This window comes from Notamacropus eugenii, chromosome 5 (genome assembly GCF_028372415.1).
Source record: "Notamacropus eugenii isolate mMacEug1 chromosome 5, mMacEug1.pri_v2, whole genome shotgun sequence".
Lineage (NCBI taxonomy): Eukaryota > Metazoa > Chordata > Mammalia > Diprotodontia > Macropodidae > Notamacropus > Notamacropus eugenii.
Window position 1 is genome coordinate 258,750,850 of NC_092876.1, and position 288,358 is coordinate 259,039,207.

The following is a 288,358-nucleotide window of genomic DNA, read 5'->3' on the forward strand; positions in this document are numbered from 1 at the left end:
TCCTGCTCTAAAATGCCTTCTTCTGTGCCTTAGTCATTCACAAGTAGCAAGTAGCAGCATTCAGTCTCCTTTCCAGTTCAGTTCAGTTCTGCTCTGTCTTTCATGACTTCTGCTAAAAAGACAGTCTTAATACTGTTGTATGTTTTAGGTTATCATCCAGAAAACCATCCAGTTTGACCCATGCTTTCAACCCTCCACTTAGGGCAGAAGTTCCTGAAAGCTCTTTCCTACTGGTTCTCTCAATATCTTTTTTCCACCAAGCAAACAGACCCAAATTTGTCTTTTACTAAAACTTAGCCCACTTTCAAGATCAAAAAGTTATAGAATTTTCCCTTTTTTCAGACCATTGATTTACATTTTGGTATTTGTGAACCTGCCACGTGAATCTGAGCTATTTAGAAAGGTTGAACTGGGAGGCTTACTGTAGGTCAGAGAGACTCAAAGTTACCTTCTTATGAACCTAAAATCAGATGAGCAGGGGAGTGAGTCTGAAAAGTTTTATTATTATACAGAAGTCGACTTGTCTACTAAAAAGGCTAGGTCTTCATTAAAATCCTACTTGGATGATTCTTCATGGTCTAGATTTGATCCTGGATTCACAGGATCATAGATTTAGAGCAAAAAGGGACCTCAAATGTACCCTAGCCCTATCTCTTCACTTTACAGATGAGGAAATTGAGGCCCAGAGATGTTAAGTGACTGGTCCAGAATTTCCAAAGTAGAAAGCAGGAGGATCTGGTTTGCACCTCCAGGTACGCTGATTCCAAATACTTAGTCATGTCACATGAATCAAAACCTCTGGCTAGCTTCTCCCAAGTAGAAACTGTACAGTTGAAAAAAAATGGACTACTTAAATTTAGGGAGATTCATTACTAGGTTGGTTACTAGAAGATGAAATTTTTTGGCTACAACAGCCCATGAAATCTAGCGAAATATAGAGAGGTTGTGATCCATGGGTCTGTGTCAGTGAAGGGAGGAGTCACGAAAGAGAAAGAAATCTTAGTTTTTGATGTAATGAAGGGATGGCTAGACTCTCTTGGGATGCCATAATGCCTTCCACACATATTAATGGAAGATGATGGTAATTAGAGTTGTGATTGCCTACCCAACAGATACCTTTCAAGGCAGAGGCAGGCTTTTAGAAGCCTTCGGGAGCAGGGAGTTTCCTTTAAGGGTTCTGAGAAACAATTGTGCTCTTCTTCCTCAGAGAGACAACACATATTGCTATACAAGGTTTGAAAGTTTCTAGTTCACCTCATTTTGACAGTTTCTAAATATAGGACAGCCCATTTAAGCCCGTCCCCATTTATGGCAATTTATGTTATTAAAGGATAAAGTAGATGAGTAACATGAGTAACACCTATTGTTGCTACAAAACCTTTTAACACCTAAGCTAAGGAATTCTCACCTCACCCCTGATGGATTAGGTCAGCAACCTCACCTTTTCATTGATGAGGAAACTGGGGCACAGGTTAAATGACTTATTAAAGTGAATCAGTGGCAGAGCAGAAATAAAAATGTGGAAATCCTGATTCTCAGCATGGGGTAGTGGAGGCAGACCCCATGGTGAGACCAGGAAGATCTGGGGTCTCACCATAGACATATATGTGTGTGTGTGTATCTATGTCTATGTGTATATGTGTACATACACATATACTTGCAGAATAAAGCTATACATAAAACAGGCACTTAAGTGTCTGGAATTGAATTGGTGGATTACAAAATTGTAATAACATAGAAACTGGTTTTGCATGTGCTATAAGTCTATGTGGACCTATTTTATCATTTAGAGATTAAATTAGTTTTCAACAGCATATTAATTTATATGTATACATCTTTATACTTTACCATCCATTGAAAGTTTCACTATATTTTATATACGGTAACGACAAGCAAAGTAGGATCTTTTGCTGTTTGAGTTTTAGCCAATCAAGTGCCTTTGATTGAATCAATCAAGATTCTTTGATAAGAAACAGTATGTGTATACACACACACACACACACACACACACACACATATATACACACATATATATGTATAGTAGAGAGAGAGAGCAGTCAGAAGCAGAGCTGAGAGAGAAGCGTCCATGAGCAGGTTAGGGAAACTTGCTTGTAGAGAGATCTAATAGAAAGAATGTTTGTGATGTAAAAGCCCTGTCTGTTGGTCTGTGTTAATTTCTCAGACAGAAGTCTTGTCTGTTGGTCTTTATGAGTGGACTGAGATGATGGCGCTGGTAATGTGTATAAGTATTGTTATAGCCCTGTTAAGCTTTCTTTTCCTAGAAACAGGGAATAGTTTGGAGAGGAACAGTCCCTGTGAACTGAGACAAGGAGCACAAGCAGAGAGCTGCCTGTATTGGCCCATGGAGGAGGATGGGGGTGGGGTGGGGTTGGAAATCAGCCTTGAGTCAAGATGAGAGAGGACTTTACTTAGACACTGAGTATTGATTAAGAAGATTGTTCTTACTCTGGCCTAGGGGTGGATGGTGTGGTATTTTGTAAAAGGACTTTACTTGGAAACTTGGTATTGATTAAGGATGTTGATGTTGTTATGCCATATATATATGTATAATGATATGTTTCACTTCAGGATGTTGCTATGAATGTTCTGCTTTACTTTACTGAACAATGTTTAGTTTATTGCTGAATAAATAGAGAGTTCGTTATACTATGTGATCTGACCCTTGAAATCATTCACAGCAGCAGTCCTCAGGTGTGCTGCCATGACTGGCTTTACCTATACTTGTTCGAATCACTAATGTGGAATTACTGTCCTGTCTCTCTGTCCATAAACTTAATAATCCACGGTAGATGCATTCAGAAAAACACCATTATTTACTAAATCTGTATATGTAGTTCACATATGACAGTCTTGAAATTATTAAATAGGTTCAAATAAAAATCATATAATGTGCAAAATAAATTTCTTTGACTATCTGCATATATGTATGTATATGCATATACGGACCTATCTCCATATTGTTGAGGTAAGTGTAAAAATTTATTTTAATAAATTAGAGTAAACTTTAAATTAGGACTAAATTTGTAGTTTTGTTAAAGACTTGTTTTAGACTTGTTGTTTAGACTTTAGATTTGTTATAGACTATATAGATAGTCTAGATTAGCAAAGTGATTGAGAAAATGTCAACAGTGCAGATCAAATTTAAGAATGTACATTTTTTATTTTTGGAGAGTCACTTGTTAAACATTGTCCAGCATATTCCTGGATTGGGATCCTTCTTATAGATTCAGTAAAGCAATGGAGTACATACCAATAGTGCCTACTGTGCGCACTTCTTTTTTTAATTTTCAGAGAGTTGGTTATTGAACATTGACCAGCACACTCCTCACTGGAATTCAATGAAATTCAATAAACATTTATGAAGCGCCTGCTCTGTGCCAGCCTTTGTGCTAAGTGCTGAAGACACAGAAAGGGGCTTCTGATCTAATGGGGGGACGTGCAAACAAATACGTACAAGGCATGCTGCATAGGATGGATACAGTAGATGGGATATAAAGGATAAACAGGAGGTCGTTAACAGAGTTGGGGAAGGCTTCCTGCAGGATCTCACGTGCCTGTCTCTCCAAACAGTCCTGGGAAGCCTCGGCGCTTTCACTGCAGTATACAGGATGGGGGTGGGTAATTCTATCCATCCCGTAGCGCTTGGCACACAACAAGCACTTAATAAGTGCTTCCTCCATGGGCGTAAGACCGGAGAGGAGGTGTGCGGGTGCGTCATTTGGCCGCGCGCTCCTGAGGCCGGGGGCCGTCTGCGGCCTCGGTTTGTGCGCCCGGCGCTTACCGCGGTGCCTGGCACAGAGTGGGCGCTTAATAAGTGCAGACGGGCGGTCCGCAGGGGCCGCCCGCTCGCAGGCCTGCGCCCTGCGCTCACCTGGGGGCGCTGCGAAGCCGAGCCGCGGCCGCCGCCTCCGCCGCGGCCGCCGCCTCCGCCGCCTCCTCCTCCTCCTCCTCCTCCTCCTCCTCCTGCGCCCGGCCGCCGCGGCTCCCTCTGCAGCTCTCCTCCCCGCCGAGGGGCGCCTCCCGGGTGGGGAGGCCCCCGCCCCCGCCCCTCCCGGCTCCCCTCTCTGCGGCGGGCGAGGGGCGTGGCCGGCCGGCCCGGAGTGCCTGCCTCCGGAGAGCCCCGGCGAGTCTGCCGCCCGCCTCCTCTCGGCGCACGGGGCAGACGGCGGACTGAGCGCTCGCTCCTGCTCTCGGTCCTGCTCTCGCTCTCTCTCTCGGCGCGGTTCGGTTCGGTTCGGTTCGCCGGGGACGCGGGGCTCGGAACCGCTGGGGGCGGCGGCGGCGGCGGCGGTGTGTGCCCGCGTCGGGCGCGGAGAGCGGCGGTGTGCGGCGCGGAGAGGTGGGTAGCGCTTCCTTCTGCCCGGTCCTTCCTCTGCGCTCCGCGCTGCGCCCGGGAGCTGGAGCCGGGAGTGGACACCTCCTTGGCCGGCCGCTGCCGGGGGTCCGCGGGAGGGCAGGGGCGAGGGCCGGGGCTTGGCAGGAAGGGGGCAGTCTACAGCCTAGGGTTCGGCTCCTTTTGGGGGGCTGTTGGGGCGCGCGGACAGAACCGAGAGACGGAGAGTGAAGTTGCGCTTACTTGGTCCGCGCCTCCCTGCTGCCCGCCGGGAAGGGAAGTCCGAGCCTCCGCCTCCGTCCTTGGAGACCCCCGCCACCCCGGAGCCAGACTGAGGGCTGCTCGTTGTCCGCGTGTTACGGACGAACGGGCGCTCGCTTCCCTCAGTGTGGGAAGGAAAGGGAGACTAAAGCGGGGTGCGGGGGCCGGGGGCGTGCCGGGGCCGGGGCCCGGGCACGGGGGGCCAGGTGCGGCGGGCGCTGGGTGGAGGCTCTCTCCGCCCGCAGCTGCTCCGTGCTCCTTTGTTCAGGCCCGCGGCGGGGGTTGCCCTGGGTCCCGTTTCCTGGCTGGGATGGGGCTGGGGGTGGGGGTGGGGGAGGAGACGGATTGAAACCAGATTAGGGAGTGGAGGAAATTTACCTTGGAGCCCCTGGTGGGGGAGGGCTGGGGATGGATGGTACGGAGGAGTGGTGGAGGGGGCTGAGGGGCTCGGAGGGGGAGGGCGCTTCTCCCAGCCGGCAGACCTTTCGTTCAGGGGCTGCGAGTCTCCGGAACAAGCTTAGAAATGCTTTGTGGAGGCTGTAACCAGATGCTCCTGGCTGCAACAAGTTGTGTGCTTTGGGGTACCACTTAGTAGTCTGTTGACATCAAGCTTGCCAGGGGTCTTGGAAGGACAGGGGAGCTTTCGGGGTGAACCTGGAGGTTGCTTCTTTTTGTGTCCTTGCAGTAGGGGAGACCAGGAGGCTAACGCTGCATCCAGATACATTATGGAAAGCAAATGTGATGCCATCAGATTCACATATGGTTAATTTTATACATCATAATGCAGAATTGCATAAAAAATAATCTCTCAGGAATGTCTGGGGGAAAACCACCAAAAGGGACAGGCAGGCGTTGCTAAATGTATGAATCAGATTATGTAATATTCACTAGGAAAACTCAGTTCAAGGACTTTCCCAGCAAATAATAATAATAATTATTTGTATTAAAAAAACTTCAAAAACAGTTGAGAGGAAGTGTAGTTTTCATTAAAGAATAGTTTTTTTTTTTAATTCCTTAGTTGTGCTTTCTACTCTAAGCAAAATGAGAGTCTGGATAAAGGAAGAAATAACACTTGGGTGTTTGGGGAAATCTGCTTTTATGGAGGGGCCGTGGCCCTTAAATATAGCATACCAAGTGTTAGTTAAGTTAAGCTTATTCAGATCGGAAGCACTGATACACAAGGGGAACTGATGAAGAAACCACTGTGTTTTGGGGGAGAGAAAGTGAGTGAATGATCAATATTTTTGAATGGGGTATTTCAAGCAAAACTATGTCTGGGAGGAGCCTGAAATTTCCAGGCATTCATGGTCTGGGCCCATGGGACATTGGTGGAAGGGGCCCAACATTTTACTGAATGTGTGAGGACTGCTGTACTGATAGAGAGAGATAGTCAGTAATACTCTGCAGAATTCCTGGGCAAACTATTTACAGAAAATAAGGTTGGTGTTTGTCCTCAGACAGCCCTTATCTACAAGGGGCAAACATTTGTTCTTTCGGAGAGAGTGGCACCCTACTTTTCACCTCAGTCCATCTCTTTAAGGTGAACCAAGTTTGAAAGTTGACTTCAGAAGGACAGTTGGGAGCATGGTCTGGAAAAATGTTTTCTACCCACTAACTGGTAATGGAAAAGCATTGTACATACTGCTGAGTGTGTGCCTTTTAACGTGGGGATGTGGTCAGCTTTTCAGGGCCTGCCTGCTAAGCAGTGGGACATGTCCTCAGAAGCCATTGTGAGTTTTAAATTGAAGTGGGAATTTTTCCAACCAGGCAAGCTGTTTGTTATTATAACACAAAGCTGGGCAAAACATTCTGCCTTCTACAAGTAACAGAGTAACTTTTTCAACAAGTTTCATCATTTTTAACTTTTATAGAATAATTCACAACATCATTAAGGGAAAAACCACATTTGATTATCTAGCCTCCAAAATAACAATTGAAATATTCTTTAATGAAATGTACACCACAATAGAAAAGGACTGCCACAAAGGAAACACATGGGGGGGGGGGGGTGTTGCTGAGGGAGAAGCTGATTTTCCAGCATCCGGCTATCCTATTGTGTGATTGTATCCAGTAGTATTAAGGTCTGCAGCAGACTTTACCCCTTCTGAATGAATCATCATTTTGCCAATATCAAAGACAGGCTTTCCCCAGCTGTGAAGTGGGACCTCTGAAGGGAAATGAGATGGAGGTGGTCAGCTGGAGGAGAGGATCTAAAAGAGAGCTATGTTAATTATCTCCTGTGGATCCTGTATATCATTTGCTTTGTGTATATTTGATTCATGTTGTCGTCGCCATCATACTGTAATCTTCTTGAAGGCAGGGACGATCTTTTGCCTCTTTTTTTTTGTATTCCCAGGCCTTAATACAGTGCCTGACATTGATATTAATAATTTATTAATTTGACATTAATATTGATTATTGATTGAGACTGTCAGAATGGAGACTGATTTAGCATCTCTTCCCTCTTTGATTTCTACTTTCCCACACTATTAATAACAGGAGGTGTGAACTTTAATTTCTCACAAATCTTTGGGAAGGTTTTAGTAAAATTTGGAAGTCCAGATCTGAGATTGATATGTTTAGAATTATGGACTTTATGATGAGATTGAAAGGCATAGTGGAAAGACCTGCATTGTAGTCCAGCCTCTGACCCAGCCTAGGACCTTGAGTAAATGCTTTCATGTCTCCTAGCCCCATGCATTTCTTAAAGCTGTAAGTTTTAGATGAGTTACAGATCTTCCTTTGTAAAGGGAGTTTGTTGCTTGGGGAGTTGTCTACACTGATTAAAAGTTACTTAAGTACTGCTACAACAAATACTAACTTTTCTGTGCAACCTTTCCTGATCTGTCCAACTGTTCATGTCCTCCTTTTTTTAAGTGCCTTGTATTTAACTAGTTGGTATTAATTTGTATTTATTCTTTCTCTCCCTATATGCATCTATGTATGTGTGTTTATATTTATATATAGAAAAGTGTCATATCCAACCAACACTTGCCATCTGCTAGAATATCATCTTGTGAATATGCATGGATTTGTTTCCTCAGTGTCTGCCACAGACACTGGTAAATATTTAATAAATCCTTATCTATCGAATAATGTAAGTAAGGTTGAAGGAAAAGAAACTTGAATAAAAAAGAGACTGTTAGTGTAAAAATGCACCATTCCCTTTCATTAAGCTTGTGTAAAAAGGATTGGTGTGTAAAAATGGCAGTAAAAGCATCTGCTTTTTTTAAAAATTCATTTTTAAAAAATTAACAAAAATCTTTTTCTCTCTCCCCCACTTTATCCTCCATGGGGGTGGCGGTGGGGTGGGATGGACAAAAGCCTTTGTAACAAGTATGCATAGTCAAGCAAAACATTTTTCTGACTTGGCCATCTCCAAAAAAAATGTATGTATGTTCAGTTTTGCGCTGAGTCCTTCACCTCTCTGTCAGGAGGTGGAGAGCATGCTTCATCAGTCCTCTGGAGTTATGATTGTTCGTTGCATCCATCACAGCTCTGAAGCTTTCGGATTTGCTTGTTTTTACAGTGAAAGCATCTGTTTTTCAAGGTGTCACTGCAGTGGTGAAAGACAACCTGTAACCTTTGGATGGTATTTCCCCAGGACATCAAAATTTGCTCCATGATGGGGGAAATTTTGAGCTGAGCTTTTCTTAGTGCAGTTTTTTTTTTTTTTAAAGGAGGAACAGGGAAGGCAGGCAGTTAATAAAAGAAGGAAGTGGTTCAGTGGAATTGGAAACATATGAAGTGATTGTCCTTAGTTTTTTCCCAGCACATGCTTTTTAAAAGTCCTGGCAGCAGCCCCTTTGTAGAAGACATTTTTCCTTTGGAAAGTGTCAAGGGTCTCTCTTTACAAGATCCTCTGAGATCATCACATTTCTGGGCTCTGTGGGAACAGAATCCCACAGGATGATTTCTGTACTCATCTTTCCCCTACAGAGGAAGTGAGCCCACTTAGGAAGTGGCCAGAAGTGGAATTTTTAGCATTTGTGGAAGATGGGAGCAGAATGGAGAGTTAAGGATGGGTAGGAGATACCTCGAATAGTCTCAGGAGAAAGCTGTTTAGAAAATAGCTGCCAGTGCAAACACAGAAGAATTTTTAACAATGGACACCCTAAATTGTTTTTGTTTTCATTTGAGGGATTGGATCAAAGAGAAAAAGTCAATATTAGTTGTTATGTACCCAAGATGAAGCTTCAAGTCTAGAAAGTTTATCTTTATTTTATTTGGTACTTAACCATTTCAAGGTAGAAAAAGTCTATTTGATGTCCCTGAGTTCTTTGCAGGTGGCCTAGGTGTTGTATTTTATATTTTCCAATATCAGAAAATCCTCTTTTGTTTACTTTAAAATTCAGTTTTATGTAGCTGGTATAAGATCTGGCAAACAGCAGCAGTTAGGTCAGGACCTTTTTATTTCCAACTAGATGTCAAGATGGAAAAGATGGTTTGGAGATGTGGGCAGAAATTAATGAAGGAATCTGAAGGTAGCTGCTCTTTTACAGTTGTCTCATTTGATCCTCAGAACAGCTGTGGCACATAGGTCCTGTTATTATCCTCATTTTATAGCTGAGGAAACTTAGGTAGCATAGGTTAAGTGACTTGCTCAGGGTCAAACATAGTGAGTGTCCGAGGTTGAATTTGAACCCCAAGTCTTCCTGACTCCAGATTCAGAATGTATCCAATGCACCACTTAGCTGCCCTCTAAGAGTCAGAGATGGGAGGCAGGAGACAGAATGTCCTTTTTGGAGGAATGGAAAGTAGGCTAGCATAGCTGGTTTGGAGAATTTGTGGAGGGGTGAATAAAGTGTAAGAAGTCTGGCAAGGTAGGGAGAAGGCAGGTCATTTCTCTTCTACCATGCCCAAGCTCTATCTCCAGAAGTCTCACTCTGGCTTTGAAATTCACTTATTGGAAGTACCCTCCAACCCTGTGGCCTCTCTCTCAGATTGGAAGACTCCTCCTTCCACAATTGCCCTTTAAACAGGGGGCCCAGGCTACCCATGTCTCATTGTCTGATTCCTCTCCAGGCTGCACTCTCAACTTCTGAAAGTTATTAGCGTCTCATTCCTGGGGCTTCCTCCCCCCCCCTTTTTCTTGGAACAGCTGTGTAAAAGACTACCAGTGTGGAAATTCCCCTCCACCAGTGCTGATCTGCAGTTTAGCAAGAACTAATACTCTCCCATTCCTCCAGGCAGTACTTTAAGATTTGAGTGACTGTTATTCTTATAGCTAATATGTGCCAGAGAAAGGATGTGGACCCAGGTTGTCCATATTCTAAGGCTGCCGCTCTGTCCACACTCCTTCTTAGGGAACTTCCTATACGTTGTTTTTTCATTTGTCAGATCGTATCTCATAAGGCATACAATTTTGTGCAGGACCCTAGGGTAGGTATATTTAGGAAACAAATCGGGAAAAGACAAATTTAGGCACCTGCTGAGCCCATGCTGGTGAATTCAGCACCCAAGGCTTTGATGAAATGAACTGTAGTGGATAGCATCATATGCCCCAAAGAAAACAAACCAAAAAATAGCTTTGGATTGGAATTAGGGATTTTTTTTTTCCATTTTAATAGGTTAACTGTCAGGAGGTGAGGAAGAAAACTACATAGAAGTGTTTTGAGAGAAATGAGGCTTGTTTTGATACAGATTTTTCACTTCAGTGTGACTTTAGGGGGAAGTCCCTTTACCTCTGTGCTGCAGTTTTATCATCTTTCTCTGGTTCCTTATGGATCCAAGTCTATGCTCCTCTGCCTCCAAATTATGTAAAGGAACACCTGTCCTTTTCCTTTTCACAAATTGGTAGTAGTGAGGTCAGCTCTGCCCTTCTCTCTTATTTTCTCATCTCCCACCAATCTTTTGTAAGAATCCTTTCTGTCTCAATAGTGGATTAGACCCTGCAGAGGTGTTAATTGGTAACAAATATGCTGTTGTTCAGTCCTGTCCAACTCTTCCTATGGACCATAGCACACCAGACCCTTCAATCCTCCACCGTCTCTTGAAGTTTGTCCGAGCTCGTGTATGTTGTTTCTGTGACACTGTTTGTTTCATCCTCTGCTGCCCACCTCCCCTTTTGCCTTCAGTTTTTTCCCCACATCAGTCTTTTTCAACGAGCCCTATCTTCTCATTATGTGGCCAAAGTATTTAAGCTTCTGCTTCAGTATTTGTCTTTGAGTATTTGGAAGAACAAATGCATATGTTAGCTGATAACCAACTTTGACCCTTTCATTAGGATATTTGAATTTTAAAAGGATATTCTTAAAGATTAAAGAAATCTTCCAGAGCTAAGGTGAGGAGGGGGGGGTGGGAAGGGAAGTGATGAAGCTGTTAGGGTTGGATGGATAATAAAGTGTACGGTGGGTGTTTAGGGTGAGTGGGCTGCCCACTTTTAAGACCACTTCCTGGAATGGTGACTACATTAGTATTTAAAAAGAGATGTTCCTGCTAGGGGAGAAAGATCAGTCTATCCTTTCCTCCTAACTGTCTTGGTTGCTGAAAAGTCAAGGCTTGGAGACCCTGTCACTAAGGTGGAGGCTGGGTGACATAGCCCTTTAACTGAACGTGTCCTAAGGGTTCTGTCCTGGGTCCTCTTTTCTTCCTCTATACAATTTCCTTTGGTGATCTCATCAGCTCCTGTGGATTGTCTATGCTGATGATTCTCATATCTATCTATACTGCCCCAGTAATCTTGCTGATCTCTAATTTCACATTTCCAACTATTTTTCAGACATCTCAAACTGGATGCCCAGTAGACATCTTAAATTAAATGTGTTCAAACGTTCCCGCTTTAACCTTCTCCCCACTCCCTACCTTCCCTATTACTGTAGAGGGCACCACCATCCTTGTAGTCCATCAGGCTTCAAACCCAGGAGCCATCCTGGATTCTTCACTATCTCTCACCCCATTTGCCCATCCCTCCCATGTCCAAGCTGTTGCCAAGGCCTTTCTGTTTCACCTTTGCAAACCTGTGTCTCCTCTGACACTACCACTAACCTGGTATAGGCCCTCATCCCCTCACACCTGGGCTATTGCCACAGGTTGCTGGTGGGTCTGCCTGCCCCAAGTCTCTCCACACTCCAATCCATCTTCCATTCAGCCACCAAAGTGATCTTCCTAAAGTGCAAGTCTCACTGTGTAACAGTACCACCCTCCAAAGAAAACAACAAAACTCTCCTTCCCCAAACTTTAGTGGCTTCCTTTGGCCTTCGGGATCAAACATAAAAACGCTCTGTTTGGCATTTAAAGCCCTTCATAACCTAGCCCTTTTTTAACTTTACACCTTATTCCTCAACACATACTCTGTTCCAGTGACACTGACCATTAAGGAGACTATCCATCTCTGTCTGGGCTCTGGACATTTTCTGTCGCTGTCCCCATGCCTGGAACCCTCTTCTTCTTCTCTGACTGTTGACCTCCCTGGCTTCCTGTAAGTCCCAATTAAAATCCCATCTTCTACAGGAAGCCTTTCCCAATCCCTCTTAATCCTACTGCCTTCCCTCTGTTAATTATTTCCTATTTACCCTGTCTGTAACTTGCTTTATCTATATTTGTTTGTATTAGGTTGTAAGTTCCTTGAAGTCAGTGTCTGTCTTGTGACTCTGTATCCCCAGGGCTTAGCACAGTCTAGTAAGTACTTAATAAATGTTGATTGATTGAATGATTGATAGAATTCTGGACTTAGATTCGGAAAGCCCTGACTTCAAGAACTCAAAATCTTACCAGCTGTTTTACTCTGGGCAAATCAGCCCCGTTTCCTGATCTGTAAAATGAAGGATTTGGGCTTTACAGTTTCTAAGGGCCCTTCTAGTCTTACATCTTTGATCCTATGGCCTCAGGGTAATACTGGCAGACTTGACTGGGTCACTTTCCCCTGGTATGTCCTGCAGGAGTCTGCCACCTCCCCCTGCACACTCACACACTCTTACTTTTCAAATAAAGTAGAGCTTCCAGGGACTAGAAAGATTGGCCACTACCTCTGCCAGGTTGCTGACCTTTGCCATGTGGTATTTATTGTTCTCCTATGGCGGTGTGTTTCAAATATGCCTCTCAGCAGGAATCAGATTGCCTTTGAGTAGGTTTCAGAGAATGCGGGCTGGTGTCCACTCCAAGGCCAAAATATGGAGTGTCTTGACATTCTTCCGTTGGGCACTTAGATGTTTGACTGGGATGAGTGGAACTAATAAAAAATGAGTGCTGTCCCTGCCCTGTGGCCAAGGGAATAAGAATCCTAGAGCAGAGGTGAAGTGATCCTGTAATGGAGAGAAAAGACCAAGGTGTGTGTCAAGTCCTGGTTTTCACATTTACTAGGTATATGACACTAGGGAAGACCCTTGACCTTTGAACTTCACATTCCTTGTCTGAAAAAAGATGTTTGCACTTCTGCATTAAAATTATACCTTGTTCTGATCTCCTTGACCACCCCTTTCTGATTGGTTGTTGTCCTTAGTAATCAAAGAGGACCAATTTTGGAGTCAATGTATAGGATGTCTGACTATGGCTGATCAGACTAACATGAACTCTGAAGGCTCTACTACAGCTCAGGCACAAATAAAATAGTCTATATAAACATTTGGAAGGGAACTATCTCTAGTCAGTATAGTAAGCTTATAGGTAGCCAGTGTAAAGGGACAATAGAAAGAAATTAAAATTGTTAAGGAGAACCTAGAAGTTGCATATAAACTGTCCCAAAGATCAAAGGAGCATCATTTAGAAATTGTATCAATATTCACCTAAATTCACGTCCTGGTAATGTGCTAAATTCTGCTGTCAGGGCCCTTTGGTCCTACAATATGTCAGTCCCAGACAAATTCCAGGCTTCCACAGTAAGGACCAGCAGATGACCACATGGAGTTGATGTTGACATGTTAACTTTGAAGTTTTTCTGACAACTTTCAGATGATCTGATATGTTAATGAACCAACCCCAAGGTGGCACAGATAAGAGGTAGTCTGATTGCCCCCAAACTCTGTAAAATGAATCATCAAACTCCAACCTCCTAGTACTCTTCTATCTCATGTGGATCGGTGCATTTTTGAGTGCTCCGAACTCCAATCTGTGGTTATATGGGTGATATACTCTGCCTCTCCCCCTCCTTGTCTTCTTCCCTATCTCCTGCCTCGGTTTACCATTCTAGCCCTGCATTCCTGAGCCGTCTGCCTCTGTCCTCTTTTGCTGTTTTTCTCTATCCTCTGTACCCTTTTAAAGTGTAATGGCACATTGGCCTCACTACCTGCTGCCATCGTGGGCTTTCCCAGAGAGTACCTGAAGCATGTCTGTCCTCATTTCATAATTTCATAAATTAATTATTAGTTCAACTATTCCTCTCACAAGCCTTTTGCAGGAAAAGTTATATATATATACATATATATATGTATATATATATATATATATATATATATATAGAGAGAGAGAGAGAGAGAGAGAGAGAGAGAGAGAGAGATGCTATAGAAACTGGAACAGCTACTGCTAATATAGTGCTAGTGATAGGGGTGGTGGTGGATTTGTAGTAATTGGCATAATGCCCCTTCCTCCCCAGATTCAGGAAGCTCCCTCTAGCAGCTCAGGTCAGTTGCACCTTTTCTGCATTTTATCATCTGCTGCCCTGGTGCTTCCTCAGGAGTTCTTTGCCTTCCTCAGGATCACACAGCCACTGCACTTGGAGTGGAACTTCCCCTCACCTTTTTCCAGACTCTCTGTACTCTGCCATGCTGACTTATTACTCAAGTGAAAATCCAGTAGCAGATTTGGAGACGTGCAAAGATCTAAGGTATCAATTAGAATGCTCATGAAGTATTAGAAAAGGGTTATCTGAAGAACAAACAAACAGGGCCCCCCCACTATGTTTTGTCTCTTTTTGTATTCCTAGGGCTTAGTATGGTGCTTGACAAATTGTAGGCTCTTAATAAATGTTTATTGACCGTCTGGCTGTTAGGAATCGAGTGATGATAACTGATACTGTGTTTAGAAAAGCACCCAGTCATTTTCATTTTGCTACATTTTTGATAAGTTGATAAGCCAGGTAAATTTGTTTTAAATGCAGAAATTGTGGGCAGCATTTTTTTTTGACTGACTCCAACCTACATTTTCCAGCACCACACCCTTTCTGCCTTTATTGGATTCCTCCTCCTTTCTCACCTCCCCACTGCTCCAGAACTGGTAGGTGGTGACTTTTGCATGTGGCTAACAGTCACAGTTCCCTAGTCATCATGTGAAAACTTTAGAAGAAGAGACTCATCATTTCTCCCTTTTATTATAGTGATCTTTGGTTGTTTTTGGAAAAGTCATAGAGTTGAGCAAGGAGATACTGGTTCCACTGAATATATCTGCCCTGGTCTGACTGTACATGTAGCGTAGCATTCAGTTTTTTTAGGAAGGACTGTGATCCAAAGAACTACAACAAGGGTGGTGAAGGACCTTGAGGTCATGGCATTTGAAGACAGCTTGAAGGAACTGAGGATATTTAGACTGAAAAAGAGAAGTGGGGAGGTAAGGTTACTTAAAGGATTGTCACATAGAAGAGGGATTAGACTTATCCCAACTCCCTGATTTTTTGCAGATGTGGTAACTGGACTCAAAAGAGAAATGATTTATACAAGGTCACACACCTACTGAGAAGCAGGGTGAGGATTTGAATCCAGGTCACTTGACTCCAAATCCAGCACTCTATATTAAGAATGCTTCCTATCCTCCTGTTGCCAAATTCTGTAATTCTTTAGTGGCAGACTTAATGTGTTAGAGTCAGTTGACCTGTGCTAATCCATGTGTCTGTTTAATTTTGCAATGTTATTTAATCCATGGAGGTACATCAGTTTTGATCGCTGACAGGTTAAATCTAAGGAGAAGTTACCATCGTTTACTGGGATCAGTGAAAAACTTGTGTGGTCTTATGACTGAATCCAAGTTTTACAGAATAAATCCTTTTATTAAGGGAATTTGTTTTGTGAAGTCTAGATTCAGTCAAAGGGCCACACTTGAGGACCTAGAGGGCCACATGTGGTCTCGAAGCTGCAGTTTACCACCCCTGTAGATGGTCTCTAAGGACCTTTTTAGTTGTAAGATTCTGTGATTCTTGGTCACAGTTACCCTATGTGATATCAAATTTAAGAGGTTAAGAAATCATAGGCATGTATTATTAGTGCTGGAAAGAGACCTTCGAGGTCAGGCTTGTCTGCCTCCCACTTTTTACAGATGAGTAAACTGAAATTCAGAAAGTTTAATTGGCTTACCCAGGTTTATGCAGCTAGTAAGTGTCAGAGTCAATTTTTGGATCCAGATTCTCAAACTCTAAATCTAACATTCTTTTTATGGTACCACACTGATGGGGGTACCTTAAGTATCTTATTTTAATCCATTATGAGTTTTCTATCCTTGGGTCTACTTAAACTATAGATTCTTGTTGACTTGGGACATTTGAACTTGTTTTTTGAAATATTTTGAAAACTAGAATTTCAATATGATTGGATTCTTTTGGTAATCTCATGAATTATTTTATTCATTTAAAAACATTAGCGTGAGAAGAGGTCCATAGATTATGCCACTATTCCAAAAGGATCCATAAATACAAAAAAGGTTAAGAACTCTTCTTTTGAATGAATCCACATTAGAAGGATTTATTCTGTAAACTTTGGATTCAGTCAAAAGGCTGCACTTAGGGACCTGGAAGGCCACATATATAGCCTTAAAGTCCTCAGGGTTAAGTATTTCTTTTGCGTTTACTCAGTTTTCTATTTGGATATTCCACCATCATTTTAAGTCGTCTCTCTCAAGCCAAACTGAATGTCACTTTCAGCCCTACTTCTCGCCAGGAAGCTTCTCCCCTTTACTTCATTTGTATTGATGGCACATTTATTTTCCCAGTTTCCTCAAGCTTGATGTCTTGGAATCTTTGATTGTTCCTTTTCCATAGTCATCCGGTCAGCTGATTCACCCTCCTCATTGCTGGGTCCTCTGTTCAACATTGGACTCCTGGACTAGACTATAGACAGTGTCCCTGACCCACCTTTCCAGAGTTCTGTCCTGTTGCTCTTTGACATGAATCTTGTGCTACACCCAAGCTCATCTCCTCACATCCCAAAAGCACACTTTGTGCCTTTTTTTTTTTGGCACTGGAATTCCTTCTCTTTCCTCGCTCGCTACCCATAGATATCCTACCCATCCTTCAACACTGAGCTCCCAACCCACTAACTTGCAAAGCTTTCCCAGGCCTTGGAGCCCACAATGATCTCACCATCTTCTGAGCTCATGGGGCTTATTGCCTTTGCCACTTATTTGGCAATCAATCATCTGTTGGAGCAGGATGTTCAGAAACCACACACAGAGGCCCCTAATAAATATCTGTTGATTGATTAGATTCTCCTCTTGACCCACATTTGGTATTTAGAGCTGGAGGCTCTGCTGCTTCCTAATAAAGAGTGATGGTGTCTTCATTACAGAAGTTCTGGACTCTGAGGCTACTTTCTTCCTCTTGAGGTGGACAAGACAGATGGAACCGGTTGTCATTATGTTAGCCTCTCATTTAGAAACCACTTTATAATTAAGCGTTTTGCTTAGATCTGTGATTTTCAATTTTGTTTTCTCAGCGTCTTCTAGGTATTTTCCATACTATCAATGGGAGTTCTGAAATTGTTAAAATAAATTTTAATACAGCTTAGTAAAAGAAATTCCATGTAGAATTTCTAGGGGGAAGTTGGGAGGAATTACTTCGTCAAGTAAAAATAAACTGTTGAAAATGAATGAAGGTCAGGTATCATTGAGATTCAATTAAAACATGGAATCAGGAAGTGAAAACTCCTACAGCAAAGACTATTTAATATTTATCTTTTTATCTCTAACACCTAGTACAGGGCCTCGAGTAGCAACGTAATACATGCCTTTTGATTGATTAGCGGGCTTCAGGGATCATCTGATTTAACGCTTTTATTTTGTAAATGTGGAGACTGAGGCATAAAGAGGTGGATAAAAACTGGCATGTAAAGTCTTTGGGGGGAAGGCAAGGAGTATGTGATGAGTTTGTTTTGGGGTATGTTCAGTTTGAATATTAGGTGAAGTTATCAGGTAAGTAGATGGAAATACATGTTTTCTATCTACTTTATGGTTTTGCTTGGGGCTGGGCATGTAGCTGCCAATTTGTAGTGATAACATTGCTTTCTTAAATATTTTTTTTCTCCGTAAAGTAGAACCATTAGACAAAAAGAAGACATTCTGGAAAATTACCAGAGTTTATGAAAAAAAAAAGCTACATCAGGCTTGGCAAATTTCCCATTGATAAGGAACCCTGTATTAAGCACTTGACTTCATTGGCTTTTTCTGAAAGCTTAATGTGGTTTCATGCTTTCCTTTCATACAAATGCTACTGTGCAGTCATGAGAAGAGGCTTGTCCCTCTGTGTAAAGGTGTGATTCGTTTTTTATAAAAATTTTTTCTGATGCAGCAGAACTCTATATGTATTATTAGTGTATAATTGTAATATTGTATACAAGTATAATATAATATGCAAGTATATTGTATATTACAGTACAAGTTAAACCAGATGAATGCTACATTACATTTTACACATGAGGAAATCGAAACCCAGGAGAGAGAGCACATGATTTTTTCCCCCCTCAAGATCATACAGCTAGTTTAATGACTAAAGTTGGGCCTAGAACCCAACTATCCTTTCTCCTGGTTCAAGGTCCCTCCCACCATCCTCAGCCACCTCACGTGGTATATATATTGGCTTTGATTTTTGGCATGATAATAGCTGTTGGCAGCTGCAGAACAGGGCTTTAAGGGTGCATTATCACAAGTTCCAGGAGCAGACTTAAATAAGGTGTCAGTGTAGCATAAACCCATTGCTAAACCTTTGCCAAGGTTTATTTGTTTGTTTTTGGTATTATATTATAAAAGTGGTGGTATTCTTTCTCAATCTTCGCTTTCAAGGTGACCTGTTAAGGTGTTTCATAGAAGCTACCAGTGGTTTGGCCTTTGTCTCTACATTCTGCTCCCTGAATTAGAGAAAATGCCCCTGCCTTCCTTTAATCAATTAGATTATGGATGTAGACTTTGCTTTCTCTGTTTTTCCACCTTCTCCTTTACCTGCCTGAAGTTCTGTCCTACTCAGCAATAGCTTATTCAGGGTGATTGTTTTATTAATGAATTCAGTAGCCCTAGAAGATGTTGAGGTTCCAGTTGTACAGCTGTGCAGCTGTTTATATGCCCAGTTGGATTTATTGAAAGAAGTAACCAGCAGTATGCAATTCCATGCAGTGGGTTACAGGAATGTACATTTTAGGTGATGGGATTATATTTTAGAATTTGGTGTTTCCTATTTTAGGACAGATAGGATGGGAAAAATGAATTACAGGTGGGAGAAAGAGGAATACTATGCAGAAAATTTGCATTTGTCCCAAAATCAAGCAGCTAGAAAAGTCACATGATCAAAACTCCTTTCCCCCCTCACCCTCTTATTTTCTGCTACATCTTAGAACCCAGGTCCTACACCCTCACTCATTAAACTGTATTGACTCCCTATTACCTCTAGGACGAAATAGAAAATCCTTTGTTTGGCATTTATGCCCCTTCACAACATGACCCCTTCCTACTTTTACAGTACCCGTAGATTTTGCTCCCCTCATCCCAGTCAGCCATCTCACAAAACTGACCTACTTGAGGCTTCTTTAGCCTCTGTGTCTTTTCACTGGCTTCCTGGAATGTTCTCCCTCCTCACCTCCTCCTCTTAGCTCCCTCATTTTCCTTCAAGATGAGCTCAAATTCTGCCATTTTGCAGGAGACCTTTCCTAACCCCCTCCCAGCTGCCAGGGCCTTCTGCCTGAGATTACCTCTCACTGAATTTGAATATACATTTTTTTTTGGCATGTTGTTTCCCCCATTAGATTGTGAGTTCCGTGATGGCGAGGGGTATTTTCTTGACTGATTGACATTCGGTGCTTGCACTTTAGAATGATAGATTTTAAGAGTTAGCAGAGACCTTAGAAGGATTTCTTCCTTCCTCTCAATGTAAGAATCCTTTCGACATCATTCTTGTATGGTCTCACCTGTTGTGCAAGAATATTTCCAGTGCTTTTTAACAAGGAATCTTGTTCCTTTGTTAAATGATTTTATTTCCTGGAAAGATTTCCTCTGCCTTATTATCCATTGTGTTATACTCCTGGTTGGCATTGATCTTGAGGATCTGAAATGTCCTAGGCATTTCTCCAATGAGAAGCAAAGGATGAAGAGAGAAGAAGAAATTTCTTTAGAGTGTTTTATTCCATACAAATTTAATTATCACATACTTTAAAACTTGGTAAATCCAATGCTAAAAGACTCCATAGAGATATGAAGATCTGGTTTAGGATCAAGAAATGAAAGTGACCAGATTACAAATAAGCTTCTCGCCTACATATCATGAATATTTATTTCAAGAAGAGAGTTGGAAGGTAGATAATAACCAAATAACGCAAAAACAATGTGAAACGGATCATATTCAAATGATGCCAGGAAATGACTTGTTGCTAATCTGAGAGTCAATTCTGAATCTACCATCTGTAGTGAGACCATCCCATCCAGTAGGACAAGCATTTATTAAGTGTGGGGCATTATGTTAGGAAATGGAAAGCAAACCCTGTCCTGAGGGAGTTTACATCCTGCTGTTAGAGCAAAAGAACAAAATTAATGCCAAATTAGAATAATGAAAATGAGAAGATACAGTCTCTTATTAAGATAGATTTAGTCTAACACAGGTAAACAGGCTATTGACCCTGAAAAAAGAGGAAATTGACAAAAGTGCCAGACATCAATGTAGACTATTGCACCTTTTGCTCGGTAAGTTTGACCATTGATGACTTCACACAGTTGTGCCTCACTTAAGTCCTTTTCACAAGAATGGTTAAATCCAATTCACAAGAAAGTCAAGACACTGTGTTGTCACTGGTCGCCTTTGAAAACAAATGACAAACCACAGAAACAACAAACAGCAACAGTTACTACAAGGAAGCCAGAGTAGCCCAGGAATTGCCAAACCATCATACGTCAATTTTCTCGCTAATCAGAAACATGTAGCAAAGGGTAATGTCAATTTAGAATATGAATGCATATGTTCTGTTTCACAGGGAGAATGGTGAAATGTTACGAGTAATTGCCTGGTAAAACACAAAGAAGTGGTGAAATAAAAAATGAAAACTTAGTGTGAGACCCAATTCAGATCATCCTGGAAGGATAACAAAGGGGGAAAAAATAGAAAAGATCTGCCAGGATTTCTGTTGCATACTGTTTTCCCCCATTAGTAACAGTAGAGCAATCCTAGGAGGACTCTTAAAATCACAGTTCTTGAGGGTACTGCATAATAAATGGTACTGAAGAACACAGATTTGTGCCTGAGTGGACCTAGAAGTCGTCAGTTTGGGAGATGTTGAAGGATTGGATTTCAGGATATCTGAAAAGAGAAGATAACTAATACTTGGAAAAAAAATCATGCACGTTATTACTACCAAAAGTGATCAGGATATTGGCCACAAATACTTGCTGCGTGCTAAACTCTAATAAAAAATTCAGAATAGTTTATACAAGTAAGAGGACAACCTCGACTTTTTGAAATTGATTTTCAGTAGTAGACCCCACATCTTTATAGTCACACAGCTAACAGGCAAGTACAGAGAGCACAGGCTCCCATCATATTTATTTGTTAACTATAAAAAAGCATTTAATTGGACAGGCAAAATTCTGAGGCTCTTCTCCAACAAGGTGGCTTTTATACACTCGTTAAAATCATGCAAGATTCCTTGGTAGCATGTTTGTTAGGCAACTAGCAAAAAGGAACTGGTAAAAATGGAAGGGGTCTTGAGGTTTGGATTAGGTGAGATGAGGATTCTTACAAGAGATGGCGTTACTTTTCTCAGCAAATCAGGAATATTAACTAGTATTTCTTCTGTCGTACTTTAGGCTTTGCATGTGTTTTCTGAGGTTGAGTATTCTGTTTCCTTGTACCCCATTTACATTTACAAAGGGAAGGTTCTAAGTAATTTAGTGATGAAGCCTTTGGTCACACAGCTAGTAAGAGTATGGGTGGGATTTGAACTTCATCTTCCTGGAAGTCCATCCATTGTGCCTTGGGGCCATCTCATAGGACCTTTTGTATATGTACAAGTTCTTCAGATAGGTCAGCAGGGGAACCCTGTTGATAGGATTTTTATCATTTTCCATGGTCAGCCTTTCTGGGCTAAAAATCATAGATGTATGCCTGCCTGTTTCATTCTCCTTTCCCTCTATCTTGCTTTGGAGGGGTTTGGTTAGGTAGGGTAAAAACAGTACTATTTTATAGCTATTCCATGAATGTCTTGCTTTTTCCTAATTAGTATGCAGCAAAACAAAGTTTACAGATCGTAAAATGATGTGGCAGGTACATTTTATTGTAACATTTTATTATAACATTAAGCTGTTTCTGGTAAGCTCAGATATCCAGTTTGTGGTTTTAATGGGAATTTCACTTTTAAGGGGAATGATCACCAGGCTTGAAATTTAGTACTGTATGTTTAAAAAAAAAAAAATTTGACTGCAGTTTATAGTTTAGTCAATTTAGTCTGATTTTGGCTTATGGTCCAGGATTGTTCAGACCTTAGCCGTGGTTAAAAATAACTCTTTTAAGAAATTAACAGTCTCTGTAGAGCCTAGGGCTAGAGTTGTATTGGAGAAAGTTTCTGTTTTCCCTCCAAAATGTAATTCCCTGTGGAACCGAAATGGTGTGGGAGCTGATCTTTTGAAAGATTCATTGGAGGCCAAAAGAAAAAAAACGTGGAGAGGGTCTGGACTTGGAAGCAGAAAGACCTGGGTTTGAATCCTGCCTCAAACAGTTTTTAGGATTCCCTGATGTTAGAGAAGTCATTTTAACCTTTCTAAATACTGAGTTTCCTAATCCATAAAATGAAGAGGTTTGACTCCGTGATCTCTTGGGTCCCTTCCAGCTCTAAGTCAGCTATGTGGCACAGTGGATAGAATGCTGGGCCTGGAATCAGGAAGACCTGAGTTCAAATCCAGCCTCAGACACCTACTATCTGTGTGACTCTGGGCAAGTCACTTGACCCTGTTTGACACAGTTTCCTCATCTGTAAAATGAGCTGGAGAAGGAAATAGCAAACTACTCCAGTATCGTTACCAAGAAAACCCCTAATATAATCACAAAGAGTTGGACATAACTTAGAACGACTGAACAATAAATATGTGATTTTATTGAGTATTATTGAGGAGATTCTTGTCCAAATGTTAATTTGCATTAAATGATCTAAAGTGTCCCTTGCAATTCTGATATTTTCCGATTCTGTTATTTGAGTATTACTAAAGTTTTTATAAAGTTATGGGTTGTCAGATAGGAATTTGTGTTAAGGTAGTTTGACAATGTTTTGCTGTTCCTGGATATCTAAATTTTTCTTTTGTGTCCATAGTGTACTATACAACGATCTCTGTATAGCACAGAACATTTATATTGCTGTCTTATGTTGTCTGCAACTTATTCAGTGGGTCAGTGCTTTCCATTATGTGTATCTTGTATCCCATCTGCTGGTTCTCTCCTTTTTCCATTCTCATTCATGCCTTCCTCTCATAAATCCTCCACAGAAGATCTTTCCAAAGCACTGCTACTTTAATGTATGTAAAGCACTTTGATACCTTAATGTGCTCTATAAATGTGAGTTATTCTGTCCTTATGTTATGCCTTGTGTTTACTACATGACTGATTCACCTTCTATTTAAAGGATTGTACATTTTTTGGATGATACCAGAAATTGCCAACCTATACCTATTTTCCCATCTTTTTATGACTTTTTATGAGACAGGTAATGACATATTAGAGCATCATTGATGAAAAGTATTAAGAGGGAATCAGGCATGCTTTCACAAATGATATTGTACAGCTGACCACTTCCTTAGTTATATAGTCAACTGAAAGGTGCAGAATATGCATGGTTCTCCTTGGGCTTATTTTGGTTGACTTTCAGATGAAAAACATTTGATTCTGTGGGCAAAGCACTTGCTTTAAAGCATAGGTTCTTAATCTTTTTTGGGTCTTGGATCCTTTTAAAAGTTGGTTAAACCCTTTTTAAGAGGTTAAAAATAATTGATAAGTAATTTTAAATAATTTTTAAAAAAAGTATTTTTAAATAATTGAAGGAAAATTCATTTAGAGGTATGAGAAAATGAGGATGTAATTTTTTTCTCCATACAAGTTTACAGACTCCCAGAAAATCTGTCCAGGAATGTCTGTAGACCCCACGTTAGGAGTCCCTGGCTTTTCCTTCAACAAGGGATGTAACGTGTTATAGACATGACAGGTTCTTTAAATCATGTAACAACAGAGGTTACTTACTTACTTACTTGAACTAATGAAAAAATTTTATGATTTATAAAGCAGGTAGATGAAAACTTACCAGAGGTATGTTTGTCACTCTCAGGGAAGGATATGATGTATATGGCAGAGTCCAGATGGATGAGTAATTCCTTAAAATGGGAAAATTCTTAGGATCCCTATGGGCTAGGTATTGGTTTAGAAAACCATATATCAACATTATCTGTGTTTAATTGTATTTTTATTTAATTTGTTAAATATTTTCCATTATATTTCACTCTTAATTCAGGTTGCATTTGGGAGTTTTGCTGGTGTTATGTTTGATACCATAGGTGGATAATGAATAGGGCCTAGAATATAAATAGGAAAGAAGCAGGCTAGATTGCATTTGGGAAACTGAACAGTTGTTTTTTTTTTTTTTAATAAACTCTGATGCTTCCCTGAAATAGGTGCCCACTTTTTTTTATAATCAGTAGTTTTCTTGTGATCTATAGCTCTGAGTTATAAAGAAAACAACACTTTCTGAAGAATTGAAGTAGATAACCCAAAGGGCAGCAGAGATGTACCTCTAGTGAGCAGGTGTAGCCTGCAGGTTTATTATTAACAAAGAATTATTGCATAAGAGCAGTGTAAAAGATAGGATCCCAGGAGGATACGTGCATAAAAGGAGGTTGACTGTCATGTAGTGAGAATGACCAGTGGACCTCCAATATCTGTGCCATAGCAAGAGATCTAGAGGTAAACCCCAATACAGTGAAATAGATCCACATCCACTCCTTTATGGAAGGGGAGGAAGGTCTTCCTTTTCAGGAAGACAGGGGCAAGACACACAGGATGAGAAGGTATAAATGAGCCTCTCCTTGTGGAGCAAGTTACCCCTATGAGAGAGACTATTCATCAGAATATCTTTTACAAGGAAAATGACAAATGCTGGAGGGGATGTGGTAAAATTGGGTCACCAATGCACTGTTAGTGGAGTTGTGAACTAATCTAACCATTCAGGAGAGCAATTTGGAACTATACCGAAAGGGTTATAAAATTGTGTATCCCCTTTAGCTCAGCAATACCACTACTAGGTCTGTGTCCCAAAGAGATCAAAGAAAAGGAAAAGGTCACATTTGTACAAAAATATTTATAGCAGTGCTTTTTGTGGTGGCAAAGAGTTGGAAGTTGAAGGGATGCCCATCAATTGAGGAATGGCTGAACAAGTTGTGATATATGATTGGGGTGGAAATCTTTTGTGCTATATAAGAAATGACAGCAGGATGGTTTCAGAAAAACTTGAGAAGAGTTATATGAACTCATGCAAAATGAAGTGAGCAAAACCAGGAAGACACTGTACACAGTAACAACAATATTGTAAGTATGATCAGCTGTAAAAAATTTAGCTACTCTGACCTACATAGTCATCTAAGGCAATTCTGAAGGACTCATGAAAAATGCTACCCATCTGCAGAGAGAATTTATGAACTCTTGATTGAAGATTGAAGCATATTTTTTAACTTGTGTGTGTATATGTTTTTTGCAACAGGACTAAAATGGAAATATGTTTTGCATGACTTTACATATATCTCATTGCCTTCTCAAGAGATGAGGAGGGGGTGAGAGGGAGAGAGAGAATTTGGAACTCGAAATTAAAAAAAAAGAACGTTAAGTTTTTAAACATGTAATTCAGAATTATTTAACAAGATAAATAAAAATATATATTTAAAAATGTCTCATTTCCCCCTTATACTTTACATAGTACCTTATTTCTTAAGTTTTTAATGCACTTACCATGTAATGTTACATATTATTAGTCTATCTAGTGGCATGCTAGCTTCCTAGTAGGTTCTAAATGCCATGTCCATGTTTTATCTAAACTTTATATATCTTCCAATGTGTAGCTCAATACCCTTCCCCATGTATGTGCTGACTAAATTAAAAAAAATGCTTAAAAATGTCTTTACATATAAGGAATGGGTTAACTTCATGTGTACTTAGGTTGAAAACATGAAGCTATTCGTCCAGCTGTTCAGGAAAGCAATTTGAGTTTATGCACACGAAGTGACTAGTTCATGTACTTTGATCCTACAATACTACTGCTAGGCATATACTCCTGGGAAGTAAAAATAAAAAGAGCATTCTCACGTACACCCTACATTTTTTTGTGTAGTGAAGATCTGAAAACAAAATAAATGCCTGGAGATTGACTAAACAAATTCTGATACATTAATGTACTAGAATATTAAAGCACTCTAAGAAATAGTGATTATAAAAAATAAGGAGAAACATAGGAAGAGTTCCCTGAACTGATGCAAAGAGAAGTAGAACCAGGAAAGCAGTATGTGACTAACAATGAGAGGAAGGAGAAAAACAAAATAATTCTATGAAATTGTAATGGCCACGCTTTGTCCCAAAGAAAAGATATTAGATTGTACCCCTTTTCTTTGTAGATGTAGGAGACAGAATCATGTGTTCAGAATGTCCCATATGATGGACTTGGCAACCTGCCCTGTTTTTTTTGTTGTTTTTGGTGGTGATGGGGTCTCTCTTTTTATATTCTTTGGTAGACCTGTATAAGATATATAGTATATTATATAGGACAAGGTAGACCTGTACAACATACAACTCGCAGGCCACTTGTGGCCTGCCAGAGGATTTTGAGCGAAAAATGTAGGGTTGCCACTGTGCACTGTCTCCTATTTGTCACATGACCCATGGCAATCAGCCATCTTCAGTTTGTCTCTAATATTAACCATCTTGGAGCCCGAAGAAGTTTATCCTATTTTAATTTTGGCTCCTACCTGCTGCCAAGTTATGCAGGTCCGGTATAAGGAATGGATTTCTGGGAGGGGAACTTTCTATTATCTGTGTCTGTGTTGTCCTCCATATCTCACCCTGCTCCTCAGAGTGTAAACTGGAGGTCTGGAAATTTGTCTTTTATCATCTCTGTCTTTCCAATCATTTACTCAGTCAAGAAGCATTTATTCATTGCCTACTCTGTGTGAAGCATTGTGCTGAGCACTGAGCACCCACTTTCTAAAATGTTTTTCTAATTGAATTGATTGCTTTTCAGCAAAATCTTTGTTTTCCTAAGAAATGTGAGATTGCCTTTCAAGGAAAGTTTATTTCCTGTGACTGTTTTAGAGAAACAGGTAATTTTAAAGTGTGAAATTTAAATATAGTTTTAATAGATACTTCTTTGTTTATCCTTCTTTTTTAAGAACTAGGTTTTATAGAGACAACACTTTTGACTTTGGTTGTGGGTTGAAAGTGTATTTTGGTTCATTCTTAAATACCTTGGGCATTTAGTGCTGTGCACTTAGGATAGCATAAATATAGTTTGAGGGCACCTAGGTGGCATAGTGGATAGAGTTGCCTGCACTGGAGTCAAGAGGACCTGTTCAAATCTGGCCTCGTATAGTTACTAGGTGTGTGACCTTGAGCAAGACACTTAAATCTCTTTACCTCAGTTCCTCTTGTAAAATGAACTGGAGAAGAAAATGTCAAACCACTCCAGCATCTTTGCCAAGAAAACCCCAAATGGGGTCCCAAAGAGTAGGACATGACTGAAACTTCTTAACAACAGCAAATATACTTTGGAAAGACTAACTCGATTACTTACTTTTGGTAACATGATGTTCGTATCACCACCCTTTCCCAGGATCTCTCAGCCTCTAAATCTTGACTTCCTTCATCTTTGACCTTTCCACATCTGGTCAGTCACCAAGGGTTGAAGAGTCTTATGTTAATAGCATTTCTTAGAGTCTTTCTTTCCATTTTGTTGTCCTAGTTTGAATCCTTACCTTGTGCCTTTGTTATTAGTATAGCTTTCTTCACTGGTTTCTTTCAATATCAGTTTTCCTTTTCTTCATACATCTTGCACGTTGCTCCTACACTAATCTTGGGTTCATAATACCAAACGCTGAAGGGCTTTCTTAAAGGCAGACTCATGTCCGACTCCGGGAAGGAGGTCTGACTGGAAGAACCACCACTACAGGATGCTTTTCCTGTTTATATCCCCCAAACTTAACACAGTGCTTTTCACATGGAAAGTACCTACAGAGTGCTTTGTCATTCATTCATTCATTCACTCATTCTCCACTACAGCTTTTCTAAACTCGTTTTTTCTTTTTTTGCCTCTTCAAATCTCACCCTTCTAAGTATTTGGGTTGCCAAATTGAGACATAGCCATGTGAGCTGGAGAAGTTAAAATCTCCCTAGGTCTCCGTTTCTTCATTTGTAAAATGAGGAGGCTTGGATTGGATGCACTTAGAAATGCCTTCCAGTTGAAGATCTATGAACTGTGATCCTAAAATTTGTGTAAAATGTTGTGCAGATCTTAAAGCACTGTGTAAATGTAAGCTATGAGTTGTAGTGAGGGGGTGGGAGTTCCTGCCTCTTCTCTGCCAGACCAAGTCCATCAAGGTGTCTCATCTCTGAATTCATGATACTTCGTGGCTATATCATTTTTTTTTTTTGCCAGTTTATAATTGTTTTTGCTTTGTGATAATTTAGGATCATTAGAGTTCAGATTAGAGCTGAACTGGACCCTAAAGGACATCTAGTATCCAACCTTCTACATTTTATAAATGAGGAAATTAGGACTCCCAAGAATTTGAATGACTTGCCTAACTAAGGTCACACAGGAAGTAAGTAGAAGAGCTAAAATATGAAGTCAGGCCCTTTAAATCTAAATCTAATGTCCTTTCTACTATACCACACCACTTCTCTAATTTGACTTTTATTGTTATTAAACTCTTGCATTGTTATTTTACTTTGTATGTGTTGTGTCTTTATTTCTCCAAGTAATTTATTTATAAGTTCAGGGCAGTTAGTTGGCACAGTGGATAGAGTGTTGGGCCTGGAGTCTGGGAGACCAGAGTTTAAATCAGGCCTTAGACACTAGCTGTGTGACCCAGGGCCAGTCACTTAACCCTGTTTGCCTCAATTTTCTCATCTGAAAAAGAAGCTGGAGAAGGAAATGGCAATCTGCTCCAGTATCTTTGCCAAGAAAACCCCAAATGGTCACGAAGAGTTAAATATGACTGAAATGATTGAACAACAACAATTTATATGTTCAATGAGTACAGGGAACATTCTTATTTGTATTTCCTGTTCCACTTAGTGTGTTTTATTACAGAAGGTGATTTATCATTTCAGGGAATTAGTTAAGGAATCAGAATAATCACTGTACTGTATGGAAATGAATTTTTAAAAGCCAAAAATACGTAAAGAGTCAGTTCTGTTGAAAATGTCATGCAATTTGTCTTTTTTCCCTCTTATCTATTTGCAAAATATTTGTTGTTCTTTGTGATTTTCTCTTTCGAAACCAGTGTTTTCCCCTCCCCTTTATGTGAATGATTAAATTGCAGCGACATAGTTCAAGTCCCAGAAAGAAAAAATGGAGGGGAAAAGCAGTTGGTAAGTGGGTCTGATCCCCAAAGTTAGAGGGAATTGGTGTTAAATTATTTTATGCATCTCTTAGTTGAGTTTTTGTGATTAAAAAAAGGATAGGGTAGAGTAAGTACTATGACTTTTTTGATACTGAGGTCAAAGGGAATAAATTTTTAACTTAGGGCTGTAGGAAAAACACAGTTATGTAACTTATGTATAATAGTTTGTATTTCCATGTGATATAAAATTTGAATTTTTATGTTCTCTAACTTATCTCCTGGCTTTTGATGGTTTCCTAAATGTCATTCTTTTAAAGGACATGAGAGATAAATTGTACTTGAATAGGGAAATGAAAGTTTTTATCTTCTTTATAAATAGTAAAGTTTAGAATGTTTTCCTTCCCTTGGGAAACATGCTTTGACTTAGTGTATTTGGGCCAGACTGGCTTTTTCATTTGAGTCTGGGCAGTGTGCTTCCAGCTGATCAGCTTGGAAGATTGAATTGGTCTGTGAGCTGAGTTTTGGTGAGTTTGAGAGTAGGGAGGTTGAAGTGATTATTTTATGAAGGGGAATGTGTGTGTGTGTGTGTGTGTGTGTGTGTGTGTGTGTGTGTGTGTGTGTGTGTGTGTGTGTGTGTGTGTGTAGCAGTGGGGTGGGATTGGTAGGGAAAATGGCAGCATACTCCTGGGTTTGGCACAACCATTCTCCGGTTGCTGGTGGAATGTCACCTCAGATCGAAGTAAACATAAATAAAACTGTGTGTATATGTATATGTATGCACACATATGTGTGTATGTGGATACATATATGCACATTTGTGTGTATATAGGTATATATTATATATAGTATATGTATATAGCATATATAATGTGTATATGTGTGTATATATATGCATACGTAGGCATATATTTGTGTGTACATAGGTATATGTGTACCTTATTATATGGTACATGGTATACATTTATAGTAGATGTGGATAGTACATCATGTATATACAGATGTGTGTGTGTATAGAACTGATTGCTTACTACATGCCAAGCATATGCCTAGCTGCTAGTCACACACAGAACAAACTGGATGATCCCTGCCATCTCCAGTCTCACACCAGAGAAAGATAACACATATAGTAAAATTCAGTTTATAAATAATAAGGTTCATTTTCAAGGTAGATGGAAGCTGTGTTACTTTAGAGAGCTGGGCATGCCTGGGATGGCAGTAACAGGTGAGTGGAAAACATACAGAAGAACCTTTTTTAGTAGATAATTAATTTCCTTCCAGTGCCTTGAAAGTTATACTGGATTACTTTGTGCTGATTCTGTAAGAATCACCTATTAAATACTCTTGTTTCTCTTCAGATCGAATAAATCTTTCGCCTTTTACTAAAGATTTCCACGGAGAGGAAATAGCAAGAGTCCATATTGCCTTCCCAAAGGGAATGGGTGGGGAGGGAGGGATGAAGAGAAATTGGAACTCAAAGTTCTAGGAACAACTGTTGAGTATTGTTCTTGCAACTAGGAAATAAGAAATACAGGTAATGGGGCATAGAAAGTTATCTTGCCCTACAGGACAAAAGAGAAGATGAGGATAAGGGAAGGGAAGGGTGTTAGAAGAGAGGGCAGATTGGTGATAGGGGCAATTAGAATGCTCAGTGTTTTGGGGTGGCGAAGAGGAGAAATGGGGAGAAAATTTGGAACCCAAAATTTTGTGGAAATGAATGTTGAAAAGTTATATTAAAAAATTTAATAAAAAAAATCACTTGAAATAAGAGAACTTGACCATATCTTCTTATCCCCAGATTGTCCACAAAAATATTATTTTCATGAGTGGGGATTCATTAAACCTCTGAATAAGTGTTAACTTTAATATGTGAGATTTCACTGAAATTCACTTATATAGACAATCATGCAACTACAGTTGGTTACAAGCATTTATTAAGCCCCTTCTATGTGCCAGGCACTATGCCAAAAAAAAAAAAAAGTGAAAAGATAGCCCTTGCTCTCAAAAAACTCACAGTTACAATGGAAAAGACAACATAGAAATAACTTTGTATGAACAAGTCATACATAACAGCATAAACTGGTGATAACCAGTAGAGGGTTGCTTTAACTAGCATTAAGTGACATTGAGAAAGGTTTTGTACAGGTGAGATTTTAGCTGGGACTTGAAGGGAAGCCAGGGAAGCCGTGGATGAGATGAGGAGTAAGAGAATTCCAGGTGTAGGGGACATGTTTGTTGACTGACTGTTGTACAAGTGACTGGGTTACCATATTTCCTGATCTCATGATGGGATTTATTTTGAAAAATAAAACAAAGCACACATGAAGCCGTAACAGATTACATTTTGAGCCATTACAAACTGACTTTGCAAACCCCAGTCCATATTTACACTACAGGTATATAGCTAATAAAATCTACATGTTTATTTTTATTTTCTCCATGGTTTTTGTTGTTTGCCTTTGGGCAGTGACTAGAAACTGAATAATTTATTTGATGGATGTTTTAAAGTACAATGCTGAGTTTTTAAAAAGTTAGTTGCATGGAGATGAAGTTAATTAAATTCTTGAGTACTTTGCCAGGGGAATTCATGGGTAGTTCGTAATGTTAGATGTGTTAGTCTGATTTTAAAATTTCATAGACTGCTAATATGCAAATCTCTTAGGGAACTGAAATGTTAGGGCTAAGTCACTTACAGAATAACCAAGGAAGCTGATTGAATATGCTTGCTGACCTAGATTTGAATCTTAGACAAAATTTTTGCTGTTTAACTTTGTGCGTATAAGTTCTTTATAAAGATAACAATAGCGATCCACAATCAATAGTATGTTTCTTTTTTTATGTTTTTATTTTATTTTTTCTCAATTACATGTAAAAACAATTTTTAACATTTTAAAAATAATTTTTGTTTTCAAATTTCCATTTTTCCCATCCCTTGAGGAGGCAAGCACTTTTATTTAGATTGTACATGTGCAATTATGCAAAACATATTTCCATGGTAGCCATGTTGCAACAGAGAACACATCAAAAAAGAGAAAAGAAAAAAAAAAGAAAAATAAAGTAAAAAAAGCATCCTTTGACTTGCATTCTGACTCTCATCAGTTTTTTCTTAGGGGTAGATAGCATTTTTCATTCTAAGTTCTTTGGAATTGTCTTGGATCATTATATTGCTGAGAAAAATTAAGTCATTCACAGTTCATCATTGTTAAAATATTGCTGTTACTGTGCACAACGTTTTCCTGGTTCTGCTCACTTCACTTTACGTCAGTTCATGTAAGTGTTCCCGGGTTTTTCTGAAAACATCCCCCTTGTCATTTCTTATAGCACAGTAGTATTCCGTCCCAGTCACATACCACATCTTGTTCGGCCTTTCCCTAATTGATGGTTAGCTCTTCAATTTCTTTTTTTAATTATTAAATTTTATTTTTAATGTATGTAATAAAACAAGCATTTCCATAGCATAGTATAATAAAAAACATGATTGCACGTGAAACTGCTAATCTACTATACATAACTTGTTTTTCCTTTCAAATTCGACAAAATTATTGTATAAATTTTTTCTTTCCCCTGTCCCTGCCCTCGAGATGACCACCATCAGACACAAATAAGTATGTATATGTAGCATTATTCTACACATCGTTTTATTTATCACTTCTTTCTCTGGGTGCAGATAGCGTCTTTCTTCATATGTCCTTTATGGTTAATTTGGGTATTTGTAATAGTCAAAATAACTTACTCATTCAAAGTTGTTCAGTTTCCTTCAATTTCTAATTCTTTGCCGCTATAAAAAGAGCTTCTATAAATATTTTGTAAAAATAGAATCTTTTCCTTTTGCTTTAATCTGTTTAGGATACAGGCCTAGTACTAGTATTACTGGATCAAAGGGTATGCATGATTTTAATAGCCTTCTGGGCATAGTTCCAGATTGCTTCCAAATGGTTGTATCACAATTCTACCCTCAGTGTCCCAGTTTTTCCACATCCCCTCCAACATTTGTCGTTTTCCTTTACTGTCATATTAGGCTAATAGCATAGATGTGAGGTGGTATCTCAGAGTAGTTTTAATTTGTATTTCTCTAATCAGTAGTGATTTTGAGCATTTTTTTAATAGATACTAGATAGCTTTCATTTCTTTTCTGAAAACTACCTGTTGATATTCTTTGATCATTTATCAATTGTGGAATGACTTATATTATAAATCTGACTTGGTTCTCTCTATATATTTGTGAAGTGAGCACTTTAACAGAGAAACTGGCTGTAAAAAGTTTTTTACCCCACTTTCCTGCTTTCCTTCTAATCTATGCTGCATTGGCTTTGTTCATACAAAACCTTTTTAATTTGATATAATCAAAATTATCCATTTTATATCCCGTAGTGGTCTCTCTTTCTTGTTTGTTGATAAATTCTTCCCATATTCATAGATCTGGTAGGTAAAATAACCCATGCTTCCCTAATTAAGATCATGTAGCCACTTCAGCCTTACTTGGTATATAGTGTGAGATGTTGTGGTGTATCTATTTTCTGCAGACCATTTTCAAATTTTTCTAGCATTTTTTGTCAAATAGTAAATTCTTTCCCCAAAAGCTTAGATCTTTGGGTTTATCAGCCACTAGATTTCTATAGTTATTACTGTGTATTATGTACCTAATTTATTCCACTAATCTACCACTCTGTTTCTTAGTGCCAGATTGTTTTGTTGATTACCATATTGTAATACAGTTGGAGATCTGGTACTATTAGGCCACCTTCCTTCATATTTTTTTTTCATTGATTCTCTTCATATTATTGACATTTTTCCCTTCCAGATGAATTTTGCTATTATTTTTTTCTTGCCTTATAAAGTACTTTTTTGGTAGTTTGATTTGTATGGCTCTGAATAAGTACATCAATTTAGATAGAATTGTTTTTATCACATTGGCTCAGCCAACCCAAGAGTAATTAATATTTAGGATGTTCCTTTGATACATTCTTAGTACTTAATGATAAATTTTCACTGGGCATTTGGAATCTTTACATGTTCCTCTTAGGAATTTCTGAGGTAGCTGGGTGGAATGAGGATATGAGTTTTTAATGAACTTCTCTCAAAAAGCCAGTGCTAGAATTAAAATTACATTGTATCTACTTTGTACACATATGAATCTTCACACTGACACTGACACCCCCCCCCCAACCTCCCTCCCCACCCAGTAAGAAACTATAAACTTCTTGAAGACAGGGACTGTTTTGCCATTTTTGTCTTTGTAGATGCTTAATAAATATTTATTGATTGGTGAAAATTGGGGAAGAATGTAATTGCAAGTGGGATTTAAGCCAAAATGGAACAGAACCTGGACTGAAATCTGGAAAACCTGAGGTAAAATTCAGCCTCAGACACTTAGTAGTTTTGTGACTATGGGCAAGTCCTATAACCTCTGCCTCAAATAGGTTTAATAATAGTATCTGCCTCCCAAAAGGTATTGTGAGTTTAGAGTAGGTTATGATTTGCAAAATGTTTTGCATACCTGAAAGCACTAATGTAATTTTAAACTACCAAAGCATTTAAACTGTTAAAGCTTAACACTGCACTTAAGACTTTTGGGACACTTTATAAACAATACTAGCTTTTATTAGTCAATTATTTTATTATTCAGTAAAATTTATTAAGCACCTCCTATGTGCCAGGCACTGTGTGCTAAGCATTATTATTAATAGTGTATTAATGATGCACTATTAGGGCAGGTAGGTGGCACAAGGGATACAGTGCTGAGCCTGGAGGCAGGATCTTTTTCATGAGTTCAAATGTGACCTCAGACACTAGCTGTGTGACTCTGGGCAAGTCACTTAACCTCTTTTGTTTCAGTTTTCTCCTCTGTAAAATGAGCTGGAGAAGGAAAATGGCAAACCACTTGAGAATCTCTTCAAGAAAACCCCAAATGGGGTCATGAAGAGTCAAGATATGACTGAACACCAACAAATACATTATAATGCAATTAAAGTTAACTTAATAAAGTTAACATTAACAAAAACTTCTTTTATGCTTGATAGTGTACCAGGAACTAGAGTTACAAGAACAGAGCAATTAGCAGTTCTACCTTCAAGGATCTTTACATGCTATTGGTGGTAGAGGGAGACAACGTGTATGCAGAGGAGCTATTAGGAAATATATACATATATACTGAATAACTTACCTGGGATGGGAGGAATCAGGAAATGCATTTTGTAGGAAAGTGGTGCCTGAGCTGAACCGGGTAAGGAGCTTGGCATCCTAATTTTCAAAAATAAGGTGGGAGAACAGCTCGACATGGGCAAGACATCTGAGCGTGCAAAGGGAGATTGAATGGGAATAGGGATCTATAGCAATTAAAAAGGAAGAAGGCATGAAACTGAAGGCATACCCCTTTTCCCACAGCTTTACTGGATTTATTAACTAGTAGTCATTAATTACACACTTACTTTCTCTTAGAAACATACTCTGGCAATTCAGCTAGTAATATGTTGGTGGAAGGTAGTCTCCAGTGTGTCATTTATATAGGAGGGATTTTACACTCAGGAGTTTGCAGGTCGTGAACGCCAATTCAAATAAATTCTCTTTCTTGGAATTTTTTTAATTTGGTGGGCAAATGTTGTTGTGCTTGTGTGTAGTAGAGTTATTGACTGTGACCTTTGTGTAACTGAGTTTGTGTTTTACTGATAAGGACAGTGTTCTTCTAGCATTAGGCTACTTTGTCTAGCAGGAGCTCTGCTTTTCTCAGACATTATCTCATTAGGCTTTGTAACGTTCCAGTGAGTTATAAAGGAATAAAATGCCTCTCTATATTCACCCCATCTATTAAAGTGAAATTGAAATTTGAGGTTAACCCCATGGATTGATTGGCCAGACACCCACTGAAGTGAGTTCAAAGTTGGTGGATCTCATAGTGGGAATGAGTCACACCTGAATTCACCCGTGCTGGCTTGCAACTCTCTCTTTTCTTCAAGGTGACCAAAACCACATTGGACATTCTAGACCCAGGCATTGATAGGGACCAGGATTGCTGAGGATTTCAGAGGCTCTGAGAGAAGGCCTGAGATTTAGCAGGCCATCCTCATTAACAACTTAGTCCTGTGCAGACATAATCATCATCATGAGTCACAATTGTATATCCCATAAAGCGTTACAGAAGCATTGTCCACACATTAACCCTGGGAGGTAAGTAGTAGGGCTATCATTATTCCTGCTTGACAGATGAGGATGTAACAGCTCAGTTAAGCAACTTAAGTCAGGGTTACATAGCTAGTAAGTTGTAGAACTGGGGTAGTCATAGGAGCATGATATCTAGATCCCCAGGAAGGACCTTGGAGATCATCTAGCCTAACCTTTCCATTTAACAAATCAGAAAACTGAGACCCTGAGAAATTATGTACCTTGCTTATGGTTTTAAAGGTAACAAGGGACAGAGTCATGATTTGATCTCAGGTCCCCTTTGACGGGGGCAGCTAGGGGATGCAATGGATAGAGTGCTGGGTTTGGAGTCAGGAATACCTGAGTTCAAATCCAGCCTCAGACCCTGTGTGACCCTGGGCTAGTCACTTGACCCTGTTTGCCTCAGTTTCTCATCTGTAAAATGAGCTGGAGAAGGAAATGTAAACCATTCCAGTATCTTTGCCAAGAAAACTTCAAAACTGAGTCATGAAGACCAGGACACAACTGAAATGACGAACCACAACAATAACAATTGCTCTGATGCCAGATTCCATGATCATGCTGGGTCAGCTCTCTTGAATCCAAATCTAGTAGTACTTTTACTGCTCCGCAGTACTGTTTGTAGGTGTTTTTTAGTGTAGCCTTTAGATAAATTATATCAGTTACATTTCCTCAGGGTTAGGCAATTCTTTTCTGCGTAGTCCTATGCACTGTGCATGTTAGGGCCAGTGTCCTTTGCCCTTTGATGTCAGAAGAGAAAGAAGGTGCATTTATGTGTGTCTGAGGGAAAATATTCTGTAGAGTATTGGGTCTTCACATGGCTATTACTCTAGCAAACAAAATTTGGTTGGGTTTTGGATTTATTGCAAACTTAAGTCATTAATTTTCCTTCTTGGATTTCACACAGGGCTCCTGGTTTTGCATAACTTTACCCTTAGAAATGATTGTGTATCAGTTATTTCTGTATGTGTGTCTTGTAATAGTTAGGATTTACATAGTACACAAGTTCTCAGAGACCTTTTCAGAGGGTATGAGAAGTCAAAACTATTTTCATAATATTACTAAGACATTTTAATGTCTATGGTGATAAATATTGGTAGGTTTAACTTACAGATTGAATCCCCACAACAACCCTGGGTGGTAAGATCTGTTATTATGCCCATTTTTGTGGTTGTTTTATTATTTGGTTTTGTCCAACTCTTTGTGACCCCCATTTGGGGCAAACTGGAGTGGTTTGCCATTTCCTTCTCCAGCTCATTTGACGGATGAGGAAACTGAGGCAAACAAGGTTAAGTGACTTGTTCAAGGTCACGCAACTAGTAAGTGTCTGAGGTATATATTCTCTACTAGATTATAAATTTTAGCAGGGGGAGAGGAAATGTGTCTTCTTCATTTTGGTATCTCCCCCAGTGCTTCACATCTTCCTCGTCTCCCAGTAAATGCTTGCATGCTATTGAATTGAAAAGAGAAAATGGGAATAGTTGTAAAAGGTCCTAAAGGGAAGCTCAGACTTCTAATGACATTAATGATGCTTCTTTGAAGGCTTACTGTGGTGGCATGATGGAACAAGCACTGAATAGAGAGGGTGGGAAACGTAGGTTTGAATTCTGGCACTGCTATTGGCAGATCTTTGATTTTAGTACAAAGAATGACTTTTTAAGTCTCAGGCTTTTTCATCAGTAAAATGACGGTGTTAAAGTGATTACATTTTTGGTCCAGATCCATGAATTCATCTGGGTGGGAAACTCTTGGTGTAGAAATTCTCTCCATGGTTACAGATTGTCAAGAGTTGGATACCGATGGGTAAGGGATGGGGTCAGACTTGAGCCCTGATCCTTTCATTCCAAATCCTTTGACTTGAAGTCTTTGCTTTAGGCAGTGATACGTTGTGACTTACCCATAATCACTCACAGCCAATACATCTTAGCCCTTGAACCCAGACCTTCCTACTTCTAAGACTGACTCTTTATCCGTTATACCATGCTGCCTCCCACTTGGATGATAATGATACTTGGTATGGCACTTCATACTCCATAAAGCATTTTTATAGCCTTTATCTCATTTTGATTATCATAATCCTGTGAACCAATGGAAGGCATCTGCTATTATCTACATTTGACAAGTGAGGAAACTGAGGCAGCTCTGGGACTGATTCCAAATGCATTTCTTTTTCCACCATGCTATGCTGCTGTTATAGACCTCTTCTTAGTCTGTGATTTTAAAGCTGGAACCCAAGGGATCTGAAATGATTTTAATGATTCCAAATGGTTACCCCCTTCTGTTACACAACCCAAAACTCTTTTGGTTATTATAAAAATAGCCATGGTAGCTGACTCCTACAATGATCTTGTTTTATCAGAAATTCTCAAATTAACTTATTTCTAATATGTTCATCATGTGAACTTTTTATTTATTTAGACAGTTTTGTGTTATATGGCATGTTGCCAAGGAGAAAGTTTTTAGAAGCAGCTATCTGAATCTTTTGTAATTGCTTAGAGCTGAGGGTATCCTAGTACCTCAAAGGCAGATTTTTGTGGAGTTTGGGATTAACCTTTTTCTGTACTTGACTCATTTCACTTTTGACCTCCTCTCCTTTTGGACAGTATTCCTTCCTCCCTTTTTCCAGTTTCCCTTTATGTGGCATCTTCCCCATAGGAATAATTTCTTTGAGGGTGGGTACTATATTGTTCACTTATATTTGTATCCCCAGTATTTAGCACAGTACCTGGTCTGTAGTGAACACTTAATAAACGTTCTACGTGGGAGACACTGGCAAAGGACTACCTAGCATGGGGTGTCCACATCAAAGAAGGTGCTGTGTGTGCTCCATGAGCAAAGCAGAATTGTAGTAACTCAAAAGAAATGTGAGATGCAGAAATTTAGAGACATCTCCACTTCAGATATTCGCATGGACTGTTTGTGCCCGACCTATGGTAGAGCCTTCTGAGCTACTTTGGTCTGATCAGCCACAGTCGGACACACTGTACCTTGACCCCAACAAAGTGATGTAATTTTGTTTCTCTTTGAGAATGAAGGACAGCAACCAGCCAACCAGTCTGTTAATCTGTTGAATTGTGGTGCTGGAGAAGACTTTTGAGAGTCCCTTGGATAGCAGCAAGGAGGGCAAATTAGTGACTCCTTAAATGAATTCATGTTACTCATTGGAAGGACAAATACTACTGAAGCTGAAGCTTAAATATAACAGCCACATAAGGAGAAGACAGGACTCATTGGAAAAGACCCTGATTTTGGGAAAGATTGAAAGCAAAAGGAGAAGGGGACGGCAGAGGATGAGATGGATTGATAGTGATATGGAAGCAACAAAGATGAGCATGGACACACTTCAGGAGATAGAGAAGTGGAGAACAGAAGAATCTGGAGTGCGGTGGTCAGTTGGGTCATGCAGAGTTGGGCATGATTGAAGTTATCTAGAGCAGAAACCACTTTATCCAATTTACGTATATTCGTTATTGTTCCTTCAGATAATCTTCTTTCCATTGCACAGTGGGCCCTAGTTCTATATTGTAGGTCTTAGGAGGAAAATCCAGGGGAGAACAGATATCACTAGAAGCAGCGTGAATGGGCTCTTGGCTAATGGGAATTGTGACGTGCCAGACAACAATTTCATTATGTATTTTTCTTGTCTGAGTGATGAACATATTTCTTTTCCCTATTTGTTTGTATTCCCTATTCAAATCTGTTGTGTTTTTCTTATTGCCTACTTTCTTTGTATCTGTGTATATACTCAGAAACTTCAGCATTAGTAATCATATCTGTTACCCCACAGAGCATTCACTGTAGAGTGCTTTAGAGAGAAAAGACCCTTGCATTTTGGGACTTTTAATGTTTATCTACTTCAGCGGATCTTTATTCTCATCAATATGGTTATTCCCTTCAATAATGCCATTCCCAACCCATCCATGTTACCCATTCTATTGAACTGTGGTCCATATTCTCCTATAAATTTATCACAGATTCTTATTTTTTTCTTGACATGGAGAAGATATCAATGGAGCATATGGGATGTACAGTGGCTATGCTTACACTTGCCATGTGACTCTTCCATCATTTTGTCATGCGTGCATTTCCCTTAAGGAAGTTCTCCCATATAATTCTTAGTTTGTAGTATATTGCAACCTCCTCACACCCATCATCCATCTCTCTGTGGCTTTTTATGTGAATTTAATTTCTTCTCTGTCATCATACCACTGTGACTTTGAAAATGCTGTAGAAAATACCACTCAGCTATTAATGGACCTGTGAGCTTATTGGTGGGGAGACTCTATATGGAGGAGTAGGCTTTAACCCATCTGCGTTGACTCATTCTGTGCAATTCTTGTCCATATTCTCATATAACTTTGCCATGAGGTCTCCCCAATGGTTTGAGAGTATCCTTGTTGATTCTTGATATTGTGAGGGTTGTCTGTTGTTATACCTTACTCTTTCTGTATTCTTGTGTGTGGCAATCCATGCAGTGCATTTAAACCAATTCCCTATTTTGTGACCATAAATAATTGATACCAGTGGTGTCAAACTCAAATAGAAATGGAGCCCTGCTGCTGCATATTGACTTAAAAACCACAAATTAACATTATTTATATTATATGGTGTTTTTACTTATTTAGTCAAACACTGAACTACATTTTAATTTTTTTACCCTGAACTGGGGAGATTGGTGGAGTTTGACATCTGAATTACACTGTCAAAAAAGAATAGATTTCCAAGTAACTGATTTTCTAATATTGGTAATATTAATTAGTCATCATTATGAGACTATAATATGGCAAGATTTTTGTTCTTTATTTGAAGTTAATAAGACATCTTTTTGATTCTCCCAAGTGGTATGTTAACATACTTGGTTTGTAATAAAGACTTCTTTGTATGTTCTCTTGTGTTTTCCTGCTCTTCTCTATGATTTTTTGAACAGATAGAGACATGATGGTAACCATAGTGGTAGGTAGGTGGAGAATGATTGTTATGGAGTGAGTTTTAATGTATGGCCAGAAGCTATGAGAAATATTATCTCATGGGATACTTGGTCATCACATATTGCAGGAGTTATAGTATGTATATGCAAAAAGGCCACCATGAAAATAATTGCAGCTTATGTATGTACCAACGTCTGTTGTTGAGGAAAGATTTAATCCTGACATTTAAACAAACTATTGAAAATAAAATGGGAAATAGACAACTGGAGCAACATCTATACCAACTGTAATAATTTCACCTAGAAATGAAATATCAGTGTAATTGCTGCAATGACAAGAAAAGCTTCTTAGCAGACATTTGACTTTCTTACCAAACAGACCAGAGATGGATGTCATAGGCAACACTGGATTAGAATATAAAATTCCCTTGTAAAATAACGTAATGAATGGTAGATAATCCTGAGCAGTATTGTCTCATAATGCAGAGAGAAGCAGTGAAGGATAAAGTTAGTCTAAATGAAGTTTGGCATGATAGTCAACTGAGCAAAGCTATCCCAGGAATATTAAAGGATGAAAATAGAAAGATGATTCCAAAAAGAAGAAAAATGGAAAATAATTTGCAAAAAATTTTTACTACATTTTTTTTCTCCCTCAAGAATAGTGGACCTAGTACAAAATTATATTTCATTCAATGGGGAAATAGGAGGGAAAGAGCAGTTAAAGGGAGGATAGATTACAGGAGGGATTAGTCCTAAGAAAAAACAAACTCTAAGGACCTACTGTAACAAAAATACTTATAGTTCTTTTTAAGGTGGCAAAGAATTGGAAACCAAGGGGAATGCTGAATGAGTTATGGCATATAAATATGATGGAATACTATTGTGCTGTAAGATGAAATTCAGGAGAGTTAAATGTGAACTCTTGCACCTACTTACAAAACATCAGTTCTACAAGTATGAAGTGGAGGAGGTATGAATAGATAGTTATTCTGGGAAAGATCTGGAGGTTTTAGTGGGCTACAAGCTTAATAGCAATATAATGTGGCAGCTAAAAATCTAACATTTTGGGTTATATTAAGAGGGACCTGTTGTAGATTTGTTTTTCAGCAGTATCTAAATCTTTATGACCCCATTTGGGGTTTTATTGACAAAGATACTTGGAGTAGTTTACCATTTCCTTCTCCAGCTCATTTTATGAATGAGAAAACTGAGGCAAACAGGGTAAGTGATTTGTCCAAGGTCATACATCTTGTGTCTAAGGCCAGATTTGAACTTGGGAAGATGGGTCTCCTTGACTCCAGGTCTAGTGCTTTATTTACTACATGATCTAGCTGCCCAAGAGAGAAGTAGCTTCCAGCAATAAGGAGCTCTTCTATTCTCTTCACTTATGAAATCTCATGTAGAGTATTGAGTTCAGTTCTAGGAGATGAGATTTTTTAAAGAAATTAATTAACTTTTAGTTGACAGCATTCAGTTCCATAAGCTTTTGAGTTTTAAATTTTCTCTTCCTCTTTCCCCTCCCCCTCCCCAAGATGGTGTGCAGTCTGATGTAGACTCTACATATACATTCATATTAAACATTTTCACATGAGTCATGTAAAGAAGAATTATAATCAATGGAAAGAAACACAAGAAAGAAGAAACAAAACAAAAAAAGAGAGAGCAAATAGTATACTTCCACCTGCATTCAGATTCCAAAGTTCTTTCTCTGGATGTGGACAGCATTTTCCATCATGAGCCTTTTGGAGCTGTCTTAGAACCTTGCATTGCTGAGAAGAGCCAGTTCTATCAAAGTTAGTCTTCGCATAATGTGATGTAAGTGTTCTCCTGCTTCTACTCTCCTCATTCAACATCACTTCATATATCAATTCCAGGTTTTTCAGAGGGTTGCCTGCTCATCATTTCTACCACAACTTGTTCAGCCATTCCCCAATTGATGGGCATTCCCTTGATTTCCAGTTCTTTGCCACCATAAAAAAGAGCTACTATAAATATTTTTGTACATGTGGGTCCTTTTCCCAATTGTGTGATCTCTTTGAAATAACAGCCCTAGAAGTGGTATTACCAGGTTAAAGGGTATGCACAATTTCATAGCCCTTTGAGCATAGTTCCGTATTGGAGCCAAGATTTAATGAGGATATTGATTAGCTTCTTGGAGTTTTCAGAAGGGGGCAACGAGGTTAGTTGAAGGGCCTTGAGTCCATGACATGTGGATTACCAATTGAAGGAATTGTGCATGTTTATCCTGGAGAAGAGAAGATTGAGCTACCTTCAAGCATCTGAAGGGCTGTCTTATGGAGGAGGGACTAGGCTTGATTTGCTTAGCTCAAGGGTCTGAATCTGGAGTAATGGGCCAAAGTTGTGAAGAAGCAAATGTTGACTCATTGTCAGGGAAAATTTCTTACCATAAGAGCTCTCCAAATGGTTTCTCTTAAATGGTTTCCTTGAGAGGCATTGGATTTCCCTTTCTTTACAGGTCTTTAAGCAACCTGGACCACCACTTGTTGGGTTTGTTATAGTGAGTATTTCTTCCATATATGGGGTGAATTAGCCTCTGAATTACTTGTTAATTTTAGAATTTTATGATTCTCTAAAGTTGACAGGGAAACAGAAAGGTGTGTGGTGGGCACCAACAGACAGCAGTATAGAAACTAACGGTGATCTCTGAGCAGGAACAGGAATGAAGGATGTCGCCAGGAAATTATATGGTAGAAAGAGAAGATGGGTAGGTCATCAGCCCATGAAGAGTCAGTGTAAAGGATGACAAGTAGACAGGCAGAATCTATTCCACTCTTTATGATACTGGCAGGAAATGAGAAAGGCTTCCAGGATGTTGGGAGGATCCTTGGAGTGATTTTTTTGGAAAACATGTATGAAAATTGCATAGATGGGTTTTCATCTAGATGGTTGGAGAGAACTCCCAAATTAATGAAGTTATAGAACTATTGGATTATTTAAGTAATATGTGCAAAGTGTCTGTCAGGTGCTAGGAGAGAATAAAAGGAAGTATAAGAGAGGATAAATAAAGGATAAAAGGAAGAATAAAATTTCCCTTCTTTTAAAGAGTCTAACAGGGGAATTAGAGATGTAAATAAAAATTGCAGTTATTAGAAGCAGGAAGTGCCAGAAGGTCAATATGATATGGATAAAAGAACCTTGGTAGGGTCATTCAGAATATCTGGGTTGAAATCCCAGACATATACAGACTGTGTGTTCTTGGGCAAATCACACAATCACTGAGCATCAGTTTCCTTATCTGTGAAATGGGATAATACAGGATATATGAATGTGACCTATTATAAAAGTGGTGTGAGCGCAGGTTGTGTTAGAGGACACTCCTAACTTGTATTTTCCCTATCAAAATTGGATACAGGTCTTTAACCTGGTGGGTATTTGAACTTCAGTTTAATTCAAAAGCTATCTACCTATGGTGTAGCAGGTAACTTAATACTAGATACATTTTCATGTAACTATAACTTTTTCTCCCGTTTTGGACCAGTGCCCCTTTAAGTTAAACAATTTTGGTGACTTAATATTGGTTCTCATTGTTTGTCTGACATCAGCTTTGATTGGCATGACCTTAATTCAAGTCCCAGAATAGACAGGATTCAAATTTAAAGTAACATTTATTTTAATCTACTCTGGAAACAGATTAAATGGGAATGATCCAGATGCATTATTCCAGTTCATGGTGCATTCTTTCTTGGTTATTATCAATTGTGAGCAGCATTGCTAGGTTTTCAATGCTTCTCTGGTTTTGAATAATGGGTCGACTGTGCATTTCTCTTGGAAGTGCCATTTGGTCTAGCAATCTCTGAATGTGTGGGTTAATAGCTTGGCAACTGATGGTCTGAAAATTCCAGAGCACTGATGACGCTAGCTTGGTAGGTGGCTTGTAATTTCAGGGTGGTAACTGAGAGATAGACAAGTTATATTTAAATGTCGTAGTACAGAAGACCATTTTAACATGTTATATGATACTTGAACTACACTTTGGGATGTTAAGAGATTTCTGAAATGGCATTTTTCGTATTTGAAATGGTGTTCGCTAAAGTGAAAAACAGATGTCTTATGGTGGAATGATTGTACATTTAAAGATCAAGGAAATGGCAAAAAGAACAAGCTGAAAAACTTTCACAGAGTTAAAGATGTAAGTCTAGGTGTTATGAGTGACCCTGATGCTTTAGGAAAAGCTAAATGTATTTAATAGGCAGTTTAGGGATTCTTGTTAATATAATATTTTTTAAAAACCCAACTTTTTTTTTTTAAAAGTTCTGGCATAAATGGATTGAAAGTTTGTAAAATCTTTTCTTTCATTGTTAACATGCAAAATCTTACCAGAATGACTTTAGCTCTATGCTAAGAGACAGTTTCTAATTTGAATATGGCCCAAATTTTATCTTAGATGCTACAGCATATAGGTAGGATCAAGAAACTGAATGATGTATAGACTTGCTAAGGGGTGTGCTGTACAATGAATGTAAAAACGATTTGACAAATTGTTTTGTGCAAATTACTTAAATGCTTACATTTGCCAAAATAATAAAGCAGAGGGTTTAATCTGTGGGTGCCAGGATGAAAACATATCTTTCCTGCCTTAGGAATGGAAAAGAGGCTCACAACTAGTGAATTGGCAGCCAACTTTGAAGTTTTTGTTTATGTCTCAGGGACTAATACAGAGATACAGGCAGTCAGTCAAATAGTGAACATTTATGAGTTATGTCAGGGCATGTGTTAGGTGCTAGAGATAAAAATTCAAGGAATAAAACAGACCCTACTCTGAAGGAGCTTACATTGTAACCAGGGAGAAAACTTGTTTGACTATTTACAAAGTTTTCAGTCATGTCCAACTCTTTGTGATCCCACTTGAATTTTTCTTGGTAGAAATACTGGAGTGGTTTGTCTTTTCCTTCTCCAGCCCATTTTATAGATGAGGAAATTAAGGCAGACAGAGTTAAGCGACTTAGCCAGGGTCACACAGCTAGCCTAGTTAAGTGTCTGAGGCCAAATTTGAACTCATGAAGTTGAGTTTTCTTGCTTCCTGGCCCAGCACTCTATTCACTGTGCAACCTACCTGCCTAATTACAAAATAAATGTAAGATAATTTGGGGGTGGGGTAAGAGAAGATGGGGCCAAAGGGAAGACACTAACAGGCAGATCAGTAAATAATTTCCAATAGAAGATAATTTTGAACACAGCCTTGTCAGAAAGAAGTAGTTCTAAGAGGCAGAGCTAAGGAGGGAGAACATTCTAGTCAGCACAGAGATAAGGAGATGGAAGATGTATGTAGTGTTGTGTGTAAGGTACAACAGGTGCAACTGTGGCTGCACCATACATGGAGTGTGTGAAAGTGAGTAATAGGGCTGCAAAGGGAGATGGAAGACAAGTTGTGCCCTCCCCCCTTTTGGTATCAGATCATCTTGGAGTTAATAGGGATCCACTGGGATTGTGACTGACATGGTCAGACCTGCACTTCAGGTAAATCACTTTGACAGCTGTGTGGTGGATGAATTGCAGTGGAGAGGGACTTGAGGCAAAGAGATTAATTAGAAGCCTTTGACAATAAGTAGTCCAGTTATCATAGAATCACAAAATATTAGAGTTGAAAGAAACCTTATATGTTTCCTAATCTAGTCCCTTCATTTTACAGATGAAAAAGCTGAGGCAGAAGTAAAGTGTTTTCCCATGTATCCCACACTTGGTCAGTGTCATGAGCCAAGGACTATGGCTCTTCTTGGTGTTTTTTTTCCAACTCATCATGTCATGTTGGTCTGTTTTGAGTCCTGTCCCATTCGCTTGGGAAGCAGGAATGACCTCTGCACTTACAGGTGGTGGAGTTAGTAAACTCTCCTCCTCAATCTTCCATCCCCTACCCCCCTCACAGCGTGTACACTCATAGGTTTAATTCAAGTCAACCAGCTCTCTAACTCATGTGTTTGAGAACAATTTCTGTCCTTTTTTCTTCACTTATTTTACTACTAATACCAGGGTGGGGTTCCATGGTTATGCAAGGATATTGTTTCTAAGCAGTGAACTCTGACAGCAGTATCCGAGCACAATTTTTCCTGCTATTGCTGTGGCAATCAGAAACATAGCCCTTTGAATGCAGAATCCCATGACTCTTGAAGAAACCCTCTATTTTTAGCCTACAGTATTTAATTAAAATAGTTCATACCTTTTTGCTGACCTCACCAGGTATAGAACCTATGTTACTAATAAGGAGGGAGGGGAAGAAAATATACCACTTCCTCTCAAAATAATCCATGCAGAAGAAATTTGTATATATTTTTGGCCATTAATAGATAGTTGGTCTTTCATACTTTCATACCAGAAGTCAAAACAGAAAGTTCCTGACAGGTAGTTTCTGGAGAAGTCAGAGTCAAAGTAGAGAGGAAGGAGCCCATCTGAAAAATTTCAGAGATTATGACACTGGGCAAATCACTTCACGGTAGACCTCAATCCATCACCTGTACCTCTGAGAATACAGGTTAGTAATTTAAAGCTGGAAGGGATTTGACTTCTCCAGAAACTCCTTGTCAGGAATTTTCTGTTTTGACTTCTTTTCCCTTGGCTTCTTTCTGTTTCTCCAAGTACATAAAAAGTCTCTTTTTCTGGTTTCATTTGTCTTAACTGGGATCCCATGGTTAGTCTTTGTAGTAATTCCACCAAGCTAGTTCTGCTTATTTGTAGACCCTGACTGCTTACCTTAATGGTTTGTTTTCTTTGTTTTGAAGGCTTCTAAGTACTGCTAGGAATACCACTCTCCCTGCCCCCACCCCCATCCCCAGTATGCCTACTGGGTCTGCTACAAGTTCACAGGGTTTACTGTCTGTATTGGTCTTCATTGCTGCTGGATTTTAGTTTAGTTAACCTCTTGTTAATTCCTTATCAGATTTTTCATGGCATTTGTTGCAACTCATCCCTATCTTAAAGCTCTTAACACTGTCAACCCCTTTAGTTAGATGACTTTTCTTTTTTTAAAAATTATTTTTAATTATACTTTAACATTATTTTAAGAAATTGAGCTCCAGATTCCTTTCCTCCAGTCCCTTCTCCAACCATTGAGAAATATGATATCAATTGTACATGTGAAGTCATGCAAAATATTTCCATATTAGCCATGTAGCAAAAGAAAGTGAAGAAATAGAAAGTGAAAAAATTATGCTTCAGTCTATACTCAGGGTTCATTATTTCTCTCTGTGGAGGTAGATAGTATTTTTTGTCATGTGTCCTTTGGAGTTGTCTTGGATCATTCATTGTATTTAGAGTAGCTAAGTCTTCCCCGTTGATCATTGTTACTGTTGTAACAATATTACTGTTACTGTGTGCAGTGTTCTCTTGGTTCTGCTTACTTTACTTTGCATCAGTTCATGTAAGTTTTCCCAGGTTTTCCTGGAAACATCCCCCTTGTCATTTCTTATAGCCGAGTGGTATTTCATCCCAATCATATACCACAACGTGTTCATCCATGCACCAGGTGATGGATAATCCCTCAGTTTCCAATTTTATGCTACCACGAAAAGAGGTGTTACAGATATTTTTGTACATATAGGGATGGCCCTGTTTTTTCACTTTGCTACAGAAATCAAGACCATCCTTCTTTAACTCACTTAGTTCCCTTTTTCTTTACCTTAAAAAAAAATCTCTTAAAATCCCCAAAACAAATAAGTAAAACTTCAGTAGCTTTTCCCACTACACCACAACCCTTTCTTCCTCTTCATTACTTTGCCTGTTGTTTCTTAAATGTTAGGTTCTCCATGACTTCTCTGTTTACTCACTCCTTATTATCTTCATGTAATCTGGCCTCTCAGTCAACTGACTGCCTTCTGAAAGATCATTAGTGATCTCCATATCCAGTGACCTCTATTCTTAAATAGTTCTTAATTTTGCTTTGATATTTGACACTTTTGACCTCTCTTGCCTTTTTTTGCAAATTGGCTTGCAAAAGTGTCTTCCACAATATAGCACTGTCATTTTCTCCCTTTCTTTCATTGATTTTTCCTCCTCAGGGGGCTTTCCTCCAGTGGAATCTGTTAGGACCTCATTCCATATTAATTCTCTCTCTTCCTGACATCTTCTTTTCTTGCCTTTAGGTCCTTAACTATAAACATTAGAAATCTCTTGTCCAGACCTCTTCTATAGTGCCAGTCCTAGATCTCTGCCTGTCTTCTGGACATTTCCAGATAAAATTAGTCTATAAGTTTTATCATTTCTTCCTTTTGAAGTGTTATCTGTCTCCTCCTTGCTCTTACCATTCTCACCCTCTTCATTCAATCTTTCCTTAATTAATGGGATAGAATGGAGCTGAAAGAGGGTTCTTGAGGTCTGCTCGCTTCATTTTACAGATAATAATAACTGACATCTGTGTAACATTATGAAGTTTATAAAGTGGTTTTCATACATGATTTCTTTTAGATCTCACAACAGCCCTGCAACATAGGTATTGTAGGTTTTATTAGCGTTCCTCACTTTCGTGATGAGAAAGCTATGACTTGGGAAGGTTAAGTAAATTGGTCAAGGTTACATAGTAAGTGTCTACTATTATCATTCCCCACTTTACTGGTTGGAAAATTGTGGTTTGGAAAACTAAGTAAATTGCTTATGATCCCATGGAGTTAGGGTTGGGATCTGACTCCAGGTTCGGCACCCTAGTCACTCCAGCATGATGGAACTGAGGCTGAAAAGAAAAGTTAAGTAATTTGCTCAGGGGCATGTGACTAATTAGTAGTTGAGCCTAGACCAATATCAAGACTAGACTATGTCTAGTCTTGTCTGAATTATTTGCCTTTGAACTCTGTTTTACCCCTCAAATACTATCTCCTTCAGGAAGTTTTGGAAGATCTATTGTCTTCTTAAGAAAAAAACAACAGACCAGTCTTGATGAAATAGTTTGTTTCAGAATGCTTTCATGCACTTTTCATGTAATAGTGTATATTCTGGTTATCAGTATTGGCATCATCCTGCTACAGAACTAGAGCGGTGAATTATAGTCCTAGAATCACAGACTCTCAAACTTGGAACACTTCAGTCTTGCCTCTGCCTGCCTAGGAAGAAACCCTGTCTGTGATATTCTGGACAAGGGATCATCCAGATCTCTAATGAGGGGAGGCAGCCCATTTTGGGCATAGCTCTAGTTTTGAGGAAATTTTTACTTCTGTGGAGCCTGTGCTTTTCTCTTTGTACCTTCCTCCCGTTTGCTCTTAGTTCCACTCTCTGAGTCCAAGTATAGCAAGTTGAATCTTTCTTACCAGTTGTGCCACTCTGGGCATATTGCTTCATCTCCATTTGCTTCAGGTTCCTCAACTGAAAAGTAAGGATAATAACAGCACCTACTTCCCTGGGCTGTTGTGAAGCTCAAATGAGATAATATTTGTAAAAAGTACTTAGTGTAGTGCCTGGCATATAATAAGTGCTATATAAAAGGTAGCTGTTATTAATATTTTTAGAAGTGTTTGCCATAATACCTGACACATAGTAAGTTATTGGATTCTCCCCAAGACTTCTGTCTAGGTTAAATACTCCTGGTTCCAGCTTGGTCTTCATCATCCTGTTTCTTGACTTTCTTTGTATGTTCTTCATCTTGTTGGCCTCCTTTTAAAAAAAATTGTTAACTAGAACTGACATATGTTACTCTAGTTAACTGTGTGTGTGTGTGTGTGTGTGTGTGTGTGTGTGTGATGAACCTTTTGGCAGACTTCTGATGAAGCTGATGGACTCTTGAAAAATGTTTTAAAATGCATAAAATGAAATACATAGGGTTATAAAGGAAAGCAGTTATATTGAAAAATAAAAATCATGCAAGTTCATTGATCTTAGGTTAAGAACCTCTGTTCTAGCTATAGAGTGGCCATGACAAAGTACAGTGAGGTAATTATCTCCTATGTTCTGGACACTCAGCATCTCTTAAAGCAGTGCCTAGTAGAGTGTCTTGTATGGAATATTTGCTTCATCAGTATTTGTTGAACTGAATCCCATGATGACTACACTTACATTGATTTTTTTGGCTCACATATTACACTTTTGACTTACTGAGCTCAGCCTGATAAAACTCCCAGAGCTTTCATTTCTGAAGTTGAAATGAAAGTTGAAATTTTACACCTGTCTTGTGAAATGAGTGAGTTGGACTAGGTGAGCTCTCCAAGGTCCTTCTAAAACCTGTGGTGCCATATTGATTGTGGTGCCTCTCGGGACTTTTGTCTGTTGGCCTTGCTTCATGGCTCAGACTTTCAGAGATGACCATATTTCATTACCTACTTGGAGTTAGCAGTTATTGTACTTCAAGGTTTTTCTTTTCTTTAGACTTAACACAAAATTGTGTGAAAATAGTGTGAGCATTAGAACTCTTGGTAACAAATTTTTTTGATATTTAAATGGGAAGGGACAGTGATAGGGAAGCCTTCCAGTGGGACTGTTTGCTTTTGTGTTCCTTGTAGGGATTAAAAACCTGTCTGTCTTTTCCCCAACTATGTCTGTGAAGAAGGACTTTCACACAGAAATCCACCGAGGCCAAGAATTTAGAATTCCTGTTCCAATTCACTTTTCCTTGTCTTAAATGTTAGTAAAATTGTGTATATTTTAAACTCTTCTCAGCTTCACTTCCCTCTTCTCCTCTCCCATATCCTCTCATACATCCCACTCTCCCAAAAATCTAATCTCCATATCCATCCCTTTTCATATATGTTTAATTTGAAATAGTCTACCTGAAGTTGGTTTTTGGCTTTGTGTCCATGTGATTTTGAGTGCCTGAAAATTTGACTTGCATTAATTTAGAACACTAAAAGTTCCTAATTTTCCTATTTAAGTTAGGCCTTAGAGTAAAGTCAACTTGTTCAAAAATGCTCCTGGCTTTTCCTATACCACCAGGGAATGACTGTTTCCTTCTTCCCATTATCATCTGTTCGGAGATGGAGTATAGTGCCTCATTCATTTGAACAGGCTCTACACTCCATCCTGGACCATTATTGTTTTACTGTAGTTTCTGGGGGCCATCTCTTAATAAGCTGGTTGGCATGAAATCTTTAAAATCTCATCAATTTTTTTTAAAAAAGCATCTCTATTATCTTTTAAATGTTAAACACTTCCTTATTTGTCTTTTTCCCCCACCTGTGAGGATGAGGCCCCAGCTTAATCTTGGTTTTATTTCTTTAGTTGTTTCAGAGCAGGTATATATGAACTATTTATCCTCATAGTGACAGAAATGGTATGTATTAACTCTGGAGTTTGTTCAAATTAATTACCAGGAGTAGCCATGATTCTTGGCTTCTTGGAAGGAAGCACCAATTTAATGCAGTTTGACTACCTTTAAGAGGCATATACCATATAGTGTGAAAGGCAATAGTAATCCAAAGGGCATATTTTGAATGCTAAAATGCAGAGCAGCTAAGCTACTATTTGTATGGTGGAAGATGTTACAGCGAGTTGTTCTTTAATGGAAAGACCTCAAAGGTAGTTTTCTTCTTCTATTATGTGATAAGGGTACAAAAGCTGTTTAGAGCCATTTTGTTACCAATTTAGGGAGCCTGAGGGCCCAACTTAATTTGGTTCTAGAGTCTTATAACATTTAAAAAATAATTGTGTGCATATGATTAAGAGAAACTTTTTGTGCTCTTGAGAATGCTCAGTTTGATAACCCCAGGGATGGCACATTTTATAGATGGGTAGCTAGCTTTTTTGTACTGTACACTGGCACTATACACTGGCTTTGATATATGCTTTTGTGTATACACTGGTAGAAGTGGTGATGGAGAATTCTTTCCTCTTTAGTGTGCCTCTTTTTCTACTTGGTAGAATCTCTACAACATTGAAAGGAAAAGTCAGTTTTTTTGGTGTGCTATTTTAGCTTTGTGCAAATACTAAAATTCAGCATAATAACATTGTGTGGTATTTTAATTTTACTAGTACCAAGAAGCACATGGTTATTTGAATGAAATTTGATGCCACTGAGGTCACTATTGGCATGTTCTATAATCCTTGTGAACTGGGCGGCCCCCAACTCTTGTGAATAGGTTTGGCTCCAGGAGTTGGTTTATACATTAATTATTTAGAGATCAGAATGCATTTTCCCTAAGAAACAATGAAATAAGAAGAGATTTATTTACCCAGGCTAACCCACAAAAATCTATTACATTTATAATACATTTGAACTATAGAACCAAACACTTTACCTTGGAGTTTCTATGGAGAGAATTTTAACTTGAGATGCTAAGAACACATTTTGCTGTGGGGGTGGGGTGGAGACTTTTTTTCCACGGTACTTCTCATGGGGATGGACAATGGCTGACATAGAAGAGGGTGAAGGATTTCTTCTTGTAGGAGAGAGAAGGTAGAAGTTCAGACTCTGATTGTGAAACTGGAGCATGGTGGACCAAGGGGTCGGAAGAGGAGGGGCTAGTTCTAGAGGGGCTGGGAACTTTTCTGGGAGTTGGGGAAGTTGGGAGGAAGTAAGAAGTCTCGTCATGGTACCTAGGTGTGGGGTTTGGTATTTACATTAGTGGTTTGTAAGTTGAGTACAATGTGCCAGTGTGGGTTTGGAATCAGAGAATCTGGATTTAGATCCCAACTGGGTCCAAGTTCTTTGCTGTCAAACTATGGGATTGGATCTTGTAGCTCTAAATCCATGATTCTATGGGTGTTTATAATTTGGACACTGTCACTATTATGTTTCTGAAAGGCATTTAAGTACCTAATGGAAGTGATTTTGCTCTACTTAGTTGACTTTTTATTTTTTTCCTTGATCCTAGTGGAGTGAAATGGCCAAAATGGAAGTGAAGACATCCCTTCTGGACAATATGATTGGAGTGGGAGATATGGTTCTTTTAGAACCTCTTAGTGAGGAATCATTCATTGATAACCTCAAGAAGCGGTTTGACCACAGTGAAATATATGTAAGTACAATTCTTCAGTCAGTTCACTCAGCAACCTCTATGTACTGTGTATCGTGTGGGTGTTATGGGAAGGTTAGAGGGTCCTTACCATGAAACTAGCTATGTATAATCAGAAGAAAAAATAGTAACCAATTTAAAATCTTCCAGGGGTGCCTTCCTTTGACATGTAGTATCTATAGCCAAGCCACTAATAAAATGTGTGCCATTAACTTCTTTTTACAAGTATATTGACTTAGTTGTCTGCTTTTTATATGCTGGGAACACGAGAGTATATTAAGTACGCATATGTGTTTCGTGCCTGGAAAGTTTGGGAAATACAGTCATGTCCTATTTGAAGAAAATATGATACGATGAAGTATTTAAGCACAAAACTGCTAAACTAGACAAACAGAGGGGGGGATTTTTTTGTCTTATGAAATGATTCCTCATTTTGTGAAAGTATTTACCGAAGTGTTAATTCAGATATTCTTTGGTACCTTTAAATAGATTTAAATCTATTGAAACTTAGAATTACTTGTAGCTTTTCAGAAATACATTTAGTTTATAAGTTATGATGTACCCATGCAGTTCATAGGATTATAGAATATCAACTGGAATATCAACTTAGAGATTTTCTGTTCTAGCTCCCTAGTTTTATAAGTGAGAAAAATTAAAAGAGCAAAGTACAAATTCAGCCATGAAAAATAGGCATTGGAACTTGTGCCGAGCTTAAATCAGAGAGGGCCAAAACAAAGCTCATAACATATTTTATTCTTTGGTTTTTATGAACATTTGTGTTTAGGGGGATAAAGCTGGATGTGTTTGCTACATGTTTGTGGTTTCCTATCTGACTACAAGGGAATCAGTAGAAGGAAATATTGAAATAGGAAGGGAAATCATACAAATCATGAACATTATTATTTTGAATAGGTTTCTAAATCTATTTCTGCTTTACCTGCCTTTTCCTCCCAAACTGATACTCATAGTCTTGTGGTTAATGCCCAATGGAATGTTGGGGTTCTGTATTGTTTCTTTATAAAATAATAGTATAATTTAAGACAGGAATAGGGAACCTTTGGCCCTCTAGGTCCTCAAGTATGACCCTTTGACTGAATCCAAACCTCACAGAACAAATCCCCTTGGATTTGGCCTTGAGTCCTCACCTTGATCTAAGAATTGACTCTCTGATGTATTTTTTTTTCCTGAGACATTGACAGTTAAAACAGAATTGCTGAAAATTTTGACAGCTTGCCACAACACAAAGACATATTTGTTATACTTTCAGAGATGGAGCTCTTCAAAGCCCTTATTTTGTTGAGGGGGGAGGGTGCGGAGATAGAAAGTACCTTTGCCAAGCAATTAGCTTCATTGTTTTGGTTGGCAGTGACATGTGGTGTCACCTTCCTTCAAAGTATAGAAAGCATTTTGCCTTCCAGGTGGGAAAACCCAGCAGTTACACAGCTTTGGTTGTAATGTCTGGTCTGATGCCAAATAAAAGACCTTCAAACACAGATAGGCTTTCAACACCAGTCTTTGTTACTGGGGTAGAAGGAATAAATTATGTCTCAACCAACTTTACTGATCATTTTTCCTTTTGGCTTCAAAAAAAGTACAGTTCACTATTACATGAATTGAAAGTGGGCCTGAGGATTGAGAGTGGAACATTGAGTTCATTCTAATACCTGATCCATTGTGGCCAGTAAAAACAACCGCTTTTTCAGCCAAGTGCCAAGCTGTAGTAAATTTGTGAGTCTTCTATAGACAGGATGTCTGGGTTCCACAGCTTCCTAATTTTATTTTTTAAGCCATCCCAGGAATGTTTTTTCTACTGTGAAGCCATTGTGCTACTCTGCTTCCAGATACTTTCTGGACATCACAATAATATTGTCCCCACATCCTCAATATGGACCGATTACCAAGCAAACATTTGGAATCATTTTATTTGAACGTAGGGGATAGCTCTATTTTGTTAGAAAGAATCTTTGTTTGGGTCATCATGGACTAGGCCTATTTGAAGATAGTGAGGTGGTGCGTTGGATACAAGTATTGAACCCAGAGTCAGGGTGTCCCAAGTTGTTTGACTTTGCTGATTAACATCTGTCTGCCTCAGTGTCCTCATTTGTGAAATATAAATAATAACTAATCCCTACCTCCCAGGGTTGTCATAAAGAAAAAATGAGGCAGTGTTTATAAAGTGCTTTGTAAACTTCAGAGTACCATATAAATGATAAGTTGTTATTATTGAACCCCACTTTCAAGGGTCCGAGGAGATCTTCCTTCCATATTGAGACATTTTAGAGAATATTAGCAGATATGAAATTCAGTAATATATTAGCTGTTTAAACACTAGCTTTCCAGAATCCTCAGGTTTCTCAAATGGTATTTTCAGATTCAGAAGAATCTAGAAAATAAGATAGAACTCTTTGGCCCCAAGGAACAGCACCCTAAGCAAATAAACTCTTTGGGGAACAGTCGGAGGCCCTTAAAACTGCACCAAATTCACTGATATTTGTGGAACAAAAGAAGTTCTCTGGTTGACTAATGATGTCTGTAAGAGGCTGATCTTTCTGAATAAAATCTGGGAGGAGGAGCTGGAGGCTGAAGACCGTAAAGGAGTAAAAGCAAAGATAATGGAGCTGGAGAGCGTCAGAAGTCAGCGATTACAGTCGTGCTGATAGAGATTAGAGGTAGACACTGATGGAGAAAAGGAGCAAGCAGCAAAGATAAAGATGATGCAATTCTGAAGTGTTGGGGGAGGAGGGGTAGAGGAAAATGACCACCCACACTCTCAAGTGACATTAAGTCACATTTTGTGTCGGTTGTGTGTGCAACACCTCAGGGCAGTGCTGAAAGCATTTGCGTCTGATGTTGAGGTTCTGCCAGCTAGTACAAGTTAGGCTTCTAGGAGGGCTTACAGTATGATACTGTCATCCATGGTGCACATGCATGTCAAACTAGAGTCATGTATGTTGTAGAAACCATCCTATGGCAGATTCTCATTGTTTCTAATTGTGAAAGGCAAATGGCAAAATTAGGTGAAGGTCATAGTAACCTTAAGAGAGATGCTTTGGAAAGGGTTAGCAGGAGAAAATGCTGATGAATCAGTCTAATCTAGATCTTTAGGGCATCTGTTGATTTTTTTTTTTTTAAATGACTTTGAATCATCCAACATTGTGGAACTGCTCTGTGACATGGACCTGGACTTTGCAAATGGCTTTTCTCAAAGAAAACTTTTGAAGATGCTCTTATTTCTGGGCCTATTGTCAATGAAAGGGGGTTTAAGAAAAATCATCAAGTGCTCCTGACTGAGCCAAACAAAGCATGGTATTAGAAGACAGGTGGGAAATAAGAATTACAGAAGAATTTTGTTGCTTCTTCAGGGAGCACATTTCTGAGCACCATCTATCACTTGACTCTTTAACAAAACTAGAATTTCGGGCAAAAACAAGTTTAAAAATTAAATTTTTAAAGTTTTCATTTTTAAAGTTGTTTTTGCCTGAAATTCTTTTAAGATAAGCATTAAAGGGTGTTTTGTAGAGAATTGTGGACTTGGGTGTAGATGAAGACAGAGAATCTCTAGACTTTGGGATTAAGCCTTCCCCTTTCCACTGTATCATCATACTTACGAGTAAAATAGATGAAAGGGTACAGGTTGACCTTTAAAGAACTGTCTTTGACAACTCCAAAAAGCTCATGATGGAAAATGCTGTCCATATCCAGGGAAAGAACTATGGAGTCTGAATACAGATTGAAGCATACTATTTGTTCTCTCTCTCTTTTTGTTTTGTTTTGTTTCTTCTTTCTCGTGGTTTGTTCCATTGGTTATAATTCTTCTTTACGACATGACAATGTGAAAATATGTTTAATATGAATGTATATGTAGAGCCCGTATCAGATTGCTCACAGTCTTGGGGAGAGGGAGAAAATTTAGAACTCAAAAGCTTGTGGAACTGAATGTTGTAAATGAAAAATAAATAAATTTAAAAAATTTAAAAAACGACCGGTCTTTGGTCTTTTGACTTAGTGATGGAAGAACCATAGATGGTGTTTTGAGTGATGATAGTAAGATAGAGGACAGTGATAATAATTCAACAAGTATTTATTAAGGGCCTGTTATGAATAAGGTACCATGAGATGTCCTGGGGTAGGAAAGAAGGAAAAATAAATAAAAAAGGATATATAAATAAAGGAAAGAAGGAAAAATAAATAAAAAAGAATAAAAGAAGCAAACAGTCCTAGAAGTTTGTATTATATCTGGGGAAACAACATCTACATATATTCGTATATACCGAATAAATATGTACCAACTAAACACAAGGTAGTTGGGAAACTCAGACATCATGTAGAAGGTGGTACGTAAGAACCACAATAGGGAACTGAATTTAGTGAGTAAGAAATACTCTAAAAAAGCATCTGGATGGTGAAAAAATAACTTGGGAGAAAGCATCTTCACCTTTTGATTCTCTTAATAAATTTGCAGAAAACCAGCCCTGTTTTATTGCTTAGGAGGCCATGCAACTGTTTGCTTCAGAATGACTCAGGTCAAACTGGCATCAGAGTCTTTTTAAGAAAGTAAGTTCCAGGGCTGACTGTATTGATTATTCATTATTCATTCAGTTCAATACCCTTGACCATCTATCTACATCTGCATGTCTGTGTGCACCTTTACCGTAAGTATATGATACTAATGACCTCAGTAATTAATTATATCATCAAGCCAGAGTTAATCTGTATTTAGCAAGTATTGAAAAGAAATCAGGAAAGTGTATTTTAGAAAATGTGAGAAGGAAAGAAAACAGCTTATTTTTCCAGGTCACATGACTAATGATGGAGGACCAGGCATTTTCTCCAATTCTTATGATCTCTCAGACCTATCTATTCTTGTTGATGTGAGAATACCTGATGAATTAACAGCAGTAACAAACTCACCCAGTACCCTCTCCCAGCATTCACCACATTCAGTCTGGGCTTAACAAACCAGCCCATGGACTTGCAACATAACTAACCACTACCATCCCTCCTCATTGCCATGGAGAACCAAAAGAAAGAAACTTACTTGTGCTGAGACTGCAGTGCCCTGCCACTTAGCTAGAATATTGAGGAAGACACAACTGGGGCTTGACACTAGGGTTTGTGTGTGGATCTGTCAGACCTTTCTGAAGCAAATGACCCAGCATCTACTTAGAGTTAGTCCTTTTCTCCCTAGCAGAGATTGAGGGTGGGCCCATGAGGTAGATAGAGTTTAATAGCATTTGAGAACTAGTTCTTTGGGATACTGCATTCAAAAGGGGAAGGAATAAAAAAAGTAAACTGTAGGGGAATATAAGGAAAAAAGACTAGAATTAGCAAAGATCTCAGGAAGAAGGAATTCAGTTAAAGATCTTCAGCATAAGCAGATAAACCAATAAGGATACTAATAACAGAAGGGAATATGACTTCGAGATGTATGGTGTCTCTTAGTAAGTTTTTCAAGATGAAAGAAAATGAATCAACACCCAAAACAACAGAGAACCATGTGGATTTCCAAGAGAGCATAGAGCCATAAGCAGATTATTCCTGAATGATTTAAAAAAGAAAAATTAAGAGCAGGATTTATGGCCTTCACAGAAGAAATAATTGGCAGAATAGAATAACTTGAAACCACAATGGCAGGTCTTGGTGAAGAAATAGAAGAGAAGGTAACTTAGCTGGGCATGCAAATACTCAGAAGTTAAGGACAATCTAGAAGAAGAGAAGCAAAAAACATTAAGGAAAAAAAATTTAAAAAAAATTAAAAACATTAACATTATTAATTTGTATGATTTCCATACATGCAAAACATATTGATCTCAAAGACAAGATTTGTAAAGTCAACTTAAGGATTATAGATCTACTAAAAGAACGTGGAACAGCAAAAAAACCCCAAAACTCACAAAACTGAACACTCTAGTGCAAGAAATAATGTAAGAAAAATGTTTAGAACTTCTGAACACAAAACAAAATGCCGTTTGAAAGACACACAGATTTCCTCTAGGGGAAAAAAACACTTTTGCTTTAAACTCTAATACATGTAGTGATTAATTTTAACTATTCTAGTGACAATCATCAAGTTCTACTTAGAAAAACCTGCAAATATAAAAGAAAGAAAATTTGAATGACAGAAGACTTCTGCATCCACTAGCAACCACAGGAGGGAATATAGTAATATATTCTAAAGAGCAATGGAGTTTAAAGTGAAGGCTAAAGTGATGTCTTCTGCAGATCAAAAAGATGAATATTCGATAAGAAGAGATAGTCAGAACATACCTAGAAAGAAAACAAATGTAAAAAAAAAAATTTGCTTCCCAAACACCCCAGACAATAGAAACGTAAGAAGGGCAAGCAGATACAGCAACCAAAGATATTAACAATAACAATAAAGACCAAGAGACCATTAAAGAGATAACTTTCTAAGCATAAATGAAGAGGTAAGAGTGGAAGCAGAAATCAAATAGAAGTCAGTGTATAGAAATTAGCCTGAAACATCATGGACTAAATCTCACTACATTCTGCCTACAGGAAAATTAGTGGATTTTTTGGCAACTGCATTACACAATGAGAGTGTATAAAGGGGGATGGGAAAAAGGTGACATAGGGGAATATGTGATCCAGCCTAACAAGTCAAAGGTCCACAAGGAAGGGAAAATAATTCCTGTAGTCTCTCAGGAAGAAGAAAGTTTATATGAAAATGAGAGAGGAGGAAAAAGGAGAGATTGAAAAAGAGGAAAAGAAAGGGAGAAAATCTTGTTTAAATTGTGGGAGGCATTATTACTGATGAGTGGTCCTATAGGAGAAAAGAAATATTCTATAAAAATAGATGGGGGATTTACAGTGATTATTACGTATAGAGAGTTGGTGCTTGGAGAGACCACTCATTCTGCTCCAGGGGGAGCTGACACCCAGAACAGTGGGAGGGCTTGGACCCAGGAAAGAGATTTTAAGGGAAAAATGACCAAAAGGAAGGCAAAGGTCAATAATGAACTGTACAATCATAACCACAGGAAAATTTCTACCATGGGGCATTATCTTCTCTATCTGTCACCTTCAAGAATTGGTATTTTTAATAATGAGACCTAATAACATCATAAAAGAGAAGATATTAAATTAGAGAGGAAATGAACTGGAAACCAAAAAACTATTGAGTGATAGCTTTAAAAGTTTTTTCTTCTGAAAAGACTTTAAAAAAAAAAAAGATAAAACTTTTAGCCAGTCTGATTTTTTAAAAAGAAGGAAGAAAATCAAATCAAGAAAATAACAAAAAACCAAACAAACAAACTAAAAAACCAAACCCCAAGATGAGATCATGACAAAACAAGAAGAAATAAAACAAATTATCACAACCTACTCTGTACAGTTAGGTGCCAATAAAACTGAAAACACAAAAGAAATAGAGGAATACCTTCAAAAAATAACAAATTTAAAAGTTGATACTTTCAACAGTTGTTTTACAGTGATGTCTAACCCTTCATGATCCCATTTGGTGTTTACTTGGCAAAGATACTGGAATGGTTTGCCATTCTCTTCTCCAGCTTATTTAATAGTTAAGGAAACTGAGGCAAACAGGGTCAAGTGACTTACCCAGGGTCACACAGCTAGTATCTGAGGCCAGATTTGAGCTCGGGAAGATGAGTCTTCTTGGTTTTAGCCCCAGAACTCTATCCAGTGCACCATCTGGCTGCCCTGAACAGATCCTTAGCCATCAGCAAATCTTTTTCAACCAGAGCTGTTATTCCCTGAATTTTAGATCGTTGAACTTTTCTTGAAAGTAGAATTCCTGTTATTTTTCAATGAAAAGGCAAGGAAAAGCATGTACCCGCAGAGATTAATGCATTCGTTAGACGTAGTCCATTTGTTTAGTGCTTGTATTTTCCTTTCAGGTGTTACACTTTAAAATTATATGGTAGATAGTTCTGTGACTTATAATAATTATCTTTATGGTAATCAGAAGAGTTAAAGAGTTAAAGTTCAGAGTTAAATTCAGAGCTAGAGAACAGGATTCCTCTCCCAAATGATAAAGTGTTTATTTCCTTAATTATAAGAAAGTAACCTCTTTAGTAAATTTATCACAAAGGGATGAACCATGCGGTAGTTCTTCCTTTAAAATAAAATGACCCCTTTGTGGTGATTTAATCAATACTTCATCGTCATGTGGAACATAGGCTCTGGCTAGTTAAAGGTACTGAAATAGAATCTGAGGAGTTGAAAGTAACCAGTAATTGGGTGTTCCCTGCCCTCCTCTACGTCCCTCCCCTGTTCTTATTTCTAATGTACACATTGCCTACGTGTTCCCAATGTTTTGTGTTTTTTTTTCCCCTGGGAGGAGCATATGTATGGTGAGTTACATTTATTTAATACTGTAAAGACCAATGTGAAAAAAAACCCAAACATCCAGAACCCAACTCTGTTATTGACCGTAGCATTGTAATTTGCAGACATGCTGCTATGCACATTTTTGAACTGTTTGTCTAAAAAAAAAAAAAAAAAACAGCTCAAAGGATGGATAAAGTCCAAAAACCTTCCTCAAGGAACTTTGGGAAGTCTGGTAACTGGCTAATAAAAACAATGTGGTACCTAGCATCTTGTGACCAAATTCCCAGCATTTCAAGCCCAAGGAGATAGAGTCCTTGTTTTGACAGTGACTGTCCATATTGTCATTTTTGAAGGTTCTCACGGGTCTGCTTCGTGCTGTCATTTGTCTGATGTCCTAGAACATTCATCCATCCATGTGTTATTCGTTTCATTGAAATGTTCACAATGCATTCATCTGATAAATGAAAGTGCTCTGTACACAAAGGCCTTTTGTCAGGCCTTTACGATTTGGTCTCATTTGTGTTCATTTCACAAAGTTAGAAAAAGTACAAATGGTGATATATCTTGGATTAAGGTCGATGAAAGAATACTGAGGATAGAATCCTTAAAACTTTAAAAATAGACACTTCCCCCCCTCCCCAATTTAGTGTTTTAAAAACAAGATTATCAGGTCGTAACTTTGGGAAAGTAGGATTGTACAATGGATAAAGATATCCGAGATACCTGGATTTGTATCCTTTTCCTAACACGTCCTGCCTCTGTGATCCTAGGCAAGTCATTTAATCACTCCGTGTTTCTCAAGTAATTTTCGGAGACAGTAAATTGCAGAACAGATACTGATCTTCACTAGTATAGGGAATTCCCGTACTATTAAAACTTTTCTGTATTAGTTAGTGTTCTGGTAAGAAGGTAAAACCAAACAAAAAAGAAAACTGGATTGGCAATCACAGATTGCTTATAGTAAAGCTCCTAAGTTTAAGACCCTATAATATTTTTGTGATTGAGATTTTTAAAGAGGCACAGGGTACAGGTATCCCCAGAAGCTATTCAGGGTTTTTCTTTGTTGCTAAACTTAATCTTGACTTGAATTGATCTATTGGGAAATAAACGAACTGGTCTTTGTAGACCTTTTTGGCCTGACTTGTTTTTTGGTTCATTTTTATTTCCTTTGAGATTGCAAAGATGAGCCCTGCTTGAATGGGGAGATGCTACTCTTTCAATTGTGGGGTGTTTAAATGACTTTGCTGCTTTACTTCCTTTAATTAATATTTTATTTTTCTTTCTTGTTCCTCCAAGAACTCTGACTCTAGCTACCACCTCTACTTACTCATTACCTACTTTTCTGCTCAGCTGACAACAGTCTGACTTCAGCTTCTTCTCTTCCACTGAAACTGTATTTTCAAAGGTCATTGATTACATCCCAACCACCAGATTCATGGCCTTTTTTCAGTTTGTGTTCTCCTTGACCTGTCTGTAGTACTTTAAACTATTGACCAACCCTTCCTCCTTGATACCCATTCCTCCCTTGACGTGTGTGATGTCAGACTATCCCCTTCTCACTCCATCTTGGTGGCCTCCATGCTGGCTCTTCATTTTACCCTCTACATTGAGGATTTTTGGGTAGTTTAATCCTCAGTCCTCTGCTCTTCTGTGTATGTACTTTCTCTTTTGGAGATAGCAAATATGCCTACTTCTTTGACTTAGTTCTTTATTACTCCCCAATATCTATATTTCCTTGAGTGCCAGTCTGTGGTTGTTCAGCCATGTACAGGACATTTCTGCCTGGATATCTTGCTGTCATTACGGCATCATATAGTGGAAGGATGCTGGATTTGATGTTGGACAGACATAATTTCAGATCTTGGTTCTGTCCTTTACAACTGGTGTACGTTGAACATAGCACGCAGACTTTGGGACTTAGTTTCTTCATCTTTAAAATCAAGGGATTTTGCTGTATGACCACCAAGGTCCCTTCTAGTCCTGGAAACTCCATTTGAGGCAGTTCCCAAGGCAGCCATGCTCACTCATCACCCAGTTCTGCCCCTGACTCTCTGGACTTAGGTATCCAAGCAACTTTTTAGCAACTTTTCATATGTTGTCTTTCCTTTAATAGAATGTAAGCAACTTGAAGGTAGAACTGTCTGTATTTTTTTGCCTGTATTTATAGTTCCAGAACTTAGTACAGTGCCTGACACATAGTAGGTACTTCATAAATGTTGATTGAAAGAATGAATGAATATTGAATAAGTGCTATATAAATGTTAATTATTATTTTTATTATTAATTTTATATGCCAGGTAATGTTAAGTACTTTACAAATATTATCTCATTTGCTCCGGAGAAGTAGGTGCTATTATTAGCTCTGTTTTACATTTGAGGAAACTGAGACAAGCAGAGGCAAAGGGACTTGCCTAGGATCACATAACTCATGAAGATCTGGGACTAGATTTGAACTCACGTCTTCCAACAACGGGACTTGTGTAGGATCACATAACTCATGAAGATCTGAGGCTGGATTTGAACTCACAGCTTCCTGCCTCCAGACCCAGTGCTTTATCCATGGTACCACCAAGCAATCCCAATACCAGATACACAAAGAGTAGGTGGAAAATAGCCTTAGAAGGGAGAGCACTAACACCCAGGAGGTGGCATTTGAGTTGAGTCTTGAAGGGAGCTAGGGATAATAATAGTCATAAGTGAGGCAGAAGAACAAGCATGGGGAACACCTAATGCAAAGTGATGGAAATTGAGCCCCATGAGGAATGGAAAGTGGGCCAGTATGGCTGATCCATTAGGGTGCAAGGAGAAGAGTAATGTGAAAGGCTAGACAGGAATAGGCCAGGTAGTGGCCTATTTAAATGCCAAACAGGGGTTGTTTTATTCTGGAAGTAACGGGGAGCTAACGGAGTTTATTGAGGAACAGGTTACCATGGTCAGACCTGAATTTGAAGAAAACCATTTTGGCATCTCTATTGATGATGGATCAAAGTAGGAAAAACTATGAAACAAGAAGACTGATTAGGAGAGTACTGCAATAGTATAGATGGCAAGTGAGAGGGGCCCAAATGAGAGCACTGTTTCTGTGAGTGGACAGAAGAAGATCCAGGAAATGTAGAGGAAGAAAGAAGAAATGACAGCAATTCTTGGATAGGAGGGAAGAATGAGAGTGAGGAATTGAGGATGATGCTGAGCTCATGAATTTGGGTGACTGGATGATGGAAAATGATAGTGTGATAGGAACATTTGGCAGAGTGGTAGTTTTGAGGGGAAATATGACGAGTTCTCTTATGGTCATGTGGAATTGAAAAGTGTATAGGTCATCCAGTTCAAAATAATCACTAGATAATTGGTGATGTGGGAGTAGAGCTTGAGAGAAAGAGAGGATCTAAGAATCATCTGCGTAAAGATAATACTTGAACCCATGGGAGTTTATAAGATTGACATTTTACAGTTATAGAAACTAAGACTTATAGTTTAAATAACTTGCCCAGTGTTACAGAACTAGGAAGGATTTGAATGCACATCTCTTTGATTCCAAGTTCAGGGCTCAAATCTTAGGTCAAAAACAGACTCCCAAATTTTCATTTAATATTGTTTCCTTCCTTATAGTTTTTAAAACTTTATGGTAATTATAAATGTAATATTTTCTCCATTTCTTCACACATATATTATGTACATAGTGTAGTCCCTCCTCCTTTTAAAAGTTGTATGTATAGTTTACTCTTTGCATAAGAGTACACTCCTTGGGGCACACTTTTTTTAGTCTAATGAAAAAAGGCTCTTCACTTATGTTAGGGAATTGGCCGAAGGAAAGACAAGGAAGGCATAGATAATAAAAAAGGAAGTAGGGTGCCCAAGTTGATTTCAGGTTAGAAATAAGAAATACAAAAGAAAAAGGAGTCAAAGATGACCCTAATTCATGTTTTCCTCTTATAACAAATCTTTGATAACTGTATACCTTCTGCAAGATACAGTTCTGACCTGATACTTGGGTTTTCATGGTTTGTTCCCAACCTATTTTTCTAGCATTATATTCTTTAATTCCTTTCCATAAATTCTTTGCTTCCATTGCTTTTCTCCACAGTTGTAGACACCCTCCCTTCCTTTTTGTCTGTTCACAACTTTCCCACCCTAAAAACCTTAGTTTAAATCCCTTTTGTCCATGAAATCTTTCCAGGTCATTTTAATCTTTAGTAATCCCTTCCTTATAAGCTCACTGTGTTTATTTACCTTATTACTGATATTACATTGATGGTATGTAGTAGATAGGTAGATAGAGCCCTGGGCGTGGAGTCAGGGAGACCCGAGTTCAAATTCTGATTCAGACACTTACTACCTTTGTGACCCAGGCCAAGCCTCTTAACCTTTCTCAGTCAGTTTTTCTTATCTTTAAGATGAAGAAGTTGGATTTAACAGGCGCTACAGCTCTAACTCTGTAATCTGATGTCTTTGTTCTTTAGTTAATTATTTAATTAGTGAAGTCATTTGGTCCTCTTCAAGAATTTAGGACAACGGTCACCCATTTTCCAGACTTTTAAGGACAGGGATCATGTTCCCCCCCATATGTAATATATATATGGAATATATATGTATATACAAAATATATATGTATACAGACATATACATATATCATCTACATGAATATGTAACATATATATGTGTGTTTTACATGCATACTTGTGTATGAGAACCCTGCACAAATATGGTGGTCATTTATTGATTAGAGATCAATGATGATACTATATGACAACTTTATTTCATGGAAGTCAATATACAGCCACAGGAATTGATTGATTTTTCTCAGACTACCAGCTGAAGCTGTCTTTCAGCATCACATTTTTAGGTGAAAGACTTCATTTATCAGTAACATGATCAAAATCCTTTTCTTTCCAGGCTCAGACTTTTGAAGGCAAAGGCAGTATTTGGGGATCTCTGGGATTGTTGTTATATCCCTTTGATGGCAGTTGAGACTTAGTAATCAGTGTTTGATATCTGTTCATGTGGGTGTAGGAGCTGGTCCTGTGAATTCCTAGGTTAGGAGCTGGGCTTACTAGAGGGAATTCCTATGAACCTTTTACTAATGCATGTTGGCATTTTCTTTGAACCTTATAGTCTTAAAATTCTGAAGGAATCATGATGAATGCACTCTCAGAGAGAGAACTGATGAACTCTTGAGGGCAAATTGAAGCATACTTTTTTCATTTTCTTTATTTTTCTTGCTTTAATTTTATCTTATTTTGCCACATGGTTGATATGGAAGTATATTTTGTATGATGTACACGTATAATTGAAATATTGCTTACCTCCTTAACACCCATTGAGACGGTATTGAGGGAAGAGGGAGAGAATTTGGAACTCTATTGAAACAAAAAAATGAAAAGAAATACAAAAAAAGAAAAGAAATAGTATTACAGAGTTACCTGAAGCAGTGAGAGATGAAATGACTTCCCCAGAGTCACAGTTTATATGTGTTAGAGACAAGATTTGAACTCAGGTCTTCCTGTCTTCTAGCCTACTGTTTTATCTACTGGACCACATTGCTTCTCCATCCTTTCGTTAATGTGCTTTAACAAATATTTTCAGTTTGTATTGTTTAGTTTATGAGATTGTTCAACTTTTTTAAACCATAACAAAGGGAAACTAGTAAAATACTGTGTAACGTTGCTTTATTCTTTTAAACTTTGAGTTTTGAGAAAAAAAATTTTTTAAAAAAAGTTCTTCATTCTATTTTTCTTGTTTTGTATAGTTTGTGAATGTTGTAATCACATATTATAACCTAGCAGGCGGAAAACTCCTTACTACAAAAATGTTGGTAATTCTTCCCGTGGAATATGGGTACTAGGCCGGTTTCCTGTGATGAGGAAAACATCCTGACAGGTGTTTTTCCTCCCTCTATCCAAAGCCTTTTGGACACAGCTCTGTGTGTGTGTGTGTGTGTGTGTGTGTGTGTGTGTGTGTGTATGTGTGTTTGTTTGGGAGGGTTCATTTAAAAAAAATTCTAGATCAGTCAAGAGACTTGGAGTTCTTCAGGTCTTAGTTCCACCATTCACTGTATGTATGATTCAAGTCACTTACCTTATGCATTAGTGTCAGTCACATGAAGATGGGTAAGATAATCCTGTTTGGCTCTACCTCATAAGGACAGGAGTCTCCTTTGTTATGGTCAAACTGTCAGTAGATGTACCTGCTTCTTCTCAACACACTCACTTCTAGAGGCAGCTAAGTGGTGCAATGGACAGGGGCTGTCAGGTACCTGAAGTCAGGTATACCTGAGTTCAGATCCGCGATTCAGATACTTACTAGTTGTGTGATCCTGGGCAAGTCAGTTAACCTTTGTTTACTCCATTTTTTTCCACTTGTAAAATGAGAATAATAGTAGCACCTCCCTCACAATGAGATTGTAGTGAGACTCAAATGAGCTAATATTGGTAAAATGCCTGGCACATGCTAGGTTCCCTTTACTCCCTTCCCCTCATCTCCCTTCCTGTTCCCACTTTCTTTCCTTCTCCTTCCTTCTTTCTCTCCTTCCCCCCCCTCCGTCCTCCCTCTTCTCCCTTTTTCTATCCCTCTTACCTTCCCTCTCTCCCTCCATTCCCTTTGTAGACTGCTGTCTTAAATAACAGTGACTGAGTGCTGTGTGAGTTCCATATGAACTTTCTTACGGAGTTACACACATGGGATTTGTACCAGTGCAAGGTCACATGCCCTTGGGTTCTTGGTTGCATTCTAGTTGGTTGATGTTGACAGTTGTATGAACTCTGTCTAGGAAGGTGTTGTTCATTCACAGCCTATAAGCAGCCATAGTGTATTATTATTATTGGCGATCTGATGACCCGTCTCTAGAAAGGCTACAAATGTCAGGCAGGATGTTGTTTTGTGCTTATGTTCTCTTGATTGGACAGTATCTGGTCTTTGAAGGCGAAAGATTAAATTATTGACCCAACATGTTGCAGAGAAGCATAAAATCAAATGATAAGCACATGGGGAGAAATTAAGGCTTGTAACTGTGTAACAGCATTTTGATGAAAAAGTAAAAAGTGGAGTTAATCATCTCGGGATTTGTCCAAACTGTGGCGCATCTAGAGGCACAGTCCATGTTGTCTGAGCTCAGGCAGTTTACAGAGTTTCTCTGGGACCTGAGTTTTATCTTCTGTAAAATGGAGGTTTGAGCTAGAATAGCTGGGGCCCCTATGGATCCATGGCATTGTTAGGAGTTTGAGAATACCAGTGTACTCTGAGCGGGATCATTTTGAGCTTTATTTAGCTCCTACAAAATATGGAGCATGATTTGGTATAATAAATACGCAAAAAATGTTTTCTGTAGACCGAGTATACACAAATACGTATATGTTGGTGCTGTTAGGATTACAAATTCCTTTTAAAATGTTACTGAATAGAGTAGCTTTTTGTTGTGATGTTATTTAATCAGTTTAATTTGCATACTGTCATGTGAGAAGCACAGCATGGTAGTAAACTGGATAGAGCATTAAATCTGAATCAGTAAGACCTGACTTCAAGTCCCATCTTAACCATTTATAGTTGCATGGACCCAGGCAGGCCACTTAGCCTCAGTTTTTCATTCTGGGCCTCCATTTCTCATCTGTAAAATGAGGAGGTTGGACTAGTTTATTGGACCTGATTTGTAGAATGCTAGGGATTATGTAGAAAGGTTTTATTTATTTTTTTCTTTTCAAAATTTTTGTTACCTGGTTGGGTCAATAAAATCCTAGCTGAGCATCTTTAAGGGTTAGGGTTAGGGTTAACCCTAACCCTGAATGCGCTTGATTACTGCTTGAGTTCTAGAGTCCCCTTAGGGAAAATTGATGGAATACATTAGTTCAGCCATATCATAGTAGCCTTGAGTTGCTGTGTGGGTTCTAAGAACTTTTCTTTTCATATGCCCAGGACCCTCATGCCATCACTAATGCCCTATGGGGAGGCATGCCTGTTCCTTTCCATCTCTTTCTCATAGGTATCACTGACTTAAAATGTTGTTGGTGCCTTTGTTTCAGACAGCTCATAATTTTTCTCTTGGTATATTTAGTGCTTAAAGTGAGCATGTGGCACTCAGCCATTTTAGACATGGGACTATGTCTTTCAGAAGCATTGATTGCTTTATGATAATGTGATTTTGGTCTGGATCCTGTGTAACAGTGAGTATTTTATACTTTTGGAGTATGATACAATTAGAAAACAGCAACTTCAGATTATGTTCTGAAATGATATGTTTTAGAGAGAAAAAGCCAGTGCCTAGTTGTTATTGTTGGTATAGCCCAACATGCTCGCCAGTCTCATTTCCACGTAATCAACAGTAGGAGAAATTGCTTTGGTCTGTGCCAGAATGGTTAGTTCCTTCAAGAGCTCTGAGGTCTAACCAAGCAGTGAAATGACTTAAATGAAGCCCTTCCCTGACAGTTTTTGGGATCTGCTTAGTGGCCTAAATCCAGGACAGCTTCCCCAAACCCCACCCTGTCATCTACTTTCTGGTAGTGACTCAGTTTAGAGAGGGTTGTCACCATGAAAAGTCAAGTTTCTCCCAAGGTAAACATGGGATTACTTAAAGCCTTGGCTAGCATACATAGATTTTTTTTTTTTTTTTTAAGGAAGAGGCTTTTTAAATGAGGAGTCCAGGAATCATAGTAGATGACAGACCTATTGTCTAGGGGAGAGGCTGTTGAGTAAAAAAGCTGTACTTCCTAGTATTCTTTAGTATAATAGTTCAGTTTTTGACACTCTTTGTTTTCTGTGGACTGAGAATCTTAGCCGTGACTGGCCAGTTTCCCAGCTGTTAAATTATGTGGGACAAGAGAAAATGAGGGAGAATAATGTAGTTTAGGGATCCATGCAGTGCTAACAGATGGAGAACAGGTTTACTGAAAAACCATGAGCATTACACGTAGTTTACTTAGTATTCAATTTCAGCCCAGGGATACTTATGATAACTTGTCAGCAGTGGTTTTGCAGTTCATTTTCTTGGCGCTAGGTAAAGTGAGTGTAATGATCTGTAAACCTCAGTTTGGGAGTATGAGACATGGAGGCTGTATATAGTTTCTTTTTTTTGCAATAGTGCCACCAAGGTAGATTTTATCAAGAGTCTCAATATTAAAGGGAACGTTAAATGTTTAAATGTTAAAGGAAACTTTGCTTCTGACAGATTCTTATTCCTTTTTTTCATTTAAACAGTGTGTTCAAGAAATTAAGGAAAAAGGTAAAGAGAGTTTCTAGTACCTTGCATTTTCCCCTCAAGGGAATTTACCTCTCAGCTTGTCTTCCGCTAATTCTTCCCATCCACCATGGGAAGGTCTCCATTTGTCAATGAATGGATTCTCTTGATTCTTATTTAAAAATCGTTCTGTTAAAATCTGTTTAAGAATAGACATATGTTGCCTTGGCCAATGGGGAAGGAGGGAAGGAAGCCTTTGTACAATACAGGAAAAATAAAATGCCAACTATCACCATTGGTAGCCTGTAAGTTACCAGGTGACTGATTGTATCCATTGATCTAGTGATCTCTCTAATGAAAAGTTATTAAAAGGAACAAGAAAAATTGAACTGATCTATATAAAAATATGTAGAAAGGTTTTATTTGTATATCTAGTGAAAAAAGGCCAGGTCTAACTCAGGCCAGGCTCTGAGGTTCATTTCTGGTCTTGGGTTGGGTTGAAACACTTGTAGTCCATTGGATAGCCAACAAAGAAGAAATTTGCTTAATAACATTTAGAGGATATTTAGCAAGAAATGTGGCTCGGATTAATTTGGGCACAGCTCCTCTGTGGCTTTTTTTTTTTTTTTGCGCCATTGTGGTATGAAGTCAGAAGCATGTGCCCAATCCAAGGAGTCAGTTAAATTCTTTTTCACTGAACTTCTGTAATTAGATGACTGGAAATTGTCTGACCCTTAATCCTCTGGACCAATTATGTCTCAAGAATTTCTTTTTTTTGAAAATAGGTTTTTTTCGTTGATATCTTTTGTTTTTTCATTGCCCAGCTTTCTCTCTTTGCCTCTTTCACTCTCCCCTCCTAGTGAGTCATTGCTTACAACAAAGTAATAAGATTTTTTTAAAGGAAAAAGAAAAAGGGGAGAACATTCAAAACCAATACATTGCAAAAATCTGACAGTATATGCAGCATTTTACCCAGGCTCTCTATTACCCCTTCAAAGGCATGTGGAGGAGTGACAGAGTAGTTTTTCATATCTCTTCTTTGGGATCAAGCTTGTGCACTGTAATTTTGCAGCATTCATTTCATTTGCTTTGTGATGGCTATTTGCAGTGTTCTAATAATTGTGTATTTTGTTTTCTTGCCTGTGCTCACTTTACTTTGCATCAGTTCATGTAAGTCTTCCTGGGTTTCTCTGTAGTCATCATATTGGCTATTTTTTTTTACAGCTCGATCATGTTTTATTACATTAATATACCCCTTTCTTACCTTTTAAGGAAAAACTAGCCTCTATGGCATGGGGGTAGATGTTCCTCTTACTGCAGCTCTCTTGAATGTCTAGCTATTGAGAAATGTTAGGATAGGATAAACTGGGATAAAGAAATTAGATGGAATACTATAAAAATAGAAAATATGAAAATACAAAGGATTACGGAAGAAATTATATGGTGTGCAAAGTGAGGGTGGGAGGAGGTTAGAGTTGATGGCCTGTAATACTCTGATTTGTAAGTGAAGCAGACAGAAGAAAGTAGAATCAAAGTATTATATACACTCCACTACATAAAAAAATCAAAGAAATCTTAAAAGCACACAAACAAAAGTGAGGTTAGAAATAAAGATGTTTGGATAGAGTACTAGCTCTGGAGTCAGGAAGACCTGAGTTCAAATTTGATCTCAGACACTTGACATGAGCTGCGTAACCTTGGGCAAGTCACTTAACCCTGACTGCCTCACCAAAATGAAAAGAAATAAAGATGTTATTTTTATTCTTTTGTTAAACAGGATTTTCCTATTTTATCTGAATGTAAATAGTGGGAAATTTATGATTTTAAGATGTCAATCCTCATATTTTTATTATTTCTATTGAAATTGCTACTAAGTAAATGATAAAGTTACTGCAAAACAAAAAAACAGCAGTCTTCCCCTCCCTCTACCCCACCATTTACACCTAAAGAGAGTTCTTATTTTAGGAGAAGAGATTCTTGTAAAAATGTACGTGGGCTAAAAAACTTTTGGGTGGCCGTTTATATGTCTGACTTAAATATTTCTTGTGTCTTAGTCTCATGTGCTAAAATTACAGTCATGGCTAAATGCTATATGATCGTATATTTATGTGAATTAGGTCATTTTGCATGGAAGGATGATATAAGAAAAAATGAAACATTAAGTCTTCTAGCTTGAGAAGATTATCTGATTATGGCAGATTCTTACATTATTGGGGGAAAAAATCAACATAGCATTCCTAATTCCTGATTTTTCATTCTGAGAGACATGCTAATGCTTTATTAGAGGATCTGTTAATTAGTTAAACCATTCTGGAAAGCAATTTGGAGCTGTGCAAATAAAGTGCCTAAAATTGTCAGACTTTTGGACCGGAAGACTGTTACTAGGCATGCACTGGATGGAGAGCACTGACGAAAAGAAAGCCTTCATATGCGCTAATATTGTTAAGTAGCATTTGGGGTGGGGGGAGCAAAGAATTGGAAAGAAAGTGGATACCCCTGGATTGGGGGAATGGCTAAATAAAGTGTGGTATGTTAATATGGTATATTTGCCACTTAAAAAATAGTATGATAATATAGAGAAATGTGGAAAGTTTTAACCAATTTGATACAGAGTGAGGTAAGGAGAACCAAGAAAACAACATACACGTTATCCACAATGACGTAAATATAAAGGTCAATAACCACAAAAAAATTGAAACTGAATATTGCAAAATTGCAAAGAATAGACTTGATCCCCAGAAGATTGGGAGAAGACATCTGCCCCACCTCCTTTCCTGACATGGAGGGGTCTGTGGGTGTAGAACATTACATATTTTGTCAAAAAAAAATTAGATATACCAGTTGATCTTGGTAAATTTGTTTTTTTTTTTTCTTTTTATTTAGAAAAAAGTTTCAGTTTTAGGGCTGACTTTGAGATGGAGGGAGGGGTCAGCCTGTGCAAAGGCAACAAAGTGAACAGAGTGATTGATTATCAGTTCTTGGGGATTGCAAAGGGGAGAGTGGGAAGACCATAACTACATTATTAGCTCCTGCTGGGGGTGGAGCAGAAGGGACAATATTCCCTAACATGTTGGAGAAAACATGGTATCATCCTTGGCTTGTGTGGCATTTAGTGTGTTTTGGGATAATTGTTTTTATTAATTTATTTTATTTTTAACCTATGGAATAAAATATTTTCATAACATAGTACAATAAAAAAGATAATTTCACATGAGACTACAGATGTATCATGTACACATTGCTGTTCTTTTTAAATATATAATAAAGTTATCATGTAAGTTTCTTTTTTTCTTCCTTCCTCACTCTAGGTAGTTGTAGTTTTAAAGTTCTTTAAGAGAATAGATTTCTGCTTCTCTTTCGTCATCTAATGGAATAAACAAGACAGATCACTTGTTAGGAGACAAGCTTTTTTTTTTTTTTTAATAAGCTTTTCTGGAGAGGTATCCAAGTAATAGTTAAATGTTAGGAATAACGCTGTTTTGTAAGGATTTAAAAAATACTAATTTGATCTTTGTCTACATTGATGGATAGTTATTTTTCTTTCTCATTACAGACATACATTGGAAGTGTGGTTATATCAGTGAACCCATACCGATCGTTGCCCATTTATTCACCTGAGAAAGTGGAAGATTACAGGAATAGAAATTTTTATGAGCTGAGTCCTCATATGTAAGTATGATGTTAAAGTTTGAACTTAAAGATTCTCTGTCATTGAAGAGCTGGGTTCTTGACAGATGTGCCCAGCTGTTTTCCATGAGTCATAGGAAAGTATGTTTTTATCAATTGTGGTTTTCAAGATAAAAGATTGCAGAGTTCATTTGGTGACATTGCTTTATTTTTAAGGGAAAAGTCAAGCCATTTCATTTAGTGTCCTACTATTATTCCATTTGAGTTCTGAAATGTTTAGTTCCCCATGTACAAAAGTTTTCTGGTATTTTTCTATGACAGTAGTAGCAGATGTTGCTCTATCTCTATAAAAAGTCAAACTAGGATTTATTTGTTTATTTAAAAGAGCACACATAGTGTTTTCAAAGGCTAGTTGGCCTGAGAAAGGTCTCCAGGCATAGAGAGTTGTGCAGTGGAGGTTGAGAGAGAGGATTCAATGCTACCTTCAGTTTATACAGCGCATTTTTGAGAGAAATTCTTCAGTGCTGTAGAGACATTATTCAATTTTTGGCATATTTCTACTTCACAGAGAAGTCAAGGAATTTGCAAATGACACAGAGACCCAGGTGCACACTGCTTCTTTGTGATGCTGCGGTCACTTGTGTGGCTGTTAGTTCTTCTGTTTGTAAGACAGAAGAGAGTTATTTCTCAGAGTAAATAATTCTTGTATAAGGAATGCCACAGGATTGAGTTTATAACCCTAATAATAACTAACATTTATATAGCACTTAAAAGTTTACAAAGTGCTTTATGTTCATTAACTTATCTGAGCCTCAGAGCAGTCTTTTGTGGTAGGAACTCACAGGTATTATCCCCATGTGACAGATGAGGGTAAATGACTTCATCATGGTCACAGAACAAGTATTGAGAGGCATCGTTTGAACCAAGTCTTCCTGACTCCAATACTAGCAATCTATCCGTTACACTACCCTTCCTCTCTGTTTATCTGTATTCTCAAAATAAACTCTTCATAAATGTCTTAAAGAAATGCCCAAGCTCCTCCAAAGGGGGTTAAACCAGTGATGGTTTTGGTTTCATTTCTGATTAAATAATAATTCTGATTTAATTAAAATAACACTAATGTAGTGTTTCTGGATGCCATAAATCAGTGATGGGATCAGGAATTGGACCCCTACATTTTCTAATTTTGAGATTAGAAATAATAAAGATGAAAAATTTTTCAAAGAAAGAGCTCAAAGAATGATAATGATCTAAGTATTTTTGGTTTTTCTTTTGGCGAAGTGTTGATGTCCTCTTAGCTTTTTTTAGGATTGATTTTTCTGTATCTGTTCTCTTGTTTGCAAGGTGGTGACAAGGGGAAAAATTAAAAAAAAAATGGCCTAGATTTTTCCCAGGATACCCAAGGATTCCCTAGCTACTAATTTAGCGTGCTACTTGGTTTTTATCTAGAATTAATGTTTTGAACTCTTATCAGTCCCTTAAAGTGAGAAGTCTCTTGAAGATGAGAATTTCGTTGACTATGTGTGACGTATTATTTGACTGAAGAGGTAGCTAGAATTTTGGATTTTGAGGTGGGAAAATTTGGATTCAAATCCACCGTCAGATATTTACAGACTTTGTAATCTGAGAAAGTCCCTTAATCTCTGAACTTATTTCCTCATATATAAAATATGAATAATAACAAGTGAGATAATATTTATAAAATGTTTTATAATCCATAAAGTGCCATATTGAAGTTATTGTTATTTAGAATATTTACCAATCAGTCTGGGGCAGGGTTATAGGTTATGGAGGGCAGAGGTGTTTCTATCAATGGAGTTCACCCCCTTCCTTGAAAACCCAGATCACCTCTAGTTTTCATGACTCCTCTGTTGACATGGAATTGAAAACATCAATGGGCAGCTGTTTGGCAAATGTGATTATTGTAAAAAGAAAGAATTGGCCAGGGGCTTATGTTGAGGAATATTTTAAAGTTATCAGGCTGATGAACAGTGCATTTGTTTTCTGGAATTTAGGTGGTTGCCTGGCACTCATTAACAGCTGACTAAAAGGGCCTGGTAGAGTCATAGATGATGTCATAGCAAGAGGCAGATTTACTTTGTGAGCTTGAAGATTCTCTCATTTGGTTTTGATAGATATAAAAGTATTTCTTTTGGAGCAGATGGTCCATTTCCAAGTATTTATTTGCTTCCCTTGATATGTACCTAAATGACATTACTGTTCTGTATGAAACTAGACATTAAAAAAAAAAAAAAGAACCTACTTGTGAATAATTGTTTCAAACTCATTGAATTGTCCTCCAGGTGTGCTGGCAAGACTAGACAAAATTTCGTTTAACTTTATATTTGAAAAAATTTCTTTAGAATCATCAGTTTATTCAGTCCTCTATTGTGAAGTAAATCCATTGCTTTATGCTTGAATGTTTATGCTAATCAAGGCTAATCTTTAGAAAGAGATTCACTATACCTGTTCCATTCCCTGGTTCCTGATCTAGGACATGAGCTACCACATCTGACAGTTGTGTTGGGCTTCTAGGGTATGATGCAGGGGCAGCTAGGTGGTGCAGTGGATAGAGCCAGGCCTGGAGTCGGGGAGACTTAAGTTTAGATTTGACCTCAGATACTTACTAGCTATGTGACCTGAATAAGTCACTTAAACATCTTTTTGCCTCGGTTTTCTTTTCTATAAAATGGAGAAAATAAGTAATCCCTTTCTCCTAGAGTTGTTGTAAATATCAAATGAGATGATAATTGTAAAATGCTTAGCACAGTACCTGGCACGTGGTAAGCGCTATATAAATGTTAGCAGCTAGATGGTACAGTGGGTAGAGTGTCAGGCCTGGAGTCAGGAAGACCTGAATTCAAATCTGGCCTCAGACACTTACTCGCTGTGTGACCCTGGGCAAGTCACTTAACCCTGTTTGCCTCAGTTTCCTCATCTGTAAAATGATCTGGAGAAGGAAATTGCAAATCACTACAGTATCTTTGCCAAGAAAACCCCAAATGGAACCATGAAGAGTTGGACAGGACTTCACAACCACCATTATTAATGCTTCTCCTTTTCAGAGATACTTATGAAAATGCTTGTGTTCCTGGGTACCTTAACTCTTGCTTATCCACCATATTTCCACCTTTCTTACCTGTCTGGATTGTCACATTTCATTCTTCTGTCTTTTATCTTTATTTCATTCTGCATTCCAGTTTCCACGCTCACTTCATTCTTCTTTCTACTGAATAAATCAAGCTTTGAATGTAAGAACTCAAACTCTGGAACAGAGTTTTATCTCTCTCTGCCCTGAGAGTACCTACCCTTGGAATGCCCACATAGGACATATCACCAACATTTTAGTCTTGCCTACACAGTACCTCCCTTCCTCCATTACTGGGATAACTTTTCAGTCTTTGAGGATATTTGCGAGATGAATTTGCTTTCAATGTGTTGGTCCCACCTTCTGTCTTTACAGTATCTGAAAACAGAAGAGGTGAAATTAGCCACATTCACTTTAAAAAAGCCTCACTCTGTCTCTTTTACATAGGAGTCTTAGTTTTGTGAGACACAAGATTATACACACACACGTATACACATATATACACATACATATACACATGTATATGCATGTATGCCCACATGTCCATGTGTGTATAAATATATACATATATGTTTACACACATGTGGATATACATGCACACACATACACACATACATATACACATATATACACATACACACATATATTGGGGCGGGGAGACAAGGCAGTTGGGGTTAAGAGACTTACTCAGGGCCTGAGCTCATATTTGAACTCAGGTCCCCCCTCAGGGGCTCTTGCTGTATTCACTGCACCACCTAGCTGCCCCTACAAGATTAATTTCTAATTTTTTGGAAAACTCTCTAGACCATAAGGTCTACATGAGACATCCTAGGAAAAAACTTGGGCATTGACTTCAGTTTAAATCAAGACCATTCAGTTTAAATCAAGACCAGCTTAAAAACAGCACTGACCATGCTCTGAAAATTTGGCTAAGTATTACTTCAGCCCAGATCTCATTAGAATTGAATTGGAACTGTGATTCAGGCTTAGTCCATTGAATCATAGAAACATGGAACTTTATATGAAAGCTGTGTGCTTTTTGGAGGAAACCTAGAATCTGTCTTCTACTTGCAGATAAGCCTTTGCTTTTAGACTAAATTCCTTTTTAAGTCTTTAATTTTCAGATAGTGGAAATAATGCAAAAACTCAAAGGGGAAAAAAACCCCAACAACTGAAAATAAAAGAGTGGGATGGGGGAGGATCTTACTTGTGAAATGTTTTAAAATGTTATTCATGTGGCATTTGTTCAGAAAACTACTTTGTTTTAGTTTTACTTACCTGATAATTATAGGTATCTTTCTCTCCCTTGTCTGAACTCATAATTGCTGTATTTTTCAGTCATGTTTGACTCTTTGTGTGATCCCATTTGGGGTTTTCTTGGCATATATACTGAAGTGGTTTGCCATTTCCTCCTCCAGCTCATTTTACAGATGAGAAACTGAGGCAAACAAAGTTAAGTTTCTTGCCTAGAGTCATATGGGGAGTAAGTGTTTGAGGCTGAATTTGAAATCAGACTTCAGGCCCAGCACTCTATCCACTATGCTACCTAGCTGCCCCTAATTCATAACAGGTATTCAGTCAACACTTTATTGATTGTGAGATTTAGAAACTTTACGTAACTGACAAAAATTGTAGACAAGTCTTGATGTGGACTGTTGAATTGTATTTGATTTCCCAACACTCTTGAATCTGTACATCATCATTGACCTCTAATTACAACATCCACTGGCCTTTTGTCACTGTCCTCACTACTGTTAAGATTGTAAGGTCACATTTAGAGCTGGAAGATTAAAACCTTAAGGCAGAGGTTCTGAACCTGAGGCCCCTGAGCTTTTTTTTTTTTTTTTAGATATTTTTATAATTTTATCCTTTGTATAAAATAGTTTCTTTTGTAATCCTTCATGTTTTGTTTTAGGCACTTAAAAACATTATTTTGAGAAGGGGTTTATAAGTTTCACCAGCTTGCCAAAGGAGTCCATGATAGAAAAAAAAAACCCTTAGGAACTTGTATCTTTAACCCTCTAATTTTTTAGATGAGAAAACTGAGGCTGAGATGGATTAAGTGATTTACAGATAGTAATGAGGAAGGTTTTGAACACAGCTCCCCTGACTCTAAATATAGTTCTTTCCACTCTACTCCCCTTCTCATTTTACTCCTCAAAAGATAGCCCAAAAGAATTTGGTATGGCCTAAAAAAGTTAAACAGGTCTACCTAATGATCTGAGATTATCTATTACCTTTGAGTAGTAATATATTAGGGATGCTAGAACTATGTCTTACTCCCTTTTTATGGACATTTCCTATGCATTGTATTGTTTTAAGAAAATAATACCACCTTCAGAATAGATAAAATTACCCACTTTCTTTTAAGGCTGACTCTTATGGGCAGTGAATACAGACGCTGTTTGCTTGGAGACTTGGTTGACCTTTGACAAACCTGTGCAGTTCTGGAAAACCAAGACCTCAATAACTTCTTCCAGGTTTATGGTTAGCTCATATCAGGAAGGTTTCCTTGTAAAGGACAACTATTGCTGTTTCTTAAGATCATTTAAATATTCTTTCTCTGTTATTTAAGGAGAAAGGAATATTTTAATGGTTTTTAAAAGTAGTTGACTAGAAAATGAAACTGAATTAAGTTGTCCGTGTTGCAAAAGAATTCTAAACATCATCGTCCTTTTGGACTCTTGTTTTTCTGAGAGATGTTTTTTGCCTGGCTTGTAGAATTCATCCTCCCCTTTCTGTGTTCTAGAACCTGATACATCCTGGCCAGTTTCTACTGTTTCCTCATAGAGTCTCTCATAGTCTTTTTTGGGAAAGTAGAATCTAGAGCCCTGTCTTCTTTGTGAAATGACTTTTGCGTTCTGGAGTTTAGCTTGCCATTGCTTAGCTAACTGGCAGTCGGCCATATCTCTTAGTCTCCTTGGGGTCTGCAGGTATCTTTTTGTAAAAAGGAGAGAGTTGAATTAGATCAGGAATCCTTCACAATTTTTTGTCCCTTTCTCAGTCTGGTGAAGCCTATGGACTCTGTCTTAGAATAATGTTTTTAAGTGTATAAAGTAAGGTAGACTTACAAAGAAAACCAAAGATTAGTGAAAATAAAGATGTAATTTTTTTTCTCATTCAACTTTATGTAACACCTGAAGTCTCTAGGGGTCTGTGAATCCTTTCTTAATAACCCCTGAATTTGATGAATCTGTAAGTTCTTAAAGTTATGTAAGTTAACATTTTAAATATACATAATATGATGTTGGGTATTTTTTTGTTTTCTTTTTTGAACAGCTTATCATAGTACCAAATCAATAGTGCTGAATTTGGAGTCAGGAAGACCTAGGTTCATATCCTACCTTAGACACTTAAAGCTGTGTGAGCGTGGTCAAGTCAATCATTCCAAGCCTCAGTTTCCTAATCTGTAAAATGGAATAATAGGAACTATTTGACTCACCCTCTTTGGGTATTTATGTAGCTCTAGTCAGATAATATATGTAAAATATGCTGTAAATGTTAGAGAACTGTATGTGCCAGTTATTAGTTTTACCAGTTTAATAGGCAAATTTGTGCTGGAGATGCACAATTTATTTCTCAGGTTGGGAAGATTTTGTAATTGATAAGAGGACCAATTGGCACATATATCATATTGATTTTTTTAATAGGATAATGAGATCGTCAGTAGTGGAAACTGTCTTATGTAAAATCTCTTTCTAGTCTTGAAATCTTTATGTGGTCTGCAAATTCAAATGTATTCCTGAAAAGTTACCTTTAAAAAAAACTGCATTTGTCCAATGTGTGTATATTTTAAGTTCAAAGCTAAGATGAAGGGAGACGGGGACTGGAGAGTCATTGACAAAAGTATTAGAAGTTATTGATGGGCATTGACAATAGCCTGTTAACCTAAAGAAGAAATCAATTATATACAAGGGAATGTGGTTTGAGATCCTGGCCACGTGAGTGGTGATGAGTATTTCTGTCCATGATCTGCAGGTCAGACCAGTGCCCTGGGCATTACTCTACTTGAGGCTAAGACCTGACTGCTCCTTACTAGTAGCCTTATGTTGGAAGAAATCACTTCATCTCTTGGAAATCCAGTTTCCCCATCTGAAAAATAAAGCATAAAGTTGAGCTATAAAGTTCTTCACACCGTTCCCCAGGTGATCCCTGCCTCCGCTGCCAATCCAACCCACTATTCTGTGATTCTGTGAGGCTGTTATTCAGTCAGATCAGTCATGTCCAACTCTTCTTGGCAGAGATACTGGAGTGGTTTGCTATTTCCTTCTCCAGCTTATTTTACAGATGAGGAAACTGAGGCAGACAGGGTTAAGTGACTTGCCCAGGGCCATGCAGCTAGTAAGTGTCTGAGGCCTCATTTGATCTCGATCTTCCTTATTCCGGGTCCAGTGTTCTATTCATTATGCCACTATGAGGCTAGGTGATTAATGTGACCTAGAATATAAAGTGGCTACGTCATACGAATTGGCACTGTATATTTCTATGGAGATGGAACCAGTTAGTATATTTTATATATTTATAATTTTGAATAGTGCAGATTCAAATATATTTGCAAACACTTCTTTGAATTCATTAGTTGCACTAAATCAAGAAAGAAGCACTGCAGAGGTATGATGGCAAGTTATATTGGACAAGCAAATATGGGTAGAAATAATACCTTGTGATACAGGCATTACATTGTCAGTCTGTTTGGATTATTTGGAAATTGAAAGTCCTATTAAGGCCACCTCCTTGTCTAGTTAAAAGTTTGAATATTTGGGTTAAGGGCAGTGTTCCAAATCAGTTCAGTCCAGGAGGAGTGGGTTTTCAACTCCCTACAGGTGTGAATTTTCAAGTTTGCCCTAAAAATACATTTCTCTGTATATATAGAATAGTTTAAATTTATGCTAATGCATTTACAAATAGACATAGAAATGTGTTGATTTAACATTGAATGACAAAAACCAGGAACTGATGCTGGCAGTGTTGTGAGATCAGATAAACTGTAATGTTAGATACATTTTGTTTGAGTTGAATGAAGCGTCAGTTAAACAAAATCAGAAATTCGATATGGCTCGATGCATATGATCTTAGACAAGTGTGTGTATGTATATATCTCTCTATATTAAGGTGTTACTAGAATATGGAAAATGTTACTGAGGGGCAGAGTCACTGAAGATTTGAATTTTAAACTGAACCACTGATAACTTGTAACTATAATATGATAAATTTGAGGCAGAGATGATGTGTTGGAGAAGAGATAGGATCAAGAAGCCTCGAAACCTGTGTGCATCAGCTGGTGGCTCAGTGCATAGAGTGCTGGGCCTGAAGTCAGGAAGACTTCAGGGTTGTAAGGCACAAATGTGAGATGACATATGTAAAACAATATAATTATAATGTACCATATACATGTTAGTTGTTATTATTGTTCTGTCCATTAGAATCATAGTTGTAGAATTGGAAAATCCTTCAGAATGTAATCTCCCCATTTTGCATGTGAAGAAACTTAGGCCCAGGGATGTTAAGTACTTTGTTCACATAGCTGGAAAATGTCAGAGGTGGGATGGTTTTATCTCCCACAATACCTGGCACAAATCCAGGCAGGGGTAGGCACTCATTTAAATATTTTTTGAGCCTCCCAGCAGTTACTCTTTGCCGACTCCATGTTTCTTTGTACTTCGCACTCACTGGGAAGGATCAGAGTGAGATTTAAGTGCAAGTGAGCCCTGGCAAGGGATTTGTCTCCTTAAGGGAAAAGAGAAGTGAACACGGTCTTCAATGAGTACTCATTTCTCTAGAGTTATTATAATGTGGATTTGATTTTTTGACTTGGACACCACATGAAGTAACATATGCATGGTTTTCTGTTTAGAGAACCTCAGGTTACAACTTGGAATGAAATTTAACTCCCCTTAAAATATTTTCAAATACTTAACTTTTAATGACTATGATCACCTCTCCTTTTCATTTTATATTCTTATGTCTGGGGGATATTATAATGAAAAAATAAAAAATTTCTTCCATCTCAGATGTTTTTATTCTTTGTTATTTCTTTTACCACGCTGTTTGGCACATGTGCCTGCCTCAGTCTTAACTGTTGATTTATTGTGGAAAAGTGGCATGTCAGTGAAGATTCATAGCATCCCTTGTTCGTGAAGTAGTTTGCTTTGTAATTATTTGAAGATGCTCTGATGGTTCAACCTAAGATCCCATTTTTTGCTGGATTCCATCTCATTGATTTTCCTGGCACTAATATATCTGGCTGTAGTTCATAAAATCTTTGAGCATGTTTCAGAAATTAGATGTTGATCTATTCTGCATTGATTCATATGTTCACCTGTCAGGAATTGTGGCAGTGTGTTTTGATCATCCTGGAAACTTTAATCAGTGAATATTGACTCCTTTCTCCAGTGGGCGATGAGTATAGAAAACTCTAGGGCATGTGCTCTGGGGAGTAAATACTGTGACTAATGACAAGTGTAACTTCCTTCAAAGCTCTTATGTGATGACGCCTTTTCCTGATCTCTCTACTTGCTAGCCCCCTCCCTCTTCTACCTCAATAAATAATGTATTTACTTTTATTTAATAGGATGTCAGCTCCTTGAGGGATGGACTGGGCCATTTTTATTCTTCTATCAACATCTAGCACACAGACACATAATAAATTCTTGTTACTGATTGATAGTTCCCTCCCAAAAAAATTATGCATGCCTTCTGTTGTATCCCACATTACACAGGTGATACCTGATTGCATTTCATTAATTTGCAAATGTATAATGGCTCCTGTTTTTGTTTTAAGTGTCCTCTCTCTCTCTCTCTCTCTTTCTCTCTCTCTCTCTTTCTCTCTTTCTCTCCTTTTCTCTCTCTCTCTCTCCCTTTCTCTCTCTCTCTCCCTCCCTCCCTCCCTCCTTCCCTCCTTCTCTCTCTCTCTCTCTCTCTCTCATCCACCACTGTGATTTCATTTGTATGGAGAACTTATAGTGTGGAAAATACTTCACTGATTCAGATCAGAAAAACATCTACAGTATACAGCATTAAAAAGAGATGCTTTAAAACTGCACTAAGACTTTTGGGATACCTTCTATTTGAGCCTTGCATTGATTGACCCTGTGAATTAGACACTGAAAGTACCTAATCATTTTACAGATGAGGAAACTGAGATACGGAGAACTTAATGTATGCTTATCCAACTACTATGGGTCAAGGGCAGGAAGTGAACCCAATTCTTCCTGATTCTAAGGCTCACCATCTGTTATCCCATGTTATTCTCTTGATTGTTTCAAAGCTGTATTCAAGTACAACTCAGTTATACTTGGATGGATGAAAAAGTGAATGGATGGCTGCCTGTACTTTAAGTTTCATCCTCACATCTATCATATGGGTTTCTAACCTGCCTTTACCACCCAAAAGAAGACAATCTTTAGGAAGTATTAGGGAAACTTTAGCATCTAAGAAGAAACTTTAGCAACTAGCCATATAGCCTTTGCAGACCAGGGATCTGGGAAACCACAGAGGAGCCCCAAATGCCTCTGGTATCTTTCTCAATCTCCTCAATGCTTAGGACACATAGGGTGGACCCCAAGATGGTCCTGACCCAGTTGGATGATCTGGTTGCAGAATTATGGAACTGTCCTCTCTCTGCCATGTCACAGAAGAGTGAGATCCATCTCTCTGCTTTGGCTTTTCATTGATTGCAGGAAATTGTATTGGATGATCAAGACTTAATTAGGTCAATAGTTGGCATCTTTTCAGGCAGTGGTATAGTTAAGAGCTCTGGGCTGGAAAGCCAGATGACCTGGGTTTTACTCCCAGATTGCCACTAACAAACTGTGTTGACCTTGGGCAAAACATTGCTTTATACATCTCTACTATTATTTTCTGAAAATACACTCCTTTGTTGGGAGGACAAAAGAAAATAATGCTGTTAAGAGTTTCAAGATGCAGTTTGTTTCAGTTCCTATAGGTGAATATATGAATTAGTCCAGAATAGATTATCATCAGATTTTTACTTTGTAAGCCTCAGTGCTTAGCATAGTGTCTGGTGTATTGGAAGCGCTTAATAAAAATCCCAAGAGTTTTTATAAATTCTAAACACCTGATTAGGGGTGTGCTAGAAAATTGGCTGGCTTACTTGTCTTCCTTCATGCCCAGTCTGATCCTGTGTGCCCCTTGAGATAGACTTCATACCTTATAGACTAACAGAAGCACCATTCTGAGCTAAGAGAGTTTAAATGAATGGTACCGTAGTTCTTTTCGATGTTTATAGTTTCATACCATTTGAGAACTGATTTGGTTCAATATAAGGCTCCTTAAAGTAAATAAATGAAAATAAGGTAAGGCGCCTTGCTTGACTGTAACATTAAGTATTGCTAGTTATAATAGTACTGATGATATTAGCTAGCATTTATGTAGTGCTTAAAGGCTTGTAAAGTACCTTACATATTTTATCTCATCTTCACAACAATTCTGGGAGGTAGGTGCTATTATTATATCCTTTTTACAGATGAAGAAACTGAGGTGAATGGAGATGGAGTGACTTGCCCAAGGTAACACAGCTAAGGAATATTGGATTTGAGTGAATATCTTCCTGATGCCAGGTCTAGCACTGTGCCACCTCCCTGCAGTAAACTTATAGGTGGGAGTAAGAATTAATAGACACTGATTTGGAAGAGAAAAATATTTCCATTGTGCCCTGCTGTATTACTGGGAATGTGACCAAAGGATTTCCCTCCAAATAAGAATTACTGTTGCTACTTGACCGACATTTCTTTTATTGCCCTCACTTTCAGTTTAAGAAGTATACCACTACCCCAATAATAATAATAGTAATAAATAATACTTATATCATGCTTACTATGTGTCAGGCACTGTTCTAGGCACTTTACAATTATTTTCTCATTTGAGCCTTATAATAGCCCTGAGAAGTAGGAGCTATTATTATCCCCATTTTACAGATAAGAAAACTGAGACAAATCGATGTTAAGTGACTTGGCCTGTGTCACACAGCTAGTAAGTATCTTATTTGAATCCAGGTCTTCCTATCTTCAGGACTGGCTCAGCATTCTGTCCCCTGAATTCATGGATGGAATTTAATCTATAGAGAAGGAGCTGTAAAGATCCTATGTTCTTTTCTTAAGGAGCTGAAATAACTGGGCTTTGGCAGGTAAATACTTCTTGGTGGCTTGTGGAGCCAGAAGATGTTAGAGCTGGAAGGAATCTGAGAGATCATTTAATAAAACATAATTTTATAGAAAAGGAAAATGAAGCCCAAGGTAGTTGTGACTTGCTCTCAGTTTACACGGTAGATTAGTGGCAGAGCCAATACTCCTTGATTCCCAAGCTCGCTATACTTTGCTGCCTTCCCTTTCTGAATAGCAATCCTCATTCTATGTTGTTGACCGCTAAGGTCAGTTGATCTTTGAGCAACAGTAGTGAGATCCATGATTGTAGTCCTGAAGTTGGAAGAGCCAAGCTGTTGAAAGCAATGTGCCCTAAAAATGGGACTTAGAAAAGCCTCTGAAAGCCAGCAATGGTATATATATATATGTATGTTTATGCGCATGTGTGTATGTTTCTGCATATGTATGTATATGTGTATGTATGTGCATGTGTACATATACACATGTATATACACATATGTATATATATGTATGTGTGTGTGTATATATATACACACACACACCCCTCAGTTTGTATCATTAGTCAGTCTCATCACTACATTTGTTATTGTTGTTTCAGTTGTGTCCAACTCTTTGTCTAAACCCAGTTGAGTTTTTCTTATCAAAGAGACTGGAATGTTCTTCCATTTCCATCTTTAGCTCATTTTTACAGATGAGGAAACTGAGGCAAACAGGCTTAAGTGACTTGCCCAGAGTCACACAGCTGTTAAGTGTTTGAGGTCAGAATCAAACGCAAGAAGATAAGTCTTTCTGACTTCAGGTCTGGTGCTCTATCCACTGTGCTACCTAAATGCCCATTATTACTGCATGGTACTAGGTAAAAATAATGTTAGTTTCATAGGAGTAGAACTCAACTGAATTATTATCTTCCTAAAAGGTAAAAATTGTGGGAAATTACTAAGATGCTCCATTGAATTAGGGTTTAGAGATATGGAATGTAGAGAAGGGATTGAACCTTATTTGTCTCAGATATTTGACTCTGTATGACACCAGCTAGGTTGGTGACTTTATGGTAGAGTATTGTTTATTATTTCTTGGTGTCTTTGGTTAGAGCAAAATTATATATGATACATGTATAACTTTATGAGTCTATATTAAAAATGGAATTATTAGCCATGATATTCATCAAGGGCTGCATTCTAAATCTTATCTACTAAAATAAGTTTTATAATGTTTTGGAAACAATGTTTTAAAACCTAGGAAGTGACTTATTTTGACAGCAAAGAACAGCTAAGTTGGCAAAGTGGCTTAAACCCAAGACTTGATGATAGCCGACCCTGATGATAACTTGAGATTTGTGTGTTGATACATTGTTGTGTTGTAAAATAAAACTTGGTGTCAGGCTGAGTCACAGTGCCTGCTGTAAGTGCTTGGAGTTCTGAAGGGAAAGAGTTTTGGATAGAATACACTTTATTGACTTGACAAGTGGAAAAAAAAGATATTTGAAAAATCATTGATGTTTCTTGGTCTCTACACAATAGTCTTGCAAAATTGAGGAAATGTTGACATGTAATGGGAAATGGAATCATCTCAGATTTTTTAGTATGAAATATGTCTTGTTTATAATGTGTCATATTCATATTTGCTGATGGCATGATGAATTTCTCTATTTATAGTCTCACCTATATTATGGGTATCAAAGAATGCCAGTTTTGTTGAACAGTGTTGCAATGAAAGCTGATTTGACTTTGAACACAATGGCCTTTTTTCATTCCTTGGGTTTGTCAACCCTTCTGTTGCCTTTGACACTGTTTTCTGTCTCCTCTTTGATGATCTTTCCTCCTTTGGCTTCTGTTCTATCTGGTCTTCTCTGATGATTCTTTTCCATTCTCCTCTGCTTTAGCTTTCCCCTCCTCCTGCCTCATAGTCTTCCTCTTCCTTTTGTCTCTTTCCGTCTGCTTGAGTATGTTTTCTCCCTTGACAATTTCACTTAATTCCCAAGGTTTAGGTTTTCAACTCTGTTGTGATGATTCTCATGTTTGTTTCTCCCTTGAGCCTCCAGTCTAGCATTTCCAGTAGCCCTTTGGACAGTTTCGTTTGGATGTCCTGCCTTAACCTTAAATTTGGCATTCCAAAATGGAATCCATAATCTCCCCCACATTTCTTCAGCTCACTTGTAACTCCTTTATCTCTGTTGATGTTACCATTATCTTCCTAGCCATCTAGGTTGGAAATCTTGGGCTTCTTTTTGCCCTTCTCCCCCTTTACCTCACATGGCTACTCAGCTGTCAGTCCTTGTCCATTTTTACCTCTTCAATATCTTGGCCATCCATGATCCCATTTCTCCTTTGAATGCTTTATTTCTGCCTGCTGTTTCTTCTCACATGGATTGTTTTGGACCTTCTTGGAAAGAATTAGGAAAAAGGTAGAAGGAAGGCTTGGGGAGAGAGAAAGAACGGACATAGAAATCTAGGAATTATCTGAATTGTGACTCAGCAGTAAAATATGAGTGTTCCCAGAGTAAATAATTTTCCATTTTCACTACCAGAGGTCAGGCAGTGGACCTGATGACCTTTAGTGGCTATTTCCAGCCCATCAGGACTATGGTTTAAAAATTACAGCCTATTTTGTGCACTGGTCTTGATGTTCTGATATATCTTAACACTAGATTTCCTTAGCCTTGTGAGCATATTTGAATGTGTCAATAAGAAGTGAATAAATGGAAATTTTTCTGGCTGTTGTTTTTCTTATCTGTGCTTTTGATCTAGTTGGCACACTGTGATGTTAAGAGTGGAGAGCGTTCCCCCCACCCCCTTCATTATTTATTATAAGACCTGCACATCAATAAATGGGTTTCAGCCAAACTTGTTGAATCATTTAACCTTTCTTTCCTTTCTGCAGTTAAAAAAATGATACATTGTAAATATCCATTTCTCTTTTTAAAAATATTTTTATTTCATTAAATATTTCCCAATTATAGTTAAATTTTTTTAACATTCATTTAAAAAATTTTTAAGTTCCAAATTCTTTTTCCTTCTGTTCCCCTATTCTTTGAGAATCTAAGCAGTATGTCAGTAATACATGTTAAATCATGAAAAACAAATTTCCATATTAGTTATGTTGCAAAAGAAAACACATGCACACAAAACAAGGAAAATAAAGTGAAAAAAGTATGCTTCAATCTGCACTCAGTTCATTGCTCTCTCTCTCTCTGGAGGTGGATAGCCTCCTTTGGAATTATCTTGGATCATTGCCTTGATCAGAGTAGCTAAATCTTTCATGTTGATCATCCTTACAATTTTGCTGTTACTCTTACAATGTTCTCCTGCTTCTTCTCGCTTGACTTTGCATAAGTTCATATAAGTCTTCCCAGGTTTTTCTGAAACTGTCCTGCTTGTCATTTCTTACAGCACAATCATATTCCATTATAGTCATACAGCATTCCTTAATTGATGGGCACCCTTCAATTTCCAATTCTTTGCTACCATTAAAAGAACTGCTATAAATATTTTAGTATGTATAGGACCTTTTCCCTTTTCTTTGATCTTTTTGGGATATGGACCTGGTAAGTGGTATTGCTGGGTCAGAGGGTATGTGCAGTTTTATAGCCTGTTGGGCATGGTTCCAAATTGCCTTCCTGAATGGTTAGATAAGTTCCTAATTGCACCAACAGTGCATTAGTGTTCCATGTTTTCCTCCAACATTTGCCATTTTTCCTTTTTTGTCATATTGACCAATCTGATAGATCTCAGAGTTGTTTTAATTTGCAGTTTTCTAATCAGTAGTGATTTAGAGCATTTTTATATGACTATAGATAGCTTTATGTTTTTTTCCCTAAAAACTGCCAGTTCATATCCTTTGACTGTTTATCAATTAAATAACCATTTCTCTTGACGTGTAGCTAGTTTGTGGTGCTGTTTAGGCAGCCATGATCAAGGATCCACCCTTAGGTTATGAAGAACCTTCATTCATCTGGTCTTTTGCACAATAATAATGATAACTCCTACTTACATGGCACTATACTGCTTAGCAGAGTTCCTAACACATGATGCATGTTGACTTGATTTGTAAAGCTCTTTCTGTGCACTGATCCTCACAATAACTTTCTGACATAACACTGTTATTATTTTACCAATAAGAAGACTAAGATTGAGTCTTGCCTATGGTGACAATAGTAAATATTACAGGTGGGATTTGAATCCAGGGCCCTCTTCCTAATCCACCATTCTTTCCAATATATTACCCTTCTCACAAATTTCAAATTCTTTTCATAAGAAAATCACAGGAGAAATGTTGACTACATTGGTTCATAGATCTAGATCTGGAAGGGGATCTCATGGTGAATCTAACTTTATTTTATAGAAGAGGAAACTGAGGTTCAGGGACGATAAATATCTTGCCTGAAGTCACAAGGGAGTGAGTATGGGATGTGAGCTTGGCATGCAGATCCTCTGGCCTGTGCCAGCATATTTCCCATTGTACCATAGATTTTGTGACTGGTCATTAATCATACAGACTGTTACCAGGGAAGTTTCTGGCGAGTGACCTGTGGCATAATAATCCTTATGAATTATACCTAAATGAAATGGGAAGAGTATCTGGGTGAGGGAGAGAGGGAAGAGTTTTAAAGGCAGCACAGTTATTAGAAGATTTTTTCCTGTTCCCAGTAAATTAGGATATGAAGAATTAACCCATACAAATAATTGCACAGAGGTGCAACTAGAATTTCTGTGCCCCAGACAAGTACCGCAAATCGCACTTGAAATATATGAGCTGCTCATTTTAGTCTGACAATTGGTGGCTTCTTACTTTAACTTGGGAAACTAGGCTTTTTTTTGTTTCTATACTCCTGAAGGACCTCAAGTACTCTCAGCACCCTCAAAATTCATGCCCTCTAAATTTGGCACTTTGCACTAAGCTTTTATCATCCTGCCCTAGTTACAACTTTACCATAAAAATATATTGGATACTTTGTTGAACTTATTGAACAAGGATTTATGGAGACCCTACCCTTAAAAGCCATTCTTCTGCTCTTAAAATCTCTTCAAATAACAGGTCTGCTGGACCTGGGGCAAGATAGGTATGATTCTGACCACTTCAGGAAACCTTGACCCAGAAATAGAATGTAAAGATGATTGTTAAGGGATGGAGTGGTAATTTAGCCAGCAAGGGGGAAGTTAGATTGGGGCAGTGAGGTGGTTTTTGACACATGAAGAGGCTTGAAAAAGACATATCCTGGTCAAGAATGGATCAGCAGACTAGAAAGGACATTTTTTGATGAAGTACTCTAGGATCCTATAATATTCAGGGGTCTTCAAGAAAGAAGGGAAGAGAAAATTGTTATTGGCAACTCCCCTTGAACTCCAGTAAAAGAAATTCTGTGTTTTTTAAGCATTAAAGGTATCTTAGAATACAAATGTGATTAGTGGGACTTCTGAATCCCAGTAAGTAACATAAATAATTTCAAATATAGGATGTTAAATAGATTTTTAGATGAGCTTTGTATGGCATTTAAAAAAATAATATTGAGAGCGTAAGAACTCTATGTTTTTAAGTGTATATACACTTTTTTGTTATCCTTTCATTTTCTTACTCAGCCTTTGGAAAGCATAAGAAGCTATGTCCTTGACAATTTGTTGTCCATTTTATGTTTGCTTAGCACAAACATTGGAAGTAAGACTATAGAGCTGTTGTTTTATTTTAACTTTGAATTAAATGTCCTTGGCCCCAGTGTTCTTCCAATATTTAAGATTTTAAAAGGTTATTTGTTTGGCAGTCCACAAATTCCTAGATCAATGTATTCCCTTGTTTACAAAATTATATAGTTATATTTTATTTTATATAGTTATAATTTGCATTGTTTTTGTCTATATAATGAATTCCCTTTTGAAATTCTTTTCAGATGTTTCATTAGCATGTAGAAAGATTAATTTCGCTATTAAACAGGAAGAGCTCTGTATTTTTCTTTGCTTGTCTTCCTATAATTTCACTTTGGTATTCAGAAGTGGTTTGGTGTTTTACATCTTCCCAAAAGAATATGTTTTCTATTTGATTTCAAATAGAAATGACTTTGCCTTCTTAAAGTATTTTGCTTCCCATATTATGTGCCCCGTTGCTTCAAGTCAAATGTGCAATCTGAACCCAACTTGTCACTTTCCTTGTATGTGAACCCTGTGCTCCAGCCAGTTGCCTAATTCCCAGAATGCACATTGCTTTTTCCTCCCTTTGGACTAGTACCTAACATGTCTCTCCCTTTCCATCTCCTCCCCTTCTTAAAACTACTCACTTTTCTAAAATCAGCTTAAATGCCACTTTAAAAACATACTTGACTGATCCTTAAAAAAACACCAAAACATTTTTGCCACTTCCCACTGATTCCTGCCTCACACCCAGGATACCCTTGCTTAATAGCAACAAAGTGCGGTTATCCAAAATATGCTAACACTTGGACCATCTATCACAGTCTGTGTCTCATTCCATACATTTAACAGACCTCTTCTTTCTTGAGAGGATAGAACCATTGATAATCATTTATTGGATCCATAGAATCCCAGGATTCCAGATCAAGAGTTAGGAGGGATCTCCATGGTCATCTAGTTCACTCCCTCATCTGAGGAACCTGAGGCTCTTAGAGATTAGGTGACTTGCCCAGGATCATACAGGTGGTGAGCACTGGAGCTAGAGGCAGCGTTGGATCTGGGTCCTTTTGACTCCAGAGATCTTGATTGCTCATTATTGTTTGCTTTTACATTATTGTGTCTGTTGGTTTGGTTCATTCATGCTGAATCAGTTCATGGAAACCTTCCCTTGTTGTTCTCTATCCTTTGTGAATCTTTGAGATCATTTAAGACAGAAATAATCACACTTTCCCTCTATTACTGAAGCACTTAATTTGTAACACCATATAGTTTTTCCCATGTACTGCCTTTTACGGTGATTATTTTGTATAGTTACCTTGTGTAGCCCACTAGGTGGTGAACTATTTGGGGGAGTGGTATAGCAATCACTTAGCAAATATTTATTAATCTCCTACCACCTGCCAGGAACTAGATACAATAAGAAATGATGATCAGGTTTCTTTCAGAAAAAAAACCTGGACTTACATCAGTTGATGCAAAAGTAAAGTCAGGAGAACATTGTACATGCTAACAGCAATATTGTATGATGATTAATGGTGAATCAGCAGTACAGTGATATAAGACAATTCTGAAGGATATATGATAAAAAATGCTGTCCATATCTAGAGAAAGAAATGATGGAATTTGAATGCAGATTGAAATATTATGGGTTTTTTACTTTGTTTATTTTTCTTGTCTTTCTTTTACAACATGACTAATATGGAAATATATTTTTGCATGACTGCACAAAGTATAACCTTTATCAAATTGCTTGCCTTGTCAATGAGGTAGGGGGGAAAGAATTTGGAACTCAAAATTCTATAAAAAATGGTGAAAACTTTTTTACATGTAATTAAAAAAATATTAAAATTTAAAAAATAAAATAAAAAGACACCCAATCCTTGCTGTCAAGGTACTTAACTGTTTACTATAATGATGTAGTGCGTTTTTCATGGTAGGTTCAATTTCAACAGAAATTTATTGCATAAATTATCTCTTTATTTTTGCCCCAAACATTTTAAATTGGAATGATGTTGAATAGTTAGGTCACAATAAACCAAACAGTCCCGTAGTTTGTTATTTGAAGGTTCTAATGCTTTATTAGTGTTGCTAGCTAAACACATCTCTTGTGAACAGTCATTTACAAGGTGCTTGTTATGTGCCAGGCATTGTGCTAAGTGCTGAGGATGCAAAGAAGACAAAAACATGACCCCCCCACCCCTGCCCTCCAGGAACTCATGTTCTGATGGGGGAGACAACATACAAGCAGCTATGACTAGGGCTTTCTTTTTGTGTATGTGAAACCAAAGAAGACATTGTATGAATTATGAGAATTAGGGTGGAGGAGAGAGGCAGTTTTATTGGCATCTTTCTAAAGTAAATGGATATAGGCTTCACATTAAAGCCCAAGGACAAATAAAAAGGCCAGTGAAGATGTACCTGGAATTGAGGCTGCCAATAATAACCATGACAATCAAACTATTAAAAGTATTTGAAATAATCTGCATTTGTGGAAAAAAGCTTTTGTGGTTTCTGTTTGGAGTGTATTTACCTTGGACTTAGGAGCCTTTTCTTTATAAAAATTGAAATATATTTAACTGTTTTGGCTGAGATTCTAATATTGTGGAAAATGTGACTTAGTGTGGAATACATGAATTAAAACAGGGGGAAAATTACTTAAGGGCTTATTTAAAAATATCTGGTTTTTGACTTTTTGGGTGTATCTTTCTCCTCGCCACCTTCCCCCCAAGTAAAGTCAGGTACAGTCATACTGTAACATTGTCCTGTCCAACTTTATGTCATTATTATCTTCGGCCCTTCAGTGGATTTGTGATCTCACTGATGTGCCTACTCTCTTCAGAGTTGAAGATTCTCTCCTGCAGTGCTTACCTAATGTGGGACTCTTGTTCATGTCCTGGGCAACTAGATGTCACAGTGGATAGAGCGCTGGCCCTAGATGCATGGAGAAATGAGTTCAAAACCAGTCTTAGACACTAGATGTGTGACCCTGGGCAGGTCACTTAATTTCAGCCTCAGTTTCCTGACCTGTAAAATGGAGATAATAATAGCACCTGCCTCCCAGGTTTGAGGATCAAATGAGATGAAAAGGTGTAGAGTCTTTCTTCACAGTACGTAGTAAGCTCTGTGTAAATGTCAGCTGCTTTGTTGATGATGACAGTGATGACGATATCAACATCCCTGGGTGGTTGTGAGAATCAGCAGAGAGAATATTTGTAAAGTGCTTATCATAGTACCCAGCAGATAGTAGGCGCTTAATAAATGCTTGTTCCTTTTCCCTTCCTAACCTCCTATCGGTCTTTCATGTGAGGTCCACCAGTGTACTGGGCGCCTTTCACTAGATCTCCTAACCTTAGTAGCTGTGCAATGGCATTACTGTATTAGAAGCCAACTCTACCTCTGTAACTTACGAGGCAGGATGTGCAGTGGAAAGAGCCACTCTGTGATGCTCTGACCACTTCAAGTACGGATGAGGTCAGTGATCTCAGCTGCGGTCTCCTTACAGTTCCCATTGATCACATTGTGCATATGCCACCTAAACCCTGTTATGTTTCATCTACAGTTATGTATTCAGAGGCCTAATTGATAAGGGCTTGTGCCTGCTGAATTATAGCCACACATGATGGAAAACAAAGCCCGGCAGCCTTGCTGCTAACTGTTGTAAACGTCTATGTAGGGTCCTTAGAGCTGTGACTTGTCATTTTTGTCCTTGTGTTTTTAACCTTAACCATTGTAAATACCGAGGAAACAGTAGCTAGCATTCATGTTGCTCTTTTACAAAGTGCTTTGTAAATAGTGTCTTATTTTACCACTCAGTGTCCTCATCTGTAAAAGGGGGAAAATAGCACCGATTTTCCAGAGTTGTTATGAGGACCAAATGAGATAATATTTGTAAAGTGCTTAGTCCATAGTAAGCATCATAAAAATGTTAGCTGTTATCATGACAACCATTTACAGGTGAAGAAACTGAGGCAAATAGGAGAGTTAGTGATTTTCTCAGTGCCTCACAGTTGCTAGTAAGTGTCTAAAGTCTCTCCAGGTCCGTAGTCTATGCTTAATCAGTTAGTTTCTCCTAGCTACTTCTAAACAGATACTACTAAATAAATACTACTGAGTCTGCTTGAAGTAGATATGGCAGGTCTTGGACCTCTGATCTCCTGACTTTTCTCATTTCCATGTGCAAAAATTTACTGGAGAAGTAGAGCAAAACAGAGTACTACATTGCAAAGAATATTGGCTTTGGAGTCAGAAGACATGAGTTCAAGTCCTCCCTTTGATGTCCATTATTTCAGTGATCTTTGAGACAGGTCACCCTAACCTCCCTGGGCCTCAGATTTGGTATCTGTAAAAATGAAGGGGTTAGACTAGATGAACTTGAACTTTGAGGTTCATTTGAGCTCTAGACCTATGTTCTTATGACTTTAACTCTTTGCAAAGATCAGCTAGGATACTGTTGTCCTAGAGCAGCCTGAGAAACCTTGTGTGGTACTTAAATTATGTTGCTCTATCCATTTCTGGTCTTCCATTTTGAAGGGGAAGTATAAGGTCAAACAGTGCATTACAAATAACAGCTTTTAAGCCCTAGGGACCTTGTTTTCCCCTTAACTATTTTCTGCTCTTTGTTTCCTCCCATTTGCTTTCCTATCTTATCAAGTCGTATTCCTTCCTGGGGTCATTTTATCCCTTTTTTTAAATCTATTTCTTAGTGGTAATCTCTAACACCTGATTTTTTTTTCACTTTATCTTTGAAAGTAACTCATCACTTTGGCCCAGGACTTATTCTAGTCTGTCTTCTTACAGAAAAAAAGGTGCTGATTATTCTCTATAGGAGGAACTGCTGACTAGATAGCCTCAAACCCTGCTGGGGAGTTATCCTGGTCAGTTTTGAAATGTAAGAGAATTTGGGGTTTGAAATAACAACTTCAAATAAGCACTTCAAAGATTATTGAAAGGAAAACTAAGGTCCTGAAAGATAGCCATTTGTTCTAGATTATTTTACATAGCCAGTTTATGAAGTTTAAAAATCAATTTTGTTTCTATATATGCGAAAATGTTGGAATATAAATGTAGCTCTTTGTCCATTGAGGCTTTAAATAAAATAGGCCTCCCAGGGGTATGCCGGAACCTGCTCCAACAGGCCAGTGATTTAAAAAATTTCAGTGTCAGAATATACACCTTGGAAATCAGCAAAAGCTATTAACCAAGCCTTGATTTATTGCTTTGTGGATTGTTTAGATAAGAAAGTGATGGCGAAAATGTTAATAATACAGATTAAACTTAAAAATATGTGTCATAGGTTAATATGGAAATATGTTTTGCATGATTGGACATGTATAACCTATATCAGATTGCTTGCCTTCTCAATGAGGGTGGAGAGGAGGGAGAGAATTCAGAAATCAAAATTTAAAAAAGAATGTTAAAAATTGTTTTTACATGTAATTTGGAAAGCAATAAAATATTTTTGAAAGTATCATGAGAACATTTTATTTTCCTGGTTATTCTAGCATATTCCTGGGTCTGTCCTTCCCATTTCCAAACACAGACTGTAACATATGCAAAGCAATTATGTATGTTGCATTCTCAGAAACTGTTGCTATATTCTGTTAGCGGTTACATGAGATTTTCTTGATTATAGTATGCTTTTGAGTACTTCACTCTGTAAGAACATCAAATCCTATTTAAATGGCTTAGCGTGCATGACACCGTATCAGGTTTTCTCCTCAATTTGTTTAAAGATTGTCTTCTATTTTCCAAAGACCTATGTAATCATTTTAAACAGGGCAGATGCTTTTCTCTGAATATTCGTCATATCCTATTTTAGAGCCCAGCTTTGATGGTTTTTGTTAGTGACATTCTAAAACAGATGTCATCTCAAAGTGAATCATCACTGCGATATTATTTCTGTGTTTTGTAGCTATTAAGGAAGAGTCTTTTTCAGTAACTTCAGAGAAAGCTGCAGACCTGCCTTGAATATAAGTATCTCATAATAGATATAATAGGAGTCAGTTGAATGCTGAGCAGAAATATCTCATTCAGCCCTCTTATTTTGTCGATGAAAAAAAGTCATTCCAAGGCCAGGATTCAAATCTTTCTGTCTTTCCACTCTACCAAGCATTTACTCTGCATGTCCTGTGTATCTGGCTCAGTGCTAGGTGCTAGAGATAAAAGACAAGCAGTTCCTACCTTCAAAGATCTTCCATTCTGCCTGATTGTAGTCCTGCAAGTGAAACATACTTAATAGATTAATTGCAGGCAAATCACAGTGTCCCAAACATTTTTCAAGAAGTGTAAGTTTTCATTGTGTGTTGGTGAAGGAGATTTCCATACTAGGAGTTCTCTGTGCTAAGGAAATGATAGGCCTACTCTTTTCCCTTCCTTGCCTTGGAAAATTGTGTGTTATAAAAGTTTTATTTTTTTTTACAAGGTTGTATTTTAATTATAATAAGATCTTAGTATTTGCTCTTACTACATTTTGAAAAGGAGGTAATGATTGTATTCTTTCCTATACATAGCCATGCTTTTCCAATTGGTGCCTTAATCCGTCCCACCGTAATGTCTTGTGAAATAACTCGAATTAAAGGAGAACCTAAGTTTCGTAGAAATAATGCTGCCAGTGTTTCAACGTAAGATCGATTAGCATCAGAGCTGTGTTTTGTAGCTTTATGGTGAGATTTACTTGCATTATATTCATGTTATTGTAAAGCCACATTATTTGTTAATGAGTAAGAGACCCAGCAGATAATTTCAATCAATATTTTTCCTCTAGTGAAACTCAACTCAGCCTCTCCTCTTACACACCTGTAGGTTTTGGGGGAGGCTACTAACTCCTAAAGCCTCCTGTACCACTTTTGGACAACTCTCATTTTCAGGACTTTTATACTTACTCTGACCGAAAATCTGCCTCTCTGTAGCATTGTGTTTTATGAATACCTTAAACTTCTGGGTTAAAGGAAAAAAATGCATTTTTTTTTTTTACCAAGCAAATATTTAAATAAATTCCTCAGCATTTCTTGTTCAATACATGAAGAACCTCACTGACTCATGCCCCTAAAGGTAGATAAATGGTTTTTTTTATAAAACTCTCATAGCATACATTTTTCCAGTTGCTATTTATTCTGAAAGAATAGCCTAATTTTGTTCCATATCTTTTTTCACTCTGACATTTGGATTGTTAGGAATGCTCCCCAGTAAGTACTCTGGCTATAAGTAGATGACTGTATAATGGGAAAAACATGAATATAATGTGTTTGTATTAGCATGTTACAAGAAGATAGTAAAGCCTCCTGGAATAGAAATAATAGGCAACATTCCCAAGTCCTAGTTGAAGTTGTGACAGGGTGAGGAAGTGAGTGCACAGGTGGCTAGATGAGAAAATAGACAGAATGCTGGGCTTGGAGATAGGAATCCCTGAGTTCAAATCCAGCCTCAGACACTCACTTGGCTGTGTGACCCTGGGCAAGTCACTTAATCTGTTTACCTCAGTTTCCTCATCTGTGAAATGAGGATAATAATATCATCTACCTCCTTGGGATATCGTGAGGCTCAAATGAGATAATAATTGTAAAATGCTTAGCACAGTGCTTGGTAAGTCTATATAAAGATTAAAGATTAACTTATTATTTATTATTATTATAGTTTAACCATGATAGTGTCCATCAGGTGGGCGAAAATTTGCTGAACTAAAAATATGAGGCAGATAAAGATGCAGTTGTTTGCCACAATTGTATTATATGAAATGTGGGTCACTGTTCCTTTACCACATAGGAAGCAGAGCAAAGTTATTGTGCAGAACAATAGAATTTGAAGTGTCTGTGTCCTAGCTCTGGTCGATTGCACCAAATGTTGCCCCTTGAACTAGAATGGTAAACCTTGATCATAAAAATTAACATTTGTACATCATATTATTATTACATTATATATATACTATAATATATGTATATCATATAATGTAATTCTTTATAATTATTACATTATATACTCTAAGATTTGCAAAGTATTTTTTACAGACTCACTTAATCCTAAAAGCAACCTTAATAGTAAATTCTTCTCTCTCTCTCTCTCTCTCTCTCTCTCTCTCTCTCATATCTGTTTTCACATGAGGAAGCTAAGGTTCTGATACCTTAAGTGATTTGGCCTTAACTAAACACAGTTCACTAAATGTCAGAGGCTAGATTTGTCTTTCTTGACCCCCAAGTGGTAAGAAGGCCTGCCACTGTACTACACTACCCCAGTATTTTGGTAGGACTTTGTATGAAGTTTAAAAAGGATTTATCCAGCTTTTGTTATTTTCAGTTTGGGAATCATAGAGTCTTTAGGATGTGAACTACACCAAGACCTGAAAATCATGATTCAGATTAACAGAAGGGCCTCTTTGAGAATGGGTTGTTTTTTTTAAAGGCTGTATTTGGAAAGCTGATTTACAGTTAGCAGATTTTTAGTTCTGTATATATGGAAATGTGTTGGGTTTTTTTGGTGCTTAAGTTGAGAATTTTAAAAATGAGCTACTTTTTTTTTAAAAGAAGAAACCAGACTGAAAGAGAATGCCATGGTCAGCAAATCTTTCATGAACATTTGTTAGCAAATGTTAACTGGGATAAAAATCATGCTGACAGTTTTCTAAGTTTGGGAAAGGATTCCTGTGGTTGATTATTGTCAATAGGAATGAAGTTATGTTCCTGGAGATGGCAAGTGAATCAGAGGAGTGGGGGTTCTTCTGAACATGTTGAAGATAGTGATTCCTCACCGTGTGGCACAATGGATAGAGCACTTGACTTGGAGTCAGGAAAACATGTTCAGATCCTGTCTTAGAAACTTATTAGCAGTGTAATACAGGCAAGTCAGTTAACCTTTCTCTGTGTCAGTTTTCTCACCTGTAAATTGGATATAAGAGCAATACCTATCTCTCTAAGAGTTGTTGTGAGAACAACTGAGATAACATGCAATGTGATACATAAATCATCATCATCATCATCCGTGCGTGATGATAAAGGGGAAAGATTAAGGAATTCAAGTGTTTGGAAGAAATGAGATGAAATTAGACAGCAAGATGACATAGTAGATAGATCAATCATTGGACTTAAAGTCAGAAAGACTTGAGTTTAAATCCTTCCTCAGATACTTATTATCTGTATGACCCTGGGCAAGTCAGTTAATCTCTCTCAGCTTCAGTTTTCTCATCTGTAAAGTGAGGAGAGTAATAGGGCCTGTGTCACAGAACTTTGGGGAGGATCAAATGAGATAACGTAAGAAAAGTTTATACTTTACATTATGTAATAAATTTAAATAAATATAAACATTTGTTATATAATATGTGTCAGATGATAACGAAGATAATGATTACATTGATTCTATTAGATTTGAGATACCCGAAAACCATTGTGTTTTGGAGTTTAGGGAAGGTGAAGGCAGTCAGAAAGGCCGAGGCAGAATGGGAGATTTGGAGTTGGAGGACTGTGTTCCTTTCTATTGTTCATGAATACCCCAAGTCTTTATAGAGCTTAACATTCTGAACAGAAATAAAAGGGGAGAAAATAAATACCTGGAAGACAATTTTGAACATGCAACCCAGCATTCCAGTATGTCAGAAAGTAACGGATGAGCCCCAAATCAAACTCTTAGAAACCTCCAAGTGATAGATATAGCTGTCTGGAAGCATATGGCCAACATGCTTGTGCCACAGAGTCTGCCTCCAAATGAGTAGCTTTCTGAGCTGATCTGGGAAGCTGATGAAAAGGCAGCACTTTAACTTAGGGTCATTCCCTATACTTAGAGCTCAACTAGAGTTCACAAGAGCACATTTTGTGTGCCCTTCATGTGGTTGGAGAGAAGGCACACTCGCCTTTTACGTTATCTTCATTACTGGAAACCCTTCATTTTTGTGTGTGGTAAATAACAATGCTGACACATTCATAAAATAATAGGAAGCATATGGCTCACAACTGTTTTTAACTTAAGAACTTCTCAAAAGACTTATTTAGATTCAGTAATTATATAGTGGTTTGGGAGAGTGGCATGTGGTCTTCGTTTGGAGTGTTGGCCTTCATGATGGGGAATACGCTAATCTTTCCAAGGAGGAGGAAGAGGAGGATGGATTGGGAGGATTCCTTGTATTCCCTACCACTTTGCCACATTAAAATTTTTTTCTAAACAATTAAAACTCAATTGGGGTCTCCCTTTCATACCTTACTGTGGTTGGTGGGGGGGTGGTCCTTGCGTTTCTAAGGCTAGGCTGGTAAGATCCCAAGAACTCTGTCAGCTCTTACCAAGATGTGTGGTGCCTTTGGAGTTTCGGTACAGTGTCTGGTTGTGTATTATCTGAAGGCTAGATTCTCCAAGTTTAGAGAGATTCATCACCAGAATTATGGCCCTCCAGGTTTTGATTCCCCTTCCCTCCCTTCCTTCCCTTTTCATCCTCTCCCCTCCCCTCTCCCTCTTCTTTTGTCTCTCCTCTTTTTTCTTTTCTTCTACATCAACTCATTAAATCTGCTTTTGAGTCTTTGGAGGTAGGAATTAAGGAATTAAGATTTGCATAGGTAGTGGGAATAGTCACATTGATAAGACTACAGATCCTAAAGTACTCACTGTAATAAAATCTAAGTCTACAATTCAGAAGTAGGAGGAATGTAACAGTTGTGTTTGGGATGTATGCTTCTTTGGCCCTAATTAAATTATAGCCAGGGGAATTCTACGAAGTGGTCCGATGGATTTGAATTCACTATTTGAAGTTATAATTGGGTAAAATACAGTGACTGGTTGTTGCCCAGTGGAAATGTGTGAATTCAAATGAAGCTGCCAGTTCAAAGAATTCCTTTTCTGCACTAATCTGACTGTACCTGCCTAGGGCCTAAAAGTCATCACAGGAGATTGACCTTGAGTTCAGTCCTTAACTCTTTCAGGTAATTCTAATTTGGGAATTGTTGGCTCTGGAAAAATAGACATCTCCCCTAAATATCTAAGATATCAAGAAATAATTCACATTGGGAGAAGGAGACTTAGTGATGAGCACCAGGTAAATTTTTTGTCTTCTTGGAAATGGTTACATGCACCTAAGACATTTTAACTTGAAAGCTACTGTTTTACACAGTCATCTTTCACTGACTGCATTCATTTTGGTTACATCTAAGTGTTTTCCTAATCAGAGCTGATGGGCATAGGAAACACATGAATACCCAAAAGCTTCACCTAAATGGCTATGCAAATTAAAATAAGATTTGAACAATTTTTATTCAAGATAATAATGTATGTTTGGAGGACTAAGGAACAGTATAAGTAGTGGAGTGCCCTCCCCCAGGTAGACAGACTTGTTTAGTAGCTTCCAGGTATGAGTCTACAAGTACTTTTTTTCCCCTAACAATAGTGCCATAACCTTATATGTACATAGGACTTCACCATCCATTCACAGTGGCGTGTAGTGGAAAGAGCATTGACTCTAATTAGAGGACTGAATTCAAATTCTGTTTCTGACGTTCTCTACCTTGGGCAAGTCACATGCTCTCCTCTATAAAATGGAGGCATTGGATTGGATGGCCTCTGAGGGCCAACCAGATCTGTGAATATATGATCCTGCAATGTTATTTGATCATCACAAGGAAGCTATCACTGTCTCCATTTTACAAATGAAAAAATTGAGGTCCAGAGAGATTGAGGACTTCTAAGGTCACATGGCTGAGAAGCAGGATAAATTAGTGAACAGCTAGTAAAGCCTGAGTATGAATCCTTTGTTAGATTTTTATCATTGTGTTAGCCTGGGTTTAACCTCTGAACTTCAATTTTCTTGTTAGTAAATGGGAGTAATACCATTTGTGGCACCAGACTTTTCTGAGGATCAAATGAGATTATGTAAAGTGCTTTGCAAATATATGCAATTTGTACCACTACTACTACTACTACTGCTACTACTACTACTACTACTGCTACTACTACTGCTACTAGCTATCTGGCTAACTAGCATTTATATAGTGCTTCAAGGTTTGTAAAGCACTTTACCAATATTAATCTGTTTGTTCCTCGCAGTAGCCCTGTTAGGTAGGTGCTGTTATTATCCCCATTTTACAGATGTAGAATCAGGCTGAGAGAGCTTGAAGTGACTTGACTTGGGTCACATAGCTAGTAAGTGTCTGAGACTGGATTTGTACTCAGGTCTTCCAGACTCCAGGTCCAGCACTCTGTTCTTTGTACCACCTAGCTGTCACATTATTAGTGAGCAAAGCCTGACTTCAAATCCAGCCTCAAACACTTGCTAGCTGTGTGACCCCAGGCATGTCAGTTAACCTTCATTTGCCTGTTTTCTCAGTTATAAAACATGGGGATAATAATAGCACTTACTTCATAGGGTTGTTTTGAACCTCAAACGAGATAATAATTGTAAAGCCCCCTGCTTGGTACTTAGTAAGTACTATGTAATGGTTAGGTATTTTTATTATTCTTATTTCTTTTGTCTTTGAAGAGGATATTGAAAAAGAAGGCACCTTGGCAACCTCTCATTTCTTCATTTTCCTGGAAATCCCATCGAGGCCCAAGTCTTGAATACGTCTCATTTCTTAAATCTTTTACTCCACCTCTGCTTATGATCCAATATTCTCCTATTATTTTTTCTTCTCTATTTTCATTGCCGCTTTTCCAAAGACTCTTCAGGTGAACATCCTTCATCATTTTTGAGGTCAACTTATCCTACCCTTTTTGCTGTTGATACTTCTCTTAGGAAAAGATAAAGGAGAAAAATATGAAAAAGGGATCTTCTAAAAATAACCTTTGAAATAATTGAGAGAGATGTCAAACCTATTAATGCAATATTTTCTGAGAGTTAAAAGAGTGGAGGAAGAAGGAAACTTCGTTAAAAGATACATTTTCTTGAGAGTTCATTTCTTAAGTGTTGGAAAAAAAGCCTAATGATCCCTATTTAGCTTTTATCTTTCCTGCTGCTTGTAAGATGAGTACAGGGGAATATATTCATAGTTTCATAAGCATAAAAGTAATAGTAAAGGAATTTAAGTATAGTTCTTTGGGGAGAGATAGTCTTCTTTTGAATTTTTTAGACTTTTTTTATGATTGTCTGTTGATTAATGAAAAGCTAATGGTGTGTACCACAGTATCGTATAGAATTTGCCCAGATACGGTGCAGTTAGGATAGTGAAGGCCAGTGGGTCCAAGGATCAGTAGAAGGAAGTCATGAGCTTTAGCCTAGAAAAGAGAAATGTGAGCGAGGACATTCATAGCTCTCCTTGTATTTGAAGGATTGGCACGTGTGAAAAAGGATTTGATTTGTTTATTTGGCGGCAGAGGGTAGAACCATTAGAAGAGGGTAGAAATTGCAAAGAAGCAAATTGAGATTTCATAGCAGGAAAAATTACCCAATAATTAGAGCCAGAAGTGACTGGGCTGCTTCAGGAGGCAGTGAATCAAGCAAGGATGACCAATTCTTTTTTTTTTTTTTTTTTTTTTTTAGGCAGAAAGGATTCATTTTCATTGGATTAGGGGTCTGCCTAGCCCCCATTTCATTGAAGCAAATCTTTAAAATTATGTGATTTGCTTGGAGTATGTATTAGAATGGATTAGTTTCTCAGATTAGCTAACAAAGGTAGGACCCAAAGGTAACAGATTTTGGTAATAATTCACATAGGCTAGGACTTTAAAGCTAACAGAGTGCCACCCCCACCACAACTCTGTGAAGTAGCCAGTGAAGGCATCCTTATCCCTGTGTTTACAGGGATATTTCTGTTATCACACAGCTAGGGATCAGATGGCCTAGGATATGGACTCAGGAACCAATTTTTTTTTGCACCGTAGAATGCTTACTGTTGATGAGTACAAGATCTAAATATGAAAGGTATTTGGGGAAGTCAGATCAGATTTGAGTATGGGTGCAGGGACAGCAATGAGGACCACTGCATTTGTAGGTACCTATGGTGAACTTCCCCTGGATTTTGACAGCTTTGCTTCAGGTGAATCATCAGATGTCTACCATGTATTTGGAAAGTGGGCAGTTCTGTCGTTAGCTCCTTGATGTTGCTACCTGCCATTTAACTAATGTTAATATTAACTTGGGTAATGCTTGGAACCAATCTTTTCTTCTGTATCACAGAATATCCCTGTTAGTTTCTATGATTGACATTAACTGGCAAATTGTGGCATTATACAGCTCTTGGCTTGGCTTATGACTCATCTCTTCGTTTTTCAAAGTTTCCTGAGTTTTGATAACAGGTGCAGCAAATATAGCATGTCAAACTGATGCATTAGATTTTGTTAAAGTACAGTCACATTTCTCATTGTGAATCAATCTTTTTTTAGAGTAAGTTCAATCCATAGAACATGTCTAGAGCAAAAATGCTAATTAGCCATAGGCAATGTAGCTGTTTAGAACTTGGAGAAAATATCTGAGTGTCTTCTTTTGGTTTGTGAAGCACTTGCAATATCCTCAAGCACATTATCCACTGAACCCGCTAAACAACATTAATTGACTTTCAGTAAGTATTTAATCATTATCTTGCTGTGAATCAGCCACTACCACCAGTAATTGGATCAGATTAAATGAATTCTAAGGATTGTTTTTTCATGCTTTTACAGCTTTGCTCTGTCAGATGAAGCATACAGATCCCTGAGGGACCAAGATAAAGACCAATGTATTCTTATTACTGGAGAAAGTGGAGCTGGGAAAACAGGTAAGATCATTCTGCAACATTTTTTTTTGTTCTCTTTCATTCTTGAAGAAGGAAACTAGCAAACAGAATGGCTGCGATAAAGGAAAAAGATAGGGGATGAGTTAAGGTTGTGTTCTGTTGAACACAGGAAGATCAAACATTGTTGTCCTATTGTGAGGTTCTCTTGTATTAGCCCTGCAAACAGAACCATTATTTTGGAACCATAAATTTTAGAATTGAAAGGACCTCAGAGATGATCTGATTATAACAGATGGAAAAGCTGAAGTCCAAAGAAAGCGACTTGCCTAAGGTCACATGAGTAGTATATGGCTAAACTAGATTTTACTTTAAATGGTGTTCATCTGCATCCAGGACAGGTGCTCTTTTCACTATGCTCAGTTCTGTGATTATCTTTGTGATAAAGTTGGATCTGCTATTAACTTTTCTCTAGAATGAATTCATGAGTAAATGAATGACTGAAAAATTATTTCTTAATTGCTTACTATGTGCCAAGTACCAGGAATACATATAGCTATGGAGACAATCCCTGTTCTCAAGGAGCTCATACTCTCACTGGGAAGGATAAAAGAAAGTTTGGCTGCAGGGAAGATGAGAAGACCCAGAAATCTTAAGGGGGCAGTGCCAGTGACCCAAAGGTCATTTGATTATATAGGTAGTTAAGATGACTGTGCTAGGGGACTACAGAGACCATTAAGGCAGTACAGATGGTAAGGAGGATCTCAGGAGACAGTGGCAGGGTAGGTGGTAGGACCTGATGGCCCTCCAGGTCATCAGAAGGAATGGAGTTGTTGACATCTACTATCCAATCCTAGTAAGTAAGCCAGGGTGAAAGGATCAGGCATGTGGGGAGAGTACCTAGTGTATTGGTGTTTCTTCCAACTTTCTGGTCATCTAGGATGGGTTCTGGAATGGTTAAAGGTATCGTCATAATGTTAGCTCTTCTTACCACTGGGCTATACTTTTCAGGGGTGAATAAAGATAGGTAGAAAGATTACAATTGAGGTAGACTACTAGACAGATTGTTCAGAGGATGAGGAAATTGCCACTCTTGTTTAGGAGATGGTATGGTACATTGGAAAGAGCATTGGCTGTAGAATCAGAGAGATCCCAAATATAAATCCTGCCTCAGACGTTTAGTTCCTGTTTAACTTTGGGCAAATCACATAAACCTCTCTGAGATTCATTTCCTTCAACCACAGAAGTGAGGAGGAGCCTGGATTAGATGGTCCTTCTAGCTCTGCATCTTTGACTACATTATTCCAGTTAAATTATTTTGGTTGATGTTGAGATTTACCAAGTAATCCCCAAATTACACAGTTCTGGGTTTTGGCTTCACATTCTTTGCTTTGTTTTCCAGAGTTGCTTGGATGCTAGTAACTTGTATATTATCTCCTCCTCTCTGGAAAAATCTTTAAGGCAAATGCCTGATTTCTTTTTGTGATGATCCTCTGTTCCCTAGGGATTGAGATTTATCCTGTACGTTTCTTAATAGGTAGGTAATCCACCTTGAAAGACACTCCAAATGTAGAGGCTTCTCTTATGTTCTTCATTCAGAGCATCTCAAGTGATTGATCTTGAATGTGAAACTTATTCTACACATGGTGCCCAGCTACTCTGGAAAAGACTCAAAAGCAATTACTTCCCCCTCTCCCTGAGACCAAAAGGGAATACTTCAACGGTGACTGATTGAAGTGGTGTGGTGGTGAGGAGGAGGAGGAGAGGAAAGGAAAAGAAGGAGAGTACTGAGGAGAAAATGACATTTTCAAAAGTTTTTAAATCTGTAAATTGTTGTTTTCCAGAAAAGAATCTGAGTAATCATGAGCATTTATTTTTGCAGCCTAAAATTAAAAGTATGCACAAAATTAAAAGTTTAAAAACAAACCAATTATGTGCAACATGCTTTTTAATTTGTTTCCATTTCATGTGAGAGGCTGCTTAGTTAACTATAAAATTTTTCATTTCCATTGACCAAAAGAGGAACAGCTATCACTGGTATTTCATTCCATGTCTTTAGCCCAATTATTTGGGTGACTGGAACTCAGTCAGAAAAGATACTTTTAGGGTCTGTGTTTTCCTTCTCATCTATGATTCTCTTTCCTAGCTCTGTTTTTATCTCACTTCACCTTTCTGGTGGTACCCAACAGAAAATGCTGAAAATTGTCCTAATTCCATTCCTGGAGGTCAGTTAACAACATTTATTAATCACTTCATACCAGGCACTGTGCTAAGCACTAGGGATGTAAAGAAAGGCAAAAGACAGGACCAGTTCACGATGAAAATAACCATGAACAAGTAATCTATATACAGAGTAAATAGGATATAATAAATAAATGGAAGGCATCAGAATGAAGAGGGATCAGGGGAACTATGAAGATGTTAAGTTATAAGTAGGTGGACATTCTCTTCTATCCACTGAACAATAAAGGAACAGGGATTGGCCTACAGAGATTTTAATAAACAGAGCATTGAGGATCATAGACTCTGAATTCAAAGGAATCTTACAGATCATCTGGCTCAATGTCATGCCCAGTACAGCATTCATTTCTATGATATTTTCCGCAGATGGTCATTTGTCTTCTATTTGAATAGTGTTTAGTGATTGGGACCTCACTTCATAATAAGAAAGCACATTTCATTATTGGGTAACTAATTGTTAGAAGGTTTTTCCTTATGTTGAGGCAAACCCAGTCCCTTTGAAACCCAGGTGTCCCTAGGACTACCATGGGGGAATGAAGAGAGAGAGAAGGAAGGAAAAAAGGAAGGAAAAAAAGGAAAGAAGGAATTAAATACTTACTACGTCCTGAACCTGGGGCTGCAAATCAAAAACATAGCCGACTCCCTCAAAAAGCTTAGGTTCTAATAGGAGGACCCAACACCCACCGAAAAGTTGTGAGCACTTTAGTCTGAAAGATTACAGTGATGATGAATGGTGCCCTAAGAGATAGGTTATCATAGAAACGATGTTGTAGTTCGTTTCATTGTAGTTTCAAAAATGGAGACTGGTGGGAGGTGGGGGGCATTAAGCAAAGATGGAGAGACAATAGGGAGTTAAGTGAAGGATGGCAGGGTTCTGCCTGAAGTAGGGAGACAGATGAAATAGTTACCCATCAAGGTAGCGGGAGCCCCAGGCTGGAATTTTGGGAGATAAAAGGTTGAAAACCTCCAGGGCCTGCTTTTTCTGGCCCAGAAATATGGCCCTTAATGGAATGGTCAAGAAGATGGCCCTGTAGTGGGGAATACAAAGTAGAGTAGGTTAGCCTACTCCTCTGCCAAACTTTTCATCTTAATTGGAGGTGGCTGCTATATCCCCCTGGAGCCTCCTCTTCTACAGGCTGAACGTTCTTAGTCCCTTCAGCCACGCCACATGTGATATTCTTTCCAGACCCTTTAACAACCTGGTTGCCTTCTTTTAAGTGTGCTAGAACCTTTCAATGTTCTTCGTATAATCTAGTACCCAGAACTGAGCGCAGTATTCCAGTTGTGGTCTGACTCAATGCAGAGTGGGGTGAAACTTAGTACCTTGTGAGACCTGGACGCCACACATCTATTAATGCATTTACAGATCATATTTGCCTTTTTTTTTAAAAGCAGTTGCATTATGCTTTTCCCAGTGAGTTTAGGTCCAGATGCCCTGAACTTGGAGAGAAAAGATCTGGTTTTAGTTCTGGGTTTGCTGTCTGACTTGGGACAAACCACTTAAATCTCTTGATCCCTAATTTTCTTTTTTGTAACATAAAAGAATTGAATTGTATTATTTCTAAAAGAAATGAAGTTACTAAAAAAAAACAAAACAAAACCATGTGGCCTTCTAGCAGTTGCAAATCTGTCTTTCTAAAGTGTCAAATGATTTAATAGTCTGCTCCAGAATTTTATTGGGAATTGACATTAGACTTCCCAATCTATTACCTCAGAAATCTCCCTTTTCTCCTTTTTTTAATAGTTAAAAATTTCCCAGCAGAGACCTGGATTTGAATGCCACTTCTATTAGTAGTAACTGAATATTAATGCAGATGCTCTGGGGCAGCCAGGTGGCATAGTGAGTAGAATTTGGCCATGGAGTTAGGAACATGACCTGAGTTCGAATCCTGCCTCAGACACTTATTAGATTTATAGCCCTGGATAAGTCACTTAAGCCTCTCTCAGTAGTTTCCTCATCTGTGAAATGGGAATTATAATAATAACACCTACCTTACAGGATTGCTATGAGGATCAGATGAGATAATAAATATTTGTAAATATTTAAGGTTTTGCATGCCTTAAAGTGCTTCATAAATGCTAGTTATTTTTATTATGTCTAGGTGTTTTGGATTTTTTTCCTGATTTAAGTACTTTTGAAATAAGCAAGCACAAAAAACAGTGTGACAGAATTAGAATCTGAAAGTTAAGTATTTTAAAGTCCTACTTTTCATATATACTAACAGTGTGACCCTGAGGTTGCTTACATGGGTAACTACAGTTATCCCTTCTACATTATGACTTTCCCCATTACTGTTTTGATATATTATGATTCTGCCCAAGAAATTAAGGGGGAATTTTGGGGGAGTTTTGCAGAAGCTGCAGATGACACACACAAAGGCTAGCAGATGACGTAGAAAAAGCTTAGAGACTCAGAAATGCATAAAATCCATGTATGGTATTGTATACTATTGACCCAGATTTTACAATAAGGTACTGTAAAGACCCCATAAAAAAGAAAAAATTTAGACTTCTTCTCTGGTACAAAGGGAGGACCAAAAAATTTTACACAGATTTATCAGATTGGTAGGACACTGCACCCCTAACCCCTGCGATGTGGAAGGGAAAACTGTATAAATCTGGTGATAACCTTGAGCAGAAATAGGCAAGTTGGGAGGTGCCACAGATTTGAATTTCCTTTTGTATATATTGAATAATTCTGCTTTTTCCCATCTCTATTTGACTTTCTTGTATCTGATTGCCCAGAACCTATAGCTAAAAAGTTTCTTTATTTTTCCTTTGGGTTTTGGCTTTTTTTTTTTTTTTTGCTAGGCTCATTTCACTCTGGATCCTGGCCTTCTTGATACTGTTATCTATTTTTATATTATTTTAAAAAGGGGACTGTGCCAGTTTTTAAAAATCACCAGAGAGCTTCCTTTGTGGCTGTATTATATATTTTTTTCTAGCTGTTTTCTTGCTTTCTTCCTCTTGGGGAGGAGTCACAGTAGTAGAAAGAGAATTTCAACTTTTAGCCCTTCCCATACTTCTTGAACCTCTTTTGTTCACACTCCAATCATGGGCTTTTATGTATCTTGTCTCTGTTTTTTATTTTATTTAGTTTTTGGGGGTGTGCTTATTTCATAACGTCTGGTTGCACTCAGGATTCTTTTCCTTCACTTAGATTAGCTGCAAGATGACATGGTTACTTTGATGTAATGTTCTGGTCACTTTTTGTCACATCCTTGCTCCTTATACCTAGTCTTAGATAAAGTGATTTTAAAAAATCCCTCTCCTCCTCCTCCCTGCCTTCCTACCCTCTTCCCCTGCCCCTCTCCCCCCAGGGCCTTGGACTTCTGCCATGAATTGTTTCTAACATTTTGACTAGACAAACATAATGGTCTCTAATGTATCAGGGAAGACCTATGTAACATATACCATGCATGTCATTAGAACAGTTTTCTTGTCTTTACATGAGCTATAGTGCAGTCCTTTGTGCTTGCCTCTATAGACTCTAGGTTAAATTGACCTTTTATAATCATCCTGGGTCAAATCTTCTTGTCATTTTTATTTTGAATTAGTTATACTCACCCTAGCTCAGAGGTGGGGAACCTGCGGCCCCGAGGCCACATAAAAAAGCCACACTTGAGGACCTAGAGGGCCACATGTGGTCTGGAGGCCACAGGTTCCCCACTCCTGCCTTGTCCTCTAGCTAATCTTCCTTCCTTCCTTTGGAATGTTAGCAAATTGGGCAACACTTTGAGTGAAGCTACCCACCTGATTATCCTTTCCTACCTGTTTTCATGGCTATTCATTTCAAAGACAATAAAGTAGGGATTGCCCTAGAATGTTTTATCACAGCTTTCTTTAATTAGCATTGTTAGAGTCTAAAATTGAAGATAATCTAAAATTTGTGTCCTGTTGAAATAGAAATGTGCATGCGCACACACACACACACACACACACACACACACACACACACACACACACACACACACACACACACACACACACACACACACACACACACCCCCCCCCCAAACAAAACTTGGAATTACATTTTGGAGGATGAAAACATAAGAGATAAAGCAGTAATGTAACAGGAAGTTCTTTTAGAGAGGAAATCCACTCTTTTTCTAAGATGTTAAATTCCAGATAAAGTGTGCCACAGACATTTTACTTCCCTTTAGGAATGAAGTCTCACTTTCCTGTGGTACTTAGGATTTTTCTGAGTATGTTTCAGTACTAAAAATTTGACATCATGCAATTGGTACCCAGCAATGCAATGTCTTTCAACAAATCCTTTACCCAGAATTGTGCACTTTTATAGATGAAGGGGACTTTAGAGATCAAATTAGCCTGGGAGAATGGCTTAATAAATGCTTCTTGACTGACTCCCTCCCACTTCTTCCTCCTTAACTATAACAGCAAGAACCCTGGCTATCACAAGATCTTAAATCTGCCTTTCTTAAAGGAAAGGCAACTTTTGAGGGGTCAACAATCACTTTAATCAAGCACATGTATCATTCACTTAGTTCAGGGGGAAAAGTCAGCACCTTGAACTTCAGAGAAAATAAAGAGAAATCAAAATCAACAGACAGGGCTTCCAGTTGCCTGATTGTAAGTAATACAAACATCACAAATCAACAGACAGATAACTGGCTAATCATACATACATAGTTACCAGAGAGAGAGAAGCACCAACATCTGGGTTTTCAAGGCAGGGGGTGCTACTTAGGGTATTCCCAGTGTCTTATCTGGCACACAAACCTTCTTCCAAAAACTAAGCCCCAAAGTAAAATCTCACCTCAGAGTACTTATACATTTTTCAGAGCCAGAGGACACCACAACCCTTGAGAACCAGCGCTTCATTAGAAAATTATCCAAAGTTGTGGGCCTCCTCTAATCAAGCTTCCTGTAATGGGCAGGCCCATTAATGGGTGGGGAAGACCTTTAATTTCATTAGCATCGTAATAACCTGGCATCTGCTCTTGGGTCCCTTGGCTATGATAGATCAGTTTTTGCCTCATCTTGTTGGGGCCCAGGCTTCTATGCCATGGCAATATTCTTTCAACTCTACCACACTCCTGAAGGCACATTGAATAAGTAATAATTTATTCAGATGTGAAAACAGATGGAAGATTTGCTTTCAGGCCCAGCCCTGTGAGGCATATGTATCCATATCCATATGCACACACACACACACACACACACACACACACATACACACACACACACTTGCATGTTATATAATTCTAGTATCCAAGGGTAAACACCATGAAGACAGGGACTTTTTTGTTTTCCTTTGTATCTCCTACTAAATACAAATCTAATTTTCTAAGGATGTCTAATGATTTAATAATCTGTTCTAAAATTTTACTGTGGGGCAGCAAGTTGGCACAATGGATAGTGTGCTGGGCCCAGAGTGAGGAAGATTCGTCTTCCTGAGTTCAAATCTGACCTCAGATACTTACTGTTTCTGGAACCCTGGGCAAGTCATTTCACCCTGTTTGCCTCAGTTTCCTCATCTGTAAAATGAGCTGGAGAAGAAAATTGCAAACCACTCCAGTGTCTTTGCTAAGAAAACCCCAAACAACTTTGTATCTCCAGTGCCTTAACACAGTGACACGTGCTTAATGAGTGCTTATTGGGTTGGGCATCATCTATTCTTAAACATGGAATATTGCCTTCTCTGTTGCACCTGGGTCACTTTTGGGGGAGGGCCATGATGTCATCTAGGCCACAGTAACTTTGGTGCTGTGCTGCTTCTGTAATAAAAGCAATTAGCTCCTCATATCTCAGGGACAAGGCCAAGTGTTTCCAGGCACTACGCTCAACAAAAGTCTACCCCAAGTACAAATAGTTTGTAAAGAGTCATTCAGGTAGAGAGAGGGAGAGAGATTGGGGGGGGGGGGAGAGGAAAAGGAGGAGAGAAAGAAAGGAAGGAAGGAGAGAAAGAAAAGGGAAATGGGAGAAAGAGATGGAGAGAGAGAGAGAGAACATACAAATGCAGAGTGAACAGTGCAGAGGACATAAATGAATACAAGAATATTTCCAAAGAACAGCAGAATAAGCCTGCCTAATTTTTGAAATTAAGAAAATATTGTTCAGTGTTTGGTTTAGAATTTTACAGTCACTTGCAGGCTTCTAGGAACTCCGTGTAGAACCTTCTACATGAGTTCTGTAGGCTGCTAGACTTACTAAGATAGTTTTGCTCCAAACACTCGGTGACCTTGTGCTGCCTATTTGAGATGGTCCCCTTACTCTGCTGGAGTAAAAGATGATGCCTTGAGTTTACTGAAGCCCAAACATGGACTGGCATTGCACATAAGCTGAAAATAATGAAATTGAATGAGGAGTGGCCAAACAAAACGCCAGAAGAAAATGGGCTACTTTTACTACATTTTCTAGAAGGTCAGGTCGGAAAGGCATGCTGTTGGCCAGGAGGAGGGGATCTTTATTCAAATCCCACTTTTAATAACTTCTTAGCTGTGTGATCATAGTTGGGTCATTTTAACCTCTCTGAACCTCAGTTTCCCAAACTATGACCTTTCAGTGTTGTTGTAAGACTCAGATGAAAGGAAATTATTTTCAAATATAGTGTATAAAGGTCAGATGTTATTATTTCATCCCAGAATGACCATGAGAAGACCTTCAGCACATGTTTTTGTTTTGTTTTTGCTGGACTTTATATCCTCATAATCTCACATAGTATCTGGCCTACAGCAAATGCTTTTGAATAATTTATGTTCAAATAAGGGTCAGAAAAAGTCAAAACTTCCTATCTGCAATCTTTTTATAATGCTTTGACCTACTTAGGATTTGCTCAATTAAAGCTTTGTCTGCTTTAATGTCTTAGCAACTGAGATGCTCATCCTCACTCATCCATCCCAGCACATTTTGTTGTTGTGTGTGCCTTTGTCTCTTTCATGTGACTCTACCGTGTCTACCGTGATCTTAACATTATGTAAATGAGTATTTTGCCAAAACTTGTCGAGGAGTGGGGGGAATCCTGTTCCAAGTGTTGATATAGTTTTTCATCACAGAGTGATATATTCATTAGTGCATATATATTCTTGTTCCCAGAAGAATGTGAAGGTTATATCCTATATTATTCCTCCCACACCCTTCTAGGAAGCATATGTAGAGAGTGGAGATGAAAACATAACTTTCCTGATGCAGTGTCAGTTTCTCTCTTTTGCATTATCATGTTTAAAATTATTTTTTAGGTTGTAAAGTGGTTTTTCACTGGTGTTAGGGAACTCCTTGAGGGGAAGTTGCTTCTACCAGTACAGATCGACAGCGGCCTAATTTTCGAAATTTAGAGAATTCTGCAGTTTAGAGATTTGCCTAGAGTTCTAAAAGTCAGTATGTCCCTGGGTAGCCAGGGGTGGGGTCTTGAACTTGGATCATCATAGCACTGGGGATCATCAACTCATAAACTTGGAGCTAGAAGGGATTGTATCAGCCACGTAGTTTACTCCCCTCTAATTGTAGATGAGGAAACTAAGGCGTAAGAGCTAAGTGACTTGCCCAAGTTTATATAGTTAGTGACTGTCAAGAGATGGTATTTGAATCCAATTGAATCCAAGGCTGGCTTATTGTGTCATACTGTCTTTCATGCACATAGATAAAGAGAAATATCATGGCATTATGGATGGCATGTTCATCTTGGAGTATTGGATTATAGCTTTAGAGCTAGAAAGAACCTTTGAGGCATCTTCATTTTACAGATGGAGAAATTAAGGCACAGGGAGGTCCAGGGTCACACAGCTTGTAAGTTTCTGAGGGTTAGATTTGGTTGTACTCCTGGGTCTTCCCCATGCCCAGCATTCTGTCCAGTAGGCCATGGTTTATATTCTGCCTCTAAAATGTGATCATGGATAGTTAAACCTCTTTTAGTCTGAGCCATTTTCCTAAGATTTTCTACCAAATTGTAGGTGATTGTGATCTGGTTTGATGAAGGGAGTTTCCATACCCACACAATCAGATATCATTGACATATATAGTACATAGATAAACATGATTTTTTTGAGGGGGGATGTGTTGGAGAAGGGAATCCTTTTAAATCCTTTTAAATTGTTAGAAACGGTCCTTTTAAATTCCATTTAGTTAGTGTATTTTAGAAATACTAATATTCCTTCTCAAATGAATGAAAGGTTTTTGGATTATGATTGTTAGCAAGAAGAATTCTCCTGTCCTTAAATGTAGTATTTGCTAGTTATTACAGAGTATACATGAGCATGAAGTAGGGCAGAGATTTGTGATCTTGTGAGTGTGGGATATTGCAGGAGAGTTGCACATAAGAAGCCTATTGTTGTTGTCATCGTATGTCCTTTGTGGTCAAAGAGAACCAAAATGACATCGTGATATCGGGGTCTGATCAAGATCAGGAAGCATAGATCTAAAGCTAAAAGTTTCAGTCATGTCCAACTCTTCATGATCCCATTTGGGGTTTTCTTGGCAACGATACTGGAGTGGTTTGCCATTTCCTTCTCCACTTCATTTTATGGATAAGGAAAATGAAACCAACAGGGGTAAGTGGCTTTACCAGAATTACACAGCTAATACATGTAAGAGGCCAAATTTGAACTCAGGAAGATGACTTCCTGACCCCAGGCCTGAAAATCCATTCACTGTACCACCTCCCTGCCCCATTACATAGCTAGGAAGCATCAAAGATCACCTTTGAACCAAGGTCTTTCTAACTTCAAGTTCAGCACTTTGTCTACTACTCTGTGCGTCCTTCTGTTATTATAAAATATTTAAGTATTTGTTGTAAATTATCCTTAAAATACCTAACAATGTGTTAGGCTTTTACAAGGACCCTGAAGAGTTGTAGGTATACAAGGTTATACATTTGGCTGGTGCCTCACAACAGTTGAAATTATCTGAGAACTAGGCTTTCAGATATAAAAGAATTGATAGCCATATTCATTGGATCATAGATTGAGAATGAGGGAGCTCATCCAGCCTTCTCACTTTACTGATGAGAAAATGGAGGCTCAGAGAGTTAAAGTAGTTTATTCAAGAGCACACGGAGTAGATGACAGAGCAGAAATCAAAACCCTTGTCCTCTTGATTCCATAGCCAATGATTTTTCCACTCTTTGGTCATTAATAGAAATGATTATGTAAAGATTTGATTTGGATAATCTTAAGTATTTGGATACCGATCCAAATTTATCTGAACTTTGGCACAAATGGACAGAAAGGAAATTGAGCAGAAAACCTCCTGAGATTACTATTATTTCCTGTTTTCAGAAGGACTCAACACTGAGAACAGACTGTAAAAAATTATGTTCACCAAACATTCTTGGATCTCAAAATGCTGCCTTAATGGTTTGTTCATCTTTCTAAAGTAGTGACTGTCTCTTGGACTTGAGTTTGGAAGATCAGGTATCACACTAAAAAAGAAATAGTTGCACAAGTTGATTTTTTTGGTCAACAAGCCCTTATTTGGAGAAAATTACCCTTAAGCCCTGCTTCTAAAAATGAATTGCTAAAAACAGTTCCAGAATCTTTGCCTCAAGACATATACCAACCTGAACCCAAAAACTTCTGAACTGAAACTTCAAAATGAGTGCCTTAGAAATTCTATTAAAAAAAACTTTAAAAAAGATAGTTTTTTAAAATTATCTTGTCATTGGATTATATAAATAGGTTTCAGTGGAAAATAGTGATCACGTTTCTTCCATTTGGACTAACCTTTCTTTTAGTATTTCCTTATTAATGTTTGCCTAAGAGATCCCACATGATCTTTCTTCATTGTAAGATGATACTTTTTCAAGGGTGGCTACCATTACATTCTGTAAGATTGTGTGTCATTGTGATTGTGAACCTACAGATTAGCCTTGGATTAGCTAGAACACTTTAGCATAGTGATCACTTGCTGGTCACAGGTAGCATGCCAAACCTTCATTTATTCATTTTTGGCTGGTAAGGATAAGTCTATGATCAGTCCAGCACCCTGCACCACACATTGCCTTCGTCACTCTCACATTTTGTCTGTCTTGTCTCCTTACAATCACATAATCTATTAGATGCCAGTGTTTGCTGCAAGGGTGCATCCATGAAGTTTTATTGCATTCAGGTAAACAGAAGGCAGTGTTGATGATGAGGTCATGAGATGCACAAGTCTTCAATAGTAAGTGACCATTGCTGTTGCTGTTTCCAACTCCATTCCTCCGCAGGGCTCCCTGCCAAGTCTGGTAGTCTGAACCTACTCTAGCCTTAAAGTCCCCCAGAATTAAAACTTGTCCTCTTTTGGCACGTTGATGATAAGGGTCTCTAGGTCTTCATAAAATTTTTCTTTGACCTCATCAGGGATAATGAGGTTGATGCCAGAAACTCATTGCCAGAGCTAGCTCAGTGTTTGGGGGACTCTGAAGGAAAGCATGGGAGAGAAGAGATATTAGACTGACTACCAAACTGAAGGTCTGCAGAGCCATTGTGCTGAGCTCATTGTTGTATGCCTGTGAAACATGAACAGTCTACCAGCGCCATGCCAGGAAACTGAATTGCTTCCATTTGAATTGTCTCAGGAAGATTCTGAAGATCACCTGACAGAATAAGGTAGTTCTTGCTCTAACAAAATGGCCAAGCATTCAAACTATGCTTCAGAGAGCGCAGCTCTGATGGGCTGGCCATGTTGTTTGAATGTAAAATGTATATTTCCCAAAAAGACTATTTTTTTGGAGAGTTCACATAGGGCAGGAAACCATATGGTGGTCAGAAGAAGCGATACAAGGATGCTCTCAATGTCTCCCTTAAGAACTTTGGAACTGATTGTGGGACATGGGAGACACTGGCACAGGACTGCTCAGCATGGTGTGCCTACATCAAAGAAGGTGCTGTGCTCTATGAGCAAAGCAGAATTGAAACAGCTCAAGGGACATACAGGATGCACAAATTAAGAGTATCCACCCAAAATGTTCACATGTACTATTTGTGCTTGACCTGTGGTAAAACATTCTGACCTCATATTGGTCTGATCAGTCACAATCAGACACATTGAAACTTGACTTTATCATAGTGATGTCATTTTGGTCCTCTTTGAGAATGAAGGACAGCAACCAATTTTGGCTGATGGAAGGTGGAGGCTGTAGTGACCCATGGAAGCCACTGTGGATTGTGGCTAGCCAAGCCTTGGTCTCCTTGCAAGTCCTCATTTCCTCACACCTGGGTTATTGCAATATCTTGTTGCTGGGTCTGCCTGTCTCAATTCTTTCCACTCCAATCCATCTTTCATTTAACTGCCAAAGTGATTTTCCTAAAATGAAGCCATTTTAGGAAACATGTCACCTACTTAAGTTACTTACTCAGTAAACTCTTCTGGCTCTCTTGTCATCTCCAGAATCAAATATAAAATCTTCTGTTTGGAGCATTCAGAGGCTTTCATAACCTAGATCCCTCCTACCTTTGCAGTTTGCTTTCACTTTACTCCCAGACATTTACTCTGATCCAATGACATTGCCCTCCTTGGCTCTTTCGTAACAAAGATACTCCATCTCCCTCTCGTCTTTGGGCATTTTCTCTGACTGTCCCTCATGTCTGGAATGTTCTCATTCAGTTCCCTTATTGTTGTTCAGTCGTTTCAGTTGTGTCCTGACTCTTTGTAACCCCATTATGATTTTCTTTATAGAGTGGCTGGCCGTATTCTCCACATCATTTTACAGATGAGGAAACTGAGGCAAGCAGGGTTAAGTGACTTAAGTGAATGTCTGAGGCTGGATTTAAACTCAGGTCTTCCTGACTCCAGGCTCACCCTGTGCCACATGGCTTCCTTTAAATCCCAGCTAAAATCCTGTCTTTTACAGGCAGCCTTTCTTCTTAATTCTAATATCTTCCCTCTTAAGCTATTTCCTGTTTATCCTGTATTATAGCTTATTTGTATATATTTCTTTGCATATTGTCTCCCCCACTGGATTGGAACCTCTTTGAGGGCAGAGACTATCTTTTGCCTCTTTTTGTATTCCTAGTGCTAGTGCTATGCCTACCACATAGTAGTCACTTAATAATTGTTTATCGATAAGAAATACATTCATATGTAAATACACACAATTTATGTATGTATATTCATGTTTACATTTGCATACGTATATGCTTACATTTGCATAGATGTATACATATGCATATACACACCTGAGAATTATTAGAAGCTTAGCAACAACATTGTATGGACTAAGTGGAATAAATAGTACCAGAAGGAGTTTGGAGAGTCCTATAGATAAAACAAGAAGAATGTACTCAAGCCAAACTGCTTCCTTCACAATTTTTGGGGGGTCCATCCCTGGATATACCTTTGCTAATGATCCACTATGGTCCTTTCTGGCTTGTTTTTAAATGCATGAGGTAAAAGTCTCTGGGACCTTTGTGTATGAGAGATTCTGTGTATCTTCAGTAATTAAAGCCATGTGGGCATGAGGCTTTGATAAATATGGCAAGTTATTAAGCATCTGTTATGTCTAAGGCACAAGGGAGAAAAGATTTTTTGCTGTTTCGTTTGTTTTTTAAATGACATACTACTAGGGAATGGTTATGAAATTTGCACAACTAAGTGTAATATACAGCAGAGTGTAATGAAACAAAAAGGAAAATTTGAAGAGGTCGAGAAATTTAATTCTCACTTAGAATTGAGAGCCGGTTTAGAGCTTAAGCAACTTACATGTGATATAGTTCATATATTCTTTGCCCACAGTTCATATAGTAAGATTAGAAAACCTTGAGTTGATCTTATAATAACATTTGTGGAACATTTTATGGTTTATAGAGTATATTTACTGTTCTGTCCAGTTCATTAGAATATGCCTCTTGGATCTAGAATATTAATAGAAAGTTTAATTGATGCTGACTTGCAGCTGTAATCATTACATTTTAGCATTTAAGTATGTAATATTTGCTGAATTATGACCTGATTTGTTACCTGTTTCATTTCCCAGCTTAGGTATAAATCACAGGAAATGAGTGGTTAGGTCACTTTTTAATTTGAAGAGTGAATAATTTGCTTCTGGCAGAACTGTACAACCATGAATAATCAGCAGTATTTCAATAATTCAGGTTGATTTGAAGAGTTCTAGTGCATATGGCTAATTTTGCATAGAGACTAATTTTGAAGAAATGGTTATTTTAGACCTTCTAAGTGTATGTAGCAGCAAGAACAAGATTTACTGCACTGTGGCAGATTATCTGATGGGCACAAGTCTATAGTGAAGGCTACTTTAATGAGTGTTTTAAAGACAATTTTAATTAAACTAGTAATTACACCTAAACATGGAATCTTTAAGTTCTTTTTCTTAAATATCCCTTCAGTAGATCTTTCCCTTTCTCTTTGCAGAAGTGGAAATCCATGGGTATGGAACATTGCATGTAACATCAGATTTTTTTAATGTGTGGATGGTTTTGTCACTTTCTTCCCCTCTTATTCCTTGTTTAAAAAATACATTTTTATCATGAGAGATTACTCTTTGAGAGATTGTGTAGAGGAACAATTGTAGGTGATGTAAAAAGAAAAGATATCAATAAAATTTCATGGTAAAAAGTGTTTCTTAGAACTTTATGTAGCAATTTGCTTAACATAAAGATCTCACAAGAAATATTTTCTTAGCAACCATTTTTTTTTCATCATGTAGCATGGAACTTAATCTAGCTGAGGTCTGAATTAAAGATTTACTCTCACTAAAAATTTAAAAATCTTTTAAACTTTTTAGAAAAAACACTGAGAATATGCTACATTTAAAAATAAATAGGCTTATGCCCCCCCCAAACCCAAACTTTTAATGTTAGTACCACCCCTTAAGGATTTTCAAGATTTCTGTTTAATTCATTATGGTGGCTTTGTTTCTCATCTTCAGAAGCCAGCAAACTTGTGATGTCCTATGTTGCTGCAGTTTGTGGAAAAGGAGCTGAAGTTAACCAGGTCAAAGAACAACTTTTACAGTCGAATCCAGTATTAGAAGGTATGATTTTCCTATATATGCATATGTTAGGTCTGTTTCCTTTGGGCATCAGTGTAGTCCTTATGATTGAGTTAATTTTAGGAATATTTCAAACACTTGGCATTCAGGAAGCAAAAGGAATGAAGTAAGAGCATTTGGACCAAATCCTGCAGAGTAAATAAGCCCCAGCCTAAATACTTTTGAGCTGTGCACTTGCAAAGTGCAGGAAAGTTTTTTTTAGTTTTATTTATTTATTTTTAGATTTCAACATTTATTTCCACAAAATTTTGAGTTCCAATTTTTCTCCCCATCTCTCCCCTTCCCTTACCCCATAACACCTTGCATTCTGATTACCCCTTCCCTCAATGTGCCTTCCCTTCTATCACACCCCACCCTTCCCTTATCCCCATCTTCTCTCTTTTCTTGTAGGGCAAGATGGATTTCTATACCCATTACCTGTATTTCTTATTTCCCAGTTATATGCAATAACAATTCTCAACAGTCGTTTCTAATACTTTGCATTCCAACTTCTCTCTCTTCCTCCCCCCCCCCCCCCCCCCATCCCTACTGAGAAGGCAAGCAATTCGATACAGGCTATACATGTGTAGCTTTGCAAAAGACTTCCATAACAGTCATGTTGTGTAAGACTAACTATATTGTCCTCCATCCTACCCTGTCCCCTATTTATTCTATGCTCTCATTTGACCTTGTCCCTTCCCAACTAGCACTTCTAGTTACTCCCTTCCCCCATTTACCCTCCCTTCTGTCATCCCCCTCACCCCACTTGTCACCTTCTCCCCTACTTTCCTATAGTGTAAGCTAGATTTTTATACCAAATTGAGTGAGCATGTTATTCCCTCCTTACGCCATATGAGAAGAGGGTAAGCTTCACTTTTTCCCTCTCACCTTTTCTCCTCCATTGAAAAACATTTGGATAGGATATTGCAAGCCCTTCAATCCCTTAATGCAGAAGCTGCCAGATCCTCTATTATCCTGATTGTATTTCCACAATACTCGAATTGTTTCTTTCTAACTGCTTGCCATATTTTCTCCTTGACCTGGGAACTCTGAAATTTGGCCACAATATTCCTAGGAATTTCTCTTTTTCGGTCTCTTTCAGGAAGTGATCAGTGGATTCTTTCAGTATTTATTTTGCCCTCTGGTTCTAGAATATCAGGACAATTTTCCCTGATAATTTCATGGAAGATAATGTCTAGGCTCTTTTTTTGATCATGGTTTTCAGATAGTCCCATAAATTTTAAGTTGTCTCTCCTGGATCTATTTTCCAGGTCAGTTTATCCAATGAGATGCTTCACATTAGCTTCTATTTTTTTCATTCTTTTGGTTTTGTTCTGTAATTTCTTGGTTTATCATATAGTCATTAGCTTCCTTCAGCTCCACCGTCATTTTTAAAGAACTATTTTGTTGAGTGAGCTTTTGAACCTCCTTTTCCATTTAGCTAATTCTGCTTTTTAAAGCCTCCTTCTCCTCATTGGCTTTTTGGACCACTTTTTCCAATAGAGTTAGCCTATTTTTAAAGGTGTTATTTTCTTCTGCATTTTTTTGGATCTCCTTTAGCAAGTTATTGACTCGTTTTTGAAGCTCTTCCATGGCCTGAGCCCATTGCATGTTCATTTTGGAGGTACTGGATGCAGAAGCCTTGACTTCCTCTGACAGTATGTATTGTTCTTCCTCATCCAAAACGATGGAAGGAAATACCTGTTCACCAAGAAAGTAACCTTCTATGGTCTTATTTTTTTCCCCCCCTTTTTGGGCACTTTCCCAGCCAGTTGCTTGACTTCTGAATCCTTTGTGAAGAGGAGGGTCCTAGTGCTTCTCCTCACCCCAGGACCGTGGTCAGGGCTGAGATTCAGATCAGCTGCTCACTTCCCCCAGGGTCTTTAGGTGGGGCAAGGCTGCCACCACTGCTGCTGCTGCTACTACTACCACCGCAGCCTGGGGCCAGTGCTGGGGGACCCTGCTCCCCTCTCACCCAGTTGCAAAAGCCCTCTTACTGACCTTTGAAGCTTTCTTTGGTGCTTGTCGGTTGAGGGATCTGAGACCCTCCCTGCTGGAGATTCTGCCCTGGAGGCCTGTTCTGGTCCTGTTCCTCCCGGTGCTACGTGCAGGGCTAGGACTGGGCTCTACTGTGCTCAGAGTCCTGTGGGATAGACCTTTCCTGTAGGCCTTCCAGGTTACCTTTGGCTGGAAATCTCTTTCGCTCTGTCATTCTGTGGCTTCTACTGCTCTAGAATTTGTTGAGTCATTTTTACAGGTATTTTATGGGCTGTGGGGGAAGAGCTAAAGTATGCACATGTTTCTACTCTGCCATCTTGGCTCTGCCCCAGGAAACAGTTTTTTTAAGTGAGAGAAATTTGTCACTATTAAGTGATTATTTGTCTTTAATTTTCAAGGTTAATAATGTAACTTAAATGTTTTTCCACCGAAAGAAAAAAAATCCAAACTCCAAAATCTAGTTGACATTTGTAGTTTATATTTGCCAGCTAAGAAGAATCCAGCAGGAAAGAAGAACATTGAAGCAATTCAGTTAAACACTTATTAAGAACAGAACTTTGATATATAAAGACAAAATTGAAACAACCCCCTTCCCTCAAGAAGCTTACATCTTACAAGGCAAAATGTACCAGATTTAAGATGAGAGCTTGTTAGCTGGCTAGTCAAGTTGTAAATGAGACCCAGGTTTTAAATATGAACATTCTGGAGGTTAGTTTAGTTTGTTCTCCTTGACCACAAATGTCATCCCTAAACCTGAACATGCCTCTTTTTAAATGCATATGCTAAGCAAAGTCAGTACTGAGTACCCTTAGCCTCATAGGGAACCAAGCAAGAATTAGGTCAGTTATCACTATTGGAAAAGCATGTCAGATCACATGACTCCTTTCTGTTCTTGAGGATGGCTGAGGTAGTCCATATAGTCTGAGGGTAATCAGTAGACTTGGGAACTGAACAGTCTTAATGTCAGTACTAACTCACTGTAAAGATGGGATGGCTTCTCTGTTCTTGGGTTTTCCAAATTTGTAAAAAGATTTATAAATTTAAAATTTATATAATTTATAAAAAGATGAGATACCTCCATTGAGACCTTCATAAGAATATTGAAGATGTTATTACTGCCCCCCTTTCTTCTTCTTTGGGGAAACTTCTATTACTTAACCATATCTGAAGCCCATGTAGAGAACTCTTGGTGTGGAAACTCCCTTCACTCATGTAGATTACTAACTTTTAGACTCATAGAAAAAGAGCTGGATGAGACCTTAGGGACTATATTGTTCAAGTTCAGATGCAGAGACTGAGGCTAAGGGGAGATAAATGCATAATTTGCCCCAGGTTACACAGGCAGTGTCAGATATGGCATTTGAAACCAGGTTTTAGGGGTAAACCAGACTCCCTCTTTATCTGCGAGATAGCCTTAAAAAGTTGCCTGTCGACAAAATGACTAATATAGAAATGTTTCACATGATTGCACATGTAGAACCTACATCAGATTGCTTAGCTATGTCAGGGAAGAGAGGAAAGGGAAGATAGAATTTGGAACTTAATAAAACAAACAAAAAGGATGTTAAATATTGTTTTTTCATGTAATTGGGGGAAAATAAAATATTTTTTAAAATGAATATGTACTAACTATAAGAAAAAGTTGCTTATGGGCACTGAGAGGTTAAGTTTTTTGTCCACTATCGCACACTGTGTGTGTCACATGGGCCACTTGAACTCAGGTCTTCCTGACTTCAAGGCTGTGCTACTCTGGATGGAATGCCAGGTCTTTTATGATTTATCATTCCATTCTTTGGATTTTTCAATTATTGACTTTTCTGTTCCTGCTGAATCATAAGCTCTTGCCTTAATATTTTGCGCAAGGTATGTGCTGTGTATCTCCATGTGCTTATTTTAAGAATGCGATGCCCCAAAGTAGGGGCATTGTATGGTCCTCTGATCTTCCTTTGTGTTTAGAATTCATTCCTTTATTCAGTGGTATTTGAAACTAGACTCGAACCCAGGAAATGGGAGAAATGTATGCTGGTGGGCATGTATTCTCTTTTAAGGGAATTTTCTTTCCTTTCTAGCTAGAGCAGCTACTGTAAATGAACTTGGAAAACAATGAACTTAGAAAAACAATTGAGGAATGTATCTCAAGCATTTTAGAATAGAGTGCTTGTGTTTGAGTTGGTGCTCCACAATGAAAAGCTTCAGTGTTTAGATCTATGCTTAATAATATGTAGCTCAGATTTGTTAGATGAAAAGATGATTTATGGCTCACAAATGGCACCCTGAATAAAGTTTTTTTTTTTTAAACAGTTCTTTCACTCGGCCCTGACCTTCTCTTCAACAAATTGCCTTTTTTTTGGTATCAGCTCCTTAAGTTAGATCTAAAACTGCCGATCTCTTGACTAGGGAGGGAGCTATGTATATTCCCACCCACTCCAGTTGGAGTCTTATGAGAAACAGCAAAAATGTTAGGTTTCTCTTATCAAGCAAGTCAAAGCTCACTATTATCAGCGCTGCATTTATGAAAATCATTAGCCTGCTGGGTGGGTGAGGTGACTCCTACCCTCCTCGTCAAGCATGGTTTTTTAAATAGGATTTCTCCTCTTCCTTCTACACCAAGCAGTATATTACAGTTGATTTTTAGTTCAGATATGAAATTGTTTGCTGGGAATTGTTATTCTAATACCTGAACTGAATTTTGTCCTCCAAAAACTTTGTCTGAGCCTGATTTGTTTGCTTTGCTAAGTTTTGATAAAATGGAAACATTTTTATGCAAAACAAAGAAGCTGGCCAAAATATAACAGAATGAGCCTTGCCCTCATCCGTTTACATACTTCATACTCAAGAGTCACTCTCCTCTTCAGACAAACCTTTTGGGCCTTTGATTTGTTGTTCAGCTGCAAAATGGTAGTTAAGTTTTTGTAGCTCTCAACTAGGCACAGAGTCCTTAACTTTGAGCGTGAATTCCTTTGCTGCTTTTCTAAGTAAAGGCAGAGAAGTAACATTTATCATGTATAGAAAAATGGTCATGGTGTTCAGAAGATCTGGATTGAATCCTGGCTCTAATACCTACTGATTGTGACCCTGGGCAAGTCACTTAAGCATCCTCTTCCCCCAAATCTCTTAAGCCTATGAGTTGCAGATCAGACGCTGACCCAGAAATGGTTAGAGTTTCTTCAGTGGAAGTCCCCTATATCCATGAAGTCTCAGGTCCAGACATACAAATAAGATAGCCACTACAAAAACTAACCAGATATAAAACTGTTAAATTGGATTGATGTTTAGATTACTTGGCTTTTGCAAGTAAGGATTGTTTCATTATTTTTATTTGTTTCCCCAGCACCTAGCATAGTGCATGGTAGGCACTTGATTATTTATTAAGGATTAAGATTAGACCATAAGCTTTAATGTCTAAAACCTTCACTAAGACTTCTGTGACACCTTGTATTAATGATTTGTTTATTGATGACATTTAGGAGATGTTTGAGTTTCTCCTGTCTTTTCCTCACATCCTGATGTTCACATTTTTTCTTTCCTAGAATATAACACGCTGTATGACTCGGTGCAAAGGTCTTGTGATCTCCTTACCATGTCATCAGCCATGTGATTTCCCAGGGCAGTACTAGAGGGGAAGTTTGGAGATTTCTATTTAGGAGGCAATACTGCTTTATCCTCTTTTTCTTGGAGCTATTAGAATGAGCTTGAGTTAGGATGAATCAGTTGTCTCCCAAAGGGGTTTTGTACATACTCCAGGAATTTTTACATATTTCATAGGAATAGAAAATATGGTCTTCTGCAGCATGATGGTCATGTCCATTGTCAATTGGTTGTCAGTCAGCCAGCACTGATTAACTTATTACTCTGTGTCAGGCATTGTGCTAAGTGCTAGTGGTGAGTTCTGTCCCCTACTCCGTCCTTGGAGGACTTAGGTAGTTAGCTTCAGTTAAATAGATTGCTTTGCTTTTCCATTACCATTGCATAAAGTTTTGATATCGTTTCTGTGGTCTTATAGCCTCCACCCAGTGGCACAACCCATTCTTGTTACTTAAATTTACTAATTATGATAGAAAGGCAGTCACTAAGGTTTGACATTTTCTAAATTGACTAATATTAGAGAACCCTCAGAATCACTGAGATAAGTGACATCTTATGAAACACAATGAAGTCCTAAAATGCCCCCTAACCTGCCCCCTAACTTGCAAATTTTAGACACTTCATTAAAAACCCTCCAATCTGGATGTTTCCAAGGAAATTTTATGGGGAAAATTAAATCAATTCTACATTAAAAGTGTCATTGCTCAGACTCCTCAGAACATGAATAGGATGTTTATATTTTGATCTTCCTGCTTGAGTTGTTATCGTAGATTGTCAGCATCTTTAATCATGTCAAATTATATCTTTTTGTTTCCTACAGCATTTGGAAATGCCAAAACTGTGAGGAATGACAACTCCTCTAGATTTGTAAGTATTTGTATAGACAGGAGAGTTAACACTTTTTGGTTCACTCGTGTTGAAAATGAATGAAATATTTAATATTGTCTTGATATGTGTGTGCGTCTGGCTTTAAAATATAAAAATAGAACTCTATTGAAACACTGGTGATTAGGATGGGAAGTGCTTTGATCCCTCTGATATCTTGCCCTTTAATTCTTTTTAGAAAGATAGCAAACCACTGGTGTCACAATCTCCTTGTTACTGATGGTGGTTATAAAACTTCAAGGGCAGTTTTAACATGATGGCATGTAATAATACCTTCACCTTCACCTAACTGAAACTCGGCCAAGAGCCAAGAAGTGAGCCAAAAAAATCCCAAACCCACAAACTCATCTTCTCTTATCCCCCCAAAAAACTCTTAACTAAAGTAAAATAACTTAACATTAGTGTGGCAGTTTAAAATTTACAATGCAATTTTCTGTAATATAGGTAAAACAAACATAATTATTATAATTCTTACAGATGAGAAAACTGAGGGGTGAATTGGCTTGCCTTAAGGGTTATAGAACAAAGAAAAATGCCTGGCTACATGTTGCATAGTACAAACACTAATGGTTATAGGAATTAATTTTTACAAGAATCCAGTAGGCCTGTTTCCCCTTCTTATACACAGTTCTAGGCAGCTAGGTGGGACAATGGATAGAGCACCAGCCCTGGAATTGGAAGGACCTGAGTTCCTCCTTGGACCTTACATAACATTTTGTTTTGCATTCTCTAGTGCACCTCTTATATGTTGTTATATATTTTCATTATCTGTGTATGTACCTTATTCTTTAAAGCTCTCGGAAGGTATGCCTTCACTAAATCTTGTATTTACCCCTGTTTAGCAAAATTCTCCATACACATGTACTTGACATGGTTGTATTTAATTGAAATGAGATAATCATTGTTGCAGGAAATAGCTAGAGGTTCCAGACATATAGGAGAACTCATTGGGAAGTATACTTGAGAATCCATAGTTCCATGAAGAACTTACCTCCTTTGTGCCATGCAAAATAGAGAAGGCTGAATGGAAACTAGATGTAGTTTGGGTAAAGGTATCTATCTGTGGTGGGGATGGGGGTAGTGAAAGAGAAGATCTTTATAGAAGAGCAGACTTTAAAAAGTATACATGATTGTACTTACTGTATTTTTGGAAAGTTCTTTCACAGTGAGACTGAAACAAACTAATTATGCCTTGGTTTGTTCAATAGCTATTCTTACTATATTGACCAACCCTTATGGTCACAGAAAGAGCCAGACAAGGGATTTCATCATCAGTTTTATTTTTTTCCTCCAGTATATTTTAGGTTTGATTTACTTTGATTGAAATTATGTAAAACTTTTAGTATATTTAATACAGAAACAGAATATTAATCTCTTTCAAATCTCTCTTGTGCTTGCATGACCTTGGGGGAAATCTTTAACCTCTGTAGGCCTTAGTTTTCTCATCTGTTAAATGAGGCAATTTGAGTAGGGATTTCTAAGCTCCCTGCCAGTTTTAAATGCTTTGAAATACTTTAACTTATGATCTAGGACAGAGATGTCAAACTAGTTGCAACACTCCAAGCCACATTAAAATGTCGTTGGGAAAACATGCTGAAGCCTACTTAGATCCACCATGCATCTCCCTTTGTGCTTTACTTACCTGCAATTCTTAAAGGGAAAATGTGGTCCAGGATTTACAGCCATGTAATATCACCAAGAGGATAAACACCCATCTAATACATCTTGCAGCACCTCACATCTGTACATTTCAGATTAGCCACAGAAGACAGAGTAGAATAAAAACAGCCTTTTTCTACTTGGAGATCAGGTAGAAATGTGATTTTTCACCCTTATTATTCCATGTCTCCTTTCTCTTCCCTTTTTGAATCCCCGCCTTCTCTCCACTACCATTTTCTCCAACTGATACCTCTTTCCCTCTGGCCTAAATGACTACTTTTCATTTTAATAGGTCATTACTTCTTAATCCCATATTTTATGTATAGTTATGAGATCCTAAAATTTATAGGAACCTCTAACGACAGACTGGTGTAAACAGAGCTCTACCCATGTTTGTGACAATAGTTTTTGAAAGCCAGTTACTTTTACTGGTTATTAAATGAGCATAAGTTCATATCAACTTATTAATTGAACAAGTACAGTGTGAATATATGGGGCAGCTAGGTGGTGCAGTGGATAAAGCACTAGTATGAGTTCAAATCTAGCCTCAGTCATGAACTGTGCTACCCTGGGCAAGTCACTTAACCCCTATATGCCCCAGTTCCTCCTCTATAAAATGAGGACATACTGGAGAAGGAAGTGGCAAACCACACAGGGTCACGGAGAGTCAAATGTTGCTGAACAACTGAACAACAATGAGGTGGAAGGCAGTGTGCTGCAAAGACAAAAGTAACAGCCCCTGCCCTTCCAGTAGTTAAAACGACAACAGTGGTTTTGAAGAGGCATCTTTGAAGACCATGATCTCTCTCTACCTATTCACCTCTCACCAATTATTTTGAGAATTAAAAATTAACAACGTAAGCTTATTGAAGGCAGGAATGGGATTCTTTTCCACTGTGACACCCATGGCAGCTACTACGAATATGCATACATATTCCCAGGGTTTGTTCACAAAATAGAACAAACTCTCCTTCTCTAAGAGGAAATCAAAATATTTATTTGGAACACTGCTATTAGAATACCAGAAGGCAAAATTTAGTAATCATCACCAATCCAGGGACCACCGACATCTCAAGTGTTCTCTCTGACAAACCTCCCCACAAGCAAGTTCTTCCCTCCGGCCTATTTCTCTCTCTGCCCACTCTGCAAGCAATACAGTATATACTGTTTCCAGTCAAGATTCTTGATTGGCTTAGTGCTGAAAACCTTGAAAATCAGCATTAAATTGGAAAGATGTGGGAATCCCTATGGCCCAGAGCCTAACTGGCTCTTCCCCAGGGCTCCATGTGAAACCTGTTAATGGGCAGGGAAGATCTCATATCCCATTAACCTTACAGAGGGGAAGAGGGGGCTTTATGTTCCTAGCATTTAACAGGTCCTATCCCATAGTAACTACTCAATTCTGGTTAATTTGAAATTAGGATAGAAGCATTTAGAAAATGTTTGACTGTTACTAAAGTAGGAAGTAAAATGTAACCATACTATTATCATCCCAGTATACCTTATATCAAAGGAGAAACTGCCAACAGGATTACTTGTTACTTTTAACTTTATAGGCCTGTCCTTTAAAAAAAAATGTGGGAGATTGAATCTCTCCCTCTTCCCTCTCCATTCTCCTCTCTTCCACTCCTTCTCCCTGTCTCTGTCTTACCTACAAAGTGGGCGACGATGTTGGACCATGGATCGTTTCATAATCACCATCAAAAGTGGAGGAACATTTTGCCATCAGCCAGTGATTGACAGTTAGTTGTTCATACCCTGTACCCATTGGTTTTGCTCTAAGATAGGCAAGTAAGTAGAAGCCTGGAGATTGTTTCAAGAGTTTCAAAATATTTTATTTGTAAGATGCTAATGTAAAGGGGAAAAGCTTCCTTCCAATGTTTATAATTTTTTTCCTTCAGCATATAAGAACTATTATCTGTTTTCAACAGTTATTACTATTAAACCAAATAGCCATCACCTAATTTACTTAGGAGTTTGAAACAATACTTTGACCTGGAAGTCAATTGAGAGAACAATTTTTCTGTTAATAAAATGATATAGTTATTTTTGAGCTAATGCTGTACTTTACTAGAAGTGTCTTATAGGAGATATAAAAATAGTATATATGCCTTGCATTGAGACTAGACTATCGCTTGACTGACCCTTCACTCTTTCCTCATTACATTTAAATTAACACATAAAATGAGGTCAAGGGCTTTAGCAAAGGTCATTGTCTTAGAAGAACTATAATTTGGAGAGAGATAGATCTAGATTTCAAAGCTAAATACATGTAAAATGTGTTTTTACAGGGCAAGTATATGGATATTGAATTTGACTTCAAAGGAGATCCACTGGGAGGAGTGATAAGTAATTGTGAGTATTGTTCTTGTTTTCATTGAGAAAATTTCTAAGCAATTTTATAAAAAATACAATAGTAAGTAAATAGTCAAAAAATAGTAAAAGTTTAGCTTGGAGCTTTAATTTCAAAATACAGTTGTTATATATTGTAAGTTACATGTTGTATAAGAACAGTGGTATTTTCCCTTTTGTGCATAGAATTTGGATATTGGAATTTCAGATTATTTTGTCTTTTGTTCCCATACATTATACAATACATAATGTAGACATTTGAATTCTGCATATAAGTGTATATAATAAACCAATAAACGGTTAAACTATTAAGGTAAGATGAAATCTAAAATCACTTTTTTTTTTATACCATTTCCTATAAATCCCTTTAAAAAATGTGTCAAGTGCTTACTTTGTGCAAGGTATACTGTAGGAATAAATCAGCAGAGGGGAAATTAATTCACAATCAGAGTACACATTGCAGGTTTGAAATAGTGTCTTTTCTTATCATCCTTTGTCTTCCTCCTCCCCTCTTTAAGGAAACTTAATGTATAAAAGTATGAGTTTAAAAGAAATTATAAAATTTGTTTTATAGAAAGGTTTATATTTAGAGGATTTTAAATGGCAAGCTCCCTTAGCATATTTAGAATATTATTATATTTACTCAAATTTTAATTACCAAACTGTTCAGCAAAATATCTGTTGTACATACTAGAAGACGGATTTGAACTTGAAGATTTACTACAAGAGACCTTTTGACACCATTATGTCTAGGTGAATCATAATGCATTGGATGGAATCTCAAATTCACTCTTTGTTTCTGCTTCTGTGCTCACTGCTGATCTGACAGTTGTCTCTCCATGTAACCCTTTGTCTACCTGTGTAGACTTATATTGTAATCATTATGTTAGAATCAGCCGTTTGCTAAGGAGATGACTTTAGGAAAATGCATTACTATTATAAGATGGTTAGTATCATAATGGACTTACCATGAATCATTTTGTACACCATATTTGGGAAGAGAGCAAGTGTTCATGCAAACAGTTCATGATGTGGCAAAAAGAATATAATTGTTACATTTGACAGACTAGTGAGACTGGCTCCATTCCAAATCCATGACATCTTATGATTCATTTTTGTGGTTGTTGGGTGGTTTCAGTCATGTCTGACTCTGAGATCCCATTTGGAGTTTTCTTGGCAAAGATACTGGAGTGGTTTGCTATTTCCTTCTCCAGCTCATTTGACAAATGAGGAAACTAAGGCAAAGAGGGTGAAATAACTTGTCCAGGGTCACACAGCTCTAAGAAGCATCTGAGGCTAGATTTGAACTCAGGAAGGTGAGTCTTCCTGATTCCAGGTCCAGCACTCTATCCATTGTATCACCTAAATACCTCTTATTGTGATTCATAGTTTGGTATAAAAATTCTTGTGTGTATATATACACATATATATGCATATACACATATTATACACACACATATACACACCAATGTTTGCTTATCAGACATTTGTGCTGTCCAAGACAACTCTCTACTGATAGAGGGAGTTTCTTCACTGGGAATTCTTCTGCCTGATGATATTATAGATCCAGCCCTCTCACTACCAAAAATGTTCAAAGTACTGGGCTTACAGAGATGGAGCTCAGAAAATGACATAGTCCCGATTTAGAAATAGCTTAAAACGTAGCAGGTAGGAATAAAACACATATATATACAGATTACCACAGTGCAAGTTAGAATATGATTAAGTACATTTGAAGAGTGAATGACAGGAGAGATAGGAGGAAGGAGAGAGAACTTTTATTCTAAGTAGCCGTACCAAGGAAAAATTCAAGAAGGTGGTAGCAACCATGCTTGGGCCTTGACTTTGAAGAGAAATCTTGAGCAGGTTGCAAAGGTTTATGAATATTATTCTAAGAAGTGTTACTTTTTTCAAATCCAGTTCCAAAATGTGTTTATAAGTTTCCAACCCTTCCCTTTATGTATAAAGATAATTGAAAATATTTTAATATTAATTTTAGTTGAAAATATTATTGTTGTGGTGGTTTACTCATTTTAGTCATATCCTCTGGCTCTTCATTACCCTATTTGGGGTTTTCTTGGCAAAGATACTAGAGTGGTTGGTCATTTCCTTCTCTAGCTCATTTATACAGATGAGGAAATTGAATCAATAGAGTAAGTGACTTGTTCAGGGTCACACAGTAAGTATCTGAGGCTGGATTTGAACTCAGGTCTGCCTGAATCCAGATCAAATGCTCTATCTACTCCACCACGTAATTGCCCTTGCATAATAGTACATTATGTTTTTTATGGAAAAATAAGCATAGTAAACACAATAAGGATATGTTGCAGGAATATGAGTATCAATATATTTTGAAATTTAGCCCCTTCCTATCTGTGTGACCCTGGGCAAAGTCACTTAACCTCTGTTTGCCTCAGCTATAAAATGGGAAGAAGAATAATAATGGCACCTACTACCCAGAATTATTGGGAGGATCAAAGGAGATAATATTTACAAATGTTCTAAGTTGAGTTCTAAGATAAAATATAAACTATTTAATTTTTAATGTACTATTCAGCTTGACAGCTTGATCTTTCCATCCTTTCTGGACATGTCTGCCCTACCCTGCCCTCTTCATTCCAACTAAACTGGTCTTCTCTTTAGTCGTCCGATTTTACACTCTGTCTCTTGACTCTCTTTTATCCTGGGCTCAAGTCCCCTCTTCCTTTTAAATGGAATTCATGCCCTGTCTCCTTCATGAAACCTTTCCCAATTCTCAGCAGCCACTAGTGATCTCTCTTCCAAATGACCTTGTACTTAGCTCTTCCACGTATATTTGTATTTATTTACTTTTAATTTTTTGTTGCTATATTTTTATATGTAATTGTTGTCTCCCATCAGAATGTAATCTGAATGTGGAGCAGAGCCAGTTTCATCCCTTGTACTTGGATCCACAAGGTCTGGCACAGTGCCTAGAATACAGTAGGCATTTAATAAATGTGGATTGCTTAATTAGCAGGTTAATTAGCCTTTTTTCCCCTCACTTTTCTTGAAGAAGCATATGGAGAGGAAGAAGCAAGTCACTGTGCATTACAGTTTATCTATCCTCAGGGAATGGATTTCATATATTTATATTTCCTAGCATTTGTTTTCATAATGAAATTATTTTGATATTTGTGGTAATGAGAAACACCCAATCATTTCTAAATAGCCTTTCCCTTTTCTTGAGAACAGGAATGAATTAGTGGTTAAAGCAGGAAATGTCTTCCTATAGGCATCACTGTCTCATAGGATGCTCATAAGTGCAGCCGTCCACCGTGCTTCTATAAGCAGATGGGCAGGCTATCTAAGGGAATATAAAATAATGGAGAAATGTGCTTTCTTCCACCAAAATGTGTGGCATATCCCTGAAACACAAGCATACAAATGTAAGTACTGGGTTGAATCTTTCACCACCACCACCTGGCCCCCTCTACCCCCCACATGCACACACACATACTTCTTGATTCCTGGGATTGGCTATAATGCCTTCACATGAAGAATGCAAAGGATTCTACTAAGCTTTACTTAATCCTCTTTCTGGCCAGTTGGGTCCTATTTAGGAGAGATGGGGAGAAATGTGAAGTCAAATCAGCAATTTTCTTTTCTTCTATTAAAACATCCTCCCTGGGCAGTCTTATCCACCCCCATAACTTCAGTTATCTTTGGGCAGATGACCCGCAGCTCTCTCTGGCCCCAGAGCTTCAGTCTTTTCCCAGAAGCCTGTTTGATAGTTTTATACTTCTTCCTTTCTCAAACTTAAATTTAAAACCAAACACATAATTTTCTTCCCAGAACCTATCCCAGCTTGCCATTCTCTGTAATTGTCACCACCATTCTCCACTACAGTGTGCTTATTATGGGGGGAGGGGAACAGCAGGGGTATGCTGGTAAATGTTTAACAACTGCCTCTCATTTTTCTTGAAACCCCTCCCCAAAAATGTGCCTGTAACACATTTTTAAAGCTTAATCCACATTATTAACACTTTAAAAAATCTACACCAGACTATCAGTGGCCCCAGTAGGGTACAAAAGTTTAGATAAAACTATTCTCCCATCCGCTGGGAGATTGTATAATATCATCGGGGGAGGAGGTAAGGGGACAGATAAGAGACTTTAAAGACAACGTACTTTGTGTGGCCTGAGGAGGAATGTTTTTATTGAATCTTTACAGATTCTCCTGACTTGTAAAGCCCTTTCACTACCTGGCTCCACTCTACCCGCTTCATTGCCTTATGATACATTACTTTCCTTTTACACACTCTACAGTTCAAACTCGCCTTTTAATGCTGCTTGGCGCAGGAGTCCCTCCAATCTCCCATTTCTGTGCTTTTGCCCTGGCTGTCTCCTTCCCCCATCCTACTCCCATACCTGGGATGAATGCATCCTCCTCTCTGTTTCTTACTATCAACTGTTTTTCCCATCAGAACTTGTCTTAAGTTGTACTTTCTCCATGAGACTTTTCCTGATTTGCCTTCTCCCCAACCTCCCATAGTGCCCCACCCCTGTTATCTGCCAGTTCCTCCCCTTAATTACTCTGTATGCACTTACATATATTGTTTCTCTTGATAGAATAGAAGCTTCTGCCAGGCACATCTGTGATCCTTAATAAATGCTTGTCAATTGATTTATCAGCTAATGAAATCGGGCAACACTTTTTGGAGGTGGGAATCTTTTCCTTGGGTTTTAATTCAAGGTGACTTTATGAGCAGAAGGTTGGGGGGAGGCTGGCTCCTCTGAACAAAGGTCTAAAAGTAAGGGTGTCATTTCAGTTATGACTTCTCACCTTCCCTTAGTTGCCAGAGCCTTGACTTCTTGACTTTGGTGTTTGATTGTGTCACTTTTTGCAATCCCATGGACCATACTGTTCATGGGGTTTTCTTGGCAGATACTGGAGTGGTTTGTCATTTCTTTCTCTTTTCACTTCTGGATCAAGGTAATTGGAGGTTAAGTGACTTACCCAAGGTCACACAGTATCTGAGACCAGATTTAAACTAAGGTCTTTCTGACTCCAGGTTCAGTGCTCTATCCACTGAGCCACCTAGCTGCCTCAGCTTCTTGACTAGGCCTGTCATAATGACTTTTTTATGAAAAGGTATCCCTGCCTCTAGGGTCTCCTTGTCCAAATCTATTATTCGTGGTGGTACTGACAGTTTTCTTGTCGCATTATTCTGAACCTCTCATTCTGCCACTTAAAGCATTCCACAATAAGTCCCTTCCTTGCTCCCCCCACTGTTGCCTACCATGGGGCAGCTAGGTGGTGCAATGGATAGAGCACCAGTGCAGGAATCAGGAGGACCTGAGTTCCAATCTCACCTCAGACATTTGACACTCACTAGCTGTGTGACAACTGGGCAAGTCACTTAATATCTCTGCCTTAATTCCCTCATCTGTAAAATGGGGATGATAATAATGGCATTTACTTTCCAGCATTGTTTTGATGATTAAATGAGATAATAATTGTAAGTGCTTATCACAGTGCCAGGCACATAGTAAGCACTATATAAATGTTGGCTATCACTGTTATTATTAATATTATTACTATCTGAGTAACTTTGGGCAACTCACTGAACCTCAGTCTCTTTTGTGGGTCTGTGTAATCTAATAATCTCTTAGATCTGTATGAGAGAAGTTAAAATATTCAGGTTTTTAAAAATATTTCATGGGTATTAAAAGTTGATACAGCTCCCTACTTAGAAAATTGAAATAAGCCTGGAATTCTTGAGCCTTCATTTATTTTTAATTAGCTTGAACTTAATTATGAATTTTTGATAAAAAATAACCAATTCTTGTTAGCTCCAGCAGCTTTTTTTCTGACTATATCCAGGCTAACTTATCAAGTTTGCATCTGTAAGTAAATTGTATATTTTGACCTTGAGGCTAAAAAGGAGAGGAGGAATGCACCTGTCTCAAGAAATTCAAATACACAGTTTCCTTTCCTTGACCTTGTTACGAAATATTTCTCTAACCCCTGCCATTCCTTCAGCAGTAAGTAGACAGCCAAGTCAGTTCAGTCATTTAACTAATATGTACTGTATGTTTGAAATTTAATTCACCTTTATATTTTGTTCCCTTCTGTCATAAAAATGTCATTTTTAAGTTGTCATTGGTTCTTAAAATAATAGGAAAAACTGACATTTTAAAGGCATTATATATATGCAGTGCAGTCATCATCATCCATTATTTGGCTCCTGTGATTGATAATAAGTTTAAAACAGTGGGAACAGCAAGGTCTTGGACTCTGGCGTGTTATCACATAACAAGAATAAACTACATGAGCCAGTGCTAAGAAAAGCCCTGACAGGTGAACACTTGAATGTACTCAGCCAGATTAAGCCTTGTATTCCATAGCTCAGTTCATTTGTTGGATAGTCAGGATGCTGTCTCTATACTTATAACTCATTTTTTTAAAGTACCATATCTATTGGGGACTTTTAACAATTAAATGTTGCTCTTAAGCTGTTCTTTTAACTGTTAATAAATAAATGTTACTTATTGTTTCCTGAGATATCCAAGTGGCCTAAGGTTGGGTATACTCATCTTCTCAAGTTCACATCCAGCCTCAGATACTTACTAGCTGTGTGACTCTGGGCAAATCACCTAACCCTGGTTGCCTCAGTTTCCTCTGCTAAGAAAACTCCAAATGTGGTCACAAAGAGTCAGGCGCAACCGAAAATGGCTGAACAAAATACATAAATATTAAGGTTATCAAATGATCAGCAGTATGCCATAGTACATGGAGAGAGAGCCTACCTTGGAGTCGAGAAGGCCTGGGTTAAGGTCCTGACTCTGACACTTAACCTCTCAGTGCCCCCCTGGCAATCTTCTAGGACTATAAATGGCAGAGAAGTTACTGTTCTGCATTGATAGTAGGAACTTGCAACACTACTGAAATTATAGGTCCCATACCAAAAAGAAAACCCAAAGTAAATTATTTTCTCAGTTATGTCTTAACATCTAGTTACACTAATTAATGGATTTTTTTTAATTACTAGGGGAAAACACATTGGTTGCTATTTTTGGATATTTTTAAAAAAAAAAGGATGTGCCATTCGCTTATAGACATGAATCACCGTACTACTTTCTGTTGGCTTAACTTGGCATTCTTTTTTCTTGGAACAATTATAACATGATGTAAGAATTTTTTTTTTCAGATAAAGGGCAGTACCATTATCAGGTGATATTTATTTTTCATAAGTTCTTTGGACAGAAGAAATGAGACAGAGTAATAGTATAGCCTAATTGTATGTTCTCTTTAAATGAAAGAGGCTATAACTGTGTAATTGATCACCCTTATGTGTTATACTCTGGATTAGCTAAAGTAAAGCAGAACAGCTGTGTTTTATGTCAATAAATAAGCAATAAAGGTGATGTTTTATTTAAGGTATACCTTAAATGTCAACTTGTGACCATAAAAGTGTGTGTGTGTGTGTGTATGTGTGTGTGTGTGTCTGTCGGCCTCAACCTACATTCAAAAATGTCAGAAGACATTATTTGCTAGGTAAATTCTGAGCCTTCTAAAGAGTACTCACTATATGCCGGTTTAAAATACCGAGAGAATTGTATCTTTGTTGTTGGGGATTTGTTAGCAGGAAGAAAAGTTGTGAAGGGAAAACCACTAGAGGATTGCTTATATGATCTCAGAAAATACAGTTCTACTTAGTGATCCTACACTATATCTTCCCCCAGCATGAAATTTAACTGGGAAGATCTTAGGATGGGAATGAAAATGATTGGAGGGAAAATGTGAAGACTATGAACTCCTCTTTCTCATCTTCCCAGGAGACTTACATGGAAAAGATATGTGTGTGTGGGTGTGTCTGTCTGTCTGTCTGTATGTCCGTGTCTTGTGTCTCCCCATCACTGTAGTAGGCACTGAACTAAATGATGGGGATAGATCCAAAGAAGAAAGTGAAACAGTTCATTTCCCTTTCCCTGTCCTTCTCTTCCCTTCCTCTTCATTTTTCTCTCTTCCTTCTCCTCTCTCTCTCTCTCTCCCCTCTCCTCTTTGCTAGTGTGTTAGTGAAGGATGCCATTTTTATACTTCTTTCCTTTATGTTCATTTTGTCCTGTGTCCCCTACATGTCAGAAGGTCCAACTTGTTTCTTTTGTTAACGCCTTGGGTGCAAAGCACACTAGTTTGTACACAGTGGGCAATCGTGGACTTACAAGGGACAAGTTACAGAGTTGAATTCCCCAAAAATTACAGAGTTGTTCCCCAAAGGCTTAACATATTAAGAAATTACCGTATTAGCTTCGTTCGTTGTCTACACATTGGTGTTTTGTGAGTCAATTAAATGAAAAAAGAAATAACAGTAAGTCAATGTGTACAAAATCAAGTCTATTTACATAGGTCTGTGCCTTGGCTGTGCTTAGGAGGTGAAGGGAAGGGAGGGAAATTCCAGTTACAGTGCCAGAGGTCAGCTCTATGGAGGGGAATGAATTCCCATAAGGCACCTGGGAAGCAGCAAGAACTTCAGAGACAGGAAGCTGGTAGAGCAAGTAGGTTTATTCAGCACATTCATACTCACATACTCAAACAACTTGGCTAGGGCAAGAGGCCACCCTAATGGGTCAAACTCCAGTGAAAAATGGCACCAGAGACTTTTCCAGGGGTTGGGAGTTGGGGGGAGTGGGCGGGGGACTTTTCGTAGGTGTTAATACAGAGCAATTCCCCATTTTCTTGTCCACGCTTAGTTAAGGAAGTTAAGTATGACCAGCGCCTGATACCAAAGTAGCCTTACTGAGACAGCGTGAAGAGAGTGTCTGTCATTAGTTGATAGTGGGGTATGAAGCTTAAGTCCTACTGTGCTAATTAGGCAACCCTGAAGTGGTAGGGATCCCTAATAGTGAAGGGGCTCAGGGTAGGTCAAAGGTCACCGTGCATATCATGGATACTTAGCAAATATTTATTGAATTAAATTTACAGGATCTCAGAGTTCAAAGGTACCTTACAGATCATCTAGAACTGCAGTATCAAACTCAGAAAAAAAGGGTCCACAAATTCAATCCCTGTGGGGTTTATTGGATTATTATTATCTGTCTTGTTAAATATTTTCCAATTACATTTTAGTCTGACTAAATTGTATTTTTAACACCTATGATCTAGACTAATTTGAGAAACAAACCCCATTTATTAGGTATCATCAGGAAACCTTTTGATATACTAGGTAGAGTACTATCCCTGGTGTCAGATAAGTCATAGCAGTGCTCCTTGTAGGACCAGTATCACTTTTGACAAGTCACTTACCGTCCCTGAGACTCAGTTTTCTTATCAGTAAATTGGGAGGTTTGGATTAGATGTAGATGCCTTCTGAAGTCCATTGTGCTTCTTGATGTATGATCCTATGCACCTCCCAACTCAGGCTGAAGATGGTAGAGAACTCACTACTTCCTAAGGCTATCTAATCCACTTTTGAACAACTTTATTAAAATAAAGTTTAAATTAAAAGTTTATGAGACTATTACACTTAGAACTTGTCACAACATTTCAACTATTGGAAAACTAATTAGTTTAGAAATTTAATTAACTCATTGTAACATAATGGTATATTGTTATTTATGAAATGGAAAAAAAGAATGGTGAAAGGGCTGTAGCCCACTGGGATGATCTTCTGTGGCCAGTTTGTGGGAAGATTTGGACAAGAATAGCATAGGCTCAGGGAAAAAGGGTTTACAATCTACATCAACTCAAGGATTGTCTGCCTCAGCAAGTCCACAAATCCAATTTAGATGAAAGAGACTTTCAGGCTCCTAACTTTAGTCATTGCAAAATTTTAAATAGTTGGAAAGCAAGAATTGGTTAAAAACCTTAAGTAACTCACTATCTAGTCCAACTCACTTTGAACTACAAGTAATAAATCATTTAAATACACAGAAGGCATTCCTTTATGACTAATTTATATATGTATAATCCAGCACGTCTGCCTACAGGACTTTTTAAAAAAATTATTTCTGCTTTTTTCTTATAGTTGCATTTTTGCTGTTAGTTTCCCCAAAAATCTATATCAAGTACATGATTAACTCTTAGAAATTAAAAATTAATTAGCTTTCACAGACACTGTGCCAGCTTTTCAGCATATTTACTCAAACCCCACATTAATTTTTCCTGAGCACAGAATGGAATATCTTTGGAACTTTGTCACTAAGCATACTCAGCTGTCTGGGGGTTAAATTGGATAACTTTGTCATGGTGACTTAGTTAAGACTTTTAGTTGATTTATGAAAATTCTTGGAGAAGGGAGGTGGGGGAAATGGTTCTTTTGTTACTTTATGCCAGATGTTTTAGCTCCCTTTTGTCAGTTTGATTTTAAGCTGCAAATACATGACTAAAGTAGCAAAGCTGGACTACACACAGAGTTGGCAAGGCTGAATCTTTGTTACAACCAAGACGTTTTCTCTGAACAAATGCGTATTTTGTGCAGCATTTCATTATCCTGTAAATGTTATAAGAAGATATTTCAGGCAATTTTCTGCCTTTGAATTTCACATCATTTGTCAAACATCCTTACTTTCAATTCTGAAGATGCTGCTTCTGCACCTCCCCTACCCCATCCCTCCCTACAGAGGATACAGAGAATTGATTTTAAATGGAGCCAGGAAACTACTTTTGAATCGACCAAAACATCCTGAGTGTTGCACTTCTTTATAATATACCATAGAATATTGTTAACACACCCACTGAGTATTCAAAAAGGGTTCATGTTTTAATTATACAGAAGGATAGGAAGAAAATGGAGGAAGAATAGAGTTAGTTGGCATCAGAAATCATATGATTAAAATGCTAGAGACAGAAGGGATTGTTGAGGATCCCTCTCATCTAGTCCCCTTTGCTTTCAGACAAGGAAACTGAGGCATATAGAATTGGATACATCTCATCCTTTCAGGTTTGAAGGGTAAAAGAAATTAACACACCTAGGCTAATTTTTTTATCTTAGGACCCCAGTAATAAGCATACTCATTAAACCCTACTTATCTCTGTGCCAAGAAGAGATGTAACGGAGAAAATATTTTACCATGGGACCGGAGCAGTAATTTGGCAGGCCTCAAGCAACACGGTTTCTTCTGGGCAATAACTGTGTCCCATTAGGCCTGTTAACCTTTTAAAACACATCCTCCTTCCATAAGGTCTGAAAGAGAAGCTTATTTCTTTCTTTCACTATTTTGCATATATAATATTCAAAGGAGAAGCATTGTGGCAAAGTAGAAAAAGTGGTGGATTCCGTGGTAGAAAAAGTGGAACCCCACTCCTGTCATTTATCCTCTGTGACCATAAAGGAATCACTTGATTTTTTTCTGAGCCTCAGTTTTGTTATTTGACAAATGGGAATAATAATACCTGCAGAACCAACCTCAGGAAAGTGGTTGTTGTAAGGATCGGTGGAGAAAATGTATATGATACATTTTTAAAACTTTAAAACAATAAAAAATATCAGATGGTGATGGTGGTGGTGGTGAGCCATTTTTCAGTCATGTCTGATTCTTTGTGATCCCATATGGGGTTTTCTTGACAAGGATGCTGAAGTGTTTTGGTTATTTCTTTTTCCAGCTTATTTGCCAGATGAGGAAACTGAGGCAAATAAGATTAGGTGACTTACTCAGGTCACACAGCCAGTAAAACAGAAGTAATTAAGATGAGTCTTTCTGACTCCAGGGCCAGCATTCTATACATTGTACCACACAGCTGATGGTGATGATTAATAACCTGCAGAACCTATCTTAGGAGAATGATTGTTGTAAGGATCTGCTGAGAGAATGTATATGAATCTCAATCACTTTGCAAACTTTAAATATTATAAAAATGTCAGATGATGATATTAGCATGTGATATAGACACCAGTAAATGGTCAGAATTGAAAAGAACCAGCTGATAGTGTGGTGCCCCCATATGTGCCTGGCACATAGGGAACACTGAGTAAATACTTGTAGGATGACTGAATGGTCTCTCTCTCTCTCTCTCTCTCTTTTTTTTTTTTTTTGCCAATGCCCAGGTTGTAATGAGAGGGCAATGTTATAGTGTTAGTATTTTTCTCCTTCCCCCAGAATTTGATGGTTAATTCCATATTCTGATAGTTTAAATGTATGCTAATATGAAAGGGGATTTAGTTCTACGTGAAGTGCTTACAAATTCTTTCCTATATTGAATCTCTTTGTTAGGCAAAAAATGCCTGGAGCAGAAGAAAGTGCTGTGCCAATTTTCTGTTTAGACATAAGGCAGGGAGGCTTTCAAATAAATGAAAATGGTCAGGTGGTGGCTATTTGTAAATAATGAACTGAATTTATACTCAGTACCTAAAGTAATCACCTGCTGTGACTTCACGCAGTTCTATTGTAAGTATGCACACATGCTTGTGGAAAAAGCCAGTGAATGCTTTTGAATATTTGCATCGATTTTGGACAAGCTACTTATTAAATGAATTACTTCTCTATCTAGCCGCTTATAACCTCTAAAAAGGAGTGGAGAGTTTGAAACTGGAATCTCTGTGAACATCATAATGTGTTTCGATTCAGCAAAGGGTTGCTAAGCCCCATCCTAGGTTTGTCAGACTCAGTGCTGGGGGTACAAAGATGAAAACCAATACTGTCTCTACCTACAGAAAACCTGTGGTCTAGCAAAGGAAGGAGATGTACGTGCAAATGACTGTAATACATGTTAGAAAATTATCGGATGCATGAAGCAGGATTAAAGATGAAAGAAAGGATCAGTTCCATCTGAGATAATGAAAGAAATGTCAGTAGAGCTGGGTTTTGTAAAAAATGTATTTATGTTTTAGTTTTCAACGTTCACTTTTGTAAGATTTTGAGTTCTAAAGTTCCCCCCACCCCCACTGCCTCCCCAAGACGGCATGCAATCTGATATAGGCTATACATGTACATTCATCTTAAACATCTTTCCACATTAGTCATGTTGTGAAAGAAGATTCAGAAAAAAAGGGGAAAACCATGACAAAGGGAAAAAAGAGTAGTATATTTCAGACTCCATAGTTCTTTCTCTGGATGTGGATAGCATTTTCCATCATGAGTCTTTTGGAATTGTCTTAGAATATTGTATTGCTGAGAAGAGCCAAGTCTGTCAAAGTTAATCATTTTACAATGTTGCTGTTACTGTGTACCATGTTCTTCTGGTTCTGTCCACCTCACTCAGCATCAGTTCATGTAAGTCTCTCCAGGTTTTTGTGAAATCCCCCTGCTGATCATATCTTAGGGAGCAGTAGTATTCCATTACATTCATATACTACAACTTGTTCAGCCATTTCCCAATTGATGGGCATCCCCTCCGTTTCCAAGTCTTGGGCACCACAAAAAGAGCTGCTATAAATATTTTTGCACATGTGGGGCCCTTTCGCTTTTTTATGTTCTCTTTGGGATACAGACTTAGTAGCGCTATTGCTGGATCAAAGGGTATGTACAGTTTTATAGCCTTTTGGACATAGGCCCAAACTGCAGAGCTGGGTTTTGAATGAAAATGATTCAGTTCAGTTCAGCAAGCATTTATTGGAAGGCTGTCAACTGGTGGACATTCAAAAAAAAGGCACATTTTGGTCATGGATGAAATAGTGGGACAAAATTAAATTAAAGAACAAATGTAGTTCAGCTAGTCAGCAAACATTTACTGATCACTTACTCTATTCTAATGACTGGTAAGCACTAGGGATGCAAAGAAAATTTGAAAAACAGCCCTTTTATTCAAGTACCTGCCATTCTAATTGGGAAGACAATATGTAAATAACTTTGTGTGTACAGGCTATCCATACTTTATAATATATACAAAGGAAGCACCATGACATGAGACTGGGAGGAAGGCACTGGTTGTGAAGAGCCCTGGAAACCAGGTCAAGGGGTTCATATTTTATCTTGAAGGCCCTGGGTACCCCCGGAATGTTTTTGCAAAGGGGATGCTGTCATTGGTCAGACTCATGCATCATTTACTCTGGCAGTGGTGGAAAAAATGAATTCTGGAGTAGAAAAAAACCTAAAAGCAGGGAGAAGAGTTAGAAGATCATTATAATGATCTAAAAGAAGGTTCACATAGGCCCAACTAAAGTGGTAGCAGTAAGAGTAGGAAGGATTGGAAAAATGGGGACGGTATTTTAGAGGAAGGAATCTGTTTTGTCTCACCTGGGGTTTTTAAGTTGCTTTTATTTAACCCCTTTTCTCCATCTGAGTTCTGCTTCCTTCATTGGTTTTTCTGTCAGCTACATTTTGCAACTTATTGTATGTGAGAGGGAGGGAGAGGGAAATTCAGAGGTGCCTAAAGTTCCCATCCTGAGAGATTGGAAAAATGTTGATACATACCGTCAGCAAAAACAGGGAAGGTTATCAAGATGGACCATGTTTTGCATGGAAGATTTGTTTAATTTTGGATGTTTCAAGTTTGAAATATTGGCCAGATATTTATGTAGAGCTGTACTGCAGGGAGGAGGAAATGAGGGATTAGGGCTCAGGGAGGAGATCAGAACTTGACAGGCAGATTTGAAAGTCTTCTCTATAGAGAGGTGACGAGCCTTTGTACTGAATAAAATTTCAGTGAAAAGAGAATGGGATAGAAGAGGGCCTTGGTGGATACCTACGTTAAGATGATAAAAAAAAGGAAAAGAAGCCAGCCATTGGCCACTTTGGTCAGTGAAGTAGGAGGAATGAGAAAGCAGTATCATGGAAACCAAGAGAGGAGAATCAAGAAGTACAAATGGTCCCCAATATCAAATCAATCAAAATGTCAGATCTGAGCTGAGTGCTGATGGTTCAAAGAAAAGTAGAAACACTCCCTACCCTCAAGGAGCTCTGATCCTATGTAAGTAACAAGAGATACACAGAGTAGATGGGAAAAAAATCTCAAAGGGAAGGCATTAGATACTGGAGTGATCAAGAAAGTCCTATTGCAAAAGAAGAGATTTGAGCTGAGAAGGAAGCAACTGTGAGATCAAGGAGGATGAAGTTTGAGATGAGAGTGTGTTTTAGATTTGGCTGCTAAGTCATTGGTTCACTGGAAACCTTGGAAAGAACAATTTTCAATAGAACGGTGAGATTGGAAGACTTTAGGTAGATGATCATGTTAAGAAGTTGGAGACATCAAGTGAAGACTATCCATTGTTTAGTAGCAGAATGGCCAAGAAGCAGAGCAAGAATTATAGCTTGAAGAATTGTATCTGGATCAAGAAAAGGTTTTTTTGTTAGGACAGAGATGATCTGACTGTGTTTATATGGAAATATTGAAGATGGGGGAGGAAGCTGGAAGGATATGACTAATGGAATGATGGGCTAGGTGATATAATGAGTAGTACATTGGACATGGAGTTAGGAAGACCTGAGTTCAAATTCTGCCAAAGATACATAACTTTGTGATTCTGTGTAAGTCACTTAATCTCTCCCAGACTCAGTGTCCTCACCTGTAAAATTTGTATAATACTGCTTACTTCACAGAGTTGTTATGAGATTCAGATGAGATTATATATGTAAAGTGCTTTGCAAACCTTAAAATGCTGTATAAATGCGGGGTATTATTGTTAGGTCCTAGGAAACATGGGGAGGGGGTGAAAGGGGTTAGGTGAGGATACTCACTTTATCCTCTCATATATGAAAATAGGATAGAAAACAGAAATCTTGAGGTATAGAGGTAAAAAGATGAACACACTAGGATGAATCTCCCTGATTACACACTGCAGTAGAAGTTAGGGTCATCTCTTAAGAGGGAGGAGAGCAGATGTTGGGGTTGGGCATCTTGAGGTTTAGAGCAGCTGCTGGGGGGATATGATGGGGAGTTAGTAATGCCCTTAGAATGGACCCTGTCAGCATTGCTCAGGGACATCCTGTAGCACTGGAGTAGCAGGGAAGAAAGTAGATAAAGGAGGTGATCTAAGGTTGCTATTATTAGGGTAGGAATCATTAAATCCTTGGGAGGCTATGGATTCAAGGGAGGAACAATCTTTGAAATCTCTCACTGTAGGTTCAAAACTGTCAAAGACAGATGAGAGGGAGATCCAGGAAGGTACACTGAGAACAAAGAGCAAGTTTAGGTGTATGAGAGTGTAAAAACTGCAGGTTGTCATAAGACAAAAAAACACTAAAAAATCAAGATTTTGGAGATTGAGTCGCTTCCTGGATAGTGAGCTTAGTTGAGGGTAGGATAATCCTAGTAGATGTCAAAAGAATAGAAATGGAAGGCATCGCTGCTGTGCAGGCTAAGGAGCTGACAATCTAAGGGATGTTGGAAGGGTCATCAGTTTGAACATTATTATCATTATCAAGGATGATGACAGGATAGAAGGGAGAGAAGAAACTAAGCTGAGTTCTGAAATCACTGAGTGAAGTGAGAGAGCATTCTGAAGGTTATGGTAGCAACAAACATCTGGAGGAAAAAGGTATTCTAAACTTCAAAGGAGCAGTATTTGTTGAGTAACCATCCTCATCTGATGTGCAGTAACAGATGTGTATTATTGTGGTTAAAATGTGGTTTAGATGTAACACTCAACAGACGTAAGGGGTCTTTTGTATTCAGTGAATTGAGGCTGTATATTTAGTGTGTTACACACACACACAACACACACAATCCCCTGTCATTATTGAAAAGGCAGCCGAATAGATAGATTAGACCAGCAGCCCTGAGCCCATGTGAATACCCTTCTTTAATTTGTGGCCACAGCTGTTGTTTGCAGAGAATCCTTGCTTTTGGCACGTCTCACTTTTTAACCCTCTCTTAGCTGAAATTCAGTCTTTGTTCCAAAATGGCCAGCTGATTACTAATTGCTGATGGTGAGACTGGTCTCTGTGTTGCAGTTGCAGCACATAATTATGCTGCATTGCCGGGGGTTATGATTTAGTGAGTCTCCAAGTCTTGCTGGTACCTACTCTAACTTGAAGTCATTCATACTACCAAAGAAAGGAACAAGTCTGAAGATGCAGCTCTTCATGCTAGGAGTTGCCAGCCTGTGACACATGTGGTACAGAAGATGACTTTTTTCGTGGTAGGTGTGGTTGTCACTGGAGATCTCTAAAAAACCTTTCCCCTAAAGTTCTATTGCTCTCACGGCTCATTGCTCCTGTCGTGTCTAAATGACAGACAACCAAAAACATACTAATTCTGTTTCTCCCTTGAGGTTCTCTGGTCTCTACAGATTTCCCCTTTATCAAAGGTTGAGATAGAACCTTATGTTTGTGATTGTGAATTCTTGTTTAGACCTGGTCCTATGTAGAAGTCTGTCTGGCACATCACAGCTGAATATGGAAACCAATCCTGGCTATCACTATCTTTGGTTATGGAGTCTGAGTGAGACAAAATAGAAAGTAGAAGGACCAAAGAAATACATGCAGAATTTGAGAGAAAGGTGACTGATGTTCTATCATTTGCCTCTTTTTTTCTTCAGATCTCTTAGAAAAGTCCCGTGTTGTTAAGCAGCCAAGAGGTGAAAGGAACTTCCATATTTTCTATCAGCTCCTGTCTGGAGCCTCAGAAGATCTGCTTCGTAAGTATTTGTTGTCTTAGTGAAGCTGCCACAGTTAGCAATCATCTTGAAAGTATCCAAGATTTCCACCCACTTTCTTTCCTTTGAATTTTCATGAGCAGGAGAGACCTGGAGCATCTCAATGGGGCTCACTTTGTCACCATTGAATTACTGTAAGGTGGAAGAGGTGTTAGAATGAATGAGGGAGGCATCATGGAAGTGAGTTGAACCCAAGTACCTTTTGATGATGACCCTGTATGTTTGTGTTTATGACCCATTAGAAAAACTCAGACTGGAGAGGGATTTCAGCAGATATAACTACTTGAGCCTGGACTCTGCCAAGGTTAATGGAGTAGACGATGCAGCAAATTTCAGAACAGTTAGGGTAAGTAATCCTATCTATAATGATAGATAACCCAACCCTACATCTCTGAAACTGACTGGTTATGTCTATAAAAAACCCAGATTATTTCGTTAAGATATAAACTTGTAGGTGGTAAGCTTGTTATAAGAATGCTTCAACTTTAAAAAAAATAACTTATTTTTGTCTAGATTAATGATTTTATCACTAATGGTGATGGAACAGGTGAAATTCCTGTTCCCCTAGGCAAGTTAGAAATTCCTCCATAAATTACAGTTTTAAAGAGCTGCCTGAGGAACTGAAAAGTTAAGGAACTTGCTACAGTCACTCATACAGAATTTTTCAGAAGCTTGACTCAAACTCAGGACTTCTTGATTTCAAGTCTTTCCCTCTATCCACTGCCATGCTTCCCCTCTCTCTAGCTTTATTAGCTCAAATTAATTCCATGCCATAAGGATGGCATTTTAGTAGCATTATCACTATAATAAAGGAGTCAGATATTTCCTTCTTAAATTTCCCCAGAGTTGTGGTCTTTGGGAATTATTGAGCTTTGAATTGTAGACTCAGTTATCAATTTAGAGTTGGAAGGGACCTTTAAGGCCACAGAATCCAACCCCCTCATTCTATTGAGGAAGTTACGGCAGAGAGGTTAGCTGAACTACTTAAGTGTCTGGGGCAGAAATTCAACCCAAAGGTTGTTGGACTCAAAAGTCCAGCCCTGTTTCTACTATGCTTTAGTTCCATGTGTTTTCACAGTAAATTGAGTAATTCATTTCCAGTCTGAGAGAAATTTTATGAAGGTAGAAATGACTTGGCAACAGATTAGATATGGGAGTGGGGTGGGTAAGAGTGTGCAGTGGAGGATGGTACCTATGTTGTGAGTGATTGGGAGGATGATGGTACCCTCATCAGGAATAGAGAAGTTTGGACAGTTCATATTTTTCCATTGCTTTTGCCCCTGGTGTGTATTTCTTTTCTGAAATGACTTGTAAAAACAATTTTCCTTAGCTAACAAAAATCACATGGTTTATTTTCCCAGAATGCCATGCAGATCGTGGGCTTTATGGATCATGAAGCCCAGTCTGTCTTGGAAGTAATAGCAGCAGTGTTAAAACTGGGGAACATTGAGTTCAAGCCTGAATCTCGAGTGAATGGCTTAGATGAAAGCAAAATCAAAGATAAAAACGGTAAGTTGGTGAACATTTGTGTGACGAGTTTGCTTTGAACTTCTGCCCAGTTTTAAGTCTCAAACATGAAATTTACCTATATTTTTGGTAGCTCCATCTAAATGGTACTTCACCTGGTATTTAGGCTACACCTAAATGTAATCCAAAGTAAATTCTGAGCTTTTGAATGCTTGGGAAAAAGTCAGTTGGAATAAATTGGTAGTAGAAGATGTTGGAGAAAGCAATTAAAATTCTTTTTTTTTTTTTAAATGACTTTTCTAGGATCTGAAGCAGGATTTTTTTAAAATTTATTTTCCGTGTTCTACAGTCACTAACACATAACTTAGATTTTTTTTTCCCCTCCCTCCTACTCCTTCCTCCCTACTTCTCCCCTTCCTCCCCAAGGCGGCATACAATTTTATATAGGTTCTACACTTACATTCCTATTAAATACATTTTCACTATAGTCATGTTGCGTAGAAGAATTAAAATGATTGGGAGAAATCATAAAACAAACCAAAACGTAATACAGAAGAAAATGATCTGTTACATTCTGCGATCGAATTCCATAGTTCTTTCTCCGGATGTGGAAGGCATTTTGCCTTAAAAGACCATTGGGAATTTTTTGTCCTTGCATTGCAGAGAGGTTCTACGTCTACCAGAAAAAATCCTCACACACTGTGGTTGTTACTGTGTACAAAGTTCTCCTAGTTCTGCTCCTTTCACTCAGCATCAGATCATATAAGTCCTTCCAGGCCTCTCTGAAGTCTTCCTGTTCATCATTTCTTATAGCACAATAGTATTCCATTACATTCATATACCACAATTTATTCAGTCATTCTCCTATTGATGGGCATCCCCTTGATTTCCCGTTTTTGGCCACCACAAAGAGAGCTGCTATAAATATGTTTGTACATGTGGGACCCTTTCCCATTTTTATGATCTCTTGAGGATACAGTCCTAGAAGCAGTATTGCTGGGTCAAAGGGTATGCGCATTTTTGTAGCCCTTTGGGCATAGTTCCAAATTGCTGTCCAGAATGGTTAGAGCAGCTCAAAGCTCCACCAGCAGTGAATTAGTGTTCCAACTCTCCCACATCTTCTTCAACATTTATCATCTTCCTGTTTTGTCATGTTAGCCAATCTGATAGGTGTGATGTGGTATGTCAGAGTTGTTTTGATTTGCCTCTCTCTAATCAATAGTGATTTAGAGCATTTTTTCATATGACTATAGATATCTTTAATTTCTTCCTCTGAAAACTGCCTGTGCATATCCTTTGACCATTTATCAATTGGGAAATAACAGTTAAAATTCTTAGAATGAATTCTTAGAGTGTGTTTTGAAATACACAGAGTCACATTCTGAATTTTTGTTGGTTTAGTTTTGTTTCTTTTTTTTCTCCACAGAGCTGAAGGAAATTTGTGAGTTGACTGGCATCGATCAGTCAGTCCTAGAAAGAGCATTCAGCTTCCGAACGGTTGAAGCCAAACAGGAGAAAGTTTCGACAACACTAAATGTGGCTCAGGTAAAATCTCAAAACCCAACTGAATTCCTTGTTGTCTTGAGTAAAGACAATGGTTTCACTGCCTTTTTGACTTAAATTTTCATGGTGGACACATGTCCAGCGGCAAAGACAGTCCAATATAACAGTCTCCATAACCTTTATATTTAGTGTCAGTCTTATTTTGTGTTTATTTAAACAAAATCTTATTTAAATCAGTTTTGCATTTCATTTTTTTTCTAGCTTAATCAGACCAAAAACTGTAAGCATGACTTTCGTTCTCTCTTACAAAAAAGGATGTTAAAGTGAACGTTTACTTTATGTGCGGCTGAGCTATTCTTTTTCACACTGCTAACTGAATATTTAAGTGATTTTTTTCCCCTTTCTTTCTAATGATGGTAGTACTAAAAATGATAATGCCATTCTGTGCTTGCGGAACACTTTTTGTGTTTCAAAGTGCATTCCCATGCGTGATGTCATGGGATCTTCATTGTGTTCACAATTGGGAGGGTAGGTGTCCTTGTTACCAGGAAACTGAAGATTCAGGTTCTGTTTCTTGCTGGACTTCTCAGTAGTCAGCCCCTAGAGCAGAGTTAGGCCCAGAGTTTCCTATCTCTCCTTTACTACATGCCGCCTTTGCTTAGTCCCTATACGTGTATATATGCTTTAATCCCATCTTCTTCAGAGTAGTGGAGTGCAGGGTGGGCTTTGCCTCCGTTGATCAGTCTTCTGCATACTTTCCTATTATATACCTATAGTAAAGGTAGATTCAGGTCATAAGCTTCATAAGATTCTGTATTCCTTACAAACATAAATACTCCTTTTTAGGCCAAAAAAAAAAATACATGCTGATTTTTGTACTTTATAAGAATTAGAGAAGAGTCTTGACTTATAACCCCCAGGAAACGTCAACAATATATTTTCCATTTAAAAAAAAGGTTGGCTATTTCTCATTTTAGAAGAGGTTATTTTTTTAATTGTAGCTTTTACTCTGTTTCATACTAGGTGAATTCAACTTGTAGGCACCTTTTTCTTATAGGATCATGAAATTAGAACTTGAAGGGAAAGGACATTTCCCCTTCTTATTTCTGCTATGAAATAGTTGATAGAATCATAGGCTTAGAGTGAGAAGGTAGCTCAATATTCAGCCAGAGCAACATTCTTCCCAAAGCACACATATATATATTGTTTATAGCGTTTCTCACTTTATTTGAAAAAATCAGTTATAGTGATTTTTTTTTTAAATGTGTAATGAATGTTAAAAAAAGATAAGTTTCTACCAATCCTTTCATGTCAAATGGAGGATTTTTCTCTCTCTACCCCTCCCCCTCATTCCACCACCACCATGAATGAGTAAGGAGTTGAATTTATTAACTTTTCCTCATAGCTTACATTCTTCCAAACTACTATCATTTTTAATGCTCCATTGCTTTCACGCCCCGAAGTATTCAGATCTTTTCTTTGATATGGTGACTCATATGGAATTAGAATTTCAAACACTGTATGATATTGAGCAATAGTCCAACTTTCTCTGACCAACTCTCAAGGCTGGAATCTTGAGGCTCTCCAAGATAGTTTCCCACCATTTCCCAATAAGGACCCTTCTACTCAATATATTCTGGTTGACATTCCAGACCTCAGCAGATAAGTGGACTTTCCCTTTCTAAGACTTCCTCCTTTCCCTCCATTTAACACGTTCCTGCCATACTCTTACATTCCAAGTCTGTAACCTCTCTGCCAGTCAAGGGCATCGAATATCCTCTGTTTAACCCAAAAAGTGATGGTAAAATCCTCCTGCCTAATGCTAATTTAAGGAAAGCGATGACTTCACCATGGGAAACATTTATTGTACGTATTCTCTCCCTCTCTCTGCCACACACACACACACTCACATACACACACACACACACACACACACACACACTCACTCACTCACTCACTCACTCTCACATTTGTACATGAAATAGGAATAGGAGACCCAAATAAGTTGAAAGCTTTCCTGCATATATCTCCCCAAATATTTTATGTAGTTCTTTCTGTTCCTCTTATACACTCGTGTCCCCAACATCTATCACCTTAGGTCTCAGATTCTATAGCCTTACGTCTTAGCATGACTGAACTTTCTTCTCTAAAGACCCAGTTCTGATTCTGATTGCTGTGTCCTACGAGGCCCATTCTATTTGATCTTGATTGAATAATCAGGCTTGATGTTTTAAAAAGCACTTTTGCCTCTAATCTCACAGCAGACCCTCACAACAATAGGCAGGGCAGTTATTAGCTCCATTTTCCTGATGTTATTCAAGGAAAGCATGTGAAGGCTGGAGAGGTGACTGACTTGAATAAAGTCTGGAGTGTCAACCAGGAAATATTGACATCAGTGGTACAATGAGGACTTCCTGGTTCCCCCATTGGAATATCATTTTGCCAACAATAGGTCATTCATTTGGTACATATGACAGATGACAGAATTCTTCTAACCTCGTAAAAGAGTTCCAGTATGTTTTACATAGGCTGCTTTCTTTCCTTATCTTAGACACTTAATATATGTTTATTGATCAGTTGATTGACCTGCTGTCTAGATTTTCTCAGCTGCAGAGGATAGGTTTCTTTTGCAGAAAACCAAAATGCCTGTATATTTTAGGGGACTTATAAAACTTTACACTATAGAGAAAAAGGAAAGTGAGTACCTATAAAATAGGCCTGATTTTCCTTTGTCTATTATTGACCTTTGAAACTTAGTAATGATAGCCATAACAGTAATAGTGCGTACAATGCTTTAAGCTTTGCACAGTGCTGTACGTTTTCTCATTTGAGTTTCACAACAAACCTGTCTGTGATACAGGTGTTACAGAAACTAAGACTGAGAAAGTCTGTGACTTGCCTGGGGTTGTCATACAGCTAGGCAGTGTCTGGGGAAGGATTTGAATTCAAGTCTTCCGACTCCAAGTCCAACACTAACCATTGGACCACCTGCCTTTCTAATCTTAGCATCAAAACTATGAACAGTAGCAAAGGCTTCTATTAACAAAAAAATCAAACCAAGACTCTTATGAATTTAGGAGATAGTCTTCAAATAAAGTAGGAAACTGTTATAGGAATCTGTGGTCAGTTCCTAAAAAAAGTTTAGGAAAGAAAAATATAGTTGATATTTTTTAAAAACATTTGTAGTGGGTATATGTGTCTATGTGTTTGTTTTGCTTACTTATTGCTTATTCATTTTTTTTCTTTCTCCACTGCAGTTAGACAGTTTTTATCTCTTCCTATTTTCTTTTGATTTTGTTGTCCGTGTATAGAGTCTGATCCCCTGAAGAAAGCTTTGTCCAACAATTATATATTAGACCTTGTATGCATCTGCTACCTTTTTTATAGGCCGGAAAGGTTTTTTGTATGTGATTAATATATAGTGAATTACATAGTAACATATATAAATATTAGGCACTGTTATTATTTCAACATTTAAAAGGGTTTTAGGATCTAGAGATGTGACCTAGGTTAAGGTCAGGTCCAGGCAGTCTACCTTCTCTTGTTGTAGCTGCTATTAAACAGTTCATTCATTCAACAAGAATTTATTAAGTGCCTACTGTGTTCTAGCCACTGTGGTAGGTACTTGGAATACAAAGTGGAAAAAAGCTGAAACTCCTGCCTTCAGGGGCATAATTCTATCCGGGGAAAAGGACATAAGCACAGACAAATAAAATCAAACTGTATACAAAATCAATTTAAAGTAGGCACTGGTGATTGGAGAATTGGAGGGGGATCAAGGTGAGTTTCTGACGGGAGCTATTGATTCAGCTGAGCTTTGAAAGAAGTTCTCTGAAGCAGGCTTGGTGAGGAGGCTTGGAGGAGTCACAGGGAGGGCATTTGAAATGGCTTCTATGGAGAATATCATGCAGACTGGCTTGACTAGAATGTAAATTACATGAAGGAAAGTAAATGCACCATGAGGCTAGAAAGATAGAATGAAGATTGTGAGTGAAGTTTTAAAGCCAAATGTAGAAGTCTTTACACTTTATTCTAAAGCAGTCTTTTTTTCATGTCATGGACCCCTTTGTCAGTCTGGTGAAGCCTGCAGGCCTCTTCTCAGAATTGTGTTTTAAAATAATTGCTGGAAAGGTGTGTGTATGTGTGTGTGTGTGTGTGTATGTGTATTCCTGTGTAGATATGTGGATTTTCTGAAATCTATCCATGGAGCCCTTTCTAGAGGCAAAAGAGAAACATTGAAATTTCTTGAGCAGAGGATGACATGGTCACACTTTAGGGATATTATTTGAGTGGATTACAAAGGAGAAATTGGAGAGAGAGAAACCAATAAGGAGGCTGGTCCAGGGTAGAGGTAATGAGGGCTGGAACTAGGGCAATTGTCTTAGGTGTGGAGAGAGGGGTCACTCAGGAGAGACACTGTGGAGGCAGAAGAGATAGCGGGGTAGCTTTGTGGTTAGAATGTAAGACTTGTAGTCAAGAAGACCTGAGTTTAAATCTTTCCTCAAATATTTACCAGCTGTGGCAACTGGGCAAGTCACTTAATCTCTCCCAGAGTCAGTTTCCTCATTTGTGAAATACGAATAATTATAGCACAGGGTTCTTGTGAGAATCAAATGAGATAATATATGGAAAATGCTTTTCTAACCTTAAGATGTTAAATAAAGTTTTGCTGTTGCTGCTGCCATCGCTGCCACCATCGCCACTGCCACCACCACCACCATTACTGCTGCTGCTGCTGCTACTGTGAAATGGCATTTGACTAGGTTTAGTCAGGGAAGGGAGAATAATTATTAGCCTCTTATAGTAGAGTCACATAGCAATCAGAGTTATTTTAGGCATTGATCACTGAGAAAAACAGGGAAATCCTCCATATGTTTACTTGTGTTTTTTATGAAATAAAATAATCTTTAAAAATTTGAGTAACCTACATTAGTCAAGTTTATTTCCTACTTAATAACTCTGAAGTACATGTACCCCCAGAACATGTTATAGGAATAAAAACTTCCAAGGACAAATATTGTATCTTGTTACTGATAGAAATTCTGATTATCCCCCTCCTTACACACGTGTACATCAGCTCCTGCCCTTTTTTCCAAGTTCTGTTCTGAAAGATCTTGCTGTTCTAACAGATCCTGTTTGTTACGTGTTACTGCTGGGGTGTTTTAGCATCTGTTTAGTACCTAGTTAAATACAGATATTAGATACCTGGTTAGCTCCTTTCTGCTTACCATAATGAGCACTGAAAGACAAACAGGTTCTAGTTTTTCCTGGCATTAGCCTAACCACAGTTCTAGGATGCAGGACCTGGTGGTTGTTGCTTGGCCGTCCTGCCTCCTATCTTCCTGTTAAATCTGAATTGTGTTCTAAAGATGAGGCCCATAATACTGTGTTTGCCTGAGCTATTGCTAATTCCCTCACTAAGGATCTCTTCATGCATCTGAAAGGAAATAAAAATCTTTTTAAAGGGACCAGATTTCTTCTGCCTCGTTTTAAACATGCTTTCTTATAATGCCTATGAAAGGAGTGATTGTAATAATTGTATATGTGTATTTTTAATAGGCTTATTATGCCCGAGATGCCCTGGCTAAGAACCTTTATAGCAGGTTGTTCTCCTGGCTGGTGAATCGAATCAATGAAAGCATCAAGGTAAGAAATGTATTTGAACATAGAAAAATCTGTTGTTATAACAGTGGAAACTTTAAGGTACCAATGGGTTAAAAATTATTAATTACAATTTAGGTAAATGAAACCTAACATTTTCTTAAGTGATCAGTAGCATTTAAAAAAATGATTTTTGTAGAGATCAGTTTAAAAGAGACTTGATTGGCATATAAATGAAAGCATTTATTAATCACTTGTTATATACCAGTAAATAGCCAAAATGCTCAGGTCCTCCTTTGGTTTTTATTTTTGTATTTCAGCATCAAAACATTTTAAAGTAGCTGTTATTAACCATTACATTAAAATATCTCAGTAGAAATGAGCAGTTTGTAAAAAAAAGCAGTAGAATGAATGGATTTTAGAAAACTTGGATTCTGGCTCTTCCTGCTGCTAAGCAGCTATGTGACCTTTAGCAAATCATTGAGTTTCTTGTACTTTTCTCAGTAAAATAAGGAGGGGAGGGAGTTTTATTCAGAGACAAGAGTAGGAAAAAGCAAGAGAGGCAGCCAGCTGCCTAGAGCACAGCAGGTAGAGAGAGATGTGCACAAGCTCTACATTTTATTATAATAGGCATGTTTTTAATGCCACTAGGTCTCCTCTCCACGGCACATAGGAGGAATTTATCTTATGAGTCTTAAATTGTGGTGAAGGCTTAATGTCTTTGATGTATAGTAACATGCGGTGCACGATCTTAAAACCTTTCATTGAACATGCAGATGTGTTGTTGTATTTCTCTCTCTTTTGGAGCCAGGAACCTCAGAGACCCTTCTAGCTCCAAAATGCTATAAATCTGTTTTATTAAATTAAAGACTTTTATGTCACATGGACTGACTTACCTACTAATAAAAATTCTGGCAGAATCACTGCTGATTTATTGTCTTTTTCATACACTTAACAAATTAAGCTCATGTCCCTTACTGTTATACTCTTTGTAAAGGAAACTGTGGGGTAATGAATTCATCTAATTTGCCACTGGATCTCGTTTTTGTTTTCTTATTTTTATGGTAATGATTTATTTCATGCTGACATTACAACTCTTATTTCTTACTTAAGGCACAAACAAAAGTGAGAAAGAAGGTTATGGGAGTTTTGGACATTTACGGCTTTGAGATTTTCGAGGTAAGTTGTCTGAGAATTAAATTATTTGAATGGGAACTTAGAATATCCCTTAGTATCCATTAACCTCAGGTCTGAGTACACCATGAACTTCCTGCAAATTTAGTGTAGGGTTTTCGTAAAGTTGAGCACCACCATGTTGAATGCAATGCTGTTCTTAAACAATTCATTCTTAGAATAGCAAGTGAATTTTAAAAGCACAGGTTCAGACTTTGTACTGTGATCGTGTATCTGCCGTCTACCTAGATATTTATAGCATGCTAGTGTGTGTGTTCATTTCTGTAATTCATGGGAGAAGAAGGCAGTATGGGCCAATGGAAAGAACACCAGCTTGAAAAGTAGATGTAGATTTTTGTCCAGATCCTGCCGTTAACAAGTTATGTGCTGGAAGGAAAGTCATCCAATGTCTCTGAGCTGCCATTGTTTCATCTACAAAAAAATGGGTTGTGTCATCTCTAAGATCCGGTCGTAGGGTTTATTGGATGCTATAGACATGATTCTGTAACCTGAGTTGTTCTATAAAGACTGAAATAATTTCTACTGTGTGTATTAATATTCATCACTGATGAATAGACCAACCTACGTGGAAAGTATGACAGTGCATAACCCTGTCTTTACTTGTTCATACTCAATTCAGCATTGATAATGCAATAATAAGTACTCAATAAGAATTCAGTGTTATGTGAGTAAATGTTAATAATTCGCCTGCAGATATGGGGTAGCTAATTAAAGTCTTATCTCTCTTGTTTAAAAAGAAATGAAGTAGATGGAAGTCTTTGTATGTCCCTCAACATCTCTTGTCACTTGAAAATAACCTTTTTTTTCCCCCATGGATTTGTTAGTTCCTACAATTGTTTAAGCCCTGCATGGGTTCAGCAAAAAGACCTTTCAAAGAGTAGATATTCTGTATGTATTGATTTCTAGAACCCTAGAACAATCTGGAATGTCTGAAAATGTTAAGGCACTTCTGCCTAATACTTCTCTGAAAGGATTAGTTAAATGAAATGGACTTGGGCCATGGCAGGGATCCTCCTCTAAGAGCTATCTACCATGAGATGGTTTATTGCAACCCTTACATCAGGCTACACACTTGCAAACATACGTGCTCATACATACACACACATACACACACTCACACTCTTTCACCTATCAGGAGTTAAAACCAATATTAATCCCTTACTTCTCTCCCCCTCATTGTCCATGCCCTTATTATAAGTTGGAAAGTGTAGCTGCTGTCCCCTAATCTTAGGTCATTCTCCAGGAGTGAGAAAGCACACTCTTCAACCGGTACCTGGAACCTGCCCCTGGTGATGCTGTGTGTGGTGACTCTGGCTCAGGACCAGCCACCACAGACCTCTTTGTAACATTGCTTGTCATCTCATGTCCTGGGTCAGTCAGTTTACGTCTAGACCTCCCTCTCCTCTTTTGTAAAGTGAGTAGGTTGAGCTTAATGATCTTTATGGTTTCTTCCAGCTCTGGAATTTTTGATCCTGTAAGGTTGGAGGAACACCTGGGGTATGCTAGATTCACCTTATATCAGCAGCCAGTTGTTAAATTTTTACCTCATAAATCGGAAAATGATACAGACCAGGGCTTGATTTATTGTTTTGTTGATTGTCTAGACCTAAGAAAGTAATGGAGAAAATGTTCATCATGTGGATTAAACTTAGAAGTGTGTCTTGCGTATATTTTCACATGGTGAGCCAGTTGTTAAACATTGACCAGCCAGCCCCTAAATAGCATATCAAAGATAAAGCACTTCAGAATAATCCCTCCTTAAGTTAGAAATCTATCATCCATCAGACAAGCTTTGCAAAGAACAGTCCAGCAATTGAATTCAAGAAACAATTACTATCATTCACATTATATGAGTAGAGAATTACAGCTGGATTGTCTGCATCAGTTACCCCCAGCAAAGCCTTATACAGTACATGACTCTTTTCTAGCAAGACTTTACCTCATTCCCACTAAACGGAAAGAATGAGAGAGGTATTATGTTTCATAGTTAGCTGAGATAGAATTACTCTGCCTGGCATACAGCTTTTCTAAATTTTGGCATTTTTGATAACAGGGCAGATGGTGAGCAGAGATCTCACTTGAAGCAAGTTAAAAGAAAAGGACGTGCTTCCTGATGTTTTGAGAAACAAGGAAGTTGGAAGAGATTTTCTTTGCTGTCTCAGCACAGTATCTCTTAGATGCTTTCTAAAATCCCTTCCAACTCTGAATTCTGTAACCTATATTCTAAACTAGCCCAAAGTTAATTGGAATTAGGGAGAATTTTCTTGCAATGCCCAGCTTCATAATGGACGCATTATAGTCTTTGGTTTAAGTTTTGGTTAAACTGACTTTGTGTCTACATCTAGTAAAAACAAACCTACGTAGGGAGAAATATATGAGCTTTAACTCAACCATCGCTGTCTTCTCAGCTCCCTGACTACCTGGCACAAAATAGGCACTGAAAGAATGTTTCTGAGTGATTGAGATTTAGGAGAACTCTTTTAACTGAAAATGTGATAGTTTCATTCCTTTCAACTGAACTCTCTCTACCCTTGTTATTTACGTTGTTGGGGGTAACTTTGACTTTGAGAAAGAACCCAGGAGTAAGGAAGAAAACTGTGCGTTTTGCTACTTGGAATCAGAAAAAGGGAAGATACCTTTTTTTCTCAGGGAGAGATTTCATTTGTTTCAGGGCAGTAGTCTGGGGCTCAAACTTCTTGACAGAATTAGTGCTTCAAATTCTATTATAATTAGAGGATGATGGAATGAGAAAAGTTTAAGCTTTGCTCTTAGACTTAACTACTCAAACTTAGAAGAGACTGCCTCATATATCTAGAAACCAATATATTCATTTGTGGTACAACAAATATATAGCATAGTATCCTAGTGGTTAATCTCATGATGTGGCCATTCCTTCCCCGTGCATCCTGGGTCATCTCCAGTCTTCCTGATGAATATCTGGCCATTGGATCCAGATGGCCCTGGAAGAGAAGTGAGGCTGGTGACCTTGCACAACCCTCCCTCCCTCACTCAAAACAAAGTCAAGTGCAAGTCATGTCATCATTTCTCTGATGGCATGGTCTTCTTTGGCAATGAAGGACAAACACAACAAGGAACAAAGAGGCAATCATCCAGGCCGTGTAGACTTGGAATCAGGAACACTTGAGTTCAGATCCTGCTTCAGACACTAGCTGTGTGACTAGTGGGTAAATTTATTACACTCTACCTCAGTTTTCTTATCTGTAAAATGAGGATAATTGTGGCACATCCCTCCTAGGGTTGTTCTGAGGATAAAATGAAAGGATATTTGTACAGTGCTATATAAATGCTAACTATTCTTTTTATTTTCATTATCATCCCTTTTGTTATATAAACTCTCCCCCCCCTTTTTCTCATCATACATTTCTTTAATGACATCCTTCACATAACTTATGTAATTCCTTACTTATAATGTGTTGCAACGTAATCATACCCATCACATGCTTCCCCCATTGTGCTTTGGGTGACCCTCAACTTATCTTTTTAGGGGATTGTAGTACTGTGTAACTGGCAGCCATTGAGTACATAAGCATTTATTAAATACCTACTGTTTACCAAGCATTGTGATAACTTTTGGGAAGATACATGTTTTAATCTCTGTTTTTTAGATGCTTATAGTCTGGAAAGGGCTATCCATACAGATAACTATTACATGATAAAGCCAGTAGAGAAATGTTATGTGAGGTCTTGGAGGAAGGTTGTTGCCAACTGGAAGGATCAGGTAAACTTGTCTGGAAAACTAAGGATTAAATTCATCTGCCTGTATTAGGTGGGTGGTCCACTCAGGAGCCCAAATAACCTTGCTTATTTGAAGGTTATATGTTTACTTGATTGAAGCAGCTGGTGTTAGATATGTTTCAGGGATATTCTCATCCAGTTACCTGGAGACATCCCCTTCTCTGCTTCAGGGATATTTCTGTCCTGATTACCCTGGTGTGGGGAAGAAACACATTTGGAGTGTGTGAGGACCTGGGTTTAGCTCCTGGTACTGCATCAGCATGACTACCCAAGTGACCTTGGCGAAGTCACTGAACTTCTATTGGGTCTCACTTTCCTAATCTATTAAAAGGGGGTGGGGAAGGCTGGGACTGGATGGTGTCTTCTTATTCCAACCATGTAATCCTGGGAACCAGTCTTCTGATTAGATGTAGAAACAAGGTTTTTCACTTGGGGCCCCTGTTTTGAGGACCGTAAGCTGCCATCTTAGAACTGCTGATGATGTCACCCTTTTCTCAGGCTTCTAAATGTTGACTGTTAGTAAATGGACCTGAGGGGAGCCAGGCACATGACTCTCCTTTTATTATTGCAAAACTACCTCAGGCAAAATCCCTGCCCAGAAAACCTTGCAGCATAGAGATATGTGAATTTAAGAGGAACAGAATTCTAACAGGGTGTGCATATGAGAGTCTTTACAAAGACTAACTCTTAGTTTACTTATACTGCATTTCTAAAGGCTTTGTTCATAACTTCTCTGGAGAGACTTCCCCTTCGCACTAATCTGTCCTCTGCCAGTGTGAATTCCTTCCATTTTAGACCAAAAGACATATCCTTTCCCAGCATCCACAGGCTCTGTGTGTAAATATGTGTGTACATACATATGTATGTATGTGTATACACATATACATACACGTGTGATGAATCAGAACTATGACCTAAGGCTGAAAGCCATATTGTTTATGTAAAGCTCTTTAAAGATTGTAAAGTCAGTAGAAGTTAATTGCCTTTCTTTGACCTGACTTCTCTGCTTGCCTTTTCCTTTTTCTTTGAGAAAAATAAAAATGTAAGATTTTATAGTTGATTGTTCTGGGATTTGCCCTTTTTATGCCTCTTCAGATTAATCCTTCAGATATCCTAGTGCTCAATAATGGGGGGGAGGGGGTGGTCTGATTTCCTTTCAGGAAGTCCCAGGACATATTTAGCTTGTTTCTTTCATCTTTTCTTTGAAATAAAAGTAGAGAATTTTTTAAAATCTGTTCCATCTTTGTCTGAAGCCCCTACTAGCACCCAGGGCTTTTCACACAGTGAAAAACTAGGAAACTTCTAAAATTGAGTGAAGTAATTCAAAATCAGGAGGGGAAGGGGAAAGGAGTATTTATTAAGTACCTACTGTGTGCCCGGCGCTATGCTCAGTGCTTTACAGATATTACCTCATTTGATCCTAAGCACTCCAGAGATGTTATCTACAAGGATAAAATATTGTAGACTGTAGCCTGTCATTTAATAACCTCCCCCTGTACTTTCACATATACGCCTGACTTCCTACTCCCCCAAAACACACTCCCTCATCATTCAAACCAGCTAGACATGGTGCGGTAGAATGAGCACTGGGGCCTGGAGTCAGGAAGACCTCAGTTCAAATCCACCCTCAGAGGCTCGTTAGTTGTGTGACCTTGGATACTTAAGCTCAGTTTCCTCAACTGTAAAGAGTACATGTATGAAAGAATACAGGGGAAGCTTTTCCCATTTTGCAGATTTTATTATTCTGCCTAATTCTGAGTAGTCCATGGCTGCTTTGGAATATTATGAAATGTTTAAATTGGCTTTAGAATTATTGACATTTTTAACAAAAAATGGCTTGATTAGCCATGTGCAATTATGTATTTCCCACTCTTTCTGTCAACAGTCATTTTTATGTCTATTTTGTCTGGGTAGGTTAACCCCCAGATATTTAGTACATTTTGTTTGTTTGCATTTCTCTATCAGTTTTCCCAGATTTCTGTGAAATGTAAAAATGTCATCTCTTTTTTCATTGCTGTATCTCCATGTCTGTCCAATTCAGGGTCTTTGTCATGTTGATCTGGTCTGTAATTTATTTGTGAATGATTATTGATGTTGATTACATTCCGTTAGTGGGGGATTTTAAAGAATCCTACTGTTACTAATTTTTTGTCTCTTCTTATAAAGAGTGCTAACTTTTCCTTTATAAATTTTACTCCTACTGAAAACAAAAATATTCAAAACTGATAAGATGTTGTTATCAAAATCACCTTCAAGTATGATATGCTTTAGTTCTCTCCCTAAATGGTTTGAATTGAGCTTTGTTGGTTATCATTTCCACAGCTCCAGATTTTCTGAAGCTAGCTTTAGTTCAGCCTCTCAATTTATATCTACTTACATCTTTTTGACATTAAATTATAATGATGGTGATAATCATGTCTCTTCCGCTGAAAAGCATTTTAAAAAATTAAAGGCTGACCCAACATTCCACCCCTTTCACGTGTCTTCCAGTTATTCCAAAATGGATTGAGTTGGAAAAGAACTGTGGTTGTTTAGTTTCAGACCAACTTATGGCCTGTGGGCACTTCTCACTGCCATGCGGGTCATTCACTTTTTGCCACGGCCAGCTCTGCCAAAATGATTCTCTCTGTCTGCCTGACATGTCAAAAGAAGTTTTAAGCAGATTGCTGCATGTTTTCTATAGAACATCTCACACACACACGCACACGCACGCACATGCAGAGATATTCCCTCCCCAAACTGCTGTTCACCCGTTCTAAAAAAAATAAACCTAGAACATCAGAAATACCTTCAATCACATACTTCCCATTACAATGCAAGATCCTTAAAGGTTGGGATGAAGTGTAAAGTCAATTTCGACTGGAATTTCAAGGACTTTAAGAGGAAGAATAATATGAAACAACACAGGAAAGGTGAGTTGAGCTCATATTGTACTGAGCCTTGAATATCTGGACTGAGAATTCATATTTCATTAGCTAAGCAATAGGGACCCACTGATGGTAGATATTTAGTCCCCCCAAAGTTATAAACATGTAGGTGCTAAATAGTGGGACTTTGCACAGAAGACTGAAATAAAAATGAATCTCCTTTCTGCCCTATTATGAACATCACAGGCACTGGGTCAGAGTTTGGCTTGGTGTGACCCAGGAGAGATGTCTGGGGTTTTAGGACTGGTCTGGTCCAAAGGATTAGCAATAGTTCTGAGGACTAAGAAGAAAGGTTGGAAGGGAAAAGGCATCCCAGGCAGCAGTCATCAGAATAGGAAAATTTTGAGCCACAGTTAAGTCAGGAGTCTCAGTGGTCACTGGCCTCATACAGGGTTATTGGTGGTTAGGTCAAGAATAATCCTATATGGTAAACTAAAACTTTGCTATGACACCATTTAAAATGCAAAAGTAAATAAAGATAGTTTGTCTTAGGTTTTATTTTAAGGGAATTTAACTACTCAAGTACCAGAAGGACCTCACCTTTCCATCACATGTATCACAAGGCTAAGTCTGTATAGCTGGGCTCTAGTGCATAACATAAAATAGTCTAAATCTAGTGGGATGGATGGTAGATGACTAAAGTATGGCTCAGCTTCTCCTAAAGAATTAATTTCCTTTTTCTGTTCAGCCTTGAGAGGTAAATTCATAAGTGACTAGCAATTCCAGGTGTACAACTGAAGTGGAAATAAAGGGAGAAGAGGGGAAAAAAATTAATGGAACCAGCTGTCATCCTAGTCTCTTCTAGGAGGCTTTGGACCTTGAGACAGGCTAGAAAGAAGTACTCTGCTCATGATTAGCTCGGTTCTTTCCTCTTCTGGGTCTTTATTATTTACAAAGTTGATTTAGACCAGTTGATTGGAACTCATAGCTTTTCTAAAACTCCAGAAAGTTGTATCTTAAAAAGGAAGAGGTTTTTTACCTGACATTCATGTTGTACAAATGAGAGGAAATAGGCATGTTCTATATGGAACTGAAGACACCATGGTTACGTTTTGCAGTATAATTCTGTTTGACATTGAAAAGCATAGTGATTTAGAATAAAAATTCACCAGAATTTTTCAGATCAATATTGTTATGTACTGGATTAATAAATCTCATATTATATATTTGTAGTAGTAGTAGTGGTAGTGGTAGTGGTAGTGGTGTAGTAGTAGTAGTAGTAGTAGTAGTAGTAGGTGTGTGTGTGTGTGTGTGTGTCTGTGTGTCTGTGTGAACGTGCGTGTGTTAGAGACAAAACTCACTGGGTATCTCCGTAATTCCAAAAGGGGATAATAGTCAATTATGTGTCACATTGAGATGCTCAGTTTTTTAAATCCAAAGAATACACTTGGTTATAATTTCTCTTCTTAGAAGGTACCCTGGAGAAAAAAAAAATCCTCTTTGTTTAGTTTCTATTTGTTTTATTTGAGATGGAAAAGAAAACCTTTGCTTCTGAATCTCATTGCGTCTCATCTTTGGTGGTGTCTGTTTGCCTCTTCCTGAGGCTGTTACCGCAGGTGGATGTGGGCTGTGTTGTGGGCCTGTGTCACATAGATTTCATTTATCCTAACAATATGAGAACATTAACCCTGCTGTACTGGGTGTGCTTTGGGGTGTCAAGAGAGTCACTCAACACTGTTTTAGTCAAACCCATTAAAAAAAAATTGAAAAGACCTGTCACCATAGGACCTTGTGAATAGCACGGAGTGGGATGTAGGACTCAGTCTTAAATGGTTGATTGATCTGTGACACATAATCATGTATTCTGTGTAATGTAGATGAAGTTTGAGATGTGCGTATTTGCCAGCGTAAATAACTTATCCACCACTGTTTTGTTTCTGAAGTTCCTTATTCTTAAGAACTGACAGCATCTTATATAATTTGTCTTTTTTTGCATCAGAATGCAGTAAGTATGACCTGTTTGCAGTGCCGCTCTGTTGCATGCTATATGTTAATCTCTTCAGCCATGTGAATTTTGCAGCAAATAAACCTTAGTTAAGCACGTGGCCATTAGGGCACGTTGAATCCAATAGGAATAAGTGTGTATATATATGTCTATATACATTTGAGTTTGAAGGGCAAATTTAATTTGCCTTTACCTTAATTATTTAATTGTTGTGGGTAATTTGTGCAGCTTTGCTCCTTGTTTCTAATCTGCGTGTGCATATTTCATATTCCTTGTTTTGTAGCTTAGCAACCAGAGAAGGTTATATTCTCATGTCTAAGAAAACTCATTGCCTCTCCCACCTCACTTAAAGCTTGTCAACATAATAAGAGTATTGTAAATAGCTTCATGGCTACTTCATGGAGACTTCCTTGAATAATGTCAAGGACTTTGTGGCTCATTGTATAAGATCCTGTGAATACATTTTCTAAATTAGCCAAATGTCTGTTCTTCCCATTAACCTTTCAGGGGATCTTTTTTTATCTTAAGGCCACCCTTTTTACAACATAAGAACTCTAAATGTTCTCTTATCAGAGAAGTAAATAGTGTTATTAGGGTAGGGCTGCTCATGGTAATAAATTCTCTGGGCACATAATTGAATTGGTCCAGAACAAAACTTTTAAACACCCAGGAATTAGAAGCACTTTTAAAACTTTGTGGAAAAATTAATATCAGGAAGAATACATTTTAAAGTTTGTATGGTATGGTAGAAAAGACTGATGGATTTGGTGCCAAGAGACCTGGGTTCAGATATTAGCTTTGTCCTTAAGCCTCAGTCCCCTTATCTCTAAAATTAGGTGTTAATATTAGAGGATCTCCAGGATTCCTTCTTGCTCTAGGTACTTTGATCCTATAAACCTGTGATTGTATCCATTTAAAAAATTAAAAACAACTTTCACCTGATTAGTTATTTCAGTTAGTATTCAGAAGTATTTAGGATTTTTCTACCTTTCTTTTTTTTCTTCCTTAACACAGTCCAAATGGGATCACACTACATAGTGTCATATTCATATCATTTGTGTCTTAGAGATGAATATTTTTTGTCACCAGCTCATCATTGGTGACCAGAAATCCTGGACTGCCTTCTAGAAGAAAAATTAGGTCAGGTGCTTCCTCCCAGGCACCAGATTCTAATTACTTTCAGCATCTGCCCTGGTTCCTTCCCCAGTTGCTTCTATAGTGTTCTAACGTTCCTACCTTGATGTCTTCTTCCAATGAGGGAACCAGAGTTTCTGTCATCAAGAAACTGAATGGAAATTCTGTGATGAACTCCCATTGTTACAGAGTGAGAGCAGATCAATAAATGAATGCCAACAAACCTGGGCTGGAGGAGATAAACTCAATATATGAGTTAGGTTGAGGAGGAGGAACACCTCCTGCCTTCTTTAGTTTCATACCAACATATGTTCTAATCATCCCTTAGCAAAAAGGGCAAAAAGCAAGTGATACTGCTACCTAAGTGGAGGTGGTAGTAGCTGTCTCTACAGGAAGACTTTGGACCCATTTAAGATGCCTGATAGGATTTCAGTTCACCCATCTGCTGGTTTTATATCCTTCATATTAGAAGACATAGAAATGCCTATGGTGTGAGAACTTAAGGCCACATAATTAGGAACCCCACTCTCTTTTCTGACCTTTAAAGTAGAAAAAAAAACAACAAAAAACCAAGGTTCATATTTCTTCCACCCTGGTGCGAGACCAAAAGCTGACCTACATTCTTGCAAATGGCATCATGTGCGTGCCATTTCTTTTTTTTCAGTGTATTCAACCAACATTTACTGTGTGCCTGCCAGGCCTAAGTCGCTATCCTTTACCCCACTGCAGCTAAATCCAAAAAGCTTGTTCCTCATCAGCTGAACTGTCAGAGTGTGGGCGCTATAAATACACTGAGTTGTGCTTTGTAAAAAATCATTCTTGCTTTTTTTCTTCTCCTACAGGACAACAGTTTTGAACAATTCATTATTAACTATTGCAATGAAAAACTGCAGCAGATCTTCATTGAACTTACCCTCAAAGAGGAGCAGGAAGAGTACATCCGAGAAGTAATGTCCAAATACTTTTTAAATTTTTTTTTTTACTTTTGCCAGTACTAATAAATATATGGGCATTTAAAACTATTAATATTGGCTATACTCTGTTTAGTTGTACTATATTTGAGACTACTGGACTTGGACCATAAGACCTGAGTTTGAATTCTGGCTCTTTTCCTTGTTGGCTGTGCCATTCAGTTCCCAAACTCTCTGAATTTCAGTTTAAAACTAATACTTGTACTGCCACCTGCCTTAGAGGATTGTTGTGAGGAAAGCACTATATGAAGTGAGCTATTGTTAATTTATTTATTTTGTGCTACAACAGGAAGAGCTCTGAAATAATGGATTATTTGGGAAAATGTCCTGAGAACTTGATTCTATTGGCTTATTTCCTGAAGAAAAGGAATTCATTTTCTAAAAATATTCATTTCAGATTACTAATAGATAACATCTGTCAGGTGCTTTCAGCTTTAGTTGAAAATGAGGAATACTTTGATTCCCCTGTCCCTCCCCTCCCCTTTCAATATTCAGGTATTTTCAAAGTATGAACATGTCTTAATTTGAAGAAATTTTGGAGTCCCTGGGACTTTATTTCTCATTTTTTCCCATTTATTTGTCTTATGCTTATTAAATAATACTATTATTGTGAGGGCAATGTAGCATAGTGGTTTCAAAGCCAGGAAGATCTGGGTTCAAATCCTACCTTTTGACGTATGCTTACTATGTGGCCCAGTGTCCCATGCAGCTGTTTATGATGTTAAGTTATGAATCAGCTGCCAATCTGTATTGGTGAAGGGAGTTTCCTCACCAGAATTGCCTTCTCCTGATAAAATCACAAGATCAAAAAAATCACCAGAAAAACTTCTCCGTTATTATTTCTTCAGGTCCAATAAAAGTTGATAATTTGTCCTCTTCAGCCTCCTTTGGTGTTCACATCCCTTGTGGACATGAATTTTGCCCCCTTCCCTGACCCTGACCTCCCCTCTATGTTGATTTTTCTAAATGTGGTAGTTTTCCTCCAGTGAACTCCTAAAGCAAACCGTCTACTCTTTTGCTTTGAGGATAAATTATAAATATTTTGTCTTTGTTTTACAGGGAAGTCATTACACTTTAGTAATATGTTTTAAATGTCTGGCACCTTCTGGTAGCATAAACATTTTATAAGCCAGGTCCATTCTCTTCCTGTCTTCCATCATAAAGAAAATGGTGGAGCTTTGATCTGTAACTTAAAGTTGTTTGTACAGTTTGACTAGGACACTTCTCCTAATAACTGTAGTGGGATGTATGAATTAAATTTCATCTCTTTGGAAGAAAAATAAATGTTTATTCCTGTGAAGCTTGAATATACAAAGTGAAAGTGGACTTGGATTTGATGATTGCAATGATTGCATCTTGCGTTTAAGTTCTGGCTTTACTTCTATACTGACCTGATAGTTTAAAAAGACATAGCTTTCCATGCCTTTAAAAACAAATCAACAAAAAACAACAAAAAAAACTATGCACGCAACTATGTGGACTAGCTTTGGGCCATTTCACACTTGAAGTAGTTAGTTGTTAGTTATGTGATTAATATTCTGAAATATCTGACCAACCTTGATTTTTAAGTTACTCAGTACTCATAAGATTGTATCTCTATTTAATTTTTTCTCATGTTTGAAATTCTAGAACAAAAAAAAAAAAATCTAGGATCTCAGATACTTGGGCTCTAATTCTGACTTGTTTCCTTATAAACATTGTAAGTATACACAAAGCAATATTGACCCAAGGATTCTTAGTATAAATATTTGGCCCCTTGCCAATGAAGTGCATGGGAAATTGACACAGATTGGAGAATGGAATGGAAAGCAAGCCTGGAAACAGTTCAAGGGCATTCATTTTGGTTAGATAATGTCAGTGGTGGACCACTTCACTCAGATAAACATTTGGGGACCCAAAACCATGTTTATAGAACTGATTCTTTAAAGGTAACAAAACAAAAGGTATTTAAATAACATTAAGATGAGCAAGGTCTGCGTTATTGATGTCATTCTACATAGGTCTACCTAGAATCTACATATATGATGGCTTTCTTTCATTTTTTTTTTAAAGGATATAGAATGGACTCACATTGACTATTTCAATAATGCTGTAATTTGTGACCTCATAGAAAACGTGAGTACCTGATGTACAACTTTCTGAAAATGCCTTTGGTACAATAATGATTTTTAATTACAAATGGAAAGATATTATTGAGTTGTTTTCTCCTTTTTTGTTTTGATTACTTGATTCAAGGAATTAGTGAATATATGTTTATTAAATGCCAAGTAGGACTGTATCTGAATCCAGATGTATTCCAGAAAATTCTTGAGACTCCATAACAGACATGTATAACAAGGTGAATTGTTGGGTATTATTTGCTTTGGCAAGCATTTCATTCCAACACATCAAGTCTTGGAATACCCCAAATCTACCTGTTTAGGGCCTGGGCCAAATTCTAGACTCCTGAAATTGCGGACCCAGACCATAGTGAGGTCTATCTGTTTGCTACATCCAACCTTTGGTTTCATGGTAATTGCAGGGTATCTCTGCAAGGGATGGGTTAGTTTCAGGGTCTCCTTTAGAGCTTTTGCTCAGGAAATGGTAAAGTTCTAGGCAGAGTGTGGGAAGTGGTATCATAGTAGATAACTTCTACTTTCTCAGCCCTCCTTAGTCTATTCACTCCTCCTGAGTATGTACCCCAAGGCCAATCCACAACCAGAATGGTCTTCTCACAGCTGTAGCCAGGTGGCACATACTCATTGTAGGTCAAACCATGTATCTGGTGGCTGTGGAACATGCCAGTTTGCTCAGTCATTTTTACGTCATTAAAACATCAGTCACTGGATATTTTATCTTCCCCTTATTGCTACCCAAAAGCCATCCCTGGAGACATCAGTTCTAGACTATCTCTCCCCACAAAACTTATACTACATAAAAATACATTAGTTTATACAAACAAAACGCACCATTGTTAACTGTCAGATTTGTTATAATAAATAAAAGTTAGCAAGATATAATGGAACAGGCTGGACCAAGCCAGGGGATCTTAACCTAGTCACACCAGCCTTAGAAGCCTTTCTAAGTACCTTATTCTCTCTGAGGCCTGTTTCCTTATCTGTAAAATGGTGGAGTTGAACCATATATGTAGCATTCCTACCAGTTCTAAAATTCTCAAAACTTGAAGGTATTTTGTGATGTGATGATGTGAAGTGTTAAAAACATTAACATACTTATATGCAAAGGTAACCTATTTCCTAGGAGTCTAGAATGCAAAACCATCCTATGACACATTTTAGGGAGCTTTTGTGTCCATTTTGGGCTGTAGGAGTCCAAGAGTCTGATTTCTTTCAATGTTTTGTTGGAAAGACTGTTCTAAAATAGAATGGGCTGTTTTGGAAGTTGGGGGTTAACCTTTCCCTACAAGTTTTCAGGTACAAGCTGGATGTCCATTTAAATAAAGGATTCCTTTATGAATTGGACTGTATGACTTCTGATATTTCTTCTAACTCTGAGGTTCTGTGTTTCTATAGAAAGCATTATGGAAGATTCATCTGTTTATTCTTTATATGAAAATCAGGACACTGATAGATACTAACATGATGTTCTGTATGCTAGAGTAAGATCAGTAGTTCCTGTTGACCTGAATTTTTCCCTGTGCCTGTTGATTGTTTGACAGTGAGGACAATTAAAATGATGAGCCATCCTCATTGACGTTATTCTGTGTTGCCCATCCCTTCCCTTTTTTCTGATTTACCTTTAAAATATGAGTGTTGATGTATTTCTTCAACATGAGCCCTAAAATTCAGTGAGTAAGGGCTCCCAAACTTGTCAGTACTTGGACTGGTTCATTACTATTTACGATAAACAGTAACTCATCTATTTTGTGACTGAGCTAATTTGCTCCAGGAATTGTAACTTGTGAAATTCCTGACTGGCATGTTTTCCTTCTTACACATAACATCACACTTAATTACTTCCCTTTAAGTTTTGGAGGGGAAAGCCCTGTAGTAATATGCTTATTCAATCAAGTTATCTCAGCCCAGAATATTGGCATTGTACATATGATGGAAGAAACTCATGTTCACCTAAGAAGGAACCTTGATACCTACAGGAAGTATTTCCTTCCAGCATTAAGTTCAGAAATCCTGTTATTCTTGTTGTATCGTAATTCCATTGTACTTCAGGAGAGTTTATACTTCCCCTTGGTTCCATCTGGAATGAATACATACTGTTGAAAGGATGTCCTGACTCCTGTGGGGAAAGTTAGAAGAGAGTAGGGAAATTTGCACTGATGGAAATAGGTGGGGATTTCTTTTAAGCATCCATAGGGCTGTACCCTTGGGAGATGAAATGGCTATCTCTATCTCTTTGGGGAGGGAATGACATATGAACACCTTCCTAGAGTATACACTTGGGGTTTCCCTATTAAATTTGGACAAGAGTACTGTGTCTTAATTTAATGAAAAAGTGACAGGTTCTGAAGGCACGCAAAAGTAGTCCTCTCATATCCAAAAAAGGGAATATGTTTACATATATATTAATGAGGAGAATAAGACTTTAAGCTATTTAAGCTTAAAACTGCACTAAGACTTTTGGGATACACATGTGTTTGTGTGTAAACACATATATTTGTATATACATGTTGTCTCCTCCAACAGAATGTAAGCTTCTCAAGGTCAGGGAGTTTTATTTGCAGCATATAATAGTTGCTTAATAAGTATTTGCAAATTGACAGTTGTTTTTATTAAATTGGTTGGATTGAGTTCTTAAAGATCAATCTTTTATAGTCTCACCCTGAACAATTACAAATATATGCATGTGTTTGTGTAGTTCTCTTTAAAAGAAAATGAGCATTGTTTTCTGAATTATCTGTGTGGGAAGTTTGGTAAAAATCTGAAGCAAATTTCTCCCATTTCCTTCCCAAAATGAAAATCAAGTGATGGCTTGAAAAGTATCTTTCATGGACTAACTCTTATTGAGCTCTGCTGTGTGATTTGAAATCTCATAATATAAAAATAAAACAATTAACATTGATTTCCATTTTCGAGATTAATTGCTATCTCACTTAAAAACGAGCTGAATGGTGTTAATCTGCAAGATGTAAAGAAACCAATTCCTCTCCCCTGAAATGAATTTGAGTTAAGATCCCAAAGTCCTATGAGTTATGTTCTTCTAGTCTTGAAAAAAAAAAAATTGGCCCCTGTGTTATTAAATACTTTGAGTAGAATGGTTTTGTTTTTAAGTTAATTGTGTTTTAATGTACTCATTACAAATAATTATTAAAACAATTGGCTGAGGAAGGAAGGAAACTTTTATTTTCTCTTAACCACAGAATACAAATGGAATCTTGGCCATGCTGGATGAAGAGTGCCTCAGGCCAGGAACAGTGACAGATGACACCTTTTTAGAAAAGCTGAACCAAGTCTGTGCCACCCATCAGCATTTTGAGAGCAGAATGAGCAAGTGTTCACGCTTCCTGAATGATACCTCTTTGCCTCACAGCTGTTTCAGAATTCAGCATTATGCAGGCAAGGTACTGTATGAACCCCTGATTAGTGAGCCTTCACTATGGTAAGGTCCTGCTCTAGGTTAGGCAATCTCACCAATGTTGACTGATTTCAAGGTTTTGAAGGTAAAAGAGTATAACAGAAAATGATTGAATAGCGAGAGTTTTCAGATAGATCACTGAAAGTTCAACAAAAATCAGAACTCCCAAACCGTATAGGGTAAATTCCTTTAACATACCATACACTGAAAGGCAAGCTAGTTTGCCTTAATAATGATAACTAACATTTACATAGTGCTCTCTCATGTACCAGACACTCTGCTGCATGCTTTTAACAAAAATATCTTGATTTTAAAAAGGAATTCAGCTTCATGCCTCTCAGATGCAACCATGTATCTCAAACGGTATTTATAGATAGTTTATAAATGCGTAGTAAAGAAAACAAGTTGCTGATAAATGAAGTATAGTAATTTAAAAATTGAAAATCACAGAATAATGTGTAAACTCAGAAAGTCAGGTAGAGTACAAAAATTTATTACTAGACTCAGAAGTTAAAGGCATGTTGCAGGGATCCATAATTCATCACCTGTCATTAGGAAGGATTTGATGCTACTTTAAGAAAAATGGTGAAACTAACTCTGGCAGCTCTTTGGTTAACTTCTGAAGCCTTGGTTCAAGAAAGTTACGAATTTTAGTCAGTTTTTCTCTATTTACAAATATGACCCTAAATGTTTAGAGAAGAAATTATTTTGAACTTTTTCCTCAGCAAAAAGCATGTGTACTGTGTCTGAACTAACATACATTGAGAATTAGTGCAATTAAAAATCAGTGAGATATTATTACATTTTCTTTTTTCCCCTGGCTTTTGGAAAAAATATATATTTCTTGACATCACATATATATATATATATATATATATATATATATATTTGTGGTACAGAGTACCTAATTAAGAAAACATAAATAATATCTGAACCATTTCCTCCCTTCTCCTATTTTTTGATGAAAATTCAGACTTATAGCACATGTGACTTAGCAGGTAAAATAGAACCTTAGAAGATATGTTTAGGCAGTAACAGAACTAAACTTGGAAAATGTTAAGATAACATATTTGGAGCTCTTGCAAATCTTGGAGGGCAAAAAAAAAAATACTTTGAGATATATCTATTTAGACAGATGGGAGATAAACTTAGAGGTTTTCTTGAATGTTTGGAGTTAATTTGGCGTTACAGTGTGACTAAAGCATTGGGTTGTTTCATGGAGAGGGAGGTATCCAAAAAACAGAGATTTTCCTGAAATTTTTCTTAAAGAATTTAACGTTATTAGATTCAGCATGCCTGCCACCAACTTCAGTGTATTTCTTATAGGTTATGTATCAGGTAGAAGGATTTGTTGACAAGAACAATGATCTACTCTACCGTGATCTGTCTCAAGCCATGTGGAAGGCCAGTCATTCTTTAATAAAGGCATTATTCCCTGAAGGAAATCCTGCCAAAATCAACCTGAAGAGGCCACCTACTGCTGGATCCCAGTTCAAGGCTTCAGTGGCCACACTGATGAAGAATTTACAGACCAAAAATCCAAACTATATTAGGTACTCTAGGCTTATCAAAAACTCTGGGAAGTCACTTGTAGAGCTACTCTAGAGCAGTGATGTCAAAAATCAAGTAGAAACAGATCCCTGGGGATCTGGGGACTTAGAAAACCACAAATTAACATTATCTGTGTTACGTTGTACATTTACTTATTTTGTTAATGTTATTTTGTTATTTATGTTCCTTATTTATTTTGTTTTTAAAAACCTGTGAATAAATATTGTTGGCATTTTAAATTGACAGCATGATAGTTTAAACATAACAGGGAACAGGTAAAGTTGGCAGATCAAACTCAATGAAATGAGCTATAATTCTATGGATATTTATTAGTGGTATTCGTTTTTGTGCGGGGTAAGTGTGTGGGTGTGAGAGAGATATATTTGATAATCCCAGTCTGGCCATAAGCAATGGTGGATGTTTTACAGTAGCTGTTCCTTTGGACTTATTATAGGGTTCTTTTAAATGAATTTCAAATAAAATAAAAAAGTATTGTTCATAGTTAACATGCTTTTAATCTTGTAATGTATGGAATAAATAGACTTGTAAGAAAGTGTAATGTGCCATTGGGTTATTTTTCTTTTAAGAAACATTGAAGGATTTAAAATCAAAATATTCTTCATTTTTCAGGTGTATCAAGCCAAATGACAAAAAAGCTGCCCACATCTTCAATGATGCCCTAGTGTGTCACCAGATCAGATACCTTGGTCTCTTGGAGAATGTCCGTGTAAGAAGGGCAGGCTATGCCTTCAGACAGGCTTATGAGCCTTGCCTGGAAAGGTACAAGATGCTTTGTAAACAAACATGGCCTCATTGGAAGGGGCCTGCCAGGTAAGGAATGGGCATATTTCATCATAAACTTTTAAAAGGAGAAAAGCTTGTCTTTCCCTTCTTGCTGTTGGCCAAGATGTTAAAGGGAGATTTTGACTATGGTTATCATAATAATTAGATTTATACATACTTTACCATTGTGAAGACAGAGTCTGCGCCTCAGAGCAGCTATGAAGGGTAGGTAGCCAGTGAGCCTTATGCTGAGGCTCTGAGATTAGGTGAAACAGTTTCTTAGTAGGAGAGCAGAGACTCCAACAAAGACTACAGAAACCAAGTTCAAGACTCTGACTGTCCATTATACCGTGCTCCAAAACAGGTTAACTTCCACTTTGCTCCCTCTTTCTTGAGGCTGTCATTTAATTTTGGAAGCCAAAGAGGATTTAATTCTGTTTTGTTGGATTATATTACTAAAGGAATTTTAAAAATAGGCATTTGGCAGATGAAGAAAGAACTGATCAATGACTCCTAGTAGAAATTTACAAAGAATCTCTTTGAACACCTCCATTTTATAGGTAAGGACATCGTGGTCCAGAAAGGGGGACCCAGTTAAGTTGTTGACAGAGATGGATAATGATACAACTTTGAGATTATTAAGAAAAACAACTATTCTTTCTGTTATATTATACCTCCTCCAGTTTAATTTAACCAGTCCTTTTCAAATTTCTGCCATGTGCAAGGGATATATACCGATCCAGGTGCCAGACAGTAAGAAGAAACAAAGAGCAGTACGTGCCCCTAAGGAGCTTACCATCACCATTTGCCTCATCTTTCACATGAAAATCCACCGGCAGTGGTGAATGTCTACCAGTTGATAACTTTACAGTTAGAGATAGAAAACAATAGAAAGGTGGTGTAGTCCAATGAAGAGTTCATCCCACCATTGATTGGGGTGCTTGGTGCCATATCAGACTCTGGTGTTAATTTTCAAAGTATTATGATATAAAATTCCTGTATTGGGGGAAGGGTGAGAAGTTGAATTAAATAAGCTCAGAGGTCACTTCTTATGGTAATTCTATCCTTCTCTGTATCCAAGTGATTTAATTTCTTTTTGTTTCATTTTTTTCCCACCTGTGAAACAAAGGCAGAGTGGATAGAGAGTTAGCCTCAGAGTCAGGAAGACCTGGATTCAGATCCTCCTGCCTGTCACACGTATTGATTGTGAAATCCTGGGCAAGACATGTCACCTTGGTGCCCCCAGGCCATCATATTGGAGTATAAATTTAAAAAGCAGGTGCTGGATAACTGGAACTTTTTTATTAGCAGTTACTCTCTGGTAATGAAATCTTGGGCCTGATTTCACACAGATACACACATACACACACGACGAAACAATGAAAGCATAAACCTCTGCCTGCCCAACCCCTTACTATAGAAATAAAATATTGTGAGCATTATGCAGATAGCCTTTATGCTGCCAGGAATTACTATGCCCAAGTAGGGTCTGTATCCCCAGTTTTCCACCACCTGACACTTTTTCTCTAGCCTTGTTTCCCTACTCATGCTCCAGGGGATGGGAATGTTTTAAAAATACTATCAGTGGGTTAACTGTGGGGGCTCAGAAGAAATCCTTGCACACATCTGACAGTCCTCTTCTCTGCATTGCATAATCCCTTCTGTGCAAACCCACCTCTGGATAGTACATAAATAGGGTACATGAATGCAGGGTGGTGCTATTATTGGCCAAATGCAAGAAGAAATTGGCTGTAGATCCAGGTTTCCATTTAAAAATCAATGATAAACCCAAATAGATCAGTATATACAAGGGATTAAGAGGATTTGATTTAATCTGTGATATTAAGTCACTGATAGTCTTTCTCCTTCAAAATTGGGGGAGGAGAGTATGGGAGGAATGAAGTAAAATAAATAACAATGAAAGGACTGAAAGAAGGCTTTTTTTTTTAAAGGCAAAAAATAAAATTGATATGTAGAGATTTTTTTCTCAGCACTCGGTAAATAACATAAATGCATGGTCACATGAACATGGTTTAAATAATTTTTTGGCTTGCTTGCCCTATTTTCTATTGTATTTCATTTGTTCTTGTTGGTATAGTTGAATCCTTATACAAAGAGGCAGCTGGGTATAGTGGTTACAGGGTTGACCTTGGAGTTTAGAAAATGCAGGTTCAAGTCCTCACTCTGTGATCTTGGGCACCTTGTTGTCCAGATAGCATTTGAAATTGCATGGCATCTGTATTGGTAGAAAGAAGTGTTGCTCACACTGCAGAAATCCCAAGTCTGGATCTATCAAAAAAAATGTCATTGTAAATTATAAAAAATAGTAATAGAATTATTTTTTAGAAATTTCTTGCAAGAAAGATTTTTTTATAAGAAGTAGACATTTGAAGCATGAAAGGTTTTTGTGGTCGCTGTTTATTTGTTGCTTGACTTGGTTTTTCTGTACCAAAATGATACAAGGCAGTTTAGTTTGTATGAAAAGAAACTTTTTGTAGCTAAAACTTGAGAGAGAGAAAAAAAGCCTCATTCTTTTTTTATTTTCCTAGAGCTGGTGTGGAAGTGCTTTTTAATGAGTTAGAATTCCCTGTGGAAGAATACTCCTTTGGTAGATCAAAGATTTTTATCCGGAATCCAAGAACGGTATGTGATCTGGACTATTTTCTCGGAGGTTTTATAGATTTGTGTCTGCCGATTCATGAAGAAAGTGTCACTACTAAAACATGACTTGGAATGTTACTAATACACTAATTGTGGAAAATGTATTGTTTCCTCTTTTTTTTTTTTTTTACAGCTACATGGACCTGCTACTGTTTTGAGCAGAAAACTTTTAAATAACCTGTTGACTACAAGACATTTTAAAAGTTTTTTTTAATGATTTTCATAATATAAATATTTCCAGTAAAAATGGAAAAGTCTGCATAGCTTTGTTCTTATTTATTAATTGAATGATACCATAAAATTTAATACAATTTTATCAGAATGTTGTTTCATCAGTTGCTATTTAAAATGTTATTTTTCCTTTCCTGATGAACTTTCACCATCATATTGGGCTTTGAGTCTCTCACAAAGCTGCAGGATTCTGTTGCTAGATGACTAGATGGTAAAGCCGTCACCTCAACCAATTATTACTTTCTATTTGAAAGTATGAAGCCTGCCTATTTAATTCCTGAGAAGGCCCAGAGACCAGCCAGGATCACATGGGCTAAACCAGTGGTAGTTGATAAACCAGTTAGAATATGTAGAGCACCAGGAAAGGAAACCAGAAACAATTGTGTAAATGGTGATGTCAAACCAATGGTGTTTTTAAAATTAAATTTAAAATTAAATTTCTGCTGCACGGCTGCAATTCAATGTGCACAGGAGTATCTTCATCACTGAGCACCCTCATGTCCACATGGCTTAAAGAAAAGCCAATCTATTTATGGAAAGCTCAAATTATGAAATACTTTGCAATAGAGTTTTATTACTTAAAAGTTTTACCGCAACTGGAATGAGGCTAAGGATGGCATATTCCAGATCTTTAAGGGGCCAACCTTAATAGTTTGATCAGAATAACATATAATTAGCTTAGCAGTAATTGTGTACTTTTATGCAATGCTTTTTGAGATATATAAAGCACTTACTTCACAATAGTTGTGTAAGTATTATTATCTTGATTTTTCAGGTGACAAAACTTAGCCATGAAGCAAGACCAAGGGACATGCCTCTGATCATAGACAAGCTATAAGTGACAGAGCTAAGATTCTTTCTTAGCTTAATAACTATTCATAGGATCATAAGATTTTAAGCTGGAAGGCATCTTAAAGAGGACCCAGTTCAGCTCCTTCAGTTTCAAAGATGAAGCCCGGAGAGAGGAAGTTACTTTCTCAGGGTCACAAAGTAGCAGAGCTGAGATTTAAACCTAGGTCCTCCATCTCTAAATCCACAATGCATTTAATTTAATAAATTGTGCAGACATAAATTACAGCTTATCCCCAAAGTATTGCTATTGAACTCAATTCCACATTAGTGGGGTGTTATTTTTTCCTATATTTATTAGCACAATTTTTGCATAGGCTAATCCCTAGTTTGTTGTAAAACTAAGGTATTTAAATGTTCATGTGGCTGAACATTGCATCATCATATTAGCCTCTAAGAATTATCTTTATATATGATACTCTGGTTTTAAATAGTTTTTTTTTACGCTATTCAACAGCTATTCAAGTTAGAAGACCTAAGAAAACGACGCCTTGAGGACCTGGCCACTCTCATTCAAAAAATTTTTCGAGGTTGGAAGTGCCGGACACATTTCTTGTTAATGAAAAAAAGTCAGATTGTTATTGCTGCCTGGTACAGAAGATATTCGGTAAGCTAGCACTCTTTAAGCATACGATCTTCCTTATTGTGTGATAAATTGTCTTGACTTTGTTCATTTTCCTCATCTGTAAAATGAGAGAGTTGCCCTCGATGTTACTTGATCTTCCTTCTCTTAAATCTGTGAAGCCATGACATGGGAAATTGACACCAAAAATAGTATCTAATATTGATCTGGTATTGATTCAATTGGCCTAATGATTCTGGTTTAAAATCTCTGTTGCAAATTCTATTTTCATGCGTTGAAAGACTAAAAAATAATGATAGCTAGCATTATATAATGCTTTATGTGGGTAAACCACCGCACACATGCTGTCTCAAGCTGCAAACCTGGACTGAAAGATTTTATTTCTTTTGATTCTTGAGAAAATTCACTTTGTTGATAATATGTGCAAAAGTATGCTTATCTAGTTGGTGAAGAATTGCAGTTATTTGCTTTCTCATGGATTAAAGATTTGTCATTACAATTAATTAGATTTCAGGTACCTTGTTCGCCTTTTAAAAAATTTTTTTCAACTCCTTAGCAGGTAAGCTGGAAAATGAAAATTTGAGTGCATATATTTACCTTGGAGCACTGTGCCTGTTTTTAGTCAATGGACGTGTTCAGCTCTAAGGCCATGTTAAATCAATGACAGATGTTGCTGACATACTCCCATAGTGCCTTTTAGTACAGTACAGGTGATCTTGAAGTTTGGGGGATTAATGAAGTACTTAACTACTTATTGATTTACCCTAGGCAGCAAAAAAAAAAAATCTATTTGATCTTCAGCCTTTTGAAGACAGAATATTTGTTTGATTTAATATAATGCAGTCAAACACAGCAGAACGTCAAATATGAATGTGTATAGATAAGTTAATGCTCGATTCATTCATGGCATTTTCTTAAAAGATGGATTGTTTGGCTTCATTATTACTAGATGGTCCTGCTTTAATGTATTTCCCACTGGGGAGAACTCTAGTTCCACTTGACTGGATTAAAAATTATAATGCAGTGCTTTTGTATTTATTTGAGATAACAGTGTAGTCAGGTCTGTATAGTATTATTTCCTATTTCGAAATCATGACTGGAGATGAAAAACAGGACACACAACAATATTATGGCTGTTGTATTATTAATTGCTTAGGTGGTGGTTGGATGGCCAAGTGATATTAATTTTTTAGGTTTCTAAGTACTAAGAGTGACCTATTCTCTAAGGAGAAACTTAATTTTCTATGGACCTATCTATGACTGCGTTCCATAACTAAACCTCAAATTACTCGTCTAATCTAGTCATTAGACTAAATATTTTCCTTCCACTGTGGCTTCCATTGGGATGATATTCTGAAAGTATTTTCACTTATTTGATAAATCAAATTTACAGGATAAAATTTCAGTCCATTTTTTATAAACATCTGTGCATAAATAAGGTCCCATGGCTCTGTAAGAAAAACTTTAGAAGGTAAATGAGAGGTCATCATACAGTCAAAAGCACCTGCTGATTTGCCCACTTCATTTTCAAATCTGGAATTAACCCTGGAAACATACGTTTGATGTGGACATGAGTCCTGGTAGCCCCACTACCACTGCTTCTCAGCACGGGTTGGGGGAAGGGGTATAGAGGGGACCACCATTACAACTCAGAGGAACTAATTCCCTTTCATCTTCTCCCTCCCCCAAGAGTGAATGCTTGCCTTTGCTCTACCCTAAAGCTTGTGTATTTTATAGATCTGTAAATAGGACTGTTCACACCTTTTTTTTTTAACTGCAGCAACAAAAGAAATATCAGCAGATAAAGAGTTCCGCCATTGTGATACAGTCTTTCATCAGAGGATGGAAGGTGAGTTGGAATGGAATGTAATTTCCTTGTTTGGAATCTTCCCATTCTTTAGAGTTGGTTGAGAAGGAGGAGGAAGTTGCCTTATTCTCAGCTCTGCCCTCTTAATCAGTCAGATTTGTAAAGTCATGTATGTTGGTGGCCAAGCTGATGACCATGCCAGGTTCACTCAATGATAGAAAAATTGCCTTGCTACTTCGGAAGCTACGATCCCCAGCAGGGGTGCCATATTGTCTCCGTTTTAAAATGCAGTGTTATAGATGTTTTATCATATTTTTCATTTTATTAAATATTTCTCAGTTACATTTTAATCCCATTCTGGCCATCCTGGGGCATACTTGACGCCTCTGATTCAGAAGGCCTTACTCCCATGCCCTTTATTCTTGCCAGGCTATGGGGCACCTATATTTTTCTCTTCTTCTCTCCTCGCTCTCCAAACCTGAAGTGGACTCAAGGATGCCTGAACTATCATAAGAGTGATGTGTTCTGGGTCCAGATCAATTCTAGAGGAATCATAGATCAGTCACCTGCCTTTAGGTCCTGTCTACCAAAGGCTTCTAGGCTAATGGCCTTGTTCCAAGACACTTCAGACTTTTACTTGTCCACTGCCTTGCCTCAAAACACCCAGCTTCAGGCCTGGATAAAACTTTTTGATAATGGCCCAGGCTCAGAGATTATGTTTCAGGTTGGCGACAGGCTATCTCCAAAGCGGTGGAATTTCTGTAGGGGCCAAGGGCTTGGGCCAGCCTAGGGAATGATTGGCCTTTGTAATGGGCTTCTAGGGTTGATTTTCCTGAAAGCAAGATACTGTTCATTATAGCAAATGCCAAAGTGGAAGTATGAGTGCAAATGATAAGCAAGAGGGTTTCGCCTTATAGTCCCTCCCTACCATCATTCCTAAGCCTTGGTCCTACCACCATTGACTGACCCCATGTTCATCCAGTTTGACCTGACATCATTCATTTCAGCGACAGCTTCTCTTCTGATCTGATAGCCGCATTTACCCATCTTTGCTCCTTTGGCTCACTCCCTATGGCTCTAGCTCCTCTTTTTGTGCCCATCAGCCCCAGCCTTGGCTTTCAGCTCTTTTCTGAATGAAGGTCATGCCTTTTCCCCACCTCTGCCAAACCTTTTGTTCTTTGTGCTATACAGGCAAGTTTTTTGTTTGTTTGTTTTAGTAGAGACCTCAAACAAAGGAGACATCTCTTTCATGCAAACTGGTCATTATTTTTCCTTTCTTTAGATGATCTGTCTAAAAGTTCTGGTTATTTATCCGAGTTTGTCTGATGTGTAAGGACAGAGCTAGTCAAAACTTCCTTTCCCTACTCAAGTGATTGTCACATTCCTTTGGTTTGAACGTTTTATAGCTAGGACAGAGACACTACTCTCAGTTACCATTATCACAGCCAGCATAAGGGCACCCCGGATCTGTTGGGAAGAAGACCATTGCTTTTTCTAAGATGCCAATGAATTGGTGATGTTTCTGGTCTCTATAAAATGCCCTAGGAGTTGGTCATGCCAGAAATGGAGACTTTGACACTGTCACACTTCATACATCACTACTAAGTGGGATCACACTGTCAGTGAACTGTAGGAGAAGTCTTCCTTAGCCCATGTTCTGGGAACCACTGTCTTACCATAGAGTAGTCTCAGATCTGTCTCTTAGATATTGTTTGTCATCTATGAGTGTGAGGATCTGCTGGTCTGCCCTGGAGAAGGAGCAGTGGGATATAGTGGGTAGATAGGAAGATGGAAGACCTGAGTGTGAATCTTGACATGTACTGACAGGGTGATTGATCAGAGACAAATCACTTTACTTCTGAGCCTCCATTTAATCATCTGTAAAATAGGATTAGAATGCTTGGACTCCTTACCTCACACAGTTGTTGTGAGGACTTGGCCATTGTGTTTTTTGACTCATAAAATGAATGGTGTGAAATAACTTCTTAACAATAACATAGATATTAGTTCTTTTAAAAAATAAACTTTTAAAAAGTAGAATTAATTTTTAAAAGTGCTTTATTGATATCTTTCATTTTTCTAACATCTTAATTTCCAAACATACTCCTTTCCCCACATCCCCAATCAGACAGTCATCACAAAGAATAAAAAAGAGGGAGGGAAATGATTCAGCTTAAAACTAAGAAACCCATCAATGGAATCTTGACAGTATATGTGATGTTTCTGGACCCATCATCCCCTCCCTTACCCCTGCAAGGAGATTGGGGTGGGATACATTTTCTCTCATCTCTACTTTGCGGCTGTTAAAAGAGAATGGATGGTGATGATCATCTTTTGGAATTTTTTAAAATTATTATCTTTATTTTAGAAGTATCTATATTGCACCCACTGGATGCCAGGCACGGTGCTGAGCATTTTTTTACCAATACCTCATTTGATCCTCACAGCATCCTTGGGAGATAGGTGACATTATTATCCTCATTTCACAGTTGAGACAACTGAGGCAAATAGTTTTAAGTTTTGAGTGGGATGGGAGATAAGTCTTTGTTTTACTTTTTAATTTTTTTCTTTTGGATGCACCCTAGGCTCGAAAGATTCTGCGTGAATTAAAACATGAAAAGCGCTGTCAGGAAGCTGTCACCACCATTGCTGCTTTCTGGCATGGGACACAGGTAGGCGAGATGCTGCCTTACAAAGACTGTGATTTGGGGAGAGACACGGGAGCAGCATTGTGGTCCCTCCCTAATAAGGAACAGATAAATACGTCACTGGCTCACACTCCCAAAACTCGCATTTATTTCCCTTTTTGCTGCTTGCTTCTTTTTTCAGCAGTTTGGGCGTGGAACAGCAGCACATGCTTTCGAGTTATCTGTTTTGTACGGACTGTCTCTCTGTTTCTTTTGTTCTCTCTCCATTGGGAACCAGCAGTAACCATTTCTGCCTTAAACTTTTCTATAACTCCTTTTCAAATACACCACAGGCGCGAAGGGAACTGAGACGACTGAAGGAGGAGGCTAGGAATAAACACGCTATTGCTGCTATTTGGGCTTACTGGCTTGGACTGAAGGTACTTCATGCACACGTCCCATCGCTCCCCTCTGTGACTGATGGTCCTATTCAGTAGCACATAGAGAGGATTAATGACTAATGTTAAAGTTGGCTAATGTTGGTGCATGCATTCGATGCCACAAAAAGACTTTTAATGTCAGTAGTGTTTGTAGGAAACTCAAGCATGTTCAGACAAACAGTACTAATGGCTTACTAATGAGTTGCTAGTGTAGAATTAAAAAAATGTTTTAAATAGGTTTTGAAATTGTTTGAACTAAAATTCAGCATGCGTGTTTCTCTTGGCTACTAGCCATTTAACTTTTTACGATAATCTTTTTTTTTTTTAACATGGATTGTATCTCATGCAGTTTTTTACAATGGAAATGCTAAAAACTTGAAAAAAAAACAAAACCTACTTTAAAATTAAGTTTAAGAATGAATTCATTTACCAGGCTTACAGAGGCAACTACCAGCTATTAGGAAGGAAACATTACAAATATAAAATCTTATCATCTGAGTTTTAACAGAATGCTGTTTCCGTGCAAAACTAGGCTTATGGCCCCCAAGGAATCCCCGGAATTTCAGCATCAGCTGTTTGTTTTCAGAAACAAAGTCCTCCTGAAATACTCTGGCTAATCCCCAGGCTAGAGTTGGAGGCTGTGTGAACACTGAAAATACTCCAGAGAGCAATATTTTAGATATTTTTATTACTTTAAACAGATAAAGGTCTCTTTGCTCAAAATTTGGATTCCTTTTTAAAGCTAAAATTCTTGGTGTGGCCCTCCTGAGGCAGCCTGATATGATGAGTAGAATAGTGGACTTAGGAAGACCTTGGTTCAAAGCCTACATCTGACACAAACTTTGACGTGCTATATAAATGTCAGTTATTATTACTGTTATCCCTGTAAACTCAGTGAGAAAAGTCATATGAAGACCTCAGAGCTAGCTGCAGTAGATTTACACACAACCCATTATATTATGGATACATCAGTAGAACATTTATTAAGCATATACCATGTAACCGCTCTGTGTAATCACAGGACATATAAATACAAGTAAGACAGCCCCCTTCATTCAAGGACTTTCCATTCTAATAGGTGGAGACAATACATAAGTGGAAGTCAAAATGAGGACAGGGAGCAGCCGAGCTCCATAGAGCAACAAAAACATTTAATAATGTCTCAGCCCAATTCATGCAGTTTACTTAGTTTAGTCTTAGAATTTCATAATAAATTATTCAAGGTTGTGTTATTCTAGTAACTTCAGATGTGAACCATTTTTTCATGCAAATCAAAGTTATTTTCATCTATTTCTGAGTCCAAGAAATGTCTCTTGAAATTCTAACTGTGATTGGAACTGTAGTTATTTAGTCACTTTTTTGTCCAAGGCTCTTATATTCTTCAGTGAACTGCATGATTCTCTCCTTGAGCCATGCAAATATAATTCTTTCGAAATGTACACAGTCAGAAATAAGTCAACCCCTCATTTTAAGTGAAAATAATTCTTAATAGTATAAGTACATGGCTGTATCTACCTTATTGAAAACCATTGTTCCCATGGATGATTAAAATACATAAACACATAAATAAATTTGGTATTTGAACCTTTCTCAAAAGCTAAAACAAATCTCATGAACTTCTAAAAGGGGAAAAGTAAAATTCACTATTTTGTGTACAATTTCAGTCAAGTACATGAAATTGAAAGGTGGAAAAATATCCAACATTGTCTTCCACCTAGTCAGTCCATCATTGTTTATTTTTATGGCAGAATAAGTACTTAAATCTTAATTAAAAATTGAGTGCTTATGGTTAGCTTTAAAACTGGGCAATTTCTTCATTTTTTTCCCCTTGTTCCAGACTTACTGAGGTATGAAGTTAACTCTACTACATTTCCTTTTGTATGCTTGGCTATAGTGACTGAGTTGTCATAGAGAATACTTTAGATTTTTAATACTAGAGAATTTTTCTTTAAAGGTCACTCTTCAGGGAAACAGCCTATATTTGTATTTTCCCCCTTGCAGTCACTGTGAAGAGTGCTTCCTTTTAAAAATCTTACTTTTTAAATCTTTACTTTTGGCTTCTTTAGTCCTAGTGCCCTGGGTGTTTTAAGGGGTAGTTGTGCAAGGAACACAAAAGAATAAGGAAACAGAAATAAAGGGGGAAAAAGCAAGGAAAGAAAAGAGGGAAAGTACAAGATAAAAAGAAAAAGGGAATTATGGTAGAATGCCACCATTCTTCAGCCTCAGGTACCCCAAGTGGACTCTTGTGCATAATTTTGTTCCATGGAAAACACTAGTGACCTTTGCAGCATTTTCACACTGATCTTTTGGGTTTAAATGGTCATATCTTGTTCTTCCATCATTCTGTAACTTTCATAAATCAGCTGTTCTGTTTGGGAGTCCCTTTTTTTCTGGACATTGTGCTATCTGCATTGGGCTGTCTCCTTTATTCACTATCTAAACCTTTTAGGCTCGAAGGGAATTGAAACGCTTGAAGGACGAGGCTAGGCGTAAGCATGCTGTGGCTGTCATTTGGGCTTACTGGCTTGGACTGAAGGTACTCTCCCAACCACTCCTTCCTGTCAACCATGAACTCAGTAAAGCGTGGCACCTACTAACGTCAACAACTGGGATTTTTTTTTTTGTGCTTGCTGTCCATCTGCACTATCTTTTAGACTAGTCTTACCTAATTTGTTTTGTTTTGTTTTCTTTTGGGGGGATAAGCCATTCAAAAATTCTCCAATTTTAATATACATTTTGATCATCTTTTTTGTGAAGTGACATATTTTAGGATGATCTTTAGAGACATTTTTATTTCATCAAACTAACATCAGTTCAGTTGTCAACATCTTGTAATAGTATTTCTTTTATTTCTTTTTTCAACCTAATTTTAATGCCTTAAGGTTTATAGAAAGAGAATCCCCCAAAGCACAGCTTTCCTTAAAACACCCATCAGAGAGCAAGTTCAATATGTAATTCAAATCATGCTTCACTACATTTCTACATTTAGATGAAAGAAAGGCAATCTGTGTTTACCCTGGAGGCTTGGCTAATGAACCACTCAAGTTAACCAGGACACTAAATTCAGAAAATGTGTTTGCTTTAAAGCAAGTGTTATGGCATTAGAATCATGGTGTACAAACTAAATATGGTTTTAGACTTCAGAAAGCTTTCCAAATGATCCACTCTGGGACATTTTTAAGGATTATTCCTTTCTTGAGATGTGTGTCAGAATTGTGCAAGCTTTGTTGAAATTTGTAACTACAGAAATAACTTTGTTCCTCTAATTATGAATGTCAAATGAGATTTAAAACAGGAAGATAGATCTATACTTATCAGAATTGTTTGCAACCCTCCTGGCAGAGTTTCATTGGGTATCAATAAAAGAGGAATTCTCTGTACATGCAGAGGTATTCCAAATGATCATTTTTGCAGATATCATGATGCCAATTGAATTAAGCCCTGCAGCACTGCAGAATCCTTTCAAGGAGATACATCATCAGTCTAAAGAGTTTGGTCCAACTTTCCATTCAGGCAAAACTAAGAATGCCTAGGTTCAATATATATGGTTTAGGTTGTAAGCTGGAGCAAGAACTGGAGAAGAATCAGCTTTAGGAAAATATAGCAGTCTTTTCAATGATCTCAGACATTCCCTAGAACCAATGGCCTCTCTTTTTAGCAACAGTAATTCTACTGCATGGGCACAAATCATGACACGTCATAGTCTCCAAATAATTTCAAATGGAGAATTATCCATCAGGACATAAAGACATGCATGACAAGTGTGATTAGGCCATGTCAAAATGTGAGCAAAAAATTGTATGTTAAAAAAGGTCATAAATAACTTTGTAAGAGAGGTTTATGACTGAAAAAAGAGCTAGTTAAGAGGCAAGTGGCATATGACCTAAAATCGGGAAATTCAAATTCAAATTCAACCTCTGACACTCCCTAGCTGTGTGACTTGGGCAGTTCACTTAACTTTTCTGCCTTAGTTTCTTCATCTGGAAAATGGAGGTGATAATAATACCTGCCTCCCAGGGTTGTTGGGAATATCAAATGAAATATTTTTAGAACCCTTTAGAAACCTTATAGTGCTATCTATATAAATAGTAGCTATTATGAACAATTGTGGAGCAACAGTGAGTTTGCTCCATTAATGTCCACACAGTGTCAAAGAGTGTTAGAGGAAAATTGCTCAACACACTGGACAGATTCCTCCTGGGAAGAATTCCAGAAGGAAATAGATAGGAGTCACCCAGGATGAGATGGCATGAATAGGTTTCATTCTGTACCAGTGGAGGAAATACCCACATTGAGGAAGCCCCAGATACATTAAAGAGAGGTGGGTGCGCATAGCCACTGGTCATAGCAACTTGTTTTTGCCCTCTTGGATGTGGGTTGCTTTTCCCCTTCTCTTTCTCTCAATAATTTGACAATTACACTTTTTCAGCAAAGTGAAATATGTTGTAATTTACTTTTAGCCCTGTTCAAGGAAGAGGAAATTATGAAAATAGGACTTAAGCACTTTTTATAAGACCTACATGTTTTTTAATTTGAATAACTGTAGGAATTCTAAGTCTCAACTATGGAGAATCTGATTCTAATGACTAGTTCTAGGTATAAGATTTTAACAGATTACTATTTCAATTACTAATATCTGAAATTTAAAAATAGAGAAGTTACACTGACATTGACAAAATTCCTTACCAGATAACCCAGTGTTTTCATTGTAGATACACTGTGTTCTTAAGGTAACATTTTTTTAAAAAAGAAAGAAAAAGAAAAACTTCAATAAATGTTACCTTTCAAGTACTCAGGAAATGTTCTATGTGATCATTTTGTTTTTCATTAATTAACTAAACCTTTTATTTGTTTTTTCATCGTATCTCTGTTGTAATTTACATATTTTCTTGCTGGGGATTCAGTGATTTTCAAAATAAGAAATAAATCACATTAAGTTGAGATGTTGGTTAGGTTTAATCAGTCCTAGTCATTTGTGATTCATTTGCTTCATCTGAGTAGTCTAATTTATTTTTCACGTGGCTTTATGGAAATATTAAAAATAACAGCTATCAAACTAAAGGAGTTTTCACATTTTAAAATAATTATTATTTAAGTGATACGAGCTAAACATTTCAAGTTTAAGAATTTTGTCCAGAATGAGTTACAGAGAACCTGTGCAGAGGGGAATATTTTTACTCTGTGGATTGATTTGCTAACTTTAATTAGTACCACTTGGAAAATAATTTCCTTGTATATTAGAAGCCTCTTTATATCTTGTCACAGTGGACAAGTCAGTATTCACTGAATTTCACAAATTGGATCAAATTTTAGATCTAACTCCCATTTTGCAGGCTAACTAGATTCTAATAGGCTTTTATGAGTTTTTTTGTTTGTTTATTTTAAGGATAATGGTTTTCATGTGTTATTATCTAACATGAGGTACCAATGAGCTATGTTATGATGGGGTTCCTTTTCTAAATCAAACATATATGCTTTATCCACTTGTACACACTACTCTGTTGTGAAGATAGCTATTCATAAGTAGTCATTAGATTTTTAAAGTTTGTCAGTTTTATTTCATTTTTCTTAAGATCAAAAATGATTAGAGAATGTAAGTTAAAATATTCTATTGATCTGGTAATTCTGTTATCCAAGAGAAATAATGGTCATTGATCTCTTAGGACCAAAAAGTAAAAGATGGATGATTTTAAAATATAGAGAAGTAAATTTGGCTCTTGATTAGAGCATGAAACTTCAGACTTGTAAAATTTACTGTTTTATTTAAAAAAAAAAAAGACAAAGGAACTATCCTTTCAATTATTTTTTAAAGAAGCCAAAATTTTGATAGTTAAATGTTGATTCTTGGTTTCATTTCAATATTGTGATGAATAGTTAAAGGAAAATCTTTTCCTTTTGCTTAGATAATTTAACTTCTTTTATAGTAGATAATTAGAGCATAGCTGTAAGTGCTATATATTTGAATGGTTTTAAACCTTTACATTCGATTTTGTCAAAATTTGGTTCTGGGTGGGTCCTGTGTCTCACTGAAGTTCTGATTATCTTTGTCACTTGCATATGTGATGGAATTTAAACATTCTTATTTAATCTACTTTTAAGTAATTTTCTAGCATTCTTTTTTTTAGAGAATAGTTATATAAAACATCATTATTATTTTCTGTAATATATACATTTGACTTTTAAGAGTTTATTTTTAAAAAGTTGAACTCTTAAAAAGTTGATCAGGGTGTTAAAAAAAATAACTTACCACCAAAAGTCTTGAAAAAATCAAATATTGCCTCCTGGCATTTTTTCTAACTCCCCCCTTTTTTTTAACCTAATTATCACTTTTTCAGTATGCTTGAATTATTTTGGTTACTTCTGGAAAGCATGTCTCTAAGTTCACACTTGGCTAATATTTTTCTCTTCAGTAGAAAAAAATTGCTACCTTTTAATAGTAAATGCCAGAAGTTAATCTATTTAATCATCCTAACCTTTTCTCTTAAGGTACGCAGAGAATACCGGAAATTCTTCCGAGCCAACGCTGGCAAGAAAATTTATGAGTTTACACTTCAGAGAATCGTAAGTTCAAGCCATTTGTACTTTTTTAACGTCTTGTTAAGACTACCATATAAATAATAAGTAATGTTAACAGTAAAATAAGTAGATTACAAGTTTGTTTGGGGGAGCATAAAGTATCATAAATAGTATTTAAAACTATTCTTCTGGTCATACTGTTATGAAATAGTTAAATGAGGAGTCATTAATAACTTGATGTTATCCAAGAAGGTGGTCTCTAATGGAGTGCTTCACAGATATGTTCTTGCCTTGTTTAATACTTTCCACAATAACCTGGAGAAAGGCCCCAGTGATTAGCTTATCGTATGTATAGGACACAAAAAGCTGTGGGAGATAAATAGCATTGGATGTTGGCTAGAACTGAGAAGATCTTAGGCTAAAATGTTAGTTCAAGCTTGATCTGGTGAAATTAAATTCAGAATAGACAAATCTAAAGTTTTACATTTGAATTTTTTAAAAATTAACTTCACAGGTACAAAATGAGGGGGTGGGGCCATGGAGGTGTACTGCTGGTTTTTAGCAGTTCGTCTGACCAAGGATTGGACATTTTGTTGAAATGCAAATTCAGTAAATGGTCAGCCAGGTGGTGCAGTGGATAGAGACTGGACCTGGAAGGAGGAAGACCTGAGTACAGATCCATCATCAGGCACTTACTAGAGCTGTGTGACCCTGGGAAAGTCACTTAACCTCTCTGCCTCATTTTCCTCAGGTGTAAAATGGGGATTACAATAGCACCACAGGGTTGTTGTGAGGATCCAGTGACCACGGTTGCAAGTTTTTAGCACAATCGCCCGGCACATAGTAGATGATATATATATAAAAATGCTCATTCCCTTCTTTCAGTGTGTCTGTAGTTTGATATGGGAGAGAAACCAGCTAAGCAGACTTGGAATTTATTGAGATGCATAGTCTGTAAGACTGGGAGGTGATAGTTGCTCTGGGGTTTGTTCTGGCCACTTAGTTATCAGTTTGGAAAAGTCCTTGATAAACCTGACAATGCCCAGAAGAGGGCAGCTAGGATGGTGAAAAGGTGTTGACATCGTGACCCATGAGAATCAGTTGGAGGAATTGGGGATATTAGGTTCAAGAAGAGAAGATTTAGCATAGGATAAGGGGGATACCATAGCTGCCTTTTAGGTGTTTGAAGGGCCATCCACATGGAAGATCCACTGTGCTTTTTCTGCTTGACCCCAGATGTCAGAACTGTGAGAAATGGAGGAAAGTTGCAGGGAGGTGTCATTAGGCTTGATGTAAGCATACATTTCCTAATAATTAGAACTATCCAAAAGTAGAATGAGTTCTTTTATAAGTCAGTGGATTCTTTCATAATGGAGGTTTGTAAGGAAAGGCTAGATGGCCACTGGGTAGAGTATTATGTAGAGGACATTTTTTTTCCAGATACACATTGTACTAGACTAGATGATTCCTGGGGTCATTCCCCTCAAGCTCTGAGGGTACTGTTTGCCTGAAGAGGCACAGAGAGTGTTGTGTAAATGCTCGATTTGTGAATCTGTAGAAGAAACTTCTGGTAGCAAAACTTAAATGATCATAGGCAGAGGTAGGACATCATTTGCTGATTTAAGGTCTTATACAGGCCTCTCTCTGTGGTCTGAATACCATCCTACCAAGATTATGGAGAGACTTACCACCAGAAGATTAGCCACTCCATGATGAATTCTTTGGCCATGATCACCCACTTCAGTCACACCGCTGACTAGAAGTTGTAGATAATGAGCTACAGCTGTGTTTATCACTGGGAGATTCCAAAAAAGCATCTGACTGGATAAGACAAAACAGCCTTAAAGGCTCTGTTCCAATATGGTGTGTTCCATGTAAATGTTAAGATCATGTAAATATTCTTTAGTAGATGCAAGGACAGAGATAACATTGTTCAGCCATCCTCTCATCATCCGTATGAAGTGAGGCATGAAATAGACAAATAGTCACCCAGAGTGTTCACCACTGTCATGGAAAGTCTCTGACACGGTCCAGTTGGAGCAGAGATTCCCTTGTGTCCTAGATCCCCGTGGCAGCCTGGTGGTAATGGAACCTTTTTCAGAATAATGTCTTGAAGATCATAAAATAAAATATACCAATTCATCCACCCTCGGTTAAGTACCTCTGCTATAAAGATAATGATCTTGGGTACTTGCCTGACCAAGACAGATTTCAACCCATGTGTACCTTTTCTTCCTAAATCATAAAAATAAATTATGGATGAAAATATATTAAAAGAAAAAAACATACATTTCTTGTCTTATACTTTACTTCTAGCTAGATTGGTCTGTTTACTGTACGGTGTTCTGTCTCTTATCCTGAACCTTTGTCTCAGCCATACCCCATGCCTGGAACAATCTCCCCCCTCACCTGAGTCCTGGCTTCTTTTCAGACTCCTCTCAAATCCTGTCTTCTCTGGGAGGATTTCCCCAGACGTTCTAGTAAATGATGCCTTTTCCTCCAAGTGTATCTTCCATCTACTGTATATATCTTGTATTTCCCAAGTTGTTTACATGTTTTCTCCCCTGTTAGACTGTGAGCTCCCTCCTCTGACTCAGAGGCAGGTTTTTGCCTTTCTTTTTATTGCTAGCTCTTAGTATACTACCTGGAACATAGTAAGAGCTTAACTACTTGTTGATGGACCAACTGACTAGATTCTGGTGATACAAAGACAAAAAGTGAGATAATCCCTGTTCTCAAGGAGCTGTATGTTCTATCAGGAGAGACATACATATGTATAAATATTTACAGAATAGGTAGAAAACAGAATAGGTAACCCACAGAACTTAATGAGCTAAAGGTAGAGGATTAGAAGATAAGGGCAAAGATGTGATGAGAGAAGAAAGTGTGTGGCTGTACAGAAAGGACAAGGGGATGGGAAAGGAATTAACTTTTATATATCACCTACTATGTGCTAGGCACTGTGCTAACCAAGCACTTCCCAAATATATCATTTGAGTCTCACAACCACCCTGCAGAATAGGTGCTGTTATTATCCTTATTGTACAGTTGAAGAAACTGAGGCGAACAGTGAAGTGCTTTGTTCAAGGTCATATAAGCAGTAAGTGCCTGAGGCTGGATTTGTACTCAGGTCCTCCTGACTCTAGGCCCAGCGCTCTTATCACTGCATCAGCAAGAGGTCGCCTGGAGTTCCATTTCTTTCCCTAATGTTCCTTAACTAATTGGTAAAGGATGCTTAAAAACACCTATTCAGAAAAGTTTCAAGGAGGGCTTAAGGAATTTCAGGCCGAAGGTAAGCAACAAAATGTGAGCTACGCTGTAGAGATTAGCTGCACTTTCTATATGAAACTATGTGTTTCTCCGTTAATGCAAGTGATCTAATCTCTCATCTTAAATTCAACACAGGTACAAAAGTACTTCTTGGAAATGAAAAACAAGATGCCTTCTTTATCCCCGATAGACAAAAATTGGCCAGCAAGACCTTACCTCTTCTTGGATTCTACTCACAAGGAACTAAAAAGGATTTTCCATTTGTGGAGGGTAGGGTACCATATACTGCCACTTGGAGAGAATTTGACTTTCTGTTGAGTGTATATTAAGTGTATGTTTTGAAGAAATATTCCTTCTAGAATGGCAGAGAACATTCCGAGGACTTAGGCCGCTCTTTCCTTTTGCTCTTTGTATTTGGCTTGCTATAATAACTTACCCCTCACTCCTGACCCTGCTGTCTTTTCTCTGAGAATTTCTCCCATTTACCTTGTATGTCTTGTATCTGCATCTTATTTACACATCATCTCCTCTTGTTAGACTCTAAGCTTCTGGAGGGCAAGGACAGTGCTTCCAATTCTCTTCATATCTCCAGCACTTAGCACAAGAGTATTTAATAAATGCTTATTCACTGACACACCTCATAGCAGCAGTCTGGTAGCTACCCTGGGGCTGCATGGTCCAGCTACTGGTAAGGATAGGGTATTGTAAGGGCCCATGCTGCTTGTTAATTAGAAATGTCCTCTCCTTCCCTAGGTGGGTGGGGTGGTTTCAGTTTAATTGTCTTCATGCCTATTAATATTCTGCACACCTGGATAAATTGAATGAAGCATTATCTGTTTGAACTAACTCATGTTTGTTTTAGATGTTATCATGGAGATGACAAAAATCTACCCAGTGCTAACATGAGAGTTACTTTTTCCTTTCTCTGCCTTTTAAAGCTTCCTGGGCAGCCCTCACAATTAAGTTACTTTTAAAATTTCTTTCTGTAAGGAATTAGGGTTATTGGTAGTAAGTGGAGCATCCTGAGAGTCAAGAAGATGGGTTCCATTTCTGCCTCTAACATGTGATGTTTGTGACTGTAGGCAAGTGCCCAGGTATATCTCTCAAGAGATAGGTAAAAGATAAGTATCAGTGTAGTCCTTGCCCGCACTGATGAGATCCTAGATACTGAACCTCTTCCTGCCTCTCCCCCCTGACCCATTCCATACACACAACACAGAGTTCAGAAACTGATCAGTCCAGGCCACATTGGTATGGTATGAGCAAGTGCATGCATTGAACAGTTTTTTACATATTCACTGTAACCTGCCTTTTTTTCTATTTCTAGCTATTTTTAACTGAAGAATTGAATTATCCATTATGGATGGAGCTTCTTTTTTCCATTTGCTTTTGGGTGAAGGCAGTTGTTTCAAAGAATATGCCTAGGGAAAAGAATGCTATGGGCTTCAAAGCCATCAAATTAGAGTGTATTCAGACCATGGATTACCATTGGCATCAAAGACACATTTAAGATTTTCAGATTGTATAAGTCACATCATAGGATTTATAAACCTCTACCATAGAAAAGGAACAAGACTTTGAAGTCCCTTGCGTTTATGTAAATTTCCTACAGTGCAGAAAATTAATCCAAAAAGCCTATTTTTATATAATCTTATGCTTGGAAGGTAGATGTAAAGCTGTCAAGGACCCCAGAGGCTATCTGGTCTCTCCCCCTCATTTTGTAGATAAAGTATACTGACTCTTGCCCAAGTTATTCACGCAGATTAGAAATAGCAGACCAAGATTTTAACTCATGTCCGCTGACTCCAAACCTAAGGCTCTTTTCACATTACCTCCTTTTAGATCTGCATTTTATCTGATAGCACCATGTGTAACTAAATAAAGGATTTCTTGTAAGAAAGATCCACTAAGGTAAGGTGAGATATGGGAAGTGAATAAAAAGGAACCTGAAATGTGTATTTGAGGAGGTCTTCTTTAGTCAACATGTGTGAGAAGTGTATAATCTGCATATACAAGAATGTTATTGAGTCATTTCAGTCATGTCTGACTCATTGTGACTCAATTTAGAGTTTTCTAGGTAAAGATACTAGAGTGGTTGGCATTTCCTTCTCCAGCTCAGTTGACAGATGAGGAAATTGAGGCAAACAGAGTTAAGTGACACAGCTAGTAAGGGTCTGAGACCTAACAAACTCGTGAAGATGAGTCTTCCAGACTCCAAACTCAGTGCTCTGTCCATTGCCTGACATGCTCTCTGTATGTAGCTAGCTGTTGAATTTCCGGTATGAGCACTTACGCCTCAGAAATTGGCAAAGGCTACAAATTAGGGGCTTGATTTATTGTTTTGAGGATTATCTAGACTTAAGAAATGACAGAGAAAATGTTAATAATGCAGATTAACCTTAAAACTGTTACTCAAACTTTTTTTTCCCCAAGAACTGGTTGTTAAACATTTACCAACATAGCCCTGCCTTGGGTTAATCTCTCCGCTGGGTAAAAGGTCTCAGTTGATTTATCTGTAAAAGCAGCATCACCCTAGCATTTCATGATGTTCCCTTCATGTCCTGTACTTATGTCACTTCCCTCTAGGATTGTAATCTTAAAGATCATCAGGTCCAGCTCCTCTCATTTTACAGATGAGTAAACTGAGCACTGGAAGTTTAAGGGACTTGGTTGGGCTCACACAGCTGGTGCATGTCTTATTTAAGATTGGATTTTCCTAGGTTGTTATGACTGAAACATTTTGTAAATTGTAAATCCCTATACGTGAATTATTATCGTGCAATGATAGTAACTGAATAGATAAGATTAGAACAGCATGTAAAAAAAAAAATCAAACTAATTTTTCTTCCTAGCTCTGCCCCCTAGCTCCATATGTGAACTTAGCCGTCAACCTAATGTTAGTCTCTTTCTTTATGAACTGCATGATGGCATCTGTGTCACAGGTGTAATTTAAAGTGTAAGAAGTTTTCCATACCCATTGTCACAGCTCTGGGGTGCAGAGGGCTCCTAGTTCAACTCCCTGACATGACCAGTGTCTACATGCAGCATCAATCCGACATTATTGATGAAAGATAAGAGAATCTGATGACTAGAGTGAGCTGAGCCTGAGAGTGGGGAAATAGTGCTCCTAGAACCATGCCTAGAAAGAGGACTTGGTCTATAGTACAGAAAAGACCTACATTATATTAGCGGGGGAAAAAATAATTATATTTTACAACTTTTCCCAAGAGACTAAGAATTTTGGGGGAGGAATAGGGAAGGCAATATCTTTAATTTCTTCTGTGTAGGGAACTCCTTAGAGCATCTAGGTGGTATAGTTAGAAGACTGGGTCAGGAAGACCTCTCTTTCTGAGTTCAAATCTGGCCTCAGATACTTACAGCTATGTGACCCTGGGTAAGTCACTTAACCCTGTTTGTCCCAGTTTCTTCATCCGTCAAATGAACTGGAGAAAAATAGGGTAAACCACTCCAGTGTCTTTGCCAAGAAAACCCCAAATGGATCGCAAAGAGTGGGACACAACTGTGAAATGGCTGAACAACAAAAGGTACTCCCAGTAAGAAAACAATGCAAATTTGCAACTCTTGAACAATTTATAGATTTAGAAAAAGATCTGAGATCTTCCTGACTCCAACAAGGCTGACTACTGTTCCTCATGGTTTCTACAACAATTGGGTTACTTATAATCTTAGAGAATGACTTGAGATCTTCCTGATTCCAGGGCCAGCCCTCTGTTCACTGGAGCATTGTGCCTATCACCATCGCTGTATTGGTCTTAAAAGCAAACTTCATTGTGTTGCTTATCTCTGTAGTTATTGTTGTTCATATTACCTTACCATACCATTTAAATGCGATTGATAATCCAGGAGGAAAACATCATGTCTGGTTCTCTCTTTCATGTGATACCTTGCAGTGTAAAAAATACAGAGACCAATTCACAGATCAACGGAAGCTTATCTATGAAGAGAAACTGGAAGCCAGTGAACTCTTCAAAGACAAGAAGGCCTTATACCCATCCAGGTACTGTAGTTTCTATTTTATTCACAAAAGTAATTAATTCAAAAGGTTTGACAAATAGATGTGGAGGCAGTAATTCCAGGGGTATTTTAGTTTTATGGCAAATAATTATTTCCTTATGTCATGAATTATTTATTAACCATAAAAATAAGAATATTTATTGCATATATATATATATATGTGTGCATATTTGTCAGTACATTAGTGAAATGGTACTAAATGTATCATTGGTAACATGCTCAACACTGCATGAAATAATTAGGTAGGACCCATCTTTTAAAACTCCTAATTATTATGGGTTATTCAGCATCAAGACTGAATACTTTGTGTTGGATTATGAGGCACTCTCCATAATTCCCAGAGAATAAATAAAATTTCTGTTGGATGTTTTACAGCAATTATTGTTCAAATTGTCTTGTTTTAAAATATCTGTGAAATTGGTCAGAATTGCACTTCCATGATGAAATTAGAAGGAGCTTTTTGAGGGTCACTTAGCCGCTGTAAATGGTGTCCTGTAGCTCTCCTAACTCATTGTGCGTTACGTAATTGACGTGCAGCTAGCTGATTCCCTGTGTAATAGGCCCACAGCTCTCATAAATAAGAAACAAACTTCTAATAGCAGGTGCGGAAAAAGAAGCCAGTCTTCTACTATTGGATGCCTTGCCCTACTTTTTTAATCATGTCACCTAATGGTCATTTTCCTACTTTTTAGTATACATTTTCAGTTGGTGATTGCAAAATAAAAGTACCTTGTAAAGTCTTAAATATGTTTTATGACAATTTTATCTTTTTCTCCAAAAAGAGCACCTGAAAATGAAAATATATTGCCCTACATTTTGTAAATATCTCCTGGGAGAGAATTGCACAGATCAGTTTGAAATATTATTCTTCTTCCAGCACTTTCCCTAAGTTGTCAGACACTCTCTTCTAGAGTAGTAAAGATGGCTAAAACAATGATAAAGGATAGCTGAATTGTAACTTAAATCATGACTTAAATTGGAAATTGGGTATTTGTCATTTTTTGGAAACTAATTTTTTGTTAGCATGCTTTGGAAATTGAAAATGATTTTTTTTTATGAAGTTTTCCTGAAGGTGGTTATTCAGAAACAAATAATAAGGATACTAATTAGCAGAATTTATGAGACATTTGGATTAATTCAAGTTAGAGGTTTAACTTTTGAACTGCCAAAATGACAATAACAAAAACCTAAGCTATTTTGCTTGATCATTTGATTGTTGGTAAGTTAATTGGTCTGTAGTACTGACAGGAATAGAATGGCTGTGCTATCTCTCCAAACTTTTTGTGGCATTGAAACTCTTGCGGGGAGCTGAGTGCTTCATGACTACCTATAGAGAATTTTCTTGCTCAGTCTCTCAACCACCTCTTAAAGATGGAGAATTTTATTTGCAGTTTTGAGAACTCTTCAGCTTAGATCGAGACCTCCAGTGCCCTTCTGGTGGCTTCGGGCCCATGACTTTTATAAAGATACTTGTGTCTGAGGGTCAGCTGTAGAGCAATGGAAAGAAGATGGAAAGGATCAAAACATCTGCCTCTGGTTAGAGTTCAGATTCTGCCTTTGGGCTTTACTACTTGTCACATTGTCGCTTAACCTCCTTGTGCCTTAGTTTCCTTCTCTGTTGAATGAGAAGGTTGGCCTAGAAATCCTCTGAGGGTTCCTTCTAACTCTGAATCTATAATTTTATCAATATGAATGATTTCACTTTGTCAAAATATGTTAAGAGTTATATGTTGTTAGAATGAGTGTGTTAGGTAAAGTAAAAATTGACATTTTTCTTTTGGCAGCTTGTGTCTTTCTGTTTTGTTCTGTGAAAGTGGCTTAATGTGTCCCAGGAGGATAGGATTGCAATTTTCTCATGTATTTCCTATTCAGAGCCTTATTTAAAAGATCTAGGATGAGAAAAGGCATGTCATTTCCCTTCTATATAAGTTGTTCTGCTTGGAGTTACTCTAACATGTATTTTTATCCTATGCCCTAAAACAACTATTGATTTCCTGGAGAGTGAAAATGAAGTTTTTCATTGTGTCAGGTGGTGGTAATTATCTGTACCCTTTCTTCCATCACTGCACATTGTGAAAAGCTGCTAATAAATGCTTTGGGGACAGCTGTAGTGGCTTTCATTTGAAGAGGTGACAAGGACTGACTATTTCATGCAGTGTCATGGCACCTACTCTGTAATGTTCCTCACTTGAGTACCTCATTCATGAGGTATAGGGTAAAGAAATTGATATCACCAGCAAATGCTATGGCAACATGAAAAAAGTAGATGTGAATAAAATTAATATGCATTTGTAGCTGGGGATTGAGGACCACAGGTGCAAGTGATAAAATACTGTAATATATGAAAATTTGAATGTCTGCATTTTTATGAAGGTGGCATACTCTTCTACTTAGGAATATTAGGTTTCAGTTTCATATTGGACCAGACCATTCTGTAACAGTGTGACATCCATTTAAAACTATTTGTAAAATATTTTGTTTCCTTTTTTATTTCTTATTTTATTGTTGTAGTGTTGGCCAGCCATTCCAAGGGGCTTATCTGGAGATCAGTAAGGACCCCAAGTATAAGAAGCTCAAAGATGCCATTGAAGAAAAAATCATCATTGCTGAAGTCGTAAACAAAGTTAACCGAGCTAATGGGAAGGTAAAAATGCCAACAGTGAAGACTTACCTAAAAATGTGAATTAAATAGAATACTTCTACCTGGTTTCCCAGCCAGATATTGATGAATGATTTAAATTTTGGGCTTTCACTAGGGGTCACCCTGAAGGATGCTACAGTGTGGTGGAAGGGAGAGGGCTCTGGGATTTAGAACCAATATTATTTGGGGCAAGTCCTTCGCTTTTCTACCCTCCTCTTCTTCATCAGAGTTACGTTGGAACAGTTGGAACTTAGACTTTTTTATTCGCGGCATATTGTTATTCTTTACAAGGAAAAATTATGGCCCAATTCCAAAGAATTGAGAGACTTACTTATGACATACCTAGCCAAAACTTAATGGCCCTTTAGTCTACACTGGCACACCATCCTTTGAAAACCACAGAGCTCATTGTCTTTAAAGTCCCTTCTAGCTCTGAATTCTATGATCTTTTCATCCATAGTGTTCTTAGATTGGACAATGTGATACAGCCAAGAGAATTCGACATGAGATAGAATTTTAAAGCTTTAAAGAAGCTTAGAGTTCATTTAGTATAATTCCTTCTTTTTCTACAAGTCAGAAAACTGAGTCCTAGATAACTGAAGTCAGTTGCCCAAAGTAGTTAGTGGTAGAGGTGAGGCTACCACCCAATTCTCTGATTCTGCTTTCGTTGTTTTTTTAGCACATCAGATTATCTTTCATTCAATGCAGCATGTTCACTAGATTTACAGATCTGTATGCAAAATAATATATTATGGAATCTAATTGTATTCTGGAAATAACTGTGTTGCTTATGGCTTTTAATAGGTGGGTGGTTGTTGCCAATCCATTACTATTATAAATCCTTCATTCTTTATATCTTCTTCTTTCCTCTTGCCTTTTTTATCCTTCAGTGTGCATCCAGGATTTTCCTTTTAACGAATAATAATCTGCTCCTTGCCGATCAGAAGTCTGGACACATTAAATCTGAAGTCCCTCTGGGTGATGTTACAAAAGTGTCTATGAGCTCACAAAACGATGGTTTCTTTGCTGTCCACCTAAAAGAGGTAAATTTGAAGTAGGTTTTCTGCTATAAAGCTGATTGTTTAAAAGTAGGAAGGTCTGAATTCCATATGTGGTTCATTATATAATTTGAAGTTTATGCTGAATTTAGCCACTATCCAGTTACTCATTTTGAGTGAATGGAAACCAGCTTGTATGACTTAGATGTGGACTTTTCCCGTCATTAAGTGACTACTCAACTTTATTCATGTTTGATGATATGTTCACTTAGCTGTTCCTTTGTTGAAGAACTTTTTCTTATATGTGTATGTACAATCAGCAGATAGAAGTAATGTAAATACACACACACACACACACACACACACACACACACACACACACACACACACACCTCTTTTTCTTCCTTGTCAACATGCAGTTAGCAAATGTTGAACATGTAAAGAATGGGTATGGAAGAAAGAATGCCTTACCATGATCACAATTTTTCAGGCACATTGTATTTTAAGCCATATGACTGACTAGTTCTTCCTCTCCTGGACCTTTAAGAACGTGAATTCAGGAGCTAGTAACACCACTGAATCTTATCCCATGTAATCTTGGCTCACAATTTTTTCTGCCCCAGTTCCTCCTTTTGCAAATGTAATGATTCCTTCTGAGTTCTTTGGAAGGCAGTTAGGAGAATGCTAGGTAAACTCATTCTAGGACTTTGAACAACTTGGAAGAAATGCTGGTTTTGTAAATACAATAGTGTCCGAGTCCTGAGTCTGCTCCCAAGAAAGAAACAGTTCCTAAACACCTGTTGTTGCTCAGTTGTGTCTGACTTTTCATGACTCCATTTTGGAGTTTGCTTGGCAAAGATACTGCAGTGGTTTGCCATTTCCTTCTCCAACTCATTTGACAGATGAAGAAACAGAAGCAAGCAGGGTTAAATGACTTGCCCAGGATCATACAGCCAGTAAGTGTCTGAGGCTGGATTTAAACTCAGGTCTTCCTGACTTCAGGCCCAGAACTCTATCCATTGTGCCACCTAGCTGTCCAAGCACCTATTACAAAACTACCATTGCCCTCTAGGTGCCAGAATTCTGTGCCTTTTATCTTTTGAGTCAGAAGTTTTTAACCTGGGTACCACAGATACCTCCAAATTATAAGGAAGCACTGAACTTGGATTGGAAAAAATAATATTTTTATTTCACTGTAATTGGTTTTCTTTGTAATCCCATATATTACATGCTATACATTTTAAAGCATTATTCTGAAAAAGGGATCCATAGGCTTCACCACATGGCCAAAGGGATCCATGACACAAAAGTGATTAAGAACCCCCTTTTCTAGGTGCAGTATCTCTATTGCTTATCCAGTAAACAATAATGACATTAACTCAACATAAAGAGACTTTCTGTCCCTTTCACCTAGGTGGTATGTTGGTTAGTGTCCTGGCCCTGGAGTCAGGAAGACCTGAGTTGAAATCTAGCCACAAACACTTGATAGAACTTTGTGGCCCTTGGCAAGTTATTTCACCCCCATTTACCTTAGTTTCCTCATCTGTAAGATGGGAATAATTATAGCACCTGTCTCCCAGAGTTGTTATGAGGATCAAATGAGAAGGTTATTGTAAAGTATTTAGCATAGTGCCTGGCACATAGTGTCAAATAAATGTTAGCTATTATTATAGACATATTCTTTGTAAATAATGTTCTTTTCTGATTCTCGTGGTCTGTCTTTTATTCTCGTCTCTTTATCTTTTGTTCAGTTCAGCAGTAAACCCAGATACCCTTGTGCTCACTTCTGTCATATCTCTTTGGTAGCCTCTTCTAATTGTGCCTTTTAAAAAAAAACAACAACTCATTCATCGTCTCTCTCTCTCAGGGTTCAGGAGCAGCTAGTAAAGGAGATTTTCTCTTCAGCAGTGACCACCTGATTGAAATGGCCACCAAGCTCTATCGGACCACTCTAAGCCAAACCAAGCAAAAACTCAACATTGAAATTTCAGATGAGTATGTTTGTTTTTCTCTTGGTAGATGGTTTTCCTTTTTTTTCTTTCTTAGTTAAGACTTCCAAACTACATCCTTTTTCCAAAATCTTTTATTTTTATTGCTAGTGGTTATATTAATTTGAATAAGTAAGATTTGAAAACTCAAAATTTAAGTATTGGTAATAACTCATTGCCAGGTGAAACTGCGTAATTAAACAGGGAGCATCATTTTTTATTCCTCTGGAAGTTTTTTTTAACTTGTGTACACAGTGTTGAAATGTCAGAAGACCCCTATTTGTTAAGTATATGGATTTATTTCTTTTTAAGTACTTTGATTTACAGTTTTAATTTTTGTGTCGCCCTGAACACTTAACCTCTCAGTGCCCCCCGATTATTCTCTAAGACTGTTAGTTGTAGAGAAAATGCCAACTTGCCTGGGAAGGGGAATTTTCCTCATTGAGGAGTTCCTTTTGCTAATGAAATAACAGGTGCCAATCCCTATTTTAATTTTTACTGGATTCAGCAAGTGGTTTGTTATGCATGCTGTTGTGCATGGACTCAGGTGCACTGTACATACTCTGCCCAGCAGCAGTTAAATCTCAGTTAACCACAGGGCTCAAGATTTAATAAGTTCTAGTTAATTTATTTTTTCAGCTTAGCTAAGGGCTGACCAGAGAACCTTTGTGTTTCAACCTTTGCTGGAAATCTTTCTAAAATAAGGTCCTTCTCTTTCCTGCCCTTAGGACATAAAGTGTATAGAGACTTGATTCAAACTTTTTTCATTAAGAATGTCTATCTTTAATGTCTTTGCTCATTGCACTCTACTGGAGTTCAGAAGATGACTACGTAGTTTGCCTTACTTGCCTCCTCTCCTTACAAAGAAGAGAGAGAGAGCTGGAAGGATGAAACTCTGGCTACTTCAGTAACATCTGATTGAGCTTTCCGCAATAGATTCTAGGCATATTTAGAACAAGGGTCATTTCTTCTATTATTTTCAGACACTGTTAGGAGGTATAGTGGCTCGAGTGTTGGACTTAGGATTCAGATATACCTGAGTTCATGTCCCACCTCAGGCACTAGTTATTTGACCCTAGGCAAATCAGTTCAGTCTTTTGGACCTCTTCTTCTTTATCTGCAGAATGAGATTGTGTGAGGATCAAAAGATGGCGGGTGTAAAGTGCTTTGCAAACCTTAAAGTGCTACGTTTGCGTTAGCCAACATCATCGTCATCTTTGGTATCACCGTTCCCCCAAGAGCTGAGTCCTGGATTCAGTACGCCATGAGCATGTATCCAATGTGAGAGAAAATTAAAACTGGAGGAAGGTATTAATTAGTCCACGTCACCCCAGAGCTCAGAATAGGACTGCATATAGGCATCATTGGTAATAATAGTCCTCATAAGACACTTAAGTTTCAAAATGCTTTATGTGCATCATTTCCAATAAATACAGCAGTTCTTAGTGGATGGAATTACTCTCTCTACTAGTTACCCTAATTCAGGCCCTTATACTTCTTGCCCAGACTATTATCATGGTCTGTCTCTTCACTAATTCCTCCTACTATTGCCAAAAGAACCTTTCTCATACAAAGTTCTGTCTGTGGAGCCCTTCTGCTACATTTTTTTTCAGTGACCACCCATTGCCTGTAGTATAAAATACAACTGCCCGACCCCACCCTCCTGACTGGGATGATTTCACTTTTATTTTTGGCATCCTACTGTATCACTTGTACATAGGATCAAATGCAACAGTAAAAGAAAAGCTCTTTGCAGACTTTAAAGCATTTATAAATGTCCATTTTTATTATTTAAGTGCTCAAAAAACAATTTTTGAATTGGTTTTTCCATGAGGAAACATTTCATAAAAAGGAAAGGACGGTGAAGATACTGATGTTTATTATTCTGGGTCTGTCTGAAGGCCATTGATTTCTGTGACCTTCTTCTGAAGAGTTAGCAGATCCTTCTAGAAGGTGTTTCAGATTTAAACAAAAATTTGCCAGAAATCCACGTGGTGGGATGAGCATCCCAGAACAGCAATGTTTTTCATTCTCAGATGGATTCAATTCCACTTTATCATTTGTTTTGTAGACAGACACTCTTAGGGTTTGGACTCAGTATCTTTTTTGGAAGTAGAAGCAGTTATTTCCAACACTACTAATTTCTGTAACCATTATTGAGCAATGGTTTTGGCAAATTACAGGGAGAATGGCAGAAGGCGAGTCCACCTCTTATTACAATGTTGTCGTCTCTATAAGTAGACATTGGATGAGACAAGGGAAGGCTCAGATAGTTACAGCAGACAGATACTCAGATGTCACGGCTCCCTATGTTTCTCTTGAGCTACAGAATTAACATATATAGAACATTTCTTTTTCATCTGATCTTTGGAGTTTATAGTAGTACTTGGAATGAGTTTATTGAAACCCCAAGTATGAGTGATTTTAAGGATTCGTGAATTTTGCACGGAAATCTAAATTTTTGTAAATGTTACTAATTCAAACACTGAGTCTGTATCTGTTTTACTGTTGTTCATTTGTTTCAACAGGGTCTCTCTGTGACCCTATCTGGGGTTTTCTTGGTAAAGGGTCTAGAATGGTTTGCTATTTCCTTCCTAGTTCATTTTTCAGATGAGGAGTAAACTGAGGCAAACAGTTAAGGGGCTTGCCTGAGGTCACACAGCTAGGAAGTGTCTGAGGTTGAATTTGAACTCAGGAAGATGAGTCTTTCTGATTCCCACCTGAGTGCTTTATCTACTGCACCACCCAGCTACTCATAGATTTTACTTGAAATGTACAATTCATAGCATCAATCTGCTGAGAGAACCTTTTGGAGTGGTACGTGGAGGACTCCGTAGATTGGTGCTATATCCTGATATATACTTACAGTCCTGCCAGAATTCATACACTCTTCTGAAGGGCTCTTTGTACTAAAACCACATTGGGAGAAAACAGTTGCCATCCATATATTTCATAGAGCCTCAGAACTGGAAAGAGATCTTGGGATTCATTTCAGTCTAACCCACCTCGACTTAAGCAGAAATTTCTCTGAAAATATTCCTTAAAAGTGAAAATGTATTGATGTCTGTGATGTCAATTAACTGCTTTCAGTATTTTAATTGAACTTTAAAAGACTGTTTACCCCACCCCTTTCAGGAAGAGTAGTACAGAAGTGTGTGTGAGAATAAAACGCTTCCTTTTATGTGCTTGGCTTCAAAAAAATGCCAACCCATTCAAAGCCACAGGAAGTGGTGTATTTTTAAATGAAGGCTGAGCCAAAGCCTGGCATATCAAATTTCATCCTAGTATGTAATGTCTGAAAGAATTGGGTTGTCCAGCCTTTGAAACTGAGACTTAACTTAAAAATATCGGAACTGTTTACTTCTTCTTTGCTGCTATGGATTTCTCAGTGGATGTGGCAATTTACTTTTGTATATTAATACCAGTAACATTTATACTGCTCCGTAAGAAACATAGGAGATACTATCACATTTACCTCTGCCTTGTACCTATAAAGATGGTCCTGCATAGTATACAGAGTACAGGGTTTGGAGTCAGGAAGCACTGGGCTTCAGATCCCAGTTGGGGCTCATTAATGCATGATTTGGAATGAGGAACTGAGTTCAGATTCCAGCTCTGCCACTTACTAGTTTCAGATGACCCAAAATATAGTCACTCTGTCTTCTCTTGACGTATTTCTTCATCAGTAAAATGAGAGGATCAAAATAGATGGCCTTGTATTTAAATTTATGATCCATTGAACTTGCCGCTAATACTAGCTGTGCAACCCTCTGTGAGTCATTTAACCTTTATGTTCCTCAGGCAGCTCACTAGCACTTACCTGCTAAACAAAATCACATTTGTTCAGTTGTTTTGGTCACATCTGATTCTTTGGGACCCCATTAAGGGTTTTCGTGGCAAAGAAACTGTCGTGGTTGCCATTTCCTTCTCCAGCTCATTTGAGAGATGAGGAAACAGAGGCAAATAGGGTTAAGTGACTTGTCCAGGGTTACACAGCTAAGAAGCGTGTGAGGCCACATTTGAACTCAGGTTTTCCTGCCTCCAGGCCTGGCACTCTAGCTGCCTCTTTATGTATTTGTGTATTGTGCCTATAAACATTTGCTAAGTGCCAACCTTCCCTGTATTCAATTAATTAAAACCTGTGCAAAATAAAAAAAAAAAACTCCACAGGAAACACAATGTATTTTGTCTGTTTCGTTCCCCACCTCAGAAGGTGAGAATAATCGTCCCTAGACCTTCTGAGCTCAGAAGGACGTCACCAATAGGAAATAAGCTAACGTGCATCATTTTCATTAGAGATAAAGCTGATGATCACATCATTATCAGTAGTTCTAGCAGAGAACAGGGTGCTGATGACCCAGGGGAAATGACTGACTTTATCCAAGGTGGTGGCCAGGATGTTTGTTTTTAAATCATCATTTATCTATGTTTTCTGCTTGCATGTTTTACTTACAAGTTTTCTTTTCTCTCCTAGGTTCCTGGTTCAATTCAGGCAGGACAAAGTGTGTGTGAAGTTTATACAGGGCAACCAAAAAAATGGTAGTGTCCCAACTTGCAAGCGAAAAAACAACCGTCTCCTTGAAGTGGCTGTGCCTTAACTGTGGTCCTGCTCTTGGTCTCTCACGGACTCTTTTTTTGTCATAGTGCAATTTTAGGGTTTTATTGGGGTGGGGGGGGGGGGCGGGATGGAGGCAGAGTTGTCCACTTGGGGATTGCCAGTGGCTAATAGTGTTAGAGATCCTTGGCAAAATATTTTGATTAATCAACTTTTAAATCTTTTCTTACTGGAGTAGAGTTTTAACCCCTGAAATGCAAACTGTCCAGTGACAGGATTTTAGAAACTAACAATGCTTGTATTCTTATATTAGTCATTCACCAGCTAGTACTACATTCTGTAAATTGACAGGTGACTGATAAAATATTAACGTGTTAGCATAGAAACCTGACTTAAAAGCTAGATCATGGTCCTACTGTGAAGGAAAATAAAACCTTACTTGGACTTTCCTCCCCGCCAACACATTGCCTTCAGGCATTTTCACTAGTGCTAAGAGCTGGCTAACTCTTAGACTGGGAATGTTGAAAACAAAAATGGTAACTTTGTTCGTAGTAAACAGCATTATTAAGAGCTGTGTAATCTGATCATTAATAGAACATAGTGCAAGAAGGACTATTTCCATGAGGCAGAAGGAATGTAACACTGCAAAGAAAGCCCATGCATATGGTTTCTATTTGAAGAAGAAAATCTGGTGTTTAGAAAGGACTTTTGAATTTTATTCAGATTATTTGTAATGGCTTTAAGTTGTAGAAAGTGTCATTCTTATTAAAAGAAGTGACAGTAGATTTCCTCTCATTTTCCAAAGCAGTGCGGTGAAAAATTTTTCTCTGACACATATTCCTTTGTTTTCAGTTAACATTAGATGAGTCTACATAATGCTAATGCCTGCAGAGGGCTATTACCACCAAATATCAGGTAGCTATTTAAACAGTTAAGTGAAGGGTGAGAGCCTTTTCAGATTACTGGTCTATGTCCTTACGATGTGCAATAAAGCATTCAAGACCTTTTTTTTTTTGAAAGTTATTTATAATACACTTTTGTGTAGAAGAGAGGTGATTGGTACAGCTTGCATATTTTATGCAGGGATTAAAGTGGGTTTGTGTTGTTAATCTGTAGGATTTTTTTTCAGATTTACACTAAAGTTCTGAATTTGGAAACTATACTTGGAATTAAAGAGTTTCTTAATTTGGGGAGATGATGTATATAAATTGGTATTATGTTAAATAATAAAATTGTTCTAATTCGGTGCTTTTTGGTATTCCTATGCTGTAATCATACTTTGTATTTCAAACTGTTTTGTCTGTTTTGTGCCTGTTGTAGTGTGCGAGCACAAAAAAAAAACCCAAAACAAAACCTCCACACAGTTTACTTTATGTTTTCAGTGTAACTGATTTTTCACTTATCTTTATAAACCAGAAATGTTCATTGAAAATATTAGTTATCTTTTTCATTTTTAGATGGAAAGAAGTATTTACATGGAGAGGTTCTTGAAGTAATTTTTACTTGTTGATATATATAGAGAGGCATTTTTTCGGTATGATATATCAGAATTCCTTCAGTGATAGGTTAAGTGACAATCTCTGAATTATGGAGTAGAAATAGAGGTATAAGTATGCTTATTCCCAGAATGACAGGAGTATTCAAGTTTTTCATTGGTTTACTGAAATTCAAAACTAACAATTAAATACCTCATTATTTTCAAGTCATTTCTTATGCTATCAAAAAATAAGGCTATTTTTTGCACACATATCCTATGTTAGTAGCATGCAAACTTTGCAAACCATACTGTGTTCATATTCTATAGATGAAATACTGAGTCTCAAACTCCTTGTGGAATGTTTTACTAACTAGAAAAGTTTTCAATAATGATTTTTCTTCGGTAGAGATTTGTCATTTGCTCCAAATGTGGTAGAATGAAAGTTTCTTATTAATATAGGTTCACATAGTTTTTGGCTACTTTTTTAAAGCCGTAGAATTCTCAGAATGGTGATGTTTGACTTTGCTGGGTGAGAACTGGCTGTTTGGCTTTCTCAGGAAAGCTTTTCCTTGGTTTTCCATCACTGTCTCCTTAGAGTTCTTTAGTTCAAGCATGCAGGGGGATATACTATCTTTAACATTGAGTGGGAGTTAAGATTGCCTTCTAGGGATTCTGATTTAAGGAGTCACAAATTTAGTAAGAAGATGGATACAAGTTTTATTTTCATTCATATGTGTGTGTGTGTGTGTACATAATATACATGTGTATATATACTTTATTGAGTCTAATTTGAAATTCCCCCGAAGTAATCATTTTATAGTTTTCAGCATATGAAAAGAATAACAATTAATGGTCTATCTTAAATTAAGGTTTACCTGCCTCTTAAATTAGCCAGATCATCTCCTTCCTGGAAGTGGTGCCCATGTTGGGTTTACAAGATTGGAGAAGGAGCATAGCTAGTCTACCAGAACTGCAAATAAAGAGGGAATCCAGAATCCATTTTTTTTAAAAGACTTATTATTAACTCTTCACATTATTAACCTCACTTTCTTGTTCAAGACCAAGCCCTAAAAGTAGTTAACAGCTCTTGTGCTTATAGTGGTCAATCATAGAGTCTTATATCTACCTTTAGCAAGAACCTAAGAGATATATTGCAATGAACACTCTCTAGAATTTCTGTGGAATCTGCTCTGATCATGAAGAGAATCTCCCTCTGGGAGATCATGCTTTCCTAAGCCCCTGGACTTGATTCACTCACTTGCTCAAAATCTATTTTAAAAGAGGTTTCCATTCCTGTAGAAAAAGAGAATAGAGGGATAGTTGAGAGTTAACAAAGGTTAGGTACCAGCAGCTACCTGCTGGGATTAACCACCTCTGACCATGCTCTACCATGTTCCACAAGGCCGAGAGAAAGAAAGATCCATAGGAGATTTGCTGTATGACTATTAGAACAGCATACTGGGAAGCAGAGCTGTAGACTCACATGCCCAGGGGTATGAATTAAGTCCAGTTTGAATTCTATACACATATGTGGAGTTTGAGCTGTATTTGGCACCACAGCCAGACATGACTGAAATATCTGCTAGTAGTGAAGTAGGTATTTAAAATTCTCGTTATCATGAAATGTATATGCTAAGTTACCATGCCATTTATACCATTTATAATAATTTTTTCACACTGCATACATTCATACAATACTTTTGTTTTTAACATGCTGTGAGGTTATTTATAATATAAAGCTTTTTGAAATATTTAGAGAATATAGTACAGGGATAAATTATTAATTCTTATGACCGTATTTATTCCTTTATACCAAACTTAAAAATGATTTCATTTTAATAAGGAGTCTTATTACCTTAAATAGGGATTAATGGGATGGAGAGTGTAGAATAAAAAGAGCGGTGATTTTCCTGGAAAATTTCCTCATTCAAAGACTTAAAGTACAGGAAAGATAGAAGAAACTAACTAGATTCTTTTCCAGTTTTGTGGCCTCTATGCTCCTCCTGCTGATGAGTTCAAAACCAGGTATTTGGGATGTCCACAGATCTCTTTGGGGAGGTCAGTATCGTTGCCTCTGCTGTGTGTTTGAGGATGTGATACTGATCCATTATCGTGGCTGGCTGTTTCATTCAGCACAGAGGATCCCGTAGCCAAGATTAGCTCATTAGGGTCTAGTTCATACACAAACAGCCTAAGACTTGGGGAATTTTTTTATATGTATATATAAATTTATGTTTATAGACTTCTAAATGTTGTAATAACCACTTATTTTATTTGGCATGAAGAATGTTTCCAAAAACCACCCTTACCTTTTTTTCAGAAGTTTTCTATTCTGAGAATGGTGACCCCAGGAGCTTGAGCTAAATTTCTTAATTTTGTAATCAAGGAAAAGTTCTCCCAGCTTGTAAGTGATCTTGAAGAGAATATTATGGATCATCATGTGACAGATGGATCCCTTATCTTGAATCTAACCCCATCACTTTACATATTGGGAAAGTAAGACCCAGCATGGTTAAGAGACTTCCCCAGGGTCAAATAACAAATGACTGCACCAGGATTTGGCAGATCCTCGGACTCCAGAACCAGTACTCCTTTCCCTCTACCATTCTGTCTTTGCAAAAGAAAAAACAAAGCCAAAATGGCAACCAAATAGGAAACCCACTTATCCTTTGCTTTCCTGAATTCGTAGATTTAGAGCCACAGGGGACCTTAGTGATTGTCTGTCCTCTCACTGCTAGTGGATTTAATTTATTCTTGAAAAGGACAATCAATAACTTTTATTTTCTCTTTCAACCTTAAGAAAAGGCCCCAAGTCAGTGGTGGACAGGAGACCTGGGTTTAAATCCTGCTTCCTCCACTGTGTGTGTGATTTGGTGCAAGTCCCATAACCAACTACCTCAGGCTTCAGTTTCTTCACTTATAAAGAAATGAAGAAATAAAAGGGATTGAGCATTAAGGGACCAGACCTGACTTCCCACAATTCAAAAGAATGTGATATGTTCATGCAAGCATAGTTTTTCATGGTAGTTTTACAGTTATGAGGATAGAATCAGGACTTTTCTTTAAAATTAATAAAAATCACATGTTTTGGAGTTGTTTTTTTTTTCCCTCAGGGGACATTTTGGGGTGGGGTGTTCTTAGTGGGATCATGCGAGGAAAATATTAGAAGAGTTTCCTGGGGAGAGTGGAGTTTTGTACTTGTTATGTGGCATTATGGTTTTCCATGGATTCTGTGGTTTCTAACCTCCCTATTACTAACAGTTCTCTCTTCTACCTCCCCCCCGTTTTTTTCCTTTGTTGGCTCTCTAAAGTTACTGGCTTGGAAGTGCACATGAAATTTTATTTCTTCCCTAGGCAGATCTAAATTGGGTGAAACTTCACAGGCACTCAGATCAAATTCCCTTCCCACCCCCTTGTTTAGATCTGGTGCCTTTTCCTGGGACATAAGGAAATGAACATTTTGGGGAAGGTTCAGATATGATAGAGGAAAATGAAAAATTAACTCCTTGTCAGAGGATGTATCCTATCAGAATCATCAGATCACAGATTTAGAATTGGGGCCTTAGAGGGCACCAACCACCCTTTACAAATAAGAAAACTGAGGTAATTGCTTTTATTTTGTGTTTTCACTGTCATTCGTCAGTGAAGCTAGATAGATGCTTAAAGTGAGATTCATGGCTCCGTTGGGGTACTCATTTTCCCAGAGGCAGACTGATGGTACAGAGGATAGAGTACTGGACCTGGCATTAAGAAGACCTGAGTTAATATCTGACCTCAGAAAAAATTAGATGTATGACCCTGAGCAAATTACTTAACCTCTGTTTGTCTCAGTTTCCTCAGCTGTAAAATGGGGACAATTCTTTCCAGGGTTGTTGTGGGGATCAAATGAGATCTTTGCAAAAAGTGCTTAGCACAGTCCCTGGCAGGCACTATATAAATGCTTATTCCCTTTCCTTTCCCCCCACCATTTTATTGAAAAATGTTCCTCCAAATATTTTCTGAGAAATTCAAGTCAATGTCCCACTACTGAGTGTGTTACAAAAAGGACATTGCTTTTTCTAAACCAATCTGCAAGTTCAGCTTTTCTGATGTTGGGATTTAAATTGGCTGCCTACTACATGCAAAGCCAAGATTAACTTCACTTAGAAAAAGTTGGCATAAAAATCACACACATCATTTTCCAGAAGTGGAGTTTTTCAAACATGTTGGGAGTGGGGGGAGAGGATGGGCCATTAATTTGGAGAAAACTTAAGACAGCCTTTGTCCAAAAATGTCATGTTGTGATGCCAGTTAAATGAAAAATTCAGGCTTTTTTTTGCCTATATGTAGACTACTGTGATACATGCTAGAGGTGATTAAAAAAAGTTACCTGATCTTCATTGGGCTTTCAGTCGGTTTATAAGGGGATGGCCAAAGTGACAAAAACATACAAATAATGATAACACATAAGTAGTTTTGAGAGGAGCAAAAAAAAATGTTATGTGAAGTCACAGATATATAAGTAAAAGTACTTTGCAAAATGTAAAGTTCTTGCTATGTAAATATTAGCTGTTTTTCTAGAATCAGGAAAAAACATTAAAATGGGGTAGAGAATTCATGAAGGAAGTAAAATTTGAGTAGGTCTCTAAAGAATGATTATTAGGGAGTTGAAAGAGGAAGGGAACACATCACAATAAAAGAAGGGGAAGCAAGGCAGCGTGTTTGGGGACGAAACTTTGGTTTGGCTGGAGCAGAAAGTGAAGGAGAGGAGACTGAATGAGAGACAACTGAAAAATTATGCTAGCGTGGGGCCAGGTTGCAAAAGACGTTGAATGCTAGGTGAAGTGTCTTGAGTTTTATTCTATAAGTCATAGGGAGCTACTTAAGATTTTTGTATAGACCAAACAATTTAAAGAACAGTTATTTCCAACACTATATAAACTATTTGGAAAAATAGGCAAATAAAGAGTCCTACCAATTCCCTTTGCTAAACAACTATAAATGCTGAAGAGGAGAGCAAAAACAGAAAACTATAGACTTTTTCCCCAGTGAATATGAATAGAAAAATTTTAAGTGAAATTCTAGAAGGGATATTACAACAATGTATGAAAAAGGTCATGTGCTGTGGGGAAGTAGTATTTATACTAGAAATGCAGGAAAACAATCAGCATAATTGACCATATCGATAACAGGGGCAACAAAATCATAATTATTTCAATAGAAGCAAGCAAAAAAAACCAAAACCTTTTGACAAAATACAACATGCCTTTTAAAAATACTAGAAAACATAGGAATAGATGAAGCTTTCTTTAAAATAAGTAGTATCTAAAACCAGCAGCAAATACTATCTTTAATGAGGATAAACTAGAAGCCTTGCCAAGAAGATCAGGAATAAAGCAATTTCCATTATCACTGTGATTCAATATTGTTCTAGAAATGTTAGCTGTAGCAATAAGAGAAGAAAAAGAAATTGAAGGCATTAGACTAGGTAATGAAGAAGCAAAACTATCACTGCAGATGATAGGATGGTGTACTTAAAGAATCAACTAAAAACTTAGTTGAAATAATTTTTAGAAAAGTTGTAGGATGTAAAGTAAGTCCGCACAAATCATCAGCCTCAATATAGATTACCCACAGGGTCCAGTAGGAAGCTGTGGAAAGAGATATTCCATTTAAAATTAACTGCAAACAGTATAAAAATTATTAAAATATTTTAATTAAAATAAGTGCAAACAGTATGAAACACATGGGAGTCTACCTGCCATGACAAACCCAGGAACTATCTGAACAGAATTACAAAACACTTCACACAAAGTCAGATCTAAATACTAATTTCTCATCAATAGGCTAAGCCAGTATAAAAAAGTGAGTTTTACCTAAATTAATTTACTTATTTAGTGTCATTCCAATCAAGTTACCAAAGAATCATTTTTATAGTTAGAAAAAAATAATAAAATTCAACTAGGAGAACCTAAAGTCAATATCACGAGAATCAATGAAAATATGTGAAGAAGGGTGGCTAAGCAGTAGAAGATCTCAAACAGTATTACAGAGCAGTAATCACTAAAACAATGTGGTACTGGCTAAGAAATAAAGTGGTGCACCACTAGAATAGATTAGGTACACAGTATATAGTAGTAAATGACCATCGTAAGTTGGTGCTTGGCAAACTCAAAGATCCAAGATCTTGGGACAAGAAATCACTATTTCACAAGAATTTCTGGGAAAACTGGAAAGGAGCTTGACCAAAATTAGGTATATAGACCAACATCTTGAAACATGAAAAATAGGTATATGGTTTAGACATAAAGGGTCCATAATCAAGCTAAGGGAGCATGAAATATTTTTCCTGTCAGATTTATGGATAAAGGGAAGAATTTATGACCAAACGAGATAAAGAGCATTACAGGATAAAAAAATGGATGTTTGATTATATCATTAAAAAGGTTTTGTACAAACAACAAATGCAACCAAGATTAGAAAGAAAACAGGAAACTGAGGGAAAAAAATTTACAAGTGTCTCCAATAAGGGCTTCATTTCTCATACAGAGAACTGAGTTAAATGTATAAGAAAATGAGTCTTTCCCCAATTGACAAATGGTCAAAGTATATGAACGAGTAGTTTTCAGAAGAGGAAATCAATGTTATCTATTCTTCTTGTTCAGTTGTGTCCAACTCTTTGTGACCCCATGGACCACAGCATGCCAGGTCCTTCTGTCTTTCATTATCTCCCAAACTCTGTTGAAGTTCGTTGCTTCCATGACACTACTATCTATCCATTTCATCCTCTGTCATCCTCTACCCCTTTTGCCTCATCAAGAGGCTTCTTAATTCTTCACTTTCTGCCCTCAGAGTAGTATCATATGCCTATTTGAGACTGTTGATATTTCTTCCTGCAATCTTAATTCTGGTGTTTGATTTGTCCAGACTGGCATTTCACATGATGTACTCAGCATGGAAGTGACAATATACATACTCCTTTTCCAATCTTGAACCAATTAATTATTCCATATTCAATACTAACTGTTGCTTCTTGACCCATGTACAAGTTCCTCAGGAGACAAGATAATTTGGTACTCCTATCTCTTTAAGGACTTACCACGATTTGTTGTGATTCACACAGTCAAAGGCTTTAGTGTAGTCGATGAAGCAAAAGCAGCTATTTCCCTGAAACTCCTTTGCTTTCTCCATAATCCAGAGAATTTATCATCATATGAAAAAATGCTTTAATTACTATTGATTAGAGAAATGCAAATTAAAACAATTCTGAGGTACCATCTCATACCTATTAGATTGGCTAATATGAGAGAAAATGAAAATGACAAACGTTAGAGGGGATGTGGAGAAATAGAGACACATTCACTGTTGGTGGAGTTGTGAACTGATTCAACCATTCTGGAGAGCAATTTGGAACTTTGCCAAAAGGATTGTACAATTGCACATATTCTTTGACCCAGCGATACCACTAGTAGGTTAATATCTCAAAGAGATCGAAGGAAAGGGAAAAAGATCTATATGTACAAAAATATTTGCAGCAGCTTTTTTTGTGGTAACAAAGAACTGGAAATTGAGGGGATGCCCATTATTCAAGGAATGACTGAATAAGTTGTGGCATATGATTGTAATGGAATATTATTGTGCTATAAGAAATGAGGAGAAAGATGCTTTTGGAAAAATGTGGGAAGACTTACAAGAATTGATGCAAACTGAAATGAGCAGAACCAGGAGAACATTGTACCCAGAAAGAACAATATTGTATAAGTATCAACTATGAATGACTTAGCTTTTCTCAGCAATATAATGATCCAAAACAATTGTGAAGGACTTGTGATGAAAAATGCTATATACACCTCCAAAGAAAGATCTGATGGAGTCTGCTTACAGCTTGAAGCATACTTTTAAAACTTTCATTATTCTTGGTTAGGTTTTGTTTTGACCTGTGTTTTCTTTTCTATTATGACTGATATGGAAATGTTTTGCATGACTGCACATGTATAATCTATATAAAATTGCTTGCTTCTCAAGGAGGAAAGGGGAAGGGAGGGAGAGAATTTGAAACTCAAAATTTTAAAAAATGAATGTTAAAATTTTTGTTTACATGTAATTGAGAAAAAATAAAAATAAAGTGTAAAAAAAGAATTTTTGTGTGGAGGAATCAATCATATTATTTCAGTGTTTGAGACATTGGAAGAGGGGAGGAACCCTACGCTATTGTAAAAGTCTAGAAATGATAATGAGGGCCTATGGTGGGATAGTGACAGAGGGAATAGAGAGGTGAGAACAGATGCAAGAGATGCTTAGGAGGAAGGTCTCGTTGATGAGGGGAGAACCAAAGATAAAATCAAAGTATTAATTATGAAAGACCAGGTGAATGGTGGTGTCATTGACAAAATAGTGAAAAAACCCAGGGAATTATTGATCTAGAAGATACTGCATGAAAAGTTATGGAACAGATAGGGAGAGGTCTATAGGGAGTCAAATTCATTGTTACTTTTTAAGTTGTTTTATTTTAGCAGTTCTGAATTTTGGTAATTCCTGTGTCTCTCCAAAGAATGGAAGAGTCTCCCATTTACATAACATTTAATTGAGATTTGATTAAGATGTTATTATCCTTGAATTTTTAATAGAATTTGACCTGCAAAATTGTTGTTTAAAGGTAGAAAAACCTTTTGGAGATTAATTCTCAGAAGATGGGTGAGTTCTAGGAGGGCCTGGTGCAATGTCATGTAAATGAAGTTACATTGTGAGTTGTTTGATGCCAGGCTTTTGTTATCTTTCAGTCTTTCAGTGGTATCCAACTCTTCATGACCCCATTTGGAGCTTTCTTGGTAAAAAAATACTGAAATAGTTCACCCTTTCCTTCTCCAGCTCATTTCAACAGATGAGGAAACTGAGGCAAACACAGTTAAGTTACTTGCCCAGGGTCACACTGCTAATAAGAGTCTGAGTCCAGATTTGAAGTCAGACTTTCCTGACTCCACACCTGATGTCTATCCACTGTGCCACCAGCTGCCTGATTGAGGTGAGGTTACAAATTAACCAAATATTCAGGTGACAGAGTTGAATCTTCTCAGCAAAAATTCCAGAAGAAAAATATAAAAGTGCTAAAATATAAAAGCGTATATCAGTCTTGAGTATTCTAATTTTGGTTAAAATTATCCTTCAAAGTAAAGCCATTCCCCATCCATAGAAGTAGATTTGTTTGATCTCAAAAGTCAAGGTGGTTACAGGCTAATAATAATAATTATTATTAATATCCTTAAAATTATTGTATAAAGATTATTCTCCTGTGTCCTAACTAGACAAAGGTATTTGGACTCTGATGCTTGCTTTCTACTGGAAACATCATCTTCCTCTTGTTGCAGCCATAAACTGAAACACACAGGCATCCCCATGACAACAGTATTGTTAGAGGCAGTTAGTCATCTAAGTCCAGGAAGCGGAGAGAAGTGTGGAGTCTAGTCTTCATTATTTCTAATTTGTTAAGCAATAATTGTCCCTACTTGCTGGCACAAGTTGGACTTGTGTCTGAAAAATAAATGGAATCTGGCAACTTTAAATGAAAAACAGTTGGGAACTAAGAAGTCGTAAAAGGAAGGAAATCTACCAACCACTCTGTTCTTTCCACTGCGAAAAACCGCAAATGAAGATGCCATGTGTTTTATTTAAATCTTGCAGCCCACATCAGGCAGCAGTCAAGATTTACATTAAAAAATTTTTTTTCAGGCGTTACCTAATGCTTTGTAGAAATGGATACACATGCCTTTCTCTGTCCTAAGATGACTATCATTTCCAAAAGTTGTGCAGTTTTGATGACTTGGCAGTAGACTATAGTGGATAAGGCACTAAATTCAGAATGAGGAAGACCTGGGTTCCAGTGCTGGCACAGAACTTCCTACGTGACTTTGGACATGTCCTTTAACATCCCTATTTCTCATTTTTCTCATTGGTAAAATAAGTGATGACTCAAGATGACTACCATGGTGGAAAGAATTTTTTTTCCTATCACTTGAACGCATGTGCCTCAGCAACAGCCTTCATCTGATTATTTTTCAGTCATGTGCATTAATTTTCTTTGATTTTGGGACATTTTCTTGCCAAGAAATAACAATCTGGTGAATACAGCATTGTGGAGTAAAGACAATTTTAGTACCAGATTGGCCAAACATTTGCTTTTTTTTGTACTTGTATCCCTAGTGTTTAACATGGTGCCTGGCACATAGTAAGTGATTCATAAATGCTCTTTCATTTACTCATTCATTCATTCAGACCTATAACCCCTACTAATAGACAGTGAAATAGTCTGTGAGAGTTTTTCTCATAGAAAGCACAAGGCTAAATTCACAGACTATATATATAAGTGATAAAAATGAATAATGTAGTGGAGAGGGGGAAGACTTGATCTTTTATGAAGAGGTACAATTCAAACTTTTCATGACAGAACCCCTAGGATAATGGGGAGAATGGCAAGGCTGTCCCAAACACCTAGATTTATATGCATGTAAATTTTGTCATTTATATAAAATCTATGGACTGCTGTCTCCAGTAGTGTCCCAGCAATGTGATGAGAATGTGAGGAAGGCCCTCAGGACACTGTGTGGAAAATTTGTGAGGACATAGCTGGCATAGGTGGGTTGTGAAGTATATCATTCATGGAGGAATACCCATATTGATAATATCATAGAGCCATTGAAGGAGATTCAGCATGATAAATATTATTGGGAAAGCTCTTAGGTGTAGGTAGCATGGGCAAGATAGCATTCTTGAAAATTCTTCAACTAAGTTACCCAACAAATAGAAGTTAAACCTACAAAAATGATTATACATAGGGCATCTATAAACGACTTCCTCTGGATGTCTTACCTTACTCCTTTAGACTCCCCAGACCTCTAAGTTTCTAAAGCCAAAGTCCTTTATCAGTTCATCTCTGACAGTTACATAAAAGATGCTGTTGGGTCAGCTAGGTGGTGCAGTGGATAGAGTACCAATGCAGGAGTCAGGAGGACCTGAGTTCAAATCTCACCTTAGACACTTGACACTCACTAGCTGTGTGATCTTGGGCAAGTCACTTAACCCCAATTGCTTCATCCTGGGTCATCTCCAGTCATCCTGATGAATATCTAGTCACTGGATTCAGATGGCTCTGGAGGAGAAGTGAGGCTGGTAACCTACACAGCCCTCCCTCACTCAAAAAAAGTCAAGTGCAAGTCATGTCATTATTTCTCTGATGGCATGGTCTTCTTCAGCAACAAAGGATGAACACATAAAAGCTGCTGTTCAGGGAAAAGAGCTCTGGGCATTGAAGACCTAGGTTTAAATTCTATCTGATGTGCTTCCCACCTATGGGACTTTTTTATCATCCTTGATCTCAGTTTCCTCATCTGTAAAATAATGAAGTCGATCCTGATGACTTTTAAGGTCTCTTTCAACTCTAAGCCTATGATCTTATGACGATACAATCATTTAAAAAAAACAGATTCCTTTCTTTAATGATCTTATGCACATAAAAAATCCCTGCAAGTTTTATATCTGCCCTTCTTTCTAGAGGCCATGAATTCCATTAATTACCCCTACTTTATTTGGGAGGACCCTGTTCCTTTTGTGTCCTATTCTCTCAGGAAGGTGAAAATGGTTTGAGTGATTCAGTAACCTTTTCTGTGGTCTTTGTTTGTAATTATTGTTTGTGGTCCTTGCTGTAATTATTGCACAATAACCCTCAGCTCTAGTTTACTGATGTACTTTATTCTAAGACTATATTTTGGACTCTAAAGCATGATTCCACTGATCAGACTCACCCGTTCCAGACACATTTTCTGGGTTCCTTTTAAAAAAAAAAATTGTCATTTGAATTGGATGGAAATCTCCTTGTGCGTCAATGCCTAAGGTGGAAAGAATGTAGAAAGACCAAGGAAGATGTGATGCAGCTGTGAGACACAGGAGAGTATCACAAGAGAATATGATTTTCAAGAAATTCACATCTAGATTTAGAATTATTTTTAGAAAAGATGAAGTTGTATGTGTCTATTGTCTCTAACGTGGAAACAGAGGAAGCTGATAATGTAAGTTCCTAGAAAGGGACATGGCAAAGCCTGACATTTTAGGTCTTAAGGAAATTCATAGATTCATAGAATACCAGAGCTGGAAGGGACCTTATAGTAGGTTATAGATTCTAGAGCAGTATGTTAGCATCAGGGTGAAAAGTAAAAATATTTGTGCCACGATATGGAATCCTAGAATAAAAACTCAGAACCCATTAGTGCAGGTTCTCCAAAGCCATTTATCTAGCAGCATTTGAATGAATGAATGGTAAAAAGTACTAATTAAGCATTTACTGTGTGCCAAGTAATTAAGACCAAGCCTACAAGCATTTATTAAATGTTTACCACTTGTCAATCACTGGGCTAAAGAAAAAAAAAAACACTCCCTGCACTCAAGAAGTTCACATTTGAATGGGAGAGATGTCAATAGCTAGTTATAGACAAGATATATAGATATAGATATAGATATAGACTTTATAGATGGGGGTAGAATTAATGTTAGAACTTGCATTGGGGGAACTGGGAAGTCTTCAGCAGAACATGGTGTTTGAGCAATCTTGAAGGAAGCTGGGTAAGCTAAGAGGTGGAGGAGAGGAGAGAAGACATTCCACGCATAGGAGACAGCCAGTGCAGCAACACAGAGACTGGTGAGAAGATTGGCTGTGAGGAGCAGCCAGCAGTCCACTGTGTGGCTGGATTGTAGAATGCGTAAAGGGGAGAAAAGTGTAAGAAGACTGGAAAGACAGTAAAGGGCCAGGTTACGAAGTTGTTTATATGTAAACTTGGATGCAATTGGGAGACACTGGAGTTTATTGAATACAAGAGGAACATGGTCAGATCTATGGTTTATAAAAAAAAAAATCACATTAACAACTTAATAGAGGTTGGATTGGAGTGAGGAGATGGGAGAGGAAGATCAATTAGAAGGCTCTTGCAATAGTCCAGGCAAGAGGTGATGAAGGTCTGAACTAAGGAAGTGACTATGTGAGTGGAGAGAAGGGGATATATGTGGTATATGTTGTGCAGGTAGAAACAGGAAAATTTGTCAATGGATTGGATGCAAGTAAGGAGCTGAGAGTGTATGTGTCAGGTATTGTGCTAACTGCTGGGATACAAAGAAAGCAAAAAACAGAGTCCCTGTCCTCAAGAACATTGCATTCTAATGGGAGAAGACAACACATAAAAAAGGGAGCTGAAGAGGAGTGGAGAGAGAACAGGTTAACTACAATGAGAAGGGGGTAAGAGGAGCAAGGTGGAAAAATTCAGAAAGGCAGGAGTGGAGTGTATGTGGATGCATGCTCGTGTGTGTGTGTATGCATGCGTGTGTGTGTGTGTGTGTTCAACTTTCTTTTGTCCAGTTCAGATGAGAATGAAGTTTATGTGATGTTTTTTCCCTCTATCATTTCCTCCATGTTGACATATACTTCTTAGGAGGCATGGTAAATTCTACCCCTTTTATTTTTTCCCCCTTTTTCCTTCTCTTCTCTCTTTTAAGACCTTCAGCACAAAACACAACTATCCCCAGTTTCTTTTTCTTGTTTAATTCCCAATTCAACCCTTAAAGAAGACATTTGAATTCTGAAAGATAACTGTCACTTCTCCCTTGATTAGAACATACACACTTGATCACCATTTTTTAGACTTTTTCATTTGCTAAATTTATCTACCTAGGTTTCTCTTGATTCCAGTGTCATTTTTCATCAGGAATGCTTGAAAGTCTTCTATTTCAGTAAAGATCCAGTTTTTCTCCTGTAATATTATGTTCAGTTTTGTGTGCTAAGTAATTCTGAGTTCTAAACCTTTATCGTTGCCTTTAGGACTATAGTATTCCAAGACTTTCTCTTCTTTATACTGTTGCTGCTAAATCTTGTGTGACACTGACTGTATTTTCTTGAAACATGATTTCTTTCTGGTTGTTTGCTATCTATCTGCTATACACACACACTCGTGTGTGTGTGTGTGTGTGTGTGTGTGTGTGTGTGTAACTGGAAGCTTTGAATTTTGGCTATGACGTTATTAAGTGTTTTCATTTTGGAGTTTCAGAAAGTGAGCAGTAGATTCTTTTTATTTATACGTTGAATTCTCATTTTAACAGGCCTGGAAAGTTTTCATTTGTACTTTCTTGAATTATGATATCCAGGTTTTGTGGGGGCGGGGAGGGGGAGAAATGAAGAAAGACTCATGATTTCCAGGAAGTCCAGTGATTCTTAAATTATCTTTTCCTGATTGATCTTCCAGGTCAGAGATACACACACACACACACACACACACACACACACACACACACACACACCTATATATCAGCTATCACACATTTTCTTCTTTTAATCTTTTGATTATTTTCTAATATTTCTTGTCTCATAGCCATTGCATTCTATTTTGTCCCTTGTAATTCCCAAGGAGTATACCACTTGAGTATTCCATCTTCTATTCTAAGTGATTTATTGTCATATATGTGTGTGTGTATATATATATATATATATACATATATATAATATATTTTTTCCTCCAGAGCTCTTGTTTCTTTTTATCCCTTACTTCTTTTCTTCCAAATACTCCTATAGTCCTCGCAGCCAAGTCACTGTTTTTGATGAATCTCTGCTTGTACCTGTTATTGAGTTCTTTTTTTCTGGGTTTTCATTTTGGGCGATGCTTTGGGCAGACCCATTGTATTTTTCTGTAGTGTTTGTACCTTTTATTTGTTGATATCGTTAGCCTTAATTTCTGATTCGGATCTTTTTGCCAATGCTAGACTCCTTCTCATGCACTATGTTCTCTTATACAGGGTATATTTATATCTTCTGCTTCCCAGGTGTGTCTGCTGGCAGGTTTCAGTGACCTAGTCAGTGCACTGCCGTGATTTTCCATCCCCCATGAGATTTTGACAGTCTAGGTTGTTGCTGCAGGCTCCTGACCAGTTCACCTGAGCTCCCATCAGCTTTCTGGTGGGATCTTTCTCCCACCACTCACAGCTCCTGAATGTCTTTTTTGTATAGTCTTGGGCAGGATGAAGAAACTTACTAATGTTTCCATTTGGATTTCTTTACCTTTTTTTTTTGACCTAGTGCCCCTTTTTGGATTATTGCCAAGACATAAGTGGGAAAGTTGGGCTCCTTTATTCTTTTTTTCACATCACCATTTTAACCCATCATCAACACTAACCCAGACTCCATGAGCACTTCACTTTTTGGCTGAATGTCATCACACTGAATTACTGAACCCAGGAGTTCCATCCAGATAATTAATTAAAATATGAATGGGGGATGGAAGAGGGAGTACCAGCCTCATCAGTCTCTGAGAATACAATGTTATCATTCCTTTTTCCCGTTGGGTACTAGTGGTGATAGCTTTATGAACAACCTTACAGCTAGTTGTATTTCCACCTAGAAGTTTTGACCCACTTTAAGAAAACCAGATACTTCATAAATTATTTGCTTTACAAAAGAACTCATTGTAACATTTCTCTGTAATTAGGTCCCTTCCAGCTATAAATTCTACGATTCTAGGTGCTCCCAACTCATATTAAGTGGTCATTTATATAATATCACTAATTACTTTGGGTGAGAGGGAACATTCTGAGATATTGTAAATTGAATATTGAGAACAATTGCCAGTTATCAAACAAAAATAAATGATTATTGTAATTTAGATTTTATTTATGCTTCATTTAAGATTTTAAAATGCTGCTCCCAAAGCAATGATGCATAAGGAAATGAATCCCATACCTCCTTTCTCTTTTGCCTTTATGCCTAACAAAAGACAAAATTTTGGGGTTCTTATTTTTAACTAACATTTTTTGGCCCTCAGATTGCAGAAGTAGGGGCATTGTATAGAAGAGGTATATTTAGGCTTAACTGGGAAAGGGGTGAGGAAATTCTTACAATTTAGAGCCATCTGAAAGTGAAATAGATTGGTAAAGAAAGTAGGAGGTCCCCTCCTTCCTGACAGATGTTTTTAAGCAAAGGTCATATAACCATTTTCTCAGATATTATGGAGAGAATTTTTCATGTATGAGTTGAACCATTTAGTTGCTGAGGTCGCTTCCAAATGGGAAATTCTGTGATATTATAAAATGGTCATTTAACTTGGTGGAAAAGCAGATTTCTTAAAATTCCAAAACATGTCTATTTTTTTTTTCACAAACATATCCAGGCAATGTGGCTTGGCAAAAAAAAAAAAAAAGAATGGTGGACTTAGAATCAAGAGATTTGGATTTAAATTCTAGTTCTGATGCTTACTGGAATTGGGACCCTGAGCAATTCATTTACTCTTTCAGAACCGCATTTTCCTCATCTACAAAACAATGATAATGATAATTACGTTTCCTAGCTCTTATTGTGAAGAAATGCTTTAAACTGTCCCAGTGTTGGATTTGGGGAGTGTTTTTGTCTGTTGTGTCTAACACTCAAGAACACAATACAGATTTGAGCTGCTTCCCTCTGATTTTCACCACATTTAAGAGTTGATCTATTTAGGAACTAAAGAGTTGTTATTGAATGAAATTAAAATAGTTTATCAGTCCTATTTTTCTTAAAAGAGCAATGGATTCAAAGTTCCCCCCACCCCCATGCCCTCAAAAAATAGTCTCAGTAACCAGAGTGGCCAAATGCTAAGTAAGCATCTTGGCTGTGTCCTTCAACACATCACAGAGATGACAGCTGATACCTGTGAAATTAGCAAATAGCTGCAGGAGCTAGGATCTTTCACAGCTGGTGTTTTGGACTATAAAGGGAAATAATTCTATGTCTGCTGGGTTTTATTTATATTTCATTTACAATTCTGAAAGAGTACTTTGCTACTTTTCCCCTTAAGAATGAGGCAGCAATGCATATAGGAGCAAGCTCCGTATCTGCTTTCTCTTTTTTCAGTCCTAATGCTTCACAAGACACAGAGCACTAAATTTTCATTTTTAACTGATATTTAAAGATGTTGAAGCCCTCTTGGCTTTCTCCTATTGCTAATGACTTCTTCATGTGTTTGCAACTGACAGATGGACCCCAAAGAATGTTTAAAAATAATTAAGCCTATTTTTACCATTTGGCACTGTTTCACCCAGTAGGCCTTGTAACTGAAATGATGTGTGAATTTCCAAAAAAAAAAATTCAAAATCCAAAACAAAACATGTTTTCCAAAAAGAAAACATTTGCCAGAATCTTTAGTCCTAAGTAGTATTATGAGTCAGGTGTGTATTTAAGCATGTGATTTTTTTTTATATGACCCAACGTGTAGTTTCAAGGATTGTGGCGTCTTCTTGTGAACATGTGGAGCTACTGTTATGCAGCTAATCAGGAAGAAATGGGGATATTTTTGTAGCTATTTTGCAACATGATACTACATCTTTCTGTTTTCCTTAAAAACAATATGTTCTGTCCTGAAAGAAGATCATAACCCTGAGGTTGAAAAGAAAAATAGGAGAATTCCATGGTTCAGTGTTGAAATATACTCATGCAAAAGTGCCACAATACTAGACCCCTAAGAAAGATATGATAGGGCAACTGGCCCTTCCTCTCCACCTGAAAAAGTGCAGACCTCCCACGTGCCCTCAGGGACATACACAGTTGCTTGGTGAAGAAGGCCTATTCTTCTCAATCACTTCCACAATGTCCACCCTTGTGCTAAGCAGAATCCAGAAAAGTGTAGAGAATACAAGATCTGATTATGCTTATTACTTGTTGGTTTTTTAAAAAATTCTTCATCAGGAGTGAGGGAGAAAAAAAAAGTAAAAAGTACAGCAGAGAACAAAAGAAAACCCAGAAGGAAGCAAAGAAAAGCTGGGTAGACTTAATAACAATGTATAGTATTTATCATATCAGATTTCTTGAAATGGAAATTTATTGCTTTATGTTGAATCCTCTCTTATGTTCCACTGTGTACATGGAAATGTTCTTTTTTTTAACCTTTCTTTCTTTTATTTATGTTTAAAATTTAAAAAATTTACAAAGAAAAAAATATTCATTACAGCAAAACACCTCTTTAAAAACTTTCACAAGGCACTTCTCTCTTAAGAGCTTTGAATTCTGATTCAATCTAGCTCAGATTCTATCTAGCCCGTTTGTTAATACAAGCTTCACAGATGGTGAGGTTTCTTAAGAGTCAACCAAATATGGCAAATCTTTAATAAATTTTGTTTTACTTTGGCTGAAAGAAGGCTTGAATTGAATTCATCTGGCAGGATCCAGTGTGTTGGTATTTTGGGGTCCTGAGCATCCCAAACTTCAACAGTTTAAAGTTGACCAACAGAGTACCCGAAACCCTTGGGTAGACTTGCCAGGGATCCACGTATCAGAGATGGTCTCAGGTCAACTTGTAAATATAAATCCTTGTTTTCATGAACAACACCTTCTTCCTTTGGAACTCAAAAGTCTCTAGAACTTGTTTCAGAAGAATTTCTGCTTTGGAAATCAGATGGCTAAGGATTTTCCCTTCTTTCCATTAAAATTAGCACTTGCTAATTTGATTCAAGAAGGAGGGTTTTCTTGAAGTAGTCCAAAGATGATAGATGCCATTTTATTCTTGCTCACTAATTGGTTTTAGCTTATTAAAGTTCGAAGAAAATTTGCATCCACCATCTGGACAGAATAATGCCTGAGAGCCAACCATTGTGACTGTTATCCTTGAAGGTAGTGGTGATAATTATGATAGAGACAATTTTGAGGAGAGAAGGAGGGTTACGTTGTATATTTCTTCACTGGTAGTGTGCTGCAATGTTCAATATGCATTCCCCAAATGCAACTCAACCTAGTCTGTTCTTCCTATTCAACATGATGACCAGTTCATTATCCTAATGCAGTGATTTTCCAATATGTATGTATTTTTGAACATGCTTTATGGACCATGATCATTTATTATCCATTTTGTTTTTCCTGTGTAGAAAGTTAAATCAATCTTTTTTCAAAATTCTGGGCCTGGATACAAAGAACAACATGCCATCTGGAAACATAATTTAATTGAGGGGGGAGCCCATTAACTGAGAAAGGATTAAACTAAAAAGTTAGTTGAAACAATAATTTTATTTTATTTTTCCCTAGATTTATTAACTTATTTGTTTTTAGTTTTCAACAATAACTTCCATAAGTTCCAGGTTTTCTCCCCCTCCCTCCCCAAGATGGCATTCAATGTTGCGTGGGCTCTACACATACATTCCTGTTGGACACATTTTCACACTAGTCATGTGAAACAATAATTTTAGCAAGGTAGCACAATATAAAATAAACCCACATAAATCATCACCATTTCTATGTATCATCAATAAAACCCTACAAGAAGAAATAGTAACAGATACCCATTTAAAATAACTCTAGACAATATAAAATACCTCCGAGTATACCTGCCAAAATAAACCTAGAAACTATATGAACTTAATTATAAAATACTTTTTATACAAATAAAGTCAAATTTAAAAACATTAATTGTTCATGGGTGGGTAGAGCCAATAAAATAAAAAAATGACAATTCTACCTAAATTAATCTACTTATTCAATACCATCCCGATTAAATTATCAAAAAATTATTTTATTAAGCAAGAAAAATAATCAGAAAATTCATTTGTGAGGACAAAAGTTCAAGAACATCAAAGGAATTAATTTAAAAAGCTGTAAAGAAAGGAGACAGTAATATCAGATCTTAAGCTATATTAAAAGACAGTAATTATCAAAATTATCTGGCTAAGAAAGCAAATGATGGATCAATTGAACAGAGCAGACACACAGTACACAGTAGTTAGTGATTATAGTAACCTTGTGTTTGACAAATGTAATAATTCAAGCTTTTGGAATAAGCAATCAATATGTGGTAAAAATTGTTGGGAAAACTGGAAAGCATTCTGGAAGAAAATTGGCATAGATTTACACCATTTACCTTACCAGATAAGGTCAAAATGGATATATGACCTATATTTAAAGGGAGATATCATAAGAAAATTACGACATTGAACATGTTATCTATGAGACTTGTGGACAGGAGAAGAATTTATTAATAAAGAAGAGACAGAGAGAAAAGTTAGGTGTAAAATGGATAATTTTGATTATATTAAATTAAAAAGTATTTATACAAGAAAACCAATATAGCCAAGATTAGAAGAAAAGCAGAAAATTGGGAAGAAAATTTTATAGACAATTTCTCAGATAGATCTTGTATCTTAAATATGAACTTTGTCAAACTTATAAGAATATGAGTCATTCTCCAACTGATAAATTGCCAAAGGATCTGAACAGGCAGTTTTTTGATGAAGGAACCAAAACTTTATATAGTCATATAAAAATGCTTTAAATCATCAATGATTAGAGAAATGTAAATTAAAACAACTTTGAGATATCATCTCATATCTATCACATTGACTAAGATGATAGAAAGGGGAAAAGGACAAATTTTGATGAACATGTGGAAAAATTAGGACACATTCAATGATCCAACCATTTTGGACAACCATCTGGAATTATACTCAAAGTGTTATGAAACTGTGATCCAGCAATACCGCTGTTAGGTCTGGTTCCCCAGGTGATCAGGGACACGGAAAATAACCTACATGTTCTAAATTATTTTTAGCAGCTCTCTTGGTGGTGGTAAGAACTAGAAATTGAGGGCCTATAAATTGGGGAATGGCTAAACATGTTGTGGTATATGATTATGACGACATACTACTGTGCTATAATAAATGATGAGTTGGTTGATTTAAAAAAAATGTGGAAAGATTTGCATGAAATAATAAGTGTGAAATGAGCAAAACCAAGAGAACATTGTATAAAGTGATAGTAATATTGTTTGAAGAATAACCATGAATGACTAAGTTATTATATTGTAAATACTCAAATTAACTATGAAGGACCTATGAGGGAAGATGCTATCCACCTTCAGAGAAAGAACAGATAAATAGAAGTATGTGTTGGATAGTTTTACATATATATGTCTATATATCTACAGCTAGATGTGTGTATGTGTGTGTGTGCATGTGTGTGTGTGAAATGGTGACCTCTAGTGTGGGGTGGGGAGGGAGGGAAAAAAATGAAAATTAAAAGTAGACAGTAAAGAAAAAAGAAAATTTCAGAAGGAAGCATGGAAAAGCAGGGTAGTTATGAAAATGATGGGTACTGTTTATGACAGTTTTTTTTAAAAAGGTAAACAGTGAAATGGAGATTCATGGTTTCATATTGAATCTTTGTGTTTGTGCTGTATACATGGAAATGTTTCTTTTTTTCTTTTTGTATTTAAGTTCAAAATTACTTTTAGAATAAATAAATAAATTGATTCATTATAAGGACAAAAAAGAAGCTTTGGAATTGATTGCATGACATGGGAAACACTGGCATAGGACTGCCCAGCATGGCATGCCCTCATCAGAGAAGGTGTTGTGCTCTATCAAAGCAGAACTGAAGTAGCTCTAAAGAAATGCTAAATGCAAATTTAGAGAATCCACCCCCAAAAGTTCCTATGGACTATTTGTGCCTGACCTGTGGTAGAGCATTGCTAGCTTGTGTTGGTCTGATCAGCCACAGTCAGACACACCATAACTTGACTCTAACACAGTGAAGTCAGTCTGGTCATCTTTCATACTGAAGGACAATAACCAACCAACCATACAGACACCTGGTTTTTCCCAAGAGAACATAAACCACTCCAGGAAAGGTACTTTTTCATTTTTATCTTTGAAACTCTACCATCTAGCATGGTGCCTGGAACATAATAAGCCTTTAATTAATGTTCATTGATTGACTGATTTCTGTCTCCCACAAAATTTTAAGTGTGGAAATAATCTCAGAAATCATATCTTTTAACCTTCTTACTTTACAGAGGAGCAGGAAGAAACCTGGAGAAGTGTTCTGTTCAGGGCATCAGAGCAAGACCTTTCCTACCCCACTCTACCCCCAATCTCATGCCCTTTTCAATATGCCATAGCATCTCTCTACTCTTGCCGGAAGAAGTAAGTTCACTTACCTAATGAATACTGAAAGATTCACCACTGGGAAGTAATTATGTGAAATAAGTATTGCTTTAGGATTACAAATATGGTGACATTGAGATGAAGGACTGAGGTGCTATGATAGATGTGTGGTTATGGAGGCTATGATTTCAAATATGATATGCCACAGCTTGCTCGGTGAAGCTTTCAGCTTTCTATTGATTGGCCAGTTATTCCAAGGAATAACTTTAAAAGTAATTAATCATGTTTTCAAAAAAAATGATCATCTGAGTGTAGTATTATGCTTCAGGTGTTTGAGAAATCTACATTTGTTCAAAGATGGGCTTAAACATTGAAAGACTTTGTGACAGGGGTTTATTGGTAGAAAAAGATGGATGTTGATCATTTTTATCCGGGAAGGTAGGTGACACAATGGGTAGAGTGCCAGGCCTAGAGTCAGGAAGACCTGAGTTCAAATCCAGCCTCAGCTACTTATTAGATCTTTTACTTTTCTTTGTATCCCCAGCACTTAATGCAGTCAATACTTAGAACATAGTAGGCATTTAATAAATTTTATTGTCTGACTGATCGTAGTTCAATATAATTGATATTTTTGCGATCCTCCATATTTTACGTTATGCATTAAAACAACAACAACATAATTCTGAGAAGTGCTCCATAAACTTCAGTAGATGGCCAAAGGGACCTGTGGTACAAAAAAAGTTAGCAACCTCTAATCCAGGGAAATGTGTTCTTTTCTCCCATGTTTCTGTTAGGATGAAGCATCTTTTTTATTCTTTTTTTGTGACCACAAATAATAATGTACTTAGCCTTGTTTGAAAGTATTGCTAGACATTTATAATCTGTATCAGATTGCTTACCATCTCAGGGAATGGAGAAGGGAGAGAGGGAGAGCATTTGGAACTCAAAATTTTAAAATACAAATGTTAAAATTGTTTTTACATGTAATTGGGGAAAAAATAAAATATTATTGAGGAAAAAAAGAAAATATTCCTAGAACTAAAGTGAATGTTGGTTTTATATATATATATATACACATATATATATATCATATATGTATACATATATATATATGATATATAATATGAGCTTCTAGGTAGTGCAGTAGATAGAGTGCCAGACCTAATGTCAGGAAAACTCACCTTCTTGAGTTCAAATCTGGCCCCAGACATAGCTGTGTGACCCTGGGCAAGTTATTCCATCCTGTTTGCCTCAGTTCCCTCATCTATAAAATGAGCTGGAAAAGGCAAAGGCAAACCACTCCAGTATCTTTGCCCAGAAAACCCCAAATGGGGTCATGAAGATTCAACACTACTGAAATGACTGAAAAACAACAAAAGTCTATAATGCATCTAACTGCTGTATTGCTGAAGTGGAGTGGTGAGGGGTATTGGGGGCAAGGTGGGAAGACACATGACAAGCACATGGGGTGCCATGGAAATATCAGTGGCATTCCATTCTACCAGCTAGTCTTCTACAGGTGCATTTCACTTTAAGAATGCCCAGTATAAATATCTAAACTTACAAAACTTAAGGCTTTCCTTCATTGGAAATATTCATACAAAAGGCTAGGATAATCACTGGTATGTTGAATTAAATGGTCCCTTAGATCTCTTCCAACACTGAGATTGTAGGATTCTGTGATAAATAACAGCGGATGGTTTACTCCCCTAATTTCCTTTTTCCTCCAAAATTTATTAATTTATTTTCAGTATTCAACATTCACTTCCATAAGTTTTCAATTTTCTCCCCCTCCCTCTCTCTTCCCTCCATAAGACAGCATGCAATCTTATACGGGCTCTACTATACATTCCTATTAAACACATTTTCACATTAGTCATGTTGCATAGAAAAATTATAGCGAATGGAAGAAACTATGAGAAAAACAAAACATAACAAAAGAGAAAAGAGTTTGCTTCATTCTGCATTCTAATTCCATAGTTCTTTCTCTGGATGTGGATGTCATTGGATATCATGAGTTCTTCGGAAATGTTTTAGGTCCTTGCATTGCTGAGAAGGGGTGAGTCTATCAAAATCAGTCCTCGCACACTGTACTGTTACTGTGCATAAAGTTCTCCTGGTTCTGCATGCTTCACTCAGCATCAGTTCATATAAATATTTTCAGGTTTTTCTGAAGTCTGCCTGTTCATCATTTCTTATAGCACAATAGCATTCCATTACATTCATATACCACGACTTGTACAGCCATTCCCCAATTGATGGGCATCCCCTCTATTTCCAGTTCTTGGCCACCACAAAAAGAGCTGCTATTTTTGTACATGTGGGTCCTTTTCCCATTTTTATGATCTTTTTTGAATACAACCCTAGAAGTAGTGTTGCTGGGTCAAAGGGTATGCACATTTTTATAGCCCTTTGGGCATAGTTCCAAATTGCTCTCCAGAATGGTTGGATCAGCTCACAGCTCCACTAACAATGACTTAGTGTTCCAGCTCTCCCACATCTTCTCCAACATTTATCATCTTCCTGTTTTGTCATGTTAGTCAATCTGACAGGTGTGATGTGGTAGCTCAGAGTTGTTTTGATTTGCATCTCTCTAATCAATAGTAATTTAGAACATTTTTTCATATGACCATAGATAGCTTTAATTTCTTCCTCTGAAAACTGCCTGTTCATATCCTTTGACCATTTATAAATTGGGAAATGACTTGTATTCTTGAAAATTTGACTCAGTTGTCTACATATTTTAGAAATGAGACCTTTATCGCAGATACTAGTCATAAAAATTCTCAGTTTTCTGCTTCCCTCCTAATCTTGGTTGCGTTGACTTTGTGCAAAAACTTTTTAATTTAATGTAACAAAAATGATCCATTTTGCATTTCATAATGTTCTCTATCTCTTTTTTGTTAATAAATTCCTCCATTCTCCACAAATCTGACAAATAAACTATTCCTTACTCTCCTAATTTGTTTACAATGTTGGCCTTTATACCTAGACCATGTACCCATTTGACTTTATTAGGGTATCAGGTGTTGGTCTACACCCAGTTTCCACCGCACCATTTTCCAGTTTTCCCAGCAGTTTTTGTTGAACAGTGAGTTCTTATCCCAGAAGCTGTCCTTGGGTTTATCAAACAGTAGACTGCTAAATTCTTTGATACTCCTCCCCTAGTTTCTTAAAAAAGTCAACTCTCATGTTACTTTTGAGGATTGTACCTAAGTAATCTTAGGGATAAGTACACCTATACTTGAATCACAGAATTCTTGAAGCACAGGGTTAGAATAGATCTTGGAGGTCTAGCACAAAGTGTACCTGAACAAGAACATCCCCAACAAATTGCCATCTGGTCTTTGTTCGAAGAACTGCAATGATGATAGCTAGGTGGTGTTGTAGACAGAGTACTGAACCTGGAATCAGGAAGACCTGGATTCAGATCCAGCCTCAGGCACTTACTGGCCAAGTCAGTAAACTTCTGCCTGCCTCCATTTCCTCATCTTTAAAGTGGGGGTAATAATAGTACCTACCTCCTAAGGTTGTTGTGAGATTGAAAATTAAATAAGTTTTATAATGCACTTTGCTACATAAATGCTAGATGTCGTTGCTATTGTTATTATTCTCCTACTTTAGTCCACTTTGGAATAATTTTAATTGGTGGGAAATTTTGCATTTTGTAGAGCCCAAGTCTGTCCCTCTTTCTAGAGCTTCTACCCAATGCTCCTATTTCTGCCCTCTGAAGCAAACCAAACAAGTGTAATCTCTCTTCTATATGATGGCATTTCAAATACTTACAAATGTCTTTCAGATCCCCTCTAACTTTCTCTTTGCCAGGCTAAGTGTCCTTGGTTTTTTCAATTGATCCCTATGTGGCATGATCTACTGTCCTCTCGCCATCTCAAAGACCACTTCCACTTTGTCAGTGCTCTTTGAAAATGTGGTGCCCAGAAGTGGACGTAGTACACAAGTGGTCATGTGTATTGTGTGGAAGTATAGTAGGCCTGTCACGTCCGTGGTTTATCACACCATGATGTTTTATTGTGTACCTTCAGGTCACGTTAACCTATTTTTGGGGTGCCATAGGGTGCTATTGAGTTTGTGGTATATTAAACCCTCCAGATTTTTTTTTCATAAAATAATATTTACCTCCGTGCATTCAAAGTAATTATTAATTTTCAATACTTCATCTGAATATTATTTTTAGAGCTTTCCATCATCTTAGATCTCTCACAAACAGAATAAGCTCATTTTCTCTTTATTCTTTTCCCAATAATAAGTCTTTTTCTCATAATGTACAAATATTTCAAAATACAACAGATTGGGGAGAAAGAGAGATAGAGAGTAGGAGAGAAAGAAGGAGAGAGGGGAGAGAAAGGAAAGAGACAGAAAGACAAAAAGGTGGAAGAGAGAGAGAGAGAGAGAGAGAGAGAGATTTTGTTTCTTTTCAAAAACAATTTATGTAGGATATTTATTATTTATTATGAATGCCTCCTTTCAATGGTTCCCCTTAGATTTTTTCCAGACCCAGATTTTAATATCTAACCTTTGGGAGTATGATGTCTACATAAATCACAAATCAGAATAATGCAAGGAATGTGGCAGTGAGGCCCCAGTCCTTGCTCCCTCTCCATGCGCTGAAGCATCAGCATCTTTTCTTGAGAATTAATGTGGGACCAAGACACAGGATGGGTAAATGTGGAGACTGAACCTTTCTTTAGCTTTGCCTGACTTGACTTACAGCATGAGTAGTAAGATCATGGATTTTTAAGTCAGCAACAATGAAATGCAGCATCAAGCTGGCATGGGGTGAACACTTGAGCTGGCCAGATGTTCCAAATCACAGGCGAAGTGTTTGTGGTAAAAAAAAAAAAATTCTGTTTGAAACTGATTGTTGATATTCTCTTGAGACAGCCTGTGACAAATTGTATAATAAAAATGTTAAAAATAACATAGTTATTCCCTGAAAAAGCTAAGTTCCCACAATTCAGCAAGCTGGGAAAATTGCTGAACTTACTTTGGACATGATGTGCCAGTTCCTTTTACTTACAACCTTTCTACCACGCTTACAAGATATCCTTTGCGTTTCTTTCTCCAAGTTCCAAGGAATTCCATCACCAATTTTTTTTGTATAAAGCCAATATGTTAACTTATATTTTGAATTTCTGTTTTAAATTCATAATGAATTACATATATTGACTTTAGTGAGCTGAAGTAAACATGTTGGATAAATATCGCAAGAATGTTTTTAATTTGTTTCACTGATTCAGAGATCATTGATCTCATCTGTGTGGCTACTCCCTTCAGCTACATAGATGATCATACACTCTAAGCCTTAGTGGGAATTTTTCATACATTCATACAGAAAAAAAAATCAGTGTCCAGTGTTTGCTCTTTTGGTAATGTAATTGATTACACGTTAGTAGATTGGTCCTCAGATTGTCACCAGGCCTTGACTGCAAGTCATTCCTGAATTGTTCCTGTACTATACCCAGTATACCGCCGTCTCCCCAACTCTTTCCTCCCCAGTAGAATTTAAGCTTCATAGGAAAGAGCGTTTCATTTTTGTCCCTGTTTTCTCAGTGCAGAGATTGTATAGACCTGCACTGGTAAGGGAGTTTCTGTCTCATTTTAACTGACATCACCTCCCTAAGTCTCCTCTCCCCTTTGACTGGAAGAATGGAGGCTAGGGTACCAAACTCCTCCCAATGCCTTTCCTTATAGAGGACAGAAACTGAATCTTCTGGATCAGTTACTCTGCCTTCCCACCCCAACCCCTCACTGCACTTTCCTGCCTCCTTTTGTACGTTGTCTTCTCCCATTGGAAATCCCTGAGGGCTGAGATTATCTTTTTTTTTGTTAATTGTATATCCAGCATTTAACATAGTGCCAAGCACACAGTAGATACTTAAAAATATATTTATTGGGTTGGATTGGATTGATATTAAACAGATGAGGTTCTTCGTGTCCTTCCACAAACACTTGTCTTGGGCCTTGAGGGACAAAACTAGGAGCCATAGCTGAAAGCTGCAGAAAGACAGGTTTAGGCTTAATATGAGAAAACTAAAAAGTAAACATTAAAAAATGAAGGTCTGAACTTTCCACAAATTGAGCGTCCTCAAAGCAATAAATAATAAAAAGTGAATAGAACTTTGCTTCAGGGTAATATGATGGGGTAGCATATAGTTTTCCTTGCTCATGGTTCCACACTTCTTTCTTGTGGTAACCCTGTTCCAGTTCCTTGACTCACTCACACCCCTTTCTTCCCAAAGAACCTACAGGCACAGCTATGCCTGTGCTTCCTTCTGGGGGAGGATCAGCCCTGTGTGGTGACACCCATGGTGGTATTGTCCTTTGTACTCTCCCAGGGGTAGGCAGGTAAATGTTAATCAGCTATCTGGGGGGAAAAGAAGTACATATGACACACTTTTAAGTTTAAACTAAATTATTAACTTTTTAGTTCTAAACCAACGGTGGCCCAGTAGGTCCTCAAGTGTCGCCCTTTGACTGAATCTAACTTTCCCCTCCCATATTCTAGATAATCAACATAGCAACAAATCAAGCCCTGATTCAGAACATTTGCCAGTTTCTGAGATGAAAATGCCCACACTGAAAATTTAGCTTTGGATCTGGTTCCAGTAGCCTGTGTGCCATTTCCCCTCCACCCACTACCTGCTCAACTGAATCTGCCAGAGGCCAGTTATGGCTTCACACACTTTTACCTGACTTAAATTATTTTATTATCTTTTTGCCCACATCGTGCTTTAAACAGTTGAACTCTCTTGCTGAGGTTTAATTAATGTGATTACTGAAGTTTAATCTGGTCAAGTATAAGGGATTTTCTGCCAACAGGCTGATTTTTTCTTTCCACATATGTAAATCTTGTCCAAAGAACCCCAATATTGTTGGGAGGGGTAGAGAAGTTTGTATGTGTTAACAAAGAATAAGATAGTCCTATTAAAAAAAAAAAGCTTTGCCTGAGAATGTAGGAATCCAGAATTTGACCATAATCTAATGGGTATGTTTATATGGACAATACTTAAAGTCAAGTATCTTAAATTCTGACAATTGTTCCACTTTTTGGAAAAACCAACTAGATTTTTTTCAGTACACCAAGGGGAGGAATGCTCATGTAGACAAAACACCCAGATAAATGTTGTCTTTGGTTTGTATAGACATTGCTTCAGGGAGGTCATGAGAAGGCTAAATTTAGAAGACTCCTATTTAAAACCCTTCTTTATTTCCATCAGTTCATTAAAACCTTTCATCTACACTAGATCAGAAGTGTCAAACACACACTGGCACAGGAGCAGTCCCTACTACAGAGGAGCCACATTAAAATGCAATTGAGGCATATTTAACAAAACAAATAAAAATGCAAGAGGACATAATGTCAATATGTAGCCTCAAGGTTTTTTCTGAGTCAACATGCAGCCTCAAGGATGCTTATGTTTGGCTGAGTGGCCTCTGGTTCTTTTGAGTCTGACACCACTGCATTATGTTAATTTAACAAACAAACAGCTTTTTAAAAGCCCCACACTGACAGGCCTGACTGTAATACTTTGCTTCCCTGCCAGAGAATGGTGAGAAAACCCTGTTATTTCATTTGTATTGTCAAGTAGCTGCTTAATCAGGACTTTTAGTAAATATCACTGTATTTTACCAGAATTGAGGACCTTACATCTTTGTGATTCAGAGAGAAGTTGTAGCATGATTCCTCTTCTTTAGATTGCTTGCTTTTGTTGGTGTCCGATCGTCTTCAGTCCTGTCTGACTCTTCGTGAGCCCGTTGGAGGTTTTCTTGGCAAAGACACTGGAGGGATTTGCCATTGCCTTCTCCAGCTCATCTTACAAATGAGGAACCTGAAGCAAACAGGCTGAAGTGACTTGCTCAGGGTCACACAGCTAGTGTCTGAAGTCAGACTTTGGGAAGACGAGTTTTCCTGGCTGCACTCTATCCAGATTGTACCACCTCGCTGCCCTTCACCCATTTAGGGTGTAACATAAGGATATCCCAGTTGCTGTAACACCTTTAGGTTTACAAAGCATTTTCTTCACAAAAGCTCTCATAGGTAGTTAATACAAGTATTATTATCTCCATTTAAATGACTAAACAGCCAATCAATTCCTTATTATTATCCCCTTTAAACCTCTCACCCCAAAGTTAAACCAAACACCGCTCAGCCATTTCACTGTGCCCTCGAGAATGCCTATTCCAGAGACAATAAAGTTTTCATCGTACTAAATCTTCTTACACCTTACTCCTAGTATGTAGTCCTCCATTCAGTTACATTGACCTCCTGGGTGTTCCGTAAGCAAGACACTAAATCTCTCATTTCTGGGCATTTTCTCTGACTGTCCTCCATGCCTGGCATTCTCCCCAACCCGTTCTGTCTATGACTTCCCTGACTTCCTTTAACTAAAATCTCCTAAAATCCCATCTTCTACTGGAAGCCTTTTCTAAAACCTCTTGTTTCTAGTGTCTTTCCTTGGTTAATCATTTCTTATTTATCTTGTAAATAGCTTGCTTGTGTGTGTGTGTGTGTATGCATATATATAATACATATACATGTATGCATATATTTCCATAATCCCTCATTAGATTGTAAATTCCTTAAGGAATTTGCTTATTTTTGTAACCCCAGAGATTAGTATAGTGCCTGGTACATAGGATGCATTTACTAAATATTGACTGATTGATTGATAAAGCATTTTCTTTGCAAGAGTTCTATGAGGTAGTCAGTACAAGATCTGAAAAGTTGAATGACTTGCCTAGGGCCACACAACTAGCAAGTATCCAGAGCTGGAATATGAGTGCCAGTCTTTCCTGACTCACATTGAGTGGCCTTTCCACTGTACCACACTGCTTCTTTAGAGACTGTTTATGCTGCTGCTCTGCAACTCTTGGGCACAGGGAGGGGAATTGCTTCCTAATTTTAGAAATGGAGCTAGAAGGGACTTTGAGAGGTTATTTTGTCCATCCCTCTGCATCAGATAACTACAACAACACCAAATAAGGAACAGTATTACTTTCTCTCTGATTTTTAAGTATTCTTAAATTTGGAGATCAAGCTCTCTGGATTATCCTCATAGATAAGTAGTTAATTCTCTGTGTAACCCAACCAAATGTGCTACCAATTAAACCCATTTCCTCTGTTGAGTGTAGGTGACTCTTCTTTTATAATAATGCTGAAGAAGAACATTTATAAATCACCTTGGCTTTTCTTTTTTCCAAGTTAATCACTTTTAATTTTTTTAACTTTACATCATAATCCTAGCTCCTATCCTTTTTTTTTTTTTTTGAGGTAATTGGGGTTAAGTGATTTGCCCAGGGTCACACAGTTCGTTAGTTGAGTATCTGAGGCTGGATTTGAACTCCAGAGTCAGTGCTTTATCCACTGTGCCCCTCGCTGGTCCTTCTCCTATCCTTTTAGTGCTCTCTGTTGCGCAATTCTAAGAATAACTCATATCTATATAACTCTTTTGGGTCTTCACAATACTTTCCTTACTCCAACCCTATAAATAGTGCAAATATGTTAATATTCCCCAAAAACAGACAAAGAAGAGAGGCAAAGAAGCATAGTACCTCTCTTATGGCCACATAGCTCCTAAATCCTTTTCAGCATGGCTGGACCTGTTTTAAAATACAGAGTCCTTCACCAATCGTAATACTCCAATAAGGGTCTGGCCAATTCTGGATGACAATAAGCTCCCTATTGCCACCTTTGGGGAGAGATAAGTACAATAGGAAAAAAGCTACAGATTTGAAGTAAAAAGTGTTCAAATGCCAACTGTGCCACTTAATCACTGTGTGAGTTTGGCAATGTAATTGTTTCTCTTTTGCCCAGGAACCCTGAGGGTCTTCCCCTCCCAGTTTTTTTTTTTTGTTTGTTTGTTTTTTTGATGTCATGGTCTTTTTCAAGAACAAAGGGCACACACAATCTGTGAGTGAGTAGCAGCTCCTCTCCTCTCCTCTCCTCTCCTCTCCTCTCCGTCTTTCTCTCCCACTTTGATTTTTTTTATTAAAGGGGCCATCCCTTGAGTAACCACTTAAAGAAGCCTATTCATTGAATGGCTGTCTCTCACTCAAAGTGAGAATGTGATAAGACCTTAGCCTGAAAGGGCCAGGGTCTCACATTGCATCCTGGGCCATCTCCAGTCATCCTGATGAATATCTGGCCACTGGATCCAGATGGCTCAGGAGAAGAAAGTAAGGTTGGTGACCTTGCACAGCCCTCCCTCACTCAATTCAAAGACAACTGCAAGTCATGTCATCCTCTTGATGTCATGATCCTCTTCAAGAAAGAAGGACAAACACAATGACCTGTTTCCACATCTACAAAATTAGGGGGTTGGACCAGATGACTTCTAAGAATCTCATTCACTGTGAGATCTCTTGGTTTGTATTTCTGTGACTTTCCAATCATCCAAAACACCCATTTGATTAAGTAGAAATGAATGGTTTTCCAATTGTTTGCCACACATTTCCAGGATTCCTAAAACAATGTAATATGTTAGAATGACCATTGGGTCTAGATTCAGCAGATCTGGTTTTCCATTCCAGCTCGGCCCAAAGCTATAACAAGGATGGGGCCACTGGGGTTTTACCCCAAGCAGGAAGTTTAGAAGACACTTCTAAAACCACCCTAGGGTACACTTGTCCACTTACCCCCTCAACCCTGGGAAGTAGCAACTTTTTCCTAGAGTACTTCCTCCTTTGCCTGGATCCAGGCCTGGATCCTGGTCTGTCCTCCAGGGCAATGGTAGCTGTTTCCTTCCCCCTTATGTTTCCTCCCCCTTTAGCAGCTTAGAAACTTCCCCATGCCTGGATCAGATTTCCTTCCCTCCCCATTGCACCAAAATCTGCCCCAGGTGCAAAAATAGCTAGTTACAGCTCTGCCTTTGGCATTTACACCCATGATCTTAGTCAAGTCAATCTCTCTGAGCCTCAGTTTCCACAACCACAAAATGAGGACTTTGAACCAGATGGCATGTAATGTGCCTTCTGGTTCTAAATCTGTGATTCTATGAAAATCCCCTGAAATTCCATCGGAGAAAATGAAATTAGGCTCTTTTGAATTCATGTGTTGGTAGACCTTGCCTCAGCAACACCTCCAAAGCTGGGTTTCTGGGATACGAGAAACATTGCAGGGTTGTAGAAATTCCAGTGATCTGGAGCTGATCTTTCTAGTTTGTGGATAAGAGAGTTAAGTGGGGAGTGAGTACCACATTCAGTTACAGATTGTGGAAGGGTCCATACATGCCAATGCAGGTGGCTTACTGACGTAATAATCAACACTAAGGCTGATTAATGCCCAGTCAGTTACTTAGCAATCCAACTCAATAGACTAAGTACTGCCAATACAAGCTGTCAACTGACCAGAAGTATATCACAAAGTAACCCAAGGCAGAGGAGTCATCTTCATTTAGAAGCTGATGGGCAGACATTTTTAAGAAAAAACAATGATTTTTTTTACTCTGGCTAGCTTCCTGCTCACCATCATTGTTAGAAGCACAGTGGAGGTGAGTCGCTAAGTGCAGGTGAAAGGGTGAGGGCAGTATTTGCTCTGTCTAGTAGAAATTATCCATATTTCTAACCTGATCAGGAACAGTTTTTGCCTTTTCTTTATATTTCCACATCTAGCACAATACCTAGCACATAGTAGGTGCTTAATAAATGTATCAATTGATTGATTCTCTGCCCATCACCCTCTCCAGGCTTTATTTTCAGCCCTTTATTTTCTGCTCTCTCTCTTGTTTTGTCTCTGACTTGAGCATATCTTTTCCCACCGTCCTCATCTCTCCTACTGTCACTCTGTTTGTACCTCTTTCTTCTCCTTTTCCTTTCCCATCACTTCTCCCAATAAGCACACAAAATAAAGGTTGGCAAAAATGATTTTTAAATTAATAATGTACTTTGGGATTTTCTCAAGGAGTTAGCAAGTATACTTGGTTCTCTGTATAACCCATGTTTGTTTGTTAAATTTCCTGGTCATTTGCTATGTCTGAATGTATATCCTCACCTTAGATTAGAAAGTTGCAGGAGCAGAGACCCATCTATGGGTTAAACTCTTCCTCTCAATGACTACTGGTCACTTGATGCCAGAATACCATCCTGCAAACATTTGTCAGAGGTACCGTTGCCATCAGCATACGCACTAGTTAGGAAATAGATTTGGTTTAAAATATATTAGAACTGAACTGTCTAGTGAATAGGGCGGACAGTAACTCTTCAGAGTTGTTGGTAGAACTCTTTCAGGCTCCAAGGGTACTATTTAATGCTCAGGGAAAGGTAATTTACTGAATGGTAACTAGTGACCTAGAAGAGTTAATGTGCCTTCCAGTGATGAGCCCTTAAATCTTCCCCTGAAGGTTCTGGATTATTTTGTATTTGAGCTCTGTAGTGTAAAAGAAATGTGACGATTTTAAGAGCCAAAATAAAAGGCTTGGTGTCTCATCTAGTATGATTCTTTTTACTTAAAACCTTTGCTTTTAAAAGATCTTGAAGGCTATTTGGCTTATTGAAACACAACAATGGTAAACACAGTTTGACCAATTAGTTCAGTTTGCCTAGAGTGTTAGAAACAAGAAATAACTTAAAATACAGATCTAGTTACTAATTGTATCTCTAGAACCAAGGCTTTGTGGCTTCTCTAACTAGCAAACATTTTCTTATGCATAATTAATAAGAATTTTTATCGAGTCTGTTTCAAATCCCAAGGCTTAAAAAGCTTGACTAGCAGGAAATAGCAAACAGCAAGAATGTGTAAATCTTGGCCTTCTTCCAGTCGGATACTTTTTCTCTTATGCCCATTTTCATTGTGCCGATGATTTACCCTGGCTGCTAGAGAAGAGTGGTCTCTGTGGCTAGCTTACCTGGGGATAGTGTTTTGTTTGGCTCTTAAAATAGATGGAATAACACAACCACAAGGGTCGTTTAGGAGGTGAAAAGTCAGAACCTTACTTAAAAAAAAGAAAACTCAGATGTTTGGGGTTTTGTTGGTCAGGATAATTGAATGGAGGTCCAGGAATGTGGCCTTTCCAAGCCCCACAGCTGCAGAAGCCTCTGGGAATTAAGTCTCTTCACTTCCTGTAGCTATGGGGAGCTCCACTGGGACTCTTTGCAAAAGACTATCATGAAGGAGCAGGTCAAATACCCCTATGAAATTTTTCTTCACCATTTTTCCACTGACTTGACCTAAATGGGAGTAAAAGAAGAGAGAAAAAGACAGACACACAGAGACACAGGGAGCTCATTGTAAGAGTTGTTGACAGTTTTTCATAGGAGAACTATGAATTCAAACTTGCTCCATCATATTAAATATTATTGTCTTGGCTATGTCTTTATTTTAAAAAAAAAAACACTCACAAAAAACCCTGATAGGCATGTTAGGGAAGTCTTTAGGAGTTCAAAATAGCTTAAAGAACTCAAGTCTCAAAATGGTGGCTCTGCATATACCTCAACAGAGAACGAGCACCAGGAACTTGGGCAAAATTTACTCGGTTTCTTCTGCTTAAAATTATCTTTATTCAACCCAGTCAGTGCTTTAGAATAAGAGATTAAGCTGGGATTGAATAAGGTTTGCTTTTCTCCATCTTTTGAGAAATACTTGATAGAGTTTGAGAGTAGTTCCTATTTTTACTCATGAGCTTAATGATACAAAAGGCAATGTTTATTTAATGATGCACAGAACATGCATTACCCTCACTAAACCAAGTAAATGGTTTCCAGGCATGGAATGATAAACCTATTAAAACAAATGTGACAGTGAAAAAAAATAATCATAAAGGACACACATGCCATTTCATGTTCTGGATGGGCCTTTACTCATTTTTAATCAGAGAATATTTTATTTAGCCACTACAAGAAATAAACAAATATGTTCTCAAATCAGTAAGTTTAAGGTAACAATCTCCACTGCCTCTTAACAAATTAGCAATCAAACCCTCAGGGATACAGTTTAGTCCAATGTCCCTGCTGAGTTCTCTTGTGACCATTAGAAATTCTGTAACTTTATCTGATCATGGTATGTATTTGTAAAACACTTAATGATTTATAATTGTAAACTCCTGCAAGGCAAGAAAAGAATCTTATTTATCTCCGTGTACTTGTGCTCTGCATAAGGTTAGCCTGACAAATATATTACTACATGTTTTTGCTAATAAGGGACAGGTATTTCCTAAGAAACTTTTGGAAGAAACCTGTGTCTAGGTGGGTAAGTACTCTCGTTCTAGACTGTGTCTCCCAGAAGAACTGATTGGAAAATATTTCTGGGCTCAAGGTAGTATCAATCAATCAATCAATCAATCACAAGTTATATCAACCAAGTTACCAAGTTACCCTATCTCTTCTCTCTCAATTTACTATCCCTCTCCACTGTACTGTTTCAGTTGTGTCCAACTCATTGTGACCACATTTGGGGTTATCTTGGTGAAGATACCGGAGTGGTTTGACATTTCCTTCTCCAGCTCATTTTACAGATGAGGCGCTGAGGTTAAGTGACTTGTCTGGGGTCACACATCTAGTAAATGTCTGAGACCAGATTTGAACTCATAAAGATGAATCTTCCTGATTCCAAGCCCAATGCTCTATCCACTGTGCCACCTAGTTGCCACAAACAAATTTCAGAACCTCCAAAAAGACCAGCATGTCAGCAGAATTAAGTTAAATCGACAAGCATTTATTAAGTACCTACTATGTGCCAGGCATTGTGCTAAGGCTGGGGATACAAAAAAAAAAGGCAAAACAAGACAAAACAAAACAAAACAATAGTTCTTGCTCTCAGGGAGCTCACAAAACCATTCTCCCATTCAACCTCATGCCATCCCACCCCATACCTCTTGCAAATAACCATAGATTTGCAAGGGAATATATGGAGGTGGTAACCCTTGTCCTTGCCTCATTTGCCAAGTAAGAAACCTTTAGACAACTAGGTGAAGAAAAGAAAGGATGATATGAGAAGGAGGATGTTGGTAATATCATATAAAAATAATACAAACATTGGTTGCTGAAAGACCACATTAAAACATTAACTGTATAAATTTTGTCCCATCAGGAATGCTATTTCTCCAATTTTAACTTTTTCCTATGGAAATTGGTGCCCTCTTTAGCTTTACTTCTTCTAATATCAAGTTTTGTCATTAGATGTGGTATTTTCCACCAGTTGCTCTCCTTGGATTTGACTCTACATTGTCATTTCTGCACCCTTCCTTACCCCTCCTCCTTCACCCCCATCATCATGAGACTTCATTTGGTACTCACACCTCATCAGGACCCTGAGTTGCCTCATTCCTCTGATTGGAGGGCTTGAGTAAAGAGTCCAAAACTCCCAAAGCACTCATTTTAAAGGAAGTCTCAGAAGCCCAGTCAATTCTTCATTTTCCTTCATCTGCCCTCCTTCTAATAGACTCCATTGTAATCATGTTCCTATGCTCAGTGGCCTTTTGTGTTTTAGCTTTTCTTATTAGATTGTAAGATCTGTGTTTTTCTTTTTCTCATTTGTATCCCCAGCATTTATCATGATGCCTGACAAATAGTAGGCGCTTAATAAATGTGTATTATATTGTGTTGTGTTGTATTGTATTACATTTTATTGTACCTTCCGCAGAAATTTAATCCATAGTTACAACTCTGTTTACTATGATGATAAAGAAAGTTCGTTCACATCCTGATGTACTTTTGGTATCTGACAAGTGCCACCCTCCCTGTTGAAACCCTCAGTGAAACTGAAATATTCCAAGTTCAGCTGAAGGATAAGAATGCAGAAATTAAACAATATCTTAGTGCAGCAGATGATGAATTTCAGGAGGAGTTTACACAAGAAGTGAAGCCTGACTTAACAATTGCAGGAGTTGACCATTCAAAGTTATTAGAATAACCATCTTTCTTTCTAAAAATCAGATTTTGGACTTTTAATAGCAGTTGGGGCAAACTAAAAATAGAACTTTTCTGATCATTTAATCTCTATGAAATCTATTCTATGAATTATTTTGATATTATTTTAAAATATTTACAGTATCTTGGTATGACTGAATAAACAATTTTCCTCAATAAACAATTTTTTCCTAAAAAAAGTGGTGCAAAGTAGTCATTTAATAAACATTTGTTAAATTGACTTGAAAAGAAATGAGATCAACCCACTGTAGTCATTTCTATAGTCCTATATGTGAAAAGGTGGATCAAAGGATCAACGATGATCCATCTGATTAGATTACAGAGTGTGGCATCATTGTTAGTCCCAGATCAAATTGAATAGGTCCCCACCGAAGTCATCATTAGGCTCCTGCTGTCTACCAGGCACTGTGTGAAAGCAAAAGACAGTTACTTCTTTCATGGAACTCAGTTTCATGGGAAAGACAACATGCACACAACCATGTACGAAGACATACAGGCTAAATCGGAGATATTCAAGAGAAGGAAAGCATCGACATTAAAGGAGATTGGGAAAGGTTTCTTTAAAAAAGGAGTTGGATTGTTAGCTGAGAACTGAAGGAAACCAGGAGGCAGAGATGAGGAAAAAGAGAACGTGAGCATGAGAGGAGTAAAAATTCACAGTTAAGAGGATGGTGAGTCTTATATGAAACATAGCAAAAAGGCTAATGTCCCTGGATCTTGGATCTCGGAATATATGGACCAATGAGCAGCCAGGTGGTGTAGAGTATGAAGTGCCAGGTCTGGAGTTAGGAAGGATCCTAAAAAAATACATGGAACTTATACAAGGTCTTATACCTTGTAATACAAGCTATAAGAAGACTGGAAGGGGCCTCTACATGAATGACTTTAAAAGCAGTCAGTAGACAGAAAGTGACTGAAGATTAGGGAGAGAGCAGAGATGACATAGAGGGAAATCTGCTGCAGAATAAAAGATGGAAAGGAATTCACTGTGCATATGCTTGTCTTGGCAAGAAAGGTCACCTCTTGTGTGAGATAAGAATGAACTAGAGATAGTGGCTGAAGATATTTGAGTGATATGAAGTAAGGTGGTGGGGAGAAGAGGGAGCTCTCAGTGAATGGTCTAATTTTTTTCAGTGAAATATGAGGCAAAGTTCACAGAAGAAGGAGTAGGGGGAGTGGTGCTATAGGAGCTTTGGGGAGGGATGGAAAGGTTTGAAAAAGTACTGCCATCACAAGCACAGGTTATGGGGCATGGACCACCTTCTCGAGGTAATCAATATGATATAAAGAATTCCAGATGAGCAAACTGCCTGTGAATCAGTGACCTCTCCTTGAATTGTAAAAGCTATTGATACTCTCTGGAAGCTTCATGGCCTCCCCCACCCCCCACCCCCGCCAACTGCTTCCAGATTGCAGCAAATGAGGAAGGTATTTCTCCTGCATGCACAGCCAGGAGTAATAATGGTAACACAGCAGAGGCACATGGCTGCAATAAATGTTTACTCACTGAAAACTCAAGAGTAGACACTGTTCAAGGACACTGCTCCTAAACTTCAATCTACTGTGTACAGGAAGGATTGGGAGTGGGGTGGAATTTTAATTCCCTTGGCAGCAGGACGCCAGAATCTAGTCCTCTAGAAGAGGACTATTTCCTGGGGTCCCAAATTATGGAATTATTTTGTGAAAAACCAGAATTCAAGGGTTTCTGAGTTTGAGAGTACAGATTCTAGGAAGAAGAGAGATTCATTAGAATGACAGATTACTCCAAGAGTAGTCATTTCCCTCCTAATGGGAACCTGATGGACTATTTGAGTATTTAATGTTTTTGTATTTGTTCATGAGCTCCTTAGTGCCATGTGCATTTTCTGTGGGAGTGAAATCAAGGCTGTCCTATATGATATCCAATAACTTTATTGCAAAGTGAGCACCTATATATGATGTAGTGACCTTGTTACCCCCATTTGGAATGTTCTAGACACAAGTTAATTTTTATTTTAGAAACTCTTTTAGCTTAATCAAGATGCGAAACAATGAGCCAAAGGAAGAGAAATTGGCTCTTTTAGATCAAACCACTAGAATCATGTGAAACCAGAATCCTTGCTAGCTACTCGGTCACTCTCATAGGAAAAAGATTTCTTTTTGATAAATATTAAAATCTAGTGCTTTTCAGGAACAAGTCTCCTAACCTCTAGGGTAATTTCTAAACTGAATCTCTATGGCTGATAGCAAGACTGGAGAGGAATGCTAAGGTCAAAAAAGGGTCTGGGTTTTGTTCAAGCAATATTGGGAAGAGGAAGATCAAAGAGGATGGTCAGAGTGGACGGGAGCATGATAACAAAGAACAGAGAGATGGCAGAATTATTTATTTTGGTTATTTCCTCTGCCCAGAAGAAAGGCCTTTAGATTAGAAAGGATGAACAAAAATGACTAGTTGAGAGTTGAAACTCAAGATAAATGAGGAGATAATAGGAAAACTTTTCACTGTTTTCAATACGCTCACATCACCAGAACTAGACAAATTATATCCCACTGTGATCATTGAACCACTGCCAGGGATCTTTGAAAGACTGTGGGAGAATGGGAGAGGTGTCATAGGACAGAATGGGAGTAAATGTCTTCATTGTAAAAAAAAAATTTAGGCTAGTGGGCTTCTTTGATTCCTGGGAAAAATGCTATGACATATTGTTAAAGGGATGGTTAGAAATTGTCTAGAATAGGAAGTGGTGATCCAAAATAGCCAACATGGTTTTATCAAGGAAATATCATGCCAAACCCTCATCATGCTATAAATATTATTTAACCTGGACTTTAGAAGGTATTCTCATAGTATTCTTATGGATTTAATGAAAAGATGAGGGCATGATCATAGGATCAAAGAAACAGAGCTAGAAGGGACCACAGAGGCCATCACACATTAGCTGTATAACTCAGGGCAGATCCCATAATTCTCTATCTGCCTCAATTAATTGGTAAGTCATCAAGCATTCACAGTTTCCTAGGAATTAGGAAGTGGGGGAATACAAAGAAAGGCAAAACAGTTCTTCCCTTAAAAGAGTTCACCTTCTAACAGGGTAGGAAACATGCTAATAAATCTGTATATAAAAGATATATACAGAATAGATAAAGGGAATTTCAGAGGCAATGGTAGGCTAAGGCGGTAGGGCAGTACAATGTTCAGAGACTAGGAAAAGCATCCTGGAGGTCAGATTTAAGCTGAATCTTCAGGGAAATTATGAGTCAGAGGCATAAAGGGAGAACACTCCAAACATGGGTCATGGTCATTAAGAAGGTAAGGAAGGAGGAAATAGAGTGTCTTATGTGAAAGACAGCAAAAAGGCAGATCTTAAAGTATGCATGACCTTATAATAAATAAAATGTAAGAATGGAAATATAGAGGCACAGTTGTGAGGGACTTTAAAAGCCAAAGAGGATTTTATATTTAATCCTGGAGTTAATAAGGAGGTAATTAAGTTTATTAAGTCTGGGAGGTGGAAATGGAGGGTGACATGTCCAGACCTGTCCTTTAAGAAAATAATTTTGGGAGCTAAATGGATGGTGGATTAGAGAAGGGAAAGCCTTGAAGAAAGGAGATTATCTGTTGCAAGGCTACTGCAATAGTTCAAGCATGAGGTGATGGGCTATACCAAGATGGTGGCTGTTTGAGTGGAAAGAAGGGGATGTGTACAAGAGATGTTGTAAAGGTAGGAAGATATAATGAGACTTGGCAACATATTGGCCATGTACAATGAGTTCAAGAGAGAATTCAAAGATGACAGTGAGGTTGCAATCCTGGGTTACTGGGAGGATGGTGATGCCCTCAACAGGAATAAGACAATTCAGAAAAGGAAAGGTTGTGCAAGGAAAGCTAGTGATTTCTGTTTGGGGCATGTTGGATTTGAGATGCCTATGGGCAGTCTAGTTTGAGATGTCCAAAAGGTAGTTGGTAATATGAGACTAGAGTTTTGGAGTGAGATTAGGGATGGTTAGATCTGGGAATCATTGACATATAGACGATAACTAAACCCATGGAAGTGGATGAGATCAGCAAGAGAGTAAAGAAGGATAAAAGAAGAAGGCTCAGAACAGAGCCTTGAGGGGCACTTGTGGCTAATGGTTATGACCTGGATGACCACCTCACAGACCAGGTCTAGGAGAGGAGACTGAAGAGTGAGCACACAAGTAAGATGAGAACAAGGAGACAGAAATGTCTTAGTAACCTAAAAAGAACTAGGTATCTAGGAGAGGAGAGCAACAGACTATGTTTAAGGCTATAGAGAAGCCAAAAAGCATAAGGATGGAGGAAAGGCCACTAGATTTGGTAAGGAAGAGATTGCTGGTGATTCTGGGGAGAATAGTTTCAATTGAATGATGAAATTACAAGCTAAATTGTAGAGGGTTCAGAACTGAGTGAGAATAATCAAGGCAGAGACACCTTGACTGTAGACTTTCTCAAAGAATTTAGGTGATAAGAAGAGAGATAGGGGGCAATAGCTAGAAGGAATGGTAGGATCAAGTGAGAATTTTTTAAGGAAGGAGTCATAAATGGAAGAAAGCTAATAGAGAGAATTAAGATGAGAGAGAGAGAGAGAGAGAGAGAGAGAGAGAGAGAGAGAGAGAGAGAGAATGATAATGGTAGGGTAATCTACTAGAGAAGATAGCATAAAATGGGATCAAGGATGCATGTAGAGGTGTGTGTGTTCATCCTTCGTTGCCAAAGAAGACCATGCCATCAGAGAAATAATGACATGACATGCACTTGATTTTGTTTTGAGTAAGGGAGGACTGTGCAGGTCACCAGCCTCACTTTTCCTCCAGAGCCATCTGAATCCAGTGACCAGATATTCATCAGGATGACTGAAGATGACCCAGGATGAGGCAATTGGGGTTAAGTGACTTGCCCAAAGTCACGCAGCTAGTGAGTGTCAAGTGACTGAGGTAAAATTTGAACTCCTCCTGACTCCTGCACTGGTGCTCAAGCCACTGCACCACCTAGCTGCCTGTCAATTAGGAAGGGCCATATCTTTGTGAGAGACAGGAGTAAAGGAGGAGATAGTGGGAGGTTTCTCAGTTATGTGGAAGAAGAGGAGGAAAGAAGGAGATTTTTAGCAACTGGCCACAATTATTTTTCCATTGAAGTATGAGACAAGATACTCAGATGATAAGATAGAGGAGATAAATGCTAGGAGATGCTGGAGAAGGAATAGAAATATTTAGAAGAACTGTTGTGGTGAATGGGAGAGTGAATTGATGAGGGAGATGTAAAGGGATTGCCTTAATGCAGTGAGGTGCAGTTGAGATTATATTACATAAATCTGTGGTGGTCCCAGGCAATAGGATTTCATGATTTTCTCTACTTTCATTTACATATGAAAAGGAGTTTTGGCAATAGATGGGAGTAGAGGAAGGCTGGAGTTTGGCAAGGAATAATTAGTGATAGGACAAGCAGATAAGTGATTTAAATGTAGAAGTATAGAGTCCACCTGTTTCCCCAGTGGGTTGAGAAGGGAGGAGAGTGTAACCTATGTAAAGGGGAGGGGCTAAGAAAGAATGATGAACCATAGTGGCCTTAAAGAAAGGAGTTAGGAATTGTAAGGCAGAGGAAAAGATGTAAAGATAAAAGATAGTGATCAAATAAAGGAATTTCAAAGTCCATGAACATGGAAGTGCAACAATTCTGGATGATCCCAAGATCATGAGGGTATGCCTGTTTCTGTGTATACTGAGGAGGAGGGGTAGAATTAGTGTGGTTATTCAGTCATTCAATTGTGCCCAGCTATTTGTGACCCCATGGACTATAGCATGCCAGGTCCTTCTATCCTCCACTATCTCTTGAAGTCTATCCAAGCTCATGTTTGTTGCTTCCATGATACTCTCTATTCCTCTCCTCCTCTGCCATCTTCTTCTCCTTTTGCCTTCAGTCTTTCCCAACACCAGGGTCCTTTCCAATCAGTCCTGTCTTCTCATTATGTGGCTGAAGTATTTAAGTTTCAGCTTCAAGATTTCACCTTTTAGTGAATAGCCTGAGTTAATTTCTCTAAGTATTGACTGATCTGATCTCCTTAAGAGTCCAAGGGAGTCTCAGAAGTCTTCACCAGCACACAAAAAGCATCAATTTTGTGCTGTTCAGCTTTTCTTATACTCCAAATCTCACAGCCATACATTACTACTGGAAAAACCATAGCTTTGACTATACAGACCTTTGTCAGCAAGGTGATGTCTCTACTTTTTAGTATGCTGTCCAGATTTGCTTTCCTTCTAAGGAACAAGCCTCTTTTAATTTGATAGCTGCAGTGGCTGTCTGCAGTGATCTTTGAGCCCAAGAATATAAAATCTGATGCTTTTTCCATTTTTTTCTTTCTATTTGCCAGGAAGTGATGGAACCAGTTGCCAAGATCTTTTTTTTTTCATGTTAAACTTCAAGCCAGCTTTGACACTCTCTTCTTTCATATCCTCAAGAGGCCATGGGAATTAGGATTGAGCAACTGAGGAGTTAGGGTATTTGAGGAAGTATCTATATGGATGTTGAAGTCTCCTCATATGAAAGCAGGAGTAAAAGACTGTGAGCTAGGCACTAACTGGGGAAAGAAAGTGAATTTTCTAGGGTTCAGCAGAACCCTAGTTGTAGTTGTAGTTCAGCCACCAGGATCTGAATTGTGTGATAAATTTCAATAGTATGAATACCAGAGGGGAGGCTGCTTAATGATGGGGAATCTGGAAGTAGCAACAGGGAGCAAGGAGCGCTCCAATTCCCCTACCGTGATGGGAAGTGAGAAGGATGAGTGAAAGTGCAGTCAGTGTTGGAAAGACTGTCCAGGGATAAAACGTCTACAGTAGGGAACCGGAGGATGGAAAGTATGATGGAGGAGAAGGTTTAAGATGAAAGCAATGTGCTATTTATGGAGCAGGAATTCTGAAAAGCATAGTGGAGTGGAAAGGAGGGCAGATCTGAAGTGGGCTCTTAGTAAGATAGGGCTGAGGGGAACCAGAGGAAAGGAGAAGGTAGTTGTGGTTAAGAGAGTTTGTTCCTTAATAGCCAGGGGTTTAGATACGCCAGGATGGAGAGAGTATGAGGGGGTGGGAATATGCTAACCAATGAGAATAATAAAAACACCTACCTTCCGGGATTATTGTGAGGACAAATGAGATGATATGCGTAAAGCACTTTAAAAACCTTGAAGTGCTATATAAATATTAACCACCACTATCATCATCTAGCTCAACTAGATAAGACTCAAGTTTATTAAATAACTTACCCAAGGTCATAGAGGCAGTAAATGTTAGAGGTAGTATTTGAAGCCAGGTCCCCTGATTTGGGAACTCTAGTGCCTTTTCCATTGTAAAACAGCGTATTCATTTAGGTGGATTTAGAGCTAGCTGAATGACCAGATCCAAAGGATCATCATTAATAGATTCACTATCAACTATTAGAGAGGGCTACCTCTACGGAAGTGTCCCATGAATCTATGTTATGCCACATTTTTGTCAATGACTTGGATAGAGACATAGCCAGCCTGTCTATCAGATATACAGAAGAGATGATGCTAATAGGGACAACTAACTTGTTGGATGAGAAAGTGAGAATCTCAAAAGAGCTTAATAGGCTAGGACATTGGATTAAATTTAATAGGAAGTAATTAAATATGGCTAAGTGTAAAGTCCTATACATGGATTAAAAAAAATCAATTTTATATACACTAGTAGAGGGATGCATGGCTGGATAGTAGATTTTTTTTCTGAAAAAGATCCAGGGATCTTAGTGGACAACAAGTTCAATATAAAGTAACAGCAAGCTATATCACCCCCCAAAAGGTAAGATAGTGTTAGGTTACATTAAGACACACATAGAATCCAGAATGAAGACAGTAGCATAACTGTCTTACTCTGGGCAGAACATATCTGGAATGTTAAGTTCAATTCTGGTGCCATATTTTAGAAAATAAACTGGAGTAATCTGGAGGTGGGAAGCCATGACATTGAAGGGCTCCAAGGCCATGCCATATGAAAAAGTTAGATAGTTCTGGGCCCAGAATCTGTAAGACTTGCTTTCAAATTTATCCTCATGACACTAATTAGCTGTGGGACTTTGGGCAAGTCATTTAACCTCTGTTTTCCTCAGTTTCCACAACTGTAAAATGGGGGTCATAGTAGCATTTATGTCTCAGGGTTGTTGTAAGGATGTATTTATTATTTGTAAAGTACTTAGCACAGGGCGCCATAGGATAGGTGCCATTTAAATTCTATTTAACATTATTGCACTTGTTGTTGTTATGATTAGAACTGATTTAAAAAGCTAAGGATATTTAGCCTGGAGTAGAGAAAATTTAGATGCTTTTGAGCACTTGATAGGCTATTGTGTGGAAGACTGATTAGATTTAAAGTAAACATCAAGATGACAAAAATGAACCATTTGGAGGACTTTGTAGAGTGGTAAATAATGGAACAAGCAAAGTCAGGAGAACAATTTGTACCATAAAAAGAACCCTGTGAAAATACACAACTTTCAAATCTGTAAGAAGCATGATCAGTATAATGACCCTTCATCATTCCAGAGGATTGATGATGAAACACTCTATTCATGATTTATGGTGCAAAATGAGATATGTATATTTTTGTGTATAGCCATTAAAGGAATTTATTTTGCTTGACTACGTATATTTGTTACAAGAAATTTGTTTTTCTTTCTTTTTCCCAAATGGTGTGGGGAGTGGAAGGGAGAGAAAAGATGTGTGATATTATTATTAATTTTTAAAAGAGAGGTGTAGGAGGGTGCTACAGATATAGATTGTTGCATGTACTTCAGATGAGGTCACTGTATTATTAGTTTTACTTAATTATTTTACTGTGTTGCAAGAGATCTCTCAGGAAATGAGAATAATCTACAAAAGCTTGTAATGGAAAAACAAAACATATCAATAAAACTTTTTAAAAAAAGAATTTGTTCTGTTTGGTTTCAAGGGGAAGAACTCAGAAATGGATAGATGTTGCCAAAAGACCTACAGTTATCCCTTCCGCATTGTGACTTTCCCCATTGAGGTTTTACTGATATACTGAAGGTCGGCATAAGAAATTAAATGGAAATTTTGGGGGGAGAGTAAGAGGGGGTGGGAGTATGCTAGCCAATGAGAATAATAAAGGCATCTATCTCCCAAGATTATTGTGAGGATAACCATAGGTGACACTCAAAGACCAGAAGATGACACAGAAAAAGTTTAGAAACAAAAATGCATAAAGTATATGTGTAATATTATATAATATCAACATTTTATCTTTTAATACCACAATTATTCAGACTTCTCTGGTACAAAGGAAGGACCAAAAAATTTTATATGGATTTTCCGGATTGCTGGGACAGTGGTGGTAGGGATGGATGGTGGTGGGGAGCATGTCCCTAATCCCAGCAACGTGGAAGGGATGACTGTATTTTGGTTTGATACAAAGAAAAACTTCTTAACATTTAGTGCTACTGAAACTTGGAATGGGTTGATTTAGAAGTTAGTTAGTTTCTCTGCTCACTAGAGGTCTTTAGGCAAATGCTGGATGGTGACATGTTAGGCCCATAGTGAAAAAGATTATTCTCCAGGAACATGCTGCAATAGGAGGCCTTTGAAAGGCTTTTCAACTCTGAGATTCTATGGAGAACATTATTTTAGAAATGATATGTCCAATTTGCTTTTCAGGCTGAAATTTTTATTCTTAAACTATTCTCTCCTTTAGCAGATTCTTGATAAAATTCTTCTTTCTTTCTGAACCCTGCCCTGGAATAATTCTCTCTCATTCTTTTCCCCTATTTGACTCCTAGCCATTCTTTTTTTTTTTTTTTTAAGTTGAGATAACTTTTTTATTATTTTTTTTGTCATCCATTTTTAAATTTTCAGTTTCAAATTCTCCTTCCTTCCCTCCAGTCCATTGAGAAGACAAGGAATATATTCATTTATATATGAAGGGTCATGCAAAGCATTTCCACACTAGCTATGTTGCAAAAATAAAAGTGAAGAGTGATGTACTTCAATGTATACTCAAGGGTTCATCAGTTCTCTCTCTAGAGAAGGATAGTATTTTTCATCATAATTCCTTTGAAATTGTCTTGGATAATTGGTCTTGATCAGAGTAGCTAAGATTTTCACAGTTAACAGAAGTTTTTTTTTTTTTAAATATTTATTTATTTAGGCTTTCAACATTCATTTCCACAAAATTTTGAGTTCCAAATTTTCTCCCCATTTCTCCCCTTCCCCCACTCTAAAACACCAAGCATTATAATTACCCCTATCACCAGTCTGCCCTCCCTTCTCACATCTCTGCCTTCCCTTATCCCCATCTTCTCCTTTGTCCTGTAGGGCAAGATAAATTTCTATACCCCTTTGCCTGTATTTTTTATTTCCTAGTTGTATGCAAGAACAATACTCAACAGTTGTTGCTAAAACTTTGAGTTCCAACTTTTCTTCCTCCCTCCCTCCCCACCCAACCCCATTGGGAAAGCAAGCAATTCAATATAGGCCATATCTATGTAGTTTTGCAAATGACTTCCATAATAGTTGTGTTATGTAAGACTAACTATATTTCCCTCCATCCTATCCTGCCCCCCATTGCTTCTATTCTCTCTTTTGACCTTGTCCCTGTCCAAGAGGGTTGACTTCTAATTGTTCTCTCCTCCTATTGCCCTCCCTTCCATCATCCCCCCCACTCTGTTTATCCCCTTCTCCCCCACTTTCCTGTACTGTAAGATAGGTTTTCATACCAATATGAGTGTGCATTTTATTCCTTCCTTTAGTCAAATACGAAGAGAGTAAGCTTCATGTTTTTTCTCTCACTTCCCCGCTTTTTCCCTCCACTGAAAATCCTTTTACTTGCCTCTTTTATGAGAGATAATTTGCCCCATTCCATTTCTCCCTTTCTTCTCCCAATATATTTCTCTCTCACTCCTTAAATTCATTTTTTAAAATATATTATCCCATTCTATTCAACTCATCCTGTGCTCTGTGTGTGTGTGTGTGTGTGTGTGTGTGTGTGTGTAATCCTACCAGCTACCCAGATACTGAAAAAAGTTTCAAGAGTTACAAATATTGTCTTTCCATGTAAGAATGTAAACAGTTCAACTTTAGTAAGTCCCTTATGATTTTTATTTGCTGTTTACCTTTTCATGCTTCTCTTGATTCTTGTGTTTGAAAGTCAAATTTCTTTTCAGCTCTGGTCTTTTCATCAAGAACGCTTGAAAGTCCTCTATTCCATTGAAAGACCATTTTTCCCCTGAAGTATTATACTCAGTTTTGCTGGGTAGGTGATTCTTGGTTTTAGTTCTAGTTCCTTTTGACTTCTGGAATATAATATTCCACACCCTTCAATCTCTCAATGAAGAAGCTACTAGATCTTGTGTTATCCTAATTGTATTTCCACAGTACTTGAATTGTTTCTTTCTAGCTGCTTGCAATATTTTCTCCTTGACCAGGGAACTCTGGAATTTGGCCACAATGTTCCTAGGAGTTTTTTTTTTTTTTGGCTCTCTTTCAGGAGGTGATTGGTGGATTCTTTCAATATTTATTTTGCCCCCTGGTTCTAGAATATCAGGGCAGTTTTCCTTGACAATTTCATGAAAGATGATGTCTAGGGTCTTTTTTTGAATCATGGCTTTCAGGTAGTACCATAGTTTTTAAATTGTCTCTCCTGGATCTATTTTCCAGGTCAGTTGTTTTTCCAATGAGATATTTCACATTATCTTCCATTTTTTCATTCTTTTGGTTTTGTTTTGTGGTTTCTTGGTTTCTCATAAAGTCATTAGCCTCCATCTGTTCCATCCTAATTTTTAAAGAACTATTTTCTTCAGTGAGCTTTTGAACCTCCTTTTCCATTTGGCTAATTCTGCTTTTGAAAGCATTCTTCTTCTCATTGGCTTTTTGAACCTCTTTTGTCAATTGAGTTAGCCTATTTTGAAAGGTGATATTTTCTTCAGCATTTTTTTGGGTCTCCTTTAGCAAGGTGTTAACCCACTTTTCATGCTTTTCTTGCATCTCTCTCATTTCTCTTCCCAATTTTTCCTCCACCTCTCTTTCTTGATTTTCAAAATCCTTTCGCGTTCTTCCATGGCCTGAGACCACTGGATATTTATTTTGGATGTTTGGGATACAGAAGCCTTGACTTTTATGTCTTTCCCTGATGGTAAGCATTGTTCTTCCTCATCTGAAAGGATGGGAGAAGATATCTGTTCACCAAGAAAGTAACCTTCTATAGTCTTATTTTTTTTCCCTTTTTTGGGCATTTTCCCAACTAGTTACTTGACTTTTTGGTCCTTTGTCAAGAGTAGGGAATACTCTGGGAATCTGTAAGATCTCAGTCCTCCAAGGTGGCACAATCAAGTATGTATACTGGTCTGGGATTAGCAAGCGATTTTTGTGCCCAGAATCTTAGCAGTTTCCTCTCCACAGCCACCTGACCTTCAGTTCACCAAGCCAGCACTGGGGGCTAAGATTCAGATAAGCTACATGGGCAGGGCCACCATTCAGCGTGAGATAAAGATCAGCTGCCTCAGGGCCTCTTCACAAGGCTGAGGTAAGAATGGGCTTCTCAGTGCCCCCCCCGTGGGGGGGGGGGTTTACAATTCAACAATGGATGTGGGCTGCTATAGGTGCTACTGTGGGAACTGCTGCCGCCTGCCCAATGTGGCCTCTGAGGCCACTGCTTGAGGACGGAGCTATGGGAAGGCCTTTCTCCCTTCCTAGCCAGCTGAAAAAACTCTGTCACTGACCTTTGGTGCCTGTGGGTTGAGGGATCTGCGAACTGCTGCTACTGTGACTGGAGATTCCACCTCCAAGGTGTCCTCTTCCATGCCAAGCTGCCCCGCCAAGGCTGGGCTGGGCTCTGCTCCACATCCAGTGCAACAGATGTTTCCCATGGGCCTTTCAGGTCACCCTGGGCTGGAAATCTCCTCCACTCTGTTGTTTTCCACTTCTGTTGCTCCAAAATTTGTTAAGAGTTCCTCTCTACAGGTATTTTATGGACTGTGTGGGGAGAGCCTGCATATGTGTGTCTTTCTACTCCACCATCTTGGCTCTGCCCCCCCATTCATTCTTTAAAAACCAATTTCATTTCCACTTCCTCCATGCACCCCTTCCTTGGCCACTCCCACCCACAGTGATCTCTCCTTACTATGAAGTCATAAAAGTTAAGATCCGAGCCAGTCATTTGGCTCTTAATCACATACTGCCCTCTGATACTTCTTGTAGTCTTGTCTTCTGTTATTATTTAACTCTTGGATTGCTATCTAACTTTTCAGGTGTGCATGTCTTGCCTTTCCTAGATTTATAATCTCCTTTAGGGGTTTAGAGTCTCCTTCCAAGGTTCTAGTGACGCTGAAAGCTAAGTAGATTAGAATTCATCCAAGCATAGACGTGTATATTTGGTTGTCAAATTTCTTTTTGAAACCTCTGTGTTCAATGCAATTCAGCTTTCACAGTCACAATTATTCTTTTTTGTAGTCGCTGGGACAGTTGATACAGGGCTGCCCATGTAAGATCAAAACTTAGAGCTGTAAGAGGTCTTAGAAGCAATCTAGTCTAAATCCATCATTTTACAGATGAGGAAACTGAGATCAAGTGATTTGCCCAGGGTCCTATAAAGTATGTACTTACTAAGCACATATACACACACAAGCTCCATTAATGCACTATGGTCACTGTTTAGTTTTCTGGGAATTATTATTCTTCGTCTTATGCTCCACACCAGACTGGCAAGAAGATAAACATTAATATCCTGAAGTATTGGCCATATCTAAAAAGGGGTGGAGTGTCTGCAGATACTCTGTGGTTGGGGGGAAGAAACTCAAACTATAGAACCAGGAACAGAAATGAAGCAGAAATCATAATGCCAAGACTAAGTCAAAATGGAAACTGTTGTTGAGAAAGTCAGACCTGAGTGAAAGCTGAAACAAAGATGATGGAAACCAGATTCAAATGACTGATTGGGCAGGCAGGAAAGGGGTCAAGAGGAGATAAAGAGCCAAGATCAAGCTGGGGTCAAAATGCCAGAGAAGTAGTTCAGGATCAAGAGGTCAAGTCAGCCTTGAGAAGCAAGACAGTCAGCCCTGTAGAGCTGGTGAATACTCTGGTACAGACTCCTCATAAGTGGCTGGCACTTGCCAGTCACATACCATCTTGCTCCTTAAAGGGATCAGTAGTCAGGATCTTGGCACCTTCCCAATTTACCTTTGATGATTAAGTAGTCAGGTTTGTGTTCATGTAGGAAACCTATTAATATTTCCTGCCCCTCCAGCCAGCCCTATCTTCCCATTGAAGAGTTCTTGTCTGACATCTTGATTTGAGGAAATGTCTGAGCCATCCACCACTGGCTTTATTCCTGGCTCCACTGCTGACTCTTGAGACCTTGTCCCATCTGCCTTCTCACCTTGGCAATGCCTCTATCCTGAGGCTAGCCCCTTCTTCCCATAGGTGAGTTCCTGTCCAGAGGAAATGCCTATGCCACTTATGATTCACTTCAGTCCTATTTCCACTCCTGACTGCAGACTTTTCCACCTTGCTCTCCTCATCTCTCCACTTTTATGGGCAAATTTTCTCTTTCCCCTCTCTTTGCTTCTACCCCTTTGAGCTCCCTTTTATGTGTGGCCTTCTGGAATCCTTACTGGATTCCTTACTGGAATGTAAGTTCCTTTGGGGTAGGGATAATCTTTCTTTTTGTTTCAACTGTATTTCTAGAGCTTGGCACAGTGCCCGGCACATATGAAATGTTTAATAAGTATTTTATCTAGCTTGACTTCCCTTCTTTTCCCTTCCCTTCTCTCTTTGTTTCTCTTTCTCTCTGTTTGTCTCTGTCTCTTTCTCTCCAAATGTTATAATAGGAAATGAAAGAATGAAAATAGTTTCAGTTAATACTGAAAGTGACACAGAATACTTCCAAGAACAGAAGAGCATATTTGGTTGTTAAAATGCTTGTTGGAATTTTGCATTCAAAGAAATACAGGTCATACAGGAACTGTTAATGTATATCTCTGATGTAAAAAAAGAGAATTGTCCTAGGACAGTGAAGGTTGACTGCTAGGATGCTTTTGGCTAATTTACCTAGAGCCATGGGTAATTTACCCAGGCAAGCACCATGAAATGCTGGGAGAATTAATCTTGTTGGACTTGTTGAAGAAATATATTGCTTCTCATTCTTCTGGCTATGCCCTCCTATAATTCAGGCAGGTGCTGTTCCAGTTGTCACTCTTGCTTTATAACACAGTCCTTTCAATCTGTAAAGTGCATCTTTGACTTTTCAATAATAATGGTATGAAAGCCCATAACCCAACCATGATGTCTGCTAGGTTTGTAGGAGAGAATGAAAACTATTTTTCAGGCAAATAGATATAGAATTTACATGAGCTGGATTTGAACCACAGAGAATTACAGAACCAGATTTAGAGCTAGAAAGGACCTTAGAGGATAATGAGTCTAACTCCTTCATTTAGAGGACAAAACTGAGGCACAGTTAGGTGAAATGATTTGCCCAAGGTCATACAATAAATCTGTGCAGCACGAAGAGCTCAGGTCTTTTTGACTCCAATTCTAGTGCCTTATCCACTATGCCATGTTGTATCTTAGTCATGGAGGTAATTGGGCAGTCTGAAATAATTCCTGCAAAATAGTAAATGTTTATGCTTTCCTATTCTAAGTATGGGGCAGCTAGATGGTAAAGTGAGTAGAGTTCTGGGATTGGAGTCAGAAAAGTCTGAGTTCAAATCCAGTCTCAGAAACTTAGTAGCTATGTGACCATGGGCAAGTCACTTAACCCTCTTTGCCTTAGTTCCTCATCTGTAAAATAAGCTAGAGAAGGAAATGGCAAACCACTGTATCTTTGCCAAGAAAGCCTCAAATGAGACTTTGAAGAGTCAGGCGTGACTGAAAAAGACTGAATAACCATTCTAAATATAGGATCATAAATCTAGCCCTGGAAGTGACCTCTGAGGCCATATAGTCCAGCTCCAACATTTTATAGATGAGGAAACGGAGGCTCTGGGAGTTTAAGTGATTTACCAAAGGTCATACACAAGTGCATTGGAGTCAGGATTCAAATTTAGTTAGTGAATCATAAGCATTCATTAAATATTACTACACATACCAGGTACTGTACCAAGCAAGCTCTGGGGATGCAAAGAAAGGCAAAGGCTAATTTTCTGCCCTCAAAGAGATCATATTTTAATGGTAGAGATAACATTCAAATACCTGTACATACAAGATATAGACACCATAAATGGAAATTCATCTCAGAGGAAAGGCCTCTTACAGAAGGAAGGATTGGACTTAAGTCTTGAGGGAAGCCAGGAGTCAGAGGTAAAAACACATGGAATCACAGACAGAGTGTCCTGTGAGAGGAACATAAAGAAGAACAGTGTCATTAAATTATAGAGTATGTAGGAATACAAAGTGCAAGAAGACTGAAAAGGTAAGAAGGGCCAAACATCTCAAGAGCTTTAAATGTCAAAGAGAAAATTTTAGAATTGATTCTGGAGGTAATAGGTACCCACCAGAATTTACTGAGTTAGGGGAAAGGTGGGATTGGGGGGTGGGGCAAGAGAGATGGTCAAATCTATGCTTTGGGAAAAATTACTTTGACAGTTGAGTGGAGGATAGATTGGAGTAGAAAGAGTCTTGAGGCATAGAGACAAGTTAGAAGGCTCTTGCAATAGCCAGGGCAGTGGTTATGTGAGTTGAGAAAAGGGGATATATCTGAGAAATATTAAGATGGGAGAAATAAGATGTAGTAATAGATCAAATATATGTGGTAAGAGTGAAGAGAAAGGCTTTGAGTCTGACTGACTGGAGGATGGTGGTACCCTTAACAGAAATAGAAAAGTTCAAAAGAGGAGAGATTTGGGAGAAAAGATAACGAATTCTTTTTGAACATGGAGAGTTTAAAGTATTTGCAAGTTATGCAATCTGAGATGTCCAAAGACAATTGACTATAGGTAACTGTGACTGAGAAGAGAAGTTAGAGTTGGATATGTAGATCTGGGAATCATCTGCATAAAGATATTAATTAGACTTGTGGAAGCTGGTGAGATCACCTTGGAAGATACTCCTGAGGGAGAAGAGAACAGAAGTCCCAGGACAGAGCTTTGGGAGACACTTATGGGCATGCTGGCAAATATTTAATACCAGGGTCTTCAAAAATGCACACAATTTTCCGTTTAGTTTGCACCATTAACATATTCTCCATCATTTTCTTTAAACTAGACAATCAACAAAACAAAAAATCAAGCCCTGGTTTGTAGCATTTGCTCATTTCTGAGGTATAAAGCTCATGCTGAAAATTTAACAGGTATGAGCTGGCTTCAGCATGACCCTGGAATGACTTGCAGTTAAAGGGCACGAGATGAATGAAGAACCATTAAAGGAGGCTGGAGGAGAGACCAAACAAATAAGAGAATTGGGAGGGAAACCTGGAGAAGACAGAGTTTCTGGGAGACTAGGGTGATTAACAGTGTCAAAGGCAGCAGAGAGGTCCAGGAGCATTAGGACTCAGAGAAGGTCGTTAGATTTGGTGATTGAGAGATCATTGATAATTTTAGAGAGAGAATTTGCAGCTTCATCATGTAGTTAGACAGCAGAGGGTTTAATAGTGAGAAGAAAGAGAGCAGGGACATCCCAAGCACATGGCTTTCTCAAGGAATTTCCTTAGCAGGAATGATCCAATCAAGTGAACCCAGTTCCCTGACTCCAGAGCCTGCTCTCTTTCCATTTTATCACGGTTCCTTCCCATGGAATTTAGGCAGAGATAAGAATAGCCTACAGTAGCCTCTGTCAAAACTCATAAGACTCAGTGTGAGGTGTCTTTCTTTGGCTTCTTTCTGGATCTAATCAGCATCAGGCTCCAAGTCTGCTCACATCTAGTCCAAAGCACCTGGGTTTGTGATTTCTTAAGAGATGAAATTGTACATGGGAGAGTCCCAGGAAACCATCCTTACACAGAACTGCAGGCTGATTCTGAGTGACCTTGGACTGCTGAAGGTTATTATAACTTTATACTCAAGATCTCAAAGGGAGCGGAGTCTTTTCCAAATATCCCAAATCAAGATAAGCAGATTATGGTCCTCAGTCAAGAGTAAGTTAGATAAGGATAAACACAAAGTTTCCTAAAATTCCTCTCATGTTTTGAGGAGATGTTTATGGTGTTTCTCACTGCTTCTGGCAATGAGTTTGCCCCCTTCTTTCTCTAGAGGGAGGGGCCTAGGCTTCTCAGACTTCCCAGTCACCTTAGACAAGTCATTTAACTTTTCCACCCTCAGTTTTCTCATCTGCAGAATGAAGGCTTTTAACTAAATGATTTTTCTGGTCCCTCCAGTTTTGATGATCTGTTGGTTTTTATACTCATTCTGAAAGGTCCACTCACTTCTCCTGTGGAAAAGTTTCCCAGATTAATGCAAGTTGAAATACAATCTAAAGCACTAGCTTCCCTATAGATCTTTTCTTTTAGCAGAATAGTTTGTTAAACTGCAGAAGTTCCACATTAGAGAATGAGAAACTTGAGACATCATCAGCAACAGGGCAGTGTGGACCATCTCTTCACCCCTGGCCTACATTAGAATATCATGTGGTCAATCACCTACAATTTTATCTTAATACTGGAAGGAACATTAGAGGACATTGACTATTGGAGCTGTCACTATATTTTGAGGCAGTCTGTTCCATTTTGGGAACAGCCTTAATTGTTAGAAAATTCTTCCTTATGTTGAGCCAAAAATCTAAAACTTTTACCTATTGGTCCTATGAGTTCTGTCCTGCAGAGCAAAACAAAATACTTAGCCTTCTTCCTCATGACATTATTTCAAATACTTGAAGACAACTGTCAAAATGGTGTTACTTTGAACAAGTCACTTCATCTGTCTGAGTCTCATTGTCACTGTAAAATTAGGGAGTTAATTTAGGAGATTCCTAAGGTAATGTTCAGCTTGGAAATATTGTCTCAATATCACCCTTGCCATTTTTTTTTCCAGCTAAAACTTGGTAATTTTTTCAAATAGTATGGTGTTATTTGCATGTTTTTGAAAATGGTTATTTGTTTTATATTTGCTTATCAACGTGTACAGTGTTTCACTTGTTAGAATGTAAGCTTCTTCAAGACAGGGATTATTTCATTTTTATATGCACTGCCCTCACCTAGCATAGTGCCTGGTACACGGTAGAGAGAGTAGTAGGAATCAGACCAGGTATTTTACTGGTATAGGGAATTCCTAGGTGAGGAAATTCTCTCTACCAATGCAGGCTGATATCTCTCCAATTCATGGTCTTAGACAGCTGCCGAAGTCACTGAGAGTTTAAATGACCTATACAGGGGTCACAAAGTTAGTACAGTGACATTTGTTTTGAAAATGTAAATTTGTTACATTAGGAAACAATTTGAGCAAAACGTGGATTTTGTGTTTGCTTATGTGCAATTTCATTCATAAGAAACAGTAGGTGAACACAGAAAACTGTGCCCAAATGAACTGAGTCATGTAGAAATGCACAAATTGAATACAGACACACACACACATACACACACACACACATCCCTTAAGCATCTGTTAACTACCTCAGCTTGCCATGTGTTATCCTACAAAGGTATCTTTTGGTATTCTTTCTCATTTGTGAAGTTTCCTATATATTAAAAACACTCATTTAACATCTGAAATATGCCTGAGCATCCTGTTTCAAAGGTACCATGCAGTGTGTACATTAGGAGAGCTTTGAATATTGAGAAGATTGAAACAAATACAGCATTTTGACTGAAATGAAGGAACACATGTATCTCCTAAGAAATGAGTGTAAAGGAATCCACATTGCAGACCTTGAGAGACAACACCATGAAAATAAAAGAATCATCTATGGCTGGAAGCGTTGTGCCTCAGCTCTACTTTTTCCATGAGCCCTGCAAGTAGTTATTGTGTGACTTTGCACAGTGAAGTGACTCTTAGGACATGTATGTTGAGTTATAGCAGAACTGACTGTGTACATCAGAAGTGGAAGCTGAACCTCCTTCCCTTTTCTCAGTCTTCATTCTCCTTGACTTCTCTGCAGCCTTTGACACTATTGAACAATCTCTCCTCCTTGATGATCTCTCCTCTCTAGGTTTTCAGCACAATACTCTCCCCTGGTTCTCTTCCTATTTTTCCAGCCACTCTTTTTTAGTCTCTTTTGCCAGATCCTCTTCTAGATCATGCCCTCTCACCAGAGATGTCCCTCGGGGTTCTGTTGTGAGACCTCTTCTCATCTCTCTTTATACTAATTCACCTGGTGATCTCATCAGCTCCCATGGGTTTAATTATTTCTATGCTGACAGTTTTCAAATCTAACAATCCTACCCCAAACTCTCTGCTGACCTCCAATCTTGTATCTCTGTCTTTCAGACATCTCAAACTGGACATCCAGTAGACATTTTAAACTCAATATATCCAAAACAGAATGAATTGTCTTAACTCCCTCCCCCTCCTACCTTCCTTATTACCATAAAGGATAACACCATCCTCCCAGGCCTTCAGGCTGAAAACCTAGGAGTCATTCTGGATTTTTTACTATCTCTCACACCCTATATACAATCTTTTGCCAAAGCCTGTTGATTCCTCCTTTGCAACATCTCTGGAATACACCCTCTTCCCACCTCTGACACAGTCACCACCCTGGTACAGACCCTCATCATGTCACACTTGGACTATTACAATAGCCTGTTGATGAGTTTGCCTGCCTCAAGTCTCTCCCTATTCCAATCCATCCTCCTTTCAGCCACCGAGTGATTTTTCTAAAGCACAGATCTGTTCCCTGTTACCTTCAGGATCAAATACATAATACTTCATAACCTCGTCCTCTCCTACCTTTCTAGTCTTCTTACATCCTATTCTCTACCACTTGATATCTTTCATCTGGTGACTGGCATCCAGACTATCCCACAGAAAAGACATTCTATCTTTTGGTTTCAAGTATTTTATCTGGCTTTCCCTCATTCCTGGAATGCTCTCTCTCCTCATCTCTGGCTACTGGCTTCTTCACTTTCCATTTCCAACCAAAATCTCATCTTTTACAGAAAGCCTTTCCCACACCCTCTTAACTCTAGTGCTTTCCCTCTCCTAATTATTTCTTATTTAACCTATATATGGCTTGTTTATACAGATTTTTTTGTTTATTGTCTCCTCCGTTAGATTGTAAGATCCTTGAGGGCAGGGGCTATTTTTTGCCTCTTTTCACATCCCCATGCTTAGCATAGCATCTGCCTCATAGTAAGTGCTTAAAAAGTGTTCACTGACTGACTTCCTGGGTTTGAGGCCAGCTCACTATCCACAATACCAAGCTGCTTCTTACTACATCATAGACACTTTATAAATATTCATTGATGACTGATTCTAGTGAGAAAAGTACTTTCAAATCAGACGACCCAGATTCTGCCACATCTTACCCAGTCACCCTTAAGCAAGTGGCTTTGTCATTTGAGGCTTTAAATTCCTCATCTCAAACCCCAGAGATTCAGATTAGATGGCTTTTAAGGGTCCTTTCCAGCCCTACAATCCTACAATGTGATAGCACAGTTTCCAGGTACCTTACCACCATGATTTCCCTTCTCTGGATCGTGCTCTTCTCTAGTTTGTCAGTATCCCTTTAAAAATATTAAAATTGCTCTTAGACCTGACCATGCTGCTCCAGATGCCTGACCAGAGCAGAGAAAATGGGATTTTAATCTAAATCTCCTCCCTTAATCTAAATAACAGACTCCTATTAATGCGGGCAAAGATTGCATTAGGGTTTTTGGCAGTCAGTTACACTAGTGGCTTATAGTGAACTTTATTGTAGTTAACATAAACTTCCAGGTCTTTGTCACATGAACCTCTGTTAAACTAGGCTGATTAGAACCTGTACATGTGTGACTGATCGCGTTATTATTTATTTAATTTAAGGGCATTTCTTAAGTTTCATCTTAGTTTTGATGCATCATTCTAACTTGTTAAGATTTTTATGAATCTTGATTTTTGATTAGCTGTCTTTCCGAGCTTTGTTTCATGGACACATTTGATAAGTATGACATCATTTCTGTTTTTGTCTAAGATAAAGATTAAAAATGCTAACGAGCATTGAGCTCTGTTTGTGACTAATAACCTTCCACTGTCTATCAGTAAGAACAGCCTGCTCTAAGAATCAGTGATTTAATGGATGATACATTTTATAAACAAAAAATGGTATTTTACATTTCTAGAACTGCAAAAGTAATGAATTTGAATTAGAGGACTTAGGTTTAAACCCCTGTGTGAACCCTGAACTCATGACTTAAACTCTGTAGACCTGCCTCCAAGGAACCTTTCCAACCTTCTTTTAAGCAAGTTAGTCTTCTTTTAGCACTTACTCTTACATGACTATGTTTTCTAAATGAAAAATTGGTACACATGGGCTGACAAAAGAAAGTATTATTCTTTGAGCAAGTCTTCATTTTAAAAGTACTTTATTTATTTTTTAAAAGATTTAGAAAGAACTACCAAAAATAAATCTCCCTTTCTCCCACTCCTTAAGTGTAGGTTCCTGGCTCCATCCATCTTCCTCTCCTTTGGGGATCTTTCACAAAACAGCCCAAGGTCAGTTTGAATAATCTAGTCAGAAACAGTGAGGAAGGGTGGTCCAATTTAGCTGTATGGTGGCTATACATCTATATTTTGGGGGAGATTTCTAATTTTATGTAATCTTTATGCCAGAGGCCCCCTCCTTACATGAAGGGAGTGGTTACACTTTGAAGATTTCTTACCTCTATAACACATTGCCCTTATGGAAAAAGAATCTAAGACTATCTGTATTTAACATTTCTTAAAAGTAGCCACTAGCACCCCTAACAAGCACTCAAGGCTCACAAGGCTCAAAATGCAACACATTTTGTTTACACAATAATGGAACCTGATAGGTCTAACATCTAAGCCCCACCAAATTAAGATCATTACCCATTTTGCCCTATCACACTAGGTGGCCTTTTCCCCAGGGATTCACAGTTTCTGTGAGTTACAGTATTTGTTCTATCAGGAAGAGGGAGCTTGGTGTTTGCTTCTTTCCATCACTTTCTGCTCTGCTTCCTAGAACTCACCTCTCAGCAGGTGTCACTCTTTGGAGGTCCTATTCTCTGCCTCTATTAAAACACTCCCAGCCATTTCAGCATTTCTGTACATCATAGATCTGCCTCCTGTAGCTGTGGCTTCTGCATTTCTGCTACTACTGAGGAGATGGTATGCATCAGTTTCTAAAGGGGATCAGCTCTCATGCTAGATGTGTTAAAGTTCAAAAACATATCTTATGGCCAAAGTACCTCTGTTCTATAGAAGACTTCTTGTTTCCTAAATACACCTATGTTTTCCTACCTCCACGTCTTTTCTTACTCTGTTCTCTCTACCTGGAATACCTTTCGTCTTCAGCTCTATCTGCTGAAATGTAACCCATCCTTTAAAGCTGATCTTGTATATCTTTTCCCATGATCCCCAGTCAGAAAAAAAATCTGTTTCTTCCATACTCCCATTTCACTTTGTATTTCTCATATAGCACTTACCCCATTATATATTGTTATAATTATTTGCATATATATCTCATCTCTGCTTCTAGATTTACAAGCTCATAAAGAAAGGGATTTTATTTTGTTTATCTTCTCTAGTACCTAGCTTGGTTTTCCATATGCAGCAAGTGCTTAACAAATATCTGTTGAAATGAACTTCAGAAACTCAGAAATGTTCTGAACATTGAGTGAGGGGGACACAGTCTTACAGTGGGCTGACATATATAGGGGCTCTGTCAGTGAGGTATCCTGATTCATCCTCTATATTCAGTGTTAATTATGCCTCAAATTTTAGATAAGATCATTGCTTTGCTTGTGTAATCCAAGCTCCAGAGTTCAGTGATATGGGACCCTCTCCTCACTGGTGGAGATCAATATTCTAAGGCTGCATAAGGGCAGAATCAGAGGGCAGGAGAGAGGAGGGCTCCAGTTTCTTCAGCTCCCTTCAGTTTTTTTGAATCTCTTTAGGCTCTTCAGTCACTTGGATGTGTCTGGCTTCCTGCTTTGAGAAAGAAGACGGATGATGCCAACTCCACTTTAGGTTGCTGAAGAGAGAATAAGAGTCTGGGAAGAAGCCCATAAGAGAGGAGTTGGCAATTTCCATCATGTCCCTATCCCCAACTTGCTATAGACTTTGGGGAACTTCCCCTTGGGTGAAGTCTAGGACTCATCCTCTTGCTTGAGCTGAGTCACTTCACTCCCAATGGGAGGTTCCTTCCCTCTGTATCGTCTGGTATATATTCTCCTATGTAAACTCTCTGAATAGATTTCTATACTCCTTCCTGTGTGCATTCATTGTATAACTGGCATTTGGTGGGAAGGGAGTCAAGTCTTGGATATAAAGCTCAGCTCCCTTCCCCATTAATAAATAATTATCACAAGTTTAACTTGAATTTAAAAACCACATCCCTTAGACTAACAATAATATTTAAGAGAGAAGATAGATATAATTCTGACCTGGCATCCCTTCTCTCTGAGGAGAGCAGGGTAACCAAATTTCTGGCTCCAACCTCTTGCTTCCCTTCCTGGCAAGAAATAAAGTCTCCCTTGGAGAAGGGTAGGGGGAGAAATGGCTAGAGATTTCTATTCTGCCTCCCTTTGAGCCAAATCACCTCTCTCTCCCATGCTACATATGGGGGACAGTCTTACTACGCTTGTAAAGGCTGAGGAAAACGTGCATGAAACAGAATATTCACTGACATTATTTTTTCCATGAGCTTGTGACTTTACCCAGTTGTCTCATTAAGAAATAACCCCCTGGGAGTACCATCTGCATATGGGAAGATGATGGCTTGGGGTGATGTGGAATAACTTTAAACCTTCTGTGTCTCACTGGTATCAATTGTCCTTTTAACCCCAGAAGCTTTCCCAAGCCTCTCCAGGGGAACATCCTCTAGAAACATTATTCAGTGTTGGTTTTTTTTCCTTTCCACCCCCTCAGCAGATGTCGTTGTTTAGAAGAAGTGTGGCTAAGAACAATAGACCAAAAGCAGTAGATTTTCAAGCTGCTCCCTCCCCTCCAAACCCTCCCTCCCCCCATCTTTTTTTTTTACCTGTATTTTAAATTTCTGCTCCAGTGACTGGGACACAAACTGATCACTAAGAATATCCGGATGCCTTGAGCTTTCTTCAAATTTGAACCACTCAGTACTTATTCTAGAAAAGGAGCAGGCAATGTAAGGCAGATTTCAACTTCATTAAATAAAACTCCAAACAAACCTTTACAGGGCTGGATGAGAATGGAAAATCTAAAAGGACTCAAATGGCAAAGAAGTCTTTGTTTTTTCATTAAGAGGAAACCAAATCAGGATCCTGACGCCTGCATTTGGCCTTTTATTTAATTAATTAATTTATTTGTGCATCAGGAAGGAAGCCATTCAGGCCACAAGCAAGGCTCTCTTATCCTGATTCCTCTTATCATTAACCAGAAGTGCTTGTGCTGGAAATGAGATTCCGAGCTCTGGCCAGGAAAAGCCGCTTCCTTAATGGAACTGCTCTTTTGAAGTCTTTTCCACCCCAGCAGAGCTCAGACCTGAGACATTTCCCCTCTAACCAGAATCACTGGGCACCATCTCTCACATACACAAAGCAGATGGTTCTGTGCGTGGGTTTGTTTCTTAAGGATTTCCCAACCCTCTGTATCATCAGCAGGCTGGGGAGGAGTGATTTCAGAAGTGTCACTGATCTAAGGGTGTCCCACTTCAAGTTGACTTCCTGTCTTATAGGTTACCATCATCATTCCCCATGCTTTCTAGAAGTGTAAGAGACTCACCATTGGTTTGATCCTAAAGTAAATGGACTTTCCTTCCCTTTCTCATCTTTTCTACATATATCCTTCAAAGAACTTTAAGGCATCTGTTGGATTTGCATTATCACTAAAGGAAATAGAAATTAATTTTGTTTTCAGAATTTCTTGATGCTCTAGGAGAAATAAATACCCTAGAGATTAATTGTTCCTAGCCTGTGGCACAAGGTCCCCTAGAGAGAGGTGGAGTTACAGCAAGTTTAAGCTCCAATAAAATATGTACAATGATTCAGGATGATAGAACTATGGATTTCCAACTAGAAGGGACAGTGGAGGTCTTTTAAACTAAACTTCTTATCTTAAAAATGAGAAATCTGAGGGTGGTACAGGTAATAAAGTTGAAAAATGAATGAATATAGGTTCTCTGGCCACTCTACTACTCTGACTTTAAGTAAGTAAACTTACCTCCTGAATAAATACTCTCTCCCACATTTTTCTCTTAATATAGCTATCACTATTTTTAAGTTATGTATTTTTAAGTTTATGTAGATCCTCTTATGATAAATGAAATATAAATTCAATTAAATATGTCTGTAAAATATCTTTATATTAAAAAAGAGCCCACACATTCAAAATAGAGGTGGAAATCACTGCTCTAGACTGTTAAGAATAAGTGAGGAATATATAGAACAAGAAAAATATATAGGATAATATATAGAAAAGTTCCTAATATATAGGAACTGAATAAATAGGAATACATTCTTTACAAGTGTAGTGAGGCTGTCCCCCACACATAGCATGGGAAAGGGAGGTGATTTGGCTCAAATGGAAGTGGAATAGACATTTTTAGCCACTTCTTCTCCCACTCTTCTCCAAGGGAGGGTTTATTTCCTGCCAGGAGAGGAAACAAGAAGAATATATTTATTAAGTTCCTTCTATGTTGTTAGGCACTATGCTAAGTGCTAGGTAGGTAAAAGGAAGGTAAAAAGACAGTTTTGCTCTCAAGGAGCTCTCAGTCTAAAGAGGATGAGTGGGTGGGAGAGATAACGTGTAAACAGCTATATATGAAAAATTATAGACAGGATAAATTGGAGATAATCTTAGAGGGAAGATATTAGTATTAAAAGGGATCAGGAGAGGTTTCTTGCAAGGGGGTAAGATTTTAGCTTAGATGCCTAGGAACCCAGAATTTGGAGATGAGGAGTGAGATAATTCCAGGCAATGGGGACAGCCAGTAAAAATGCCCAGTTTGGAGATGGCCTATAATGTACAAAAAACAAAAAGGTCAGTGTCACTATATTATAGAGTACATGGAGGAAAATAAGGTGTATGAAGACTGTAAAAGTAGGAAGGGGCCAGGTTATGAAGGTTTTAAAGGCTGATCAGCAGACTTTATTTTTAATCTTGGATATGGTAGGGAGCCCCTGGAGTTTATTGCCAGTAGGATGACATGGTCAGACCTGTGTTTTAGGAAGGTCAGTTTGATGGCTGAGTAGAACATGTACTGATGCAGAAACTTAAGACTGAAAGACCAGCTAGTAGGCTACCGTAATATTCTAGATCTGAAGAAATGAGGGTTAAAAGAGATGTTTCAAAGATGGAACTGACAAAACCTGGCAACAAATTGGATATTGGGAGTGAGAGAGAATGAAGAATTGAGACTGATGACCCAATTGCAAGACTAGGTGACTAGGAGGATAGTGTATCTTCAACAGTAAAAGAGAAATTTGCAAGGTAAAATGAGCTGATTTTGGACATGTTTATTTTAAGATGTCTAAGGGACATCCAGTTAGAGAGTTCTGATACGCAGTTGGAGATGTAAAACTAGAGTTTAGGGCTGGACAAGTAGGCAAATGGGAAGAGGAATAAGTATTTATTAATCACCTACTATGTGCTAGGCAATGTGCTAAGCATTTTTCAAATATTAGCTCATTTGATCTTCACAACAACTCTGGGAAGGAGGGGTTGTTATAATCCTCATTTTACAGTTCACTAAACTGAGGCCAACAGAGGCTTGCTCAGGGTTACACATCTACTAAGTGTCTGAGGCAGGATTTGAACTTGGGTCTTTCTAACTCCAGACTCTACACTCTATCCATTCCACCACCTAAATGCCAATAGATCTGAGAATCATCTGCATAGAATGGCAATTGGATCCATATTGATGTTACCCTTGTGCTAGAAGCTCTCACTGAACACACAGGGACTGGTTATAGCTTTTAGGTACTTCTCAGTTCTCTACCTTGTTGTCTGGGGTGTGTAAGGTGTGCTCAGGAAAGACTGGCACCTCTGGTATAAGGGTTGTCAAGCCCTTTTTAAGGCTGCTTTCTACCTTCAGCATCCACTTGATTCAGCTAACTCTCTCCTGTGGCTCTATGTGCAGCAGCCACATCTCAGTAAACCATTTCAGCAGACAGGCTAAACCAGGCTTAGGGTAACAGAGAGGTCTCAAACCTGTCGGTGAGTTGGGGGTGTCTACCCCAAGCATGTGAGGACTTCCCTTGGTGGAATGGGTAGATGAGAACAATTTGTTCTAACAGCCATGAAGTAAGCTGAAGCAGGTGCTGTAGAGTGCTTAGAGCTTGGTTGGACTTCAAAGACACCAAGTTCATCTACTGCATCTTGAGCCATCATCAGTTGTCTTGACTCTGTCTTGCCACTGGACTGTGACAACTCTGAAAAACAGAGTGAACAGATAACTTTGTGCAACTCTGCCTCATTTAAATCCAATTTATAAACAAATCAAAAGACATCACCCATACCATTTTACCATTTTTACCTTGTGGTGACAGGCAAGTGATGAAGTAGCAGATGAGGATACACTGGGAGCTATAGTCACAACACAGCACATCTGCAACCCAGACCATAGGGTCATCTCACTGAAAGTAGCAGTGGGATTCAGCAGCCCCCTGGGGATCTGAGCAGCCTTTTATAAACCCCACTGCTCACCTCCTGGTGTTAGGAAGGACCTAGAAAAGGTGACCTAAAAATTGTCTGTTTACCCAACCCTGGCCTGATTGCTGAGGCAGGCAGAGATCCCACCTAGTGGTTTGAAATACAAGAAAAGCATGCAAAAACTTCGGCAAAGATGATTCTACTCACCATTGGTACATGAATGTGCACACACATAGACAGCACAAGATCCAGTAGACCTTAAAGATGAATAGCAGTTCTTACGAGAACTCAGCAGGTATCACATCCAAATAGCAGCCCTGAGTGAAACAAGGCTGGCAAATGAAGGACAGCTTACTGAAGCTGGAGCTGGATACATATTTTTCTGGAGTGGTTGCAATAAAGAGAAGCAGCAACCATGAAGTTTTGCAAAAAAAACCACCCCAAAACCATATGTTTTGCAATCAATGTAATCTAGTCAACAAGCTTGCATGCCTACCAAAAGAAGTGAATGATAGGTTCATGACAATGAGATTGCACTTGTAGGAAAATGCTATGCCACCATCATCAATGCCTATGCTCCCACCATGATGAACTCTTATAAGGTCAAAGAAAAATTTTGCTGAAACATTTATAAAGACCTGGAGACCCTTATCATCAATGTGCCATTATAATTTTGGGTGACTTTAAGGCGAAAGTAAGCTCAGACTACCAGGTATGGCAGGGATTCCTTGGGAGAAATGGAGTTGGAAATAGCAACAGCACTGGTCACTTATTGCTGAAAACTTGTGCATCTCATGACCTTCTCATCACCAACACTCCCTTGCATTTACCTAGATGCAATAAAGCTTCGTGGATACAGCCTTGCAGCAAACATTGGTATTTAATAAATTATGTCATTATAAGTAGAGACAGACAATTTGTGAGAGTGATGAAGGTAACACATAGTCTAGAGTGCTGGACTGATCATAGACTTATCCTCTCCCACCTAAATATTCATGTTCAACAAAAGTGGCAGCCCCATGGCAAAATGATTACCAGAAGACAATGTCAACAGATCAGAGCACTTCTCTGAGCAGGAATAGTTCATTGCTAATTTGGAAGGAAAGTTGAGTCAACGCATGATTGGCCACAGTAGAGCAGAAAAGGGGTGGGCAGCTTTCAGAGATTTGGTGTACAGCTTTGCATTTGCTCATCTAGGTCAGAACATTTGCAAACATCAAGACTGTTTTGATGAAAATGATGGGTAAATTCAGTAGCTGCTAAACGAAAAACAGACACTCCACAGGGTTTACCAGCAGGACAGTTCATCCATCTCTAAGACAGCATTTAATTCCATCAAAAGTTAAAGTACAAAGCTTAGAGAGATGCAGGATACTTGGCTCATTAAGAAGGAAGATGGATTTCAGTTTTATGCTAATAGTAACAATCCAAAGCACTTTTATAATTCTTTAATGGGAATTTATGGGTCAAAGACACGTTACATCTCAATTACTGATGTACTGTATAGTTCTCAAGCACTGATGGAGCCACACTGATTAGTGGAAAAGACATGATCTTGGAGAGATGGGCTGAACACTTCCACAGTGTTCTCAACAGACCATCATCTATCAATGTTGAAGACATTGACCGTTTGTTTACTTGAAGTTGAAGTCAATCCCTTTCTAGACAAATTTCCAACTGAAGAACAGGTTTTGAGTGTCATTAGGCTCCTCTCCTGTGGCAAAGCACCTGGCATTGATTCTATTCCAGCTTACATTTACAAGGTGGTGGGTCCATTACTCATGCAAAAACTGACAGAAATTTTCTGGGTTAAATGGAAAGAGGAAGTTATCCCTCAGGAGTTCAAGGATGCCTCCATTGTCCATCTCTATAAAGGTAAAGGAAATAGATTGTCCTGTGACAATCACAGGAGAGTCACTCTCTTAGTCATTTCTGGCAAGATTCTTGTCAAAGTCCTCCTTTATAGGTTGATCCTTTACCAGGAAGATAGTCGTGAAGCCAGTGTGGCTTCAGAAAGGACTGAGAAATAATTGATATGGTGTTTGCTTCCTGACAACTCCAGGAAAAATGCCAGGAACAGAACAGAGGTCTATACACAATGTTTGTAGATCTGATCATGACCTTTGACACTATTAGTAGTGAGGGCCTATGGAAAATTATGTCAAAATTTGATTGCCCAAAGACATTCATCAGTATTGCATGTCAATTTCATGATGGCATACTTGCCCAGGTTCTGGATAATGGATGATCCTCTTTTGCTTTCCCAGTCACCAATGGACTGAATAAGACTTGTGTGCTTGTGCTCATGCTTTTTAGTATGACATTTGCAGCCTTGTTGTCAAACACCTTCGGTGAGAATGAATGCCATCAAGGTTAGCTACTTCACTGATGGCAAATTCTTCAACTTGAAAAGGTTACAAGTCAAGACCAAGGTGGAGAGAGTGTTGGTTCATGATTTTTTATTTGTAGATGATTGTGTACTCAATGCAGCCTCTGACATTGAGATGCAACAAAGTATGGGTCTGTTCTTTGCTGCTTGTGCTAATTTGGGCCTAAAAATTAACATCAAGAAAACAGGTGCTCCATTAGCCAACACCACACCATCAATAAATGGAACCATTGGTTACAGCAAATGGAGAAATTTTGAATACTGTGGATAAGTTCACTTATCTTGGCAGTATATTTTTTAGGGATGTACACATTGATAATGAGGTTGACGCACACATTGCCAGAGCTAGCTCACTGTTTAGGAGGCTCTGAAGGAAAGTATGGGAGAGAAGTGGTATTAGACTGACTACCAAATTGAAGGTCTGTAGAGCCATTGTGCTGATCTCATTATTGTATACTTATGAAATATGGATAGTCTACCAGCACCATGCCAGGAAACTGAATTGCTTCCATCTGAGCTTTCTTAGGAAGATTTTAAAGATTACCTGGAAGTATAAGATACCAGACATTGGGGTCCTTTCTTGTACTAAACTACCAAGCATGCAAACTCTACTTCAGAGAGTGCAATTCCAATGGGCTAGTCACATTATTTGAACGCCAAACATACACTTGCCTAAAAGACTGTTTTATGGAGAACTCACAAAGGGCAGGTGCTCACATGGTGGTCAGGAGAAGCAGTACAAGGACACTCTCAAGGTCTCTCCTAGGAGCTTTGGAATTGATTGTGTGACCTGGGAGACACTGGCATAGGACCGCCTAGCATGACATGCGCTCATTAGAGAAGGTGCTATGTTCTGTGAGCAAAGTAGAATTGAAGTAGCTCAAAAAAATGCAAGATGCACAAATTTAGAGAAGCCACTTCAAATGTTCACAAGGACTATTTTTGCCCGACCTGTGGTAGAGCCTTCCGAGTTCATTTTGGTCTGGTCAGCCACAGTTGGACACACTGTAACTTGACTCTAACATTGTGATATAATTTTGATCCTCTTGGAGAGTGAAGGACAATGACCAACCAACCACCTTGTTGTCCCCACTTAGATTATCTGGAAACACATTATCTCACCCTACCCAGAGTGTTGGGCAGTGTATGTAAGGAGGATTTTGTTATTCTTTTAGAGTTAAGTTTCTCAGGATCCAGGACCATGAAAATGTCTAGTTTCCAGGTGTTAAATAATAATTCCCAGAATAGTAGTTCCCAGAATCATAGTGACACAATCCTACTGAGGCTGCATCATGAGATAAGGTGTTACATAGTGTGATATTTACTATGCTTGCAGAGAATGATGACTTTGCTAAAATTAATCTGTGAGGCTATTGTGTGCAAAGGCTATTGTCTGTTGCCCTAGAAAGCTAGTAGGCACTGGTCAGTGAGTGAGAGAAAACCACGGTAACTCATAAGGGAATCTATGTTTACCTCAACTGGCCTCCACTGAGATTTGAGGAGATTTAGAGGTATGCACATGCTGTGCCTGAACCAAATGACCCCATCAAGACGTAGGGGTAGATGCTCCCCTCTTTCTTCTCTTGGGCAAGAAGGGTGATTAGGAAATGCTGTAGGAGGTGGTTCTCCTAGCAACCATTTGAGAAGACTAGACCAGAATAAAGTGAGATTTAACCCCTCTGAAGTTGTCTGCCTGTCTGACCAAATCTAGTGTGAACCTGTTAGACACTGGAGTCCAAAACATCCAGTGCCTCCTGTGAGTGCCTCCTGTATGTTATCTGTGAAACAGGCTGCTAGGTGATGAAGTGGATAGAACATTGGGCCACGGTGAGGAAGAATCATCTTCCTGAGTTTAAATCTGACCTCAGATACTTACTAGTTGCATGACCCTGGCTAAATCACTTAACCTTGTTTGCCTAGGTATCCTTATCTCTAAAATGAGCCACAGAAGGAAATTGCAAACCACTCCAGCACCTCAGTCAAGAAGATGTGATGCCTTTGGGGTCACTAAGAGTTAGGCACGACTGAAATGAGCGAACAACAACTGAAACCCAGAGTGTTATGTACAGGTCAATGAAAACAAACTAAACTTATACCTGAAATGATGAGATCTGTTGAGCTGAAAGGGTCCTCAAAGATTTTCTAGCTCTCCTGCTCTCTTGTAGAAAACTTAATTGGCAGAGCTTGGATTTGGCTAGATTCCTCTGACTCCAAGTCAAGCATTCTTCCCACTCTACAACTCTTAAGCAGCAACAGCATCTGCCTCTGAACGGTTCTTCCCCAGGACCTGGACAGGCTCAGTCACTATAGTCATTGCCCTGGGCAGGTGTTGTCTCTAGCACGGCATTTCAGTATGTCTCTCCTGATGAGCCTCTCAAGCTTGAATTCCTTCTTGTTATTCTCTCTTATGATACAATGGAAAGAGCCCTTGCTCTTTGGTCACAGAATCATAGATTAAGAGCTGGAAGGGATAGTAGAAACCGTCTAGTACAACCTCTCACTTTGTATGTGAGGAAACTGAGTTGTTTTAGTCATGTCTGACTCTTGGTGACCCATTTGTCCTTTTTTTTGGCAAAGATACTGGAGTGGTTTGCTGTTTCCTTCTCTAGCTCGCTCTACAGACGAGGAAACTGAGGCCAATAGGGTTAAGTGACTTGCTCAGGGTCACATAGCTGGTAAATGTCTGAGGCCGTATCTGAACACAAGAAGACAGAGTCTTTTAGACTCCAGGCCCAGAACTCTATCCACTTGTAAAAGCAAAGACGTACACAGGAGGGCCTGCTATCACAGGTTCTTAGATCTGCTTTTCTAGAAGGAAAGCAACTTTTGAGGGGTCAGCAATCACTTTAATCAAACACATAGCATTCACTTAATTCAGGAGGAAAAGTTAGCACCCTGAATTTCAGAGAAATACAAAGAAATAATAGTCAATAGACAGGGCTTCCAGCTGCCTGACCATAAGCAATACATACATCACAGATCAACAGACAGACAACTGTCTGACCACACATATATAGTTACCAGAGAGAGAAGCACCAACATGTGGGTTTTCAGAGACTGGGGGGCTCCTTGGCAGCTTCCCAGAGTCTTGTCTGGCCAAAGCAACACTTCCAATGAGTAAACCCCAAAGTAAAACCTCACCTCAGAGCATTTATACACTTTTCAGAGCCAGAGGATATCACAACTGTTGGGAAACAGTGCCTCATTAGAAAAGTAACAAAAGGTGTGGGCCTCCCCTAATCAAGTTTCCCTTAATGGGCAGGCCCACCAATGGATGTGGAAGATCTTTAACTTTCTGATTAGCATTACACCACTGTGCCACCTAACTGTCCTTAGATTAATGAAGAGCTAATTATCAAACTCAGGATCTGTGACTCCAAATTCAAATTGATTTCTCTCTTTCCAGCACTCCATGCTACCTCTTATTGGATCTGAGTTCAAGTCTTGGCTGTACCCTTACTCCTTGTTTAACTTTAAGCAAGTCACTTAAACTCTCTGGGCCTCGGTTTCCTCAACTGTGCTCATTATTCTCTTTTTCAGGGACTCAGATCTCAGGATTGGGTGGATAGGGGAAACATCATTCAGAATTCCTATATCAGGAATCAAGATGACAGCTCAGAATCCTTATACATGAGATCTCTCTCCCAAGTCAGGAGCACACACTCTCCCTTGACTACGTTCTAAGTTCTAATGACACCATATTCTGATATCCTTTTTCACCTAGCACCTAAGCAGCATACCTCCTCCTCACACCAGCAGCTTCCTTAAACCTAGACGTGTGGAAGAGACCCTACTTTCCCCCTTCAATTATCTCTTGAGGTCCCCAAATCTCGTCTGGAGGCAACAAGGGTTATTCAAATTATGTAGGTCTGCAATCTTTCTGTGTATGTCTGTTTTCTCTCTTATCCCTTCTTTTTAGGTTTAAAGCCTTTCTGATAAGATTTGTAAGACTCCAAGCAAATATATCCCTACCAGCTCTTTTTGGGAGCACTCCACCCCCAGCCTGCTCTCACCACTTATTAAGTCATGATCCTGACATTTGATTCTTATTGTAGTGAATACTCTGACCTCACTTTCTCAGCAAGTGCCCCAGGGATCCCTCTAAGGGTCTCTTTTCTTTAATGCCACAAGATCATCCCCCTCCTCCATTCCAGGTCTGTTCCTCTCTCTATTAATCTTCAGTGACTAGCTCTCCAGTTCCATTTAACTAATTAACACCAACTAACTTTTACAAAGCGGCATTTACTTCAAGGGTGTAACAGGGATGGAAGTTCAAACATCAGCCACCCTCACCCCCTTCCACCTCCCCAGACCTTAGAGGCACATTCTTTAATGCAGACTTGGTCTCTGGTAAGTGTCCACTCAGACACAGACTTAACAGAGTGTCGACATAGCATTAATTCTTATAGTTTATGTCCAAATTTGTTTGAACGAATTCTTATTTCAGCTATCTCTGAACTGAGTTCTAAAGGTCACTCTGTAGGGCATCAGTATTAGGCTGATTGCAAACCTGGCATGGACTTAATTCCTGGATTCTC

At 38.1% G+C, this 288,358-nt stretch overlaps 1 protein-coding gene and 1 pseudogene across 4 annotated transcripts; both read left to right on the plus strand.

Annotated features, from left to right (window-relative positions):
* Positions 1-4,230: 4,230 nt before the first annotated feature.
* On the plus strand, positions 4,231-214,755 carry MYO1B (myosin IB). 4 transcript variants are annotated; one of them, XM_072612699.1, is made up of 31 exons: positions 4,231-4,360; positions 54,125-54,268; positions 75,292-75,407; positions 107,753-107,847; positions 123,872-123,976; positions 130,377-130,423; positions 134,392-134,455; positions 151,831-151,929; positions 152,190-152,293; positions 153,309-153,456; positions 154,841-154,959; positions 160,477-160,563; positions 161,632-161,697; positions 172,317-172,421; positions 174,498-174,560; positions 177,760-177,960; positions 179,301-179,527; positions 180,156-180,356; positions 182,858-182,951; positions 184,507-184,656; positions 186,413-186,481; positions 189,025-189,111; positions 189,420-189,506; positions 191,956-192,042; positions 195,993-196,067; positions 199,428-199,562; positions 203,204-203,310; positions 205,839-205,971; positions 206,859-207,011; positions 208,834-208,961; positions 213,429-214,755. In XM_072612699.1, exons 2-31 carry the CDS (start codon positions 54,134-54,136, stop codon positions 213,550-213,552), a joined length of 3,411 nt encoding a protein of 1,136 aa, XP_072468800.1. In that variant the 5' UTR covers positions 4,231-4,360; positions 54,125-54,133; the 3' UTR covers positions 213,553-214,755. The 4 variants fall into 4 exon arrangements, with proteins under 4 accessions (XP_072468800.1, XP_072468803.1, XP_072468804.1 ...); XM_072612701.1 differs by lacking the exon at positions 4,231-4,360 and adding an exon at positions 29,257-29,330; XM_072612702.1 differs by lacking the exon at positions 189,420-189,506.
* Positions 30,638-30,745, plus strand: LOC140509450 (U5 spliceosomal RNA; annotated as a pseudogene).
* Positions 214,756-288,358: the final 73,603 nt, after the last annotated feature.

Excerpts from the sequence above, each read along its gene's own strand:
- MYO1B (XM_072612699.1), top strand. The coding sequence starts at position 54,134 with ATGGCCAAAATGGAAGTGAAGACATCCCTTCTGGACAATATGATTGGA. Across the intron at positions 153,457-154,840 it reads CAAAATCAAAGATAAAAACG|AGCTGAAGGAAATTTGTGAG; the intron begins GTAAGTTGGTGA and ends TTTTCTCCACAG. Across the intron at positions 180,357-182,857 it reads CATTGGAAGGGGCCTGCCAG|AGCTGGTGTGGAAGTGCTTT; the intron begins GTAAGGAATGGG and ends TTATTTTCCTAG.